The sequence below is a fragment of the Chamaea fasciata genome, unplaced genomic scaffold, assembly GCF_029207755.1.
Source record: "Chamaea fasciata isolate MVZ Bird 193981 ecotype frontalis unplaced genomic scaffold, bChaFas1.0.hap1 SCAF_5, whole genome shotgun sequence".
Classification (NCBI taxonomy): domain Eukaryota; kingdom Metazoa; phylum Chordata; class Aves; order Passeriformes; family Sylviidae; genus Chamaea; species Chamaea fasciata.
In genome coordinates this window covers 68270296-68556108 of record NW_027094090.1, presented here as the reverse complement: position 1 = coordinate 68556108, position 285813 = coordinate 68270296, and the positions used below count along the sequence as shown (strand labels likewise).

The 285813-nt window shown below is 44.3% G+C and overlaps 6 protein-coding genes and 1 long non-coding RNA gene across 11 annotated transcripts; 4 read left to right on the top strand and 3 right to left on the bottom strand.

Annotated features, from left to right (window-relative positions):
• The first annotated feature begins 34917 nt into the window (after positions 1 to 34917).
• Positions 34918 to 62881, top strand: PPARA (peroxisome proliferator activated receptor alpha). 2 transcript variants are annotated; one of them, XM_066184320.1, is made up of 9 exons: positions 34918 to 35035; positions 35242 to 35374; positions 37677 to 37789; positions 50317 to 50561; positions 52391 to 52551; positions 53115 to 53253; positions 55691 to 55893; positions 58733 to 59180; positions 59361 to 62881. In XM_066184320.1, the coding sequence occupies exons 4-9, from the start codon at positions 50354 to 50356 to the stop codon at positions 59606 to 59608; spliced, it is 1407 nt and encodes a 468-aa protein (XP_066040417.1). In that variant the 5' UTR covers positions 34918 to 35035; positions 35242 to 35374; positions 37677 to 37789; positions 50317 to 50353; the 3' UTR covers positions 59609 to 62881. The 2 variants fall into 2 exon arrangements, with proteins under 2 accessions (XP_066040417.1, XP_066040418.1); XM_066184321.1 differs by lacking the exons at positions 34918 to 35035; positions 35242 to 35374; positions 37677 to 37789 and adding an exon at positions 47636 to 48250.
• Positions 62882 to 69538: 6657 nt separating this feature from the next.
• CDPF1 (cysteine rich DPF motif domain containing 1) lies at positions 69539 to 83971 on the bottom strand. Its single transcript, XM_066184698.1, has 4 exons — positions 83748 to 83971; positions 75144 to 75250; positions 69905 to 69909; positions 69539 to 69685 (listed from the first exon to the last, which is right to left on the bottom strand). The coding sequence occupies exons 1-4, from the start codon at positions 83969 to 83971 to the stop codon at positions 69539 to 69541; spliced, it is 483 nt and encodes a 160-aa protein (XP_066040795.1).
• A 749-nt stretch (positions 83972 to 84720) lies between these two features.
• PKDREJ (polycystin family receptor for egg jelly) lies at positions 84721 to 90948 on the bottom strand. Its single transcript, XM_066184697.1, is given in 4 exon segments — positions 84721 to 84781; positions 84783 to 84863; positions 84865 to 84928; positions 84931 to 90948. Coding segments are annotated over 4 exon segments (6156 nt in total). The 5' UTR covers positions 90881 to 90948.
• On the top strand, positions 90725 to 108146 carry TTC38 (tetratricopeptide repeat domain 38). The gene is made up of 14 exons (XM_066184319.1): positions 90725 to 91216; positions 93813 to 93890; positions 94352 to 94433; positions 94785 to 94956; positions 95925 to 96098; positions 96950 to 97025; positions 98063 to 98182; positions 100352 to 100411; positions 101472 to 101510; positions 102272 to 102353; positions 103222 to 103387; positions 105319 to 105478; positions 105761 to 105834; positions 106291 to 108146. The coding sequence occupies exons 1-14, from the start codon at positions 91193 to 91195 to the stop codon at positions 106382 to 106384; spliced, it is 1401 nt and encodes a 466-aa protein (XP_066040416.1). The 5' UTR covers positions 90725 to 91192; the 3' UTR covers positions 106385 to 108146.
• A 971-nt stretch (positions 108147 to 109117) lies between these two features.
• Positions 109118 to 131543, bottom strand: LOC136289970 (protein mono-ADP-ribosyltransferase PARP12-like). Of its 2 annotated transcripts, none has more exons than XM_066184317.1 (16): positions 131230 to 131543; positions 128674 to 128806; positions 126292 to 126541; positions 126065 to 126181; positions 125627 to 125695; positions 125006 to 125077; positions 124619 to 124732; positions 124089 to 124190; positions 122597 to 122720; positions 121270 to 121435; positions 119488 to 119608; positions 118860 to 118956; positions 118358 to 118436; positions 113145 to 113275; positions 111542 to 111693; positions 109118 to 110959 (listed from the first exon to the last, which is right to left on the bottom strand). In XM_066184317.1, exons 1-16 carry the CDS (start codon positions 131508 to 131510, stop codon positions 110589 to 110591), a joined length of 2379 nt encoding a protein of 792 aa, XP_066040414.1. In that variant the 5' UTR covers positions 131511 to 131543; the 3' UTR covers positions 109118 to 110588. The 2 variants fall into 2 exon arrangements, with proteins under 2 accessions (XP_066040414.1, XP_066040415.1); XM_066184318.1 differs by having other exon boundaries at positions 118358 to 118439; positions 131230 to 131538.
• Positions 131544 to 133256: 1713 nt separating this feature from the next.
• Positions 133257 to 149986, top strand: LOC136290300 (uncharacterized). Its single transcript, XR_010721081.1, has 4 exons — positions 133257 to 133405; positions 134344 to 134382; positions 135101 to 135210; positions 147815 to 149986. It is a non-coding gene; the product is annotated as an uncharacterized lncRNA (long non-coding RNA).
• A 10068-nt stretch (positions 149987 to 160054) lies between these two features.
• ETV6 (ETS variant transcription factor 6) lies at positions 160055 to 280163 on the top strand. 3 transcript variants are annotated; one of them, XM_066184315.1, is made up of 8 exons: positions 160055 to 160261; positions 202388 to 202511; positions 253224 to 253388; positions 256317 to 256451; positions 260981 to 261523; positions 273888 to 274030; positions 276383 to 276483; positions 279709 to 280163. In XM_066184315.1, exons 1-8 carry the CDS (start codon positions 160229 to 160231, stop codon positions 279812 to 279814), a joined length of 1350 nt encoding a protein of 449 aa, XP_066040412.1. In that variant the 5' UTR covers positions 160055 to 160228; the 3' UTR covers positions 279815 to 280163. The 3 variants fall into 3 exon arrangements, with proteins under 3 accessions (XP_066040412.1, XP_066040411.1, XP_066040413.1); XM_066184314.1 differs by having other exon boundaries at positions 202385 to 202511; XM_066184316.1 differs by lacking the exon at positions 160055 to 160261 and adding an exon at positions 199343 to 199357 and having other exon boundaries at positions 202385 to 202511.
• The last annotated feature ends 5650 nt before the right edge of the window (positions 280164 to 285813 follow it).

The window sequence follows — 285813 nt, the reverse complement described above, 5'->3', positions numbered from 1 at the left end:
GACTCTTGCCAGCTAGCTATTTCTTGTGCCTGTCGCCTTCATAGAAGGAAAATGAGCATGCATTTTTCTTTCGTTAAGTATTTTAAAGTTCATCCTTGTTTGGTGATCTAGTCAATTAAAATAAGTTTATGGGCAGCTTGTGAGAGAGGAAGACTAATTAAATTTAGGTGTTGGATAAAGCACATTCTTTCCCGTTTTTCTCTGCTAATGAGTATTACTAATACCCGTAATAACAGATCTTATAGAAAATAGTGTCACCCAGAGTTTATGGTACTTCACAGGTAATTATCTCAGTATCATTATGAATTACCAAACTACTGCTTTTGTGGGAAAATGTACATTAGGCAGCATTGTATCAGAACAGCACCTAGAGAAAAGAATCTCTAGTATCATTATCGTAGAAAATGAGAGCATCTTATAGAAATGGTTAATGAAAGTTCACGGTTTTTTCAACAGGTATGAACATTTTCCAGTATCCCACCTAGTATTGCCCCCAAAAGTTTAAGTGAAGTCCAGATATATTAAAGACAGGCAGTGTAAATCCCTAGGACATAGTCCAGAATGTTGCTTTTCTTTCAATCTATATTTCTGTCTCTTCGAGTTGCTGAGATCAGCTGTAAGTGTAGGTTCTTCATCCAAAATTCCCTGTCATTGGAGCTGGATGGGTGTGTGGGGTAGTTTGGGCTTTTCACTGCTGTGAATACATTCTTCCAGAGCCAGGCTGGTTCTTTGAACTGGTGTCATTGAACTATCCAGCATAAAGAGCTGCTATTCTGAAAGGTTACATTGTTTTTTTTCTCCTTCCACTATAAAGTAGATGCTTACAAAAAGTCACACTTTGAAGTCACACAATACTCAGCTTTCCTCCAATTATATTATGTAACACTGTTCTATTGATGCAAGCACAGGGTTTATTTTACACAGAAAACACTTTCCGAGGGCTGACTGAGCAACACATCCAGCCTTGCTGAAACTGCACAGAAGTTTAGCTCCACTTCACAATCTTGGCTCTTAGGAAAAATCCTGAGATCTCTGATTGCCCACATAAAAAAACTTGTTTATTTTAAAATATTTTATCTCAAAAAACAGAAGTACAGGGTAGGGGGGGTTTTTTCAGAGGATTATTGGGAGAGTAATTGACCATGCCTAAAAGCTGGTGCTCAGAAATTTCTGAGATTTAAAACCCTTAAGTACATAGAGAAGACTGTCAGGCTTTCTGCTGGAGAGCTTTCCAAAGGAGTTCTTTATAGAGGTTAAGAGTGGCTTCTGGTACCAGTTTTGGGGGATTTTTGCATTGATTGAAGTCTCTCAAGGTGCTCCTTCAGTATGGTATTTAAAGGGTATCACCCTTTTTGGCCTGCAAGGGCTTTGATGTTCCAAGAGGTGAAATACAGGGCTGGACAGTGTTTCCTTCCCTGCAGTGATCTCAGCACGGTCAGAGTTGCACCTGTCGTGTTTTGTCCGACAAGTGGCACCATGTGCAGCTAACAGCAACCAATGGCCTCTTTCTGAGTGGTCACAGCCCACTGCAGTGAAATGATCTTTGACATTGATGGCATAACATTGTCCTTTATAGATTAACACGTTGATATCCAATTTGGTCAGATACCTGCATTCTCCTTCCTTCTCTGCTTTGTTCAAAAGCGTTTGCTCCTTGGAGCTGAAGTACTTGATACCTGTCTCTGCAGTGCTCCTAACATTCAAGTCAATCCAATAAAAGAACTATTCTCTTTTCACTCTACTTTTCTCTTGCCTGTCTCTTTTGAGTCGGGGTCCTGAGGTGTGATTGTGGTAGTAGCAGGTGAATGGGAAAGCTGGTGCTGTGTATGGTTCTCCTGGAGGAAGAAGCTGCTCTCCGCTTTTGCACATGCTCTCACCCACCTTATCATTGTTTCAGTGAAATGCAATTGAGGTGTGTGTGTGTTTTGTCTTGCTCCTCTCTTTTCAGATCCCCCCGTTAGTGATGCTGAAAGCCAGGGCAGATGGCTTTGTCCCCCTGCAGTGTGACCAACTTCCCTCCAGGTGGGATTTGCTGAGTGAAACAACTCTCCTTCATCCGTGTTGGGGCTGATGGATGCTGCACTTATTGTGTTCTTTAATTAACTAGCAAAAGGTTCGTTCACTGATGAAGGTTGGGTGCTTGTTTTAAAAGTTTGCGTATTTATTAAAGCAGTGTTTATATTAGAACACAGACTGATATCTCGGTTATTCCCACTTCTCTAGATGTGCCCTGAATGGAAAGTGTTGCTGTCTATCAAACCAGGTGGCAGGGAATAACAACCCCCTCAAACTCAAGTATAAATTTGAGGCTACAGAAGCTGATGCTGTAGTGGCAGTTCTGCTGATCCCCCTAACCAAGGCCTGTGTGGCGTGGTGTGTTTAATGTGGTCATCAATTCAGAGCTGGGTCACTGCTCAGTTAGGAGTATTGCTGAGCAGGCCACAATTCCTCACAGTCTTGACAAATTCATTGCTCAGTCTTTGGGGTTTACCTGTGCAGAACTTGGGGAATTCACTTCGAGAACCTCAGCTCTTCCCCATTAGGATAATGGAGGAGTGTCTGGAAGCATGTTAAACAATCCCTCTAAGTCAGCATCCATTCTAAGTCATAGTGATGCCTTTCCCAAAGTGACAAACTGGTTTGATAAGGTACAGCCGTGTAGGAGCTGGAAGTACACAAGTGCAGTTATTAAAAATGAATGCTGTATCCTGTTTCTCCCTTGTGTATCTTGTCACTGACACGACTTCACAAGTTCCAAATCTATTAAACATTTCAAACGTGGAACTGGAGCTCATTAAGCAGAATGTTGACTGCTATATAGCAAACCGTTTCGAATTCAAGACTGTTAACATTTGTCTCCAGAGTTTTTTTATCTTCTAGGTTGTCTGGGAAAACAGCCTGTGCTTCCTGTGATCAGAGTGTGACTGTCCTTTGGGGTGAGGTAGTAGGTTGTATAGTTTTAGGGCTATGCCCTGCCTGTCAGATAACTATACAATCTACTGTCTTTCCTGAAGTGGCTGTGATGTCAGCGCTGGATGTCTCCAAAGGACAACACAGATATTTTTTTTTCAACTGTACCATTCTCTAGGCTCTGTCTACGTGTTTGGTTCTTGTCCCTAAATGTCCTTAGAGTGTATAGATTATTCCTGTATTTCCCATTCAGGCTCAAAAGCCATTTCCTTCTGGTATTTTGGGGAAGCAGGTGGGGTGTGAGTTCCAGGACACGGAGGTACAACCCAGTCCACAGTGGATTTGCTCACACACAGCTGTCTGGGACTGCCGTGGGAGTGGCCACTTGGAAACAGCTGATCCAGTTCTCCCTCGTTTTCTGGCGTTTGTGTTCATATTAAACATAAAATGGTGCTTTTGATTCAGCAGCTGGTTAAAATCCACTCGGTGTAGGCTGTTTGAGAAACTACAGAGAGATGAGCTGGACAAAACCCTAAGAGGATGTCTTCCAGTCAGTCATGTTCTCCCCTGGAACTGGTAAATTCTTGAACCCTAAGTAAAATGAGTCCGTTCAGTTTTGGATGCTGTTGTAACTCGCTTTTTTATTACATATTGCTCGTTTGGGAGGGACAGTGTTTGCCGCTGCAGTTCTCCTGCCTCTGGAGTGCCCCCACCAGTTCTGTGTGACTCCCAGGCAGAGCTGTGGGGAAGGGCTGAGAGGTCACACCTGGCCTTTCTGAGGCTCAGAGATGCCTGGGCTGGGCAGTGATGAGGTCATTTACTTACCAATGGTGAAATGTTTCCTTCAGAAGATGCACGTGATGCTCTAACAGGATGAGGTAGTAGGTTGTGTGGTTTCAGGGTAGTGATTTTGCCCCAATCAGGAGATAACTATACAACCTACTGCCTTCCCTGATAGGCAGCATAACAACATCAGTGGCTTAATTCACAGAGAAACGAGAGCTAAAATACACTCCTGAGATACACTTCTGAGACCAGCAAAGTAAGTCTAGATACAGTTGTTGCTATCCTGTCCCTAAAATTAGATTTTAAGTGTAGATTTTTGATAACTGCCTGCAAAATAGTTACCCTTTCTTAAGTCTTTATCATGAAAAATTGAATTAAAGAAGTTTTATTTATTTCAAAGTTCACCTGCTCTTGATCTGTTTCATTTTTGGTTCATGAAGTTACTGGGGGAAATGATTCCAAAAATGCTGCAAACTTGCATTCAGGAAGTTTGTGTTTCCTTGACGTCTAAATTTGAGTGCAACAGATTTTACTCACTATGCCCCTGTTTAGTTCAAACTTACCTCTCCCTCAGGAATCTTGCAGTGTTTTACAAATAGCACCAGGTGAAGTCACACAACATTCTTCAGCAGGTAAGGTTTACATTCCAAGGGAAAACCTGTAACATTGAAAATCAAGAATGAGAATTAAAAAACCAAAACCAGACATCTGTTTAATCCCTCAGTTTCTCATAACAGGCTCATTTAATGACATAAAGTGCCCCTGAAAGGATTGTCTGCTATCTAAAAAGCACAAATTGCATCTGAAGAACGATGGACAAAAAAGGTTTGGTCATTAAAGATACTTTGAGAATGTGAACTTCAGAGTCTTACAGGAAAAATCTGTGGAAGAAAGGGAATGTAACAACAAGGTGCTGCGTTTGGTTGTAGGCATAGAAATCGTTCTCTCACGTGCAAAATACACCCAAAAACAGGAGTCCTGTAAACCTTAAGGTTACCTTGAGACCAGAGGTATCAGACTGGTTTTGTAGAACCATTAGGACATATTTGGATTATGCAGCAGCCTGTTACTGTAGACCGGAGTCAAAATTGAAGGCAGTTGTAACCCTGTGTTTCTGTCTGCTGTGCTACACAAAGGCAAGCCCACCTTCCCTGAGCTTTCCCCTCATCTCTGTAGCTGGGAGAGCTGTGACACGCATGGTGGAAGCAAATGGAATAACTCTTGGTACAGTCAGCAGCAAAAGTGGATGTTTTAGTGCCTCTCTGGTCCAAAAATACCACACGTTATCTGGAGTCAGGTGGTGTTTGAGGTCATTCAACACCTCGAAGCAGGGCCTTTTGTTCATACCTTTACCAAAGGTTTGGAAGGCTTTTTGGCTTGGGTTCATGGAGACAGATGTAGGCTGTTGGTACAGGAGGAAAAGCTGGTACAGGTCTGAAACACCCACAGGAGAACAGGCAATACTGTGGCTGGTTTTAATCTCCTCCATCCCTCTGGCTGTGCATCTCTTCCTGCAGCACCGCAGGTCCTGAGCTCTTTCTTGCAGCCTCAGGGCTGCAGTGTGAACGTGAGACAAGCTGGGGTGGTGATGGCATTGCGTGTAGCCTAAAGCATCCTGCTGCTCTCCAGGGTGCACAACAGGCTGGCTAGCACAGTCTTGCATTCTGTAAATGCAGAGAGAATGTTCTCTCTGGGACAGTGGGGTTAACAGAGGGAAAGCACTGTCCACGTTCTACAGCAGCCTGGTAGATCTCAACTCTGAAGTAGTTTTCAAATCTTCTGGTTCTGCCTGGGTCAGCATTTTGCTCTTGGTAACGAGCTGCGAGTTTTTGGATTCTAGTCATTCTGGCAATCCCATTAAAATAAAGGGCCAAAAATATCCACAGTGTTCTCCTCTCTAGGATCAACTGTAAATGCAAAACCATGTGCCTGTACTTGGCAGCGTGTGAGCCTGCAGATAATCAGGCCTGTCCTTAGCAGTGGCTGTCATTACAGCTAATGACAATCCACCAGAAGCTTGAAAGCACAACTCAGGGGCACTGAGTGTTTCCCAGAACTGCATACTGAAAATGTTTGCGTCCAAAAGTAATCAGCAGCTTGGCCTGCTGAAATCACAAGGGAAGAACAGTTGGGATTTTTTTTAAGACTCCAGTCAGCACTACCACTTCTTGAGGTGGTGTTGCACACTTCAGGTGTGAGGAGAGAGCTTAATCATGAGTACACATGAGGAATGTTTATCATGGCATGCACTTTTATATAGTGTGTGTCCACTTAAACACCTCTCTTCAATTTAGTGTGCCAGCAAGTATTCATTGATGAGCAGAAGCTTAATACATCTTGCTGGAACCAAGCCTGTGCATTTGCTTGTAACAGGCCAGGTAAAAATCGGTGGATGTGGGATTGTCTGTGAGGCCAGGATTTCAGTTATTAGCTTCCATTCTGTGAGGGAGTTATTAGCTTCCCTGGAGAAAGCGTGTGGTGTTTTGAGAGAAGGCATGGAGAAGGCATTGAGCAGCTCTCTGACATTGAAACCACCACTGAACTTTGGATCTGCACTGTGCGGATGTGTGAAGTGTTCTGCCTCTTGTACCTTTTCAAGGCTCTTACAGTTTTGTTGGGTTTTTAAACATGAACAAACCTCCTTTTTCTCTGAAACCAGTTACCCAGTGTAAAAAATCTTCACTTCATTTGGCAAAACACTAAAGCAAAGGTAGACAGAAGGCCCCAATAACTACCCTAATGGCATGCTGCCAGCCCCACCTGTGAACATCCAGCCTTGCCCCCATGTGTGAGTGCCCTGGAGTGCAGCTGCTGGGGCTCTTCCTCCGTGGCTGCAGCAGAGACAAAACCACAGAACACAGGAGTGCTTCCTGGGCACTCTGCTGAACGGGGGAATTGCAAAGGGGTGTTTATACTGGGGGAGGATCCAAAAGCCCTGTAAGACTGTAAGGGGTGTGCCAGTCTGGGCTGGTACAGGTGTGACAGTGGCACACCTCATCTTGCCAACAGGAGGGGCAGTTGTGGTTGCAGGGGGAGAGCTGGTGCTCGTTGGGAGACTCAGAAAATTCACCCTTGGGCTCAGAAAGGGTTCCCGCACAGGGCCTGGTCCCAGCATTGTGCTCTTACTGGGAGGGAAACAGTAGACTCACAGAATCGTGGAATATCCTGAGTTGGGAGGGACCCAAAAGGATCGCTGAATCCAACTCCAGGAGACCCCAAAAATCCCACCCTGTGCATCCCTGAGGGCATTGTCCAAACTCTCCTGGAGCTCTGGCAGCCTTGGGGTCGTGGCCATTCCCTGGGGAGCCTGGGCAGTGCCCGACACCCTCTGGGGGAAGAACCTTTCCCTGATATCCAACCTAAACTTCCCCTGACACAGCTCCAGCCATTCCCTCAGGCCTGTCCCTGGGCGCAGGGGGCAGAGATCAGAGTTGCCCGTCAGGAGGAAGCTGCAGACTGCAATGAGGTCCCCCCTAACCCCCTTTTCTCCAACTGAACTGACCAAGTGCCCTCAGCCACTCCTCATATGGCCCCTCCAGATCCTTCACCATCCTCGTGTCCCTCCTTTGGATGCTCTCTGAGAGCTTTAGGTCTTTCTTACTGTGGTGGCCAAAACTGCCCAGCCCTAAGAGCAGCACGCTAGTCTTGAATCACAGGAGCATTAACAAAACATTTTAAAGCTATGTTGGCATAGCTCTGAACCATGTGGCTCATGGATGGTTATCCATGAAGGCATCCAGGTAACTTCCATTACAAAAACTGGGAGATGAGAGCCTGGGAAGATGGCTGTGAGGGTCTGGGATTCAGTGACGTGCATGCTCAGATTTCACAAAAAAATAAAAATCAGCTCAACAAAGCAAGACAAAGCAAAAAAAAAACTAGGCCAAAATATCCGCTGGTTTTCAAAGAAATCTCTGTTCCTCAGTCACATGGACACTTTCAATTGTTCCACAATTCAAAGCAATGAGCACCAGTCATGCTAAGCATTTGGTGGTAAAAAGACTTGTTTGGCTGTGGGATGTCTAGTCTCCCAACCCCAAATCAAAACCCAACAAGGAGCCAGGTTAAGAGACAGTTGCAAATAAGTTCCCTGATGTGTCTTATGTTCATGTTCCAGAGGTTCTTGCTCTGGGTTTTCCCTGTCCAGCTTGCTTTTATACAAATGTAAATAATAATATTTTCATCCTCAAGGAGCCCAAGTGAGATTTTATAAAGCAGGCAAAGTATGTTAAAAAGGTTTCTCAATCAGCTGAAAGTGAGCAGCTGTTTACTCATTAATATCTGGTGTTAATTAACACTCGGAAGAGAGTGAGAAACACTTGATGCGCTTTGAAGTAAAACAAATAAAAGTACCACTCTTAGACGGTTCTTAATGTAAACATCTAAACTGAAACTAAAATTGTTCCTGGTACGGTAAATTGGCGTTTGCCTTTCGTGAAAAAAGGCAGTTTAACCCTTCCTTTACACAGGAAGACAGGTCCTTTGGACATCTCGCTTTTTGGTGATGAAAATGCCTCCCTTGTGGTGAAATTATTAAAACTCACATGACAGCACCCAGGGATCTGGGAGGCTTCAGTCCAGTCTCGGGCTTTACGCTCCTTCCTGAGCAGATTATTCCCATGTGGAAGCACGCAGTCTTCTCTCTGGCCTCAGCCTGGATTTGGTACTGTGTTTCTCACATCTGGTAAAAAACTACCCTGCAAGCTTGACAAATGATAGTGTAGCAGTGACTATTTGAAAATCAGATGGGGAATCCCACAGGTCCTATTTTTATTTAGGCTTGGCTTGCTGGCTCATTCTAGTGACCTCCGCTGAGGTTTGGCGTAGGATACTCATGGTTGTAACATACTTTTTTCCTCTTTTTTATTCAGCTTTTTCCTCCAAAGTTTCAATTTGGCCACAACTTTGGTTGTATTTTGTTTTTCTCTCCTCTTTTTTTCCTTTTTACCATGGGTAGAATAAAATGATTGATGGCCCAGGATTCAATGATTTACCTGTTGTTCCTGCATCTTAGCAAAACTTAAGAGTCGGAGTTCGGAAGTTCAAATGGACAAATATGTTTTCATTTCATTCCCCTCTTCAATTCATCTTTTCCAAAATTTAGTGTGTTTTAACTGTAGCACAAAGAAACCTTATAAAAATATTATATCCATTGTATTTACACCAGCTGGCAGAAAAAGAAAAAAAAATCTATTCACAATTTCTTTAAAAAATAACTTGAGCAAAATTATTATTAGGAGAACTTCCACACTAGCACGAAGAAAAAGAGATTTTTCCTGTCTAGAATATGGCAGCACGTCCCTAGCTCCAGCTCTTCCCAAATTTCCAGCGGAGGAGCTGCATCTCCGTTGGTGCGGGTGAGCGTGTGGGCAGCCATGGCTCACGTACAGCTGCCATGTTGGTGGAGCTTTCCCTGACGCGGAGCCGTGTCTGCAGCCGGGACACAGCAGTGCCTTGGCCGCAGGTGAGCCCAGCCAGGTGTGGTGTTTGGTGTCCCCAGGTGGTGCCAGGTGAGGTGTTAGGTGTCCCCACGTGTCCCCAGGGGCACTCCCGCCCAAGGCAGGTGGGTGTGCTTCTCCCCGAAGAGTATTTAAAGCGGTTTGGTCGCCGCTAAAGCCTGCAGACATCAGAACCCTTTATTTGTGAGGCAGGTGTGCTCACCTCAGCCTGAAGGCGGATGGGCCGTGGCCGCCTCCCCCCGCTCCCCGCCCCGTTCTCCGGCCTGAGACTTCTCCGAGCTGATTTACGGCTCCCTCCGAGTGCCTGGGATGGAATTAGAGCGCCTTGTATTACACGGTGCCTTCCCTGTTATTCTTGCTGCACGGCACAGATTTATGACGGCTTTTAAGCCGGGCAGCACGTCAAGAAATATGATCTTAACAAAATATAGAAGGGACCAAAGGAGGTCAAAAGTGTGGGAGCTGAACGCTATATGGTGATCCAGGATTTCCTTTTATTTACTACTCGCACCTTTTCAGTCTCAAGTGGATTTGGGCTGTCTCAGGCAGCCGTACCCCACGTAATCCTCTGAGGCCACAGACTTTGCCATCAGCGGATGTCTTTCATTACGGTTTAGCACGTGTAGGAAATCCCAAAATGCCGCTGGTGAATTAAATGAATTTTAGACCCAGAGTGCCAGAAAGACACAGAGTGTCAGGGTAGGCAGGAGCCCCACGTTCATCTGGGCAACCTTTCTGTCTCCTGCCATCTCTTGCTGTGGCAGCAGCTGAGGGTTTCCCAGGTCAGTGGCGTCCTGCAGAGCTCCTCTGTTCTCAGTGCTGAAGGAGAATCATTCGTGAGAGTCCTTCATGGTGACATGGAGTAAAAGCTGTGCCCAATTCCGTGGCTAGGACTGTGGGACAAGGAAAGTAATGCTGTAAGCAGTTCTGCTTTGTAGCTTTATTTACAGATTTTCATCAGTTATTCCTAAACTGTGGCACATAAGAAGAATAGAGGCCTTGCCCTTAGCCTGCAGATGGATAATGTGAGACCTGCAGCAAGTGCAAGGTGTCTCCAGCACAAGGGCAGAGCTGCAGGGAGTCACCTGCAGGACCATGGCCTGCCTTAAACACTGCCTCAAACTGCAGAGTGAAACAGCTGGCAAGGGGGAGGGAAGCTGTAATTACAGCCCACAACTGACTCTTGAGCCAGTGACTACTCCTGAGAGCCTGGTCTTGAACCAGAAGCAAAGAACAGGAGCTTTTTCTCTCCTGGGTGAGAGCTGTAATCCCCTCCAGCTACAGTTATCATTCAATTAATGAAACAAGGTCTGGTGTGCTCCCTTTCCTTCAGATTTATTATCATTATTTCTCCATCTGAGGAAAGGAATTTTTCTCTCTTCTAGCCGAGGGCTGTAGCAAGGTTCCCATGGTGTGGGGGTTTTGTTGGGTTTATTCAGGGGGGATGCCGGTGGTCTGTTTCTTTTTGGAAGGCACACAACAATTTGTAGTTCACCTGCTCTTCTAAGCTTCCAGAGCAACATCCTCTCCAGTTCTCCAGCTGCTTGTTGCTGCTCACATTGGAAGCCCTTTCTAGAACAAGGAGAGTTGAACCCGGCTGGACCCCAGATGTTCTTTGGGAATTCCACAGGCCATGAGTCCACATCTGAAGCATCTCTTTTTTAGAATCTGAAGCATCTCCTTTTTAGAAGCCTGGACTCTTGTGAGATGTGAGGCAGACATCAGCACTGACAGTCACCACAAAACTGCCTCCTCTTAACCAATTTCACAGGCGACTCACATTTATAAAGTAAGCAGCACCCCTTTAGTTTTCAACACAGAATATGGCTAAAACAAATAAGCTGATTGCTGGAATAATTTGCAGAAGGTTTGGCGCTTTGTCACCCATTGCTGTTATCATTTCTTACCCAGGTGCAGTTCCTCAGAGCCTGGGCTTTGCCTGAGAAGCTCTCAGCTCTGGGTGTTCTCCTGAGATTCCAGGTCTCTTCCAAAGTGGCATCCCATGAAGGGTGAGTGATGTCACTTGGCCGAAAGGGGAGATGTGTGACCCCCCACTGACCTTGGGATCCTCCTGTTCCCCAGCTCTCTATTTTTGGACTGATTACTGAATTTCTGGTGCTTACATCCTCACAGGATGTGCTGTTTATCATGCCATCAAAACCAACACCTCTTGGAATCGCTAACACTACTGCTCATCTTTAACATCCAGATCAGTCCGTTCTTGTGTATTTGGAATAAGATGTATCACTGATAATTTGACTTGTGGCAAGACCTGGCACAATATGAACATGCTACCTCCTTTCTTCCTCGCTGTAGTTTTGGTGACTCCCCTCAATTCCCTGGCTGCAATAAATGCTGCAGGCTCCAGAGCCAAGCAAAAAGTTTAACTTAAAGCAGAGATAGATAGATAGACAGATAGACAGACAGACAGATAGATAGATAGATAGATGATAGATAGATAGATAGATAGATAGATAGATAGATAGATAGATAATCTGCTGATGCAATCTCTCACTGTGAAATTTCACTCTGAAGTATAGAGACCTCTCCTGGAGGCACTGGATGATTCAGATTTCAGTCTCCCTGAAGAAGCCTCTCAACTGTCAGTGTCCAGCAAGTGCCTTTCCACATTCTTTGTAAAGACTTTCTGATAACCAAAGGCATTGATCTCTCATTGCTTTGCATGCCTGGTGTTACCAGCTCGTGAGTTATTTGCCTCATTTGAGAGACTCAGAAACACTTTCTGTGCTCTGAGTAGCCAGGCATGGCTGGAATTTTAGGAGGGACTGTGTTCGGCAGTTCATGGCTACGGCAGCACTGGTGCAGTAGATATTTTAGCTTTCAGGAAGCTTGGTGACTTGGAGGAAATGTCTTGCTGATGCTTTAGCACCAGACAAGTTCTGCTCTTCTATACTCATTTAATGAAATGCAGCTTTTTGTTGATTTGTGCCCTCTCTCCTAGCACTGCATGCTGCAGCCTGAACTTGCCTCTTCTTCTTTAAATGAGATTATCCAGGGCATTGTCAAACAAAATCTTTAATATTTCCAATAAGGAAGGTCCCACCTCTTCTCTGGGAAGCTTACTGCTCAATTATTTTTTCTGGTTGAAGAATTTCTTTTTTCTTATACCCAGGAGGAATTTCCCTTAAACTGTCTTGTGCCCACAGCCTCCTGTGCTGGCACCAGGAATCCTGTGGAAAAGAGTGTCTCCATCTCCTCTAGAACCATCTTCTTTGGATTTTGAGACACTGACTAGACATGTCCTGGGCCTTTCCTTCCCCAGGCTGAACAAGCCCAGCCTGGGGAATCTTTTAGCTTTTCTCCATATGACAGGTTCTCCAACCCTCTTTCCAATAGACCCTCTCCAGTTTTTTGGTGTCTTCCAATGTCTTTCATCCTCTTGACCTGGGGCCCAAAAGTGGGCATTAAATTCCAGGTTCATCCTAACAAGTCCTGAGTAGCTGTGGCCTGATCAATATGTTCATGCAGATGCTGGAATAAAAGGGTAAAAAAAAAATCTAAAGTTCAGCGTCAATATACAGAATTAATTTCTTTCCGTACCAAAACAAGTTCAGAAACAGAGATTAACTCTCTCCTATTACTGTAAGGTTCTTACACAAAGATGAGACCTCTAAAAAAAAAAAAAAAAAAAAAAAAAAAAAAAGACAAAAATTAAAAAAAGAGTAAAGCAGTGAGAAATTAGTTCAAATCATTTAAGAAATCCAAATATCCGAAGCCTAGTAAAAATCTGTAAAAGACAAAATTTAATGGACATTCTGAGGAGAAAATTCTACCCCTTTCTTCTTACATTCCTTCTGGTTGAATGATAGAGTCAGTGTACTAAAGTATTTATTCATTTATCTATTTTAAGTTTGCATTGCCTAACGTGCAGGAGTTCCTGGATGCAGAGAGAGGCCTGGATGTGCACTGATGAGTTGGTGTTTGTAATTAATGCCCTGAATGCTGAACTGTGTCCAGCCCGATTCTAAAGCAAATTTTTAGTGGGCTAAAGGTGCTGCCAGCCAAGCTAAAAATGAAACCCTTATGATGATACTTGTCCATTCTCTCCCAAAGGAGAAGGGAATCCTGAGAAGAGAAGATTAGAAGCAGGAGGAAGGGAGGACACAGGGAATGATTCAACAGGTCATGGAAATTCAACTGAGATTGCACATGTGCAACATGATCAGGTTGGAAAAATAATTAGTTGTGCTGGGAGCAAAATGAACCCCTAGTGGAAGCAGTTGGCTTAGTCAGGAGATGGAAATCTGATGCTGGAGAGAGTCTGAAGCTGTGCCTGATCAATCTGATTTGAGTTTCTCAAAACCCAAATTCCTCCTGCTCAGCGGGGCGTCTTCTAGTGAACAGAATATACATCGGCTTAAAATAACTCCACCTGAATTGGTCTTCAAAGTGAAAGTCTGTGTCGAGCAGTATCTGAACTCTCGAGAGTGTGAGATTCTGCAAAGCAAGCAGAAGGATCTCCTGCAATTCAATATTCAGCAGCTGTCAAAGCTTTTCAGTTCCTCATGTGAAAGAGGCCGTCATGGAAAACAGGAACACTGTTACTGACTTGCAGGTGTAAACATCCACAGGAGATGGAGGCACAGGGGAACTGGCAGGGAGGGCTTGGGAGAGACACGAGGAAGCTGCTCAGAAGATCGTGTTTCAGCTCTGCCAGGACTGTCAGTGTGTCTATTAAAGATGGCAAGAATGAAAAAATAAATAGGAGATTAATATAACACATCTAGCTGAAATTTGCTGGATCTGAAGAGAAGCTGAAGAATGATCAGGCTGGGGCATCTATAGCAGGGATGGATGGATGGATGGATGGATGGATGGATGGATGGATGGATGGATGGATGGATGGATGTGGAAGTGTTAAATCTACAGATGCATCCCAACTACTAAACAAACACTTCAGCTTCCAGACATTGGGAATCTGGGGTAGAGCTTTAGCTGTCAGACTTGTCCGAGAATCTGGGAGGTGCACGTGAAGCTCCCTGGCGAAAGGTAGAAACTGAGGCGTCTGAAAGATGAGAAATTTTTGTTCAAGGAAGTCCCTAAAGAAGTGGTATAAATTATAAAGAACAGCATTGAAACATTAGCTGTGACTTACAAACCGCCAGTTTGATTCTGCCTTAACATCTTCCTTCCTCCCTTCCTACTTCTTTAACAAGTTTTCCGTGTGCAATAGTACATTTATACAAAGTTTCAATTCTTTCGCAGCAAGTGTTCCTGACTTAATATAAAGCTCCTCTTTGAAAGAAGTTACTTTCCCTTTCAGCACTTCTAAATGTTTCTGTTTCTACGTCGTGCTCCTTTCCCCCCAAAATCTGAGTTATACAACTACTTTCTTCAGTGCCCAGTGGAGGCTTATTTGTGTTGGCTTTGATGTGAGCAGTTTAGCTGCTTGGTTTAATTTTAACCTTTCAGGGGAAGGGTTTCTTCAAAATTATTTACACAGCATGAAATCTTAAAAGGCATAGCGAGATGCTCATGGAAAAAATGCATAACAGGTCTGGTTGGGGAAAAAATGTTACAGAACTGATGTTCTCCTTGTCTAAAAAAAGGAAAGTACAGGTGGTATCTTTGTCAGTCTCCCCAGTGGAAATAATAGGCAAGATTTTAAAAGCTGATTAACTGCTGCAGCTAAAGAAACTGAACTCTGACAGTCACACAAAAATCAAAAAGACCAAAATAGCCTTAAATAAGAGCTGGATGCTTTCTAAAAATATTAAAATTAACATCAGGTGGGTTCCCAAGAAGTAATTACAGGTGATACAGACTTGAGGAGATGAAACCTCTGGGGCAGCTACAGTGTCTGGGCAAATTAGGAAGGCCAGCTGTAATGTTCAGAAATATGAGATGGATAGGTAAAGCCACTGGCCAGCTGGCTGCCGCTGATCAGAAATGTCCCAAGCAGCAAGGAAGTACAAAAAAACTTGACTACTTTGGCTCATGCCAACAGAGAGAAACTGCAGCAGCAAGGAACTTGCAAAAGAAAATTAAAAGCTGTCAAGATTCCTTGATGTGGAGACACAGAGCCATGCAGCATTTCAAATTTTCTTTTACTTTGGATAAGATGTCAGTGTTTATAGACCCCAAAATTACTGCCATAAGAAGGAGTGGAAGGCCATTACTATAAAAGTCTAAATTTTCTAGGGGCACAGCATCAGTCAAGACTGAAGAATAATCTTGCTGCTCTTACTTTGGGAACAATAAATTACAATACACCTCAAACGTAAAGAGTTGGATTGGGGATAGGAAAGATGGAAGCAATTGCTTTACCTCAGAATAGCTAAAAAAGGCAAATATTAGCTGTAGAGGAAAATGTCTTATTTCAGCATATAGGCAAAAGCCTTCCTTGAAGTTATAATCCCTGCCTTGCTACCAGCCAGATGTTCTCCATAAAGGAAAATTCACCAACTCTTCAAGTACCAGAGGTATATGAAGAGCCACTAATTTTACACTGGCTGATTAATTCAAAATCATTCCAGAAAGTCACTGTAATTTAACTCATCAATGCTCAAAAACGGCTGGGATGAGTAGGAGTACCAGTGCCAGATAAAACCCAGGGAGATGGATGGAGACATTGAGTTTCTGTGCTTGCAAAACCCAGCCCCAACCCACCAGGTGGTGGCAGGAGAAGCTTCTGGGGTTGGTCACCACTTACAGTGTTTTTACTCTCCCTTATACAGAGTAATGAGGTGCAAAGAAACAGGTGATGATGTTTCAGGTTTCACTGGAGGCATTTATGGAGAGAAACCACATTGGGCCTGAATACAACAATGAACACCAGCACAGTGTCTCCACGGGTCACAAGAACACGTGGAAGAAAGTACAAATTATCCAAGCTCAATAACATGTCAGCTTTTTCTGGGAAGGCTGCAAAGATATGTGAAATGCAAACAATAAGGACAGTATAATTAATTTGCTTAATAGACAACGTAAAGCCACACAAGACAGGCAACCCAGAAAGGCTGATTTAGTGCAAGGGGGAAGATTTGACAGCCTGTGCAGGAAGAAAGAGCCTCTCAAATTGTGCTGGGGTTGTTTTGTGAAAAGCTGTGCATGGAGGAGGCTCTCAGAAGTGGCTGAATCAAAGCATTTGGAAATTTGTCTGCGAGGGGATGCCCCTCTGGCCTGAGTGCCTGAGTGTGTGCTCTACCCACCCTGCAGGCTTTGGGGCTGCTGGTGACAGGAAGCTGGAACCCCTCTGGACTCCCACCACCTCTTTGTACACCCCTAAAACCCCCCAAATTCTCCTGCAGCTGCAAGGATTGCTCAGTGTTACCTTGCCAGTAACACACAAGGCACGTCCTCATCGACATAAACTCATGCTCCGACCAGTATAAATATTTGTTAATCCAGGGCCCTTTCAGAGCTGTGTTACAGCTTTACCTGTGAATCTCATTAGGCAGCACTGCAGTTTGTATCTGCAGTAACATCTGAGCCCCTCGTTTTCCTGGAACATCTGTTTTCAGCTGGAGAGGAGGGCGGGAGAAGAGCACTTACTGCCATTACTGTGCAGCTAAAACACACTTCTGGCTCTGAATGTCAGAGAGAAATGACAGTACTCTGCCAGCCCATGGCCTCTGGACCATGGGGCATGGGCTTTATCACATGCAGCAGACAGCTGCAAATTAATAGAGAAAAGAATACTTTTTGTCCTGTGAACCACATTAGCCACAGAATTACGCCATTATTTCTTTCTTTAACTGTTTTTCTGGTTCAGTTCCAGTTCAGCTCTGCCTCAGCAGAATCCCAGCCAGGTTGAATATGAATTTCAGCTGAACCAGAATCTCTGCTGGTTCAATGTTCCTTTCTTGTTGTGATACACAAATTAACTAGGAACCAGAATGCAATTAAGATTGATGAGCACAAGGATTGTTTTTTCACTCTCACAGTTGTATTTGTTCCAGCTTCTAAGTCTTCCTGTCTATAGCAGCAAGAATGAGGGATGAGCCGAACATGTATTCTATGTCAGCAAGTTACATCAGAGGGAGAGTAAACAGCTCCTGCAAGCACCACCTACAAATCTAGGAAATGGATATTACCCACACCAGAGACCTGTGCAGAGACAAACAGGATCAGCTTTGGGTGTTTTAAAGCCAAAACGCTACAATCTGACTGAAACTCTGTTACTCAGATCTTCCTCTGCCAAGGACAGGATTTGTTTTGAAAATCTAACATGAGCTGAAGCCCAATTTCAATTTACAAAACGTGAATTTAGTTTTTCAGCCACCCTCCTGTCACACCAATAAAACTGGGAACAAATTATCAATTACCAAAACACATAATGAAGTATTGTTTGAACAGGAAGAGGTCAGCTTATGTTTTCCCAAGGATCATTATACAACTTCATACCACCAGACTATGTATGATTTGAACACTGTATTTCTAAATGAAATGACTTTGAAGTTCTCACATTTTATGTGGCTGTTTTTCTGCAGGAGAAAATGAACTGTAATGCTGATTTCCTCTCAGCTCCCTCAGTTTTCCATACACAAACACACACTCCTGTACATATATACACAGTGGAGTGTTAGTTGTTGGTACATTAATGAAATGCCTAAGTCGTAACAGCCTATTTTAGCAAATTTGACCACCAAGTCTACACTGAGGAATCTCTTCCCTGTAACTTCTCTTGGCATTTAACGCTAACTGCAAAGTTAGTGGATAAATTCTGACAAAACCCTGTGGTGCAAGGGCAGGTATTGTAACTACTGCTATTAATGTACTCTTTGGAAACAAGGCAGTAGGAATGCACTGTGGTTGGCCTGTACTACAGGAGTTACAGCACAGAGAGATTTGGGCCCACATTCTCCCCCTCTCCCCCACCCTTTGGACCTTGAAACATTTCTGCATGTAGTAATTTAGCAAAGGTTGTGATTCTGTCCTGTCATCTGACTTGTGGGTCACCTGTGCCTGGACACAGCCAGCACGTGGCTGGATTAGAACCAGGCAGCCAACAGTGCCGCAGTGTTCCTGGTGTAAATCCTCAGGCAGAGCATCGCTGCTCCTCGGGGAGGATGGCAGAATATTTTGGACTTGGGTAAGTTACAACCACGAACTTTGCGTGTGCCAACTAAAACAGCACAAAAATATAAAATTCTCCCCCCACGCCCAGCAGTGGCAAGGCTTTCACCAGAGCCAGCTCAGCCATCCGACTATAAATAGCAACTTCCCTAAAATTAGATGGAACTGGCAGGCTCTGGGCCATGAATGGGAGCACTGTTAATATGCTCATCAGGTACTGGAAGGGCTCCAAATCTGACAAGGCCTGCTACGGCACAAACATTCTGTGCCTGGAAAAATGAGCAGGAACGGCTGAATGAATGGGGCCAGGGATGTTTTTCCTAACTGGATAATAATGTCACAGACTGCCTGACGATGCTGCTTACATTTAAAGGAGCACTGCAAAGTAGGGATGTTTCTCTGTATTTCTTACTGCTTCGCTTGTGCTCACAGAAAATGCTGTTAAATCTAACGAATAAGGAAAGGTGGGAAATCATTTAAGGGGAAATTAGTACAGAGATACTCAGTAAAGTTAAACCAAGCTGGGTAACAGAGCAAATTTTAGTATGTAACTGCTTTTGGCTGTTTTCATTCAGAAATGGCTAGGGCTTCTCTGCACTCCTCCATGGTGATTTTCTGAATAGTGAATAAAAATATGAGCCGATGGTACACCAGGTACTCAGTACTAATTAGCTGTTCCCCTGCTATGGAAACATCAAAAAATGCTGTTTGGCTTTCTGCAGTTCAAAACAGACCCCACAGCATAGAGGGTGCCATTGTGGTTCCAAAATGGCAGAGAAACTTCGACTGCACAGATGATGTCTGCTGACCTTTTCTCTGGCGTAGCACCACTGAAATCCAATCACTTCTGCACCTGCTGTCAATCAGCCCACACTTCCATATACAGCCTTTTTTTCCCCCTAAAAAAAAAATTAAGTTACCTCATACAAAGGCACCTTGAGGGCACATTGCATTTCCACAAGGAAAGTCAGAGCACAGCATCTGATGAATTGTGAATTTACACCAAGCTTATTGTGCAGTGTCTCTCCCATGTTGATAAACCATTAATTCACTTCAGTTTAATTCATTTTGAGCGTGAATTAAGTTAAGGTAATTATGGCTGGCTGACTCCTAAATGAGTGTCCGTAGAGAAATTATATATGCTCGAGTTATACTCACTTTAAATTCACATCTTTTTTTGTTAATTCACATTGGCATATCGTGCAGGACAAAACATTGGATATCTTGGCCTTGTGCCAGAGCACCTTGAAGGTAAGGAAGGAGATTTTGAACTAGTCTCAAAAGAGAGCAGAAAAATCAGATTCTCAGAGGCTACTAGATGAAAAATATAGCAAAATATATATTTTTTTAATTAAATAGAAAACATAGAAATGACTCAAACATTATAAGATTTTTGGACATAACTATGACAATTTAATGGTTTTTTATGAGAAACACTAAAATTAAACAGCATAGCACTGTTTCTATGCCCTTCTCAAGTCAGCACTTGTTGGCCACAAGGAAACCCCGAATTTACCCCACCATGCCCCAATTAATGTGATCATTTCAATGGGCTAAAGTATTTGCACAGCTTTTTATTTTCTGAAATCATCTCTTCATACGGCTGTATCGACTTGTTTATAATGTACAGAATTCTTTGAGTCATACGTGGCTTCATTTTCACTCTGGCTTCAGGAAATAAGCGTGAGTTATTCTAACTCCAACTGGAAAATAATGATGCCATTGCTCCAGTCCTACAGCTTTGCCACTGTCACATTAACAGACTGAACTGGTGGTCTGAAGGCCTCACACGGCTGTAATACAAAGTAGGTTTAACCACAGCTTCCAGACAATGGTTTTTTGCTTAGGAGAAATTTTGTGTAAACCAGCACTTTGAAATTTAATCCTGCAGGGGTTAAAAACAAGACTGGGGGGTTTTTTTTCTCCATGAGGACATTTAATATTTGGGTTAATCACTTGATTAGTAAGGTTATGACCTTTGTTTATGGAACAGCTGCTGTATTTTTAGCCCAATGGGAAGGAAAGCTTTGATGTCCAGAGTGTTGATAGTGAAGTATGTATTTTCACTGGGGAAATGTTCTGTGTCAGTGAGGAGCAGGAATGAAGTCTAATGAGGACTCAAATGGGCTTCTAGAATGATTGTGTGTGCATGGTGGGGGGGAACAACCAAAGAGACAAACTTACCAAAACTTTCTATATGAGGATATTGCTGTAAGTCTTCTGGAAGACTGTGTTTACAGTCTTAAACATAGTATTAAATGTGAAGAAAAGTTTCAGAAAGATAAATACCCTGGATTCTAAAATGAGATTTCAGTAGAAAAGACAATTAAACAAAAATTGACAAAGCAATTGTCAATTTGGGTTGGGTCTTTCCCAGTGAATAGTCATACAAACTAACACAAGTAGAGCAATCATTCCAGGTTAACTTAATGGAAATTCAGGTTCCACTTCACAGTTCCAGCTTACTCCATAATCCTTTTTTTCCTCACATTTCCAGCTCTCTCCCTTCCCACCGAGCCCGGGCAGCTGCCACTAGAGGTCAGGTGTTTATCGCTCTCCTCACTGCCATCGATCACCTCTCGTGCTGCTCGGTTAGAAACGAGCCTGCCTGAAGGCAAATTAGAAATCACAGCGAGGATGAACTACGAATTTACACCACGTTTATGTGTTCTTCACAAAACGGAACATTTAAAACCTAGTTACGGTTTTGTGTAAGGAAGCTGCAGTGCAAAGGTGGGACTTCCCAACAGGCAAAGAAAACATTCATTGGTTCAGGTGCTGCACCAAAACCAATAGTGAAGCTATCAATAATGGTGATGAATATAATAGGTAGGTACAGTACAGGTAGGTTTGGAATGGTATAGGGCAGGTTTTGCTGCAATTTTTACCAGTAACGATTATTCTCCTCACACAATTAATGTCTGACTGACCAATGTTTTGGTCTCTGCAGAAGTGACTGCCAGCTGGACAGAGGTAGCACCAGCACAGGGACAAACCAGCTTTGCCCCAAACCAAAGGATGCTGCAGGATGTTCAGTCTAGGGCTAAAAACAAAGGACATTGAGCTAAAGTAACGTGGCCAGCTGAAGTTCCCATCACACAAAATGCTTGGGAAATCAGGTTTTGCTTGTTTCCTGGCACACATGAAATGTGTGTATGGCTAGGAATAGTTCTATTAATTTTTCCAACTTGCTGTCAAGCTCTTTAGTAACTATACTGTCAATATTGCCACCTTGTGTAAAAATACAAATGTAGAATTTTATTGGGTTGGGTCTTTCCCAGTGAATGCAGTGAATAGTCATACAAACTAACGCAAGCAGAGCAATCATTCCAGGTCCAAATGTAGGCCCATTTCATCAATACTTCTGTATTTTATGGAGGATCATGACGATTTTCTGAGCAAGAGCCTAAGAAATAACAAGAGCTTAAGAAAGAACAAGAACTGGATAGTTTAAAATAAGATGTTATTTAAATTAACTAAGCCAGCACAGGGTGGTGACATCAGAGAGCCCCACTTAAGCTGTTGCCTCCCAACTCCACATCCCCATAGGGAGATGCATTAAATGAGTTTCTGGGGATGGCATGCACAGGCCAAAGCCATGTGCAAGGGTATTTAGCAAGCAACAGTTACAGTCTCCTGAAAACACAGGTCCAGAAACTCCAGCTCATTCATGGTGCTTCTCAGAGGCCCAAACCCAGCTCAGCACAAGACAGGAAACTTTCCCCTTATTCTTCCCTTTCACAAAGGCATGCCCATGACATGCCCCTGTTCCACGGATCCAAGCAAGAGCAGATATTTTACTTTCTGTAGAAGAGATAAAAAATCATCTGCTATCTTTCCTTTGTTAAATAAAACAGTTGGGTTCAGTCTTCTGTCAGAAACCATTCAGTAGCAAAGAAAGAGCTCTAGGCTATGTAGATGCAGCTCTGATCAGTCCCAAGCATCACAGCACTTTAAACTTCTGGATTTGTATGATTTTCACTCAAGATGTCTCCACAGAAAAACCTGGAGAGTATCCAACTTCACTTTAAAATGTATTTCACCTGACATGCAGAATGTCTTGTGTAAACTGCACTGAGATGATCTTCAAAGCCTGTTCTTTCCTTCGCAGCCCTTTTCAGAATGCAGCAAATTCTCTTACAGAGATTTCTGTGATGGTAACAACAATCATTAAGTATGTCCCAGAGCACAGCCTTTTATTCATTGGCATCACAATGTTTTCAAAATATCTTCCAGGTGTGTTTTGAAATAACTAATTTGAATTTGTTATTTAATCTGTAGCCCCGTGCCAAATTGCAGGGGACCTTCAGTGCAATGTCTTAGAACCATGGCAGGGTGAGAGGTGGTATAAAATTTCATCACTGGAAAACTCAAAGCACATCAATTCCAAATTTTTGGAGAGATTTAACTTTATCAACAACCAGAAAACCAAAATAATCTAAGAGTAAAAAAGCCTGAGATACCAGTCATACACATTAGGAATAAAGAAGAACTATGTTTATTTAGGTTTGGTAGGGTGGACTTCGGGGATTTTTGGTAGTAAAAGTCTTTTTATCTTCATTTAAAGGGTGAGTGGCTACTGTTCTAAGCAGCAGTATGGAAAAGGGTAAAAAACAAGTTGTTTTGTCTCGGGTCTTTTCTATTGTCTCTACCTTGGTTTTGATTTGTACACAGTGCAAATGACCAGTACAGAAGTCCACAGTTACTCAATGTCCATTTACTCCATGCAAATATTTTTGTTATGATAGAAACATTATTTTAGAGGATGGCACAATGGTCCTGTTACTATTTTAAGCCAGCTGCTGGTAATATGAAACAACTCCAAGAGTACTTCAAACTGCTACTCTATGGTTTGCTCAAACTGGATTTAGGGTTTGCTTAGTGGCTTTGATGACTACGTTGCTCAGATCCTGCTGTGCCTTGTGCTTTTTCTGCTCTGAATAGGTACTACAGCTTTTGTTTTCAACCAGAGAGAAATTTAAACAGCAAATATTTAATTTTTAGGCTTCAATAATTTCCTAGGGGGTATTCTTTGTTATTCGTGGAGATGTAAGTTTTATAAGGATTTTAAAAAAAATTGTTTATGGGAAACCACCTGTTTGTGTTCTTCTAATGCCATAAGACACATGCAAGGAGAAACATTTTTAAATGAGAGAGGAACGGTTCTATCAAGCCAATGGGAAAATAAATTCAGTAAGTAGGCATTCATCCTCATTTTGCAGAGAAGTCATGTGTTAAAAGGTCAATCTAAAAGATCACCTGTTATACCAAACTCCCACTAATTTGAGGGCAAAAGGTCTGCACTCATGGTTGTAGCTGTTTTCTGCAGGGCTGAATTCTCACCAAATCTGATGGCTCTACAGAGCCTGCAGAGTTCTTGGTGGAGCCCTGCGAGGTTTCTGTGCCTCCTGACAAAGGGATAATGTGACTGGTTTACGTGGTGGGCAGGAGAACTGATCTCCTATCAGCTGCAGTCTTGCCGTGTTGACCACTTAATACTTTTTGTAGTGATACAAGAGGAAAGCAAGAATGCAATTTTGCTGCGTGTTAGGGTTTTATGAAATAACTTTCTGGCTGTGCCTCTCCTCTACACCAGTGAATCTGGCAAGGCAAAAATAACTACATTATTCTCTCACAGCACCCCCCAAAAATAGGTAAAACCTGCTCCCAAGGTATGGGGTAGACAGGGTGCAGGGTACTGATAGAGAGAAAAGGGTGGAAATGTCAATAGCCATCCTGCCTCCCAGCTCCACTCAGAGTTCTTCACTGTCAAAAAAGTACAATTTGAAGGGCTCCGTTTCCTTTCCCCTCAGTGTCTCTGCATCTGGCACGTCTCAGCAGTCCATTTTTTTCCTTTTTTTAATATCAGCTTCCCACTCCTGAGCCTCGGTCTGAACACCACCCATAAAAACTGACGAAGGTGCCAAGTCCAGTGCAGAATTTGCAGAACAGAGATGCCACGTCAGGCTTTCACTGTGACCTTTATTGTGACCCCGTGTGTCCTCAGGCTCTCCCTGGGAGTTTGCTGCTGTGGTGGCACAGGCCCCTCTGGGAGGAGCTGCCCCTTTTTTTTTGCTGCAGAGCACTCTGCTCTCCGTGAGGAGCGAAAAATAACAGCGGTGGCTTCCAGTATGCGCGGCATGAGGGATGTGGCTGCCAAGAACAAAGGCTTGATCCTCGTGTTCCACAAAAAGAACAGCTCAGTATACTTAGCGCATTGCTCCAAGTGATTAATCCAGGGAATAAAGGTGGGTCTTTTTTCCTGAGGCACATGAATATTTTTTTTAAAGTACAATTTTATTTTCCTGGAGCAGCAAAGCCTTAGAATTGAATAACCTAATTTCTACTAGTCCTATCATGACTTGTGATGACGAATGGAAAAATAATATGAAATAGTAGCCTACTGTATCAAACCTATTTGTTCAATAATCTTTTGGATATTCAGGAGCTTATCACAAGCCTCACGTCAGGTACAGACTGCACTGGGTACAACCTGCTGTTCAGGCTGGAGCAGTGTCCAGATCAGCTATCCAAATTCAGAAAACTGCACATATTGCTGGAAGCAGTAGGTATTTCCATCCATTTGTATTATCAACCTTTTCTTTTAATGTAGGGTTTTTCCCTTCACTCCGAAGTAACTCTACCTAGAGGCCATTTAGTGAAGAGCCTTGCTGGATTCAGGCCCGCTGGAAACTATTTATCACTGTTTACAGAAGAGAAAAGCAGGGCCGCCAGATTAGCAACCAAATCTAAAACTGGCTTCAAAGTACATTCTCCGATAGCACAATACAAATACACATCTTTCAAATTTACGGGCATGAGCAGATATCTGAGAAAAACATGAAATCATCATTTATCCAAAGACAGCCTGACTTTCACGAACCACGGGTGCAAATAAAATGGGCAGACCTTCCAGAAGCAAAAAGCTGTAGCTAGGTCTCAAAGGTAACTCAAATCTGACTAGATTAATTTAACATCTGTTAGCTGTCTATCTAAATCAAAGCATCATTAGTGTAATATACATACCAGGTGTAAAGTTTTTATTTCTGGGGTGAAAAACCAATGTAAGGGCTAGAGACAGGGGAAAAAAAAACAAATAAAATGGTTGGTTGTTCCACTTGGGCTCTCCAAGGATTTGCAGAGTTTAGGGAGAAAAAAATCAGCATTGTATTTTATTTTTAATCAGAGGTTCATTGGGTCTGGATTAAGTATATTTTGACATCAGTATTCCACTCCGCCTTTTTGAATGTCTAGTTCACCTTTAATTCTGTAATAAATCATACTTTCCTCCATATAGTTCCTGGGATTGATAGTGGGGCAATGACTGACTTGAGTCATTTCTCTAAGAGCAAATCAAAGTTGCTAAAATGTCCTACAATCTTTAACTATGTATAGGCAAACAGCACTTTACAAAATTGAGAGAAATTCTAAGATTTAGCCCCAAAGAACTGAATAGTCAGGTAAACAGGAGCAAGAATTTAGAATAATTATGTTAAAAGTAGTCAATGAAGAGTTGGCCGATTGGGAAAACAGTTCGCAAAAGGAAATAGGGCTTGAAGGGCTCATACAAAAAGAGCAGACAAGAATAGTGTGTGCTCGTGAAGAGAAACATTGACCCAATCAAGGGTTTTTAAGGTGGGGGAAAGAAAAGAGGAATAAAACTAATACTAGTGCAGTGGAAAACTAAACAACCCACCAGGGATTTCAACCACTCTTTGATCTGTTTTTAAATATCCAAAGAAAGTGGATATGGCCTTTAGCACCTTCTCCCAAGGTGTGGTTTAACAAACAAGTGAACTGATGTAACACCTTACAGCTGCAATGGGGAAGGCCTCTCTTCCTTCTGCCTTCTCCTGGTGTCCTCTCCTCACCCTTGTGCCTGCTCTGCTGTTCCGTGGCTCCCAGCTCAGGCAACACAAGTCCCTAACCTACAGCCAGTCTTTTGGGGGGGTTGAAAAATGCCAAGAATACTAAAGCCCAATGAGGGTAAATGGTGGAGCCTGTGCTGAAAGAAGAGGTAGGAGGAGGGAATGTGGTTTTCCACTTTCAGCAGTTCTTCATTGATATTACCCCAAAAGACTCCTCTGCTGCCAGAACACTGTGAAGTGCAGTTGTGTGACACCTGTGACACCTGGCTTGAGGATTTCTTCCTGGCTCAGTTTCTAGTCTGAGCACTACCCTTATGGCAATGCTCTTGATAAGGAAAAGAAAAAAAAAAAAAAAAGACAGGTCACTGTGTTGTAATTGGAGTTTTACTGGGTCAAAAAAAAGGGAGGCTTGGGTTTGTTTTTACTTACAGCTCGTGCTGGAGCACAGTCAGAGGTAATAGCTAATCTAACTGAGTGGAGAGACAGTTCTTGTAATTGCACCCCAAGTAATTAGGTGATGTCAGCACACTCACACCCTCGGTTCGTCTAACCTCACTTAGCCTGTGATAACATAACAGTGCTTTGCCTTCCCCACTTGCAGTGCCATGGGTTCCTCACTCTGTGTGGGGCATCTGAGGCTTTCTATGCCGTGACAAACCTGGGGACATGTGGGACAGTGACAGGGCACTTTACCTCCTGCTCAGCTCTGAAAGGCAAACTCCCAGAATGTAAACAGGAATGAGATCTACAGGGCAGGTATATTGACAAGATATTTTTTTTCTTTCCAGATTAAATAGAAATAAATTGGAGGTATACTGCATTTGAAAATCACAGCCTGGATATTAAACAAACATTAGTAATGCTGAACTCTAGAATAAACAACAAATATTTTGTGTTCTCTAACAAATATTTGCAAAGTTGCACACAGATGAATTAGGTAATCAGGGCAACTGCTGTCAGGTAGCAACTCCAAATGGGTGCAAAGCTCTATGATCTATCTCTAAATTATCACTCTTGTATGATGCTTCTTGTTTTCTGGAGGGTCCCGGAATGGCATCAGTGCTCTGACCATAGCCTGTCCTGTTGTCAGCATTTCCCAGTGGTTTGGGAATTTTTGGAGTCTCCAGCTATGGCTGTAGAAAGGGCAAAGCCAGACAACCAGTATGTGTGCACCAAGAGGCAGGCAGCTGGCGGGACACCAGCTTTGGTGTATTTGCTGCTCTACATTCAAACCTTATGGATTCTGTCTGCCAGTTTCTAGAGTTAAATGTACCTCAAGACATAAACAGGAGGTAAAAAGGGAGATAGGGAGAGAATTATATTAAGATATGCAAAAGATGGTAACTTTTTTTTTAATGGGAGAAGACCTGTGAAACAATTCAGTTAAAAACTAAACATCTGATAACACTAGCACACAGAAAAGCAGACTTCACAGGCTGCTCCATAGAGAAGTTCTTGTTCTTGCCTCTTTTAAACCATATATCCATGTTTTTCTTCTGGCTCTTGCTGCATTTGGAGTGAATAAAATGATACGAAAAAAGACAGTTTCCTCACGTTTTTGTTTTAACTGGAAAGACACGAGCTCAGGCATTATTATGAGAAAAAAAAACTGTTTGGAAAATGTGCTGAATATTGCAAATGTATAGCTTAGAAAACTTGCTGTATTTTCATCTAGTTCTGAACACAATTTCTATTTCTTGCAGGTTCAGCATCAAATCGTTTCCACAAGGTCATGAGGTTTTCAGAAACAAATGGAGCATTTCAGGCTTGGTTTCACTAAAGAGAGGTGGGTCTTGCTGCACAAGGATCTGTCATGTGCAATTTTGTTTACTTGGGACTGTTTGCTAAACTCCAGCTTCAATGAGTCATGGTATTTTTACTACCATGCTGTCCATTCCATAGGCTTTAACACACTCCTCCACTTAATTATTAACAAAGTCCAAAGGTATCCACCCCTCTCCCACACACATCTTCCAGCTAAACACAGCTTTGAAACCTCTTCTTATTTAAAATTGTTCTTTACTGTTTGGATAAATACAGTGTTAGCAGTTGATGCTTTCGTGTTGCTGCAATGACGTCCTTCCCCATGAAGGCTCCTGCTGCTGCTTACATTCCTTATGTCCAAACAACCCGGACTTGCCCACACTCCAGCAGATATCCTCTGGCTTTACTCCTCGTGATCCAGCTGAAAATCCCCTCCTTTCCCAGGGCTCCCTGTAGCCACTGAAAGAAGCCCTTCCCTCTATTTCCTTATCCCTCAGGTTGCCTGCCACAGTCACCTTTTCCATGTCCTTGGTCAGGCTGGGTTTGATGCCAGGCTTATTTCCAGGGTAGTGCAGATAGCAGGAATGCAGCCAGTGCTCCTCCCAGATGTGAGGCACGTGCCATGAATTATATCATGAAATTATTTTTATTTTCTGCTGCTATTTTCTATTATTTTTCAGTGGAACAGGTTCCCCACTCTGGTTCACAGCATAGCCCTGCAAAGAGCTGGAACTGGGAAGATTGAGGAGTGGTGCAGCATGGCATGAGGACAAATAAGGTGATACTGGATTTTGGGATGTTTCTGAGGCCACAGGATCAGAAAACTGTAGCCTTTCTGCTGCTGGCCTGGGGTGAGCCTCAATTTCTAGCCAATAATGAGCTTGTTAATCTGTCTTATAACAATGCGTTTTCAAGTCTCATCTGACCTCCTTCTCCTATGTTTTTCAGCATCTTGTTTACAAATTATTTTATCAAACACTTTAAACAATTTTAGAAGTACATTCTTGCTTTTAAAAAACCTGTCTAGGACATAGTTATGAGCAGCTCCTATTCACACAGTAAAGCAGGTCAGTGTGAAGAGCAGTTCTTGAACAAGAACGTGCACAGTCAAAGTTTAAAGGAAAAACTGCTACCTACAAAGCATCAACCCCATTTATATGTGCTTTCGTTTTGAAATCTGACTTGTAGATGTGCAATGATTGAGCAGAGAGCCCCCAAAATGAACTGTGTGATTGTTCATCCCCAGGCAGCTGTGGCTGAGGCTCGGTGTATCAGTTGTGAGTGCTGGAAAAGGCTGGGTGTGTATCGCAGCGGGTGTTAGTCATGGCCTGGAAACACGGTAGGAAAACAATTTAAGCTGAATGGTTACTCAGCTAATTGCTTTGACTGAGTCTCACATTTACACACCCAAAGCACCCAAACTCAACATTTTTACTTGAGAGCATGGTAGAAATACTTGCCCTTCCTCTGGGGGAGATAAGTACAAGCATTACAAGGGAAAGAAACTGCTTGCCTGAAAGATCCTGGAGAACTGCAAATCTGTGATTAGATGAGCTCTGGGAAATGCGCTGGTGTGGACACGCAGCACCACCACCATCGGGCAAATAACCTACTGTGTGCCACGTGCTGCCAGCTCTGGAAACAGCAGCAACCTGTACTTTCCCTTTAATTGCTTCAGCTAAAGCCAAACCAACCCAAATCGGCTTAGCTTTGAGCCCCCTTCAGGAGCCACGGGACTTTGCACCAAAACAAGCACACACGCACGATTGGGCGTTGCATCTCCTCGGGAGCTCTGGCAGCAGTACAACCTGTACAAACAACCACTGCATCTCCTTGCACCTGAGGTGTGCTTACACTTCTGGTGCATGAGGTGTACAGGGTATGGAGGCGAACAGAAGCTGCAACTTCGGTTTTAATTTCTGCACTTGGACGGAGTTTTTTACAGTGCAAAATTATTTGGGGCAAGCTGACATTTTCACAGCAATTCCTTCTTGAAATCTGCATAAAAAACACGAGTGAAGGCCCAGAAACTTCTGCAACTTACATTAAGGCTACAACTAAAGCAAGACAAGGATAGATAAGCGTTGATGCTGGGAGAATTGACCAGTGACAGTGTTCAAGCTGATCGAGGCATGCGAGGGAATAAATACACACTGCAGAGGTGGACACATTTTAAAGAAAAGCTAGTAGGAATTGCTAATAATTGTATTAAGGAGCACAATCCACCGAACATTCTGTCTTGCTTCTTTGTTGTGCTGTGTCATTGCTCACGCACAGGCTGTGCAGGGAAAGGGCAGGTTTCCTGCAGGATTGGTAAAGGACAGTGGAGAGTGCACGGGAAGTTTCAGAGCTGGGAAGAGTTGGGAATTGGAAGCAGACGTCAAAGGGGGTACAGAGCTGACGTAAATAGAACGGAGACTTGAGAGGGGACAGTGAAAGTTAGCTTTAGCTGGAGAGGGGAGAATGAGGGCCAAAAGATATGTCGCAATAGTCACTCGTGAGTAGCATTTGAATCGCAGTTATGGCGGGGACAACAGGGGCAGATTTTAAATATATCACGCAAGAAGAGGATCTCAGTGACACAGATAAAACACCAACTGGGAAACTGAGACTGGGGAAAAGAGGGCAATGAAGGCTTCACTGAGCCAACAAAACAAAAGTAGGAACAAGTGGGAAACCTGGATCAGAAAGAAACTCTTTATTTGAAACGGGAAACATTCAAATAGTATTCAGTTCAAAGGACTGGAAATACGGGGATCAATAAATTAAAATGCATTAAGCAATGAAATTAAGAGTACGTTTATCTCCAAGGATAATAGGGAAAAAATCTGCCAAAAAAGGAGGAAACCTATTCCCTCAGTCACACTATGGCAAGTACCACATTCATCAAAGAAAGGAAGGAGGAATCAATCCCAGTAAGAGAATGACAAAACTTCTCCCCAGTTCAAGATACCAAGGAGTGATTTGTTTTCTAAAAATGTATGTGTTTATTATATTAAGCTTAACTGATTTTTTAGCAGTTCTCAGAGACCAAAAACAAAACCCACAAATAAACCGGCTAAATTCTGCTGAATCTGGTAATGCAGTATCCAGCACAAAAAAAAATGTATAAAAAAGGAATCTTACACTGGAGAAAGAAATTGTTCAGATGAGAAGGTAAGGGCAAGTTTGGGAAAGAATAGCCACAGTTGAATTTTAAGAGTAATTGTTTATTCTTATAAGGTGTTTTCAAGTCAGTAATTTCCCCTCTGCTTCCTCCCCATCCTGCAGAAGGATTCAGCATGGGCTCTCCCTCAGTGTAGAGATTTGGGGCATCCTACTTTACTGTATGTAAGGTGCTTGCTCACTGCTAATAGTTTTCTTTTAAAGAACTTTTTTATTCAAACAAAGAAATGAAACATAATAATGATGAGGGGCTAAACACTAAAAATAAAAAAAATCACCAGTTCTCAGCCTGGCTGGTAATCATGTAGTGAAAACCCATAGGACAATCAATGACAGCAGCAGCATAAAGAGTAATGAGAGGAATTCTAAACATTTTGGCTTAAGAAGAGTTAGTAAGTTTAAAGCACCATGATCTTACATGCAATAAGTCTGAATTCTTTTTGACACAGGAAGAGATGTACGTACACCTGCAATGTTTGATCCTGATGCTCTGACAAGTAATGAATTGTTTCAGTAAGTGAAGAGTAATGAGCAAAGTAACTTTCAAACATGAAAAGAAAGTATCTGAGTGACCAAGGCCATACCTTATATAGATGGAGTGGCATGGTAAACTTCTCTAACAGAAATTAAATGTAAGTAACAGCTTCATTGCTTATTTTGTTGGAAAACATAATCTCATCTTAGATTTTATAAAAAAATTGTATGTCTAAATAGTTTTGTGGAACATTAGGCTTGTGTAAACCTGTAAGTTACATCCTGCTTCCACCCAAAACCTGTCATAGTAAAATGAGGCAGATGAGTCTCATGTGACTTATCTAAATGTTTTCATTTATCACCTTTAGCCTTAGAGCTTTGCTCTAATCCAGGAGAGAGACATGCATCTAAAAACAACCAGCCCTCAAATCCAGCCTGACCTAAAACCAACAGCAAAGAAAAGCAGCACAGATATTTCTATACCCAGGCTGCTATGCTGAAAGAGCTTCATAAGGAAAGCTCAGGGTGAATACATCTCACTGGGCTCCTCTGCTTCACCAGTTTCCTTGTTGTTTGGGTTTTTTTGAGGGGTTTGATTTAATGAGAGACAAGTGTGCTTTTAACAATAATTCCGATACTGTGTATATTAAATAGATTTAATCCTCTCCTGTTCATTATCACATGGGACTTTTGGCTTCAACATATTTTAACCAGGCACAAAGGGGCAGGATCCAGCATGCACAGAGTTATACAGAAAAAGATTTAAATTACACTCTGATCGTTTTCTAGGCTTCTGCTAGTGACCTCTGCTCATAAAACTTGTTCCTTTGTGATTGTCCAGCCTCTTCTAGTCTTTTAATAAGAATGATTCAAAGATTAATTCAATGAATTTTCCATTAGTGCATGTTAGTTCTGTAAGGCTTCAGTAGGCACTCAAAGAGAAACAGAACCCTATGTATGCTATTTCAGCTGATAAAGTGCTGGCTACGATACTGAGTCTCTGCAGTTCCCACTTCAAATAAATACTCGAATGGGAAGGCTCTATCGACTTTGTAGGGGAAGTATTTCACGATGACCCAGCAAAAACAAGGCCCATTGTCTGTTAAAATCTCTATCATCGAATCAGCAAGAGAAACCACAGCAAATATTTGAGCGCAGGGTCAGCCCACTTCCTGCATTCTACCCGTAGCTGGAGGAGGCGGCGAAGGCACTGCCAATTTTTCCTGGTGTGGTCTGCCTTCCCAGACTTCTGAATGAGTGTATGCTGACTTGGAGCTGCTCATCTGCTCCCATAGAATTGTTCTGAGAGACTCCGTATCTGGCCTTTAAACAAACGGAAAGGCATTCCTCTTTTGCAAATGAAAATGTTTTGTGATAGAAATGCTGTGCATGGCTGTGCAGGTCTCTGACAAAGCCAGCTGGCTACTGGAAAGATGGAAAATCAACAACTGCACAAATCTGGCTGCTTCCTCCACTACTGGTGAGCTGTTAGGCAATTGTAATAAGGTTATTGCATATTAATAGAATATAACTCTCATTGAAGGTGAGCTAAAAACCTAGCAAATAACTTCTGATTTCTAAAAGCTTGCACATTTAAATAGCTAATGGATTTTTATGATATTTAGTATGCGATTAACATTTGAACTGTGATACAAATTCACGCAATCCAGTCAGTAATGTACACTTTTAAAGCTCTTTCAGTACAAAAGGAATTACTACATTCTCCTGTGCAAATATTTTAAGTGTGGAATAGATTCTCCTCCCTTACCACTCTCTGCAACACCAGTCATTTTCGTGGACAAAACGTTTCCAAGTTCTTCAGAAGGATCACTTCCAGAAGAGGGGTTCTTAAGGAAGCTCTGCTCCATGCCTGGAGTGACACAGCTCTCCTTGCTGCAGACGGAGGTTGCTACATGCTTGGTGTGGGCTGAGGAGCCCACAGCTCATAAACAGGAAACAACCCAAAACTCATTTTGAATTCCAATAAATATTTTGTGTTTTTACTGCCTTTGGGACAGCGCTTGTGCGTGAGTCAGGACAAGATGAGGTGTGGATAAAAAGCTGAGTCAGCCTGGCATGCCTCTCACTGGCAACAGTGGCGAATCCCTCAAAACGTGCATATTCCCCAGGCAAAAGCCTGCATCCATTCCAACACCTTACTCCAGAAAATTGTACTGCAGCATTTGCACCGTGTCACCTCGTCTGTGGGGAAATATGCAGGTGTGAAAACTGGGAATTAACCTGCCAAATCAATCGATTCTTGTGGCATTGGGTGTTGGCCCAGTTTGGGACAGACCTTGGAGCAGCTCTAGTGGTTGAGAAGTTGAACTGTGACCAGAACCAGTTTGAAACAGTCTGAAAAGGCTTTAAATCAATAAAAGGCCTTCAGTTAGTTTCTATTTTCCATGGTCAATATTGCTGGCAGGTCCTGAGCCATGCCTTTGGGGGTTTTTCAGCCTCTGCTGTTGCTGTTGTTTCTGCACTGAGTGCTCTGGTGTCCAGGGCCACATGCTAACCCCAAATTTATGAGAAATTTATGGAATTAAGTGTGGTGCTCACTGCAGTACGAACCAAACCCCCAAAACAGTGCTCTCTTCCCTTTCTAGGCTCCATTTAACTTCCCATTGGAAACATCTGAAGTGAGTCTTGTTTTATCATCCCCGTACTGTGCCGTTGACCACTCAGCTCACTAATTAAGTGAGGTTCCTGATTAAATTTTGGTTTTATTTGGTTGGTTGGTTGGTCGGTTGGGTTTTTTTCTTCCCCACATGGAATGCAAACGTGAAGGCAAACACGCATTTATACGATTTTGAGCGGTGTTTCGTCAGGCGATGGATGGGCTCAACCACAGCCCCTCCGCCTTGTCCCTCAAAGGATGAGGCGCTCCCCGGGCCCGCGGCAGCCGGGCCGCCCCTCCGGCCGGCGGGGCTTTCTGCGCCCCCGACCGAACGTCCCGGGGTCTCCGGTTCAACCCCCTCAGCTCCATGTCCCGGTAAAAATGCGGGAGCACAGAGGCACCCGGGGAGTTGTGAGGGGAGTGAGAGATGTGAGGGCAGTGAGCGATCTGGAGCGTGTGAAGGAGCGAGGGCAGGGAGGGGTCTGAGGGCAGTGCGGGGTGTGACGGCAGCGAACGGAGTGAGGGCAATGAGGAGTGTGAGGGCAGCGAGCGAAGCGAAGGCAATGAGGAGCGTGAGTGCACCGAGGGGTGTGAGGGCAGCGAGGGGCGTGAGGGCACCGAGGGGTGTCAGTGCAAAGAGGAGCGTGAGGGCAGTGAGAGATGTGAGGGCAGTGAGAGATGTGAAGGCAGTGAGGGGTGTGAGGGCACCGAGGGGTGTGAGGGCACCGAGGGGTGTGAGGGGAGCGGGGCCGCCCCCTCCCCGCCAATGGCGCGCGGCCGCGGCGGGAGGTGTGTGCCGACCTCACTTCCGGGACCTGTCACCGGCCGCTCCCGCCCCGCTCCCGTTCCCGTTCCCTCTCCGCTCCTTCCCCGTTCCCCCTCCTTCTCCGCCGGCAGCCGGGGACGCGGCTCGGCCCGGCCCGGCCCTGCGCAGCCCGCCACAGCGATGCACGGTACTGCCTTAGTGGCGCCCCCCCCCGCCCGCGCCGTGCCCGTGTCCCGGCCGGGGCGCCGGCAGGAGGCGGGAGCGCCCGCCCGGGCTTGGGTGACGCCCCCGCCTCGCTAACGCGGCGGCGGCTTTGCTAATGACCTGTCCTTTCTTCTCCTCCCCTCCCTTGCTATTCGCTATTACTTACTTCTCCGGCCCCGCGGTGTGAAGCCCTCGGCGGAGCGGCGGCGGACAGCAGCGGGAGGTAGCCGGCCCGGGGAGATGCTGTAGCGGCGCCCGGCTGCGGGAACGGGGCCGAGGGGCGGCGGGACGGGCAGAGCCGGCCCGGAGCCGGCGGGTGCAGGTAAAGAGCCGCCCGGGAAGCCCCGGGGGTGAAAGATTTCAGGGCGCTGGAGGTGGGAACGGAGGAGGGGGTAATGTCCTGTCGCACGAGGGTCTGGTTGGCAACTGTCATGTCTCCTGAATGGAACATCTGGATTGCCCTTAACCTGGAATGAACTCGGGCACCAGGCAGAAGGTATGTGCAACAGCATGCTCGCTTGTTGGCTTGGCTCGGTCAGGCAGGTTGTGCTGCTCCCGGTCGGCTGGCCAGAGGAGGGTCCTCTGTCCTGGAGCGAGGAGCAGGTCAGTGGGAACGCCTCCGGGGCTCGCTTTTGTGGTTTGCCGAGTTCTTGGTTGTCCCTGTGGGGCTGGATACTTGCTTTTCAAAAAGCATTCCAGAGGTAACAATGGAAAGGAGTTCCAAAAGGTGTTGCCTTGTATTTCTGTTAAGATTGGCCCAGTCTCACTCAATGACGCGGGGAGCTGTTCCTAAGCTCTCTGATGGAAGTAGTATGAGCACAGGATTCGTCACACAGGATTATCTGCCATGATAATGTTTGGCACTTTTGGCATTGGGTGTCTTAGTAGTACTGCACTAATAAAGGTGTTGCATAAGTTTTGTTGTGAAGGAAAATCGTGGTCAAGCTCCTTGTATTACAGAACATGCACAGACTTTCTCACTGGCATCTGGCACTGCTCACCTTTTAAAATTCGCTTTGCAGGCAGCAAGACTGGATCAGCTGTAAAAAGCCTTTTCCTTTGTAAATCCTGAATCATTGATGTAGCATCGAGGCTGCTACCTGGTGCCGTGCTGGAGCTGAGGCAGTTGTGGTTCATGTGATGTGGTCACACGTCTGCTAAACCTAAACCAGTATCATAACCTTGGTTGGCCGGCTCGTAGTGACTTTGAGTGGCAACTTTGGGAATTTCAAGTAATATACAGTGTAGCGTATTGGAAGGATGAGAGTGTGCAGACCTTATCAGAGGTTTGTGGAGCTCCACAGACAGCATGCTCGCTGTCTTTTGCCATGTTTGGCAGGAGCTCTTAGCGTGGTCCAAAAAAACATTCTTATCAAGCTGTTGCTGCCTTATATTGACTGTCATCCTCTGCAGTCAGGTGCACAGGGAGTTCTGGCTACCCACTGGAAACACCTTGTGGGTTTGTCACTTGCTTTTCAGTAGTTCTTCAGTGTCTTCTTTTTCTGTTAATACTGCAGTCTTCACGAAGGCTATCATGAATTTTAAACCATGGAGAGAGGGTTACACTTCAGTTGTGATTTTGTGTCGATATGCTTTTTAGTATTTTATGTGTGGAGTGTTAAAAAAATACAAGGGAGAATAATGTCCTACAGGAGAGTAGGATATATGGCCTAAGATACTAATTTTGTTATTAAAAATGGATTGTAATGCTCGCTGTTGCCCCGAAGTGGGCAAGGAAACATAATTTTTCTTATTATTTTTTCAGAAGCAGCTTGTATTTCAAAATTGCAAACGGCTCTATTCTTGTCTTGTCTATAGCTTTCCTGATGAGATTTGGGTTCTGACCTCTTCTTCTAAGGCACATGTCGTATTTTTGCTAGAGGGGGGGGAAAGAGAACACCATACTTGTCTTGGAAAATAAATGGAGTTGAATTTATATTTATATTTATTAAATGTACAAGCACATTTTCTTATGTCATTTTGGAATTTAAACTTTTTTTTATCCACTTTTTCAAAATCTCCCTGAATCTTTGTTTGGTTTGTTTGTGTGGTTTTTTTTAGCTATGTATGCTTTTTAAAGTATATAAAAACAAAATCTCTACCTTTGGAATGTAAATCCTCAAAATAAAGCTCAGTTGCAAAGACATCTCATGGGGCTGTGTGTGCACCTTGGAAACCATAACTACTCTAAATGTGACCACAGAAAGACTTGGACATTTGTGAAAATGCTCTTTAGGAGTACAAGTATTTCACTCTATAACAGATAATTAAAATAGCACAGGGCTGTCACTATAGTCTTCTCAGATGAGTGGTTTTGAATTCTTTTAGTCTGAAGGAAAAAAGAACAGAATTATATTGGGATATACCAGTTATATTCCCTAATTAGCTAGATGTCAGTGTGGTCCTGCTGTAAAACTAGGGACATATTAAAAAACTCAGTCATTTAAAAAATAATTTTAGCCTAAGTGAATTTAAAACTTCTTATTTTCCTTTTTTTTTCTTTTTTTTTTTTTTTTAAGAATAAAGAAATATTCTTCTTAAGTTATATTACATCATAGCTGTGTCAAATCAGTATAATATGCCCTGGGAAATTTTTGTTGACTCTTTATTTATTTTTTTTTAAGAATGCCAGTGACTTTTTATTGATGAAGAACTGCTTGTTATCACATGAAATGGAAGGGGAAGAGATTCTGGAAAACAACTTCTGTTTCAGCCTTGCAAGATGCTGCATGAAGGGGTGAGTACACACATGGACTGGGCATAGGATCTCTGTAAAGAGTGATTAATGTGCAGTCAAATGACAAGGAAAGAAATCTGAGCATGTAGTGCCAATCAATAACTGATAAACAGAAAATAGTTGCACAATCAGGAGAGCAAAGTAAAACTCCCTTATGTTCTGATATCTACTGCTGTCTTAGGTGCTAGTCAGTTGAATACTGAATTCATAATATTTTGGAGGTAGAGTGCTCAGCATTTCAGAGGACCAGGTCTGTTAAATTAAATATTGAACGACTTTTTATGAAGTGAAAGGCCGAATCTTTCACTGAAGTAAAAACTCTGGTAAGGTTGGGCCTTTAATCATCACTATCCTCAAAATAAAACTAAAATCTCTCAAAGAGTGTGATATTTGCCATGTTTTAAAGATACTAGAGTGATATGAGGAGACTGTTGTGTGCCCAGATTGCATGTGGCATTGAGATGTTGCCAAATCTGACTCCACTTCCTCATACCACTTCTCATAGTTTCTGCTTATGAAACAATATTTATTTATAAGTGCACTGCGTGTGTCTTTAAATATCTAAGAAGTGTAATTCCTGTGTCCAGTGAAGGACTTCTAGTGCACAGATTAATATAAGTTATAAACCACAACTCATTGGCACTCTAATCCTGACTGAGGCTTGAGTTGTTACATGGCTGGTTTGTGTGGGTCTTTGCTAAGTCTTAAAATGTGTCTGGTGTTCAAATTTTTTATCCTTTGGAAAGATGCAAGCTACCAAAGAGGCATAGTTTGTTCTGTGGTGCTGCATTCAGGTAGATTTATTGTTTTGAGTTCAAAATTTTCATATTTCATATTTTTGTATCTCATTAGTTTGTTTTCATTTTGTGGAGAAGTGCGTAGAAGGAAACCAGAGCTGCTGTTTGGTGTGCTGGTTGAGCAAATCCTCACTCATTTGTGAGTGTGTAACATCCTGGAGCTGAGAGAATTTATCATGGTGAATGGTTTAGAGTCTGATGTATTTTAAATGGAAAAATAATACCACAATACCTTATTATTTACATTTAACAATAACAAAAAAAAAAAAAAACCAAACAAAACCAAAAACATAAAAATGGATCATTTGAAACTATTCTACAGCCTGTGATTAAGATTTGGAGGCAGGTCTTACTGTTTTGTTGTGTATATCCATTAACCAGCACTGCTATGCTAAGTTCTATTGCCTGAATATGGGCTTGTATTGCCATTCTTTGTTTTGTTTTGTTTTGTTACACAAATAAGTGTTCCATGCCTGTTTTGTTTTAAAATTATTTATGGGAAATGATTGCTATAACGAATCACAGAACAAACCACTGAACATGAATGTTCAGAAGGTAAGAGCAACTCACGTCTTACTTGCAAAACCTTATTTGAAAGTGAAGACTGGAATTACTGATGATGTTTGTGAACGTGCTGTTAGTGTTACTGCTTCAGGAAAAATGGTACAAAGTACCTGACACTTGTCACATTGTTTAATGGGAGTCATGGGGGAGGCTCCCATTAAACAAAACAAAACAAAATCAAGCCAAACTCTCTGGCCTCTTTATTCAGCATGTATGGAAAACATTCCCTGGAGTAGTAGGGCTGAATAAGTAAGAATATACTGTGAAACCGATTGGATCTGTGGGGGAGGAGGAGGGAGAAGGTGTCAGGAGACTGCTGTGGAGACTCCTGTTCATTAGTGCCCGGTGGCATTCTGTCCAACAGGGTGGAGGAATTCTCCAGTACAGCTGTCAATTAATTCACACACTCTGATGTAAAAATGCAATTAATTACAGCCCACGGGTCGCAGCGAGTATTGCTGGCTTGTTGGCAGTTTTCAGTGGAAGATTACAAAATAGCTACATATATATGTGTGTGTATATATATATATATATGTAAAACAAGTGAAGTTTTTTTATATTCTTGCCCAGGATAAAGGACATGCTGTGTGCAGTTAAGCAGGCCAGTGTGGTCAAATCAGGTAGCAGCTTTAGTACCTGGCTGAGCAAGAGACAAGCAGCACAGGGCAAAGCAGCAGCTGTACCTGTCCTTCTGTGCTGGGGATGTACAGATGTAAATGTGCATAAACAGGCCAGTAGTTTCAAGCAGCTGTCAAATTTTCAAGCTAAATGTACATTCTGTGCATCTGATTTTCAGCATACTGAGCTGCTGTCAATTCTAACCAAATTTACAAGGAGTTGCATTTTCTCAAGATTATAAATCCTGTAATAAATCCTGCGGAAACGCAAAAGTGATTATCCCCTGAGAACATGGAATTGTTCTCTTTGCAGCTATCATTCATTTTATTTCTCTATTACATGGCAGGGGGAGGTGTGTGTGTATGAATGAAAACATAAATGCAGGAAAGAACGGGATGTCCTCTGTCAGTGCTTCCTGACAGCCCTGCAAATACGAGCTACAGCAACAAGTGTGGCTCCACGGCATGGCTGGATCTGATCTAGGCTCCTTCTTTCCTTCTCCCATCCAAACGCTTCTCTCCGTCCTGTTTGCAGCCCCTCAGAGGGTCCGTTGAGCTCTCTGAAGCTGCCTGCGGTTTTCCTGTGAACGGAATTGTTTCACCGAGGCGCTGTGTGTGCCCTGCGGAATAACACCGGCCAGGGACTGTTCCCGGGAGCTGGCTCGGAGTGCCGGGATGGCAGGGCTGCCGAGCAGCGTGCAGTGCCCGGGGCTGGGCGCTCTCCTGGGAGCCTGCCAAGCTGCTGCGGGCCACAGCGGTGCCCGGGAGGCTCCGGAGTCAGTCACGGTGCCAGAGGTGACCAGCGGGATCCGGCAGCGCCAGAGCCAGCCCAGGCACCGGGGAGAAGCGTGGCTGGAAGGGCAGAGGGAGAGGGAAGGAGCGGGGCCGTCAGTTCCAGGGAGCTACTGAAGGGATCTCCTCTTGATGTGAGGGAGCTGTTGCGTTACTTGAGCTGACTTGTCTAGCGACCCTTAAGGTAACTTTATTTTGCAACCAGTCCCTCAGAGGGACTGTGTGCTGTGTCCCCATAGCTGCTCTTTCCAACCCTGATTCAGGCCAGCTGAAATGCCTTACAAAGTGAAGTAAAACTGGAATATGAAAGTACAGGCATGGCTTTTTAAAGAGGTTTTCTTTTCCTGGCTGTTCCATCGGACTCACATTCTTCCTCCACCTTTCTACAGTTCAGATGCTTCCTTGGTTAAAAGGAGTGGGCTGGCAGATGTACAGCAGTGCTGTTAAACTGGGCACCAGATACCTTCCACGTCATAGAGGATGAGCAGGGAACACATGGCAGGAAAATAATTGGTTATAGTTTGCCACGTTTTGATCATGCAGGAGTGTGAGGCTTGTGATCTGTACACTGTAGTGAGAGACCTGATTTAGACCTGTGAAGTCATGTGTCCCAAGTGGATCCTCTGTGTGACACATCAGGAGCTTGCAAATACAAGTACTTGATGTCCATTTGCCAAAAAATGTAGATTAATTGCATTCATGCCTGTTGCCAAGGCTGCTGTTAGTAACGCTAATTCAATGTAAACTTTGGGTTTGTGCGATAGATTTATCACAAAGAAAAACTTTTAAAGGCAGGGATGTCTGAATTGTCAGAGTAAAACTGAAGGCCTTTTTCTTAACAAAAAAAAGAAAAAAAAAAACCAAACCAAAACCAACAAAAAAAACCACCCAGCAACAAAATGAAAGAATTTTGTTTAACATTCCTCTCTGAGTTGTGGCATGACATTAAATTGAAGTTAGTTTATTTTTAGCAGGTTTCATTTGTTTATTTACTTAAACGTAATAGCTGAGCAACAAGAGCCTGTAAAAATACTTCTAAGGAATGAGTAAAATTGTTGCACATTTAGAGTAAGTAACCTACACAACTTCAGGTGCCAGTTACATAAGACATTGGATTTTTTTGTGCTGGTAGAAGACTATAAAAGCTGGCCCATTGGAATGACTCAATTTTCAAAAAGATACTTGCAAGCAGCAGGGATGTAAATCTGTAATATTTTATCTGAGGGTCATTATTCTTTAAAGTCTATAAATCCCTCTGTTAAGGTGAATTTAATTTATCAAATAAGTCATGTTATTATGTCTGGACAAGGGAATAAAGTTTATCAGTGAAATAAAGCCACTGGAAATACACAGTGGTGGTGTTCTCTGCTAAGAAGGCGAATTCAGGCTTCTTGAATCTCTTCCAGAAAGAGATGTAAATTCCCCTGGAGCTTTTCAAGCAGTGAATAATCATGGTCTGTTATGTTTGGTGATGAATCATGCGAGGAGTTGCAGATGGTGAGGGGTGCAGCTGTGCAGATGCTGGAGGAGCTGAGCTTGGAGACTTGGAGGACTGAGGGGGTGAAGGAGGTGATTCGGGGATGGGTTGATATGGCTGGGTAGAAGAGAGGGATAAGACAGCTGAAAGAATATTGGAAAGGACTGTAACCTGAGATGTGGGATAGGGAGTGTGCTGGTGACTGAAAGGAGGTACTCTTGAGGAAGACACATTTTTTTTGTTGTTACTGGTCTTGGAAGCAAAAATTGCAGTATCAGATACCAAAGCAACTGGACTTTTGTCCTGAGCCAAAACAATAAGGAGCCCTTAGCTAGAAGTTTAAGCTATAAATGAAAAGAGAAAGCTAAGAGACTTCATGTCTCTTTTAAAGGAATACTGGTGTTAAGTAGGAGAGCTTTTGTTGGAGAAGGTACAGATGCAAAGTTGTGGGCTTTCTTATTTCTGTTTTTCTGACCAGGACGTGTAATGAGATCAGGGTGGCAAAATTTGGGAGTTTGTCAGATGAAGAAGTTATATCTGTCCAAGTCGACTAAAAATGAGGGGTTGCAAGGCCTAATCATTAAATGGCAGGTGAGACTCAAATGAAACTTTTCACAGTCTTAAATCAATATGCCAAAAACACCTTTCAAATTTTTACATTAAGTAATTTTAATTTAATTTTTTTCTTTTTTTTTCCCTCTCCTTTTAGATTGAAAGTTTTATTCCAAAACAATAGCTCTTTATTCAGAAAGAATGTTGCCATTAAGAAATCTGCAAGAATTAGGGGGTAGTGCAGGCAAATGTCCAGATCAGTCTTGGAAGAGAGTTTTGCCCCCAAACTGAGAGCAATTTTCAGGATTGTTTTCTCACCTCCTCTGGTCTAGTTAACCTGTCAGGTATATGCAGTATGGTGTGCTGGCCAGTAATTCTGGGCCTGCAAATCTTCTCAAATTAGAGAGAGCAGTAATGGCTGCAAAGGCATTAAAGTTCTTTCATTTTCATGGAAGTTGGTGACTGGGTAGAAGAAAAAGGAAAACACACTGACCCTGCTGCAGAAGTGATGCAGTATGAATTTATTCAGCAATTGTCTGTTCTGTTTGGCCTGTCAGTTTCCAGCAAACAAATGCCAGCTAAAGACAAGTATTTTTATTTATAACAAAGCAAGGATTCTAATTTCTAGAGAGTATGTTACTGCTATATGTTGTAATATATATGTGATATATATATATTATGGTAACATACTGAAGAATATGTTGTTATGAATAATATATACCACTTGCTATCACACATGAGGGTCTGCAGATAACAAAAGGAATTCCTGTATCCTGTTTTGTAAGAACACTTTTTAACTCACCAGTACTTACACACAAACCCTAAAGATTGTTGAAACACCATCAGTTTCAGAAAGTGCATCCAAGTGTGTTTGACTCTTAAGTTAGTTGCAACTGACTTTTTCTTTTCATAAATATAGTATGTCTGAATTTTCCCATTCGTAAGGAAGGGTTACTAGACAGTTATGCTTGTAAAAGTTATGATGTTTTCTGTGACTAAACAGTTTGTATGTTATGTTTTTGTGGGTTTGTTTGGGTTTGGGTGGGTTTTTTTGCATGTGAGCAAGTAAATCCTCTGAGTGAGAGGTTTATGCAGCAGCACCATCAATATGCCAAAAATTTTGCCTTGCACTGCATCTGTGTGTATTAGATTATAATTTTAATTGACAATTTCAGTTGCACAGATGTCTTTAATTTGTTACCTTATGAAGTTTATTTTTACCATATGTAGTGAAAATGTACTCTGCAGGAGACTTAGCAAGGGGCTTACATTTTATTTACTTCAGGAATTGATTGTATTGGAGATAATAATTTAGTCACCACTCTAAAATGCAATTTCTATTTGCCTGTTACCCTCAGATATCTGTATCCTTCAACAAATGAGGTCTCTGTAGAATATCAGGGCATAGTTAGAAAATTGTCCAGCAGACACTTTTCATAATCTGAGAGGCATTAATCACATGTATAAGGAAACAATTGCAGCATTCCAATTTAGTCTTAAGGATCTGGTTCCCAGTGAGCAGCATGTTGGGGCAAATGCGTGGGCTGTTTGTAAATGCTGTACATGTTGTAATCAACTTTGGCTTCACCACTCAAACTTATTTTTACCTATTAATTAAAAAAAACCAAAATAAACAAAAAAAACCCTGACAATGGCTTAGGATATCTGATCTATGCCTGCAGTTCATAAGATCCAGTTTTTGTGGGATTTTTGTTTTTTTCCTTTTTCTTAAATCTCTTAATTCTGGTCATACCGTGCAACCAGATTTAGCCTCAGTCTGAACTCTGATCTCTGAAATTAAGGTGTCCCTAACTGTTAATCAATTCATAATCTTGGCTTATATAATTAGCTCATCAGACATTTGTACAGTATTGCAAACCTTAGAAAAACCCAGCAACTTCCAAGGAGTTTTTGGGACACACCAAATAAATGGGCAAGGAGCTTTTGGGACACGAGGAAAGTAAGATAGCTTCAGGTTCATCAACGGGGTAATAAAAATAAAGCAAATACTCAGATGACACATTTGTGTGAACGTGACCTTGGCCCGTGGATCGAGTAGCAAATACATGTATGTCATGTTTGTCTGAATGTGACCTCCCCTTGGTTCAAATATCAGTCATAAATCAAACCCCAGCTTTTGATGTACATGCAGCAGGAGCAGCCTCTTAAATGATGCACCAGATCTCAGTTTCTCAGCAGTTGTGGTCTCCACATGTCAGTGTTCAGCACACAATCCCAGCATGTGTGTCAGCATGTCCTGTCAGCTTCGTGGCCTGCCAGGTGTTGTCACAGAAGCTTTAGAATCTGTAGAACTTTGAAGCACAAACTGCTGTGATTAACACATGTAATCTTTTGAATCCTCCTCAAGCATGGAATAATTCGACTGGAATATAGCAGTGACTTGAAGAGATACTGACATTGAAATGGATTGGGTGAAGAGCAAAACCTGGGGATTCATTTGGGTTACTGGATATTATGAACTCCAATATGAATATTTGTTTTAAGTGTATTAACAACTTATGTAATAAACTGACTAATCTTCACTCATACTGCTTTATAGGCTGATTTTTTTTAAAGCCATGTGAACAGTAGTATCTTGATTCTACAGATTAGGCTGGTAGTCAGTTTGAGTATAAAAATGGAAACAGACACCATTACAAACCGAGAGGTTTTTAGGCTTTCTGAGTATCTGGACTATACAAGTTGAAGCAAGACAAAACACAAAATTTTTTTAAACACCAGGTTTTTCACTTGAGTATTTGGCAGTGCTTTCTTGGGTTTGGTACCGTCTAAATTTCAGATTAGATTAAAATGTAGTTAAAAAAATACAAAAACCTAGGAACTCAAAATATGGAAGGCAACCAACAAAGGAAAAATCCCCAAAACCCCACAAACAAACAAAAAACCCAAAGCAACAAAGACCCCTCCAAAAACGCTTCTTGAAGAAAACAGGAAATTGAAGGAAAACATTATAGTTTTTTTCAATAACCCTAAGTATAGTATTATACAGTTTGTTAATTTATATTACTCTTGACTTATATTGAAGTCCTGAGTAGACAGTTCTTTAAAGGATTTGGCAGACACAGATTTAAAAGAGATTTGAAGGCCTTACTTTGACATACAGCTATTTCTGACTTTAGTTTTAGTTCAGCATTCACCAGACAGAAAAGTCAAGTCTTCCCATTCCCAATTACAGAAGCCTTCAAAGCATTTACTTTCTGGATATGAAAACTCACATTTAGAGGAGAAAAAAACCAAACCAAACAACCAAAAAATCTCAGTCATGTTGGCATTCTGTGCAGACTTGAACCTATTTGAGCTTGAAGGCAGTTCAAACAACACCTCTATCTCCACTCTTTACAATATGGGATTTTCCTTTTATCAGAAGGGCCTCGATGCAAATTTGACTAATGCTATGTTTGATACATCCATTTATGTGGAAGAAAGCAAGCATGATTGCAGATAGGTGTAAACTTGAGGTGATAGACCTGTAAGTCTTGTCTTTGGAGCCTGGAGGCAGAGATTGCAAAACCTTCCTGTCCCGGTGCTGATGAAACCAAATCTGCCTCGTGTTGTCAAAGGGATTGCAGGGGCTCCTTTAAACACAGCCTTCAGATCTTACTGCACCCATACCTGGGAGATGTGGTCTTTCATTACATCTGAAGCTGAGCTGTCTGACACAGGCTGGCTGGTCTAATGTTGTAGGTGCAATATGGTGAAATCTATTTTCTGCTCTAATATGAAGTCAGTGTAAAGATAAAGTGTTCTGAATGGAGCTCCTAGTTACCAGGATCTTGTGGGGCTTGTTGAATTTAAGATTTTCCATTAGAAAGCCACTTGATGCTAGGATATTGTTCTATTCTTTACAAGCAGCTGAAGTCTTTTCTTCGAGCTAGATTCTACTCTCAGCTTGAGTTTCCAGCACTGGAACTTCCATTTCGTTTTTGTTATTTATTTATTGGAGCATGTTGTGTCAACTTAGAATAAATGCCTGTATCTTCCATCTACTGGACCTCAGTGGCAGTTTTACTGCTGGGAGGTGAATATCTATGGGATGTGCACATAGCAGCCTGCATGACATTTACATGGTCCTGCCAAAAAATGGTAATACCCCTTAATCTAATAGAGGTGCTGTCTGATCTGTAAAGCAGTTTTCACCTTTCAAAGGAGACCAAAGAGGCTTCTTCACTTCAGGCAGTGCAAGTGCCTGGTTTGCACACCCAGCCTGTCCACACAGTCACTGGATTCTGCAGAGGAGATTCAGGCTGCACATGCAGTTCTCTTTTGGCCATGCAGCACGTGTACCCCTTTTGCCAGCTCCTTATTTCTGCCCTCTCCATTGAGCCAGCACTAGTATTTGTAAGGCTTTGCAGTGAACTGCATCAGGGAAGTGGTTAGGTTGAAAAGTACCACGCTTTCAGTGTGTAATCATGGCCTTGAAGATCAGTCATGGCTCTGGAAATTCCATTGAGCTCCACTCAACCCAAACATGTTAAGCGAGCTGTTTGACGTTAGGTGAGATGAATTACCTCTCTCATTTCTGTTTGCTGAAAATTAATTTCCTCTTTGTAGTTTTTTCTGCATTAGTAACTGCATCTGTTGTGTGAAAGCTAGAGGGTATGATATTTGAAATGACTAGTTTCATTATCTCCTGAATAGTTTTGTTGCTGCCCTGTTATTAGTTACTTCTTAAACGGTAATCTTGGCAAAACAAACATTTTTCCAAGCTATTTAGTTTATAATAAGTGTGTTACATAAGTGAGAGAAGGCATTGGAGGAAACTGTGGATATATAATCTTGAAGGTCTAGAAAGCAGATGAATGGTTTAAAGCGGGAAGGTCACATTTAAAAGGAGGGTTGAGTGGTCCTGATCTGTAATATACACTAGCCAATGTCATTTAAAATCCAGTGAAACAGAAAATCCTGGGTCCGAAGGAACACAGTTTCCTAGCTCAGTAAGGTCTCCTTGAGTTTGGCTGAGTAATATAAAAACCTAAACAAAAAACAAAAAAAAAAAAAAAAAAAAAAAACAAACAAACAAACAAAAAAAAAAAAAAAAAAAAAAAAAAAAAAAAACAAAAAAAACCAAAACAAAACAAAAATTCCTATGTTGTTTTTATCATTTTGTTTGGGCTTAACCCCAGGAGGCAACCAAGCCCCACTTGCTCACTCCCCTGCCATGGGGATTTAGGTACCAAATCTTATTTTCTATTCTTTTTTGTGTTGAACCAGAATATTGGAAATACTCTGCGGCTTACCTATTCAAGGATCTTCCTATCCAGTGGAGTTTCCTAAAAATACCTATTGCAATCACGAGTTTTACATGTGCTGTTTTCAGCCCCAGCATTCCCAAAATGACCTAGAGGTAATGATTGTTTCAACTTTAACCCTGGTATTTGCAAGCAAGCCCTTTACACGATCAATTTGTTTATGCAGTAAGATCAGACTTTGTTACCGCTTCCCAGAGACCTTTGCATCTCAGAGACCTCTTTCCTTTACAGGGGTTATCCCTGGTGTGGCCAGTATTAAATGTGGAAGGGATGGAGGTTTAGTGTCCCTCCCTGCCTTTCCAAAAATGAAGCAAGTAACTGCTAGCTGCATGTTGAGGTATTTTTCTTTAATAATCTAACTGATTTCTTTGGGACCGATTTCAAGTTTATAGGTAAGTTACTCAGTGGGCATTCACAGTGAGGATGTGGGAAAGGACTTCTTGTGAAAATAGGCATATTTCAGAGATAACAGGATGTGAGAGAGTAAAACCTGTTTAACCTTAAAATCACAATTACATGAAATGGTGTCCTTATTTTTCTATGTTCTCTTCTCTTGTTTTCAGTTTGTGTGTGTTGGTAGGAAAGGGGTTATGGAGACTAAAGTATTGTATGGGAAACTGAGAAAATCCTCTGCGGGTGTCTTTGAGGCACACAATTTTTGTAAATACGTGGAAGACACAGATCTTTGAGTGGAATCATCGTGCTGCATCTACTGCTTCTGCTGTTCTAACATGTACAAGGCTTTTTGTAAAGCAAAATTCTCTCTGTGAATATTAAATGAACTTCATACTCGTTACCCTTTTTATTTTAGAAGCTTTTTTTCATTCAAGCAAGGATCAATGCATGTTATGTGAAACCTGCCAATGAAAGCATATGCACGTGTAAACATGCACAGAACACAGAGAAGCCAGAAGGCACTTTACTGCTCAAATACTAGACATTAAATATTTTCTGTGCTTATAAAAAAATTATTTGTCAGTATTGTGAATATTAGTATATTTTGACAGTCTTCAGAAATTGTTTTGTTGTCGCCATGCTTGCCTAAGTACCAGTTAATCATTGACAAGAGCTCTAATGATTAAGCAGCTGTAATTTACTTGTAGTGTTTGAAAGTACAAAAGGGTATGTAATTTAATAGTTAAAACAAGCAGCACTCCATTTATGTTTCACTAGCTATTAGGTTGTTTTTACAGAAATGTAGCTAAAAAGGCTGCTGAATTTTACATATTGTTAGTAAATGCAGAAGAGTGTGCTGTGGTTTGGGCGATACCAGGCAGCTGTTGCCATGTTCAGAGGTCAGCTCTCAAGCTTTCCTGACAGATAATGCCTGTTTTGCCTGAAGGTAGACTTCAATGTTCGCTTGATCTTTTAAAAATACGTGCGCTGGATGAAGAAGTGGTGCTTGGAGAGATGTATGTGATCCAGCAGGGAACACTGGGTGCAAGAAGCCCAGTGCCTACCAGAACCTCCACAGCCATCCTGGGGCTGAGTCTGCAGAGGAATAGAGTGTTTCTGTGCTGTGAACAACTGGTTTAGCCCAGGAGAACTCCATGGAGAGCACACTGGAAGAGCAGTGCCAATCAGATGCTCTGCCATTCCTCTCTTCTTTTTGCTGATGCCTCCTTAGGGAGACAAATTTAGTAGTCTCCTTTGGGTTACTGGAGGTTTCTCTATACTTTTCCCCTATCACAAAATAGATACATCACACGGATAAGAATTGAACTGTATTTCCGCAAATTACACGCTAGGGATTTCTCATTTCTGAGTCTGAGTATGTTGTGGTTATGTCAGGGACGTGGGTAGATAACTAAGAGCAAACAGCACAGCTAGTTCCAGGCTTAACCATGGGCTTAACCATGCTGTGTGTCCAGCTCTCACCCAGCAGCACAGTCGGTACAGGAGAGTCCCTGTTTGTCTGTAACTGGTGTTGGAAATCAGGGATAAATTCCCATCCTTAGTCTCCTACATATTCCTGCTTGCTGCGCTATGTGGCATAGAAATTGTTTTCCCTTTTTAGTTAAAACTATCATGTTTCAAAGAAACTGGGCAAATAGATGGGTACTAATGATCTTTGTAGAATGAGGTGGCAAGTTAGTAAGAGTGGCAGCATCTCCTTTATTATTCCTGCTGAAGAAGAGTGAGTAGAGTATTGATGTTTGTTATAAGTTTTGGTGGGAAGTGCATAATGCCTTCTTGTAGAAACACTTTTCTCAGCAGTGGAGAGAAAACAACAATCTGCAGATTGATCTTGTCATAACTTTCATTCATCTTGAAATCTTTTGGGGAATTTTCCCCACCCTGTGCTCTTGATGATTCATGTTGCATAAAGCTTCCAGAGCTTCCAGAATGTTGTATAATATTTCACCTCTTTATCAGAAATCCTGTATTCAGTGTGCTGCAACTGGTTCAAATATTTTTTTTTAATATCTGATTTTTTTAAAAATTATTCTTTCACCAGTAAAAAGAAGTTTAAGTGACTGCTCTACTTGATCAAAATGGTGGACACTGAAAACCAGCTCTATCCCCTTACTCCCTTGGAGGAGGAGGATATAGACAGCCCTTTATCTGGAGAGTTCCTACAAGATATGGAGAACATTCAAGACCTGTCCCAGTCTCTAGGTGATGATAGTTCTGGAGCTTTAAGTTTAGCAGAATTCCAATCTCTGGGAAATGGTCCAGGATCTGATGGATCCGTTATAACAGGTAAGAGAGTTTGGTTTAACATAAAACTTTTTTTTGTAAATAGAATGGTAGAAATTAGTAATTACTTTAATGCAATGATTATTGTTTATGATGAAGTGACACTAGAAATATATAACCTGATTATGGCATGGTTTTAAAATACTTAAGGCTAAAGTTAATATGTTAGAGAGATGTCTCTGAAGAACGGCTGTAACATAAAGTTACGTAGTCTTTAGTCCCAGGCTTTGTTTGGGTGATCAGAACAGGAATCACTCCAATAGTGTGGGACACTGGTGATCTCAGCAAGGTTCTCCTGTTGAATCTGGGTGTTTGCAAGTCTTCTAGCAGGAGAACCAATTTACTATTAACCTTTTGGTTGGTTTGCATTATGCTTTGTTTGGGGGGGGGGGAGGGGTCTTACTTTAGATCAGTTCCCAGCCTGTGATCCCTATTTTACCTTGGAATAATAGATCTGAGGCAGCTGAAATGAACAGTGTGGGTTTGAAGGGAATGGGGAAGAGTTGCCTCCTGTCACTATTGACTGAGGGAATGTTTCTAGAAGTGTGACCCTGTTCCCTTTTGGTTGCAGACCTTCTCATCAGGGAGATGAGATCCGAGACCTTGTACAGGAAAAGCTTTATGCGTGTGTGCATTTGTTTATAACGTGCTCCTTCAGAGGCAGGAGGCTTTACCATGATTTGAGTGTAGGTGTGTACAAGGCCTACAATAATTTAGATCAGCTCCTACTGTCACCTTCTCGTAGAGCATTCGGTTCTCATTGCAAAACATACTGGTTTTGTGGTTAGAGAACATGCAAAATGTAAACTTCCAAGGTTCAAGTTCCATGAGGCAAGTAAAATGAAATCACACTTTAAAAAAAATCCTGGAGTTTAGGCTGTTCTTGATGACTCTGATGCCTGTGGGCTTGGCAGCACTGGCAGTGGAGACTCTGAGTTCTGTGCCAAGGTTTTTTCCAACATAATACTTGCTGACCTACATTCATGAGTGTTTCTTAATCTGTCTGTTAACATAACACACCCATTAATTTGCTGAAGTCTTGTGGTGCAAGTTGCAAGATGGAAGATAAAAGAAATTCTGGCCTCAGAAAATATTTTCCTCAAACAAGGTGGAAATATTAATTGAAATAATTAAGGTTGGAAGGTGTTAGTTTTGTAATGTGTTCATCTACTGGTGGCACGTCTGGCGAGTTTATTTCTTTGCACGATACAGAAATGCTTTGCCTGTTTTAAGAAAAACACAAAATACCTGAGGCAGGCTGTTCAGCCTTCCTGCTGATGTGCAGGACTCTTCCATCTGCTTTTCAGGCCTCGGTTTGGATTGTCATTTAAAATTATGAGTAGCTTTTCAAAGGTCAGGGGTCCTTATGTGTGTCTGAAGTGTAGCTGTGTGAGGTAGGAATGTGTCTCTTGTGGTGCTGCAACAGGAGATGCCCTGCTCATCCCTGCACCACAAGAGATGGAAAATGTAAAGCCAAGATGAGCTGCTCACAACCTTTCTGCAAAGAACATTGGTGTGGTGTGTATTTATTGGGTCCATTATCACCCATCTAGTTCTTGTTGCCAGAGTCACTCCAGTAAGGCCTTTTCCTTCTTGACATCCTATGTCACATCAAAATTAGCAAGGTACACCCTGTATTTTGTGTCTGTTTGCACTGGGAATATGAATTATTTTTCAAAGACTTATGGTCAAATTGTTAGTTCACTTAATGACTATTAATGCAAGATTACTTTTTAAAGCTCATTTTTCATGTGGTTTTAGTATAGAAATTGTATCAGTCTTGATAGTACAGTATTTATGAAGTGTTCCTTTTTATTTGGTTTTTTTTTCAGACACCCTTTCACCAGCATCCAGTCCTTCATCCATTAATTTTGCCACAGCTCCAGGTAGCATAGATGAATCACCCAGTGGAGCGTTAAACATTGAATGTAGAATTTGTGGGGATAAAGCCTCAGGCTACCATTACGGAGTACACGCTTGTGAAGGTTGTAAGGTACAGTCATAATTTTCTTCTTAAGAACCGAAATCACGTTGCTTTATTTATGGGGTAATACAAAGATAAACATTTGATACGTAAATGTTTAATTACTAGAGCTCCAGCCATAACATTGATTTAAATAATAAACCTACCTGTGGTCTTTTTTTCTGAAGTAAGTCATCCAGACACCATAACTCAATACCAGACCTTCATCAAGCAGGAGCAATTCACAATGATAATTTTAATGCTGCTTTTCTGTATGTAGTTAGTGAAATGCTAAAACAAGACACTAAAATGTGACAAAAAAAAAAAAACAAACAAAAAATAAACAACAACAAAAGAACCCAAAGCCTTCTTGCTCCACTAGTGTTTTATTTGTGTTGGGAGTATGGCTGGGAGGAGTATGCCACATTCCTGTTTAAACAGCAACAAATCCTGAATTTCTCACCTCCACCACATGCTGCCTGAATCCCTCTTGTAGTTTTGAGGCCAGGGCATGTCTCTGATGCAAATTACTCCTATAATTATTGCATATTTCTTGGGATGACATGACTTTTTTTTTTCCAAACTTTTTATAGGGTTTTTTTAGAAGAACAATTCGTTTGAAACTCATCTATGATAAATGCGATCGCAACTGCAAAATTCAGAAAAAAAATCGTAATAAGTGCCAATACTGTCGTTTCCAAAAGTGCCTTTCAGTTGGAATGTCACATAATGGTAGGTAAGAGTGCCCTTAATTTGTTTGTTCCTACCCAGAGTCTGCTGCTGTAGGCAGGCACTTGGATAGCATTTTTACTCACACACATGAATTGAACTTCAGATTTTTTACAGGATAAAAAAACATCCCGCTGCAGGGGACACCAGTTTCCCTGAAGGGTTCATGTGGTTGATACAGAGCTGCCAAGTGTGCTGTTATGAGCTTTACACAGTTGTGCTACATGTCAGTTTGTCCATATGAATCTTCATTTATTTGCTTTCTTCACCCCAGAACTCTGGCATCAGTACTCCCATTGAAACAAATTTCAACACTGGAAGAATTCTGACCGAGAGTTTTGTAGAAGAGTAGGAGGAGAACAACTGCTTTCATTGTGAGGGGTAGTGATGTAGGACAGAAATCTGTAGGAAAGCAGCCTTCATTATTTTTCAGGTTACAGTGCAACAGTTCTTGGGCAGATGGCTCAGAAAGTGGGGAGGGAGGGCAAAGGTCTGTGCTGACTATGCAACAGGAATCTGGTCGGTTGTTTGTTAAACAGAATGGCAAAAACTAGAGCATTTAGATATCCAGTTTAAAAGTTATGTTGTTGTTTGTTCTAGTGATTTTAAGATAAGGGTGGCAAGCTTGTGGCCTACAGACCAATTTCAGTCCACGAGGCAGTTCTCTGTGCAGGACGTAGCTTGCTGAGCCGCACGGGTGAAGAGGGAGAGGCCAAAGCCATGAGAAAGCACATCTCACTTGGCCAGAGGACACTAGTTTGCTTTCCCTGCTTGGCTCTGATATTGTCCAGGCTGAACTTGGGGGCAGATGCAGTGTGAAAGGAGGTAAAAATGCTGGGCTAGGTGAAAAGCTATGGGTTAGGAGACAAATTTCCTAAGGAAACTATGCAGATGGGATAGGTGGGGTGGGAACATGGCTGGGGGGAAGCTGCTTCTGACATTGTAGTCTAGAGTCCCAGCAGGAGGCATTGTGAGAGTTGACTTTCTGGTTCTGCAGAAGCCTGGCTCTCCTGAGGTGAGCCTTGACTGAGATTGAGGTCCACTGGGAGAGGGTTGGTAGTCTCTGCAAGACTGGGGATAACCATCCTCAAAAAGTGTGCTGGACAACAAAGTGACATCTCAGTTTGGGAGCTGAGCAGGCAGCCGTGCTGGTTGGCAGGAACTGTGTGTGAAGCTGTTTCATCCTACTAAAAACACTGTAGCCACCTGTGCTGCAGCTGAAGGGAATAGCCACAGTTTCCTTGCAGCAAACATGTGGGAGGCAGCAGGGAGAAGGGATGGCTGCTAACTTCCTGGTAGTACTTCTCAGGAAAAGTGCCACAACTAAATTTATACCCATAATCTTAAAAGTGTAAGTTTGAGTTTAGAGAATGTGTTCTTCCACTTTTTCAAGAGGCTGGTGTGACCACCCACCCTTAAGGGGGAGGAAGCACCTAAGCCAAATTACAAATAGACTTTCCTTGTTGGACTTCCACTGAAGTCCACAGCTGTATGTCAGATCATGCCTAGAGTCACCTCCTTGTGTCATGAGAAGTCGCCCTGGGCATGCTGAAGGTGTTCATGCCTTGAATTGCTCGGTGTAGGCAGTGAGGTCCTGTCCTCACTGGTTGGATGCTGAAATGTGGTTCAAGCAACTCTCTGTATGAGCCATCTCAAACCCTCCTACACCTCCCAGTGGGGCTGGCTTAGCTAGAAAATGAAACTGAAGAAGGATGTGGATGTGCCTATGAATGGCAAGACCACTTGCCCAAAAACCAGGAGACCTCCATACCCAGAGGTGTGTCAGACTTGCATCTCCTGCCTCTCAGAAGAATATCCCAGTGGCTAAATTGGGTATTCAGACTGTTCTCCTCTCCAGTCTTGAAGGGCTAGTCTGTTGAGAAAGCAGTGTGGAGTATTGGGGGCAGTGGAGATTTTGTTGCCTCTAGCCTTTGGGCTGTAAAAGCAAGTCTTTGGGCTGGGGTTCCCACTGGCAGTACAGATGTGTTGAATAAAGAACTGGATGCCCCTGCAGGTTCTGAGCCAGCAGTGGCATTCAGGGCTGACTGCGTTGCAGCTCTCCAGCTCGTGTGTGTGCTTTCTGCAAAGCTCCTGTCATGAGTTTACTCAGTGTTTTAAGTCTTCCCAAGGTGGACTTTGAGTTTCACACTGGGAACTGTAGAACTCAATGAGGAGAAAACAAAATACAAGCATGTTTAGGTGATGTAGAAGGGAAAAGGAATGTGTTCTAGCTCCCTGCAGATAGCACTTTTTGTTCTGAAACACATGATTTCCTCCAGGTTAGCATGTTAGTCACTGACTGTGTTGGGAAGGGGACGATTTCGTCACCTCTAGCTCAGTTTTTCTAGACAGAACAATCTTACTGCTCTAATCAGCAGTGGTAAAAGGCTTAAGTTCTTGTATAATTCGTGTTTGTTTTACAATTGTATCTTCCCATCAGCAATACGTTTTGGACGAATGCCGAGGTCTGAGAAGGCCAAGCTCAAAGCAGAAATTCTAACAGGTGAAAATTATGTAGAAGATTCAGAAATGGCAGATCTTAAATCACTTGCCAAAAGGATTCATGATGCCTACCTGAAAAACTTCAATATGAACAAGGTCAAAGCCAGAATTATCCTTGCAGGGAAAACCAATAACAATCCAGTAAGTACTTTTCCTGTTATTTTAAAATAAAACTGACAGGTACATAAGGTGATTGTAATAATTTGGTCAATCTTCAGCAAATCTTTTAGAAAATAAATGTCATGGTAAAACAGATGTGAAGTATTCAAAACGAGTATCTGTAGTAAATATGGTTGCTTTCAACCACTATCAGAATAGTAAGAAGCTTCAGGAAAATCAAGTGATTACCTTGTAAGTGAAAAACTCATAGCCCTAACTTATTGTTCTTAATCAAAAGTGAAGTGATACCTGAATGTGAAAACCTCTTGATACAGGGAGAACAGTTCAAAATTATTTTCCTCTTATGACAGTTAAAAAAAAATGTTTTTCTGCCACAAATGCCAGGATAAGTACTAGTAGCTTGTAGGGTGTACAGGTGCTCTGCATGACTTTTGTTTTAATCAGGAAAATATTTATAGCATGAGGGAAAAAAAAACCTCGAGTTTGTAATTTTTTGTTCACAGCGCTGGCCATTTCCTCACCCAGCCTTCCTGGTCTTTTCTGTATGGTTCCTTTGAGAGGCAGAAGCAAGCAAGGTCGTGAAGACACATAAGCTGTAGAAGTTATTTTTCTTTCAGGGTATTTTAGCCAAGATCTACCCAACTGGATCAACTGCTTTTTGTTTGGTAGCACATGGGAGAGTATAACTGATGTAAAGACTCGCTTGTTTCACTCCATGCATATTTATTTAAGCCCTGCTATGATTTTTGTTACTTTCACGTAGAAGATAAGTATGTTATTTTATCAGCAACTTCAGTTTCAGTAAAAATTTGCAGGGAAGAAACTTTACATATGCCATAATGAAAACCATGTCAGTGTGGGGATGAGTGTTATCAAAATTGTAAGCAAACTGTTTTCTGCATTATGGAATTTGGCATATAATAGTGTAGTCTAGCCAAGCCTACAGCTTTCTGCATTGGAAGAGAGACACATGAATTATCCCAGTCTTTTTCACTGCACTAAAGAGGTGTGTAAAATGAGGCACAGGCTTAAACATGTTAGGGGTACAGGCTGACATGACCCTACAGTAAATACCACCTTTAGCTCCTCACTGAGTGGGCTTCTGCAGAAAATCAATTCTGTGCTTGTTACCCTGTGTCAGAACCATAAACCACAAGATGTGTCAGATGTGCAGGGATGGATCCTAGAGCACTTAATCCCAGTTCTTGTATTTGAATGTGTGTGGGACACAGCCAGGGGACTGAGCAGCCAACAGTGACCAGCACACACCTGCCCGGGTGAATTTGCACATAAAAATCAATGAAGAATCAGCCTGGTACAAACAGACTGCTTCCAATTTTTTCCACATGCAGGGAAGAGCAGAGAGGTTTTAGGCGATTTCATAATTTCTTAAGAAAACAAACATTTTCATTTTCTTTTGACTTTTCAGCAGAAAAACAAATTTTTAAAAAGGGGGTTTTTTGCTTGTAATTTGCAACCCACCTGTTTCAGAACTGTGCATTAACAGCTGATTTCAGTGAATCCTAATTTTTGGCACCACTACAATTCATTTCAGAATGAATGAGCATTTTTCATGATGAGATGGTGTCATTTTTTAATTTAGCTCCCAAGGCCTTAGCCATACCTCTTTTCTGTGTACTGAAATGATTCTTTTTTTCTTTAAGTATATAAGGTAGTGTACATCTATTAAAGGTTTAGAGATGTGTTGTGTTTCTTGTTTTCCACTTTCCACTCATATCCACCTTCCCATGGAAAGTTCTGCTCTGTGTAACTGTGCTGGAGTGAGATGGAATGTGCAGTAGCCATAAACATTGAAAAATGGACACCCATAGGAACCTGACCTGCTGGACAGTTTTCTGAATGAAACAAGTGAATCCTATGAGTTCTTGACAGAGCACTATGTGTTCCCCAGGCTGTTTAATCTGAAATGAGCAAAGCAGCACAGGGAAGGTGCTTGGTGTTTTGGAACTAAATTTCTGTTCAGGGTCAGCAGCTGTGACTTCGCTAGGCTGGGAAGCAAAAAACCGGCGTTTGTTGTTATTCTTCAGTGGATTCTACTCTGTTTTGGTTGTTGCTCTGCAGATAGGTATAAAAATATTTTTGAGTTGTGATTGTTCGTAGGAAAGTCTGAATGTTGCTTTTGCTATGATGTTTTAAGAGAGAGGCTCATCTGTTTGATGTACCTTTCAAAACAAAGGGGATCATGTAAAAGGCAAAATTTTGTGTTTGGCATTCTGGTGGGATTCTCTGGTTAGAGATGACTCAGCACCAACTGCAGCTGGGAAGTTGGGACAACTGGGACATTGTCTATGAAAATCTGATAATAAAACACAGGAGTAGTGCAGGGTTCACATTCTTATGCAAATGTGCTGCCCTGTGTATTGAAATGACTTGTCTGTATTCCCCCTAGGGTACTTCAGGAAAGCATCATGAAGTGCATCAGATGTAGTTAGTTTAGGAATCGATAGGAGTGTAGGCAGAATAACCTGGACTTCAGGAGAAGGTAATCCAAGTCTTTTGTGAACCCTCTGGGAACTGGCTCTGAGATGGATATGTGCATACCAAGCACAGGACTGCTGGAGATTTGCTGTAACTATTAGATAAAGCTAAATAAAAGATATGCCCTATACCTTTGCGTTTGACTATTTGCATTGCTGTTTGCAGGCCAGACTTGTTAAGTATTGCAGTTTGTCATGCACTGTTTGTCTTGATGAGAAGCATAAAAGAACTCAGGGTTTATTCACAGTTGAGGACTGATTAGCAAGGAAGTGAGAGTTCATCAAAATCCTTATTCTTCAGGAAGAAAACGACTAATAGCCATTATTTAGTGACTGAACTAGTGGGGTTTTTTTCTCTGTAGCCGTTTGTTATACACGACATGGATACCTTATGCATGGCAGAGAAGACCCTGGTGGCCAAGCTGGTAGCCAATGGGATTCAGAACAAGGAGGCAGAGGTCCGAATCTTCCACTGCTGCCAGTGCACGTCCGTGGAGACCGTCACGGAGCTCACGGAATTTGCCAAATCCATCCCGGGCTTCTCCAGCCTGGACCTGAACGACCAGGTGACGCTGCTGAAGTACGGGGTGTACGAAGCCATATTTGCCATGTTGGCCTCTGTGATGAACAAGGACGGGATGCTGGTGGCCTATGGGAATGGATTTATAACCCGGGAGTTCCTGAAAAGCCTCAGAAAGCCATTCTGTGACATAATGGAGCCAAAATTTGATTTTGCAATGAAATTCAATGCACTGGATTTGGATGATAGCGATATATCCCTTTTTGTTGCTGCCATTATTTGCTGTGGAGGTAAGCATTGCGTATTTGCTCTCTAAGGTAGTAAATTTTAATATTTTTCCCCTCTCATGAATTAAAAATTTTAATGGAAAAAGCCTCTATCCTCTGGAAGATTCAGTTCTACCACTAACTAAACTTTGAAGAGTCATTATAAAATTATGACATGTATTCTTTTGCTTGTTTTGAGAACAGATCGTCCCGGTCTTGTAAATGTAGGACACATTGAAAAAATGCAGGAGAGCATTGTGCATGTACTGAAACTTCACTTGCAAAACAACCATCCTGACGACACCTTCCTCTTCCCAAAACTCCTCCAAAAAATGGCTGACCTCCGACAGCTGGTCACAGAGCATGCTCAGCTTGTTCAGATAATCAAGAAGACTGAATCTGATGCACATTTACACCCTTTACTACAGGAAATCTACAGGGATATGTATTAAGGATTTTTAGTACTTTTTTCCACAATATTTAAAGACAGAGAAATACAGATGGGAGCAAAACTACTTTGTACAGCTACGTGCTGTTCACTCAGCCCAGAGCAGGAAAAATCTAAAACTGGGGAACTGGAGTGTTGCACTTCTTTTGGTTTGGGATCTTTCGTCTTCTTTTGAAAAAAGTGCTGCAGAAAAATACTGGTCAGAGTGCTCAGTGAAGTGTCTTACAATGGTTCTTTTATTTGGAAATTTGAAGATTGGTAAGGAATACGTATTTGTGTAATAAATCGGAATGTTAAGTAACAGAAATGAACAAAATTGTATTTCCTCTTGGCTTGGTCATTTTCGTATTAATATAACAAATTCAGCACCTTCCTTCCAGGTATCTGCACAATCAGAAAGACAATGCACTTTTGCCTAATGGTAATTACTGAGAACCAGCTAACATTTTTCTTAAAGCATTCAGTCTAGGTGTAGCAAATGGCCGGATATTACTGTCCATACCCTTCTAAAAATTTGGAAAGATCTTTGATCCATTGCTGCTTTAATTCCATGAAATGATGTACAGCTTCATCTAGTGTTACCTTGGCATACTTAGGGTTAGCGTGTTTAAAAGATGGTTCTCTTATGAAATCAAACAAAATCCAAAGAGTTATCTAAAATACAGCAGAGATGCTTCAACAAGTGTGTCTTGTAGAGTCAATATGATAAACTGATGGGACCTTTTTGTTTCAAAAGTCTTTTAAGGAAATGTGAAAATATCACTGATGAAAAATATATTGTATCCCCTGTGTTTTTGTAGAACTTGTAATAGCTCAGGATGCAGTTTTGGCATAAAAATACTATTTTGAATTAGCAAGAGTTTGGGAGAGACTGAAAAAATCTGACCCTACTCCAGGAAAAAAAAAATTAACTTTCCAGCAGTGATACTGCACTGTACTGCAGTGATAGCTGATTCCAAAGGAATGACTGGATAGGAAAGGCACCAGCTTCCTTAGAGTGTCTTGGCAGTGCAGTTGTTTGCACCTGTTTACTTTTCTAATGAATGCACTGCTTCATTTTTTACTCACTTGGCTATATTTCTATTCCTTCTTCGGCCTCATTGATAGAAGTGTTTGGTTCTTGTTTTCACCAGATTTTGTCCTTGTGGATAAGGTGACAGCAACACCAAGAGCAGTGTTTGTAGGTGGCAGACTGTGTCACAGGATGAAAGGCAGCACAGCTGAGAGTGAGTTTATCGTGTTCCTCGGAGTAAACTGATTTTTACAACAGCCCTTGCTGTACTCCTGGTGCAAAATAAGCCATGAGGAAATGGCTTTCTGACTCAGCCCCCTCACGGGCTCTTTTCTCAGAGAGCTGCCCAGAAATGCCAGCTGCACGCAAGGCTCTCTGCCGTTTCTCTTTCGTTTCTTTGATACAGCAACTTTACATTATTATCTCCTCATTTTACTTTCTGTTTCACAACAACGAGGTCTCAGGAGCAATCCCAGCGTTTTCACTGCAATTAAGCTTTCAGTGGCACAGGAGGACACTTTGTTTTATTGTGGCACATCTGAAGACACCGGAATCTTCACTGCGAGATTTGAGTGATGGAGTGAGGACATCACACTGTCGTTCCTATTTCAGTGGCAATGCTTGTTTCTGTCCGGGCCCACAGGCACAGCTGGACATTGGAAAAATTACAGGTTTAAAGGCAACTTGGGGTTTATCTGGGCAAGGATTGTGGCAGAAGTTATAGATAAATATAGATATGTTTAATGTAAAATATTGAAGCACAGGCCTCGAATTTGGTGAGCATCTAGGGCAGGATAGAAACAGTAACTGCATGTGCAGTTAAAACAAAACTTCCTCCCCTTCCCTGTTGCCAGCAGGAAGAACAGGCCTCAAACGCTGAGAGAGGAATGTTGGTCTTGCCAGGAACGCTCAGATGAGAAATGGGCTGCCTTTTGTGTCCCAGAGCAGCACACAGTGTGCCCTCAGAAACAAAGAGAGGATTTTAGGAATGCTGCTGCTTTATTCTCCCAGCCAACCCCATTTCACTGAGAAGCTGTGGGGTTTAGGCCATAGAAATAATTGATCTGCAATATTGCTGACACAAAAAGTTGTCGAAATATCAGCCATTCTGGGATGGTGTTCTGAAACTGTAGGAGCCAACTGTTAGTTTATCTTCTAAAAAAAAAGAAAAAGATAACTTGAATTATTTTTCCCCAAAGCTCAGATTTTTGCAAAGGGCAAATTTCAAAGTTGTATTCCATAGTCTAGGTATATTGTAGGTTCTCAGGAAAGTCAGCCACAGTCAGTGTGCATAACTGTTTTTCCAGCTCTTGTTCTCAAAAGGGGCTAAAACATTTTAGCAACACTTAAAAACATGGAAAATGAATAATAAATACTTAAATTCTCAGCTAAGCTATAAAGAATTGCAAATAGAGTAACTCAGTGAAAGACATAACATTTAGCTGGTTTAGCAGCTGCTTGTAACAAGCTCCTGTTATTAGCATCAGAAAAGTGCTTTTTTTTTTTTTTTCTGTTATTTGAAAGCCAGCAAGAAATTTTTGACTACTTCCTTGGATATTAAAAATTTGATTTCTGTTTTAAATTAAATTGCAGACCCTTAAGGAGAAGAAAAAGAGGGAAAAAAAAAAAAGATAACACATCTCTGAATTACAGAAATATGAACAAGATGTTAACACAGCCTAAAATTCTGGATGGGTTCCACTGCCCACACTGCTGCCCTGTGCACATTCCCACAGTCACTTCAAAGAGTGGCACAGGGCAGACAATTGCTGAGAATTAATGAGCAAAAGAACTTCTCATTTCTACATTACCCTTTTAATGAATTACATTTGCTCCTTCAGGAGGTGCCTGCAGCAGTTTTTTGGCCAAGGAGGTTTTAAAGTTACTCAGTTTATGTCTTTTTTTTTTTTTTTTTTTAATTTGGAATCCAAACTAGATCTGTTTCTGATCTATTACTTCATCCCCTGCCCTATGTGCAGATAGCCTAATACTTTAAAATACCCCATCTATGGAGGGAAGAAAAGTGATCAGATTTTAGGATTAAAATGGTATGAAACATTTACTGGCTCATCAGGTACAGTTTGGATCTGATTCTGCCAACATAACTCATTTTAGAGTCACAGCATGGAAGAACTCTGGTTGGCAATCAGGCCCCACAAACAGCTCAAGGCAAGAGACAGCAGATGGATAGAGAAATATCCTGGGAAACAATGGTATGACTTGCTTAAGTTTTCAGCAAACCTACAGATTCCTGATTTTTGAGCATTGGGGGGGGGGGGGGGGGGGGGGATGTTTATTTATTTATTTATTCTGGTGCCCCAGGTATTTTTTGTCAAAGAGGAAAGGGGGGAAGAAAAGGAAGGTTTTGTGCCAAGTGTTAGGGAAATCTGATGTTCATTCTTCTCTCCTCCTTAATTTTTTCCTCTAAAGCTGCTGTTTAAAAAAGGTTAGCCACTTTGTACCTTTCAAAATTACCCATCCCAGTTTTGCTTTAAACACAAACTGACACCTGATAGGAGAGTTTCCACTCACAGGAACTGCATCTTTTATTGCATTTAAGGAAACCATATTTTGCATTAATCGCCGTTTCCCTGTGCCTTTGTGCTTTGGCTCCAGCAGCTGCTCAAGTGCTGCCAGAGAGGCAGAGTTTTGCATTATTCCTGCCCCGTGCAGAGATCTCAGAAATACCAGCAGTTGCACTAAGCCTGTTCTCATGAGAGAGCTGGCACAAGGCTGCACATCAAAGAGCTTATAATAAGCATCTAAACATTTGTTTGTTTATTCAAACCTGGGGAGATTTATTCGTCACGAGAGCGGGGTCACATACGATTGAGTTTGAATTCCCTCCTTTTTTCCGATGGAAAGCCTGGACAATCTTAGGCCCCATCTGAGGCAGAGCAGCTGGGGGATATCCTGCTGTGACTGCAGAGGAACAGTTTCAGTCTCTCCTGAAAAGCTCCCTGTGACTTCGCTGAAAATCTGCAACTGCATTTGACAAATGCATTTGCAGCTGTCGTGGCACTGTTTAAGCATAAGGTCTTACAAATAATGGTCCCTCTGAGAAACCCCTCGTCCTTTAGGAAGTGTTGGAATGTAAGGTGGAGCGTGGTATCTGTGCTTGCTTATGTCCCAACTGCTTTTCTGATAGTCAGCTGCATATAATTTTTGTATTTAGGTTTAATCAGCTTTATTATCATTCTTTTACTGAAGATTTAAATTATATGTGGGTTTGATCTAAGATTATTGATATTGTTATGTGTCGTGGGATTTTTTTAATTTAATGTAATACCTTTTCTTCATGTTTCAATTTATAAAATACGAGAATATAATTGCAAGGTATAAACTTTCTAAACTAAATTAATTACAGAGGTGCTTAAAGAAAAATGTGTAAATTATTTAATTTAAATATTTGTTACATGCTTTATCTTGTGAACCCTTTGTACAGTGAGGAAGTATTTACTTTTATGGGCTAAGGATGAAGGGGCTGATGTCAAAGACAAATTGCTATTTATTCCTGTCTGGTCTTTATTGCTGTATCATTTGTGAAGAGCTATCACAAATTCTTCAAAGTTATCAGTGTTTGGTGTTGATGATTATAACAAAACTTTAAAATATATTTTCACATAGAACACTGACTTCCTTTTATTTAATTTTAATAGAAGGAGTCTAGTGGAGGAATAACTGCAGTCCCAAAATCGAGTTTTTAACTCAAGTTCACCAATAGGAAAAATGGCGTGTAGAACTGAGTTCATCCTTGTTTTGCAGCATGGTAGCTCATTTTCCTTTGAAAAGAGCTAAAAAGAAGCTTCATTTGGTTAGTGCACCAGTGCTGATGTTTTCTGAGGGACTGACTGGTGGCTCACTGGGAGTAACAACATGTACTCAGGATTATTCCCTGCCACCTGCCCTCAGGGCGACCTGCTGCTTTTATAGATGTATTTCAAACACGATTCGGCAGTGCAAAACAAAATGTTGAAATGGCATGATTGGCTTCCCTACTGGAGGGTTCCTGTGAGATATTAATTGGAATTCAGAGTCTGCTCACAGGGATTCTCTGTCTGGTGCATGCAGGTGTGGCAGTCTGTGCCTACAACATCCTGCTAAGGAAATCTGATATAGGGACAAAGGTAGCTTTCAAAGGTATCTACCTTTTATTTTGCTGTGTGAATCACCAAACACAGCAGCTATCACAAGCACAATCTATTACAAATGTTTTAGGTATCGTTTGTATCATATCACATTTCATTTCCTCAAATTGCTGCACCTTGGCATTTTCACTTCATTACTGTCACCACACAGGTATGTTGTCTCCTAAGGTGTTTTGTTTGTCACGTTTGCAAAAGCTCTGCTGGACTTCCCTGTGCTAACCTGCAGCCACTTCCTTTACGCTGTCACTTCACGTGACACAAACCCACTGTGTAACCAAGCCCACCCTAAGGAAGGCTGTTTCCTCCTTTCCTTTTTCTATTGTGCTCACAGGTTTCTAAAATCTTTTTCTGCTTCTGAAGTTGGGGCGCTTTTTTTTTTTTTTTCTTGAGCTCCTGTATTGCGTCAGTCAGTCTTGTCAGATTCCATGGCCGTGGATGTTTCGAAACAGAATTCCTGTTGCAAGGACCTCGATTTCAGATGAGCTGCCTCTTGCCAGGGCAGCATGCACAAGAGACAGATCTGATTACAGGCTGGACCTTCAGTAAGGACTGCAAGATCAAGCATGAGGTACTTGAAGTAGTTTCACTACTTGAAGCAGTAATATTTTGGTGTATTTTCTCAGGTTGGATATGTGCAGGTAATCCCTGTCGTGGTAAAGACACCAGCCTTATGCTCAGTGCCGGGGGTTTCATGGCGTTCTCTCCACTTGAAAGAAAAAGGATTGGCAGGATGGGGAAGTCCTGAGCCGCTGAAATCAAGGTTTCAATGCCATCGATGTGCTCCAAGCCCCCTCTGAGTGGTTTCACAAAGTCTGGTTTAGCAGCTTCTCAGGGGGGCTGTGCAGCTCCTGCTGTTCCACAGCTCCTACAAACAGTTGCTCAGAATTTTCTCTAGGAATGCAGCACCACAGCTTAAGTGCCCCGGGATGTTGAAGCCCTCCAATCAGGTCTTAAATGGTCTGTTATCTGGTAGGACACACACACACAAAAAGCACAGTGTTGTTAATGTTGCCAGACCCTATTTAATAGAGCTAAAAGTGTTTCATGAAGTCAAGATGTCAATATTAAAGAGAAAACAAAACAGCTCCTTGTTTCCAGCCATCTGTTTTTAGGGGGTTTTAGGTACATTTTACTACAGTAAATACAGAACGTAGAACGAGCAGACATTTTTTGCAATGAGTAGTCAAACCTAATTCTCATGGAATGCGTGTTTCCCAGTAAAAACCACTAATTCAAGCCAAGTTCCCAAGTTTCTTTCTGTTAGAACAATGCAAATGACACTTCCAAGGACGAATGGATGCCCTGGTCTCGCAGGGATTTTTAGGAAAGACAACATATCTTGCACTTCTGAATGTTAAAGTCACATCTAGCTACATACAATGATGCATTCTCAAATGTTACCAGCATACTGATCTAGGATGAAGAAACTTGAACTAAACTTTTTTTTTCTTTTTTTTTACATTCTGATTTTTTTTCTGCCTTCTTTAAAAATAAGAGGTTGAATTCACAGTGTTTGTATAGAGACTGGTAGGAACCTATGTGCTTTAATCCTTTCAGACTGAATGTAAACCAACTGAATTTGAAACACGGTTTTGCCTTAATGGTTTTAAAAAATAAAAAAAAATAAAGTGTTTTTAAAAGTGAATATAATGACTTGTGCTGATCTTTTGTCTCCAGGAAAGGAACTCACTGCAATGTGACATTCAAAAGGCAGCATGTTTGAAGCTGATGGTTCTCTGTACTGTTAGACACCTTTTGAAGCAGGAGTGGGTGTGTAACATACATATACATAAACATTTATCTATATATATTACCTAAGTTTGGTGCTGATCCACCATCCAGCTGTGACCTTTCATATTCTCATGCGTTGTAGGGCTTTGAGACATCCAAGGAATTCGACAGGTAACAAGTGCACTTCTGTGTGAAGTGCAGCACTGACTAATTCAATGAGCACATCTTCCATTAAATGAGTCAGGGAAATATGTCACGGGTAGTTGTTTTCCTTCCAGAATCTGGGGATATTTTAAGATGGTAAGAGAGTGCTGAAGTGAAAATTACAGCAGAGGAAAAAGACTCAGGTTTCTTCATCAGCTGTGCTCAGGAGCATGGAAGACCTGATGCTGAGCAGCAGAAAGTACTTGGGGACTTGAAAACAACCTGCAAAGGCTGTGCATCCATGAAGAGCAGGAAAGGTCGGGCATGCTATCATTCAGGCTGTGAAATCACATATGTGCCAAAATATGATGATGCTGAGACCATAATGCTCATGTTCAGTGGGAATACAAGAATGTGGAATACGTAAGTTCTAACAGCTGGGCACAGATAATAATCCATTGTCATTCCAGGAAACACCAAGTGGCACATGGGGCTGTCTCCTTTCCCTAAAGCATAGACCAGAGATGCCAGAACACATGTGCTTTCCCTCTGTGGTACCTGCTGGCTTTTCTGCACCTACCAGGCCTTCACAGCCAGGTAACTGTGAAGCAGAGGCATCCCTGACTTGGATTTTCCTGCTGTGCAATAAATAACTGAACTGTACTGAGCCAAATTAAATATTCTGCAGTTCTGCTCTGAGGTTCTGCTCCCTTTTAATAATGAGTTTTTCCCCCTCCAGTTCAATATAACAAGTACTTAAAGGCATGGCAATTTCTGAGGGCTTTAAATGGCTTCTCAGTCATATCGTAAAGGCAAAGATAATGGTTATGAATGAATGAGATAACTGCATTTGTCTTAAAAGGGCACAGAGGAAGCTGAACAGGAGGGAAAACAGGTCAGAGAGACGAGATCCCATTCTCACTGACATGGGAACTGCACTAGGCAGGCTTTCAAAACCTCCTTTTAAGAGCACAATCTGTCATGAACAATGGGAAATCCAGGAAATGAAATATTTCAAGGTATGTTTGCTGGTATAAACATATCCTGTGATCTCACATAACCATGTTGCTTCGGCAGCTTGATTATTAGACTACAATTCCAAGGTGGGAAAGTGCTCTCTTCAGCTGTGGGTTTAGCACAGGACATGCTTCTGGTGTTTATACAGAACAGATACAGACACACCACAGCTTTTGAACAGTGCTAACTGAAATATAACATGAACCTGAAATATAATACCACCCATCTTACGTAAGTTTTGTATCACTTTCCCTGAAAGTGTAGTCTTTTGTAACTGCAAAAAGGAATCTGAAATGTTGTCTCCTAATATGGATCTTTTTTCCCACAATAAGAGATACACATATATTTTACTTATTAAAGCACTTAGGGCTTGAAAAGGGTATTAATAGGTCCATTACTGCTCCTCCAGTCACTGCAAGAAATTTCAGTCCTGAACAGAAGGCACCAATACACTAAGTTCAGAAAAACAGAAAGATTTTAGGATACTTAAATGTCCTAAACAACTCATTGAGATAATGTTGATTTCTTTTAACAGACACAGGTTCAGTCAACTAAAATGATCTGGTTTTGATGTTGTCCTATTACAAATTATATGGATGGAAGAGCTGGATAAAAGAGATGTTAACCAAGGCACTAACACGTTCTGAAGCAATGACCAACAATAACTTGAGTAAAAAAAGGTGATTTTGTGATTAGGGAGCATTCTAGATGTATCCTTAAGGCTTGTTACTCTGGTTTTACAAAAAAGCCACCTAAATCTTAAGACAGACAAAACAGATAACTGAAGAAGCCAACTTTTGAGCTAAACAATCTGCTGTTTCCATAAGAACTTTTTACCTTTTTTTTTTTTTTTTGCCTGAAACTGTGTTTCTGACATCCCTATTACGCTTGCAGTTTATTTGTCCAGTTCAGGGAAGAATTCAGTGTATTAATGGAACTTTTCTATTTCCAGATTAACTGCTTTGAAAGTGAAAAGGAAGTCACCTTTATTGTAATGCATAAGCCAAATGTACTGAGGGTCCTCTCCAGTTGCTGCGCTGACATGGACTGGAAGGTCAAGTGAAAAGTGTTGGAATGGAAGGTGGAGCTTGGTGTCTGTGCTTGCTTATGTCCCAAGTGCTCTCCTGATTATCAGTTTCATATAAGTTTTTGTTTTTAGGCTTAATCAGCTTGATTGCCCTTCTTTTACTGAAGATTTAAATATTATGTGGGTTTGATCTAAGATTATTGCTATTGCTATGTGTGAGTGCAAGGGACTTGTAAATACTTTTATTGATTGCAGAAGCACCAACCATCAGAGTCTCAAGTCTCAACGCTGTGATAGCATTAAGATTACAATATTGAAAAATTTAGGTATTATATTTGCGACATTTTCTCACAGCACTTTTATTTTAGACTTAAAAATAAAGCTTTAAATTCCCTGCCTAATGTAATCTTACCAAGACACCAGATTAAGAATTGGTGTACACTGATTTTTCTTGGGTATAAACTGAATTAAGTCAGATCAATCTATTTCAGGATTTCCTAACACTGTAGGACAAAGTAACACAAAACACCAAAGCACTAAAACAGCAAATGGGAAAATCTGGACATGGTCCCTATGCTCTGTGCTGTTTGGTTCCTTGCTGCAAGTATTTCACATGGTGACAGCAGCTCTCCTGCCTTCCTTTCTGGCTCCTCAGCACCTTGGAGCCGCTCCCCGGCGCAGCCGGCGCTGCACGGGGATGTCTGAACCCGAGCCAAGGGCAGGGAAATCTGCTGCTCTCTCCAATAGTAGTGAGCTGATGAAGGTCATTTCTTTAAAAGGAGCAACGTGATAGTCTCCAAGCAGAGAGAGAGGAGAAACCCCAGCCAAAGAAATGTCTCTCTTGGTCCTTCAAGATTAATGCTTTGTATCTGTCTTTTTTCTGCAGGATTTCTGCTGGGGCTTCCTTTTATCCATGTCTTCTTGTATTTCCAAAGGAAAGGCCTTTAGGTTTTCCTTCACACAGGGGAGGCAGAAACTTTTGGAGTAGAACACTCTACAGTCCTGTAAAGAAAATAACATTACTAGCAGATCCACAAAATGGAAATGCTTACGCTCCACAGTCTCATTAAACTACATTTATATTTAGAATTCTTCTAAAATGAATTATTCTCCTTCAAGGCTGAAATATTCCAGCAATTTACCTTTTTCCTACTCAATAATTCTACCATTTGGTTAGAGCCAACTGGGTGAAAAATAAAACCCCCAAATCAACTGTCCCACTGCTCCTATTAAAGTGACCTTCACCAGCTCCCTGCTCCAGGGAATAGCAAGTCCCCTCCTTCAGCTGCCTTCTCCTTCCAGCACCATGCATGGGTTCCCTGGCCTGCTCACTGAATTCCAAATAGGATTTCATGGGTAAGCTGCAGCTGGTGTTGCTGATGGATTATATTCGGAGAGTGAATAAAGGTGTAAGGGATTCCATGGGTTTGACTGAAACAGCAAAGTTTTCCTCTAAGTCTTGCCTGATGAAGATTTCTGCCTCCTGGGAGGATCTTCCAAATTCCTTCAATGGCGTGTGAGACTTGGAGCCCCAGCACACTCTTCCTCATCAATCTCCACAAAAATGGCCTAAAGGCCAACAAAAGTACCAAATACTGGGAGCTCTCACAAGCGACCATCTATCCCGTAACTCCCAAAAAAACTATTCTTACTTCCATTAACCCATGCACTTGTATTGTCCTAGGAGACTACTAAAAATTATCACTGTTATATCAATGTCACAGAGGTGTCGAATAACCGGAGCAGTTAAATGAATTCTGTTCATCTGAGGCAATTCGAATGAGATTTCATCCTTTCACCTCCATAAATGTACTCACTGGTTAAAACCTAAAACCACACTTGGTACTAAAGCTTGAGCAAATGGCTCTCCTCTGAACTCTTGATAGCAAAGTATAAAAGCTCTTGTGCAAAGTAGGTATTTTTGCTCTCCCTGTTCTGTTCACAACTCATACAGACCCAGTATTTTTTTTTTTCTCCAGGAGCTGTAACCAGATGTTAGTAATTGAATAGAAAGAAGCAAAACTGATGGAACATTTTAATGTATTTGCAACGTGGAGTTTGAACAACTGGAAGAGAAACTAATTAATGCATTATTCCTTTGTTCTGCAGCGAGACTTTACATCCCTGGTTCTCTTGACGTGCTGATCACCAAATTCCAAATAGGATTTCATGGGTAAGCTGGAATTGGTGTTGCTGATGGATTATTCTTGGGGATTTAAGAATGAATAAAGACATCAGTTTAGATAGAACTGGACATCTTCTGGAGAGAAATAGATCCCCTGGGTCTTACCTAAGTAGCAAAGTTTTCCCCTTGCCATGTAGCTGGCCTTTCTCTGGGAGCTAGGCTTGGCTATTCCAGTGTTCCTCTCCTTGCTTTTGTTTCTTATGTTGCTTTAGCAGCAGATTCAGCTGATAATTATATCGAAATCACAATCAGCCTGCTTCCATGTGACTTGGAAGCTTGAGGAACAACTTCTCTTCGTCTATTGTCCTTTACTGTGTTGACTGCCAGGCCCCTTCATATTCAGGAATGAGTGTGAGGCCTTAGCCTCTGAAAAGCCCTGTAAGTGGATTTCAGTTGCACAACCTCCAGAGCCTATTGTTTTTTGTCGCTTGGTATCCTTAATACCTTAAGCTGCCAGTTTAAAAGGGGAGATTAGAGTTTAAGTTGGCCTGGCTATTGTTGCTTGCATTGCCAAATGCCACACAGCCCCCCAGCTCAGGGCTCCCAGTGGTGGCCACTGGGCCACGGCAAAGGAGGGGAGAGGCTGTTCCTGCAGGTGGGATACCCCGATGTCCTCACAGGTAACACAGGTGCTCAACTTGCAGTCTTTTGGCTGAAATGAGTTGCCACCTAGTGCAGATTTTGGTCGACAGGAACTGGGGAAACCATGACTATGAACCACTGCACCCCCTGAGCATGTGCCCCTAAGTCCTGCACTCTCAGTCCTGGGATTTTCAGCCTAACTCTTCTTTCAATGCCCTATTATTTAAATTTACTATGTAGAGCTCTTCTTTTAAACCCTTATCCTGGTACAGTTCTGTGTTTAATCAGATGATTCTTTAATGTGTTTTTTTCCTTTTCACGTCCAAGGGAGGAGGGGGCCATTTCAATTTCAAATTTAATAGTCCAATTCAGGCAAAAGAGAACTGCCACAGTTTATTTCTGTTTTGCCATGAATCATGTCTGAGAGTAATATATATATATATATAGGGGTGGTATCTTTAGCACAATACGTAAAGGAAAGGCTCTGCCCATCCATATCCAGGACTGACCCTGCATGACTGGAAGTAGAGTGGGAAGCAGCTGTGGTATTACATTTATCACTTAATATCCACAATCGTGTCCAGGGGCAGTGCTCGGTCACCTTCTGCTGAGGTGAGCAATAAGGGATGCAACTTACTCCCTTTCCTCCTTTCTTCTCCAGAAGCCACCTTTTTTTTTCCATGTCTTTAGAAAGTACTGCAATAAACCAGAAGTAACTATTTTCAATTACTAATATTGGTCAGATTATATCATTTCCTCTCCCCTTTTCTGAAAGGGTAATAGGAAGAAGGGCACTCAACCTGCCCAAGGGCTTTTAAAAGCATTTCTATTATCTTCCTTTTTGTGTGGTTTTGACATGTTTTAAGACATTACAGATAATCACTGGAATTATTCCCAGTTGGATGGGAACTAATGGCACTTACCAAGGCACTCTGATAAAAGACTTGAGCAGGGTGATACAGGCTACGAAATGGTTGAATATAAATTAACTGAGTGAAACTTCAGAGGGTATTTGGAGATATTTAAGTTTATGAGCACTATACAGAACAGCTTCTAAGTCCTGACTTTTATTGGCACAGCAACTGTAAGGAAATACACTTCAGCTAGTGTGGATTGTCTCCTGAAACGCCTGAAGTCTGATCTGTCACTCAAGTCTCCTTAGGTACAAAAGCTAGCTAAAATCCCTTTGCCAAATCCAAGGTCAGAGAAGTCTTAATTTTGCCACACGTTAGACAAATGCAATTCTGAATTACCACAATAGTAAATCAATCTGTCACTAAAAGCATTCCAATTGGTACAGCTTCTTTGCCAAAGAGGCCCAAGAAAGTATCATTTTCTGCAGCTTCAATTCCTATGTTTTAACATTTAACTCAGCTCAGGGGTGAGTTGATACACTTGGGTCAAGCACAAGCAGGAACCACAACCAATACAGAGATATTATCCTAACTTTGCCTCTCTCTATTGCCTTGGATAAGTTTTTACTTCTCTGGACTTTTAATTTTCCCTACATGAAGAGGAATAGTATGTGTTTACTTACTTTGTGGTGTGGGTGTTTAAAGCACTAATTATCATTTCTGCAGATCTCTTTCAGTGTTACCTAAGCAGTATTGCTAAATTCATTTTGAAACCATAGCCGTACGTGTGATTCACTATCTGGCCTGGCCAGTTTGGTAGGAAATTTATTCTCAATTATTTACAATCAATGTTTTACTTTGAGTGATACCATCAGGGGAATCTTGAAAACTCGGATAACAAACAGTAAATGACTGACAAATTTCCAGAATAGGCAAAATAAGCAGGACTTTCAAAAAGATTAGAAACTTCCGTCAGCTCACTGCAAATATCTTCTATTCATTGCCAAGGCCTAGGTTAACTAGGAACAAACACATCTTTTCAGAGAAAAAACCCCACCTTCATTCAGAAAAGCACAGTGTGTGCAAAGACCCCGAGAGGCTGAAATGCTCTATTTCTAACAAATCAAACTGCCACATTTGGAAATATCTGCTGAATCCTTCCTAAATTCAAGCCACTTCTTAGGGAATGAAACTAGTTAAATGTGTTCAAGTTTGTCCCAAATGTGTCTGTGTTGCCAGTCCTCTGCTGTTAAAAAGGAAGGAGAAACCTGGCGTGTCAGGGCAGGAATCAAGCCCCTAAGCCCAAACTCCCTGAGTAGCTGCACTTGGCTCCTTGTTGGGCTGTGTGTGGGAGGGAGTCAGCCCCTGCCACAGCAGGGACAGCAGGGAAGGTCCTGCTCTTGTGAGCTTTGCCTCCACACAACTGCCCTGAGCAACCTGGCTCTGGAAACTTGAGCCCAGCCACCGCAGCCACAACCAGAGAGTGCTGGCACTCCACCTAGTCAGAGCCTACAACTCCCCCTTGTAGCTTTAGAACAGAAAAAAAGAAACCAAACCCTCTGACCTGCAATCACTTTTGGTGATTTTCAGTCATTTAAATGCCAGAGGAGACTTTAGAGATGGGATATTGAGAAATACTCCCAGCACAGGTAGCTGGGTGTGCAAGCGCCCGTGCCAAACGCACATTGTGTCATGGATAGTAGGAAATAACTGGAGGCCCCAGCAACGAGCCAGGAATGGCCCCAGATCCTTTTCCTAATGAAGGGCTCAGAGCCCTGCATCACAGTCTGGGAGAGGACTGGTCACCCCGAGACTCTGCAGGAGCCAGTGAACAGCAGGAAGACCCCAGACCCAAAATTCCCCATGGGAATGGGTGCCCAGACTGTAGGGGTATGAAAGTCCAGGGGTTCCTTCATTTGGGGCCCCTCCTGGAGGAGGCAGCTTGAGCTGTTCCTCCTGCTGCACCATTCAATTATTAAACCTTTTTTTTTTTCTTGGAATTGGATGCCTAACAAACTTGGGTAAGAAATTTCTTTAACAAGGAAATAAACCCAATCAGGAAAAAGGTGTTATTGCATGCTCCTCTTGGCTTATCCTTGGTGCCGATGGCCCACAAGTCAGAATAGCAACTAAACTGGGCCAAGTGTGCCAATATCCTTCTGGCTGTGTCTGCCCAACTCCCAAAACCCGAGACTCACAGCAAACAAAGGGGCCAGTTCTGCACTGAGAAGAAGAAATTAAGTGATTTTATACCACCTTTCTGGACTGCACTCAGATTTCACAGTTTAAGGTTGCCTTCCAGCTGCTACTTAAATTCATTCTTCTTCAGAAAGCAAGCACAGCATGGTACAACTCTCTTCCCTGCTCTCTTTAAACGTTAACTTTTGCAAATAGGATGACAGCCCAGGGCTGTGAATGCAAACCTAAAAATCCATGGACATTTATATTCCCTTTTTGGAAAAAACTCCAATCTACTATTGTGTGTGATCGGTACTGCCCTTACAGTGTGCTCTATACTGCCCTTGCATTTCCTGGTGCTAAGAAAGCAGAAAAGAGCACTCCTTGTGCTTGAGAGGCTGGACTGTGCTCAGCTGTAAATAGGACACACACAGTTGCTGATCGTTTTGATTTAATACTGAGAGCTTCATCTGGCAGAATCCACAAGAACATACAATTATGTACAATTAACATACATGTAGTGGTAGGACAAGGGGGAATGGTTTGCCTTAAAAATGGGTTGTTTGGGATTTCGCTGCTTGATCTTCCTCTGACAGGTCACCAGGACTGGAACAAAAAGAAATGACTGAAGCAGCTTTGTTTTGCTTGTTACTTATTGTACCAACACACACTGCTCTGCTACACAAACTGCAATGAGACCCAGTGATGAGGAACTTGTCCTTGTCAGGGGTGAAAGGATCCTTCACGACATGGGCCTCTTCCAAAAGCCTGCAAAAGAATCATTTCAGGTTTTTAAGTGCATACTTCACAGTAGGGGATGGTTGAGAGGGGGAAATTGTGGAGGCTGAAAAGTTATCAGCCTTGATTTGCTCATCCTGCTCTTATACATGAGGCAATGCAGCAGCTCTGCAGCTCTTTGTCTCTTCAAAACCTTCAACTCTGCAGCTGCCTTCAGTCCTATACTGCACTTTCTATCTCTCTTCCAAACATAAAGCAACTGGTGAGACTCTCAGTGCCATCCAACTAAGTTTTTCTCAATGCTCTACCTTAAAGTAATTATCTTCTATTTTTTATGACAGGCACCCCTTAGTATGGCCAACTCCAGTACCTTGTCAAGCCACCATTTCAATTGCACAGCTTTTAATCAGAAGTTCTCTTCCAAAGCTGCATGCATGTGAGTATAAAATACAAAGTTTTTACTGCTCTTGGTTATGTCACTGCTGTAAAGCTGAGGTCCCCAACTCCTGAAAGCAGGAGCTACCAGCAGAGAGCCTTGCAGTTACCTCCAGTGTGCATAAAGTTTATGTCACAGACTGTACTGTTTGCTCCAGGGTGTTGAGGGAGGGCATTTGTTAATAATTTGGGAACCTCCTTGGGAAAAACTAAAGCTTCCCTTTTTTCTGGGAGCTCCAGGCAAAATAATACAGAAGCCAGTTGAGTGTCTGTCTGCACAAGGCACCCAGCAAAGGGCACCTGGATTATTCCTGGGCTTAAATCAAACCTGGATTATGGTAATATTATGGATAAAAGGCATTCTGTCAACTCATACTCCCTCCTCCTTGCCTCAGTACACACGCATGTGTGTGCAGGAGTGTGTCCAGCACTGTGTTCCTGTCTCCTTTCTCTGTCCACTCAAACAGAAAATTTCATGGCCAGAGTCTTCCACTGTTAGGAAAGATCAGGCATCTTACCATGGCAGATCACCCTGTCAACAAGTCCCTGGGGCACAAAGACAGGACTGTGTTTGCAAAGCTCTCCTTGCAGGATTCCCAGCCCTGGTCAGTGCAGAGCCATTGGACAAGGCCTCCTGGCCAGCACATTTCCTGCAGCACTGCATTCAGGATGTGTCAGCAAGCCAGGAAAGATGAGGTGTGAAGCTGTTTCTTAAAAGCATCTATTAGAAGTGTGATGCTTCAGCATTATTCTTCTGGTTTTGGCACCTGAACAATCCAAATAAAGCTGGGATGTTGACAATGGACTTGGATAACCTAAATTAAGATTCAGAATCAGACTCTTCAGGAATGGACCTGAACAAAGGTGAGCCACTGCTCTGCTGAGTGGAAGAAGAAAAACCAGTAGCACTGTGGGGTTTGGAATGATAAAAAGACAGCTGCCCAAGGACAACAGCCCCAGCAGGTGGTGATCAACAGCTGTTTCCAGTCTTTAAGAAACTGAGGAGTCTTATTGGGGTGAAATGCTGAGTACATGCCTGACTTCCAGCTCCAGAGAGATCCTGACCACGTCTGCCTGATGGATTTGTTGACCATGATGGCCTCCACCAAGCTACTCATGCATTTAAAGCAAACTGCTTTATTTTATGGGGAGTTTAATGTCTGCAGACAAAGATGTAACTGCATAATTTCTGGTCAAACTATCCCTACTAAGCAGAGAGAGAAAAGGCTTTGGTCCCTGAAAATACAAATACGCAGTGAACATCCACACACCCCGATGTCACACAGTCTGACAAGGGATTGTCCAATCCACACAAAACCACAGAGAATGGGCAGCTGGTATCCAACACCTTGGTCCATGATTTCAGTCTTACTAAATCACACTAAATTACTAATGCAGTAACAAAAAAAATAGTTCTAATTTTCTTCTTCCAATATTTTTTTTTCTTATCGCTTTTAAGGAACTAAATTGGCTTACAGAGGAATCCAACAGCTGCTAACAGTAGCACAAGGTAAGAGGCAGAACTGCAGCACCAGCAGAAAGGCAGGGCTGAGATGAGGGACCTGCACATCCCTCTTTTGGTGACAGTAAGCTGCTATTTCTGCTTGCCCAACAGAGTGAAACTGAATCCTCAGAGACATCTGCTGACAAGGTGAACTAGGGGCAAGGTGAAGCAGAGCTGGGACTACTTGTCATCTAATGTTCCAGAAGAACAGGGAGATCCTCAGGGGCTACTGAGGCTTCATGACAGACACTCAATTAAGAAAGTCATAGGCTGTTAAATCCTGATACCTAATTTTGGAAATAATTTCCCTTACCTCATCACTCCTTTACCACCAGCCTTTCCACTGTCATTCCTGGCATTTCAGTAGCACAGAGCTCTTCAGATGTAACACAAATGGGGCTGGACACTTTAATTTGATAAATAAATTCACCTTGAGAACACCTTAGGAAACTATATTTTTTCACAAATGATATGACCCTTGGATATGATGTATTTTCCCTACCTCACGGGGATGATTGAGAGCATTTAAATAACTCCAGTGTTTTCAGGTTTTTCAGTTAGTTGCAAGGCATGTACATGCTACCCATTTCTCCCTGTATATTGTAATTTGGATTCTTCAAGCTGTGCACTAACTGAGCTAAAATGTCTACTTTTTCAACCCTGCATTTTAGGATTACCCCTGACATCCCTAACTTTACCTTTTCTGCAGGTACCCAGCAGCAATACCAACACACCCACTTGACTGAAAATGAGATTCAGATCAACACTTGAATGCAATTTTTTGCAATCAGTCTTCCTTAAAAAGGAGAAATCATTAACCTCAAAGAAGTAGAGTATGGAAAGTCACTTGAATCAAACAGAGGGGACTATAATGGTGACTTTTTCTTTAAAACACTGCAAAAGACCAAAAACCACCACAACAAAAAAGAAGTATTTATGGCAGTGAGGGTCATAGACTTTGGAATGAATATGTCCTGATCCCAAGTTAAAATAACAGCCCTGGGTTCAGAGCTGAAGTACGTTAGATATAGGAACACCTGCTCTCTCACCAACCATCGGCATGTAGAACAGAATCTGTTCAGTGCCTGCCACTGGGAAGGAATGATATCTATGTCCAAACACATTTTTGGCTATGCCAGTTGAAAAGCATATGATCCTGCCTGCAAGGCACAGATGAATTTATGATGCTTTCCATCTTACTCCCAGCTTAGAAGTCACTGGTAGCAGCTGTACCAAGTTTTATTTCACTGGGAACATCATTTGTCCCGAGAGCTTGTCTGCACATCAGCACTTGGGAAAGTCAAGGTCCCCAACTAAAGGTGTGAGGTCAATGAACAAACAGATTTCAGAGTGAATGCTCCCATTCAGAGGTAAAGTTTGCTATGCAACAAAGTCAAGCCATTTCCTTCTGAAGAAAGGTACTTAATGGCAAGTTCATGCATGTGCTTCACATCTTTAGTCTAAACCCAAGTCCCAAGATGCAGTTTCTCACAAAGAGTGACTTCCAAAAAATTCATTTTTTTGGAATAACCGTGTCTTTTGTCATAAACCCAGCTGAGTTATCACACTGGTGATAAACAGCTCATTGGTTTGGCAGCACACACCATCTTAGCAGGACGTGACAGGGTGACAGGTGTCTGTCTGCCCTCCAGACACACGAAGCAAAGTGAGAACTCATTTCTCTCTAGCAAACCAGCAGCAGGATAAAGGATCTCTTGAGGAGAAAGTCTAGGGCACTAATCCCTTGTTAATAATTTGGACAGGCAAATTTGTGACCACAAGCAACCCAAATAATCACCAGATGCTACCACTGTTTTGTTTTTTTTTTCACCTTGGAATGTTCTGAAGCAGCACCATGTCCCAGTAACACGTCACAAGTCTGCCTGGCTGACACACATGCTGAACAGGTCTTGGACAACAGCCTGTCTAGAACTGAATTCTGCCCAAGCATTTTCCAGTCTGACTGGAAGCCACAAGGTACTTGAACACATCCTCACTTGAGGCACATGCCCAGCTCTTCTGGAAAGAACACAGTTACTCACATGCTTGGGTAACCACTGAACTAACACGCTCCACAGAAACCTGCCAGATCAAGCCTAGAGTGCTGCAGGACGTGTGTGAGGCCGGCTCACATGTCCTGGCAAAAGGTGAAGCACACAGATTTCAGTGCCATGGTAAGGAAATAACTGCAGTAAAAGAAAGGCACGTGCTAGGTAGTGCTGAAAGAGTCTTTCTCCATGCTGTCTGCAACTGATACCTGATACAGACGTGGGGAAATGGCTCTCAGTCCAGTTCTCTGGAGACTCCTAAAGACTTCAGGGCAATTCTGCTCAGAGCACTCTGCTAAGAGGCCTGGAAGGCATGCCAGAAATCATAAATCACCCTTAAATTGTCAGGGCCAGTGGCAAAGTAGTTGCACAGATAAGTAATCTGATTTTCTTTGCTTCAAACCTCATTAGCACAAGTATTTACAATGCATAGGTTAAGCCCCTCTTAATACTCCACAGGAGACTCCTGTATTTCTGAGTCACTGATAAACTAGAGAAACCCTGCAAGAAACAAAGTGCCTATAAACAGATGCAGACTTTGATTTGAAAGGCTGTCAGATAAAACCAACATTGACACACCCTTAATCCTCTCCTACAAAACCCTTGTTTCTTTCACCTGCCAGGATTTTCCTGCAGTATCCACTGTTGATGACAATAGTCTATTAAAATATTCACAGCTCGATTTTCTACAGGTAGGAGTGCTCTCCAGTAGATGGGCAGGAGTTCATACCCTGGCATGTGCCAGTGTTTGATGTGACAGATATTTAAATACACTTCAGCACTGGCAATGCACTTGCCTTCTTCAGAGAAACAATCTGCTGCCTAAATGATCAGGTAGTAGATAAAACAGCAGAACCTTCTTACTTGCTAGTTAATCCCCAGCTGAACAATTTTCTTCCTCCCATTCCTTCGTGCTACATCCCTGAAGGCATGTTTAGCTCACCTGTGGCTGCCTCCCTGCTCTTCCTTTGAGGTGACTTACCTTGAGTTCAGCATGAATTAGCCCAGCACTGTAATTTCACCAAGCAGAGACCATTCAGAACTTTCATCCTTACTCACTCTCCCAAAGATCACTTGATTGAATTAAACCTTCATTTGTTGCAGCACCCTTTTCCCCCAGGCTGGGGGAGTTGTTGTTGGCATTGCTATGATTTCTCTGCTTGGAAGAACAGAGATTCCTGCAGGCTTCCCTCTAGCCATGGGTCACAGAGCTCCTGAACAACAGCTTCCATGGATTCCCCAGGGCAGCAGCAGGACAAGCAGTCTAGGTGGTCACAGATGTGAAAGCCAGTGTGTTTTCTGAACACCAGTAGGGAAAAAGGAGTGACACAGCCAGGCAAATCAAACCCCTTCCTTAGGTAAAAAGGCTTCCTGAACACACAATGAATCTCAAAAAGGTATCTATACCTAAGATGCATGATTTAACAAAGCTGAGAAAACAACACTCAACAAAACCCGAGCCCGAGTGGTCCTTACTCACAGATGGCATGCAGCCTGCTTTAAATTAGACACCATTTAGTAAGAACCTCAGATTAGGTGAGAATTTAAAGCTTCACACAGGAAGGTTGCACAAGGCATCATCTACCCATAACACAAGAGATCCAAACACTGAAGTGCTGCTGAAGTGATCATCAGTTCTGGGTCACAGAACTGTTATTCTTTGCCAAAATGGAAAAACCAGACCTGAGGTCAGGTTTCATTAAAATCTCCTTCTGGTTCAGCCACAGTAAAAAAATCAGCCTACAGCCACAGTAACCCTCTGTCCTGAACTCATTTTGTCTCCCTTCTGAACTGCAGCTCCTTATTAGAAATTTGTTACATTAATAGCCAAGTTGCTCTATTAATATGTAAATGATGACCATTACTTTTTAAGTTGTCCTTAAAAAAAGTTAAGTGCAGGGCCACACATGTACCAGTGAAAGTATCAGCTTTGTTAAGCACAATCTAAACTTAGTGCAATACTTTCCAACAGGGTCTAAAAATAGGAACACCAAGATTTTGAGGAAATACAGGAGGAGAGGCTAACACAGTATTTCAGGAAACAAGACACTGCCATTTGACATAACCCTGAAAGGGAGAAATGCGGCCCCTACAGTGATTAATCTCCCTAAAAAAAGCAAAGTTGGGACTGTAAGGAAAGACTCAGCCCCGTGACATGTGACAATGTCTGTGCTGTGGAGCTGGTGCCCACAGTCTGCTGTGAGTAGGAAGATACTCAGCATTAACACACCTGGGAAAGGGAATTTTCTTCCAATAAAGTGTGACTGCAGCTCTCTGTTCGTTAGGACTGAACTCGAGTTGGGGACTGCAGAATGAAGTAAAGAAGAACTGTCCAGAAGGAAAAGCAAACAAAACTACAATAGGGGTGAGTGGTGAAGAGTGCCAGCTTCAAGAAAGCCTTGGAATAAAGACAGGCCTGTCCCTACTATACCTGCAACCTCTGCAGCCACGCTCAATTCCTCTGGGACATTCTCCTCAAGGTTTGTTATCCCATCTGGTGTGAACAGCAGGCACAGAAAAGCACCAGAGAGATCCACTGGCAGCACATCTGACAGAGCAAAGTCCATGGTCACCCAACCCTTAGAAAGTGTTTTCCTTTCCGGGGCACTTGCTGGGAATTCTGTCACAAAAATTTGCAAACAGATTCCTTGTTTCACACCTTCACAACAAGGTCACTTCACTGGTTACAGTTTACTGTGGAAATTAAGTCTTTTAGTTAGGGTTCATTAGTTTCCAAACTTCCTGACATACACCTATGTCAAATTCCTGTCTTCTAGCCATGCAGCAATATGGAACAAGGTGAATTCAAGCAGGCACAAGACTTCCTGAATTTTTAGCAAAATTTTCAGGTTACTCTGCTCGCCCCTGTCAGAAAGACTTGGCTTTACAACAAGTACTTGGATTACTTTGCCTAAAAAATATGCAGGTACTGAGGCTGCACTTCTTTCAACACCTGATGGATCAAACAGGTATCAAGGCACATATACCAGAACCACTTCCATAATTCACAGAGAAATATGTGTTCTTAGACAGCTGAAGACCTATTTGATCACTGAATGCCAGGCCATTCCTTTTGTGCATGCTCTGTACCCTGCAGAGTCTGTTCTCCAGAGGGTCTATACTAACACTCTTTCCTCTAGAAGTTCTTTTGGACAAATTTACTTCTCTGTTCATCACGGGTAAAATAGAAGAAAAGTGGCTTTTTCCTCATATGACAAATGCAATCGTGGATGGAGATGTGCAGATCCTAGAATTCACTACAACCAGAGTGGACTGCTTCCCCTGGGTCACATGCTAGGAAGGGAGAGACATAAAATTTTCACAGTTCTGACTTTTTACCCAAGCAGCTCAAAATCCACTGAGAACTGGCAGCATGCTCAACATGTCACAGATATCTAATAATCTTTTATTTGGCTTTAGATCTCCACCTGTCCAGCAAACACAGACGGGTCTGACTAAGATTTCACTGAGGCCCAAAAAGAAAGTGTGGGCTCAGAGCAGAGCTAATTAAGCAGCAGAGCTGATGGGGTCTTGACAGAAATTGTATGTTGCCCATGTTTTCCAAAGTTTTTCAAAGAGCTGGCTAAAGGTCTAGGTAGATAAAAAACACTGTGATGTTTCATGCCAGATTTAAATGTGTGCCTCCTTTCTGCACATACATACACATGGCTCCAAGCATGGTTAATGAGTAATAACTTCACTCATGTTGGGAAAATTATGACAAAATAAATGAACAGCTGGGGGAGAAGGCGTAGTTATTATGCAAGGTGCAAAGTTATTAGGGCTTGTAGGTAAAAGCAGACTTCAAAGGAAGCAGCATGGTTCAGGTGTTAGATGGGCAGCAAAAAAGAATACAGAAAGAGCAGGTGAAAATGCTTTCACCAGGCTTTGACAAAAGGATCAAAAAACACTTGCCAATCCCCTTTTGCTTTTTCCAGGCCTGGACTAAAGAACAAAGAAGCCCAAACCAATGCAACCACATAGATAACTGATTTCTTTCTTAATCCAAATCTCAGGTTCTGACTATCTATTGGGAATTTTGGGGGTTTTAATACCCTTTTTGGTGTAGTGATTTTTGTGCAAGTAAAAACACTGATTTAGTCAACAGATCAGTGCAAAGGTGATGCACAGGCTAGACACCTTGGTGTCTCAACCAGCCTGGGGAGCACATGTCCATTACAAGTCACTTTACCAGCAGAATCCAAGTATTGTCCTACAACTCTCATCAAACAAAAACCTTCTTTGGTCTGAACAACCTCCGACTGCTGCATCCGGGCAGAATAAAACTTTCAGCGGAGCCTTCATCAGGCTCTTGACATAACTTTGTCATATTTGTGGAGATCACAGACTTGTCTTTGAAGGAAGACACAAAGCGAGACAAGGTATCACTAATGCTTTCACTGTAACACCTTCTTTGCCTGTAATTTGCACGGGAAGTTAAGGCATGAGGAAAATATTTCTGGTATGGAATCCAGAAGCATGAAGGTCTTAAATTTTGTTTATATAAAGCATGCCATTTTAGTTGTAAGAATATAGTTACATATCTTTACTAACTACTAGTGCACAGATCCACTTCTTTGGCTCCAAGGTGCCTGGAGCTGGAAGACAGTGGCCTCTAGCTCGGGAACCGTGAGTGTCTCCTGGTCGGCAGTGCCCGGCCAGCAGCTGCTTCCCCCGCTCCGGGCTCCGCTGTCCTCCCCCACTCCCGGTTTCCCCTCCCGCATCCCGGTTCCTCCTCCCCTGGCTCGCGTTCCCCGCCCGCATCCCGGTTCTCTGCCCGGCTCCCCTTCGCCCCACAGTTCCCGGTTCTCTCCGCCGCCGTCCCGGTTCCCAGCTCCCTCAGGCTCTCCCTGGGTCTCCGTTTCCAACCCCACGCGGATCTCCCCCGTTCCTCGGTCCCCCCTTTCCTCCCCGATTGCCGTGTGTCCCTCTGCTCCCCGCCCTCAACCCCCCATTTCCCGTTCCGTCCCGACCTCCTGCTTGCCTCCCGTTTTCCGCCGGCTCCAGTTCCCCTCGGCGCACACTTTCCACACAGTTCCCGGGGCTGCCCCTTTCCCCGTTCCCGGCTCCCTTTCCCCGTTCCCCGTCCCCGTTCCCGGTTCCCTTTCCCCGTTCCCGGCTCCCCATAGGCGGAGCCCACCGAGCCACGCGCGGCGTCGCCCGGCAAGGGGCAGGGGGCGGCGGGCGGCCGGCAGGGGGCGCTGTGCGCTGTCCCCGGCGTGTCCCCGGCGTGTCCCCGGCGTGTCCCCGGCGTGTCCCCAGCCCTCGGGATGGACACACAGGCGTTCCCGGCCCTCGGGATGGACACGCCGAGGACTTGTTGACCCCTCAGGGTATTTTTTGCTCTTACGTCAGCATGTGCTCATGCCAGAGGTGAGAGCCATGCTCCGTGGGCATCACCCCTGCGAGCTGGGCAGAGGAGTCGATACTGCCGTGGGACACGAGGTCACGCTCAGCCACAAAACTTGGGTTGGGAGAAGGTTTTCGGACCAGCTTCTACTCAGGGACTGGCTTCAGTGGGAATTGTTGGCATTCTCAGTGGAATATGCAGAATTTATTAGCAGTGATAAAAAGGTGAGGGACGAAACCTTTCACGAAAATAAGCGCGTTTATTTTAATTTTTGCTCTTCTCAGGCAAAGAAGCTGGAAGTTTGCTTTCATCAGCTTCCAAAGGCTGATACTGCATGGTGCCTCTGACAACAGCAAGTTTCAGGTACGTGTCCTAGTTTCTCCAGCTGAGTTGATCTCCACACGCTTTTCCCGAGTTACCCATCTGATGTCTTCAAGGTATTTTGGACAAATTGTGCTCATAGCTGAGAAAAGTAAGGATTTCAGAATTGAATGGAAAAACATGTTCTCAACAAAGGAGGTTCCAGACGCTATGAGCCACTCTCGGGAAGTCTGGTAGCCATAGGACAAACCATAGAGTACAATGAAGAAGGATGAGAGCACAGTTATGCTCAGAACCAGTCCCCAGGCCACATAGATACACCACCAGCACAGCAAGGGCTCAGAGTCTGGGATCTTGCGAAGCTGCCTGATGGTAGTGCTTAGTCTCCTAAATTTGGAAAACATGCCCCATTCTGCGGTATTGGAACTTGACTTCTGGGACTTTTCATCCACAGTTGTCTTCTGCTCCTCTGTGTCAATTACATTTGCATCTTCTTCAGATATCATGCAATTATTCCAGTACTTAGAATCTACCTTTGGACACATCTTAGTCACAACAGGAGGAGGATCCTTCTGGGAATACTTAAATAAGGCAATTATTAATATTTCCACAGGGAGGGTAAGCAAAGCACATTCAACTCCTACTGTTATTGATCTCAAATACCTCAGGTATATTGGAGTTTCGACATCCTTTTCAGCATTAAAGAACATAATGTTAACAAACAGGGTGAATAATATTACTGCTAAAAATGTAGACAACCTTTGGAACCTGGTGAAAGCCCCAGTGACAACAGGAGCAAAAACTGAGAGCCATAGATGATACTCTGTCAGCCTCCTGTTAAAATTAATAAGAAAATAGTCGAATTTGGGTAGAGGTGTCTGGGGGTCTGTGACAGAAAATTTCCAGCTTTGTAAGGGATTGTCCCTGTCAAGGGAAATCCATTTCCTGCACAAAAAGAACCAGGCCTTCCTGGTGGACATGTCCTCAACTTCAGCTCTGCTTAAAAACCAGGTTGGAGGTTTGCCCTCGTTACTGAGCCTGATCCTGAAGGAACGAATATCTCCCAAGTTTCTCGCAGTAGTTATCAGAAAGCAATCAATGCTTCCCCGTTGGAAAGCTGGAGAAGGCTGGTGCCATAAACAACGGAATTTACTCCTGCCATGCTGGCCGATGAGCTGCAGAAAGACCTCTCCTTTGGTCCCAGCATTACAGCGACTGCCTGTGTACAAAGTGACCAAAAAGGTCCCTTTATCAGAAGCCTCATTGTCTGGCAGAACGATAATGTACTTGATCTCCTTCTCAACCCTGTCTCTTCTTACAGCCCAGCCGCACAGAAGCAAGTAGGCAGCAAAAATAGAGAGCACTGTTATGAGGGTCAGTGGGTTTTTACGTAAATCTACTATCAGGTTTCTCCCCAGATCTACTGTGTTGGGAAGAACTACTACTTTGGCTGCCAGGAATTTGATGCTGGGTGCAGGAAGGGCTGACAGACTCCTGCGATTGCGCCCGGAGACACAGATGCAGTGTACCTTCTGCCAGTTGGTCAAGGGGCCAACCACGCACGTGTCTTTGCTCCACTGACTTCCAACTCCATCCAGAAACAGGCAGTAGTCATTAAAGACGTATATGCCTACCAGTTTCCGGTTTGGGTACCTTAAGATATAGTGCGTCTCCAAAACAATGGAGATGTTCTGAGTGTCTACGCCACTTTCCTGCACTATGGTTGCCAGCAGGGAGTATGGGAGACAGACTACATAGGGACCTGAAACCCTACACTCAGCAGTGGTTGTCTTATTTCCACCTGCAACTGTTGTTGGCATGTTATGAGAAGCAACAAACGAGACCACGGGCTGAGGGTCAGTGAGATTGGTATCTGTAAATACCAGCACCTTGAAAGTAGCTTTTAATTTTGTCACGATCTCGAAGTATATGGTCGGGGTAGTTTTATTGACCTCAAAACTAAATCCTCCAGTTGTGTAAGTTTCTGTTTTATCGGGTCCCATTACTAAATTAAAAGTTGTAAATCCACCTTTCCTGGCAAGAAAAATGTCTGCTCTTTCAGGCGTGATCGGAACTAGATCCCCATTAGGCTTAGTCTCTGCCATTTTAAACCCCAGGACCATTGATACGATATCTGATGTGTAACCTAACCAAGGGAAGGGGCTCTCATCAAATTCAAAAACGGCAGTGGAAAACACAGTATCAGAGGTCACTCCTGAACTATCTCCTTTTGTCAGTACTGGATAAAAGCAATTGTGGCAGGTGTCTGTGGCAGGCAAATAATTTGAAATGTTCCAGCCTTCATTTTTCCTCAGAGTGATATTCCATTCTCCTGTTTCTATTACAGTTTCTATTTCTTCAGGGACTTTTCCCCAGAAAACTATATCTGTTACACCTTCCATGATGGAGAAAACATGTTGAACTCCATCTGCACTGACATTCTTGAGACTCAGAAGATCAGCTCTCAGGACGTTGGACAAGCATCTTAGTATTCCACTGGTCTGAATTTCTGCTTCCTCAGACCAATGGATCTGACTTCTCTGTTTCTTCAGAACTTCTGTTACTTCTGTCAGTTTCCCAATGGCAAGGTCTTGTGACCTAACATTCATTCTCTCAACTGCCTCTGTGACTTCAGAAAGAACAGCTGCTACTTGGTTGACTTCCATGATGCTATTTACTGAAATATTTAAGGCTGTTTTAACCACAGTTTCCCGAAGCTGAGCCTGAGGGAGCTGGATAGTTGGTGTCTCTTTAACATAGTTTAAGAGTGAGGCTGCGAGATAAGCCAAATAACCAGCTCTAAGACGATCCCCAGTCTGCTGAGCAGATGTGCTTAAACGGCGTGCTGAAGTCAACAGGTCATGAAACACAGCCAAAAGGGGTTGTGTTTTAAGGGGGTTCTTTATGTGGACACGTAAATTCACCTGGGTAAACGCCCCGATGGAATCCCGGACTTGGACGTGAAGTGTCAAAGCGTACTTGCGAGAGCGCACTCCAACTGGGAGGAAAGATGGAGGAGTTACAGGCTCAGGACCAAAGTACAGAATTGCGCCAAACGTGTTTTCCACCACAGAAGTTACTGTGGTCGTTTGGGGTACGCTGGAAGCTACTATCACTTTGTACGTCAGAGGTAAATGGCTGTCAGAAAATCCTTTACACTTAACAACAAATTTTGTCAGAAAGGCTACACCGCTGCGGGGGTTGATGTTACACGTGCCAGCCCGAGGTGGAGTATTTACTGAAAAGGCTGTCCTGAAGGATGTGCTTCTACCATCCCAGGTAGTTACGCTTAAGTGAAGCACATAGTTTCGATATGCAGGCTTTGTGAAAGTCAGAGCATGTATGGACATGTAAGGCCCAGTCCTCCCCGTTGATGTTTTGGAATCCCAGTCAAAATGAATTTCTTTAGAGGTGTCTGAAAAAAGGGTCCAGTAATATAGTGGCTTGTTGCTTGGTTTACAGTTTGAGCATTTTCCAGATAAGGCAAATCTCTCTGTTGGAATTAAACTGGCACCACAGTTTTCAATGCACTTCACATCCAGAGTGAGTGGAGGGCCAGGATCCACCTCTACAATTTGATCAGCATAAGCCTTCCTTCTGCCCTTTTCAATCACCAGGCGAAAGTAGTATAAGGTGTTTCCTGGGAGGGATTCTGGTGGTACTTTCTGAATGGGACCTGAGGGTGTTATCCATCTCAAATCTCTCTGGAGTGGATGGCATTTGTTTTTCTCTTTGAATTTCATGGTTTGATAGTCTGCCGAGTCTTTAGTGCAATACCAAGTAAATGTCAGTGATCCCTCCTGTGAATCAGGATCAGAGGATTCAGAGCCATCAAGAGTCCAGCTCTCAGAAAAACCCACTGTGCGGACCGAGCCTCCTGAAATATTTGCCAACAGATCAGCTCTCTCAATCTGAACATAAATCATATCATAGGCCTTGAGGACTACTGAGGTCCTAATTGGGACTACCTCAACAGTGAAATAAAAGAGATACAACCCGTAATCTAAATAATTACTGGGAACAGTTAAATGTATCATTTTTATGCCAAACATTGCAGAAGTGTTTACTGGCTTTGACCAGTCCGGCTCAGTTTTTGTGTCCTTAGCAGGGTAGACTTGCCATAAAGGCTTGACAGATATGCCAATGTGGCAGTCTACGTCCAACTTGACAAAGAGGTAAAAAGATGATGCCCTTTTCTTGTACAAGATCGTGGCTTTGTAATCAGGTCTCTGAATCCAACACCTCAGTATCTTACATTCCTTTTTCTCACAAACCACTGGTGCTTCTATGGTTTTTGCAGTATAGTTGTTGACCCTGACGCTTAAAAGAGCCGGTGTAGGTGCACTGCTGGCGCAGTTTACTTTTGCCACATACCCTGTGTATTTCTCTGCATCGAAGGGTAGAGCAGAGCGACGGACAAAACGCGTGGCGTTTTTTACGTGGTCGTTGTATGTGTACGTACTACTCTGGACAACGTGGTCTTTTTTTGTGCCAAAAAGCTGTAGATGGAAGGTCCACTCGCACTGTAGCATCGGATGTTGTGCAGGGATAAACCACACTAGGTAACTAAAGTTCTGCAGAAATGAAGGACCGCCACTGCTGAAAACGTGGACGTCGAGGTCTCTTTCTGCCAGTGGCCTAATCAAAACCCTCTTCTGGTTCATATAAAGGTACATTTTGAACTTGTACCACTGTAAGGCCAGAAACTCTATGGTGAGTAAGTAAGAGAGCTCCTTGTATTGGTAGAACACAGTGCGTGTGTTAGGGTCATCTGTGGAAAAAATGCTGTTGTTGTCTTTAGATGTGTAAAATGTCCCCTGGTTGTACCTGAAAACGTAAGCGCTGCTGTCGGTCTTCTCTGGACAAAGGTTGACATGGATGGGAGTTTCTTTGCCGGCAGTTAAGTTCAGGGTACCATTGAGCAGGTGCAGTTCCCCCGCCAATTTCTCAAATCTTTTTCCATCAGCATGGAAGTAAAAGCTGGCCACCACTATCTCATCCAGGCTCTGAGGTGTAGAAACGGCACAGAAGTTGCTCGGCAGTGTAAATGAACCGTAGGAGCGGAGCCAACCTCCTACAGCCTGAGTGTCCACCAGTCTGTAGGCAAGTGTACTCAGGGTAAGGGGCTGAAGCCACCAGGATAAGCTGAGGGGCTGCTGAGGAACGCTAAGGAGCTTGGAGCTGATACTGAGGACGTGCACCAAGTCAGGCTCCACCTTGAGAGAGAGGTTGAGGCTTATGTGAGGCATCTGCTCAATACTGACCAAAGCAACGTGGATCCCGGGGTGCCGGTAGCGCACACTCAGGCGGTAGCTGAAGTAGGTGGCACAGGTCTGTTGCAGCTCAGCTGTTGGGTAGACAGCAGGCGGTGGTGTGTCCTGGTGCTCACTGCTGGGAAGGAGAAGGGTCGAGGGGACACCTCCTCGGCTGCTGAAGCGGTACTGCCAGCCGGCACTCCTGAGGCGCGCACACCAGCCCAGCTCCAGGGGCTGCCACGCGTGGATAACGCGTGTGTGCGGCCAAAGCACGAACAGCCGCATGTCCTGCCCCGAGAGCTCGACGCTCACGTTGCGGTGAACGCACTCGGGCGCAGCGCAGGAGGCAGAAAAGCATTGCACTGTAACAAGGCTTGAGGCCCCGGGTGAGGGAGCTTGTCCTGTCTGCAGCACCACCTGGCCTGACCAGCGTGAGACGTTCCTCACAGAGGCCGAGTTCAGGTACCAGAGGCAGCAAGGTGGCGATGGTGGCTGCCCCTCCTCTACCTCCGGCCCTACTCCCGGGGCGGGCCGGTATTGCAGGGTCACGGTGCCGTTCCACAGGCAGGACACCCTGTGCTCGTTGTCCTGCCGCTGGAAGACTTGGCCGTGAGGGCCCGGGCAGCTGACCCTCAGGGGCGACGGCTGGAGACGCACAGGGGACGCCGCCGAGCCCCGGCGGCAGCAGGCGAGCAGCGGCAGGAGGAGGAGGAGGAGGAGGACGAGGAGGAGAGGGAGCGCGGCCATCGCGGCCGGAGGGGACGGGGCGGAGGACGCGCGGCCTGCCGGGCGCTGCTCGTTGGGGCGGCCCAACGGCTGGGGACGGCAGCCCGAGGGCACTGCAGCCCTCTCCGGAGGGCAGCTGGTCAGAGCACTATTTAACCTCGGACACCGCCGGCTGGAGGTCGGTCCGGAAGAAGGAACAAAAATTTGGGGGGGGACACCCAACAACCGCCACCGCACCCCGCGGCCGTCCCTGGGCGGCGGCGTACCCGGCACGGGCCGCTCGCGCCGGCGGCGGCCCCGCCCCTCTGCGGGCGCCGGGATCGCGGCGGGACCATGGCCGCGCTCAGGGACTGCAAGGTGAGGGCAGCGCTGGCGGGCTGCGAGCGCCGGGCGGGGGGACGGCGGCATGAGGGGCTGTGAGGGGAGGGCGACGCTGAGCCAGCGCGGCTCGGGGCCGCCCTGCGCCCAGGGCCGGCGGGTGGCCGCCGTGGGGGTGCCGGGGGCTGCCGACGGGCTTGGGGCTGTGGCGAGCGGGGAGCGGAGCCGGGCTCGCTGTGGCTGGAGCGCACCCTCACGCGCTCGGGTGGGTTTCGGAGGAGGGAAGAAGCTGCTGTTGGAATTTGGAAAGGGGGAAGGGTCGCTGCAGCCATCCCTTCCACTGGGGAAGCAGACCCGTGTCTGAGCATCTTATTCCCAGCGTCCCACGGCGCCCACCTGCCCTTTCCGTGGGCCTCAGAAGTGGGTCAGGCCTTCGATTAACTCCAAACCAGCCTCGGGTCAAAGGGTGCACCCTACAGGAGCTGCTTACTGATTAAGTAAAGCTGTCTTTCTGATAAACTCCGTTTATGGTTGTGTTTTGTTTAATTAGGGCAGTGGCAGGTTAAAACAGAGTCTTGAAGATCCCGTGTGGCGGGTGCGTGATTGACAGAGCTCTGGGGATCTGTCACGCAAGGAGTCCAAGAGGTGCCAACTGCAGCCCACAGAGAGCACAATTCTCAGAGCCAGAGGAAAAAAAAAATACAAATAAACAGCCACCAGATCTCATGACTGAACTCTGATCTTAGAGCAGGGGAAAGGGCAAGGCTTTGCTCTCACCAAGAAGAGCAAAGGCCATGACTCTCTAATACAAGAGGCATCACAGGGAAGACTCTCGAGTTAGAGAGAGGGCTGTGGGAGATCAGTGTGAGAGAGCCCAAAGGCAGCCTCTGTGGAAAGTGGAACTGATAATTGCCTTACAGAGTCTTGAGGCTGATTTTTGCCCACTCACACTCTGTCCTGGATTTCTTCAGTTACAGTCTGATACCTCACTAGAGAGAAGTCCCAGGACCTGAGTGTCCCAACTGGGCAGGACCCCTTTTGTATGTCCTATGGAAGATAGTCTGTAAGTAGCAAGCCTGACCTTGCTACCTGCTTGACTTTTCTCTTTATTCTTTTCCTGGATGATAAATGACATAGAGAATAAAAATTTTCAGCTCTCCTGATGTTGCTGAATAGACCTTAAGGATTAACTGGCAAAAAAAGATATAGGGGTTTAAAGGTATGCACACAGGGTTATAAACACGGCTGGAAACAGTGGAGAAACAGATAAGAAGGACTGCAGTGTTTTTTTGGGAAGTTATGTAACACAGAAACAACAGCACATGAAAAAGAAAAAGTTGAAGGAAAGGTCACTTTTAATATTGGAGCATTCAGTGAATACAACCATCAGAGACCCCTTTTTATGACTCTCCAGGACCCTAAAAGAACTTTCAGCAGGAGGCAGATGCATGCAAATTCATTCTAGGAATTATTTCTGTGTATTAGTTAAGCAGCACGTATTAACAAATATCTATGATTGTGACAGATACAGACCTTGTTGCAAAGTCTCACCACACCCACAGAACAAGGAGAGTGTGTCCTGTGCAGGTAATGAATGCCTGCTTTCCAGTGCATCAGATTGTGTTAGGAAGTTTATTCTGGCCAACTTCAGCATTGTGGATATAGTGTGAATTGTAAAGAAAATGTGTCATTTTAGATTCAGGTCTAGTCTTTCAGGCGTGTAATTTGAAGACTCAGTTGCTTTAGCTGTTGGAATGTGAGCCTTTAATCCAATCACAGTGGGGAAGATTTAGGATATATTAACAAAGTTGTCTTTGCTTGGTTACATCATTATAGCTAGGAAATGCTTTAAAATATAAAATGAGAAGAGCTGAATTCTTGCAGCATCAGGAAGGACTAAGCTCCCGTTAGGAGAAGTCTGAATTAGCTTGCCCCAAGTCTGTTTTTATAATATATGTCTATCCTTTATGCTCTGTGTACTGCATTAAAGTAGTGCTGGAGTGATTGGGGCAGCCAGCCAGGAGATGTTGTGCCTCAGTCATGTTATGTTACTAGAAATTATGGCAGCCCAATTCTGTTTTCCTTTTTAGCTTTATCCGTTTCCCATGTTCTTATTGTTGTCAGGCTTGTGTATAAATCTGTGATCCAAATTTTCAGTTGATTAACTCCAGAGACTGAGTGGATTTGCTCTGCCAGCCTGTTTGGTCTGCAAGTTGATTCAGAAGAACATTATTGTTTATAGAAGATTACAGATTTATGGATTATAGGAGAACAGTGGTTTATTTTACCGCATCCCTACTTCACACGAGGTGTGCCTGTAGCAGAGGAGCTCACCAAGAGCTGTAATGAATTCAGAATGGAGCTCTCATTGTGAGCTGGGCAGCTCATGGATCTTGTTACACTTGGTTATTGTTGGCTACTTTAGTCTCACTACTAGCTCCTACTAATTGAGTCTTAGGTGTAACTACAACTGAACCAAAGGTTTGTTTCTGCCTCACACTGTCCTTCCAAATTTTCTTTTTAAAAGCGCGCAGCAGATGAAAAGATCAGGACAGCATCAGTCTGAACATCTGTCGGTGTAGCCTGGAAGATGAGGGTGTAAAAGGAGCATTTTTTGTGTTTGTTTGTTGTGCAGGCCTGGCAGGATGCTGGACTTGTCCTGTCCACCACCAGCAATGAAGCCTGTAAGCTCTTTGATGCTGTGCTGACACAGGTATGACCAAAAAGCGCAAGAAAGTGGGATTTGAAGGGACTCGTGTGTGAAACACTCTTAACTGTAGCTGATTTTTAAATTTCTTATCAGCTGGGAGAGCCTCAAAATCAGGCCACCACAGGAGTTCAGCCTTTAGCTGGCAACAGGAAACCCTTTTAGCAGAGGGCTGTGCCAGATTCTGCAGCTGTGGTGAAAACCTCAGCCAGTGTGCTCTTTCCACCCGATACCAGAAAATCAACCAGCTGACCAAAACCCTTTAGAAATCCAGGGTAATTGGTTCTGCTGGTGGTTGAATGATATTAAACCCATTTTTTCTCTTCTTCTACTACGCTAAACCTACCTGAATGCAACGTTTGTCTTTTAGTCATTTGCCTTGCTTTTTAATTTTCAGTGTCTGTGAGATCAAAAAGAACCCCAGTATCACAGGGGATTTCTCAAGCCTCTCTTGCTCTGTCTTACAGTATGCAACTTGGACCAATAATGAGAGCCTTGGAGGTATTGATGGGTGTCTCTCCAAGCTAAAAGCAGCTGATCCAAACTTTAGTGAGTATAACCTTTGATTCTGAGCATGGAAAGTGCTGGGTTAGTGCCTGTTGTCTTGGTGTTTAACTGACTTTGTTTATGCAAGGGCAAGGTGATAATCTGTAGAATTCTGTAAAGCTTACTCAAAATTTAGAGCAGGCAGAATGCTTTTACGTGGTGTTTTTTTAATTTCATTTCACATAACATTTGAAAAAAAAAAAACAACAACCTTCTGAGAACTTCAGGCTTGGGAGACTTCCTGGACCCCTGTGTCCACAAGTCAGTTTTGTTGAAAATGCTCAACCCCTCTGGTGTTTTGTGGAGCTGAAGGCTGTGCAGTGAGCTCAACTGGTGCTGTGCTGTTCCCTGCAGCAATGGGACACGTCATTGCCAATGGCTTGGAGCTGATTGGCACTGGAAGGACCGTGAGACTGGACAAGGAGCTGGACAGTGCTGTGAGAGCCATGGTGGCACTTTCCCAGTCACAGCCACTGACAGAGCGGGAGAGGCTCCACGTGTCAGCCTTGGACCTGTTTGCCAGGGGGTGAGTCCTCTATGTCACCCTCCTCGAGGGGCTGTGGAGAGTTCCTGTGTCTGCTGCCGGCAGAGTGAAAGTTGGCAGTAGTGGTGTGTGATGTTAGCTGACATCTAGCAAAGGATCAGGGTGAGATGTCACAGAGTGTCCCTGAATTTCTCTCTCCGCCCTAAGTGCCATGTTTAGCTGGTGAGCAGCACTGTAGGGGGTAAAGTGCTCTTTTGCCAACCACTTCCTAGCATTAAGCACTCCACGTTTTAAATCTGCCACAGATGCATCAGTGTGGTTTAGAACTAGGAAATGAAGTATTTGGCTACAGTAGGGTCTCAACTCAGATGCACAGAAGGAAAATTACAGACTTCTCTCTCTTGTCTCCCTGTGTCAAAACCTATTCCCCCTGTAAAACAGGGAGACAAGAATATCAGAAGTGCTGTAGAGGCTCACTGCTTCATTCCATATGATAAATCCATATGAACCGCAGAACATATGGGCTAATGATTTACTTTCATTGTTTGTTTGCCAAACAAGTGGGTGAGCATGGGTTAGCCTCACATCTTAGCAAAGAAAATGAGGAAGCTACTGAAGTCGTGCCACTGGGTTTGATCCCCACAGAAGGAGAGGGTAGGTGTCTTTGTGCATACAAAGTCCCATTAATTATGATGGGTCCCTGAAGGAACTATTCAGCCCTGTAGGAAGATTTTTAGATTTATGGTTTAAGCTTGTTTCACTTTCCTTGTGTGTTACAGTGATCTGATGTAACCCAACGTGAGAGCTTTCATTAGATTTCTCAGAAGGTGCCAAATGAAGATAATCCCATTATTAGCTTAAAAAAGACTAAAGAATTCCTTCAAGGAAGAGAACAAGTCATTTGGTGCTGAATTTTCTATTTTTCAGCATAGTTTGAGCTCAGGACTAACAGTAGGGGCAGGCATTTGTGTGCCTTCTTTCAGTGATGGAAATAATTTTTTTATTTCTAGCCAACTTCCAAAAGCTTGTGACCTGTGGGAGCAGATTCTGCAGAGCCACCCAACTGACCTGCTAGCCCTCAAATTTTCCCATGACACTTATTTCTACCTTGGATATCAACGTCAGATGCGAGATTCTGTGGCCCGTGTTTATCCTTTCTGGACACCTGATGTTCCTCTGAGCAGGTGGGGTCATGCTTCATTTGGAAATTGCTCTTTTACCTCGTGGGCACGGACTACGTGGTTTTTAAGTTCAGACTTACAAGCTCAGGGTCTTTTGGAAACAGACATGTAGACAAAAATCAAGAGTCTAGAAGTTAATCAAACTTGACCACAGGTAGAATGTGTCTCCAGTATCCCTCTTAACATTGTTGAGGGATTTTTCTTAAGTGAGCTGTGTCTTACTGCTGTCAAATATAGCACATGGTATGTAACACACAGGATAAAATCTTGTCTTCACCCATGGCAGTGGCAAAATTTCATTTCATCCAAAAAAATACCATTCAGCTTGATCTGTTAAGTAAATCAGGTGCACATAATATCCCTAATTTTCCTTTGTGTGGGGCCTTTATGGCTTAATGGGAATGATTTACAAGCAGTTTTAAAGGGCCACTTCATGTAAAAGTACCCCCCTGTGGTTTTGTGGGCACTGGGGGAAATGTAGAAGATTGCCTTTGAGATGTTCAGATAGCTGTGGTGGCAGCAGTGTCTCACTTCTAGCCTTTTAATTCTGCATCTTGCAGCTGTTCAAGAGATCAGCAGCTGGGTCTGTGTAGCTGGTGATTCCATCTCATCCAGAGATGGAAATGTCCATTCTGATGTGCATCTTGTCATTGTTTGCCATGCTGGTGTCTCAGGGTCACTCAATTCCTCTGAGAATTAGCTTAGGAGTTCTGTGTCCTGCAAACTTGAACCCTTGTAAATTGCACTGCAAGGACTTTTTTGAGTTAAATGCTCTTTCTGGTATGATTCTTTCAGTCCTGGATTAAACCTAGTTATAAATGGATGATGTGCTCTTTTTTCCCCCCTTTTGTTAGCTATGTGAAGGGCTACTACTCTTTCGGACTTGTGGAAACAAACCATTTTGACCGTGCTGAGAAGGTTGCCCATGAGGTAAACTGCCTGCTGTTGGTACTAAAAGGTTTGAGAATTCTCAGACAGGGTGGTGGTTTCTGCCTCGAAGTAGCAAAGAGATAAAGCTCAACATGGAAATGCTCACAGAGCTTTCTGAGACTTGTTGATGACTATTCTCACATCTCTGCCCCACCAAGGGAGTTTCACTGGACTGTGTTCCCCTCGCTTATGAGCCCTGTCACTTGTGGTCAGAACACCCTCAGAAAATCCATCTATCAGCCCATCTGCTGCTTCCCACATCTATAATTTGTTGTTCCCTCCTATTAAAGAATGTTGGGTTGTTTTGATGTAGTCTGCTCTTGACAATCAGTCCAGTTTGGCTTCCTGCTCCCTTTTTTTTTTTTTCCTAGATGCTTGTTCCTGGATTATGGAACAATTAACTGTAATGGTGTTCCTGGGGATCAGTATTAGCCAGCCTGTTTGCTTTCTATTAAGATAGTTGACTTTCTCCAGTCATCAGGATTATCCCTGTGCTTCAGGAGTCTCAGACACAATCTCTAATGGGTGTTCTTGACAAAACATCAAATTGCTGGAAGTGACAATACAACCTTTTATTCGGTTTGTGACTAACTTTGCAAAATGACAAAAGCCTGGTGGGAGTTGTTGGGCCATGGAAGGGGAATTGGCTGAATCCTCAGAGCTGGCCACTTTTTGGAAAAGAAATCGTCTGCAAGGCACTATATCATGGCATATATTGTGCCTGTGCTTACAGTTCTTTCATTGATGCATGTCTGTGGAATAGATGTCATTTCACAGTCATCATCAAAGCCTGGGTTTTAAAGCGTTTTGTGTTCATCTCCCTGCAGCAGGAGCTGGGAAGTGAAGTCAGCCAGGATACATTCTCTTCCTTTTCTGTCCAAATCAGACTCCTGGGCTGTGGTTAGCTGAAGTGGTACAAGGGTGTATTTAACATGCAGCAAGTAAAAAGTAGTCTCTTGTTTCTAGAAAAGCAGTGATAAATGTCTGTATTTGCAAGTTTGTAAGGCTCATCATGTTTTCCTGTTCTTCACTCACAGGCTTTGGCTATAAATCAGACAGATGCATGGTCTGTCCATACTATAGCTCATGTAAATGAAATGAAAGCAGAGGTGGAGAAAGGCTTAAAATTCATGAAGGAAACAGAAAGGAACTGGAAGGTAAACATTTTTGTGATGTCTCTGATAAAGCTCCTTTCAGGTTTTCTCTAATTCCTGTAGCCAAGTTCTTGAGTCCTCTGCCTGCAATTCCTTCCTATCTGCAGACCTGTTACAATCAATGCAGAGTTTGCACAATGGAGGAAATCCTCCCTTGAGGTGCTGCTACTCTCCCTGTAGCTTTTAAAGCAAGAGGCAGGAGGAAGTGGCACATTTTGAGGGACATGACTTGCCCTGTTTGTGGCCTGTTGTGTGGTTATAAAAGTGAAGTGACCACTGATTCTTTCACAAGCTTTTTACTTAGGCTGAGGTAAGCGCTGACAGTCAGTTGAAGGACCTGGCTAAATCTCCCCGTGGGACCTGAGATGAGGTGGAAGATGACACAGTCAAATCAACTGTTTCAAAACACTAAAATACTTGTTAGCTTCTGGATGGGGAGGGGATTTTAAGAATAACTGTAAAGAAAAGAGGAATTATGCTCTCATATATTTTCTAGTGTACTAATTACTTTCTACTGTATCAGTTACCTTGTATATCCAACATGTTTGATACCATCTCTAAGAGTATTGAACAGGTTAATTAGTCTGTCAAATGGTCCTTTGCCGTAAATTAAGTTTCATTTTGTGTTTGACAGCCTTCACCCAGTGATTAAGTCTGTTATATTCGGAGCTGAAGGAAGTGAGGTTTGCCTTTGCTAGAACCCACAAGAATCTATTTTAGAGTCATCTGAGCTGACTTAGTCCACCTCACCCAAAGAGCAGGACTGGACAGTGAGACTAGAAAGGCTGTTTTTGCGCTTCTTTATTTTTTAAGCTAAGCGTTCAGATACTGGGCTTGGAAGTGCAGACAGAAAACTCTTGCTTGAAGTTCGCACCTGTCACTTCCCAGAAAGCATTTAGTCTTTTAATATGTTAGTTTTAATGAAACAGTGATGTAGGGGATTGACGGTTTGGGTGATACCTTTAAAACCCCAGTTAGTGACTTTTGGATCAATTTTTTTTTTTTAATTCTTCCTTCTTAAATTAGTTGCACGTCTCTGTGATTTGTGCTCTTCGTCCAAATGAAATCAAGTGCAAGCCCACTTCTCTCTAGCAGTTTAATCTTTTTCAGAGCTCAAATTTAGCAGCAGGGAAAAGGTTTTGCTTTTTTTAGTCAGGTAATTCCATGATCTTGTTTGTATGATATTTGGAACAGCAGTAGGATATTCAGCTTGATATTATCAGTGTTCATGCCAAGCACATAACTGCTTCTGTTGCTCAGGTTTGGTTTGTGATTTAATATTAACAAGCAAAGATTACCAAAATGTTTATCTTAGCACTGTAACTCCTGACATTTATTGGGAACCTTTACCTTTGTGTTTCCCGAAAGTGGTTGTTAACAGTTGTCAGTATGACAATAAAGATGATTTTTCCACTTATGAGACCGTTAAGTTTAACTACAGAACTGGGAGAGAGTGGGAGGAGAGGGGTGAACCTTTCTGGTATTTTAATTTTCACCAAAGAATTATGGAACTACATTTGTCCGTTTTTAATGCATTCACAAAAGTGAACTGCAATTGCCTTGAACTGCAGCCTAGGGAAGAGGATCTGAAGTTCTGGTGCCAGCTGGAACGGTCAGTCCAAAATCGGTGCAGTCCAGCAAAAATTCACCTCACCTGATGAGCTGCCAGTGTGTTTGGCATCTCTTGCAGCTTCTGTAGCCTGTAGTAAAACTTGTTTAAAAAGTGATTCCTCTTTGTCTGAGGTAGGTTCTAGATGGCTGGGATGAGTGGTCCTCATAAGGCCTCCATTGTCCTCCTCTCTCCACTGTCTGGTCAGGTTACTTCAAACAAGATGCCTACATTTTAGATGAGACAAATCTTACTCTTCTTAGGGATGTGGATTAAAATGTTTTCTTTTAAAAAAAGGATGCTGAAGAAAGGTGAATTCTGAGGCATCCAGGTGAAACTCTTACCTGGAAAATGACGTGGGGAAAACCTTGGGTTTGAGGTGTCACCCTAATAGCTGCAAGGACAAGTGTACCAAATGAGAAGGTGTCCTGGCAGCTGATTTAAATTCCTTCTCTCTTTTGTGTCTCTTGAATACTCAGTTTTCCCAAAGGAAGAAACAGAAATAGGATTAGATAACTTGAAAAAAGAAGTTTTTTGGTAATTTTTTTTTTTTCTTTCTCCAGAGCAGTGATATGCTTGCTTGCCATAATTACTGGCACTGGGCTTTATACTACATTGAAAAGGTATGAGATATTTTCATACATGTGCTTTATGGTCCAGATACGTTATCTAAAGCTCTTTAAAAGACAGAACTAATATTCACTGGGGGGATCAGCAATTTAAAGGGATGTTTTTATAAAACAGCACAGTGCTACATTTACAAAGTGGCATAGTCCTTTATTACTGTTATGTTGAGAATTTTAATTGCATTGGTCCAAAGTTTCAGTATCTTCCTAAGAATGTTGAAATATTTCTGTGAGATTATTGCATGTTTGAAGATCCAATAGTTTCATTAATTACATTTAGCACGGTTATTTGATAGCAGTATGAACTCAGATCTCTAATTTTGAGACAAAAATAAACAAAATTCTTACCAAATTCAGTACTTATTTTCTGGCCCAAAAATTTGCTGACTATAAAAAAAAAGAGGCCATAAACTCTAAATTGAGTTGTCAATGCTATTAAATACTGTTACTAATTCTTACTATTGAAAGCCTTTTAAAATGGTTGAAATTTTACCCAGCCTGTCAGAATTTTCCTTGGATTTAATGCTTAGCACTCGTGGGGTTCAGCTTAATAGGGAGATAATTGTGGCATCCTTGAGAAGGCAGCATCCTTTGGCCAGAAAGCAGAGTAACATAGAAGGGACATAATTCTCAACAGGAGTCCAATAGTTTATTTATTGTGCCATTTCCTGTCTAGATAACTTTTTTGAAGGCTACTTAAAACTAGTTGTTTCCCCTCTCTTTGCATACACCATGGGATGAACAGATTTTTGCAAAAAATCCTTGAAAGGATCATTAGGATGAGAGGCAATACCTCGTGTTTGTCCTTGTTGCTTAACTTCTGCCACTACTGGTACTTATTCTTAGATGAAACCTCAACATACTGATCACTCTGCCTATTAAATCCAGGTTTTTCTGCTTTGAATACCCCGAGGTTTCTTTGACTGGGTTTGTTTTGATCAGGCAGTCCTGAGGAGCTGCTCTGAGGTCTGTTCATGTGTTTGTCCCTGGTTGCTGCCAGTCACTGCAGGTTGCTGTGTCTGCACGTTAACCACACAGTCCTCCTTTGCTTTTCCAGGGGGAGTATGAAGCTGCCTTGACAATTTATGACAAGCATGTGAGTAGGGCACCTTTTTTCCTTTACTGAGATCATGCAAGATCACAGTGTGTGCTTTCTTCCTTCTGTGTGAGATTGAAACCTATCACAGGGTGTGATCCGTGTATAAATATTGCTTACATCTGTTATTACAGTCTTTCAGGGAAACAGCTGCTCAGCAGTTCTGGGGAAAATGCCCCAAGGACTTGAGTGTGACATGGTTTGAGTGCTTGAAAGAGCTGCAGTGGTACTGATTTCCATTCTGTCCATGTTTCTTATTCATACCTTTTAAAGGATGTAAATTACTTTTCCTATAAAGTCAAGTCACCTTTACAAAGAACTGGTTTTGCAGTTATTATTTTGCAGTTTGTTATTTACAAACAAGCTTTGTAAATAAGCAGTATCAAATTAGATAACATAGCACATCTTTGTAAGGATTGTAAAAATACTGCAAGCATTAAGAAAGCTGCTGGGCAGCTTTCTATTAAGATTGATCAAGTGAAGTATTATTTATGGCACAGTTTTGGAAAAAATAAAATACCACGGTGACTCTCCATATTTACTGAGAAAAACAACACATGTAAAGTTTCTGTCGTTACAAATTCCTGTACTCAAGGAAGATGCAATTAGGACTATTACAAGTAATAGTGAATTAACAGGAGGATAATTTTGAATTAACAGGAGGATAAATTAAATTTAGTACTGTGAAAATAAGTTTGATAATCTGAGGAAGTTTCCACTAGCACATCACTTGGCCAGCCTGGATGTACTTGTGATTACAGATTGCTCCCCCGTGCCTGGCAAGTGGAAACATCCTGGATGTAGTTGATAACAGTTCAATGCTGTACAGGCTTCACCTGGAAGGTAGGATATCCTCTGGCCATTCTTTTTTATAAATGTAATTTTCTTTCTCTCTTCCCCTGCTGTTCATGTTGGGGGAAGTCTTGCAGTGTAATTACACAGCAAGCTCGATCAGTGTTTCAAAAAAAACTTGAGAAGACCATCAATGTAAAGTTCCTAATAATGTCCATAAGCTTTATTCTTCCCAGGAGCTTCCATTTTCCATGCCAGTGTGGCATGGCAGTCAGCTCCAGCTAGCACAGGTCACATACTTCTTTACAAATTCACTTCTATTGCCCCTGGAGGTCTGAGGCTAAGCAGTCAAGTGCATAAGCCTCTAAAAACCCATAGCACTTTCTGGACATAAATTTCCAGTTAGATCTTTTCTTTTTCTGTTTTGATCCTGATTGAAATAGCTAGTATGGGCATAAGAGCTTCTGGCTTTTTGTACTCTCCTAACTCAGTGGCATTTCCCCTTTTTTTAGTCAGTGTCTATACACTGGGGTCCATGGCAGGGGCCATGATGGGCAGACAGTATTTCACACTGTTCTGATAAAACACTACTGATTTATTGGGGTTTTTATTAAATCCATCTTCTTACTCTGTCTTGTGATTCCTACAGATGGCTTGTGGTGAGCAGCACCTCCAAGACATGCTGAGCAATCTCATAATAAAGCCAGAAGCTCACACAATGCAGACTAAAACAATGCCTTTGAACTCCTGACAGTCAAGAAACTCAGGCTGCAGCTGAGCATTATTGCTGCATGAAATTTGCCTGTCGGGAAATGTTCTCTTGAGTTCAGTAGGAATGCTTTTTATGCTGAGTGACTGAAAGTACATTGCAAAGTCATACTTTTGCGATGTTAGTGACAGAAGTAGTTTTTACTCTTAGGTGTAAAGCTTGGGGACAGGTGGAATGATCTGCTTGGGGTTACGAAGAAGCACACCAAGGATCACATTCTTCTGTTCAACGATGTGCACTTCTTGATGTCTTTCCTTGGAGCCAAGGACCACAGAACTACTGAGGAGCTTTTAACAACTCTGCAGGAACTTGCCAGGTAAGCAAAGGAATTCCTGCACTGGGTTCAGTGAATAGCCCAATGAGCTTCAGGGCAGTGATGTCTCTGGCTTGCTGAAGCTCCAACACGGTCCTCCCTGCCTTAGCATGTCACTGGGACACAATGCTTTAAGCAGGGCAGCATCCAGGTAGGAGATCCATATCAATATTTCTTTTTTGAGTTAATGTCTAGAGGGTTTCTCATCGTGTTGAGCAGAAATCTTTTGTCTTTGAGGTCATGGACACCACCTGAGCAGTTACTGTCTGTTTCCTTTTAGTGGGGTCACACCAAGCTGTGATACAGACAAGGGGTAAAGTACATTAATAAGAACATTCTACAAGATATGTCAGCTGTCTCTGCTGGATCTTTTCTGCTCTGGTTTAAAAGGTTAATAACAGAACATTACTTGGTAGTGATATTTTAATGGCTACTCTTTGATGTGCTGTTAAGTCCATCTGCAGGAAATTAGGTTTCAAGTACTCCTAAAGTAATAATCTAGAATATTTCGCTTTCAAATTAAGTTATTTGAAAAAGTTGAATGTTTAAGTACTACATCCAAACAATAAGGGTTTTGTGTTCCCTTAGGTATTAAATGACTGTGAATTGCCTTCGGTTTTTTTTTTTTAAGGGGTTGATTATAGATACTAAATTCAATTTCTTCCCCCCACTACACCCTTTTTCCCCCTCTGTTTTGGCATCTGTTGCTTCCTTTGGCCTTAGAAGAGAAGCTGAAATTGTCACTATTTGTTCCTGACTAAATGTAGTTTCAAGGAATACTGTCATTTTTAAGAATACTTATCAAGACAAAACTTTCAAAGCAAGCCTAAGTATGTCTCATTTAACTAAAGTAGAAAACTGCAAATATCTTTTGTTATTTATTCTATTATTTATAGAAGTATGTCAATATATATAAAGTGCGGAGAACTGCCCATCACAGAGGCTTTAATGAACATGTGTTCATATATGCTACTTACGATTTCACCCAGTGCTTCCTTTCACCTACTTTCAGCCTTAATAATACTTGTGTACATTTTTAGCTGTAGTTTGAAATATTACAAAGCCTAATTTCATTATTTGAGAAAGCAGGCTGTGAGCTGAAGGGGCTATGTTAATGGAATAATTTACATCTATCACAAACATGTAATATATAAATGATACCCCAGAGGTTTTGTGTGTGTTAAGAAAGCAGTGATACAACCTGGGCACGACCATCAGTCCCAGCTGGCATTGCACCGGTGTTTTTGCCTGGCCTTAAGCCATGGAAAGTTGCTGGGAATTTGTCCCGTGGGTGTCCCATGGCGCTCTCTGGTGGTTCCTTTTCGTGGAAATGCCGGACAAAACGTGTAAAAGAGGAATCGTTCCATCATTTTCATCACTGGCTGTCTCAAGCTGCTTCAAACGAACCATCTGTTGTGCACTTTTATCTTTCTGGGATCTTTAAGGAATGATAAACATTATGTAGGGCAGTGTTGCCTACTGGAAAATGAAGGCTGGCCCACTGAAAGGAACAGGAAGTTTTCTAACACTGACTTGAGAAGGAGCTGGCTTGCAAGGTCATGGCTGGGAGCTGTGTGCAAGGACTGGTAGACAAAGGACCAGCAGTAGGATGTTCTGGTGGGCTCAGCAGAAGGGAAGCTGCAGTTTTCTTACTGTCCTAGCCTAAACTGTTAGTTGCAGAGGTAGCAGAGGGTTGGGCTTGTGCCTTTTGTGGGTATATTCAGGAGAATAAAAATTGATTGCTGGATGAGTAACGAAAAGGTGAAAGTAGCATAAGCACACCGAAAGGTATGACCTAAGTCAAGTGCCTGAAACATCAGGCTTTGTACAGTAAAAAAAAATAAAAACCTGTTTGCATGCAGTGGCAGACTGGCATTGAAATATGGCTGTTTATGCTTTGGCTTATGGAAGTTAACCACTTTTTCATTTCACAGAGCACCTCGTGAAGACCACCAGCTTTCCCTGGCTCCTAGTTTGGGGCTGCCACTGTGCCAGGCTTTTGTGGAGTTTGAAAATGGGAATTGTGACAAAGCTGTAGACCTGCTCTACCCAATCCGTTATGAACTAGTCCAAGTGGGAGGCAGTGATGCTCAGGTAAAGGAGATGCAGAGAAGACTTTTTGATGTGACTTAATCCCCTTTCAGTAGCTGCCTTAAGTGCTTACCTCATCAACAGCACTTCAGTCTTAGTGAAAAGCTGAACTGTGCTCGTGACTGAATCCTGTTGGCAAACACTTACTAGCAGGCTTAGCTATTTATTTTTAATGTTGATACGTTTCCTTCCTGTGAATTGAATAGATTGGTAACCAAGACATTGCAGCCAGCAACATATTACAAATTACTTACTGGTTTGTATTTTGCTGACTTTTTTTTTCAGAGAGATGTTTTCAGCCTGTTATTGATTCATGCTGCTTTAAATTCTAAATCAAAGGCCAAACGAAACCTTGCAAGGTGAGTTTTTCCCCCGATAAATATTATAATATAAGTAAGGAGTAATGTATATACTCAAAAAGTAAGAAGCAATGAATATATTCAAACCAATAGATTTAGGGCTGTTATATGCAAGCATTTGTGTTAAATGTAGCAACATTTAACCAGGATAAAAAGTACAATAGCTTCCAATTCCCAAAGGGCACTCTTGCAGCCTGGATGGATGATCTGTGCATCTTGAAGGGTAGTTGATTTTCAGATGGTTCTGTCTTCACATGTGGCCTGTTGACCATGTGTGTTATGGACTGCTAAGCTGCTGTGAACTGCTGCAGCTCCAGTCAGTGCCACTGCTGACATCTGCTTTGCTGGCAAGTCAGAGGTATGCTCTGCCACGTGGGCTTGCCTCAGCACAGCCTGTTTGGCAGAAAGGTCCATGTTTATGCCCTACTCCTCACCCTCTTCCTTCTCCTTTCCCAGGTGTCTCCTGCATGAACGTGATATGATGAGACCAAAGTCACCAATGACTGAGCGACTGATCAGGAAGGCAGCAGCCGTGCATTCCATGGCATAGGGCTTTCCTCCAGCTGCAACTGGAAGAGCCAGGAGCTTCCCACAAAGTCTGGGTGCAGGGAGTGCAGGGGTGCTGGGAAGGAACTTGGGGAGGTACTCAGAGTTAAAAGATTTGAGAGTGATTTCCTTAAAAAAAGACAGAGCTGTTGCATTTCCGGAGGTTGTGTCTTAGATGATTCCACAAGGAAAGAAGAAAACTTGCTGATAATGCACAGCTTTCTGGAGCATCCCAAAGGCACTGCTGCTTCTGGTATGTTTTCCTGAAGGTTCTCTGTGACCCTGATTTTACACAGTGCAGTTACAGTGCCTGGGTTTCAGTCCTTCTTTGGCCCAGTTTGTTACTTGGCCTACATGTGAAGTAAACTGCTCAGGTAATTCAAAGGGAGTTTTTAAATCTGATAGGAAGATGTGGGCCAGAGCCAATACAGGCATGAATGGAATTCATATCAAGCTTCCAGCCCATTCAGGCAGGAGTCACAGATCTGCCTGCATTCAGGATCTCTTTCCAGGTATACATTTTTAAACTCCCTCTCATAAAATGTTAAGTTTTTCCTTTCAATATAACACAGCAGAGCTTTCTGGCAATACTGGGTGAATAAAATCAGACAAGAACCAGCCAGGAATAATGACTACTCTGACATGGGTGCTCCCTCAGCACTTTTAAATCTTTCAGGAAAAAGGGAAAAGCCTGGATTTCAGCTGAACAGTACAATCTCTGAAGGGTATTTTGGACTGGCTCTTTGTGCCTCCCTGAGCTTTTGAACAGTCAGGCCTTACTACCATCTCACCCCAAAGTCCCTGCATGTTGGGTTGAAACCAGGGTTAAAGCACACACTTGGGAGAGGTGAAGGCCAGGAAGTCTTTCTGCCAAGGAAAAAAGGGTCAGGGGACAGACACAGCTCTGTCCCAGCACACGTGATGGATAAACTTCAGTGCTGCAAGTCAGGCACAGTGTGAGCCACGGGCCTCGAGGGAGCTCTGGTGCCTCTGGAGCCCTGCAGCACCCCAGAGCTAATGCATTGTCTTGCAGTAGTATTCCAGAAATCCCTAATGATGGGGATTGTATTTCAGACCAAAATTGAGCTCATGCCTCCTCTTGTGTTATAGAAATCCCCACTCTGCAACTGCCCAAGCTCTGGCTTTGCTTCCACATCTGCAAGTTCTCCTGGCCCCACAGGCCTGCCCCTCCTTCCTGTCCAGCTCAGGCTCCTCCCCATGTCCCACAGTAGCCTTGTCCCACAGTTCCCTATTGACCTAAGAAAGCACTTCCACAGCTGGCCCTGCACTGCCCCTGCAGTTCCTGCATTGTGGAACAAGAGGTGAAAGCGCTTTGCTGACATTTTACTTCACCCAATCCTCCCCTGAGGCAGAAATACCCTATTTTTAAAGCAGTAATAATAATGAAGCCACGTAAGGGATAGCATTCCTTGCCTTCAGGTCATCTGATTTATGAGTGTGCTGTTCTTCATCTTCATCACTGCTTGTCTGTTCAGCCACGGTGGGGGGCGACTCATCTGGGACAAGTTACACTGAATTTTTACTTTCATTTTTAATACATGCACTTCAAGCAGTGACTTCAGACAAGTAACTTTTATTCAAGGAATGTAACAAATTATATAAGGGAAGAAAAGCCTGAGAAAGCTCTGGCTGGCTATGCAGGGTGTGATCAATGTAATCAACGACAGCTCTACTTTCGATAGAATATGACTGAGAATTTTGTCTGCTTTGCCTTAATAAATCCAAAGATGATCTTTGTTGAGCAAGCAAGTACATGACTTCTTTCCACGCGTGAAGCTTTTAAATGTGTTATTCAGCCTAATTTCATAGACATGTAACTGTGCACCCACTTTGTTTCCATCACAGTGGCCAGAAGCATCCAGCAGTGGAGAGCAGCAGTCTCTGTGCTCACAGGGTGACAGCCCAAGCAAGGCACAGCCTCCCAGGGGCTTTCCTTGGTGCCAGTTAGGAAGAGGCTGAGGTGCCACAAGGTGGGAGAACTGTTGTTTCTTTTCCATCCTCCTGCATTCAGCATATGCATTTTCCAGCTTTCCTTCTCCTTCAGCGGAGTTATCCAGGCTGCAGCTCTTACCCCCAGTCCAATCTTCTGATGGAAAAGCCAAAGCCTTGTGCACCAGAGAGCTGCATCCCTGCCCCAGGGTGGGCTGGACCATGGAGCAGCCCTGCAGTTCCTCTACTGCTCTGTCCTTACTGTGTGTGTGGTGATGTGGACTGATCCCAAGCTGTCAGCACCTCCCTGGCACCCTCCCCATCCAGGCCTGCCTTGTGCCTCACAGCCATGGGGGTCTCTACAGGCACCTGGTTCAGATTCTTTCAAAGTTACTCATCTGCATTTTAAAGAAGTACATCCTTAGAACGTCTCAGTATCTCACTACTTTGAGATATAAAACCAGCAGTTCTGCCACTACCTCACCTAATTCTTTCACCTTTTCTTAGGACTTCATGAACTGCTCAGAGCAGCTGTTCAATTACAAACTACCCCACTGCTTTAATATTAAACATCTCCTAGTTAGGAAGTTAATTGACAGAAATATTCTCCCTGAATCATGCTATTCTCTCCTTAGCAATTAGCTAAGCACCTACCCTACAATGGCAGTCCACGTGTGCAGTTCCCTGGTTTAGGAACACTGAGGGAAGACGGGGAATGCAGGCAGGGGCTGCTTCACTCGGCATGTTTACTCTTGCCATGTTTACTATGTAAAGACAAACTGCACGCTGGAAGTGCCTGAAAACAGGATTTATTTGCAAATACAGCAAGCTCAGTAAACCAGGAACTCTATACAGGCAAACAAGAGAAAGAGAAATCTTAAAAAGCGTTAAAATCTTCCCCGCATGTTTTCGCTTGGTTCTAAGTCATTGTAGTAAGGTTTCCTCGATTTATCTTTTCCGTTGCTCTTGGGAAGAACTTGCGATCTTTGAGTGGTTGACAGATGCAAAAATCTTACGAGGCTATTGGTGCTTTTGTACAGCTTATCTCAAGGTAAAAATTACTGCTGCTCTGTCCTCACGCCCAGTTTCCCTCTGAACAGCTAAACGACATGAATATGGCATTTTGTACAGAGGGCCTTCAGTTTGATCCATTATTGACTCCCTGCTAACAACATCCAGTAGAAACTGCACAGGTTTCTGAGCCAGGATCACCCACAAAACAAAAAAGAGGATCCTCACTTGTCAGCAGCCTGCCCCACACAAGTGGGCAGCAGAACACACGGGCGGTGCCTTAGGACAGCAGTTGTACCACTGGCCTGGAGAGAACCCAACCGGTCTCTTTCGGTCCCGTTCTACATCTGGAAAAACGAAAATTAATGCACAAACAGGACAGACCGTCCCTATGCTCCTGAAGAAGTTTCTCCTGTCGTGTTGTGCTATGTGGCCACATCCACTGGAAAGCCTGGCTCGTTGGGACACAGCCCTTGTGTCCTTACGGCCATTAGTTGCAGCCACACCACCAAATTCTGGTGTCTGCTTACTTGCATGTGGTGGCTTTCACAGTTTCAGTTGAGCCCTGCTTTTGTATAGGTTACAGCAAGTTACTGCAAATTTCCACAAAGAATCTGATCCAACAGCTTTCTGATCCATCTGCCACTGTACAGATGAAAATTCTCGAGACACTAACAACATGGATTTAAAATATGCTTTTTCTTTTTTTGTTTACCATTTGAACTCGAAACATGTACCAGCTTTAACAAGCAGTGCTTTGAAAACAAACTCAAGTCATTATTACCTGCACTGAATTGTTTAGAATAATGATAGATGAGAGGATCGAGAACAGATGAATTCTGCTCTGAAAAGAATCACTGGCTACTAAAAACCTGAAAACTTCCTTAAAAACTACGGCACTGTTAATTTTTCTTTTAACTGTTTGCGAAGAGAAATCCTCTCTCTTTCTTTTTTAGACGATGCATTTACAATTATTTGCCCACAGCAGTCATAACTGCTTTCAACTTCCCATCCCACAATTCTGATTTTCCTGCTATGGTTATCGAAATATCTATGCTTCATTTAAGAGAGGAAGAGAAGAAGATAAGGAACTCACAACAAATGTAACATCTGCTTTGCCAGCCCTCCTCAATGCAAAAATTGTTTGGATTAACATTCTGAAAACTGTAGTAAAAAGAAAGAAGTCACCAAGGAGAACAACTGCAATACGAAAAAACAAGAGGAGGGATGCAAACTGCCACGTTCCTCTACGATATAACACATTTTTTTTTCTCCGCTCCATACACAGCCTCTGTCTGCTGTCTTTTTCCCTCCTGTCCAAATGCTCTTATTCCTGCCTCATTCTGCTCTTTTACTCTCTCGCTCTCATACTCTATTATGTACTCTGGGTAAATCTGGTGTTTTTCAAAGATAACAAAGACAGAAGGATTTAACTCATCATCCACACAGCTGTCATAAAGGCACAGCTTGTCAGCACTCTTCTCGGGGGGACGGACGTAGGCGGCGTTGCCTTTAACGTAGTCTCCAACCAGAACGCGAGCCACGAACATCAGATATCCCTCTGCGGTGGCCTGGCAGTAGGCATGGGCATAGTGAGCGTCTCTAGCAAAGTAACTTCCTGGAAAACGAGATGAAAACGTGGTTGTGAGGAGAATCTATAGAGTGACTGCAAAATCTGAGCATCCCCGGCGTTTTCAAGAGGTGTCTGGCTCGACTTTCAGGACTTCTCTTACTCAGTTCACAGAACACCACTGAAATTTTTGCAGGAGAGGGGATTAGCGCTGTGTAATTTCCATTCTGTATTTGCTATTTTAGGAGTAATTTTTTAAAGCTGTACCAATAAGCACACTACAGTCTGTGTGTTATGATGAGAGGGGCAGACAAGAACACACGAGGACCTTCCATGATCGCACTGAGGGCAGGCACACCCCTCTGCTCCCTGCCATGCAAACTGATTTCTAAGTTCAAATGATGAGCTCAGACATCAGAAAATGCCACCTACAGCAAACCCCTGCTCTAATGCTCCTGACACCTTGTGAGAAGACTTACCCCCAACCCAAAGCAAATCCTGGCTTTCTTCAGAAGGAGCGTAACGCCAATTTGTATCTTTTTTTTTTTCACCTTCTGTAGTTAAAGAGTTCAGAACTTCGATTGCTCCACTATCAGGGGAGTCTCAGCAGACATCTCACTTTCTACATACCGTTCCCATAGTTAGTTCCATTGCTTCCACAAATTCTCCAGTCAAAGTTGTGAGTGCAGATCGTTTTCATGGTGAGGACGTCGGTTCCGTGGAACAGTTGTTTTTCCTGGACTTCCTTTCCTTTATTTTCCCTTTTCATCTTCTCTTTTTGCCTGACAAAAATGAAGGGGAGGAGACTGTGAGCCATGGAAGAAAAGGGAAAAAGAGGTTTCTTAAACAATTCAAACAACTATGTAACATCCATGTAAATGTCAGCTGGATGAGGTTTCCAGCCTGCTCACTCCTCTTGGAAGACTCGACACACCAGCAGCACGATGAGCAAGGACGAGATGAGCACTGTACTGACAGCACTTCTCAGCAAGTCTGGAGAATTCTGGCTTTACTCAGGGATTTAGGCATTTGACACTATTCCAGCTGCCACCGTACCAACCTTTTGCTCCTCTGTAGGGCCCTACTGGTTGTGCTTTAAGGTCTAAATTAGTAAACGAAAAGTTAAGAGCAACAGACTGAAACTTGTTCATTGAGAACTTCCTGTGAGGGTGGTGAGGCCCTGGCACAGGGAGCCCAGAGGAGCTGTGGATGCCCCATCCCTGAAAGTATTCCAGGCCATGTTGGATGGGGCTAGGAGCAACCTGGGATAGTGGAAGATGCCCCTGCCCATGGCAGACTGGATGAGCTTTAAGGTCTCTTCCAACCCAAATTACTCCATCGTCCTCTAGACTTGGCAATGTTAAACTCTGCCTGCTTAGCTTAATTACTTCATTGGAGGAAGACAAAAATTATGCACTATTACATGTTTTGAAGTCTCTAATGTTTTGCTAGATGAAAAGGTTTTATGAAATCAGTAGCTGATAATTTTCTGGGTTCAATCATTTTGCAGGTGAAAGCACTTCTTTGTGCAGTATTTTGCTACTCCATTACCATTCCATGCCGTCCTAGAATACTCACTCTTGTTTTAAACTAGACAACTGTTTTAAGTAACAGCTTAATCTTACATCAAATCAACTTGAACATGGTTTTGAGTCCCAGCTCTAATCTTCTGTATCCAGCTTGGCCTAAATACCTGGAGTTCAGTATCACTGATGCAGATGTTGAAAACCAGAAAGGAGCTCTGGGAACTCGGAGATCACCAAGTTAAATCACAAGGATTCTTCCTCAGTGAATACTGACTTTGTTCAGCAAAAGCACCTTAAATAAATCTGACTGGAACAAAAAGGCCCAAGCAGCCTTTACTCTTTTTAGCACTTCATATACTCCAATGGATAAGGGATTTGTAACAGTGTGCCGCAGGGAGTTATTGCTCCATCCCCGAGACAATCACTGTCCCTGTGGGTATCCTCACCCCAGTTTTGCACCATGCATGTCTTCTTCTCCATGCTCCGCTCCCCCTCTTGCAAGGAGCCATGCAAAGGGAACCTCCCCACAGAGCATGGCATTCTGTGGAAGGCCTCAGACACCAATCTCACTCCTGAATCTGCTAATAACAAAACACCAGTCACGTCAAGGCACAGGTGCCAACCTCCTTTCTTTCCTAGAAAGCACACACGGGACAACCTGTTCTTGGAGACTGTCTCCTCATAAGGATAGGGAAACAAGTACTAACCACTGAAACACCTTCCAGAGGGATGGGTTCTGAATCCTCCTTATTTTACGGATGCTGTAATTTTTCATGGTCTGATGAAACAGCTGCTTTATTCCATTGTATTCAGAGGTCACACTGCTGATCACCACTGCCTATAAAACACAAACCAAAGCAAAAGAAGGCATGAGGCTGCAGTGAGCTTGGAACATGCAGAACCCTAATTCCAGCAGGTACACTTTCAGAAGGGTCCCCAAACTATGCTAATGAAGGGTAATTAAACGCTTTAAATCAAGACTGTGTGAATAACCAAACACCAAGTAAATCAGTGGGTCACTCCTGCTTTGCAGGGACACCTCACCTGTCTTCAGGAAGGATGCTGAAAGTTTTAGCATCTCCAAGAGTTGACAATTTCAACTTTAAATCTCAATGGAACAGAAATTGCAAAAAGAAAATGTGACAGATTATTCCAGATAGTGTCAGTTTTATATCTAAAGCTGATTAAGGACAAAAGATGTTAGATAACAGCATCACTTGTAACTAGACATTTATGGGAGATTCAGCTATTAAAGACGAAACAAACAAAACAAAAACACCCTCCTGGCATTGTAGTGCCTTACCTTTTCAAAGTCAGAACTTAGAAAGCTTCACTTACATATGGATTTGAGAAAAAAACCCCACATTTCTAAACAAATGTGACACTGAATACCTGCTTAAACAAATACATCTTCTTTCCCAAAGGAAACAAAGTCTACTTAGCCATTATCCTTTTATTTATTTATCCATACATTTTGTGTTTAAATATCCATTAAGAAATGCTCACTTTTCCCCAAGAGAATTTAATGCAAAACATCATTAAAACATTGAGCTTTTCTGCTTGTTTATATCACGCATTAATTTTCCATCTTTTTTCCAAAGTAACCCGTGTCTTTAATCTTCCAGAATCAACATTTATCTCCATTAAGTGCAGAAGTGTGATGCTGGCAGGCTGATGTCACCTGGTAATACTTTCCACTTTACCACAACTTAAGCCAAGTGGGAACTCAAGATGACAAAACGAGATCCCAACATCCCACGTTCCAAAGTGTTTTAAGCAGGAAAGCTGTGGCCACCCTAAAAGGTAACAAGCAAACTAACATCTTAACCTATCAGGCAAAAACTCCCTGTTTTAGAAGGCTGAGCTTAGAGAGAAAATAGAAGAGGATAAAACTTGTGTTTCACAGCTACATTTTAAGTACTTACCAATGAGGAGATCACTTACAGGGAAGTATTCTAAAGATTAAAGTCAGCTGCACAAGAAAGAACTATTTCTTTGAATTTATTTAAAAGCCTTTAAAAAGGTGAGTGAAATTTCCAATGTCTCAATACAGGAGCATTTTCCAAAGCTTTACAGCACAGCACATAAAACAATCAGGATGTGCAAGTACAGACTGTCTGCACAGCCTGTGGCAGCACAGCTCGAGCTGCTCACCATCAGGTGATGAAAATCATGTCACTGTATTTCAGTACTACATCCTTTCTTTAGAATCACAGACTGCTTTGGGTTGGAAGGGACCTTAAAGCCCATCCAGCGCCACCCCCTGCCATGGGCAGGGACACCTTCCACTATCCCAGGGTGCTCCAAGCCCCATCCAACCTGGCCTGGGACACTTCCAGGGATGGGGCAGCCACAGCTTCTCCGGGCAACCTGTGCCAGGGCCTCATCAGCCTCACAGGGAAGAATTTCTTCCTAATACCCAATCTAAACCTCCTCTCTGTCAGTTTGAAGCCATTCCCCCTTGTCCTGTCACTCCAGGACCTTGTAAATAATCAGATCAGCACAAGGGAGGGGTTCAGAGACAGGGCATGTCCAGCTCTCACCACCAGCACCCCCAAGTCCTTCTCCCAGGATTGCTCTGATGCCTTTAGTTTTAGCTTTCATGTTTTTCAGATTCTGTGCTGCCTTGGTGTGTAGTTCTGAGCCTCATATTAAGTGTCAGTAAGCTCTCTTCACAGGGAGGGGAGGGAGACAAAACAAATCCTTTTCCAGTTTGAGACCAGGGACAATGGTTACAAGTTTTCAGGCCCAAAAGTACAAAGAATGGTGAACTGAAGAGAGAAAACAAGAAGGATGGGACTTCATAATCTGAAGCTGTAATTGGACAATTAAACTCAATACACAAATGGACCAAAACTTAAAAAGTGTGAGACCTCATGGCCAGTTGTCCATTTTGTGGCCATTTTGGGTCCATCTTGGGTGTAGCCCTGGCCAGGCTCTTGTACTGCCCAAGGTGTATCCTTAAAGGCTTTTTAATAAATACCTACTTTATTCTCTTAGCTCTGTCTAGTCTGTGTTCCAGGCCAGCCTTCCCAAGGCATCAGCTCCATCTGCTTATCCCCAGCCTGGACTGACCCCAGGGGTTGTCCTGGCCCAGGTGCAGCACTGGTACTTGTTGAACCTCACGGGATTCCCATGGACTCCTTGAGTTTGTCCACATCCCTTTGGAATGCCCTGTCCTTCAGGTGTGTCACCTGCAGTGTTCGGCTTGGTGCCATCTGCAAATTTATTTATACGTGAACAATTCCCACTTAAAACTACAAATGTGCTTTTGCTCTGCTGCATCTTTCAGGCTCATGGTGTGATTCTTGGGGTGCCCCGTGCAGGGCCTGCTGTTGAACTCGATGATCCCAACGGGTCCCTTCCAACTCAGCACATTCTGTGATTCTGTGATCTCTTCCTGAGGAACTGTAACCTTGCTAGGGTCAGCCATGTTACACAAGACCTAATCCTGGAAGAAAGGCACTTCCATTATTTTATGATAATGATGGCCTCCAGACAACAAAGCTGTTCTCCTTTCCGTGAAAACATTGTGGGTTTGTCCTTATTTCCCCAAGGATGCTTCCAGTGCTAATAAAAGGTCACAGCACCACGCTGAAGGTGGTGTTGAAGGCATAACTACACAACTTCAGCATTTTTCACCTTCAGGCCTGAAAAGGAAAATCCCACTGAGTGTGAGCATTTGCTACCCTGTTATCAAGGGGCAGAGTTCCCAAGGCAGAGAAGAAATCAGTGCTCTGGCAGCAATTCCCACCAGGTAATGACCACACAAGAGCAGTCCTCTGTCACTCACACCCTGAGCTTTGCTTCACTGGGGTTTTGGAAGGAGCAGGGTTGGTACTGGTGGCAGCGACCCCACCAGAACTGACATCTATAAAACGCACAGACATTCTTCACATTGCATCCTGTGCCTGGTACAGTGCAGTCATCTTAGCCTGCATGTGGCCAGGATTCAGCAGCACATCAGTCACACAAAGACTGACAGGAAACGACACACCCACTGCACATTTTTCTCAGTTGTACACTAAAGAGACAATTTTAAACCCAGCATGAAGTTTCAGGATATAATCGATTCTTTTTTTTTTTTTCCCTTTAAAACATTTAACAACTACTATTTCCACTTCGTTGAAACAAAGACAGGAGAAATTCACACCAGCTTTCCAATCAGCGTTACCAATTTCCATTGTGCATTTTAACAGAACTATTCTCAAGGATTTACAGACTAAGACACGGCAACACTCAAAAAATAAGCAATGTTACCAAAATACAGCTTCTCATTTTAAGCCAAGATGACTTTCTGCCTATCTCACAGGTTCCTTTTTACAATGGATCACTTCCAGCGCAGCAGATTTTGCCAGGATTATCTGTCAGTGTCTGAAGAGAAGGCAGTTCATGGAGTTGTAGCTGTCAACTCTTACAAATGGTCACCACAAGCATGCAGAATCCCAGCCACTCCCAGTATTACCTACTGCAAAAAAACAAGCTTAGGGTCCCACAGAAGGATTTAATCTAGCCCAGGCTTTCGCTTTTAGTGACAACAGGTATCGTGGGCATTGTCACTTTTCCTTTCCTGTGAAAGGCCCTCACGAGTTAAGAGATGTTTTCTTAGGTGCCAACTCAGCAAGCAAACTGAGCTCTGGGGAACAAGGCCACTCACACATCCCCACATGTACAACCAAACTTTTACACTATGGATCTGTGTAATGCATTCCAAAGCCTCCCACATTCACCCCAGTGACTGCAGAAACACCCCAACAAACGCACTCAACTAAAATTCAGACAGGTTTCCAGAGCAAGTATGGGAAGCAATGAAGTACACACAGCTCAAGAGACCTGAAAAGAACAGACCTGCCAGTCTTTGTGGCATTCTTTGGAAACATTTATGCTTGTTAGTTAAGATGCTGATAAGCCAAGGGAAGAGCATATTCCTTTGTTACTTCCACTGAGCTCCAAGTATCACAGGCAAATCTTCAAATGGGCTGCCTGCCAGATTCCCACACACTCTCATTATTATTATGAAAGTCATGACTCAACAGGAGGGTCTCTCTAACAGTTTTGTCTGACCCTGTCCTCTATGCAGTAAATAATCAGATCTTCTGCCATCAGATCTTGTTAAACCACTGTCACCTTCACTACCAGATTTTGTTAAATGGTGATTTTACATCAACATAGCACTTCCCCTCTCTTGTAAGTGAAGTGCTTTACCCCACCCACGACACTGACACAGCCACACACAGGGCATCTGTGCCAACACAACCTGGTCAGCACCACACAAGATTCTGTGACACAGTCAACAAGGGAAACCTCTTACGCTTCTGTTCCTGAAGCAGGGTCAAAACCACTACACAAAGGGCAGGTGTAACACGAAAAAGCCTTTTTTTCTAGAGTCCTCTAGTACTTCCACAAACTGTGCTGCTCCTCCAGAAGGACTGCAGGACCTAGTAATCTAAAAAACCACCATACACTTTGGTCTTGGTAGATCAAATAAGAACATAGACTTGGGGTTGGGTTTGTTTAGTGGAAGGCATCACTGCAATGTTATTTTTATTTTATGGTTGTAGATCTTTAGCTCTGCCATTTCTTGAGGCCAAGGTATGTGCTCAGATCTGTGATGTTTGTGAGAGTACTGGAAGATACAGAGATTTCTTTTCCTGGACCTCCAATCCAAACTTACTCTCCCTGTCTCGAATTTGGTGAGTTTGGTGTTTGGTGTTGTTTGGAGTTTTGAGTTTTTGGTATGTAGATAAAAGCCTAAAATGCAGTTGAAGTTCAAGGCAATTTGGTACCTCCATCTTTGGCACACCCACCCAAGAAATGACTACTGTCCCTTTTTAGCATCCACACAGCTACAGTTGAATCAGTTGACGTCTGAACTGTGCCTTTCCATGAGAATTACAAGAAGAGGGGGGAAAAAAGATACCTTGTATCCGAAGTCAGGCAGTGCAGATGCATCCCAGTGACTAGGACAGGTCTGATTTGGAATAGAAGAATCCCTCTGGCTGCTTGCAGACAGACAGAAAATGAAGTGTTAGTAACTCTAGTACTGCTCCGAACACTCAGATTTGGAGCATCCCCTTTGACCCAATCCCTGTATTTAAAAATTAACAAAATAAACCACAAAGAAACCAGGAAAGAGCTTCAGGCTGCAAGCTGGGCTCTGCCTGCTGCCACTCAACCATCACAGGCTTCTTGCACTTGCTTTTTAAGGTAACAGCTGTGGCTGGACTACCTGGAGTAACCCCAGGCAGCAGGTGATGCACCACGGCTGCAGTTTGTGGTACAGCTTCTGTCGCTCAGTCCCATGGACAGGCTTTCTCCAGCAGCTCTTGTGTTCTTTGTACAACTACTGTCAGCACTGGGAGCCCTTCTGCCTTATCATTACTTCTAAAGTATGAAAAAAAACCAACCTAAAGAGCACTTACCTTGTCTTTATCTTCTGCACATCTTCAGAAGAAACAAATTTTGGTCGTCTGCAGATCTGCCTTCGAGTTTTAAAAGTGATGTTTGTCTGAGTCATTTCTTGAGGAGAAAAAAGAGCAGGGCAAAAAAAAGTCATTAGTAAGCCTACAAGATGGGGTCATCTTGTCAGCATCAGTCATTCTTTAATGAAAACTGCATATTCACTGTCAATTCTACCTGCACAAAGGCTGTATGAGCTTTCTGTCTTTCCTGTAACTCTGTGATTGAACCGGTGTCTATTCTGCTTGCTCCCTCAAGCCACTCATGTTCTTTGCGCATTGCTACAGCAGCACAAAGATCCCCAACTTCTATTTTTGACCACCCCCAGAGTTAACTTAAAGTTTACTATAACTTTATGTGAAGACTATAAACCTTTATATTTCTGGTCAGATGTGAGTCTGGAGAGTGTCAAGGAATAAGAGGGAAAGGTTACTTTTGTAAGGAATTTCCTCTGGGCCATCAGTACCTCACTTCCAGTAAGTGAAACTGGTGGTGTCAGGAAAGGAAGTCATAGTTTCTAAAAGCTGGGAGACTTTGCAAGACTCTATAAAGCACTGCGTTGTTGTAGATGAGAACTTTTTAAATGACTACCTTTAAAATTGAGTTCATACTGATGTTGGTCAGTCTGGAAAGGTACAATGGCACATGGATCTGCTTGATACAAATTCTCAATAACAGCAGAAGATGGTGAGGTCGTGCTATTCCCTTCTTCCTTTGTGGGGAGAAGAGGAAAAAAGAAAGAGAATGAGAAGTGTCACAGTCAGGACTAAACCCTAGACAACAAGCTGGGGTAGAGGGAAAGAGGAGGCTAAGAGCAGGATGACAAGCAATCTACCCAGAACTATGGTGGCCTGAGGCTGAGTACTGAATATTTGTAACATAAACACAAATACATTAATTAGTAATGACAGACACACATATATTCCATTTAAATTCCTCTAACAAGTTGTGCTGGTTCTGGCTGGGGTAGAGTTAAATTTCCTCTCAGCAGCTGGTAGTGGCTGTGTTTTGGATTTGTGCTGGAGCAGTGCTGATAACACAGGGATGTTTTAGTTATTATTTAGTTTAGGCACACACAGAGCCAAGGCCTTTTCTGCTCCTCTCCCACCTCACCAGTGAGGGCCTGGGGGGCACAAGGCATTGGGAGGATACACACCCAGGACAGCTGACCCCAGCTGGCCACAGGGACATCCCGAGGGTGTCACTCCAGTTACACAAAGCGGGTGGGAGAAGGAAGGGGGAGACATTTGGAGTGATGGTGTTTGTCTTCCCAAGTCACTGTGACCTGTGATGGAGCCCGGCTTTCCTGGGATGGCTGAGCACCAGCTGTCCAAGGGAAGTGGGGAATGAATCCCTTGTTTTGTTTTGCTTAGCTTGGGCACACACTCCTGCTTTATCTTTTAGTCTTTGTTTCATCCTAGTATTTATTTCAGCTAGTTTGGTTCAGGCTCCAAAGGAAGCAAAGGCTGAGGCCAAGAACTTTTCTAGCTGCTATCTGCTATGTGAAAACCCACAAAGGAACAGGGTGACAGGGTGAGCATTGATGCATATGAGCTTGGAAACAAACACTGATGATGTGATTAATGCATGAATAGCAGGTGATTCTTCCAAGACTGATTTGCCAAGGAAAAAAAAATGTTGTAGGTGTAAGGAATCTCACCTCTTACTTTGCTTGTGATTTAGTTATGAGCCAACCATTTCATTCCTCAGATAAGGAAAGTCTGAGGTCTCCCTGCTAAGGAGCAGCTGCACAGCTGTGATCTTTCCTGGACTTGGGACACCTCTCAGGGTGACTCCTTGAGGTTGAGTACTCTTTGAGGTTACTCTGAGTCTTTCAAAGTGGCTCTGTCCAACACCTTTCTCTGTGTACTTTTCCAAGTCCCTGGATCACCTTTGGGTTCTACCATTTGTGCTGCTATACTGTAAACCATATAGGGCAAACTCATCTGCCTTGGGGGAAGGTGAGATTCTCTATCTATTTCTTTCCCTGCATTTTTCAGATAGATTAGTTTCTCATCAGAGGACTTGGACATACATGGAAAAGGACTGCATTTGATCTGAGAGAGCAGAGCAACCCTTGCATGTCCAAAGAAGCAGGGCAATGCTTGGAAAAGAGGCAACTACTTCCCATGGATCTTAAGGACAGTGCCTATATGTTTAATCTCTGTAGGAGACAAGGACAACTCCAAAAGAGAGCTCTCTTCCCTCCAGCCTGTCAGCATTTTTCATGTCTGTTACGAACAGATGTAGCTTCACTGTAAAATTCAAGCACAAGGATTCACTTAACTAATCCTGTTGAGAAAAGGGGAAATGATGCAGAGAGGCTCCACACAGTCCTGCAGAAGTGACTCAAAGCACAGGATGTGAACTCACCTGTTCTCCATACTCAATCCACTTGTCTTGGTTATTCTTCCAGTACCAAATCCACTGTGTGGTCAGTAGGAATGTGGGTTTTGTGACTGATGATGGTGTAGAGAGGCGTCGAATCAAAGAAAAAGTGGAGGTCATTGTCTGGAAATCAATGTTCCTACTTGGCAAGCTGTAATGACAAATTCAGGTCCATTACAGTTAGCAGTGCATATTTTATCCTCTAATCCCCAGTTTAAGCTGGTGCCATTTTCTTTAATATAATGTGACCAAACTGAATTAGATCTGAAATAAGAGTATTTATTTCCCACAGCACATGGCACCTCTGAAAACCATTTCCAAGCTTCAAAAGTGAACTCTGGCCTGTGAGACACCAAATGCCACCTCAATCCCATGTGGCAGTGCCAGCTTTACAGACAATGTCAGGCTCCAAGTACAGGGTGGCAAAAGGAACTTCTGTGATAACTAAGCCTATGAATTTTGTTCTTTTTCTGTGGTTACAAAGGATGCAATCACAGCAATCACAGCAACCACAGCTTTGAATTCTGCAAGCTGCATTCATCACTGGAGCCACGCTGGGCTCTTACTCCTGGCAAGGCTTGAAAAACTCTCAGGCAGGAAGACTCTGATGGCTTTCTTGGGAATATTGCTGGTGAGCTCCAGAAAACTGCAAATCAAAATCATCTGGTGCCTTAAGAGGCATGGGCCAAAACCAGAATTCCATTTTGTGAAGCCAGACTTGGGGTGCCCTATGAATCCAGGTGGCTTTGAGTGGGACTTTAGAAGTTAGTTCTTTAGAAAAACTTTAGCAGTTAGAAGGAAAACACACTCTTGAAATAGACATAAAAAAAAAGAAGGAAAAATAGATGGGCTGCTTACACAAGGACATTTCATAAGATGTCTCAAGGCACATAATAGACTACTATTGTTATTACAGATACTAGCTGTAGTAGGAAAGAAATAGCTCTAGAGAAGGACCAGCTCTAGAACGTCGCCAAAAGGCCCAACTTCATTAGTGTAAATAAACTGATTAATGATCTGAAATGCTAGTATTTAAAACACTGTATTCCACTGGCTTTTTACCTTCTACAGAGTTTTAAATGCAAGATATGGTTTTGTTATTTTTAAAAGACAAAACTGGAGCGGGATTTTCATGCCATCACTCTTACTTTGCTTTTTCAAAAGGAAAAATTCTCATTTTTACATCCTCCCAGCTTCTGAGAGGCTCAGTAACCAGAAGCTGAGAAGTCAGACACCTTTAGGAAGAAAACACAAGTTTTCCTACACGAGCTCCATCACAATACTCCAAGCAAAGAGTCCAGCATTACCACACCTGCTGTTCTTTGGGTCACAATAGGCCTTTTCAATTTCCTCCGCCATGGGAAGTTCATGCCAGTTCAACCCATCATACATCTCCCATTTATATGGCAAATGGTAATGAACAGATTGGCATTTATCTGTAAAGAAATCAGACATGGTCAAGAACTCTGCAATCATTAACAGAGAGAGCAAGACAAGGGAAAAAAACAACAGAACTAGCATCTTTTACACCTTGAGGCTTTCTCTCCTGGGCTTTGCTATAAGCAATGAAGACAAGAGTGCTGGAAACAGAAGGGGAGTGTGTTTCTGCAGTCTTACCAAGAAAAGATATAGATTAGATATAGATATAGATACATACACACATATACACTGCCAAATATATTTAAAAGACACCAGAACCTTCCCTTTGCTGAGACACAACATTGGCAGCTGGGAGAGCAGTGCCACAGACAGAAGCGCACGTTATGTGTCACACAACCATATGTCTCAGCTGTAAAGTCCAGTCTACACATCACATAAACACTCTGATATATTTGTTTCTCTTTTCCATTGTCCCTTAAGAAATCTTGGGGTGGTTGCCAAGGCCTGAAGGGTTTTCTTCTGACACCCCACATCCAAGTATGGACCAAACACCCTACACCTTTCTAGCCCCATGTGGCAAATAAGGCACACTGACACTCCAGGAGTTACTTGAGTTTAATGATCTGGTGGTCACAGAGCGGCTGCTTTGAGCCTGACCTCCACAGTTTCACCCAGGTGCACCATCCATATTACACAGGGTCTTCTGCCAAGACCAGGTGGTCAGGGGAGTAGGAGTCCTTTAGAAACTGACTGGATAAGATCAGGGAAAGAAAATGTCATGGTACCTCCTCATAATAAAGGAAGAGCCAAACCTGGGGGTTAAATGACTGTTCAGGGACAACTCCCAAATACAATTACTTACATTCTTCCCTCAGACCCTCTGTTCTGGCCACTACCAAAAAGACAATGGACTAGATTTATCTTTAGCTTAGCTGGTACAACTACTGTGTTTTTTCCAGATGTTTTAACACCTCAGATCACTTTTTAAAGGACCTAATGAGGGAGAATATGACTATTATCTGAGGTAAATAGGATAGATATAGCAGGAATATATCTATTCCATTTCCACATTTATGAGCTGGCAGCATTTATGATGACAGCATAAAGTCAACTCATAACCTGATCTTCTAGCTACAGAAAGGGGTAACACTTCACACTTAAAGGACTTTGCAAAAGAAACACACCCAAAGCCTGCCCCTATCAAAAGGGCTGAAATAGGCTGGATTATCCAGAGGAGAAAGGATTTCACTACACCATCTGGCTTTTCTCTGATTATGTTTGTAATTCTGACAGTGTTTATTAATGACTTGGAAAGAAAAGAAACTACTGAGGAGGCACAATTGTCACCACTAGCCCAAGCCACTGAGCAGGAGTGCCTCTGCACACAACTCTTCAACAACAACATTACTTTTCATAAAGCTTACCCTTGTTTTTGCAGTACTTCCAAAGATAGAACAAACAGATCTCATCACAGTCATCTTTTTTGTTGTCCTTTGAATCCTCATCAGAGGAACTGTTCTTTTTACCTACAGCAAAGAACACAGCAGTCCATATTTGCTCCAAGAGAAAGATCCTGCATTTGGTACTACTGGTACTTCTGGTACTTTGGTACTAGAAATAAAAAGGATTTGACTGCAGTAGCAGAGTCAAGCACTTTCAGATCTGACTCTCTCCCACACAGCCCAACACAGAAGTGAGTGAGTGCCTTTGTATCACTTCCTTTGCTTGCTTTTCCTCTTCCACTTATTGTTTGGGGGATTTTTCCCTCCCCCATTTCGACCCTCAAGTTTTTTTTTGCCTTTATTCTTTCTCTTCTCTTCCCCCTGGGGATCAAGGGCAAGTGGTCAAGTGAGCAAGTGGCTGTGTGCTGCTCACTGAGCCAGAACACCTGCATGACGTCAACTCTCTGTAGATAAGCACATCTCAAGACTGGAGGGTTGGAAACAATCCATACCTTCATCCTTATTTCCCACTCCTGTTGGCAACTGGCCTTGGCTCTGAGCAGGTGCAGTGCTACTGGGAAGGTTTATCGAGACAACAGCTCTACCGGCAAAGCCATTTTCACTGCCTAGAGAGAGAAGGCAAGGAAAGATATTGCATGCACAGAAGCAATTCTCTCACCTTCCTAGGAAGTGAAAGATGTGTCCAGGACAGTACAGAGCACTGCACAATGCTTGGGCAGAAATTCCAGCGCTGCTCTGCTGGTGCCATGGACTTCAGCACACAGTAAGGCAAGAACACCAGCTGCACTCAGCTACCCTGGGAGCTGTCAGGCTGTGTGAAATCCAATCCCAGTGAAAACCACCCATCTCAAGACTGAGGGGTAAGAAACAATCCATACCTTTATCTTTGTCTCCTGCTCCTGTTCTTGGCAAATGGTCTTGGCTCTGAGCAGGTGCAGGGGTACTGGGACCTGCATGAGAAAACTGAATGAACAGCACTGCTGGGCCAGAAGCTGAGCTGGCTGGCAATATCCCAATCTCTGGGGTGAATTGTGTCCATCACACATTTAATTTGATAGGAAACATTACACTGTCCATGGGTACAAAATCTAAAAGAACCTGTTCAGAGAGTACTGGACTCTGACAAGCTTTAAAGCCAAAGTCCTTCTGCCCAGAAGAACAGATTTGCAAGTTGCTATTCACTCACTGGAAGGTGCATCAAGGCAACACCTCTACTGACAAGGCTACACTAATTGCCTACGGAGAGAAGGCAAGGAAAGATACTGCATGCACAGGAACAATTCTGTCACCTTCCTAGGAAGGGAAAGATGTGTCCAGGACAGGACAGAGCACTGCACAGTGCCTGGGCAGAAATTCCAGCGCTGCTCTGCTGGTACCATGGATTTCAGCACTCAGGAAGGGAAGCAAGTCAGCTGCACTCAACTACCCCTGGGAGCTGTCAGGCTGTGTGAAATCCCAGTGAAAACCACCAAGACTGGGGGGTAAGAAACAATCCGTACCTTTATCTTTGTCTCTTGCTCCTGTTGGCAACTGATTTTGGCTCTGAGCAGGTGCAGGGGTACTGGGACCTGCATGAGAAAACTGAATGAACAGCACTGCTGGGCCAGAAGCTGAGCTGGCTGGCAATATCCCAATCTCTGGGGTGAATTGTGTCCATCACATGTCATTTTCTACTGGCACTCCACTGCTGATACAACAGAGATGCAATTACAGTTACAAACCCTAGCTAGACACAGTTATTGCCAGCCACTCAATTGCTGTTTTGAGCACATTACTTCAGGCAATAAAAGTGCAGTTCTTCCTCCCACATGATTGTGCCAAGACTTACTCCACTCTTGCAAGTGCATAATAGCAGAGAGGGAAAAAATATGCAAAAAGGAAAAACACAAAAGCTGATTCCACAGGGAAACAGTTGGTATTATTGTTTAGGTATTTACCTTCTGAAGGTGGCACACGCAGCATGGATTCCTTTGTTTCTGAAGTTGTCTTCACTTCTTTAGTCCTTGCAACTGCTGGTTGTTTCCAATACTCATTTCTTGGTCTATAGTTGTGTACTGAAAGAACCAAAAGCACGATGGGTTTTAGCTGGGAGGTAAGGCAGGAACAGTTTCTACCTCTATCAAACTCAAAATCGTGTTTATGGCCACCGCTCCTGGCAACTTACCATACCCCTTCTTTGGTTGCCTGTTGAATTCTAAATGCTTGTAGACACATATAGCCTGGAAGTTTGAAGCTATCCTCCCATCAATGCCTCCAGCTTCCAGCACTCTCAAGGCATGGGATTCCAAGAGGTTGTGGGACATGACGCACTGAGGAAATTTACAGTTCCCCATGAGAAAGTGTCGACAAACATGAAGCCTGCTGCAGTTTCGCTGGGTACAGTGATGACCTTTTTTGTTGTAAAAGTGGCAGGTCTAGAAGTGGGGAGGATACAACAGGAAATGGAAAAGCACATTAGAATTTTTCTTTGTCCTACATGCAGCTTTAACAGCAGAAAAATGGTGATGAAAAGGCATGTGTTTTCTGGGACTTCTTTAATCTAGACAGATTTCTTGCATAGAGGAGCAGGTATTTTAAGCTGACGCACGCATTTTCAGTTTTGAAGTTCTGCATATTTTGTTTCCAAGAAAAGCCAATCCAACAAACTTAGGAGTGCAAAAAAGGATGCAAGACAGTTGCATAAAACCAGAGTGGTTTCCAGTAATTCTGTTTAAAAAAAACCCTACAACACAATGAACAACAAAGAACAAATATCTCCATAAAAACATGTACACTGTGTCAAGTGAGTTATCATCTCATGAAGCTGCAACTGAATTTGCACTTGCTATTTGTAAAGCTTATCCTGCATTGAAGATCTGATCTTATAAAATGGTAAGAAGAGAGCTTTGAGATTCGAGTACGTATGGAAAAAGCAATGCACTTCTTTATTCCTCTATTCGCTAAAAAAGAGAATCAGGAAAATAAAGAAAAGTGAATCTCTATTCACACAGAGAATCAGACCAGAGATTCAAAAACCAAAAACAAACAGACCAGCACCCCCCCAAAACAAACAAACAAACAAAACAGGAGAGTCAGAGAGAAGGTGAGGGAAAGTGTGAAAACCCCTGATGTTGTGGTGCTGTGTTTTTCTTACTCTGAACCCCAGTTCAGGTCACAGAATACCCAAGTGTCCTCTTGCTTGAGAGCTTCCTACATGCCGTGTCTTCACACACACACCGAGTCAGCATTTCTAAGCAGGAAACAGCCAAATTGGCTTTTACATCCCACCTCCAAGCTCTCAGGTTTATGAATGGACTGCACTGATCACAGTTTTCTCTTGGTTTTGCTATTTTACTGCATGATAGGAGTAAAGTGCTCAATTACAGGTAATTAATGATGCCTGCCAGGGGTGAGGGCTGAACAGATTTGGTAACACCAACCAAGAATAGTTGCTACTATTTGCTCATTACTGGGAACAATTAGTAATTCTCCTTGCTTATCACCACCCTGCTCCTTCAGTCTGCCAGTAAAACATACTTTAAAACACTACACAATAAAAAAAAACACCATTATTTTGTCAAAGTCTAGCACTTGCACAGCAGGGAACAAAGAAACAATACAACTGTTGCATCAACAAATCTGTGGAGATTATAACCTGCAAAAAGACAAGGGCAGTACTTTGGTAATTCCTTAACCAGGAGAAGCTGCAGCCAGAACAGGGTATGACTGACTTTGAAGCAGCCATACCTTGAAGACAGTGTTGCCCTTATACACACATGCTGAACCAGAATGGAATGTTTCAGCCAAATTTAACAAAATCAATTTGTTAAAGGCAAAGGTTCTTTGGTAGAAAGTCAGCGTACGAAAACTCCACGCACGTTGGAAGAGACAGGTTTGACACAAATCTGACTGCACTCATTTGGTCGTTCTCTCACAGATTCTTCTCCTCTCTTAGACCCTCAAGCACCAAAATGTGTGCAGGCCTGCATGGACTGGATGAGGAAAGGGACACTCACTTCCTAGTCTTCATCATCTCATGGGGAAGAAGCAAGAAAATGGGTTCTGGTCATATCTCTTACCCTGAAAGCACGTACAATTATTGTGATCTTTCAACTCTCTCTTATCTCACCCTTTGTAAACCTCTGGTGAAGTTGCTGACATTTTATGTTTGCCTATTTTGAGCAGCTTTATGGCCATCCTGCTGGGATAACAGAAATGGCACACAAGACAGGCTGTAGCCTAGCTGCCCACCTCCCGCTATCAGAGGGCAGGTCTGCTCCTGGCACATCACAGATGACAGGGCCTTCTCCAGGTGCACGTCTCTGGGTACTCATTAAACAGTTTTACTGCTGTGGGGGTGGGTTTTTTTATTAATTGAAGTACACAGCCCTTTCACAGATCTGGCTTCATGTTGTTTCACATTGCCATTCCCGTTCCTCCTCCATTCTGACTAATCCTGTTTCATGTCTTGACAGCTGGACAATAAGATCAGAACTCCAGATTCTCTCATGCCCTCTCCCATTCCTAATGAACAAAAACTTTCTCTTAAGACATCAGTACAACTTACATCAGGGAGGAAGAATGGATCATTTTGGAGAAGCAGGATTTGCAGCTCGATCTCACTGAGGCCAGACAAATCATGTTTTTTCAGAAGTTTTTTGTTCTCCGCATTCATGATGTCATGCGAGTACTTGCAAGAGCTGCAAGAAAACACACAGAAATATCAGTTTACTCCTTTAGTAACAGTTGGAGGGAAAGTTAACTTTAAGGAGTACACCGACAATGCTGGAAGCTGCAACAGCCTTCATTTTGTGAACATAAAAGGTTGCTGACCTAGAGATGGCAAGTAAAGAAACAGGCAAGAGTCCGCACAAAACAAAAGCAACAGCAAAGCTGAGAACAACACATTTTGTTATCTTCAGTGGCTGTGAAGTTCTATTAAAAAAAAAAAAGGCAACAAAATCAAAAAAACAGGTAAGAAAGTTTAACTTAGGAGTTTTGATCAAGGAAGCAATTAAGCTACAATAATGAAGTCAGTGCTGCCACTTACAAAGCCATGAGTCTGATGAGGATGAATTAGAGAGGGAGACTGCAGATTTTTTTACATCTATTTGAAATGGTATTACAAATCACTCACAGAGGGGAGACACATAGTCAGCCTATGCATTAATTCAATGCAGTAAAATACGGCTTCCTCCTGTCCTGATCTTCAACACGTGATCTGATACAGCCCTAAGACCAGACATACTCAACCAGTAAAAGCACCTGTTAGTTTACCAGATCCCAGTCTATCCCTTTACTCTTTCAGCCTCTAGTTAACTCCTGAAGCTCTCCTCATGACAGTTTTACCTCAGGGTGTGTCTGATCCAATCGTTCTGTACAGACCCTTGTGTAGATATTTCTGACCCCTGCTACCTGCTGGACACATTCTTTGTAAGCAAGCAAACAGAAAAGGCAGAAGTGCTGGTTTTGGTCCTGAGAAACAACTTTCCAAGGGTATTAGATGCTGTAGGCAGTCAGTTAATGGCTATGAAGGTGGGTGAGCTACAGGGCATCTGAGGTGGGAGCCATCACCAGGGTTCCTCCACAGCCAACCTGAGACTCCACCGACAGTCACACAGTGATCTACAGCACTTGAGTCTCTATTTCCAAGCCAAAGGTTGAAACGCTCCACAAAGACAATGATAACTGCACAGCTGAGTTTAATAAGACGTTTAGGAAAAAAGAAAATGACAGTGAAAAGCCACTTGCCAGACATGAGGTAAAAACAGGATTAACTGGACTAAAATAATGATTCTACTAAACAGAAGACCCGAGTAACTTGCCCAGACACTTTTCTCTCCAGGGGTTCTAAAACAAAAAGGATGCAAGGCCTGGAGGCAGGGCTAGATTTTACCTTATCAGTTAAAAAATAGTCTCTGTCTTCATCTGTGTGGTCCACCAGGCAGAATTTCTGCCCTCTCATTTTAACCAAGCTCCCTCCCATGAAAGGTATGCTCTTTGCTTTCTTAATTTTTAACGCATGCCGAAGTGATTTTAAGTACTTAGTGTTGTTGAGAGGACAGAATGGTTTATCACTATGAAGGGAATTGCCTCATTCCGAACTTTAATTCACACGAGGTCACCCATCATGAGTGTCTGCACACACATCAAGGCATTTCCAACAGTGAAGCCCATGGGAGCTACTGTATTGTCTGTGCTGTAACAAAAAATAAGAAAACCTTATCCTCCTGATGATGAAAGACAGACAAGGCTTTTCCCCTCCATGCTACCCAGATCTTAGCGCACCGTGATCCATTTTGCTGGGGCAGAAGAGGAAGGATCCAGTGGGATCATGCATCACGTTCCTAACGCTGCATCAGCACCAGACCTGGGGCTACAAAGTTCTTCCATCAGTAACTGCAGTGGCAAAGCTTGGCTGCTCTTCTGCATTTGCCTTTGGTTTCCTTTATGCTTTTAAAATGAGGCACCACCTTTGGCCACGTGTGGCTAGAGAGGCTGCCAAGCCCGCCCATCCCACGAGTCCTCCGTATTCCAGAAACTGGGACTGATGTGCCCGGCTGATCAAGCAGTGCCTCTCAAAGAAAGCGCCGTAAGCCAAGCAGCGACCTACAGCAAAACTCAGCTTTTGTTAACTCTCAGGACCGAAAGCAGAGGGCATGTCAGCACTTTGCTTTTTTTCCTGCCGAGAAATAGGTGTAAACTATTTCACCCACACGCCAGCGGGGCTGAGCGACGGGTGCGGAGATGAGTAGATAAAACAAAAAAAAAAAAAAAAAAAGAAAGAAAAAAAAAAAAGGGAAGAAACAAAAAACCCCCCAAATCGTCGGTTTCTACCGACACAGCGGGGGCAGGACACGAGTCCTTCCGGAGCAAGGATCCCCCGCGGCTGATCCGACGGGATTACTGCCCGCTCCTCCCGGGCACCCAGGGCCGGAGCAGCACCTCCGGCGGTGCTTGGGATGCGAGGGGCGGTGGGGGAGTTTGGGGGGTGTCAGGACTTTGGAGGGGGCGGGAGGGGGGTCTGGAGGCGAAGGGATCGGGGGGCGTGAGGGGTTTGGGGTGAGGGGATCGGGGGGCGCCCCCGGCCGTCCCCACGGGCCGCCCGCGCCCCCGCGCTCACCTGGGCCCCAGGTGGCACCTGCCCATGAGGTGCAGCTTGCAGAGGTGCAGCCGCTCGCAGCCGCCGCACTCCTTGCGGACACACACCCGCACGTCCGTCACGGCCACGACCACCGCGTCGCCCTCCACCACCAGGAATCGTCGGGGGCCCGCCGCCCGCAGCGTGTCGTGCAGCTGCGCCGCCGACAGCCCGACGGTCTCCTCCAGCTCCTGCAGCCTCAGCCGCCCGCCATGGGCGCACAGCGTCTGGGTGAGGAAACCGGAGACGGCCGGGTCGCACATCGCGCCGCTCCGAGCGGGACGGGACCGAGAGCGGGACTGCGGCGGGAGCGGGGACAGGAGCGGGAGCAGGAGCAGCAGCAGGGCGGGGACTCGTGGCCGCCTCCGGGCGGCGCTGGACGGGAATCGAAACCGAAGGCACGGGCGGGCACAGCGGCTCGGGCCGCGCTGGGGGCAGGGATCCGCCCAGCCTGGAGGCCGGCGTGGCTGAACATCACGTGGGAAATAGTGCAAGAAGTGACTGAAAGTACTGAGAGGTTTCCTTGTTGTTATCGCGTAGTTGGTTTGCGTTGGAAAGGTCTTAAAGGTCATCTCGTTCCGCCCCCCCCTACGGTTCCGCTAGAGCAGGTTGCTCCAGGCGCCATCCAACCTGGCCTGGAACACTTCCAAGGCGAGGCGGCCGCCTTGCCTTTCCTCGCCTTGCTAACTTGTGCTCAGTTCAAGGTAAAGCACACGACATGCACAAATGATACAAGTAACTCTAGTGTTTATGTAGCAATGCCATTACTTTTCTTTCTTCCCGACTGGCAGTGAGCCGCTGATCAGCGCTGGTTGCGGCAGTGTCCTGGGCAGGGCTGGGAAGCCGTACTGGTTTTGGCTGGGGCAGGGTTCATTTTCTCCCAGTGGCTGCTGTGGGGCTGTGTTTTGCATTTGTCCCCAGCACAGGAATGATAATAGAGATGTTTTCATTACTGCCGAGCAGGGTTTGCACAGAGCCAAGGTCTTTCCTACTCCTTGTACTGGGGAGGGGGCCGGGGTGCGTGGGAAGCTGGGAGGAGGGGATGGGGGCAGGAGGAGGAAGGCTGGGACATTTGGAGTTCGTCTTCCCAAATTTGCAGCCTTTGCTTTCCCTATTACACTGTCTTTACCTCAATCCAGGAGTTTTCCAGCTTTTATCCTTCTGATTCTCTCCCCAGCCCCGCTGGTGGGGAGTGAGCGGCTGCCTGGGCCAGACTGCTGGCCGTGGTGAAACCGCTACAGAAGCAGCAGTGGCACCTTCCTCTTGGCGTGGAAGTAGGGCTGGGGAGGGTCTGTGGGATGGGGAAGAAGCACAGCAAATACTGAATCGAAAGAAGGTTGAGGATTAAATCCATTTGAGGTGAACTTTTACACTGAAACCCTTTGGCAGCACAAGTTTCAGGGACGGTATCAACTGCTCCCTCTGGATCAGGAAGTTAGGCTGGGAAATAAAGTGAGTAGCCTTTGTTGCCTGTTGCTGATGCCTGATTTGAAAGGCATGAGAAACTACAAAGTCACAGTCACTGTTCAGGTCGTAAAGAGAGAGCCACCTCCAGGAATAAGGCCGTGGTGGCACTGCCTGTGGTATGCTCTTTCTTTGTTGTTGAAGGCTACGTAAGAAGCTTTTCTTTGGGCGTATTTCCCCACACCTGCCCCTTTCCTATGATAATCGAACCAGTGAAATGATTTTTAAAAAGCAATAGAAAAAGAGAGGTAGAAGGAGGAGTTTGCCACGTCATCGCTATAGAGAAGTAAATTGAAGTTCTGGATTGGTTTATGCTCTGGGTGGGGATATTGGCATTCTCAGACTGTCAACAAATCATCAAGGGTAGTAAAACTCAGACCCACACTTGAGGTAGTTTCAGGACTGACTGATAAGGTAGAAAATGATTCAAACATTGAGTCAGCAATATATTGCCAGCTTTAAAGAGTAGATAATGAATCAGGGAAACTGCACAGTAATTTGTTTATAGTTATTTGTCTTTTGTTTTTTCAGACAGCTCCAGTGGAAACACGCATTTCTGAATTAATCCACTCAGAAATCTGAACTCCTGTCCTGAGGAGCTTTGCTGTATATTTTGTTGGAACAGTATTAACAGAATGGAGCAGTAAAATGAAGCACTGGAAGCAGAAAGAAGCTACGAATGCAGTCTTGGCAAGTATGCTCTATTCTCCACTTAAATACATTCAAGAAGGGTTTTGGATCAGGCCTGAGTAAAAGCAAACAAAGAAACATCGCTGGATTTATCCTGTTTGTTACTATGTTATGCAAATACAAATGGCCAGATACTTGACTTCCTTAGCAACATCAAACAGAACCAATTTATGTGAAACAACACAACTGGGTGAGGCCAAAGGGATCTCTGTATGAAAGAGTCCCAAAACGGTGTTATTTTCATAGTGATTCCAGCCTGAAGTATTAAGCCATTTGCTTAAAGTTAGAAACCAGTGTGGCTGGATTGCAGTAACCTCTTGCTACCCTGCAAATCTTTCTCTCTGGTGTCCTCCACTTGCAGCTGTAGTATTTCCTGGTTTGCCCTGACTCTGGTATTCAGCTGACTCTGTAGTAAGCAAAACCAGCTTTCAGAGACTTGAAACTGAAATATTGATTAGTATGAGCAAAGTATGAATGGAAGTGGCTGTGTGCAAGCACCAGAAGGAACAGCAAAGCAAAGGTTAAAAGAATGCTCCTTGTTATATAACCAAAACCACAGCTTGTAAGGCAGTAAAATGGAGAAATGTTTTTCTCAAACCAGAAGTTCTGCATTCTGTAGCATAGACAACTTGTCAGCAGAAAATCCTTCCATGCGACATGCTGGACGTGGCAGGAAGATGCAGCACATCACAAATGACATTTATTTCCTGTTGGTTCAACTGGGGGCAGACCATGGAATGTAGAAACACAGAAAATGAGCAAAGAACTTCCAGGAAGTGCGTGGAGGCAGCACTAGCTGGACTGTGAAGCACAAGGATGGCCACCACAGTCAGTGCTGGGTTCCACAAGCTTTCCAAGGCAGTTTTCCATTGCCAGTGGAAAATAATCCAAGAGATGCCAAAAGGCTGTGATGGTTGGTGCTCATCTTCCCTTTTGTTACAGGCAACACGGATCCTGGCGAAGCCAGCACCCCTGGGGGCTGTGAGTATGGGGTCTTGACAGTGTGAACAGAGTTGGATAAATTGAGTGAACGTGAATGAAAGCTGGGGAACTGAGTGAAATGAATGCCTACCTAAATGCAGCTTCTGCAGCTTGACTGGGTGCAGATGGATTTTGAAAAACAATGTGCCTTGTCTGATGTATCTGCAGTCGAAGCGCAGGACGTGGTTACACTGGATTCTGTGGAGGTGCCCCGCTCCATGTGAAGTAGAGGCTATTCCTGCTCCAAATCGTTGGTGCAGCCCAGCTTCCCTGCTGGCTCTGACCACACCAGCAGTTCTTCCCTGCAGGATGGCTAAAGTGTGCAGAAACACCCTGAGAATGATGCTGTCAAACCGGCTTCCCCTCTTTTTTTTTCTGCCATGTGACCTGTACAGTTTCTCTTATCATCACCCTCACTCTGCTTCTTCAGACGCCTCTTTCAGGTCTCAGCTTTGGCTCACCTTACAAGTTATTCTGTGCCCCGGCTCTTTTCTTGCCTTGGATTCCCCAGACTGTTTCAAAGAGCATTTTGCAGAACGTCCTGGCACCACTGTTTTCTTGTTTCCCCCTCTCCATTTCTTACACAGCCCTCCACCAGTTCAATACTGTTTGCTTACTTAGCTAATTGGCTGCGTTTACAACTTGCCTGAGGCTTTCCAGATAATTTTGAGGCTGGGAAGCCTCATAAGAGACCTGAGACACTCACTTGCTCTTTTAGGTGGAGGACAGCCCAGCAGCCGGAATTACAGGAGAGGGAGGGAGGAGAGAAGGAGAAAGATGCACCTGGAATGGCAAATTCTCCCAGCAGTGCCAAGAAGGAGAGCTCTGGTGAGTCCTCCGGGCTCTGTCTCCCCTCTTGTGTGTCCCAGGACACTCCCTGCCCCACCACTGCCCTCCTCCTCCCTCTTTCCCACAGCGCTGCATTTTTATTTATTTTATTTTATTTTGGCTCCCTTGTGTTGCGGAATAAGGACTTGACAATGAAAATTGTAAAGCGCTACGTTTTATTGCAGTTGGGACGCCGAGGGGATGTTTCCACCGCTTATGCGTACCTGGTCGAGCCAGGTTTCAGGTTTAAACACACAAACCCACAAACCCACAGCCCCCTGCCCGCCCATTCCCCGCCTCCTTGAGCTTCATATTATGATTAGTCTTCTGTGGTGGTCGCGGGCGGGGGTCTTGATGAAATAAAAGGCGTCTTCCTCAGTGTTTGCTGCTTGACATCCACCTCTGGGCAGGCACAGCGGGGGTTTGGCTAACTCCCGGGTTAGCTTGTCCTGGCCAAAACCGGGAGCCTGGTTCTTGCTGGTTTCTTAATCAACCGGTTCTGCTTTATCGGGTCTTCACAATACCTAAGTCCTGCTTTACTGAGTTTTCACAATATACGTCTTATCGTTATGGCCTTTACCTAGAAATTAAATTCCTATGTCTTCGGTTACAAATTGTTTCTACCTAACAAGTCACATTTCTATTACAAGCTGCTTGTCTACTTTTACAGACTTGCTAAATAAGCTATATGTTTCTGTTTCCCCTTCATCCTCTTAAGTACATTATATGTTTCTAAAATTCTGGATTTTCATATGCATATATGTTTCCCATATCACCCTTTTATCTCCTTTTTCCATCTTGCTCCTAGCGCTTCCCTGTCCCTGTATTTGCCCTACAGTTCCTGGTTTCTTCTTCCTTTGCTGTCTGTCTCTGGCTCCCAGGCAGTATTTTGGAGTTCCTCCCTCTCTATCCTGCAGCTCGTCAGTGTTTCTCCCATCTCTGTCTCTCTCTCTGGTGGCTTGTCCCTGTTCAAGGTTTTCCCGCTTGGCTCTTGTCTTGGTTTAGGAAGACAGGTATCTGCTAGGTAAAATTACAATCAGAGGCTCTTTGGCAAAGATTTGGGAAATAGGAATAGCAGTTCTTTACTAGTATGTAATACAAAGCAAACAAACACAAAAAAAAAAACTCCCTCCCCCACTAAACAACTACAGCATTAATGACAAACGACAACAGTACCAAGAACCTTGAGGGCTTTGTTTCACAAAACCCAGGGCAGTTTGGTTTCGGTGTCCCTGCAGGATCCTCAGAGCACCAAGCTGGAACAGTGGAAAAGTCCCGGGCTGGTAGCTGGGATGGCAGGGTGTCCCGGCAGGGCAGGGGGTGCAGGGTCACACTGCAGCAAGAGGAGCAGCGCCGAAGGAGCTCGAAGGCAAGGCAGAAAAGCGGCCCAGCCTCCGCAAGTGGCAGAGAAAAAACTCAGGATTCAGGTCGAACCGGTGATAGTAGATTTCCCAGGACTGGATCCCTTTGGCCACAGTGAAACTCCTCCAGCCAGCAACAGCCGTTCTCCGCTCGGCGTGCTTTGCGGCGGCTGAGCTCCTCGAGGAGCGGCAGACACGCGTCTCCCGAACGCCGGAAGCAGAAAAGCACGCAGCTGCCTCAAGCCCTGTCCTCTACCTGCGTCATCTCCCCCCTCCACCTTTTGTCCACCTCTTTGTTTCAGCCAAGCACTCTCAAGTATCCAACACCCGGTCCCCTTGGCAACCCGTGGGGAAAAAATTCCCCAGAGAAAGAAGGAACAAACCCAACCCCCAACAGCTCTGTAGCATGGAGTGAGTCTATTTCGTTCTCCATCTCTCTTTGCTCTGCTCCCCGCCCCTCATTTTGAAATCCTTGCTCTCTGTCCTGTACTGGGATGTGTTCTTTCTCTGACTCTCCTTTTTCTGGCTCCTGCTCCCTGTTTATCAATTACTTCTTTCTTCATCTCTCAGTCTGGTGCTGGATCACAATCTTTAATTCCTCATTTCCTTCCCTGAGGCCCATCTTTCTTTCTCCCGACCACCTCAGGCTCCCTGTTCCTGTTTTAATTCCTCATTCCCTAGCTGGTGCTGTTCTTCCTGTGCAGGTGGTGCTGTGTCAGGTGCTTTATCCCTATCTTTTCATTCTTTATTCTCCCTCTGTTAGTCCATTGCTATCATATTGTTTTGCCATCTCTGCGTTTGGCTCCATGTCCCTGTTTTTTCCTTCTCCTCTCTCTATGCCCTGTTGTCCCTGGCTGTTTTTAATTTCTCCATCTCTCTCTGCCTGCCTCCAGCTCCCTCTTTTTTCATTTCTTCCTCTCTGTCTCGTAGCCCATCAGTATTTTTAATTTCTCTGACTCTCTTTGTCCTGCTCCCTGTGATTCAGTTTCTCCCTTCTCAGCCCTGTGGATGGTGTGATTCTGTTTCCTCCTCTGCCTCTCCTTTTCCATTTCCCTGTCCCTTGCTTTGAATCCCACGCACTCCCTGCATCTTACGGCTTCCCACCCCAGTGTTTTAAATCCCCCCTCTCTGCTGCATAGTCTGTTGCTTTTTCCTTTTTTCCTCTCTCTCCACCCATCTTGCTGTGCCCACTTTTTACTCCTTCCTCTCTGCTCTGTACCCCGCTGCTGTCTTTTGGCCTTTTCCATCTGTTTGTCCAGCTGCCTGACCCTATTGGTTCATTCTGCCCTCTTCCTCATTGTCAGACACTGGAATATTATAGTTTACGACTTCAACGTTTGCACGAAAGACTTTTGCTTGTTACAGCAAAACCGCGTTACAAAAGCTGCGGAGAACACCACCACAGCCCGACTGGGGCTCCGAGTCCCTTTGCCGATGAAGTTAAGATGGAGTTACAGCGGAGGCCTGGGCACACACACAAAGCACAAGCCTCACACCTCACTCTCACTCTCCTCACTCTCCTCCCCAAAGGGGTCCCCAGACCCTGCAGCGGAACCCTCAGTGTTGCAAGGCACGGAATATTTCGAACCTTCAAAGTTCTTCCCGGTTTATACACAGGGACTGAGTTTTCTTTGCTCTTCTGGCTTTCAACCGGGTGGTGACACTCCTGCACCCACCCGTGCCCCCTGCCGTGGCCGTCCCTCTCCGTTCCCAGCGCCTCTGTGGCCCGTCACTAATTCCGCCCTCTGTCAATCCCGGCTTTTCTCCCAGGGAAGAGTCTGGGATATGGATGGGCTCTGTGTCCCTGCTGCCGCCTGCTGGCGGACCTCGGTACTGCTGCTGCCCCCGCCCCGCCGGTGGGTTCATTTAGGAATCCATAATTAACCCCTAATTATTACAGATTGCGGTACCCCAAAGCCTCCCCTGTTTCACCCCTGAAATCCCCCCGACAGGATCCAGAACGTGCGGACGATCGAAGGGAAACCGCACCGGGCTGGTCAGTGAGCTGGGGTTTGGGGGTGCCCCGGCATTTCGGGCGGTTTCCATAATTTTGTCGGCACCCTCATAATTTTTGGCGGGCTCTAAATAATTTTTGGGGTGCCGTGTTCATTTTGGAGGAGGGTTCCTGTGATTTTGGGAAGTTCCTCTGTTATTTTGGGGGGATTCCCCGTCATTTTGGGGGAGTCCTTCCTAATTTTGGGGATGTTCCTAATACTTCCATGGGGTCTCTTATTCTGGGGGGGTTCCCATAATTTTGAGGCTGAGGCGCGTCATTTTGAAGGTGTCCCTCGGTTTGAGGCTTTTCCTGAGGGCTCTATCCAGGTGCACAGAGTCCATTCCAGGGGCTTTGGAATAACGGGAGAGGGGAGAGCACCGGGGCCGGGACGGGAGCAGCGACACGGCAGCTGTGCTTTACGGCAGCGTGGCGGACGGCGGGGCGGTGGCGGTGCTTTTACGGCAGTGTGGCGCCGTGAGGTGGTAGAGCGCTTTACGGCACCATGGTGGTCCAGGTACAGCCCCCAAAAATATTATTTCATTATTTTTGTTATTTTGTTTTTATTTTTGGGTACAGCCCAAAAATCCCTGAAAATCCATAGGGAATGTGTATGTGTGGCAGCTCAGTGTGGCCAGCCTGGGACAGACAAGGTGAAGGTGAGCCCTTACTGTGTATTCTGCTCTGAAAAGCATGGATGAAGGAAATGGTTACACGGAAGAAGGATCCAGACTCTCAAGATTGCACAAGGAAAGGACGAGAGGCGACAGACACAAACAAAAGATCCTCCGATTAGATGTGGGGTAAAAACTCTTCCCACTGAGGATGGAGATCCATTTTTACCAGTGGTAGTCTTTACAAGCATTACCTAAAATTTACCAGTTGTTAGCATAAGCCTGACTTCACAAAGAGTTGATAGTACAGGGAAGACAGCATGGAGAATCTCTTGAGCCCCTCAGTCTTTCCAGTAATCCTCCCTGCTGTGAGGTAGTGGGATGCTGAAAATCAGCAGGAGCTGCTTGCGGCTCTTTGGGAAAGATTGCTGTGATTTGGAGCCTGTGGAGAAAGCTGATAATAGAGGAGAATGATAAGAGTTTAAAGAGAAGGAGAAATGAAGCAAAACTTCAACACAAAGTAAATGTTTAGACTATTAAAACAAACAAACAAAAATCCACAAAATCTCCGGCCGTAAAGGATGGAAGCTGAACGAAGAACAAACTGTCAGGAGCAATAGGGAAAGGCTGGGTTTTTCTCTGCTTAAAATGAGACCCACCGCATATCATGCTGTCAGTGCAAAGCACTTGGATCTTCCTGCTCTCCTTTTCCCCCTTCAGGGCCAAGTGTCTCACACAGCTGTGGCACCAGGCTGGAGCTTTTCTCCTCCTGCCATGCTTCTGAGCCCAGGAGCCCCAAGAGTAGGAACAAAACTAAAGAGAGCTGGTAGGCAGAAGCCCAGTGGGTGTCAGTGCCTCAGGAAGGCGCAAAGGCTAAAAGACCGGTCAGAAATCAAAGGAGCAAACAGATGACGATGACATAGAAAAGGCCACATTATGTCCTGGCTGTTGAAGACAAAGACTGTTTGTTCGGTCTCCTCCAGACTGAACAAATCTGCTGGTGAGTCTGTAACCACTAGATGGAACTCACGCACTTTGCATTAATTCACTGATCATGGGCACAGAGTTCATCCTGGTCTTAGGTGAGGCTGCGAGTCTGGTGGCTGAATGTCAACACCTGCCCTCAGCAGCAAAGGGCATTTATGGAAATACAGCAAGAGCTCCTAAAACATGGGTGAATAATGCGTTCATTCCAGTGAGCAGGGATACTGAATATTTTATGTCCAAGCCATGGTAATGTTAGTGGTTCCTACCGGGAGGGACAAAAGCCTCTGATGGCTTGATGGAGAGCACTGGGACACATCCTTCATCAGACAGACCACCAGCACATGATTTTGGGTAAGTCATTTAACATGGCTGTGGCTTGGTTCCCCCTTTGCTGAAGTGAGTTTTGAAACTGTCTGCCTTAAAGTGTGCTTGAACATCCAGTATGTTATTCTTGAAGCTGTTTAATACTCCTTGGTGGGGTACACCTTGCCAGTGTGCAGTGGCAGGCAAAAATGCAGTCATCTACAACACAAATCCTGCATTCTGCTCTCTTCCGGTTTCTGAGACTCCAAACTTGTTTTCTTACAGCCCATTAAATAAAACAAACTAAAGGACAGCTACCATTCATTTCTTAAAGGCTTAGAATATTTAATTATATTTTAAAAATAACCAGTATTATAAAGCCTAGAGACCCCAGGCAAGATCAGCTCCGTGCTGTGCTGTGTCTTGTACAAACAGAGTGAAAGGAATTCCTTGGTAATAGTGGTGACTATTCTGGGAAAAAGACTCTTCTTTATCAATTTGTATGTATAAACACCAAGAAATTAGTGAAAGCCATCCAAATATTGAAAATGGAGCAGGAAAAACCTGCTCTGGTAGTAGGAGATTAATGACCTTTCTGATACACAGTTCTTCAGAGAAAGAAAAGACAGATTTCTTACAAGTACATTTTGCCAATTGTCCAAAGCATGCAAGGAAAGTGGTAGGGAAGTTAGTTCCTCATCTAATGTATCAATTAATTGGTAGATTGTATGAAATACAAGAATTGATAGCAGAACAATCCAAATCTGTAACTTTAAGGTTTGTACAGTGTTTAGGCTTTTAGTCTTCCCAATTCAGCCTGGAGGTTTAACAGGAACAGTTTACAGAACCTGATCTGAGGCCAGTGAAGTTTCCTTTGGAGGGGTTTAGCTGGCAGAGTAAAGCTCCAGAGAAATCATTACCAGGTGGGGTCACACAAAAAAAAGGTACAGAAAAAGAAGGAGCATGAGCACTATCCGTATGGAAAGCTCATCCTGATTCACAGACCCAAGGACATTGCAGTTCCCACTTTTGGCATTTCTTCCTGTCTGTGTGGTGCTACTCAAGCAAGATACAAACCTTTTCTCAACAGAGGAAGGTCAGTCAAATGAGGTACTTGGACTGAGAATAGGTAGATGAGGAGTTCTTTAGGTGGAGTCTTGCCTTGCACGTGGATTCTGAATTTCCTGGCTTTGGTCAGTGCACTTCTTCTGTTTCCCAGATGCTGACAACTGAACAAACCCATCCTCCTGCTCATGGAAAGAAGCAGTTTGCCTCAGAGACTTTGCAATACTCTTGGAAATAAGGATATAAATGAAATGAAGAAGCAACTGACTCGTAAAAAGGGGGTAGCAGAGTTGTAGCACTCTTGGCATATAAGAGACTGTGCTTGTAATGATAAATTTTATTAGTATGATATGAAGCAGCAAAACTTTAAAACAGTAGCTAACATTAGCAACTCATTGCTGATCCTCCTAAGAGTAAGTCATAAATGCCCATTCAGATGTTTCTTCACTTCCATAAAACTATTTGCACTGACCATGCAGAAATAGCGTCTTCCAGATTGATACTACTGACATGCATTCGCAGTTTGTGCTTATTGTAAAATCCCTCTGGACTTGGCTGGAGACAGTTTTCCTAGACTTTGGGCTTGATTGTCTTCTGTGATATGCAGGCATCTGTTTATTGGAGGGCACAAGTTACAGATGTGCAACATTCAGAAGTGATAAAGGTTCTACATTTAGTTTAATCCTGTTCCATCTATTCTGGAATAATTCTGCCTCCAGGAAAGGGCAAATATGAAATATGAAGTACGGTTGACTAACAAAGGTAAAACCGGAAGCTTTGGTCTGAGTTGGACATCACAAAAAATGAAAGGTGGCCCACAAGTATTGCTGTGCTGTGGTGACTGATGGAGGACAAGAGTGTGATAATTGTTTGCAAGCCTTTCCTGGAAACATCTTGACTTGTTCCAAGATGCAGAAACTCAGTCTGAGGACGATGGAGCGGTAATCAGCATTTTACCTGAAAAATGTTACCAGTGTTCTCTTCTTGGAAAGCCGAAGTGATAGAGAACATGCTGCCAGCATGAACTCTGCACTAGGCAGTGATGTTTTTCAGGCATGCAGGCAATCACCAAGCCAGTGTAATGTAGGCCAGGCTAATCCTGCAGCACAAACCTGGAATCAACATTTGAAGTTTTTACTTTTCTGACAATTTTCCTTTAGATTTTGTCATCGCTTGGAAAGGGTTTTATGTATATTTATGTATCTAAATATCTCAAGAGCTTGTAGATTTTTTTTTTTTTTGACACTTTCCTGCAGCTGTGAACATCCCATGACTACGTGGAAAGATATCCTTGCCTGTTGTTTGTCATGTGTCGTGCAGGGTGGAACCAGCATGCACGAAGAGAAAGTGCTGCCCTACCTCCACGTTGCCCCCTTTTCCAGCCACACTTTGTTCTTTCCCACAGCATGTTATTGTTTGCTGTTTCCAACAATCCTTGGTTGGCTCCCCAGCCATCTGGCTATCAGAGATAAACACATTAGCCCCTTACCTTCTGGGATTCTAGAGCATTGGATGATTAACCTTGCTGGGAAAGGGAAGATTTAATCCCCGTTAAATTACTACAGTAACGAGGTTGCAGCACCTCCATTACCTGCAGTGCCCTGGGCATCTTTAAATGTGCCATCATGACAGGCACTGTCCAGATGCAGGTTGTTTCTGCCTGTCAGTGGGCAGGAAGGCTTTGCATCCAGCAGTCTCCCTCAGGACTTGTGCCACATGCCAAGGCAGCATATTTTTTAGCATCTCGTCCATGGACAAACGTAGACTTTTGCAGCACTGAATGTGCGTGTGATATGATCAGCTGGAGTTCTTCATCAACATTTGCATGAGTGAAGGAAACCTTTCTCCTGTCCCATGGGGCTGTGTCACCCCTGGGCTCCCAGTGATACCTGCCAGCTTTGTCTGCTCACAGACAGAGTGCACCAGGCTTTCTCCAGGGCTTAGACTTTCCCCTACACTGTAGACAGGCCAGCAAATTGGCCCCGAGACATGTCTCTTGGCTTTCAGCCCTTTCCAGCTCAGGAGAAACTAACAGATGTTCTGCTCTGAGTTCATTACAGGTTTCCAGGCAGGGGAAATTAGCAAAGTCTCTTTAGCATCTGCCTCTTCCAGCTAAGGAGGAGTCACATGCAGAGGAGCTCCTCAGTCCTGCCTCTCTGATCTTATTTGGGCACAGATCCCTCTAAGTTCACTGCCTAAACTGTCCCACTCCTTTGCCACCGTGGTGGCCCCAGCTGGCCCTGCCTTTTCTCTCTAGGGCTAAATGGACTGGCTGTGCTCAAGAAGTGTTGCTTCAGAGAATTTACAATAGGTTTAGATGAGGAATCAGAAAATAAAAAAAACCCCTCCGACCCTCTAAGGTCTTCACAGAATCCCAGGATGGGCCAGGCTGGAAGGCACCACAGTGGTGTCTTCTGGTCCCAGCACCCTCCTCCAGCAGGGCCATCCCAGAGCACAGGGCACAGAATTGTGCCCAGTTGGTTCTGGAATGTCCCCAGCGAGGAGACTCCACACCCTCTCTGGACAATCTGCTCAGTGCCTGGTCACTGCCCAGGGAAGAAGTTCTGCCTTACGTCCAGGTGGAACCTCCTGGGTCTCAGTTCCTGCCCGTTCCTCTGGTGCCATTGCTGGGCCCCACGGAGCAGAGCCTGGGCCCTGCTCTGAGCCCTCCCTGCTCACAGGGACACACAGGGATGGGGGACCCTCTTAGCTGGGGCTCCTCTCCAGGCTGGACAGCCCCAGCTCCCTCAGTTGCCATGGTTATTTACTTTTCTTCAAGCCTCAGGTTCTACAGCTCAATAATTGCATGAGAAACTTGGTTCTTGCTTTAATATAAATTATAATATCAGCAGCAGATAAAGGCATGGAATTACTGATTCTAGCAGGCAAAACAAGAAAGGCTAAAAAGCCCCACCAGAGGCAGATGCACAGATGTGCAGAGAGGATGGATGACAGCTGGCTGGGCCATGTCCTGGGTGGCATGTCCCCCCACCAGGTCAGCTGATGAGGAGCAACCTCAGCATCAATTCATGTGACAAGGGCCCATGCAGAGCCAGTCATACAAGAAGCAAAAGAAACACCATCTCTTCTGCCAGGCCTTGCACCAAAGGTCAGGCGACCCAGTCGTGCAAAGAGGAAGGTCTCTTCTTCCTCTTCCTCGGCTGTGTCACCTCATCTGGCTCCAGCACAGGCAGAGTGGTAATGCTGGGGTTTGAGCTGGAGAGTTACAAGCACTAAGAGCAGGCAGCTGGAGGCAGGGAAGAGCAGCTTAATCACAGGTCTCTCCTTTGGCAGAGCAACATCACAAATGAAATTGTGCTGGTGATGTTTCAGAGCTTGTTGGTTTTAAGTAAGTGTCTGCATGGGGAGCAAACCTTCCATCAGTGATCAACCACTGTCATGTTTGGTGGACTTGTAACACTGTCAAACCCATCACAGCAGTGCTTAGCAAAAGCATGTTCTGTAATGTGAGACAATGCCTTTGCAGTTCTTACTTATTTCTAGTAAATTCAATATTAGCAATGACATCTATAAAAAAAACCCCAAACTTTATGCCTCTTTCTTTCACCAGCAGAATATTGCTGGGAATCAAGATGGCACTATGAGTGTGTCTACTAGTAGAGTGGTGAGGACAGGAGACTCTTACCTGGGATGTGAAAGGGTTTACTCACACGGGAGGGGCTCTGAACCAAGCAGGATATCAGCTTTCTGACCTTATTGAGCCTCAAACTGTTGGAGCTTGGCACAGGAGTTATCCAGGGAAGTCTGTAGGCCCTGTGGAATATACTGTGGTGGACAAGACACTCGCAACAAACATATAATAGATGTTATTGCTACAACAACGTGAAGCAGAGGCAAACACACTGCAAGCCCAAATGGGACAGCCTGGAATATGTGTTTGCATGACATTGGCTAATTGCCCGAACTCCTGCTGCAGTCAGTGGTGACAAAGAGATAATTCACCCGTTCCTCTGACCCTTTGCAGACACCTGCAACAGGATGAGGTGAACTTTAGTCTCTAAAAGAGAGATCTTTCCCTTTCAATGCCACGGAGTGACAGGGGAACAGTTGATTTGGACCCTCAGCTCTATTGATTGCAATTAATTTTTTTTTCTTGGTGTCCATCAGTGAAGGTGAGAGCAGAATTAAACCCTGTTTGAGGAAGGAAAGGGCCTCTGAATTTGGTACTGTTTTTTTCCTACCTGGAATTCTCCTTGGCCATATGAAATATGGGCCACTACTGCATGAATCCACAGAGTTAGGAAACTTAGGAAGTATCCAGGAATCAGAACAAAAAGTAAGAATATTAATATGGAAGTGAATCATTCAGATTGTGTGAGTGGAAAATGATACGAATTGAACTCTGGAAAGACAAGATTAACTGGATAAATTTGACATTGCAGCAGTGATCTCTGTATTGAGGCAGCGACTGCTCCATGTACTATGCCAAAGGCAACTCTGTATGGGCTACTTTTGAAATACTAACTGAAAGGCTTAGTGGCAAATGGAAGAAGAATCCAACAAATGGCAATTCACCAAATTATATCATGGTCAAAACAAAGAAAAGATTAAACTCTCCCATTTAAAATTAAATCAAATGCCTTGTAATATGACACAGATAAATACGTAACAATTATGGGATGCAACATCAGTGCCTGTAGGCGAATACAGAACAATAATATATTTCTAATGGGAGACACTCGAGAGACTATTCATTTAAATTGCAGAAAGATTTATACTGTACTAATCTCATTATGAACCATGCATAGGAAACATGGTTTGCAGCACATTATACAATAAAATTGGACCTGAAAAGATTATCACATTCATAAGGATCTTCTCCTAAATAAGGGTAGCACGACACTTTATATATTGCAACATTTGGCTCCAGAAAGTAATGCTGCTAGAAAACATGAATGCTGTTAGACTTGTTTAACGAGTAATTTGTCTTCCAGGATTCCTTTTTCAGTTGAAAATCACCATTAACACCTGTCAGATCCATACAAACATGTTCACCTTTCAAATCATGTGACCTGGTTTTATTACGGCTTATGTGCATTCTGAATTTGTGTCTCTGAGGGTGGTCAATTGTGTGAAAAAAGAAACCTTTTCTCCCTCTTTATGATAATATCTACTTCCCATGCTGCACTTTTCATCTGTCCGTGCTCAGCTGCTTTACCACTACTCTGATTTTGTTTGCTGAGAAAGCTGTAACAGAGAAGGGAACTCGGGTGCAAATTCCCCCTTGAAGGCACTGAACCCCAGGTTTTTGTGTTCTCTGGTCTCTGGAGGTAGGGATGGCACTGTTGTACCACTGCTGATGCCACTGTGACAGTTGCAGGGCTGGCACTCTGGGCTTGGCCAATGCCTCCAGGCACACTGGGCAAATTTATGATCAGCACTGGGCAAAGTGGCAGCTTTCATTTCAAATCACGAGCCTATTTGAAAGGACTGAGGAGCTGTTCCTGTCTCTTTTATCAGCTGCCCGTTGCCATTTGAAGGACAATTGCCCAGCTGGGCACTTCACCCGTGGTGGCTCACTGCATCCAAGTGATTGTGGTATTTTTATACAATTGTCAGACATGTGGACCTGTCTGTCTTCATCACGCCACATCAGCACACTTCTGTGATTCTGAGATTGATTCTGATTGGGAAAAGAGGTGAAAAATCTCATCACAAACAGTTTCTGATTTTTAGTTGGAGCGAAGCGTTTCTTTCTTGCGTAGCACACACATCCATATCCAGGAAAATACATTTTCTTAAGCAAACTGCAGCAAGGCTTGTCACTCATCAAGCATTCACGGCACTGACCTCTAGAGTTTCAAGTGATTCGAGTTCTCTTACACAAACTAGGAAGCAACTTTTCAATCAGCTTCTCTTTTTTCTTTGTAAAATAATGTGGCATTTGGCATCAAGCAAGGCATTTTAAATAGAGACAGCTGGTGGCAAGTGTTTTCAGGGAGAAAGCCTGAACTTGTGATTTTCCTCACTTTCCCCTCATTACAGATTTGGTATCTTTAAAGCCATAACACTTCTTGGTTTTTTTTTTTCCCCCCATGCTTTACTCTGTCTTGTGTTGGTTGGGTTTGCTGGTTGGTGGTCAGCTAGAAGGGTTTGGGGATTAATAAACAATACAAGACTGTCCAATAGGGATCTCTGGAAACAGAAGTATTGTAGAGACTAGCCCAGGGGAAGAAAAACCCCACAACTATGCTGTTTCTGTTGCAAAGATATTTTGAGGTTTTCCAACTTGTAAGAAGGCTTCTGCTCTCTCTCTGCAGGTTCTGGTGGCAGACACATCTACCTGTGAAGCACAAGGATTCAGCCTTGATGTTTTTTCCAGCATGTTTTCACCCACTCTGCTAGTGAGAGACTTGGAATCACAAAGTAAGAGAATCCAATCCCTTATCTTGGTTACAAAGGGGTGGTAGAGTTTCCATCAAATATAAAAAATGGAATAGAGCATCTGTCTCCCAAAAGGAACACACATCATCAGAAAATAAGCTGAGCATGGGAAATCTTTTACTGATGAACTTTATTTTCAATACTGGATGTTCAAGGTGTGTGTGGGGGGGATTGAGTGGGATTTTTATTGTGTTTGGTTTGGGGTTTTTTTATTATTAATGATCATTATTATTGAATGCATCATGTCATCAGCATCAGAAAATAGCTTAAGCAGCAGTACCCCCAAAGTCCAGCTTTGGCATTGAGAGGCAGTAGATTTACTTGCACAAATATTGTCACCTGAAGACACAGGTTTACTGTCCAGAGAGGAAAAGTACAGCCTTGGTACAAAGTTTCTTTGACGTTGAAATTCGTTCCCTCTCACAGCCTGTGGCATGCCAGTTTTGGCCACTGAGGAGTGTGATGCAAGATGCCACAGTTTGCTGTGGCTTCCTCTTCATCTGGGCAGATAGCCAGGATCTCTCTTGTAGATGGAAGTAAAAAAAAAGGAAAAACGAGTTTTTATGTGTCAAGAGCTGCTGGTTTTAATTTTGGGAAGCATATTTTTAATAGCAAAACGGTGGGCATAGTAGATGTGGGTTTTTCCTGTTAGTTTGTTTTTTTTTTTTTAAATGAATGAGCACTTGGGTTTGGACAGGAGGCTAGATGAGAGGGAAAGAAGGGGCAGCTCGTTTTTGAGAAAGTTTAGAGATGCTACTGGACTTTTTTTTTTTTTTTTTCCCAAAGGGTAGCTTTGGGAGCTTATGTTCCCAAAGTTCTTAGAGAATAGAATAGAATAGAATAGAATAGAATAGAATAGAATAGAATAGAATAGAATAGAATAGAATAGAACAGAATAGAATGGAATGGAATGGAATGGAATGGAATGGAATGGAATGGAATGGAATGGAATGGAATGGAATAGAATAAGAATAGAAATAAGAATATTTCAGTTGGAAGGGACCTGCAATTGCCTGGAATCTGCCTATGACCAGGCAGGAGATGAACCCACTGGCCGCGTGAGCTGGACCCACAGAGGAGCAACACATCTGGAAGTGTTTGACCTTTGCATCCTTCACCCAGATGAGAGCTCTTTACAAAAGCAAGCAGCCCAAGCAGGTATTGTGTAGAGCTGCATCAAAAGGTGTAAATCACTGTCTCTCTTTACTGGGTGCACTGAAAAGCGGCATTTATCAACCCTAGGTGTGTGAGGCAGATGATGGAGCTCAGAGCACTCCTGCAGGTGGAGGATGGTGCTGTTGACAGTGGCCAGAGGGTGGTAGCACTGCTCAGCTCCTACTACTCTGTCCTCCTCAAACTACGGTTAAAAAAAGCGGCATTTCTTCATTTCTTGTGAGGAAAAGAAGAAAGAAGAGGTGAGAAAAGGTGGGGATTTTTAAACGAAGAGGAACTTTTACAAACACACGTCGTTTTCCTAGGCCCTAAAAACATTATGCTAGCTCAGACTAGTGCTGGGGGCGATTTTCTGAGCTTCTACTTTTTCAGAGAATGCTCCTTTTGATATGATAGCCACAGGCTGTCAGGCTTGTAGTTTCTCTGCCGTGGCACATAACTACCATAAACAACGACCTCACCACAAGAGCTGTCATATGCAGCTTCCAGGCAATTGCAGGTCCTTTCCAACTGAGCCATTCTATTCCATTTTATTCTTTTATCTCTAAGGACTTCGGGAATGGAACAATACTTGGTGTTGTGGAAGTCTTCTGGTATACACGTCTCTCCATTGTTGGAGTTGTAGGGTACCTTAATTTTTCTGGAAGTTGGAAAACTGAGAAAATTAATTGTTGAAGGGCACAAAGCGCACTGATGCTAACATCAGAACTGTTGTGTCCACATGTACTTGTGCATATAGTGGTGTGTCTGACTTAGTATTACTTAGCTTGTAGTTTAAAGCACAGAGGGCCCAAAGCTCACAGCTTCCAAATGTCATTCAATGTGACATTATGTATTTTAGAGCTATAAAAAATAAACTTGGGCCGCTGACATCAGTCATCTCTTCTTTTTCTCTCCTGTGCCACTGAGAACCGTGTGCCCCTGTCTGTTTACTCCCATTTCCAGTTGCATTTACTGTAATAGGTTAAACCAGAATAATGTGTTGGCCTTGCTGTGGGACCATAGGCAGGTGGCTTCACTGCTCTGAGCCTCAGTTCTCCCAGAGGTGAAACAAAGGTAACAACGCTCTGTGGAGGGCTCTCAGATCTCCAGCTGCTGTGGAAGAGACAATAGTGTGATTATAATTGCCCAGGCACTGTAAGACCCCGTGTTTGGTGGTGTTTTTTTGTCTGCCTCCCGACGCTTTCAAACGTTGCCATGCACACTCTCACTGGTTTTTTTTTCTCCCTCCCCACTTCTGCTTTTTCCCCTCTTGCTGCTACCTCTCCTCTGTCCCGTAGATCTGTCTCAAGAAAATCTACTTCATCTATTGACCCATTTTCCTCCCACTATTGGGTTCTGATTTGCCACTGCCTTTCCTTTCACAACCATTTCTATCAACAGTTCCTTCACCACCGTCCCCTCTCCTGCTCCCCTCCTCCGAAATTCTCCTTCAGCCCTGACACTTTCTCTGGAAACAGCCTCAGGCTATTTCTAACCTTCCTCCTCTCATCAAAGCACTTGAAAAATTCAGCTCACTTTCTTCTCTTGTCAGGGAGGCTGCGGTGGCTCCTGGGCCAGGCTGGGAAGCAGGAGCTCCTGGTTGGTGATGGTGGCAGTGCCACTGAGTCACCACCGGGCCTTCGGCACCGCACTCACCCTCTGTCCCCTCCTAGCTTTAAAATAGGAGCAGTGCTCGTGTGCTTACCTCACGTGGATGTTGTAAAAGCTTAATTACCGCTTGTAAGATGGTATCTAAGAGTGAAACGTGTCTTTATCTCCTGCTGCAGTAGTTGTGACCACCTGCACTTGGTTCAAGCCCTGGCATATGGAAGTATCTTCCACAGGCAGCTAAAGCCTTCCTTTCTCCTGGTCACAAAGGTCCCCGTGCCACAGTCCTCTGACACAGAAGAGTCTCCCTGGCTGCTAGGATAACAGGCAAGGAGGCTGGGTTTCCCTCCAGTCAGGGTCCAGCCTTTCCAGACACTATCTGATCACTCTCTCCCACTCTCTGACCCCCTGAAATTGCTGGTGAGGCCTCTTCTGAACAAAAATCCTGGTCCTCATCGCAACTGCCTTTTCCAACCTCACCGGTTGCTTTGCTCTTCCCTTTCTCTGCAGCTGTCAGGACTTGTTCCAGCTGCCCTCCCTGCTCCTCCTTCCTGGGTGCCCCCTCAGCCTGCCTTGATGGGTACACCCCAATAGGGAGCCCTTGCCTTCCTGGGCAGTGGCTGCAGGGACAGCTCTGGTGAGCTGCTGCCCACCCTCGAGGTGGGAAGGGACAGCGACCCACATGCTGGGCGGGCAGCAGTGCTGATCCCACCACTGCCTAAGGAACAACCCAGGGCAGGCCTCGGCACACAGGTCCACCCACCTCAGCTCCTCTTCCCAAGCTAATGTTGGGGTCAGCTCAAATTTCCAGCCTTAATTAGGCCGCTCCCTACATGCACCAAAGAAAACCATCAGCAGCCTGGGCTGATTAATGGCTCTCTCCTGGGACAGGGCAGTCTGTTTGCTGGGATGGAGGTGGCAGGACGTGCAGTGCCTGCAGAAGCTGCAGTCGACTCTTCTGGGTGCAGACCCACCTTCAGGTCACTTTGGCCACTTCAGATCAGGACAGTCCAAAAAAACAATAGGAACAGAAAAATCGTTTATCTTTTGTATTCTTAACCAAAATATATTTTTTTTTTTTCCTTTGGAGTGCATTTGGCTGTATCTGAGCTCAAGGTATAAAAGGATGTGGGGATGGAGTAAGACCTGTAAGTGGAAACTGCTGCTCAGCTAGGGAGAGGCTACTAACTCTCCATAATGCATGCACTCTAAACTACATCCATAAATGTCAGGCATGATTTAATAGGCTATAAAATCCTACATCATGATGCCACTGGAACTATTGAAAATAAAAGCAGGTAAATCACAGCTCTGTGCAACAAGCTGTACTCATGTTGCTGTTTTTTTCATCTACCAGGGTTTCATTGTATCGTTTGCTGAGCATACACAACTCTCAGCCTTGAGTTTCCATTTCCTTCTCCGTTTTCGAGCTTGAGTTTTCACATCAGCCCACTGGCTTTGCAGCTGTGTCGTCACACTGCTGTAAGCCCTGGCCCCAGAGTCTGCAGAACTGCACAGAAAGGTGCTGAGCTTCCACAGGCTCAATTTTTCCCCTCAGTACCAGGGGACACAATACCATTAGGAACAGATTGACTGCTGTTGCTCATATAATATTATTCCTCACATTAGGTTATGAGCTTTAAATCTACTAGACAATTTTTATCTGGCAGGAAGACAATTTGTGTCGCTCTTCCACTGCCAGCGAGATACAGAGTCACAATGACATAGATGACAGAGTGCACACCACAACTTGGAACTGGCACAACAGCTGTAATCCCGTCACCCTGTGGAGAAAATGATGCTGAAAAAGGAGGAAGGGAGTGGCGGGAGTGGGAAAATATTACTAATAGAGAGGATTGGGTTTTTAGAAAAGTTTGCTTCACCTCTGCTGCTGAGGTGGCTGGAGAATTGAAAACCAACCATAGTACCTGCAAAATGTAAACCAATTTGGACTAATCTGACACAGAATTTGAACTCTGTCCCTTCAGTTTCAATTTTTTCTTTATTTTTGTTGAAAACGTTTTACAGTAACAGAATATAGTTTGATGATTTTTCTACTTTTACCTTGAGTTACATCACACAATTTAATCCTTCTTAATTTTCCCGGTCCACATCATTTAATTACATCTGAAATAAAAAGGCGGGTGGAAAGGCAAAAAGGAATAGAGAAAAATAACAGAGAAGAAAGAAGAAGGAATGAAAGAAAGAAATTTTTCAGCATTCAGAATTTGTGGGGGAGGTTTGAAAACATGTACTTTACAAGACAAAATCTGGAGGCAGATAACAAAATACACACACATACAATTTAAGGAATTTTCCAAAGTACTTTTTCTCCTCAAAACCTTGTGATTTTGAGGTGAGACGCAACTGACTCATTATTTTGAACTCAAGAGGTTGTAAATACTGACATCCACTTCACTGTTCTGGACTGTGAAAAAAACCAAACGCAACAGTAACAGCTTATGCCTGAAATTGAGAGCTGAGCATCTAGTGCTTTGCAGAATTGTCCTCCAAAAATCCTATTTTTGGTAACCTTTTCTGCTTTCTCTCTCTTACTACTGCTTTGAAGAAATGATGAGCCCACGTCCACAGCAATTTCTCTGTGGCATCGAGGACCTTGGTCCCTGCCCTGGTTGTGCCTGTGCCTGACCCTGGCTAGCACAGCCCTGCCCCTGTCACTGCAGCACGTCTTCGGGTGATGCCAGGAAGTTCCTCACATATCTGCAGAGATTTAAATTCCATTTAAATAACCAGCCCCGCTGAAGTAGGTTGAGTGGGGAGATTTTGCTGGATGCAGTCCCAGCCTCTTACCCCAGCTTCTCTACAGCTCCCTCCTGCTGACCTTCCCCTCCCTGTTGAAGCCAGGCTCAGGGGCTGCTCTCCCTCCTCCCCAGAGCCTCTGATACAGCCTGCCCAGCCTTGTCCGTCTCCAGCCAAAGGCACAGTTGCTTTTACTCCTTGGTCCTTGCATGCCTGGTGGCCCTTCCACACATTTTGCTGGGGCGAGATTCTGTAGTGGCAGGGCAAGGAGCAGCACCTGGCCAAGCCTCTTGGCTCTTTGGAGGTGAGGAAGAGAGACTGCCAGCATGAGCTGGGGGGACAAGAGGCATCTCTGCCCTTGAGGGACCAAAAGATTCCAGTTTAAGGTATCCCTGTCAGTCTCCGTCTGCTTGTGTCATAGTCAGGGGAACTGAGCTGGCTTTGAAGACAGGGACACACGGGCACAAACATACAGATTATGTATTCCTGTGCCTTTTCACAGTACTAAAGGCAGCTGCTGGCACAGTCAAAGGAGGGTGTGCTGTGACCTGCACAGCTCAGCAGTGTGGGATGGGGTACTTTTACTTCTTTTACACTCTTAGCCCTAGAAGTTTTGCTTTGTGGCACCACACTGCAACCAAAAAAACTAGGAGAGGCAGAACAGGACTTGGCTGTAACCACCTCATGGTGCCACGGGACTGTTCCACAGTGGCATGAGAGGGGCCTGTGGTCTTTGGACTAACCTGATAGTCAGGTTTAGCTTTTGTCAGGTTGGTGTCACTGGAGTCAGTGCTCTCAGGAGTTCTGTCAGGGCCACTCACTGCCTCATTTTAATGTGCTACAACTTGAGCAGATGTGCCAGGAGTGGCACTGTCAGCACGTGTCTGAGCAGTGACTTGTGCAACGGAGTCCACTTCTCAAACATGACTATAAACTTGTCCCTCAGAAAACGCTGTGCTGCTTTGAACAGCAGTGCGATTCTCAATTCCCCTTTCCCTTTCTTGAGCACAACAGTCACACTTGGAGCAATAGAAACCTTTTCCTCCTATTTACAGAAGCAATACTCTAGATGATTTAAAATGATACTTTTTGAATGTGACAGTGTGTGAGGATGACATGGCTTAGACCATCAAGGATGACGTTCAGCATTATTTTCTTTTACATATATTTGCTGCTGGATGAATAGGTGTTGTCATACCAGGATTTTTGCATTTCTAGTTTGGCTGGTGTGGGTTTCTGAAATGGGAAAGCTATGTGAGTGCCTAAGGAAACTATTCAAGTATCTTTATATCAAAATGCCTGCAGCTTTGGGGAATGCAGAAATATTGCTGTTTTGACTTAAAACCAAATCAAAACAAAACAAAACAAACTTTTAATCAAAATCATTATACTGGTGCAAATCCTATTCATAGAGCCAGACTATGGAATCTCAAGTAAAACTAGAACCTTCATGAACCAATTTGCAAGAATACAAATAAAATGGATATAGCATTTCTCACTCTAACACTGCAGACTGGATTTCATAACTGTTCCTAAAAAGTCAAGGATTTGGGACTTCTACCAGAAGAAACCTGTCTGAATCTTGGAAAAAGGACTTGCCTGAAAAGATGAAGTGAAAGCTAGTCTTACTGCTAATGATGAGAAGCAGCATGACTGATGCGCACTAGGGCCCTAAAACACAATTTGATTTCAGAAACCGATTTGGCAAGAGGGAAAGGAATCACAGTGTTAAATGTGCAGTGGGAATCACTTCCACAGCACCTCTGTGCACCAGCCCTCATGGATTTCCATTTAGCCCTCAAGACTAAAAAATCAGTTGCATTCTAACGTGAACGTGTCCTTCCATGTTCTGTGAATTTACTGCCTCCTACTGTGCTTTGTTGCTTCAGAGCTTGATTCTGTCCCTCAGTTTGGAAGAGCCATCTCTGTTGAGGCCCAGTAATGTCAACAGACCCAACAAGTCACATATGAATCCGCTCAAACACTGGAGGACAAAAATAAAACCAGTAATACAAGTGAGGCGAACAAGTGAGCGCTAAGTGAGTCAGTTAAGTTGTGCTGCGGAAAGATAAAGGGAAGGAAAAGATATCAGAGGAGAAGCAGTGGAATGAGTTAATGATAACTGGGCACTGGGAAGTAATGACTGGTTTGAAAATAAAAAAGAGGAAAGGAAAATACTACTATGAACAAAGTCTCCTTAATAAAAGTCAATGATTATTGCAAACATCTGAGGCGTTGCTGTACACTGCTGAAACCAGGACAACAGTACACAAAAGAAAGAACGAAAACCTTGTCTTTCAAGCTGGATGTACGTAGCCAAGTGTCTAACTCCTTTGGGAAAAAGGCTTCAACATCCTTCTGGGACATAGGAAAAAGCCCCTAGCCTAGCTGCTGAGCAAGTGCTACTAGGTCGTCCTAGTGCACTGGGCGTCCTGTGGCTGTGAAAGAGGCCCAGGTGGCAGAGAATCAGTGGAAGCTGCTGGGCAGATGCACTGCTGTGGACAGGAAATTTTAAGTCCCAGTGAAAGGGTAGTTTGTCTCCTTTACTTCAGGTTTGCTCTGTTTTCAGGGACAAACTTTAGGCCGGAAAATACAATACAAATACAAACCTAGAGGCAGATTTTTGAGACCGCTATGAGAAAAACATACTTCAGTCTTGTTGTTTTTCTCATCCTGCTGCTGTCCCCCAACACACCACCCACCTTCCCTTTCTGGGAGAACCCTAAGCAAGGTAGGAGCTTGGCCTCACTTCATAGGCCATACTTTTGCCTGTATTAGTGTCGCTGATTAGTGATCTCTCCGAACAAAAAGTTAGGGGAATTCTGGCTGGAGTGCTGATGACAGGTAGCTCTGCCAGATCATAAATCCTGCTTTTAACTAATGGGTCCTCCCTAGGAATAAGGTAAGCAGTAGCTTCTAGATGAGTGGGAAAGAAACTCACTGGGAGCCTGTTGAAGGTTAAATACGAGCTGATGGACTTCCTTTCTGCTCTGTGCAATCTCCACGTGGCACAGCTCTAAAGGGGAGCTGACAGCTGGAGCAGCTTCCTCCTTACTTTTCCAGAACAACTGTCCTGCAACCATGGACCACCCTGCACACCGGGAGACTTGGTAGCACGTTTCTTCTCCTGCCCAGAGCAGCAGGAAGGACCTTAAACTCCGAGGTCTCAAGAGACAAGAGCTAATGAGAGGAAACTGCAAGAAATCAGGGCAGAACAAGGGCAGAACCAAGCAGAAAAGCTAACACATGACACAGGGTTTGGCCTTCCTTGTTCAAAGGGTTCAAAGGTGTTCTCCAGTCACGGTGTGCAGCACCTAGCCAGCATGGTCGAGGCATACCTGCTTCTGTTGGCAAGGGCACACCACAGGGTGGGGTGGGGTGTGTTTTGTCCAGCCACATTTCCTTCCCAGCTTTCTTCCAGCAGCTTCAGTGGGATTGACTTGTGGCTGAAGAGGTGCTGCAATCATGCCTGTGGCCTTCTCTACACATTCACCATTTCTTTCCTTACCTTTTCTGGTTTCCATCCGTTGCACTCACATCTAGTGGAGTATTGGAAAAAAAAACAGACTGAGCTGGGAGACAATAGCTCTAAAACAGGTTGTGGTCTTGAGCAGATACTTGCAACCATCCTTCCTGGTTGAGAGGTTTGAGGGGATGGATCAAGGCCTGTATTTGTAAGGGCCATTAATCAAAGTGCGAGGAAAAGCAGCGATCTGTGATCCCAAGAAGGAGCAGATGTTGAAACTCCAGGCAGAAAAATGGAACTTGGGACACACACCTTCACCAGAATGTCTGTGGAGAAAGGCAGATTGCAACGGCACTGCAAGAGGGAACACTGAGGACACGTGGGACCAGATCTGGTTCAGAGCCGTGTCAGGTTCTGTGCAAGCCTTTGAGGCAGCTTGGAGACAAATGAAACTGTGATGGGACACCATGTGGGTATCCATGGGCTGAGAAAATGATGACCAACTGAATGGGTATGTAAGAAGACCAATAATGTAAGTGATAAAGTGGCTGCAGGGACTGATTAATGAAAGGAGATAAAAAGAAAGGATGGTAGTAGCTAGGCAAATAAATGATACCTGCGCATAAAACACAAACAGCCGTCGAGGAGAAAAACTGTTTAGGGGACTACACAACATGGGTGTAACCAGAAGTAATTGGGTGAAACCAGACAAATGAAAATATAGGCCACATACCTTCCTGGCCATGGGACTTTCTGGACTGCGAAACAGACTTGAAAAGATAGAGGGGCAAGCCCCATTACCTGAGGCATTCAAAAGAAAAATCATACAAGTGCTGTAAATCCTCTACCATCGGGGGAGCAGAGTAGATGACCTAATAAATCTTTTCCACTTCAAATTTCTGTATTTGATGTGAAGAATCTCAAAAACCTCCAACTTGCCGTGAGATGGAGAATAATAACCCAGCTCTTGGGGAAAACCAGTGATAATCATGTAAGTAAAAAGGCAAAATGTCATGGTGATGAAACAGAGGGTAAGAGGGGAGAGAGAGGCAATGCCCTGTATTTGGCATTCAGTTTTGGACCCCTCACTTTAAAAAGGACATTGAGGTGCTGCAGCATGTCCAGAGAAGGGCAACAAGGCTTGTGAAGGGTCTAGAAAACATGTCTGATGGGGAATGTCTGAGGGAGCTGGGGTTGTTTAGTTTTGAGGAGGCTCTGGGGAGACCTCATGGCTCTCTTGCAACTCCCTGACAGGAGGGTGGAGTGAGGAGAGGGGCTGGTCTCTTCTGCCATGCCTGCAGTGAGAAAACTAGAGGAAATGCCCTTAGGCTGAGACACAGGATTTTGAAATTGGATATGATTTAAAAAAAAAAAAATCACTGTATGGGGGCGTAAGGCATTGGAAGGAGCTGCCCAGGGCAGTGGTGGAGTCACCATCCCTGGATGTGCTTAAAAGGCATCTGGATCTGACACCAAGTTTAGTGATTCAGGGTATACAGTAGTGCTGGGTTGACAGTGGGACTGGATGATCTCGAAAGACTCTTCCAACCTTGACGATTCCATGACTCTGAAGAGCAACAACTCTGCTTCAGCAGTTCAGCTATGCTGAGAGAAGACAGTAAATACGAATCCTTCTTTGTTGAGTTGGCCCTATATTTAAAAAGGGTCATTGGTTGCTGAGCTGGGAGGGGATAGTCCCTTCCCTCCCTCTCCCTCATTTAGTTTAAGGCCAAAATGAAGCTGTAAGAGGCTGCAAAGAGTGGGTCCTGGTTTGCACAATGGACCAAAGGGTGCCTACAGCAGCCTCGTGGCCACGCAGGCGAACCAGCTCTGCATTCGATGCCAGCACACCACGCTTCAGGCGGGCACCACGACATACGAGCTAAGCCTTGCTTTGAAAGCACCGCGGCTGGATTCCCTCGTTTGCCATTTTTGGTAGCAACAAATCCCTTGGAGGAGCCTACCCGATCCCAGTGCACAGCATCCTGCCAGCGGACTCCAGAGGCAGCTCTGCCTTGCAGTCCCACGGCTACAAAGCAATGCTCTGCTCCCAGGCACCATCAGGCCTTGCAATACAGTGGATGCATCTAAAAACCAGTCAGGACACCGAAAACTGCCCGTAAAATCACAGAGAGATTTGGACGAAGAGATGGCCGAGGTGTTTTTCACCTCCCCCCCCGCCCGCTCTTTTCACTCCCATCACGAGGGCTGGGGCTGTCCAGGAGCCAGACAGAAACCGGCGCTGAGCCCATCGCGGACGGAAATCACCCACAAGGCAGAGCTTGGCATGCGCCCGCTGCGGGTGATACAAACACATCCCTGAAACCACAAACGCATCCCTGAAAGCCTGCGCTGGAGCGCCCGAACGCGGGGCCAGGCCGGGCTCCGAACGGGGGCGCCGGGCCGGGCCGGCGGCGCCTCCGCCGACTCCCCGTGCCCGCGGCGGCCGCGCCGCGCTCCCCAGCCGGGGCTTGCCGAGCGGCGGCGGAACAAAGCTCGCCGCGCCGCCGGGGCCCGCCCGTCCCGCTGCCCGCCCCGGGACCGCCGCTCGGCGCTTAAAGGGCCCGCGCGGCCTCAAACGGCACCGGCTTGGCTACGGCGACGCGGCCCGGCCGCGCCCCTCCAGCCCCTCCAGCGCTCCGGCCGGCCCGCAGCGGCACCCCGGGGCGCCGGCCGGAGCGAGCCGCGCTCCCGCTCCGCCCGCGGGGCAGAGGCGCTGGGCCGGCGGCGCCGTCGCTGCCGGCGCGGCCCCTTTAAGGGGCGGTGCGGCTGCCGGGAACCCACGTCAGTTTCGGCCCCGAAACTCCGGATCAATGAGCGGCGGCGCGGGGCGGGGCGCAGCGCCCGGCCCGGCCCGGCCCCCGCTGCCGCCTTTCGGTTTCTCTCTTTTCCAGGAAGGAAAACACCGGCGGGGACCGGGGCCGCGCCCCCCCCGCCCCCCACTTCCCTTCCCGCGCACTCCCGCGCCCCTTCCCTCTTCCCGCGCGCGCACACGTCGCCTCTCACGCGGAGCCGCGAGCACGCGCAGGGCACACGCGCGGCGGGGGGGGCGCGGGCGGCCGCGCGCGCCCGCGGGGAGCGGCGGCAGCAGCGAGGAGCGGCCCCGGCCCCGCGGCCCCGCGGCCGGACCCCCCCGCGCCACCGCGGCCGCGCCGCGCCCGCCCCCGGCCGCCACTTCCCCTTGAGGGGACGGGCCGCGCCGCCGCGCCGGGAGAGGAGCGGAAAGTGGGGAAAGCCCGAGAACTTCCCGTCTGCCCGCCCGCGCCTGCCCCGCGGGGCTCCGCCGAGTCCCTCCAGAGAGATGTCCGAGGCTCCTGCTCAGTGTTGCATCAAGGTAAAGCCCCGTCCCTCGGTCCGCCCGGCCCCTGTCAGCGCGGGTCGCGCCCGCCGCCGCCTCGGGGGCGGTGGGCTTCGCCGTGTTTTGCCCCGGGCTGTTTCGGTGGAAAGAACTGGTTTTCCCTCTCGTGGTTTTGGCCCGGGCGGGAGGAGAGCGGCCGCGGGGGTCGGGGCCCCCCCGTTTGCGGGCGCTCCGGCCGCGGGCGGGGACGCGGTGCCGCGGGCTGTCAGCGCCCGGCGCTGCCCGGGGACACGGCGGCGGGCCCGGCGCTGCTGGCGTGGCTCTCCGCGGCACGGAGCTCGAGGGGGGCCCCGGAGCCCGGCCCGGCCTCCCGCCGGCTTGGCTGCCCGCCGTCCCCGCCAGCAACTTCGTAGAAAGTTTCCTGCCGTCGAGGAGGTGCAGCCTCTGCTGCTTCCACCAACAGTGGATTGTGAGGCTTTCTTTCTTTCTTTTTTTTTTTTCTTTTCTTTTAAATTTGAATTTTTCCCCCCCCACTGCTGTCGGTATTACTACTGTTTATTTTAGTGGGTGCAATTCCTGGCGTCGCTTGCCGGTGGCAGGTAGGAAGGAGAGCCAGGGCTGCCAGCCCGGCCCCGCTCCAGCAGGGGCTGGGGGATGTGTTGGATGTGTTTCCCCGTGCCTCGGCCTGCTGAAGAAGGGCTTACCCCGGGAAGTTTATCGTTTTAAGTGGAGGCGGCATGAAGCTGAGACAATGGAAACAAAATTGAGTTTCCTTTTTTGTCCAGACCCTTCCTATCTAGCAGCCCACTGCTTTCCTCTCTCCTTCCCTCACTCCCCGGTTTTGCATTTTACTTAGGAGTCGCTTTGTCTTGTTGCAAGCCAGGAATCTCCCTTCTGCTCGTGACTAACTGTGCCCGTGTAAGAGATCTTTAGTGGTTGTCCCTCCCTGCCTGGAAGAAAGAGGTGACTTCCAGACTCCTCTCGGAGGGAAAGAGCCTGGAATAAACACTTATTCAGCGTGATGCTCTTTTGTTTGCTCGTCCCGTGCGTGTATGCGGGAGTCTTGTGTTCTGTATGGCGGGAGCACAATTCGACAACTTCTGGGTGTATTTTCTCTTGCTGAGTTAAATGCAATCAGGCCTGTGTCCCGTGAAGTCTCGTGGCTTAGGGTCCAGTTTGACTTTTCATAACACAGACGGGCAAAGTGGATAACGGGGTATTGTACGCCTGTTACTGTATGGCGAAATGCTAGTGCAGGCAAAATGTGTTCTGTTAACTCACTGGGTCCCTAAAGATATATAAAGTGAGATATAGCTGCTGGATTTTTTTTCTGCTAGACCCTGTGGAAAGGTAGGACGTGTTCTCTGGACCAAAGAACGCAAATGAATGTCACTAAAAAGTGGTGTCATGAGCTGTATTTCCTTGTTTTCGACATGTGTCATTTTGAAAACAGGACGCTCACTTCTGCTCTTACTGAAATCAACAACCATCCTGTTAATTTCAGGAACTGTAAAACTGGTCCTTACCCAGCGTCACTAAGGTATGTTATAGAATCGTGCTGGAAGTACTCAGCTTCCTAGCTGGGGAGACACAAACTTCTCCTTCAGTCTCGAAATTAATAAATGCCACGTTTTCATTACATTTCAACAGTTACTGGAAAACTGATTTTTTTTTTTTTTAAAGAAGTGACCGATTCTAAACGTCATGATCTGAAACTATTTTTTAATGTACCGGTTGTTTATGTGTAGAAACTGCTGTTACTGGCTTCTCTGTTACTGGCTATTTGATTAGTTTCAAATTTTAAAAGTAAAACTTTTCAGACAGAAATGTGAACTTCAAATGAAAGCGTTTCTTCACCAGTCTTAACTGTTCCGGGTACTTTCCCTTCAGCTTCTCTAACTCTCACTGGTTTTTGGACGCTTTTTTAAACCAGGTGATTGCGTTCAGCAGCTGGATTTAAGAGGAGCTGTTTAAATGGTAGTTGATTATGTGAGTGCGACTGATAGTTTCTTCAGTATTCCAGTCTGGCTCAGGACGTGGAATGTGATACTGAGGCCGAGGAAAAAGCTACGCGGAGAACCCCAACTTCTCTGCCTTGCTTTAGCGACAAGTTGCACTAGGGTGCAACTCAGTATCACTGAGTTGCACTAGGAGTCCCTGAAGGGGAAGCAGAGGTGCTGGTGGGTGTGTTTTCTTATTCTCTGGTTGGTTTGTTGTTGGTGTTCTTGCTTCCCTTCCCTCCTCCGATTTGGAGCAAGGGTGCAGGCAGTAAATGCCACGGCACCTGGGGTGATGAAGGTGGGAAGTTTCAGCAGAGAGGGTGAAGGCTGGTGCTTTGTTTATGCCCGAGCTGCTTAGCCCACAGTCTTCCTATCTCATCGTGTCAGAGAAGTGCTCTAATCAGATTTGGGAAAACTTTGAGGAGGTGAAGTTTTGGTCTCTTATTTTATTACTGGTAATCAGTATAAGCTTGAAGTAATACCTTGGTTTGTGTTAAGCAGTTATCAGAATGCGTGTGTGTGATTGTGTATTGATATGTGCTTGCTTTGCTGCAAGTATGCGCTGGCTGACTCCTCTGAGAGATGAAAAATGCCCTGCTGATAGCCAGACCTTGCCAGCACTTGGGTGTGTGCTTGCCTGGCTCACTGTGCAGTTGTGGCAGCGAGGTTAAGTGTGTGAGTAGGGTCTAAAGCTGCATCCTGGGGGGTTAGAAAAATAAAACCTCGGGGGGGGAGAGATGAGCGTGAAGGTTGGGCCCTCAGTGTTTGCCACAGCTTAGGGTGTCAGCATCCTCTCTGCTTGGACTGGGAGGCTTTGGGGTTGTGGTGAACTCCAGTCTGAGAGGGCTTGAAAGCTTTGACTCCGAGGTCAGCTGGGAAGGGGCATCTGGTGTGGTTGTCCTAGTAAGACTCTCTTTTTTTTCATAGATGGAATATCTGTGTTGGTGTAAACCTGTTCCTCTGATCCTGAGCCACGGTAGTTAGCTAATTATATTATTGTAAATACTGCCACTCTCATTAGAGTATTGGCAAGTGATCCTTAGGGCCTCACCTCTCCTCCCACAGATGGGAGAATTGAGGCACCAGGGGAGTGTAAACATCTTGGCAAAGACATATATGGGAGCAAAAGCTCAAAGAGAGACAGGCTTAGCACTCAGACGCAGATGGTGATTTTTGTGATTGATTAAGGTCTATGTGGTGATAAGTTCTGTTTAAAACCTCACCTGGAGCTTTCTGATTGTCAGGATCTCCTTATTTTTTTTCCCCTGAAATGAACGTACCTTGAGAATGTCACTGTGGCGTTATACAGAGATTCAAAATACAGCAGGCAAGTGGAAGGCTCCCGAAGGGCACAGTGTAATTTGTTTATTTTATCTTTTATAAATAGGACACTTTCAGTTGCTTAGGCTGACTTACCATGTGACCCCACAGTTGTGCTGGCACAAGTGTGGAGCTGTGTGGGAACTAAAACTTGGGGATGTGGGGACAGATCAGCTGCTTCAGGTCTTGCAGACCAGGACTTCTCTGAGCCCAGGGTCCCTTGTGTGCACCTGGCTGATGCTTCAGCTGCAAGTGCTTTCTGTGGGCAGCACTGAAGGCACAGAGCCTCACCGCGAGTCAGGTTTCACAACTGGTTTCAGTGCAGATTTTCTGTAGGTGCACGCCGGTGGATATAGGTGCTCTCTCTTGTGTTGAGCTCAGTGGGGTGGCTGCAGGATCCTGTGGCTGAAGGACTTCACAGAGTGGATTTTGGATTGGAGGATGCACTTTGTAATAGTTTAAAAAACGGCAGAGGAAAGAGAAAGCTGAAGGGCGAGGAATCAGTGTAGCGTTTGAGTTTTCAATATTAGCTGGCTTCCCCTGACTGACTTGATTTTTGGCTGGTGGGTTATGTCTCCTGATACCTCGTTCATGCTTCTCCAAGGAGCCCTCTCTCACCGAAGGCTTCCCATGCTGAGGGACTGTTCAGCACCACATGGCCAGAATCCTGTTGCCCTCAGCCAAGGCTGAGTATCTGTCAGTGCAGAGCATGCTCCTTAATGTTTACTTGTGTACCAGGAGGAGGATCCTCCTTCTGTTATTGTCAATGACAAAGCTGTCATTAAATTCAGTGGTGTAGGACTGAATGGTAGGAGACCAGTGTTTGGAAGTACATACTATTTAACACCTGATTAATCACTTAACTCCTTGGCACCGAGTAAATTGAATCCCTCTGAAGCAAAATTTTACTAGCACTGCCCCAATTAAACGCTGGTCATTAGCATTGACTGTGTCATTACAGGTGAAGTCAGTTTCCTGGGACGCAACCCATTAAAACAGCAGCTTGAATCTGAAATGCCCCAGTGAAACAGAGTATACTTTAATGATAATTTATATGCATATTGCAGCATGCATCCCAAAGTGACTTTTGGAGGGAGGCGACTAAGCGGTGCTCTGCTGATAGAAATGATGATAAGAGGGGGATGAAGTCTTGTACAGTGACACAGAAGCAATCTTTCTGTCTTTTAGAAAAGTTATCTGGGTCCTTGAGTGCTTGTGTTCTGAATTCTTCTGCCAGAAGCTCTCCTAATGACCTGCTTACTGCAGGAAAGGGAGAGAGCTAAGGTAATTGGTGTCTTTGGCCAGTAATACAGTTTTGACCTACGCTCCAAAAATTGGCTAATTTGTTTTTGGGGTGGTTTTTTTTTTTTTTTTTTTTTTTGCATATGTTTGTTTTGGAGTATTTTGCAGTTCATTGCCTTCAGCTGGGCATCCCCAGAGTACCAACACTAAAAAGCCAGTGCTTCTGAAAATGATTGCCTTGGCCTTTGCTTTCCCTGTGAAACAAGCATAAAATAATAATAGATGTCCCTATGCAGGGCAGTAGCGGGGCTAAGTACTTGTACTGCAGCGTGGAAACGAACTGTGTTTGTTACAGAAATCAGGGACAAGGATCTGATTTGTACCTGGCCTTTTAGTTCACACAGTGTTTTGGGGGCAGGGCTGTGGTGGTGGTTGGTTGGCTTTTTTGGTGTGGGCCACCTTTCCTCTGCCGAGCAGTCAGAGCAAGACCTTGCAGCTCCAGTGTGTCCTGGTGTCTGGCTCGGCCACACGTGGGCAGGGTGGTGTTTCCGTGCCCACAGCCTGCATGGAAGGCGGCTTTGGGAGAGGCTGGCACGTGTTGCTGCCACAATCCTGTTCCTGGCCCAGGGCAGGAGCACCTGGGAGGGATGGCAGCCAGATGAGGCTGCCAGAGCTATCCCCACCACCAGCCCTTCCCAGGGCTCCCTGAAGCTGCACGCGGAGCAGGCTGCACACACAGTTGTTCCAGGTGTTCTCTTTCCCTGCTGAGGACAGTGGACGATGATGAACTTGCTGGCATTGCCACAGCAATTAATTTTTGGGTTGCAGGATGTCCCTGTGCCTCCCAAGGGAAGGAGGCTGCCTGGAGCAGCCCATGGGGTGGGATGTTCCTCTAGGCAGTCGTGAAGCAGTCAAACCAAACCCAGGGATGTGCTGGGATGTCTCTTTGCCTGAGCAAAGAGACCAGACAGGCCACCAAGGCTTCTGTGCTTTTAACACTGGGGTTGTGGCTATTGATTCCTGCTTGTGTGGGTTATTTTTAGGTCTACAACCCATGCCAAATTTAGACCACACTGGTTCTGATGTTGCTGAGTTGTCTTCAGGCAGTGTTTTGTTGAAGCGCAGAGGGGAACTTCATCTACTTTAGTAACATGTGGGACTCAAGCCTAGATTATAGTGACTGCTTTTGTTTTCTTCTTTTTTTTTTTTTCTTTTTTTTTTTTTTCCTTTTCAAAAATGCCCCTGCTGGCAGGAAAATAAATGCAGAAAACTCCAGCCAAAGTTAAACTTGTTCATGGAATGTCCTGGAGCACTGGTAAATAAAGGATTTGGGAAAGGGTTAAGCTTTTCACTGATAAATGGTATCATCTGCTGTAATGCTACAGAGCTCCAAAGTGAACTGGGTATAGTAATTAAGGAAAGCAATAAATGATTCTTCATCTAAATGAATTTCCAAAGGTTATTCCTTGTTAAGCCAAATGCAGTGTCTTTGCTTCTGTGTTGTTCTTGTATAGTTTGCAAAGACCGTCTTGGTTAATAAGACGGTCTGGAGAGAAAAAGGGTATGAAGGAGGTTCTCACTGCAGTGTTTGTTGGTGTTCTATGGAATGTATGCACACAGAAATATTTAGTATTGTAAATAATTTTAAAAAATGTGTGTATTGCCAGGAGTAGCATTGGGTGTAACTGCAAGAGCTGTGTTAATACAGCTCCCCAAAACTACTTTGGATGTGACATCTGGATTTGACATATTTAACTATTAACAGCTGCCTAGTATTAAATCCAGAGTTTGGATGTTTAATTCTAAAGTAAAATAAATATGATTATGAATAGGAACAATGAATGATTTAGTGGGTTTTTTCGTTTGTGTGTTTGTTTTTGTTGCAGATTTTGTTTTAGGTTTCTTCTAGCCAGCTCAAGTAGGGTCTGATCAAGAAATTGTAAATTATTTGTTTTGGGAGTTTATTCTGGAGAAAACCAACTGGCAACCGCTAAGGACTGTCCTTAAAACTGATGAAACGAAGCAGAGAGTGACATTCTTTATATGGCTCGAATTTCAACTGAATATAGCAGAAGTGATTTTTTTCATTATGTCTTCAGTGGGATCCTCCAAAACATCTATGAACAGAAACTGGGAACATTTTCTACATGGTCTGGGATTCTGTGGAAATCTATGAGCTCGGAGCTCTACTAGGTAAATAAAATGTTTAATAACCATGCCAGAGATTGCAGTACTAAAATTCAGAGATGGATTTATCCAGTTAGTAGGGCCGTAACAAGTCATTCTGTAGCTGCAAACCACATATCCCGTTTATCTTCCTCCTTTTTTTCTTACAAAGGATTTCACATAGAGGTAGTTTCCATCATTGATGGAGCCCCATGAAGCTTTGCTGATGCTCTTGGAGGTCAAATGCAGTGATCCCAGCATTTCCAGCAATACTGGGGAGCTCCTTCCTGACTTTCTACAAAGTCTATATTGTGATTTCCCCTCTCCATGATAGAACTAATCCTTTTTTTTCCTCCTGGTGGATTAGGACTGGAGATAGTTGTTTTACCACGTTCCCTCTTGAATGGCTTGTTCTCATCCTCTTACCTGCCTTGTGCTTTAAAACACAAGCAAAGCTAAGGGTTTTCTGACCTGGCTGAAGTTGTGCTTTGAGCTGGTAGGGTGTGAGGAACTTCAGATTCTGGGCTTTTGGTTCTGCTTGTCACTGGAGACTACTGGAAAAAACATTCCTCAGTGTTGGTTGTCCAGCTGGCATGGATGCCCGTGCCATGCTGGATCCACACCTGAATGCCAGACCCACCATCTCCCTGGGGGCAAGGAGATGAAGGGCTGGACTGCTTTCACAGAGGGATGAGGATGCACTCAGTGCTGCCAGGGGTTCCAGGAAGGGCACCAAGTTGCAGGAACAGGAGTGTTGATGGGTATAAATTCCCTTCTCAGTTGGCAGACTGAGTGGTTGTGTCACTGTCTTATGGCTTGAGCAAATGTGCTCTCTGGAAGAGGGCTCGGGGAAGACCGTAGGAGCAGCTTCCAGGAGAAGGTTATGGGATGTAAAATGTTTCATGGCTTGTGGCTTGAGATAGATATCACCCATTGCACAGTAAACACTGGCCTCAAATACACTGGAGATCGTGTCCTACCTCAGAGCAGCTGAGTCACCAGAGCCATCCATGACTGACCATGTGCTGGCTTCTATTACCTCCCAATGGGGACAAATTACAACCTCAAAGTAAGAAGAGAGTGAATTAATAGTGTATGCGGAACCAATTAGCACAGCCGAGTGAACCAGGTTGACAGGCAGTGGCTGCAGGCTTGGAGAAGTGGGCAGAAAGTGCAGGGGTAGGGTTTGGTTTTTTTTTCTTGGTAGTTTTGAGTGGGGCACTTTCAAAACTTTTCTGCTTGGGAGAAACAGCGAGGTCTCTTTGAGGCGTTGAGTGCTGTTTGCTGATAGACCTCCCAGAACTGATCTGGCACGTGGGATCATGTTTTAGGAAATGGTTTGGTTAGTGAATGAAAGAGAAAGCTAAGCTCAGTTTTCAGTTTGGGGTGAAATAGGCAAATAAAACCATCGTGGGAGAGCAACAGGGAGTAAAATAGAAATTGCCTGTATATTGCAGTTTGAATCTGTGCTGTTCATCAGTTCTGATTACAGCGTGCCTTTCTGGCTACTGAAAAAGATACAGAAATGTGCAGTGGGGTTGCCTGGGGAAGCTTCCATAGGAAGACAGGTTGCGGTCCCTAGGACTTTTTGGCTTGGAAAAGAGACTGCTGAGGGAGATATAATAGAAAACTCTAAAATTGCACAGCAGTGTGGAAAAGAGAGCAACTCCTGATAGTTCAAAGCTAGAGCAGACAATGACATTACTGGCCAGGAAGATTAAAAAAAGCATTTCTTCCATGTGTGGAATTACGGAGCTCACTGCTGCAGGGTGCTGTGGAGGCTAAAAGTGCAAATGGATTTAAAAAAAGAGGGAAGACGAATATGAGGAAGATATTAAGACTAATAACCTGTGTGGGGGGGAACCTCCCTATATTTACCCTGGGGGAAGTTAGTTTTTTCTGTGTGCTCAGCCTTTCCCCAAACAGAGACTTCTTCTGGGGATAAGATCACGGGCTTGCTCTGATGATGTGTAGGCACGCAGATGCTTCCATATAAAATTCTGTACCGTGGAAGGACAGTCTTAAGTGCTCTCTGCCCCTTTGGATTCTTTTCTAAGTCTTAGCCCCAGCAGTCTTGATTTCAAGAAGACTAATTAATTGTTAGTGAGAAGAGAGCTAAGGAAGACTTGGTGTCTGTGACTCAGAGACTTGTGAAGTCAAGGTTGCTTGGACTAGCAAGAAGTTGGCTTTGCTTCTGTATTTACTCAGATTCAAATGACAGAAGGGAAAACTTTCAGGGAATACACGAAATTGGAATTACAGGTTAGGATTTGAAAAAGAAGTTTTTCGGTTTCGGGGAAGAGACAACTGATTGCTTCTAAGAGCCAAATGTGGGTTACCCATGCTTTTCCAAAAGTCTCCGAATTTCCATTATCACCCATGTGAAATGTGTCCCTGAGGCATTAACTCTTTTTCACGTGTGTGACAAATGGGGTCCCAACTGGAGCTTGCAGCAATGGGCATCAGAGTTGCTGCTTTCACTGCCTGGCCAAATGTCGCAATCATTCACTCAACTGTGTCACTTACTAAGGAATGCTGTCATTTGTACAGACCTTGCATCGTGCCTTGACTGTGATTTTTTTTTTTTTTTAATGGCAAACAGAAGAATGGCGATACAAAATCAATTCTGGTATTATTTTGCACGTGTAGTTTTTAAGTATTTTCTTAAAGAGAGAGTGATTCACTGTGTTGCGCGGCCATTAAAATGTATTGATGTGCAGCTAAAAATGGCTTTTAACCTAAATTTAGTTTTCCTCTCTGCTAATCTATACAATGTCCACAAATATCTATTTAAGTAATTGGATAGTCTCATGAAGATTTAGTTAGGTTTTTATTTTGGCATATAACAAATTACTTTATTTGCTGGATGATTGATTTTTTTTTTGGTAATAATTTTACGTGTTGTGATGATCGGCTTTGCAGTGAAATGTAATTGCAAGTGCAGTGCATCAAAACCTGAGCATCAGCATCAAAACCTGAGCATTAAAAGTAGCTCTTAAGAAGAAAGAAAGGTTTAAAATTGTACATGAAATGGAAGTAGGTGGTACATTTTGAGGTAATATTACTTAATAAATAACAAGCTTTTTTTCTTAAGCACGTGAACTTTCATTTTTTAAAAATTGTACTGAATGTTTTCTGCCGTGTTGATTTAGTATTAGTAGATTTTGTACCCTCACCCTGGATTTTTGTTGAGGAGGAGGGAAACAAGCTTTCTGTTTCTGCAGCCCTAAAGCATTTCCCAGCTTTGGGTGACCTAATCATTGTAATGAATTAATTGACTGAACCGAAAGAAGGAAATCTTCTCTCCATATCTGTTACCAGAAGCTGGCTTGGCTCTTTGACAGGCCCAGGCTCTAGAGGTAGAATAGTGAGTCCCACTCATTTCAGTGTACTTTGGCACTAAGTATTGTCCTTGGGATTTATCTTTAAAATTATTTTCTGCTACTGTAGTTATACCTGGATGTGAATACACTCTAGTTTCATGGTTCTTAGTTTGTGTTAAATGAGAAAAAAACCCCAAACTCCTTAAAGTTTCACTTTTTAAAAGAAGTGGCCTAGACAAATTGTACATGTTGAGACATAAATGCCTTGAATGCAGTGCTAGTCAGCATCTCATTCCCTCCTCTGCATGTTACCCTCTATGCTGTGTTTTCATTAAATGCTTTAGTGGTGAGATCCGTCGTCTTTAGCCACAGAGTGCTGCAGCAATGGAAGATCAGCTGCTATGAGAGGGATTCCTCCAGCTTGGCACCAAGGTTTGTCTTTGCAAGCAAGAAGGGGAGCCGTGGTAGCTGCAGAACAGGCTGTTGGTTCCAAATGAGCCCAAACCCCTTGTGGCAGTAGTGTTCTTGGGAAGAAAAGGCTCAGAAGAAACAGGTTTTAGCTCATGTCCTGTAGTAGAGGTGTGTGTGCTTTCTAAGGTGCTCAGAAGTCTCCGTTAGCTCCATGTTTGAGTGTGTGTGTTGTCACTACCAGCTCGCCATGAGGGAGGGAACCAGGATAACACAATAACCCTGTGCTTCACCAAAGTGGTGTCCTCAGGCTCTTCGCCTGCAGCCTGCCTGGGTCCCCCCTCTCTGCTGGCTTGGCAGGTGGTGCTGTGCTCGTCCCATCGCTCGTGCTGGCTCTTCCTGCTTGGGGTGAGAACCTCATGGCCCTGCTGCGTGTCCCCGGGAGGTGAAGGCTGACGTCACCGTCGCTTCAACAGGTCGAGTTATAAGGTGAACGTAAGTGCTGATGAAAGGGAGGTCTGTTTTCCTTCAGTCTAGACTGGGGTTTCGTAATTCCCTGTCTGTTTCCCATCACTGGTCCACAGAGCACCCTATCATATAAAAAAATACATTCTGCTCTGTAGGCCTCAGCCTCCTTTTTGTTGAAGAGGAAGAAACCTTTCCCCAGGTAACTGAGATTGTCATTTTCTTAGCCTCAGTTAAAAGACGAGCATAGGCAGACCCAGGTTGTTGGCAGAGCAGGGAGGAAGGCGTGGAAGCCTTGGATTGCAGACGTGGAGGTAGCCCCTTCCATGATTTGCTTACAAAGGACACTGAATGCTGGCCTGGAGTGAGGCTTAGAGCATATTTAAGTTTAAGCATTACAGCGAGCCTATGCGTATTTAAATTTCCATCTTCTAAAGAGGAGAAAACCAGCTAACTCCAAAATAAAGTAAGGGATTTAATTAGTGGAGTTGGCCAGAATGATAGCTTTTGGGGATGAAGAAAGTACTGTTTTTGGGTTGCTTTCTATATAACACCGGAGAAACAGAGCCACTTTTGACTGACTGGTCCTCAAAATACTTTTTATCAAATTACTTGCTCAAAAAAAAAAAAAAAAAGAAAAAAAAAGTGGTTTAGTTGGTATCTGTGCTTCTGGAAATAAATAGATATTCTTGAAAAATAGACATTTTTTTGTTCAGAATTCTTCACTGTGGATTTTCTGAGAAAACTTAGCACAGTCCTCAAGTTTCCAACACACTGCTCACCTGCACGTTTTTGTAGCCACGTATTGGTGGTGATAAGAGCCCAGGTGGGCAGTCCTGAGCTTCAGGGTCGGAGCTTCTGTCTTGATTTCCAGCAAAGTTCCCAGGCTACTCTGCTTTCCGGCCACCCACCCTCACAGCCGGACACGCAGAAATTTAAAGGTATTCTTTGGCACTGCTGCAACGTAAAACACGGGGAGGTTCCCCACACACGTGTAGGTAGGGAGCTGTTGGAACCAAACAGAGATCTGATATCTGTATTCCTGTACACCTACTCTGAGCTGGGGGATTGGAGGCAGTTGTAGGAAGGAAAACGAGAACCAAAGCGGTAGGGTGGGCTTGAAAAGTGAAGCAATTAGGAGGTGAGGATGAAGAGTTTGCTGTGATGAGCACGAAGGCCCATTGCAGACTCCTGTGGAAATCATAAGAATCTGCTTTAGTCATGAGAGGCAAAGGCAGGGAGAAGCTGAGTTGGAAAGGGTTGTTTCTCATTGTATGGGAGGATCAGATGGAAGCACCTGGCAGTTTTGAAGAGTGGGAAGTCTGTTTTTATACAACATGCAGCAAAGTTCCCAAACTTGCTGGCAGCAGGTGTAATGTTGGGCCAAGCAGGCAATTGTTTTCAGAAGACAGTTTGTACTACAGGGATCTATCCAGGGCCATTCAGTGCAAAGGGAACAGCTGTGGTCCTTGGCTCAGAAAGCCCCTAACCTGTGGATTTCTGTGGGTGTGTGCAAGGGATAGTTTATTCCTTGTGCTCTTACCCTGAGCATTTCCTGTTGGGTGTTGCTGGAAATGTGGTATTAGCTTAGACAGACCTTTGAGCTGACCAGGACTACTGTGTTTTTCCATTTTAATTTAGGACTTTCATATTTGGTGCTTGACTCTGTACAGATGCCTCTGACAAGTGGAAAAATAACAGGAAAACCTCTCAATGTGAATCAGACCTTCTGCTCTGTTTCTTGATCTTGTTGTGATATTTCCTTAGCAGAAGTAACCTGACCATCTGAAATTCATGAGAGGAATGTTCTTCAGACTATGAAATGAATTTTGTTCGGGAAAATTCCTGGGGATTTTCCTATCCTTGACTCTCCTCTTGGGCTGTGATGCTATTTATTGGCATAAAGTGCCTTGACCTATTTTATTTCTCGAGGCTTTTCCCGAGATTTGGCTGACAGAGGGCGGAAAAAATAATTAGATTCTTAGATAATTCAAATGCTGTGTGCTGTGTCAGGCACACCTCTTCTCATGTCTGATAAGTGAACACAGTTCCTTGCAAGGAACTTTCTTTAGATGGCACAAACATGTAACCACATGACTGTGGCTGATGAACAGGTGTTATACAATACAGGGGCAATTCCAACACTTGCATTTATTTATTTCACTGGCATGCCTGAAACCTGCATGGAGTGACTGTCTTGATTTGATCGTTCAATCTTTTCGCCTTGCGATCCCTGACTCTTCAAGTTCCTAATAGCTGGGAAAATTGAGAAGGAAGTGTTGTTTACTGAGTGCCTGGACTTCATTTTTCTATATATAAGCATTAAGAAATGAGCAGGCCAGGAGGCAGGACCTTCTCCTGGGACAGTGTGTACACCAAATGCTTTCCTTCAGTGCAAGTTGAGCTGTTTCTCAAACGATGCTTGTCCTTGTGCTAGTGCAGTTAGTGGCCAGATAGAACCAGAGAAGGGGGCTGGCAAAAAAGGAAAAAAGCTCAACCTGCAGGTGCTTGTGTGTCCTTAACGAGGAGCCCCATCTGGAATGGTGTCCTACAGCCTACTCTCACATGGTGCAGCGTCGCCTGGCTTTAGGTAGGACTGAGTTGTGATGCCTCTGAAGCACAACTTGCTCTCCTCTAATCCTCCTGAGGTCCTGTCCCACTGCAGCAGCCTGGAGGGCACTTCTGGGGGCCTTCCTTTGCTTCTCCCAGAGCCTCAGTGTCTGAAGACATTACACCTGCTACCAACGCATTGAAACAGAAGCAGAAAGTCCCAAAGGGTGCTGATAGCTGAAGAAATTCTGTTTTCCCCGTGTTAAACACAAGGAAGTTAATTTATTATTCCATTCAAAAGTGAATGGAAGAATGTCTGCGTACCACATGCAAAGTCTGGACATGCACTCAGTGTAGGCTGGGGAAGTAGGGCTAAATTTTACTATACCTGCCTTTTCTAGTGCTCAGTCCACCCCTTCCTCACCATTCCAAATGGGTAGCCCTGCACAGTCATGCTGAGTTTTCCTTCAGGTTTGTACCTCAAGTTTTACCTCCCCCTTCATTGGTTTGAAGCCACAGTCCTTAAAAGTGGTGGTGGCGGCGAGGATAGTGGGAAAACACCACCCTAGGAGACTGTGAAGTGTTGGTTCCTCAAGTCACTTGAAATGGGAGCTAAATGATAAGCTTTGTTTTAGAAAGCAGAAGCATTCTGTCTGATCTTATCCTTCCAGTGGGGGGAAAAAAAAAGGTGAGGACTTGATGATTTATATGGCAATACAGTTGTAAACTTGAAGTGATTTAGAATGCTAGTAGAAAGTCCTTTAACTTTGACTTTTTAACTGTGTGTCAGATGAAAGGATAATCTTAGCCTGTCTGATTTCCCATTGCTGCTGGGTTTTACAGCATCTGCCTAAGATGCAAAGGCAATGTGCAGACACCAGTGTGCAAATGTAGCAGGCTCACATGGCCAGGTCCATTGCCTGCCTTCCCTCCATTTCTCAGGTCTCACCGGTGTTCGTTGTTAATTATTCTGGCTGTGAGCTTGTTAAGAAACCCTGAAACCCAAGTGTTTTTGCAGGCACAAGTCATTTGTGCGGGGGATGTTTGTTTAACTAGTGACTGGCCTCCTCTTGTTTTGCTTCTTACTCATAAGAGGTGAGGATCTTTGACCATGATGTAAAGAAGAGTCCTGCTCAAAATATGGTGAGGCGTGTGAAAATTGTGACTTTACAGGGCTTCTGGGTCTTTGGTCTAGGTTGACTCTGCCACTTTCTGAATTATACAGTGTGGCTGTGCAGCGCTGTCACACCATCCTTCCCTGCCCCGACTGTGTCTCTGAAGGAGTATTTGCTCATATCCAGCTTTGAGTTGGTTACTTCTCCGCAAGTTTTTAACCATACTTTAAAGACACTGCCAAAGTGCACCACTCTTACTTCACTGAGGAGAAAGTTTGATGAAGCTCTTAAGGTAAGGTGGTAGCACCCTGAGAGATCTCGTTCCACCCTTCCCCTTTCTTCTCCAGTGGGCTGGCGCGAATGTTGGGGTGGATGTGTGCATGACAGGGCAGCAGGTCTGGGTGAAAATGGATGGCTTGTGTTAGTGCAAGGCACAGCCCGGTGGGAACAGTCCCTGCTGGGAACAGGAGGAGGGCAGGGCGTGGTTTTTTGGTGGTGATGCCAACAGAGCTGTGATTGAAGCATTGATGAAACTCAGAATAAACCTTTGGCCAGATCTGTGTGACATGACATCAGAACCAAAGCTTTTAAGGGTTCACGCCTACTTTCTTTACAAGAACTGTCCCTTCAGGCTAGATGGATTAATTACAGGAAAAGTGATCAGAGGTTTCAGGAAAACTTGATGGTTCTTTTGCCGAGACACCATCTCTGCTTTTTTAAAAAAACACACCGGGCATCTGAAGCAGCATGGTTTGGTGCTGTAGTGTGAAGGGCAGAGCTGTTGCCTGGAGGTCTGGATGAGCCTTGTGGTATCAGTGCCACTGTCACCTGCAGCCTCTCGGTCACATTGTGCCTTGCTCTGTGTTTGAGCACACCGTGGCCGAGCTGTTTAATTGCCTTAATAAAAACGGACACTCGCACATACTGAGCTTTCTGAGATAGACTGAGAACAGTGAAAGCCAAACTTGTCCACTTTCTTTGCAAATTTGTCTTTTCTGTACCGCTGGTGCTGTCAGACAGTCTGGACCTGTTTAACCATGCAGCAAAGCGTGAAGCCTCTTTGGGTCAGGGAAGGAAGCTTGCCGCACGTGCCTAATCTAGAGGGCATTTCAGAGTTTCAATTACCTCTTAAAATTATGTCCTCAAAACATGCAAACGTGGCAATGATATGTTCAGTCCTTGAGCCAGGCTTACCACAGCTTTCCTGGGAACTTGGTGCATGTGCCCAGTTTGGTGTGCAAGGTATCTGTGACGTCCTTTCAGTAGAAAACTAGGCCAGCTCACAGCTCTTGTTTTACATTTCTAGTATCTCCTGTGCTGGCCTTGCAGCGTGGTTATAAAATATACCAGCCTGGCGTATCTACTCATTATCCTGGCCAGGGAGGGTAGGCTCAGGTTAAGGTTACTCTGTGGAGGTACAGGAAGTTTTAGTTTTAGCCCCTGCTCTGTCACTGTATTGTCTGTGACCTTGAAGTCGTTTAATGTGATTACCACTTCATAAAGTGTTAGCACCTAGCAAGATGAAGTCAGATGAGCGGTGGAAACTGCTTGTGCTTCTGTTATACAGATAATTAATAAGATCTCGCCTTAATCCCTTGCTGGATGATTAATGCTGCAGAGTTATTGGTAGTAGGACTCAGGATTTAATAGCACTGGGGTGTGATTTTGGGTGGTTCACCGCTTCTTTTTCTTTTTCCTCTAATAAAACTTTCGTTGTGAGCTATTACCTGAAGAGCTCTCTAGGTACCACTGTGCTGCTGTGTTGGTTGATGTACAAAAGGAAGCCTGAATCATGGCTAGGATAATGAACTCAAAACTTAATGAAAATCAGTATTGAAATCTGCTCAGTGTGGAACTGACTACGTTACCAATTCCGTATTACCCCAAGGTTTTTGATTTGTGTAGATATTAATGAAATAGTTTCTTCCAGCTGCTAGCAGCTTAGGTGATGTTGTGGTGAAGACTTGAGAAATTCTCTTCCCTCCAAAGTTACTTGAAAAGCTAAAGAAAATTGTGCAGCTAAAGGAGAAATGATGTCATTCTTCGTGACACAGAGATTGTAAGACAATTGTGTTTTATTGGACCTGATTTCTAGCCTTCACTGAATTCAAGAGGATTTGGCTGAAGCCTGTGGTGATAACTGAGGAAGGGATGACTGATAAAGAGGAACTCCTAATTAGTCAGTGACACCGGTCAAAAAGAAAGCTAGGACAAGAGACGGATGTTGTCACATGGGTAACATCAGTAGTTTTAGTTCATTTTATGAAAGCTTGAGCGTGAGGAAAAAGGAATGCCTTTGGTTTTAAGGAAACCCTTAGAAGTTGTGTAGATTCCTGGGGATTTATTAACAGCAAAGTCCATTTGTCTGTTTAATTACTATTGCTTTTATTTTGAGGTATTCTCATGCAAAGCAGAACGATTGAGCATTTCAGAACTTCCAAGAGTTCATTTGTTTTTTCCTGACTCAGCTTGAAGAAGCTGCCTGAAAGAACACTTTTCCCTCCAAATATAGACAGACAATAATGATAATGATGATAATTTCTGAATGGCAGGTGATCAGAGCAGCAGCAGAAATAGGAATTGGTGGTAGTTTTTTCTTTTTCTCCTGAGCCTCTGCACTACCTGCAAAGTTGGAAAACTTAAATAATCTCACATACTGAGGGAAAGTTTGTATCCCTCCCTCCCAGTAAAATACATTCGGAATATCTCTGACAAATAAGATTCAGCTGCTCCTTGCTGAACACTTCCCACAGTACAAAGAGGCACTGAGGTGCCAAGGTAGGAGTGCAGACAAGAAGTGCCCTGGACTTGTTCAGGATGGACTCAGTGGATGTCAGACAGTGAAGAGGTTGGATGCTGAATGTTTTTGTTGAGTTTAATTTCATAAAGGAAAGAATCCATAGCTTAACCTTTCCCTGTAAATAGATCGCCTTTAGTTCTCGGGACGACGTAATTGTTGGATAGAACTCCTAAATATATGAAAGTGAAATTTGATTTTTTTTTGGGGGGGGGGGGGGAAAGGAGGGGGTATTGGTGAAAACAAGTTATGTCAGATCAGAAATCCTTGGTTTAGAAATGTGTCTTCCACAGTTGCCCTGCTGAATGTCTGTACATTGCCCTCCCTGCTTCTCTAAGTCCTGCCAGTGTTCCTGTGTCACTGCTGATGTGGGTTCTCACCTCTGTTAAGGGACAGTAGCTCTGACCTGACAGGCAGCTCCCAGGTGTTATTCCTTTCCTTTTCGTTTCCTAGACTGAAACAATCCACGTTTGCCGTGGATCATGTCGTGCCACGACATGAAACAATCATGGCATGTCTGAAACAATCCATGTTTGCCACCTTGCCTGAGATCAGGCAGTTTTCCAAGCTGCAGCACCTGTTCGTATATCCTCTTAGGTTATTTGAGCTGATGCACAGAGCGTTTTGGAGCTGCCCCTGCTTGGCTTACTTAAGTTTCTGAGAGTTGTTTTTGCTGTATCCATCCTTAATTGGATCAGCTCAAGCAATGTCGTTGTGCAATTTTTGCTCAGGACCAGTACAGCAGACAAGAAAGGTGTGTGTGTGTACGTGTGTGGGAGGTTGTTTTTGATCCTGTAAATAATAATAATAATCTCCAGCTCTTCACTGGTCACTTCTTTCCTCTCCCATTACTCCCAAAGAGTGTTTTACTGGTGATACAAGGTTTCCTTTGGAAGTTAGGTGCCAATCTGAGCTTCACTTAGAAGCTTTACAAAAAGGTTGTTGAAGTGCTGAGAGAGAGAGAGAGAGAGCTCCCTTTGAGCATCCTGCCTGCCTTCGGGGTATCCCCATGAAGAGCTGCGGGTTCTTAAATGCATTGAGAAAGGGCAAGGGGATCAGTTCCTGGAAGAGTTTTCTTTCCCTGGGGGACCCTGGAGGAATTTTGCTTGTACTTGTGTCCACTTAGCGGTGAGAACAAATGCACCTTGCTCTGCGTTTCTTGGAACTGGGTCTTGCTCACCACTTACATCTCTAGTAGCGGTGCTTTGTGTTTTTGTGTACTCCTGATTCCTGTGGTCCTGCAGTGGTTGTGGATTTTTTTTTTTTTTTTTTTTTTGCCTCCTGTGGTTTGAAGCAGAGCTGCCGAGGACTCTGTGTGTGTGCAGGAATAGCAGATTAGAAAATGAGAGGTTGGTAGGCTCAAAGAGCTTCCTGAAAGTGTGGGAGTGCAGGCCAGAGAAAGGAAGAGAACTCTTTTTGAAGCTATATCAGTGCTTTACACGGACAAGAATAGCAGGCAGAGCGTATTGACAGAGCGGTCTGAGAATAAGTGTTGCTGCATAGCAAAGTGTTACTGCTGAAAAAAAAATCACTGCTGTCCACTAGCGAACCAAATTCTTCAGTGTGAGTGCAGTTTTACTGGTGTGGTTGGGTCGCAGCACGCATTCTGCTCACACAGCTGTGTCAGTGTTAGTCAGACCTGGTGAACGCTGCTAAGTCTGCACGTGTCTGTAGTGTACGTGCAGCCCTTATAAAAATTATGGAGGAGGTGTGAGGAGCAGCTCAGATCGTGTCTTGTGATGTGCTCTGCCCCTGGGAGGAGATGGCTGGGTGTTCTGTTCCACGTCTGTGACATGTGTGGCTCATTACTGGTGCAGTGGTGCTTGTGTCCTTCCTCCAGTTTGTAGAATGTCCTTCCTGAAAACAATCCAACTCTTTACCTGAAATATTGTAGGAAGCGGTAATCAGGTCTTGGGTCCTCGGTGGAGACAGGAAACATTTTGTTTCGTGTTTTACCTGCTCTTTCCAAAGGCTTTACAAAGCAAATCAGTGTAATTTCCTGGTTTTCTAATGGAAAACTGAGGCAGAGAGGAACAGGGGCGAGAAGGAAGCAGCTTACCTTGCACCTACAATCCTAAATAGGAAATAGCAACCTGTTTTGCTTTAGCCTGGTGCTTTGGGCAGCTGTTCAACAAGACATTTAAGCATATGCTTAATGGTACACATGGCAAGAGCTCCCTTACCGTTTCCTCTTTTCAGAGCATCATAAACAGTACTTCTGCCTGAACCCAGGCTGCAGGGCTGTGCCCACTCATGCCAACCCACTGCAATCACCCAAGCTGCCAGCCAGGACACAGCTGGTGTCAACATCTGGCCTGTAGAACCTGTCTTATCATTAGGGATGCAGAAGGTGGAGCAAGGAGTCATCTGAACAGGGAGGAAGTGGCAGTAGTTGGGTGGCAGGAGGTGGAAACAAGCTTGTTTGACGGGTGGCTCTTGGATGCAGTTGACTTGAAAAGAAAGTCCTGAGCGTCCAGATGAGCTCAGAACAATCACACAGAGACAGCACAGGGTCACCAAGCAAACACTTTGATACAGCAGTGTAATGACCCCGTTAGTCATGCCCTGAGCGTTTAGGCAGTCTACTACCTCTGTTTAAAAACAAACACCAACCTAAACCAGCACCAAACCCCAAACCAAACGAGCGATGACTGTCTCCAATACATCTGCTTGTCTGTCTTCAAAGAGACTTTCAGTCTTTGCAATTGTCCTGGCATAAAATGTCTCATGGTTGTGCCGACAGGCAGACTTGTGTCAGCCCTGGAAGCTGCTTTAGTGAGCCCCGAGGTCTGACAGCCAAACTCGCTCTTCGAGGAGCAGCAATTTGTCGATCTCAAGAAAACGACCTTTTTCAGGATCTCAGGAGCTGTTTGCAGGGTAGTGGGATTACAGTGCCTAGAAAGCATTACAGCTCCATTTGCTGCTGTGTTCACTCCTTATATCACACGAGACACCATTCATCTTTCTCCTCTGAAGACCAGCCTCAGTTCACTGTATCCCTCTGGTCATATTGATCATTCTGGGGAGCTGCCGCTGATGTTGGAAGGATATGATTCAGAACTTTCATCTGGGTTGGATTTTCTTAGTGAGATTGTTTATGAGAGAACAAATTTCAGGATCATATCCTGGGATTTTATATACTTTTGGTTCTTTCCGTCTATAGATCCAGGATTTTTGTGAGTGTTGCAATCTTAGCATCAGGACTTAATCTACTCTGATTAGACCCAATGGGAGTTTCCAGTCCTAATTGCCACTGACGTAAATTCCAGCTCATAAATTAGGGATCAAAATGTATTATTATTATATGCTACATTAAGTGCAATACAGATTTATATATATATGTATGTATATGATAATTTTATGTGCAATATATGTTGTTGCTTGCTACATTTACTTTTAAGTAATGTTACTTTCTAAAATTAGAGACTACTGTAGGCTGAAGAGCTAGTCTGAAGTAGATTTTTTTTGTTGTCCAATCCTGGAAACAGCTGGAATTTTTTATGGGTGACTCCTTTAGCTCTCTGTGGGCTCCTTGCCTGTGCCTCAGTAATCCCTGCATTTAAGAAAAAAAAAAATCAAATTTAAAAAATTTGTTTACTTGTACAGCATTCAGCAATCCACACAGATCACAGGCACAAGCCAGTAGCAACAATAGACTGATAATTGTCTTTGATATTTGGGACATGCAGATAACTTTGTTTTCACAGAGAGGCAAATTCTGTCAAGGATTGAAGGGGTTGAACTGATGTCTAAAAACAGGTGAAAGGGGCAACTGTACGGAATGATAACAAAAATTGGTCACTGCCATAAAGGTGCTACCAAATTAGTAGCCACTGGGTTAACATCTAATCCCTTAGCCAGAAGGGTTAAGATTTACTTAAATAACATCTGCATAATGGTTTTTTAAATGGCTACATGATTTAATAAAAGGTTGAATTAAATTTATTAAGTGGTTAGTAGAAAGCTAGAGCCACAACACTAGGAATATTTTCTCGTTTTTCTCTTTTGTTTTGGGAGATGCACAGGGCGGACAGGACTGGTGGTTCAGAAAGAGTTTGCTCATCCCTGCAGCATGTCAGAAGGTAGAGTAATAGAGCCCAGCTAAAGAAAGAAAGGAAGATACCTCTCCCCTTAAAAACCTGCAATTTGTGATGCAAATCAAAGGGAGGCAATCTACCAATTTTGAAACCTACTCTTAGCTCACCCAGGTAATTGCCATACGTGAGATTTGCATCAAAGATTTTGCTAAACTTTCATAACCAGACTACCAGAATTGTACAAAACTTTTGTGATCTAAGGTTCTGTGATTTAGGCCTGGGTCCTGTAAATGTCTACTGAGATTTTCTGGACCTGCACTTAATTTTGGCCAAATATAGGTTGAGCATCTTAATGATTTGGGGGTGAAATAATTGAAACTTCAGTATTTGCAGTGATGATTATGGCTAAAAAGACTAGAACAACAGCTCTGAACATTCCCAAATTTGGAAGTCTGAAATTCACATCTGGTTAGAATTTTTAGATGGAAAGATTTTATCCTTTAAAAAAAAAAAAATAGACAACTGATGCTGAAACTTAAACAATTACGAAATGAATCCCTCGGGAAATACAAAACATGGTATGGAGGGGTATGGGGTTTTTTGGGGGGTGGGGTTTTTTGTTTGTTTTTTTTTTTTTTTTTTCCAAGGAATTGATTGCCTTGCTTCTCACCTTGATGTTCTCAAGTCACACTGTTAATTCATGTTGCTCCAGTTGAAAACACGCCGGGAGCAGTTGTACAAATGCGCTCGGCTTTGGGGGATGACTCGCGTCTGAACGCCTGCGGCTCGGTTTTATACCATTTGGGGTTTTTTGGTTGGGGTTTGTTTTTGTTTTTTTTTTAGAATCCTTTTTAAAAATACACAGGAATTAAGCAATTTCCTTTACATGGTGCCTCAGCCAAAGCCCACTGAAGTCACTGGGAAGACTCCCACTGTTTCTTTAGCCGGCATTCAGATCTACCTTGTGTTCCCTACGGCCCAGGCTGCTGTGAGTGTCTGTGGGGGTCTGTCACCATCTCAGTTCTTCTAGAAGGGCTGTCCTGCTGCACTTCAGTTACCATGGAATAGATTGCCCACATTATTAGCAACGGAATTATTCTGGATCAAAAATACTTCAATTCCAGAATTGTCTCTGTGTGGGGGGGGAGCTGCTCTGGAATAAATCTCAGGCAATGGCTTCATCTGCCATAGCTGTGCTTGCTTTCTGCAGGGAAGGTGTTTTACACAGAGGTGAAAGGCTGTAAGGTGAGTGAATCTCTTTTTACATCAGCCCAGCCTGACTTCTGTGAATCTTTCCTGAATTGTTGTTGTTCTGATTTATAAAATGGAACCAAAACATCGATATCCTCCCCAGACCCAGTGTGCAGAAGTCCTTGCTGTGGGCTCTGGCCACGCTGCGGAGCCCACATTCAGCTCTGTGCAGGTGCAGTTCTGTGCCTGGGGCTTCACTGGGACACTCTGTGTGTGCAGATCTGGTGACAGGATTGTGGCCCTGGAGTGAGGGAGCACAAGTGTTGCCCTTTGTTTAGGGATCAAACCTATCCACGCTCACATTTTAATGGGAGCCCTATGTGGAGATGCTGGAGTAATCTGGAGGAAAAGCCGTGTGTCGTTGCCTTTTTGCACTACTCCAGATGAATCGAAACACTCGGTAAATTAACTCTTTTTACCATGTGTGTATAGGTCCTGTGAGTGGACTTGGAGCAGACTTCAAGGCTGAGATCTTACAGTTTCTATATATTTTTTATGGATCTAACAAGACCTGCAGGTCTAAGCATTTTAAGCTCGTTTTCCAAACTGTCATGTATTACTCTTGTTTTTTTTATCCGTTCCTTTAACATCCTATCTTTTCTATTAATGTGAGGACTGCCGAATTCACTACACAGATACAATATTAATTCCAGGCATTTCACAAGACAGTTTTTAGACATTCACCCACATGATGATGTGTTAACTTTAAAGCACGTACTTCAGAAATAAAGAAGGAGTTAAGCCAAAAAAAAAACCCACCGGGTTTAAACGAGACTTATTCAGTCCCTTTCTTTGCAATACATAAATTCATGTACAAATACGGAAATAGCAGGATGAGTTAGTGTGTTTCCCTGCCATTTTTTTTATAACCACGTGTGCTGTTACCTCTCTGTAGCATGTTTGTTACACAGAAATATATGGCATTTCCCATGAAAAATGTAAAAAAAAAAAAATTTAATAGATCTTTCCTTTATAATGGAAAAAAAAGAAGTTTTTATATCTGATTTCAGGAGAAACACTTCTGTTTCCATAAATATAAGGACATCTTTTGTTACCCACAAACAGAAAATCCGCCACTTCTCTGTATTACTTCCTATTTTCAGATCTCTGCTATTAGTCTGTCCTAAAGGCTCATATCAATTAAAGCAGGTAAAGAAGCTTATCATTATTGGACTTGGAGAAATCTGGTTGAAAACCTGGTCAGACATGGTTTTCTGCCAGCAGTTAATCCACGCTGAAGAGGTGCTGCCTCAAGTGTGTATCACCACATTATTTGTTCCTTCCACCTCCACCCCACCTGCCTACAAAAGGCTTATTTGTTCAGCTTTGCCCATGTGGTTGCTTCCTAATCCTGTTCAATCAAAATTATCAGTTATTATCAGTAAGGATTTGTTTTTTTTTTTTTCCTTAATATATTCTGGATCACAGATTTATTTCAAGTTAGAACGTTGTCATTTTCTTCAAATGGTGAAACTGGAAAGTTGAGGTTCCCGTCTCAGTGAGATTTAGCTCTCGGTGAACTTGGGGTCTGATGTGGTTTCCTTAGCCAGATTCTCCCTGTATCTGAAGCCTGCTTTCTTAGTGGCATCTACACACTGAGGTAAAAATGTTCATTAGAAAGCAAAGAAGTTAGGACTGCAAACAAATTCTGTTTAAAAATAGCAGAGAATGTATTTTTCCATTATAGGGGAAAAAAATGGAAAGCAGATGGTAGGAATTTTTGACAGTGGGACTTGCTTTATTCGTTGGTAGAAAAGGGTTTGTCTTGGAGGCTCCCCTTGTTCTGTGAGTAGGTGGGGACGGAGAGATTCATCCCCTTCGTTGCCTAAATTGTGCTGTGAACTTGCACACCCCTGGCATGTGGTTTGGGCTGGGTGCTGTAGGGCTGAGGGGCCATTCCCATCTGCCTACAGCCTGGATTCCAGGTTCAGCTAATTGAAATTAGCCCCCAGCAGCTTTAATCATCAGGAAGTCCATTGCCATGGTGCGTTCCGTGATGCCAGCTGGGTTGGGCAGAGTCACTGTGTGATGGCTCCTCTGCTGCTCCAGCACCTTCTCTGTGTGTTAATGTTCATTGCCCTCTCTCAGGCGCTTGCAACATCTGCTCAGCTCAGTGTTCAGCCCCTCGCTGCCTGGCGTGGAAGTCATTCTGCTTCCTGAAAGGGCAGGGGAAGAGGGAGGGAGGAAAAGAGCTAATGGCCTGGTGCAGAGCATCCCTTCTTCCAGGCCCTCTCTTTCGTACTAAATTTAGCTGCTGTGGCCATGAGCAGGCTTGTGCTCGGTGGCAGCAGCACAGTGTAGTCCCTAAACCAGCTCTGTTTCCTGCTGATTGCATGTTTTGCCGGGAAGGATGTGGCGCAGGACGCGAGGCAGGATTAGGCAAGGAGCACGGGCGATAGTGGAATGACCCTAGGGAGAGACAGGCTGGTTCTCTCTCAGCTCTGTCCAAAGGGAGGTAGCTGTGACCTGTCGTGTAACAACAGGCTTTTCCTTCAGCGTTGGAATCGCGCTCTTGTGCCATGGTTTAGTTGCCTCCCAAATTGCCTGATGCTGAACATTTATTAAGGACTCCGTGGTCAATGTTTGCGGTTTTGACAGAAGCAGCTGACACTGGTTTAAAAGGAAATATGTCGTAATGTTACCTCCAGAGAGCCACGGAGGAGAAACTTTGGACAGGATTTATACTTGAGAAAATTCTGTTTTGACATAGTCGAGAGAGGCAGGAAATTTCTCCTGCGACTTTTCATTGTAATGTCGTCATGAGAGCAGCATCTTTCTCCTCTTGAGAATCTGTCTGTCCCTGCTGCTAATTCCCCACCTGAAATCTTAACTTAGCCTGGGTGACATGAGACACACTTCAGCAGCCATGAAGAGAAGTGTCAACAGCCTTTCCTGTGGTAAGGATATTAAGAAGAGTCCAAGTTGTCTGAAAGCCTGTTTTTTTTTGCATGAAACTTGAAGAAAATGAGGTCAAGGTTCAGGTAGACTTCGGGGATTTACAGTGGTGAAGGAAATCTTGCCTCAGTGCAATTAAAATTTAACTGAAGAAATAACTTCTGGTTTGTTTGGTTGGTTTTTCTTTCCTGTAAGATTTCTCCTCTTGGCTTCAAAGGTCTTCGAATAAAGAATTATATTGCTGCAGTCTAGCTGAACAAAAAGCAATGAAACAGCATGTGACATCTACAGTTCGTACAATCATACTTAGCGTGCTCATTTATCACATGAAATAATCAGGTATGGATTTTTTTTTTTTTTTTAAAATAAATATAGACCTGAAGTTTTCTGAAGACGGAGTTGGCATTTTGGCCAAAGGGTTGTATGAAAGCCTCAGAGAATCATAACCTCCAGTGCAGAGGGGATCCATGTGGCCTTTCCCAGTCTGCCCTCAAGGCTCAGCCGGGTCCTGCTCCTCAGCCATCAAAGCTTATTTAGGCTTTTGCTATCTGTGCTGGGATGGCTCGATGATACTTAGCATGGACAACTACTGCCTTATGTTTAGAAATTAATCCTGTCTTTCTGGATGCTGAGGATTTATTTACTCTTGGCCTAGATTTAGTGTCTGTGTGTGCAATTGAGAGAAGCTTCGTTTGTTCTTCCCTTGTTCTCTGAAACAAATGTCCAAAATCTATAGGTTAAAAAAAAAATACAACCAAGAAGATTGTTGTGTGGATAATAATGTTCTTTAATGATACAATTTGCCCTGTAAATCTGTGTCAGGGAACAAAGCACTTGCACCTGGGATTACCCTCATTGCTGTACAAATTGGCTGGCAGAAGTTGAATAATTTGTGGATATGGGCAACATAGATATGTCAAGTGTGTACATAATATATGAAAACGCAGATTGTATCACTTGTGCTAGATTTTTTTGGCGTAGAGAAGTGTGGTGTGGGGTTTTTTTGGTTGTTTTTGAACAGTGGTCTAGATTGCATGCCTTAAATAGCATCATTTAGGAGGAAAAAACCAAACGCCTGGAGAGACTGACCACTGAAGACTTGCTCTGTCTTTTTCCTCACTGCTTTGTCAATATATCTGGTAACTCCGGTTTCCCCACTACTCCCTTTCCTGTTTGCTTACCCATCCTTACCTCCACTAGGCTGCTGCTTGCTTCTTGAGCTGAAATGGTTGGAAGTCCTTGTTGCCAAAGCTCCAGTTAGGGAAAATAGTAAGAGTGTAAGCCATCCCAGTTCCATTAACTCAGCAGCTGTGTGGAGCTAATCAAATGCCTCTGCTCACCCTGAGAGTCACTTTTGCCTAGGTTTGGCCCCCAGTGGCTTCAGGTGGCTCCTGGACTTTGCCCTGGGCAGGGGGAAGAGCACTCATGCATTCCCTTTTGCCTAGAATGCTTTGGGATTGTGACTCCTGGGGACAGGGCAGTAAGGAACAGGAGTTAAATCCCTGCAGTTGTTCATTAAACCCGGGGCTTTGGCTGGATGGGAATTTGCGGTCCAGTGTCAATTCAAAGGAAGCGATTACCACTGACTCCCATTTACTAACACAGGTGTAATATTTACCAGCCAGCACTGGCTTCAGGATGACCTTTTTGGATGGTTGTCCTGGGCTGATACACCACTTCTGAGATCAATGCCATGCTGTGTGTTTGGTGCAGTGCCTGTTCTCATGAGTATTAGAGATAAATTAGTTCAAATTAATACAGGACAAAGGAGCTTCTAGATGACCCCTTGCATAGCAATGAGCTGTAGAACAAGATTAGTGTTGAGCTGCCTCTCTATGAAGAATGGAGGTGGTTTTATCGAAGTAATGTTTCAGATGCAGCTGCTGTTGGCTGACCAAAAGAAATCTTCCAGTTTTGGTTTAATCAAAAGGACTAATGTTGCTAGGGTGTGAGGGTGGAATAAAATGGTTTTCTCTTAGGAAAAAACCCTCTACCTTCATTGTATTAATAGCACCTGTTTTCTGAATAGTGAAAACTCCGTCTCTCCCTCTCATCTCTAGGACTCTTCTCTAGGGCTTGCTGAAGTATTTGGATTTGCAGGTTTTTTCTGAAGTCTGCAGAGCTAGAGCCCTTAGAATTTATATTTCCATGGTGGGGGTGAAAGAACCCCCACCACCTTCAACAAAAAAAAAAAAAAAAAAAAAGATTTTTATGCTGCTTCTGACATTCACAGCTCTTGAAGGTAAGAGCTCCACTTTGCTGCTTCTACAGACAAGGGGCCTTGTGGTGTTTCCTCTTTTCCTCTCACTTGTTCTCGTGGGTGTCTTGTGTTTCCTTTCCATCCTCAACAGTGAGATCTGATTCTTTTTCATGTTCTCTGCTGTATCTGTGAGGTAGCAGTGTTCCCCATTTTTCTTCTCTCCCATGCTCTAGAGAATCTGTGCCCCTAAATTTTCACCTGTCTCTTAGTAACAGGATTCCTCATTCTGTCTCCAAACCAGGAGCTCTGTGTCCATCTGATAATAATTTCTGATGTGCCAAGGGTGGTATATGCATCTCTCAACAGGACTGATGTTTTGTTAGTTGGGTTGTTTTGGGGTTTTTTTTCTATCCATTCTGTAATTACAGGCTTAGCTATGCCCAAGTGTATTATCATGCTGCAAGGTATCACAGGGTATGTCACCAGCCAGGTATTGCAGGTAATAGGAGCAGGTAGTTCTGCTCCCTGAAGATACCAGTATCTCTGTTTTCCGTGTTTGCAATTTTCAGTGTTCAGCAAAACCTCTCTTTCTCGTCAGTAGGAATGTACATGCTTGCTCACAGGGGTTTTTTTGAGCTTAGTTCATGCAACATCAGATATTAAGATCTCACCTTTGTTTTCACATACTTGCAGGTTGAGGTGAGTTTCAGCGCAGGTTTCTGATTAACGCTGTGATTTTGGGTGTTAGGATTAAGTTGAAATGGAGATATGTAACAAGTGTATGTGCATACATGGATGCACGTGTTGAAAGGTAGCAGAGCTTTGCTTGGGAGCCTGTCCACTCTTTCACCTACACCATTTAAGCCAAGAAAAAGTTTTAGGTTTCCATCCAATCCAGGCTTACTCTGCTTTTGAATGTATTAGCGGCTTTAATATTTCCACTCTGGGGCCTTGGATCATTGTACTACAATTCCGGTTTGGACTGGGATCGGGAGAGGAGAAGCTAAATAAATTTAAAAGTACATTTTATTTTTTGTTGCAGCTCACAGAGTTACATAATTTTAGCACTGGATTGAAGGCAGGAGGCAAATAGGGCGGTCTGTAGTCGACCGCGTGACAGCTGCAGTGTGTTGCGTGGATATCATCCCGTCACGCGCCCGTGTCTAGCTCTGATTGGATTCTCCTGGTGTGAAGACTCACACTTGCCACCAGTGGGATGTCCATCTGTCTGAGCCTGAAAGCAGCTCAAGGATGCAGGCTTTAGAGGAGGAGTCTGTGGGATGGCATCACTGTGCCGATGAAGTCTGGTGCACATGAGTTCTAAAGCATCCGGTCTGTTTCGAGGGATCCTTTCTTGCACTGCTGCGTGGTTATGAATGCAGAGATTACTGCTGAATTCTCCCATGGTGGCCACTGAGGGAGCTGGACACTCAGGCGGTTTACAGACATTGGGGGTGATGTTTCTGTGGGGTTTGCCAGGGTTAGGAGGGCCGGTTATTCTCATTTTAGGTGATTTTAAGGACTCTCAGCAGCTTTCTGGTGTAACTGGAATCTGGCGAACGGGTTTTTTAATTTTGGTTGCGGGTGTGTAAGGAGTGGTGCCCATTCACTTGCTGTGCAGTGAGATTATAAATCCCTCATAAATTGTTTGTAAATCACTTTGGGATCTTTCTGGCTGACAGGCAGGTCCTGTGTAAGCACATCACCCAGCCCTGCAAAGCCCAAGCCTTAGGGAGCTAAACCGGCTGCCAAAGCAGCAGGTGTGTCAGCTCAAAGTTACCCGTGAGGAGCAGCTGTAGGCTTGAACTTTGCCCGTTTATTTGCTCAAGGTTTTATCTCATCCTTTATTATACAGCCCAGTGAAAATGAGTATTTGCCGTGTCAGTTAAAGCGGGGCCCTGGAGTGGCAGCTCCGTGTGTGCTCGGTGCCCATCGCCAGTGTCGGGGTCAGGCCGTGCTTCCTGTGCCATCAGAGGAGATAGGGACACCCTGGGCTCTGGGTAGGGTCATTGCTTTGGTACGCTCCACTGGTTATTTTATTTTAATTTTATTTTTATTTTTTTTATTTTTAATATTTTATTCTATTTTTATTTTTTATTTTTTAAATTTTAAATTTTAAATTCATTTATTTTTATTTTATTTTTTATTATTTTTTTATTTTTTTATTTTTATTATATTTTATTTTTCTGTAGCTTTGTTGTTGTTACTGTTATTCTGGGGGTAAATTTTGACGTCAGAGCAAGGCAAGAGCGCTCCACACGGAAAGCTAGACTTGCATTTTGCTTTTAATTTTCCTTCGTGGTTGTGCAAGTGGACAGGAAAATCAGTATCAGAACAGAAATTTCTTCCGAATCAAAGGCCAAGTGCAGAGTGTAGCAGCACAGTGTGCTGCCGTGCTCGAGATTGGTACTCTGAAAAAAACCAAAACAGCAATCCTCACCGTGAAAAAACCCGTGTGTAGCAATTTGAAAAGGCTATTTTTGGGGTAGCTATTTTATTTTAGCCAGATTGCATGGACTGAGGGAAATGTTTACTAACATTTGTTAATAGTTCTGGTCTTCAGACCCCTGGCAGCAGACTTGGAGCCAGGCAGTGATGAAGTATTTTCTGCCTAGTGCCTTATAGGAGGATGGAGTGGCATCGGTTTCTAGGGTTCAGGACTGTTTGGTGCTGGAGTTCAGGCATCCATATCCCAGCACTGGTTGGGAATTAGACATGTGTAATGTAGAAGTGACAGGACTGAATATGCAGGAGACCATATGCTGGTTGCTCAGAAGACCTGATCTCTGCCTCAGCTTACCTTGAGCAGTTCATTTGACTACTCCGTGCCTCAGTTTCCCATCTTATCTGCCGTGTAACTTATCTCTTTAGCTGTTGAACAATTCTAAATGGGACTGCCTTCCACTATTCAAAAGCACTGTTCTACTTCGACACAGTGTTAATAGTAAATGTGAACCGCTATGGTCTTTGGATAGTCAAAATAAATTTAGGAGAATTCTGGTTAATTTTTGATTTTTCAACTGTGTTACCAAGGGTTGATCTTTGGACCTCTATAACCAAACTTTTTCCTTAGCTGCTTTCTGTTATTCTGCCTTTCGAAGGACTTGGTGGAAAAGAAAGCAGTATAAAAATCACACAACCGGTTTGGCAGGTCCTGTATAAACAGGAGAAACGCCAGGAAAAGTCTTATGTCTTTGTTGCCAGGTTAAAAAAAGGGGTTAATTTCCTCCTAACGAAAACTTCGGCCATGGCTGTGTGTGAGGTGGACTGTGGGGATGGGCACGTGGTGGAAGGGGCTTGGGCTGCTTGCTGGAAGAACATTCCCTCAAAAGCTGGGAATATTGTCTCAGTCACCTTCTTGGCTGTAGGAAAAGAAGCAGCATTTTATCCTGGCTCGTGTTAGCAGATTTGTTTTTTTTTTTTCCCTTTCCCCATCTCCTCTGACAGTCTCACAGCTCAGCTCTGGTGTTAAACACGCCCTTGCTTGATTAACTGGGGGTGATTGATGTCCCCCTGTTTTGCTTTGCTGGTAGCAGGAGAGAACTGCTGTGCTGGTATTTAAGATTGTGTAGCTGTGAGTTGGGATGGGTGAGGAAACCTGCCTTCCCAAATGGATCTGTGCCGTTGCATAACCGTGGGAAGGGTTGGAGTGCCTCTGTCCTGATTCTTGTGGCAAAGAGGAGGGATGTGTTTCTGGAACGGGTTTGAAGCTCTCTTCTGATTGAGGCCATCTCTGCTGCCACTTGTGAGCGGAGAGATTTTGGTCGACGCGTTGACGAGGAGGAACGTTAGAAATCAGAAGTTCCCACGAGGAGGATGTTTAAAATCAACGCTAAAATGCAAAGCGAAAAGATGCATTCTGGGAGCTTTTGCAAGTTGTCCGTGTCGTTTTACTCCTCTTCTAGTTCATCCTTCTGTTTCTGGAGCAGCAGCATAACCCCAGAAACACGGCCGCGTGGGTAGAGGGCTGAAATGGGATTTAGGTAACTTGCTGCTTCTTCCTGCAGCTCTGTTCCTAACTGTAAGGTAGGATTCAAACAGCCCCTTCCTCTGGTGCTTCACTGTCTTGACTGTTTTGGCTTTGAGCTCATCAGGGCTGTCCTCTGGTCACTCTTCCTGGAACACTTTGGGCAATGGCGCGGTGTTTGTCTGCTTCTGAGTGCTATGACTGTATAAATGTCAAGTCCTAACAGTGGGGTTCACAGCCAAACAGAGTTCTTGGGAGAATATATTGTTCTCTAAGGTGTCAAAGTAGGTTTTTCCTCAGCCTCTGTACCCTGAATGGGTACCTCATCTGCTTATGTTTTGGTGCCTCCACTTGTAAAGGTGAATGTAATAACACTTCCCTTCATTGCGAGAAGGTGCCAAAGGTGGTATAGGACATCTTTAAATGGTGTAGTAATAAGGACCATGAAGGAGCCTTCAGATTGAGTTAAGATGGGCTTGAGACGAGCACTTTACTCTCATTTTTAAATATGTCTGAAGCTGACTCTATTTCAGCTGGCTCAGTTCCCAAGCTTCTCACTTCTGTAGTGAGGCAATATTTGCAGGTCAGAGGCAGCCTTATGGTGAGGGTGGAGTGGCTCTCGCTGCAGTGTCCATTCAGATGCGAACCAGCCATGCTGAGCTGTGAAAACAAGCCAAAGATAACCAGAGTGAAACTTCAGCACTTCTGTTCTGCCAGGAACAACATCATAACCGATGCTTCGGGATTAGGAGCTAAAACAAAATAATAATTTGAGGAAGAACAAAAAGCAATGCAGAGGTTGAAAGGAACAATTAAAACAATTGGGGAACTTAACGAACAGGAAAAGCTATGGCAGAAGGAAAGCAGCTAAACTGAGATTTGTCACAGGGCTTGACACACCTGTGGGCCTCAGCATTTATCCCATTGCCCTGTTGGCACAGGCACGGCAGTGAGGGCTGTGGTAGTGCCACTAGTTGTTTTGGAGAGTCACAGCAGGTCTGGGAGCAGGCAGACTTGTGTCCTCACCATTTCTCTTCACATCTCTTCTGTGGAGCTTGTTTTATCCTGTGCTTTGCTGGCTGGCATCTGCTGCCCAGCCCTGTACAGCATCCCTAAATAGGAGGTGATCCACTTCTTGTTCCTCTTCTGAGTGCTGGGAGTGCCCCTGGAATTTCCAGAGTGAAGGAATAAGGTCTGTGTGGGGTGTACCCTGTCACATGGACAGGTCATACCTGGAAGGCATCTCTTGTTTTCAGAGCACTTGGGAAAGGATTGCTAATAGCTCTCCTTATGCAACAGAATATTCACCTGCTTAGTTCATTACTTATTAGCTCCAGGCAGGGACATGGCAGATTTCTTAATAGCAATGGTCAAATCATTAGAGTGTGCAGCGTTAATGGAGGAGAAAGCATTTAATAAAGAGCTGTCACTTGACCCTGTCATTGTCCGTGGAATATAGACCATACTGTTGAATTCAGGCTCTGCTCTTTTCCTGTCATCTACCACTTCTTAAAAGTACGTCTTGCTCAGGAGCTTCAGCTTCTCTTTGAACACATATGAAAGCACATCTATTCTTCTTTTGGATCAGATACGCAGTACCGTGACCGGCCGTTTCTGTACAAATATATTTAAAAACCCCTGAAAGTTCTGCCAATCCTGATGGTCCTGTGCTGGAAGGACCATGTTTTACAGGAAATAAAAAGATTTTACTATGCCTCAGGCTATCTCCCAGGTGGTTTGTTTTCTTTTTCCAAGCAGTATTTTGGTGTCTGATGAGCAGGAAAGAGTTCAGTTTCTTCTGCTTTGCATTCTCATACCATTAGACTGCTGACTGGAGAGACCTTACAAAAGCTGCCAAATAGCTTATTTAAGAAAAATAAATTTAAAATCCAATTTTTTGTACGGGCCGACCCGCTGCAGATTTTGTTTCTTTTTATGTAACTTGGCTTCTTCCAGTGGTCTCCCAATGCATCTTTGTTTTAATCACAGCTTCTTACTAGCTTATCATTCTGCAATATATCTTCCAGATTACCTTCTCTTCCCTCTGTTTTTATTTCCTTTCGGATATTGGGCTGTATCTGTCCTTTCTTCTGTCCATCTCAGTAGTTCCTTTTTTCCTTCCTTACAAGCTAGATCATTTGACTCGTGTAAAACTCGCCTGTCTTGCACACATGGGTGTGTGTGTGTGTTTGTGATGCAGAATGAAGAGCCTGCAAATGTGCAGGGTGCAATATTCTAAGTGAAATCCTACCAGATGTTTTATATATACTCTCCTTTGTCAGCGAGAGTTTCCTTTTCTAGTCACGCTGATCTTAATGTTGTTCACATTGAAGTAAATAGCTGGAGTAGGTGAAAGAATAGGGGGAGAGGAAGATTGTCATTTGATGTTTCTTCCATATCCAGTTTCTGTACAGTAGTCAAGGTCAGTGCAAGTATGGCCCTTTCTAGGAACTCCCTCTGCATTTAATGTATTGGGAGTTGAATAATCTGAATTTTCGAGATGTTTTACAGTGGCAAACATCTGTGATCTCTTGTTTCTGGAGTAGCTCATTAAGACAGTCTTTGAGAATGGGTGTTTTATTTGGCTGCCTTCTCTCATTGAGGATTCTGTTTAGTTTTACTCAAGTAGATCTGCCCATTTTTTCACCAGCAGGCCTTATTATAGCTGTCCTATTCCCAGACTGGCCTAGATTCTCTCTGGAAAATTGTTTTTACCTACTTAGAGGTGTTTTGGAACAAGGGGATGCGGCACACCTCCCTGCCATGCTGTGTGTGCTGGGTTACTGTGGCACTACTTGAATCTTGAGGAGCACCAAACTGTAAGGTGCAGCGTTAGACCTCTGCATGGCACTCCCAGGTTTCTCTGGGCATTTGGCATTTCCTTTCTCATGGAAAGTCTGCCAGAAGTGTGAAGTGTGGAGAAATGCTGTGGTGGAAGTGCAGGGGTGCTGTGTATGCCAATAGTAAGGAGATAACAGATAAGGAGAGAAGTAAGCCTGAGTTACTGGAGAAGAAAAAGATTGAGGTCCATGTGTGGATTTTACTTCCACCAGTGTAAATTTGGACCAGAAACGCTGTTTAAAAATAAATAAATAAAATTGACCGAAGAATTTTGCAGGTACGCGTGGGAGCAGGATCCAGGCTGTGCAATGGGACCAAGAAGGGTAATTTCTTATATTTGTAAGTGGTATTTTTAAAATGTGTGTTTCAGGATGTTGCAGCTCCACAGGAATTCTGTTTCCATCAGTGATGAGGGTCAAAAGAAGCTATGACTTTCATGTGAATTACTCTCCCATGATTTTTCCACTACTTAACTGATGGGCAATTAGATATCCCAGGACAGTGGATTGAGTTGACCTCGTCTGTGTGACAGTTCTGACCTGTGATTTTGTGCTATGTAAATATTTGATATCCTCTTTTGTGAAGGACCCTGCTCACGGTAACTGTAGCTTCAGCAGAGCTGTTCAGAAAGCAATGCACATCCATGGTAGGAAGATCAGGAACGATGATTGTCCTTGGATATGTGTGTGGATGCTCAGTAACATTGCGACTTGGACAGCTCAGTAACGCAGCCGAGCAAAAACGCTTGTGCCACGCCAGCCCTGAGATGCAGAAGAGGAGTTTTCCCATAACACATGACAGGGCAGTTCCCTGTACACCATGTTTCTCCATAGCCTTCCCATCTCAGTTTCATGGCCTCCAGGAATCTTGCCCTGAAACGAGCACATGACTGCAGGAAAGGGTGTTCAGGGTATCAATTCCCACGCACACAGGCAGGGTTGTACAACCACCATATGTTACAGGCATGAGGCTCCCCAGCCCTGCCTGGTTTGGAAAAGGGAACACAAAAAGTGCAGTGAAATATCTCTGACGTGCAGCTAAGCCTGGAAAGTTCTTCGCTTTGCCTTCTTTGCTTCCGTGCTGCTTACTCACTGGCCGCAGTACTTCAAAGCCTCGTGTGGGGTTTTTCTCCCTAGCTGCACAATTAACTGTCTCCCTTGAGCCTTCTGTGCTGCTTTGTGTGGAGTGAGTGTACCAGCAAATCATGGTAGAGATGCCAAAGGGACCCTGTGGGTCACAGTGGTGGCCCAGCTTTTTCCATGTCCTGCTTAAACAGAGGTGAGTAGCAAGTTCCTCAGAGGAGCACGGCAGTGACAACCCCAGGATGCAAATTTTGGAGTTGCATGTTGAAAAGGGCTGGGGGCAGATTGTTCCTTAAAGTCAGGCAGTTGAATCTGTGCTTGACTTCTGCCTTGAAGTAGCAGGTCGGAGGGGCCGAGTCCCAGCTTTGCTGCCTCTTCTTGGAGCCTTGCTGCAGAAGGGTGGGTGGATAGATAAGGCTTTACTCCCGTTTGGACTATGATGATTGCACTTCCAAACTCTGAACCAGAATCTGCCTCTAGTGTATCTTCTGCTTCCTAGCTGGGGTATCTACAGATAAAATTCTTTATTATACATGTAAATGACAGATCCTTTAATGAACTGTACTGAGCTTTTTGCCTTAGTTTTATCTTTTAGTTTTACCTGATTCTATTCTCACATAGCCTGTTCTATTCTCTATTCCCCCACATTACCAGCAAAGAAATACTTTTTGAGCGTGTGGTTCAGCTGGTTTTTTTGCTTTTTGGATACTTGCTGATTTGCAATATTTTGGAGTGCTTATACAATGATGCTGCTGTATCGTGGCATTTCCAATGACTGCATTGACCTGCCTTTTCATAGCACTTGAGTGCATTGGTATTGCTGCCTGTATAATTTTAATTTAATTAGGACAGTGGCTGTAATCACTGTAGGAGAAGCATGGGCTTCCCCACTGTCTCCTCTCCCCTTCCCATGGCACCTCTGTGTTTGTTTTTTATTTCCTTGAGTAAGGATTGAGACGTGAGAGGAGAGCCATCACCTGCCCCTGAGCAGGGAGGACAGGCTGGAGGGAGGAGTCAGGGAGGAACCGAACTTCACAAAATTGCTAAGGTTACTGACAAAATCTCTGCTCTCTTCCCAGGGAACGAGATGTTAATCTTTTCCCAGTGCTGCTTTGCATAAGGTCCATTCCAGGGAGCTGTGTTTGTTTTAATTTCTGTAATTACTGATAGTGTGCTGATTATGCTGCTGTAGATTTGACGTGAATTGCTATATTAATGGGATCAAAAATTAGGAGATGTCTGCCATGGAAATTAAGAAGACGAGAGCAGCTGGGGGAAGGGAGGGAAGTGGAGAGTTGAATTCATACCCTGCTACTGCAGAGCTCTTGTTGGCTTTTTTTGGAGCCTGAGCCTTTGTCCCTGGCAGAAGTTGGAGTATGCAAACTATAACATTGACCAAGGTCCCCAAATGTGCTATACACTCTGTTGGGACTCTGATTTCCTTCCTGCTCCCTATGTTAGACCATGTAACTCATCTCATAGTGGTCTTCTGGACTTCCATATCCAGCTGTGGTAAACCACTGGTAAACAGCGCATCTGCCTTCCTTCCCTTTCCTCTTCTCCTCACTTGCTTCCCTAAGGATTAACTTACTTGGATCTCCTGCTGTTTTTTTCCCCTGTGCTGCTCTGTGGCTGGTTTGCTGTCATTGCCCTGCTGGGTGCCCAGAGGTTCAGGGCTTTCTGAATTTCTCCTGTAATCACATCATTTCCCCCAGGCACCCTTGTCTCTAAGGCCCATTTTCCCCTCTGCTATACTCGAGCCACCTACTCTTACGAAGATCCACAGTAGGAAAACCAGACACTCCCAGGCTCCCCCTGGCTCCTGCTCCCTTGGCCTTGGTCTTTTCATTTCATGGCACAGGTACGCCAACATCCTGGGGAGGCAAATGTGTGTCAGCTTTCACTCTCAGCTCCTTTCTCCCTATGTGGTATCGTTATGTGCGGTAGAGGAGAAAGTTTTTATGCAGTGATTAGGGTCAGCTGCCTTTTCTGTCCAGCACAAGGTATTTGCAGATCACGTTGGCTGTTTTAGTTTCCTGGAAACTGCTGCATAGGTATTGCATTTTTTGGCTTTATCTATTAAAAAAGATAGTTTTACTATACCACTCATCCAGCTACTGAAATAATCATGTCACTGGCACAACATAAGAGCTTGCTTAGCAGACTTTCTTACATATTTTATTTTTCATTTCCACAAAAACATGGGTATTCTTTGTGCCTGCCATCTGAGTGAACTTAGTAAAGGGACAAAAAGACTATCAGATGGCAAGGCTGTTGCTTTGGAGTTTAGAAGGGTGAAATTATATCAAAAGCCTGAAGCTATTTTTATTTGCAGCTTCCCTCATCCTCAACTGTTAGACTTCTTTTAAATTGAATTTTGATACTTTGATTTTTTCATTAATATTTTTATTTCAGCAATATGAATCATCTGCATTCCTGACAGAGAAAATTCTGTTCAGGTAGATTTTGTCAGTAAAGGATGTACCCCAGTTCTTGGAACTGAAATCAGTGTGTGCTCTGATGGCTTTGGGAGTCTAGTCAGCTGTTGGATGCACGCCTACTACATAGTCATGGTTTTATCTATGGCATTCTCAGCAGCTGAATATTTAGTAAAGAGAAAGAACTCAACTCAACTTGATTTTTAGCCGTGTGTTTCAGCCTTTCTCTGCTCAGTTGGGCAGGTGGAAAGCATGTCCCACTCTCAGCAGACCTGGCTGGTTGTCCAGGTGGCACTCTTGGAGCACCAGCCACCAGAGTAATCCTCAGGGAAGGCCTTCCATAAAAATTGACTTCACCGTAGCTCTTCAATTACTGTGAGCAACGTGAAATTTCATGGTGAAACTTTCTTGACTCAGCGTGAGCTGAAGAAACCGATCAAAAATGATGACACCAAGCAATATGCTGTCTATTTTAGTCACCTCTTTGTGGCTACTGGCAAAATTCTCAGGAGTTGCTGTTTTGAAATTTCTTAGCTGGTAATTGTTTGGGGCTGAGCATTTGGTCACTCGTAGGTTTGGATGTTTATAGAGTCCCCTGGCAGGTGGTGAATATGGAATGTGGTAGTACCAAGCTCTTTCTTAGCACTCATCACCAAAAATCTCACAGGACCACATCAAATGTGTATTGATTTAGTTTCTTTTACGGGTAGATTAAGCTGCAGCAAGGCTGTTTGCTCAAGAACACGCGAGGTTCCTGCAGGTTCTACCAGCACCACCTATCCTTCCTTCCAAGCTGTGGCTTGAACAAGCCTACCATTCTTGGCCTTAATACAAAGGGAAATATTAAACTTGACTAGTTAGGAAACGCTTTCAGAAGAAAAAAAAAATCTTAGTAGCAGAGTATCTGGTTGCATAACCTTAGAATGAGACGCCCAGCCATGTTTTCGTTTGGTGGATTTCACGGAGAGAAGCACCGGGCAGTTCTGGAGTTGCGAAGATCAATGCAATCCGTTCTCAGCGGTGTGAGCACAACAGGTACCTCCTGGAGACGTGACTCTAAAAAGCCTGAGACAGCCTGGAGGAGCACATGTGACCCTGTGCCTTGCCTGTGCAGGCCGGGCACTGCGTGTGGCTGAGCACAGAGCAGGGGCAGCTTGTCGAGCTAGACTGGTGTTGGCACCACTGCTGCCAGCCGCCTTACTGCCCCATGCTGCAAACAGGGATTAAGCTCATTTTTTCCACAAGCCCAGGGTCTTGACCTCCCTCTGCCATTACCATTCCACACCTTTTGGAAATCTCAACAGGACGGTTAAAGGGCAGCTCTTTCAGCATGCAGTTGTTAAATGTATCGCCCTTGAGAGGCACACGCTGTCCTTTTTCAAGACAGCTTAACTCTGAAATTGCTTAGCTCATTTGAGCTGCGTTCTTGCTGTAACTCAGGTTGTCTGTGTGTCTAATAAAAAGACTTACCTAATGTCTGTAAATTGCTTTGATATTTAGGCTAAAGGTGCTGACAGAAAAATGCAGGATTTGCAAGAGAGGGCATTTCAAAGGCACTAACAGGAGTCGGATAGCTAACTCCCCTTCGTGCCTTGTAAAATGCTTTCTGCAAATAGTAATTCGCACCGTTCTGTGGACATCCAAGATGTGTGGGAAAAGTAACTGCAGTTCCATATCTTGTTTGGTTTTGGCTGTCCTGTCCTTATGAATACTAGGAAACAATTAATCAAATGCATTTGTTTAAAACAGTAAACCTCAATGAAACTGTCACGGTATAAATCAAGTTATGGTATGCCTTTAGGAGATTGATCGGTAAAGGCGGCACGTACTGGAAGCCTAGTGCCTTGGTTTGATACAACAGCTCCTGGGTCTTGAGGGAAGTGGACAGGTTCTGGGTTTAATTTCATTTTCCACCTGCTCTTGGGCAGTGAGGAGACCCTTTGAAGCCACTTTGTCTTTGCAGCGGTGATTCAGTGAGCATGAAATGTGACCTGAGCTTGGACTGCATCCTGCATTCTTCAGGAGGGCGGAAAAGGACTTTGTGTCTCCTACCTATCCCCTAGTGCCTGTTAGCAGAGGCAGGCATCTGCGTGGCTGTGTTTCAGAAGTGTTCCTCCGTTTATAAATATCTCCGTGAGCAAGGCGAGCAGCTCCAGTGCGGTTCGATTCTCTGCGCTGTGGATCACAGCAGGAAATGCTGGGAAGTGCCTGGTCTCCCTCCTCGCCAGGGGTGCTGTGCACCAGGGTGAGAGGTGCGGGTGGGCACGGAGAGCCACACCTCTGCGAGGGGAAGCACAGAGTCAGCTGGTCGGAGTTGGGGGAAGTTGGAAAGCGAATAATGCCTCGTAGCTCCACAGGTGTGTCTTTCATGGTGTCACAATGAACGTCCCTGTTTGGGAGCTGTGAAAAACTGAATTCCTGCAAGCTAAGGGGTTTGCTGTTGACTGGACAGTGATGACTAGAAAGAAACTGAGTTCGTGGGAGACAGGGACATAAGATTGAACTATTTTTTATTAAAAAGTGGTGAGCTGACAGCTGCAGGGGCCATACTTGCAGAAATAACAAAGTGATGGTGGAGTGAAACAGGCCTGTCTTCTCACTCCGTCTAAACCTATAACAGTTGGTTCTCCACATGCTGTCTTCTCTGCCATGTGGTTATGGGGTGTTGTGGTGGGACTCCTGATGTTGAGGCTAAACTTCTGGTTCTGCCTGAGCAGCAAACAGCACCTTGCAAAAGAATGAACTGGGCTTGCTTTGAAGCAGTGGCTGCAGGACTTTCTAGGTGTTCCCTTTCTTTTTGGATGTCACCTAATCTGCCTGCAGAGTTTTTTGCAAACCTCCCCTTCCCTTTGCTGGCAAGGGTGCTTACATTACGTTCTGCAGGTGCCTCGATCAGCCTCAGTCTATTTTCCTGTCTCGTGGCTGTGGTAATGCTGTGGTTTGTCATGGAAGCAATTACCTTCTCTTGGTCCAGCACCAGATTTGTCTTTTCCGTTTGTTGGAGATCAAGGTCGGGATGAGAAGCTGCACTCGTACCATCCTGCAAATGCTCAGAAATTACCTCAGTAGCTTCTTCTGCATCCGTATGTGCAGGGATGTAAATCCATACTGTTTGCACTGGCATCTTTACATGTCAGTAGCATGGTTCTGGGGAACAACGTGCATTACCTTCCAGGAAGCATATGATGATGGGTTCTTTAGCGTTCCTGTAAAACTGTGGCTGTGTTTATTTACAAAGGGTATATTTTGTGCTATGATTGGAGTACATGATTGGAGGCTTAGAAAATGGAAGAATTTTCCCGTCAGATAACGTGAAGTTTCATTCTTAGATTTCTCGTCAGGCATTTTCATAAGTAAAAACCTAACTGTGACAGTGATGAAACTAACACAACGCTCACAAATTGCCCTTTAATTGACTGTATTTGGGTTCAAGTTAAACTACTTCAAAGAAGGTAATAGTAACTCATTTAGCAAGAACAAGAGTACTACGTTAACTTGATGGTAAATAGAGTAGTCTTTAGTGATGTGTTTTTCTGCAGCAATGACAAAAGTTATTGATTAATGTCTTTAAAATGGTAGGAAGGAGTATAGTGCTAAACTCTGAGCTTGTTCAGATCACGACTGATTTGTTAGTGTAAGATGAAGTGGTTTTGGCACTTCAGTGGTATTCATGCATGTATCGTGGAGTTGCTGTCAGATTTTCACTGACATAAAACCCTTGGCATCTCCCCACTTGCATGTCACTTCCCCTTTCCTCCCCTGGCAAATTTCTGAGAAGACCCTTGGAAACTTCATGGCTCTTTTGAAGATTAATCCTGCCAGCCTGCAAGGCGCTTGTCCCCCCTGCAGCACTGGGCAGCGCTGGCCACCAGTGTTCTGTGTGTGCTCAGGGGCTGCCTGGGCAGCTGGTGCATCTCTAGTGCTGCTCGCATCACCAGGCACACACTTCCTTCCTTCCACCCACATCCACCTCCTCTGCCGTGGTTTCATACCTCTGTCCCAAAGTTCACGTTGTCCTCTCTCTTTCTCTCCCTCCTCCCCCTCCCCACTTTCTTTTAACAGCAGGAAAGAATTTCGTACACACCTCCAGCGAGCCCGGTACCAAATTACGATTCGTCACCACTACATGTCCCAGTGCCTCAAGCCATCAGGATGGAGGAGGACACCATCAGACTGCCAGCGCACCTGCGTGAGTGTCAGCACGAGGCTGCCTGAGTTCTTGGACTGAGGAAGGGGTGGGGCAGGGTGGGGAGTTATTTCTGGGTTTATGGAAGAGAGCAGGGAAGTCCCTGGCTTTATACTTTTCTTTCTTTTCTTTTCTTTTTTTTTTTTTTTTTTAATAAGCTCTAACTAGTTTTGTTTTCCTAGCTGTTGTTTTTAACTGAAGAAAATTACTCTTAAATACAGTACACTGAATCTCCCCTCCCATCTCCTGCACCCCTTGTCAAGCATTTCTCATGACAGGCACAAATACGGAGGGTTGATTTTGACGGGAAGCGCTGCGTTTCCTTCCACTTTATTGGAATCGCTCGCTTACGTTCTGCAGCACAAGGTCAGAGTTTCACCAGCTGTGGCAAGTGGGACGCGTTTGTGCTGTGGCTGTTTTCAGGTTCTGAGGGTCTCAAACACTTGTGTTGCCCAGGCTCTCTAGTGTAGAGCATGAGTGCTGCCAGAGGCAGTGGGAAAGGAGGAGGGGAGTGATCTTAGCTGAGCACAAAAGGATGCTGCAAAGGAGGAAGGGCACATCGCTGACATTGGAACAGAAACTGGAGCTGAGGGCAAGGTGAGAGCCAGGTACTTCCTTGCTGAGATGATTTAGTGTTTGACAAGTAGGAAAGGCCAAGGACTGTTGGCCAGGGAGAGGTGAGTTAGGACGGGGACAAGAAGAGTGGAATTTTCCTTTTTGGAGGGGAAGCAGTTCGGATGGAAATAGAGATGTTTTAAGTAAACTTTTGTCAGGTGTTACATTCCTGGGGTACTTAAACAACAATGAACAAGAGGGCCAGGAGCAAACAAACCTTTGTGCTTTGCCCTCTGACAGATGGGTTTGGGATTTTTCTGGGGGAAGAGGGAGAAGTCCATGTTTATCACAAGACACTCTCATTCCTGTCCTCAGCTGTCTTCCACACACACTCCTTTTCTGGGTGCAAAATGTGTTTAAAGCATTCCTGTAGTGCTGTGCTCGCTCCCTTGCTGGCCACTGAGTTACTCTACCCCACGCTGTGTCTCACATGTCCTGCGTGGCCCAGTTTTCTGTGCTTCCTGGTGGGAATGACAGCTGCTGCTGTAGTGTTTCTGACCGTGTCTGGTCCCTTCCTGAGCATCCATGAACTCCCAGGCTTGGCTTGCACGTGTGTGTGGCTGCTCAGCTGCTCCCCTGGCCCGGGGAGGAATTGGCTGCCACACTTACAGGGCATTTCTATGCTTAGCCCAAAGTAGGCACAAAAAAACCCGACACAGAATCAGTTCTTCTCCCTCCTGCTGCTGTTTATCCCCAGATCTTTGGGGTTTTTTTCCTCATTGCAATAGTTGGTACTGTTCACTTCTGCTGTGGGGTGCTAGCTGTCCACTCCACAGCCAGGATCACAGCTGGGTTTCCAGTTACTTATTGCCCTCCCCTCTGTGTCTGGCAGATGCATAAGGCAGGGAGGCAGAGGCTCTTGATACCAAAAGTGGTGGTACATATTGTACCTGCTTCCTTCCCATCAGCTAGCCAGCGTGCTGGATAGTGTTGAATTTATGAAGCTTCCTCTCAGTGAAGACGTCTTTCACAGTATTTTTAGAATGTGACCCAACCTTTCACCTTGACTCTTGTTTTGGTTTTTGTGTTCTTTTGGTTGGCACATTTTTCAACTTGCAAGGCTTCTTTCCCTTCGGTATTTCCACACCAGTCTGACTTGTTGCAGTGTAAAAGCACAGATGATTAATAATGAAATCTCTGTGAAACAGCCTTCCATAAAGTTAGTGTCTGAGGTCATAAACAACATGGGACACATTTACATAGCCTTACTAATTGTAGTCAATGGCGGTGTAGTATTTTGTAGCTCAGTATGCAGTCATTATTGACACAAAACACTGCTGGCAGCCAGCAGACCACCCAAACACTGGTAAAACCACTCCAAGTGCATAGCCTCATAGCTAGGCCAGGAGCAGCCATTCTGAACTTCTAAAGCAATCTCTGGTTTAGATTTTTGTTGCAGAACTTCATGCAGCAACTGCTGTGTTTAGGTCCAGTAACTGAGCTACAGCATGTGCAGAAAGATTTCTGTTCTTCACGTAAAAAACTTAAGGGATGAGGAGGATATAAGGTCTCTAGATGTTCTTTTAATGCTTAATTATCTCCTTATTTGCTTTTTTTTTCTTAAGTGCCCTATTTATAGTTTGAATTAGTCAAGCTTCAGTTTCCAACTATTAGATCTCATTATCGCCTTTCCTGCTAAATATTGTCAAAAGACTCCTCCTGATATAGGTGCTTCTAGATAGTCACTTCTTAACCTTTTCTTGGCTAAACTGGATAGGAAGAGAGGTTCTTTAGGCTGTCAGTCTTCCTGTTAAGCTTTCAGATTTCAAATCCGGTTTATATCACCTCTGTGAACTGTCTCCCACTTCGGACACCCTTCTTAAAGTGAAGACAACAGAAATGAAGATGATATTCCAGCAGTCTTGCTAATACCATGTTTAGAAATAACTCAGTTCGTTTTGGGTTTTGTGTAGTGAGGTTTTAAGAGGTATTAATACAGGGTTTTTCAGTTCCTGCATGGACTCCTCTCTTTTTGTTTATTTTTAGAGATGTGTCTGAGATACAGCTTTGATCTTAAATCCAAACTGCCTCAGAAGTCAGGCAAAGTAACTAATTTGTAGTTGAGGCTGTGTGTGGAGGCTGGGTTTAGATCTGCAAAGTCCGAGGATTTCCTAGGTCTGAGGTTTTGTTTGCTTCCATCCCCGTGGTAGTTTTTGTTGTTAATGTGGAGCATAATAACTTCTTTCAGCCCTCACTCGTTCCAGTGCAGCAGAGAGATGTGGTAGATTCCTCCACTCACACACACACAGAGCCCATAGGTTGTCAGGCCTCCTCTCCTTCTGTTCCCATGACATTCTGATGGCCTTCAACAGAATCAAGGCAGGGTTCAGTCCCAACCCACACACCTTCATGTAGCTGTGCTGTAGGTGCAGCTGAGAAGAGCAGTTGACCCGAAGAGAGACCTAGAGGCGAATGTTTCACATGGAACATGTAGAGCACTCTCTGGATTCAGGCAGTTTTATGCCTTCTGATAAGAAATTTCACTGTTTCTGATATTCCAGATCACTCTGAGAGCACCATCAGCAGCAGTGTTAGAACAATAAGTAGAGCAACTTCCTTTGGTGTGATAAATCATTTCTCACTGCTTAGTGAGCAAATAAACCTCAGGTAGGCTGAGCTGATTTTATCCAGAGACTGGAAGAAGAAGTGCCGTTTGGAAGGGTGGAATGCAGACCTCTCTTTGCTACAAGCTTCCTTCTCTTCGGTCAACAGAGCTAAAATTATGTAGACAAACACCTTTTTCTGGGGCTGATGTGAAAGCATTTTGCCCTTCTCACGCAGCCTTTCATGTTTCAAATAGCTGTTTTCTCCCCAGCCAGCCTGTTGTGTAGAAATGCAGTGTAATCAGTCTAAACTTGAAATCTCTGGGATAGTAAGACTCATTCCTGGATAAAACATACTCTTCTCTGGTGCTGCACTTCCCTGTGAGGGACTTTGGACCCATCCTTTTAATCATACTTGTCTGCCTGACATCCAGTAGGATCAGCAACAAAATACCCGTGGGGAGCTGGGGCATATCCTTTCCTACATTTCAGATGTGTAGTGAGAAAAGAGTTGCTCTGTGTCCCTGGTGTGTCTGCCATGGTGACTCTGCAGCAGGTGTGATCTCCACTAGACTACACTGATGTCAGATAGGAGGAGTGTTTGGAAAATGGACGTTTTTTACTGAGGATTGAAGGAGAAGCGAGTTCAGCTCGCACACCAAGGTGCTGCCCTTGCTGCCTTTTGGGACCTTGGACACCTTGTTTTAGCTCCCCCACTGTAAAATGAAAAAAAAAAAAGCCACGAGTGCAAAGACTCTTAAATGTTTTGAAAAATAATACAGAAACTGCCCAGGTATCGTGATAACGAAAAATGCAGAGTTAGGTGGAAGCCCTCTGGAACCATTTACATACCCCTTATCTCTGGGGAAACACTCTTATTTTGCCACAGAGAAAGTTAGTGGGGCTTTGTGGTGGGGATCTGTATTTTTTAAATTTCATTTTTATTAAAGCCTATCACTTTGTCTCATCTGGTAAAAACGTCATTAGCTACTTATTTTATGCTACGGCCAATACCTTGTAGTAAAAAGTTCTTGGAGCTGGAGAGAGGATACAGCATGGAAAAGATGGATATGAGAACCCTTCCCTGTGTCGATTAATATTCTCCGAATTAGGGAGAAAACAGCCTTTTCCTTTTTTGTAATACACAAGATTAAAATAAGGGGGTTCGCCTGCTAAAGCAGCAACTGTAGATATGTGCTGCAGGCTTCATGGTTTTCTTTTGTCTCCTTCAATATAAACCTTCTTCAGCAAGAGAGACAGAAGAAATCCCAGTGCTGAGAAAGGACTTGTTGCATGCTTTGATCCGGTGCAGCATCATTCCCCTTTGCACGCTTAGGTTGATTTGTACAGTTTGATTTTTATATCTGAAGGGCATCTTCTCTTGGGAACGTGTGTGTGTGTGTTTAGGGAGAGCGATCTCACGGGCAAGGATTTCAGAGTTTTTTCTATCGATACAAACATGAAAATGAGTTCATTCGTTCCTCTGAACTAATTACTCTCCTTAGTGTTGGCATCCTTCACGTGTCTGCAGCCCGTTGTCATAGTAAGACACGCTGCATATAGTTTTCTGTGCACACAAAGCAATTCTTGTTGGCAACAACTAGTTTTCCTCGCTGTTGCCTTTTTTTTCCTGAACCCCTAACAGTTTGCACTGATGTTCAGAGTGCAGTGGTGCACTCGGGATGTCACGGTACACGCATCACCTCACAGGGGAGAACTTTTACTTTGGGACTGCAGTGTTGTCTTGACTCCACTCACTTTTGGGGCATTCCACTCACTTTAGGGAAGGCTAAAGATCTCTTTGTAAAATAATTTGAGTGCTTTTTGTTTCCAGTGTAGGCCTGGCTTCTGGTTTTTGGTCTTCCAGGTCACAGCTGATTTGGATAAACTTCACAGAATGCAGACCTGGTCACACAGAGCTAGTGAGATCACTTTTGTTATTTCAGTATCTCCGTGTCCCTTGTTGTTACCCTCTATTCTGCTTCCCTCGTTAAGGACAGAAAGGAAATTTTAGTTTTCTGCAATGATTATATGAAAGGCCTTTAAGCTTTTAGCGAGTGTTTCACAGGAATCTTTCTGCATGGCTGTTTGTATTGTTATTTGATACTCCGATTTGGTGGGAGCTAGTTCAGTGGTTCTGTGTTGGTTTAGCATCTTTGTCACCTTAGCTGTACCACGTACTGCAGTGAAGCTCTGTGTGGACATGACTAGTAGGGTAGGACAGGTTGTTGGGCAGTTTCTTTAAACTAAAGCGTTTATTAGACCTGAGGGCAGTTTGTTACCAGTTTCTTTCTTCTGATCAGGCATTGTTGCTTATATGTATCATTTGTGTTTTAAGGGCACTAGTTTTCTTTTTTTTTTCTTATTAAAGGAATGCAGGAAACAATTAAGAGAAGGAGGAGGAAACAACAACACTCGGGATTGCCAAGGATTCATTTTTTTTCTGTATAGTGTCTATTAATTATGCTCCTCCTTTTATTAATCCTTTGGCACCTGTTAATTATTCTACAATTTTGGCTAGCAGCTGGAGAGCCACTTTGAAGCATTAAGCATATTGTTGTTTAGTTACTAGAATATTCAATGCACTGAACTGAAAGTATGCAGCGAGATGGGAAAAAAGCCCTTTACCCTAAGCCACATTTAGAGCAGCAAGCAATAAAAATATTTGCTTTGGAAGGATCTTAGTGGAACAAAACTGACTGACGCACATACGGGGAAAATAAAATAAAAGCTTCATATGACAAAGGGACTGGGAGAGGTGGCCAGAATGTCGAATGAGTGGCTGAGACTAATCCTGGTCCTGCTGAAGTGAGTGGTTAAATTCCCACTGATTTTCGTGGGACCTGGGCTGGCCTCTTTCTCCAAATGATTGGCTTCTCCTAGACCTCTCTTTGCTCTTCTCTGATGTTAGGACCACTTAAGCCTCGTTCTTCCCTCTTACGGCCCTTGCCTTTTCCTCTAATCTGCTTTTTACCTTACATGTCACCAGTACCAGCCCACTACAAAAAAAAAAAAAAAAAAAAGAAAAAAGAAAAAAAAAGAAAAAAGATTAAGCCTGGCAATGACACTGGTTGCTAACACCTTATTGCAGTATTTAATCTTGATGTTACATCTTTGTCCTCTGCCACAGGCTATTCTTGCACATTTTTATTGTGAGCTCTGCAGAGAGGGTCCGTCCAGCAGTGCCTCCTGGTCTCGCAGTTTATGACTGTTAATAATCTACAGACTGGAGTGTGGAAATCCCAGCCAGCCATCCTGTCAGCCTCAGTGCCCATTACTCTGGTTAACCCCAGAAAAACTCCTTCAGGACTCTGAGCTGTGTCCAGTTGTTGAGCAAACAGGATGCAAATCATGAGCTGGGGAGGCACCGATCATGCCTGACCCTAACCTAAGGTGGGCTGTTCCACAGGCACCCTCTGGTGCTCACCTGAATTGAACTCATCTGCTCCACCCTGCATCCCAGGGCTTTCTTACAGGGAATCTCAGGCCAGCCTCAAAGAGATCATCCAAACAAGGAGCTTGGGTAGGTGGGAAGCCCAATCTGGGTCACCCTTGTGCCGTGGCTGGGCACAGTATAGGTGCTGATGTTTTATATGGTCTGTGTTGCACTGGGAAGACTGAAACCCCATTGCTGATTCCACTGGGAAAACTGTGGCCTTTGGATCGCGAAGATCCTGCTATGCATTTTTCTGCAAACTTCTGCAAACAGTTAGTGAGTTTAACCCTAAATCTGTTAACTCCTTACTGCTGCCTGGTGGCTACGGCAGAAGCATCCAGGTTAAGTGTGCAAAAACTTGTAAAGGGAGCTCACTTGCTGTGAGCTGGTTTCTGCTCCTTGAGAGATTACAGAATCAAGTGGTTTTTATTTTTCCCGATGTTCCTGGTTGTTGCCCGGAGTTAACAGCAGTTTCCTGCACTGACGGTTCCCAGTGGAAAGGTGTGGAGGGGGAAGATCCTTCCTGCCTCAGTGGGAACTTGCAAAAGCAGTCCTGGAGTGGGAGGTCAAAGAGACCTGTGCTTCAGGATCCGGAAAGCTGGCAGTGTGGGAGTCCCAGTGGTGCTAAGCCAGACTTTTACCCTTTTGGAAAGCTTCACTGTAGGGTTTTAAATCTCCAGAGTACACGTTCACCTCTATTCAGAGGGGAAAAGAAGTCATGTCACTTTAATATGGGATTCAAGCTTGATCCCTTGTGGAATTCCCCTGGAAAGTGTGGAGAGGAACAAGAAGCAAAAGCAGCAGGACATTTATGGTATTGCTGGGTTTGAAGCATTTTTAGCTTTGTCTTAAAGGGCCACTGTCAAGATCAGTGAACCTAAAATTAGCTTGCTTTTCCCTTTCCATACCAAATGCCTGTTTGATTTTTCTTTTGTATTACGTTATAAATGCTTCCATGCTCTCTTTTTTAAAATTATTTTTTGCAAGAAATAAAATGAACGCCAAGAATGTGGCGTTCATCAACAGCCATGCAACTAAAGAAAACACAGAAGAGAAACTGTGTGTAAGCCATGACTAACAGCTTCACAATAAGAAACCTTTGTGTGGCGAGAGCCTTGCAACAAAACGCAAGTGTGGTAAAAAACCCTGCAGAAACAGCGTAGCATCGTGATCTTTTGACAGGGATGAGCTGCTGCCTGTTGGAAAAGAGCAGCTCTGTCCAGCACTGAGAGGGGCGTACAGTGTCTGAGGAGAAAGCTGCTGTAGCTTTGAGGTGCCAGGAATTAATGGGCTAGGTCACGTGTATATACACACACAGAAAGAAAACAATTATTTGATGCGCTTTATGAGAAGCTGGATTTCCTTCTGCTGTACTTTTATATCTTTCCTCTCCTGTGCTGGCACTCCTTCTGGTGCTTAACAAATACAGCCTGGTAAAATAGCCAATAAATGGGGTTTTATGCCATTTTTAGAACTCCCCATTTTACTGCTGGAGCAGAAGGACTAAATGATTCTTGAGTTTGTTGAAGACATTTTTGGTAAAACGATTCCATCCAGATTTGGAGGCCCAGTCCAGCACCTCAGCCAAGAGCCTCTTTTCAATATCGTTCTCCAGAGGTTCTTGGGAGGGTGGAGCACTTAATGCATCAGGCATTCCAGCCTTGTGGAAGGCCCGTGCGCTACTTTCATAGGATGAATAAATTTGAATGTGCTCACTTCTCGTGTAAAATGTTGTGCGCAGCACTAGCATGGTGCTGTTAATGTAGCAGCGATCCTTGTTCGAGAAGTTACGAGTTAGTTATAAATTTAATAGGCGTATGGTTGGTGATGTTGTGAGTTAATAAACAATCACCGCTGATTGGCTTTTGAGAGTCAAAGCATTAGGAAACTTGCTTCACTCCAAATCTCTCCTCATGAGTTTTTATGCATAGAAGTCATACCCCAGGAATAGCCTGAAGCACCCTGCTTTATTTACTCCATCTGCCTGTCTGGTTTTGATCTTTCTATGCTTTTGTATCCCACTGGAAAAAAAAAAAAAAAAAAAAAAAGTGTCTGCTCTGCACTGGCAGCGGGGTCAGGTAGCTCTGTGGCGATTATACAGACCAGAAAATAAAAATGTTCAATTATACCGTGACAAGTAAAAATGAAATTAATGTCTCCAACGATTAACCAACGTGTTCGTCCTGCCTTTAGAGTCCACAGGCACAGTATGGGGTGTTCTGCAGTCAGTGGAGAGGAAGGATAAAGGCAGAATTCTCGGGTATGGGGGTTGCTTTGGGGACAGCGGCAGTTTTCCAATCGGAGAGCTTACTGAGGGGCTCCCTGTAGCTGGGGATTCACTGTCCCAAGTCCGGAGATGCTTGTAGCGCTGGATCCCATGGGCTATGAGAACCTGGACCTCATGTGAACTGAGCCACAGAAATTGAGTCAGGAGGGGCTGGGAACTGCAGGAACACACTTATTTCAGAGGTAGATGCTATAGCACTGGTAATGAATTTGCACTGTCTCAGCATCCTGATGAAAAGTTATTTTCTTGCTATGTTCTCAGCATTCTCCCTCTTCAAGTTCTCTAGGAGCATTTTTTTTTAAAATGTTTCCCTCAGGTGTCTTAAAGCTTCTTGTTTACAGAATAGATATCCCAAAGGGGCTGTGAGCTGGTCAGAGCGCTGACATTTTATTTTAAAATGCCCACCAGCAGTAAAAAAAAAAAAAACAAACCCACGGAATATTTTTGAAGGGAAATTTCCTTTTTGGGTTTTTGTATCCCTGAAAGAATTTCCGATGCAGGCAGATAGTAATTCCCAGCTACACACTTCCTGATAAGGAAACGGCTCCTATAAATGCAGCTGTAAATAGCTACCTTTTTATTTTTAAAAAATGTGGGGAGATCTGCTTAGCTTTTATTTCAAACTACTGAAAGAAAGGGACAGCGTACGATAAAAGTCTAAGGTTTGGCACCCATTTGCTTTCCAGATAAGTAAGGTTTTTGATCTGCATTTATCCATTTAATTTCGTAAAGTTTAAATATCTGTTTATTTCTGCTCAGCCTTCTCGCAACGCTGTAAAAGAAAAAAAACCCCACCTTTTTATATGGTAAACATAAATTGCATTTTGCCTTCCTCATGAAGGGAAGGCATTACCTGCTTTACACAAAATTCTTAGTGCTTTTGCTTTGTGCCTATATTTCGGTGCTTCTCTATGTATAGTTTAAGGTGCTTTGTCCTCTCAGAGTAAGCAGCGTGATCTTCAGCTGCGTTTCTTTCACATTTGCTGTGGATATGCTGTAGCAAATGCACGGTTAGACATAAACTCCTTTTGTCTAAAAGTAACTTGCTGCGACAGTTCTCTGCAGTTAGTTTATAAACCTTCCAAGTTTTCTGCGTTATCTTCCCCCTTTTTACAGTTCTGTTTCATGTATTTTTAATTTCATGTCTTTCAATTTGGACTTCAGCTTAAATTTTCCCTTGCCAGTCCTGCGTTTTTTAATTCTTTGGAAAGCGAACACCAAACACACTTCAGAGAAACAAATAATTGTTTACCCCCAGAAAAATTCACAGAGCTGAATGAATTTGTTGCAAGAGCTAACGTGAAAATGTCTTTGCAGGTTAAATTCCGAGCTGGCTGTAGCAGTCACTCAGATTGCAGCTGAAAATGTGTATGTGCCCACTGCCTAGAGAGTTTTCTAGAGGTTGAGCGCTTTGTAAATCATCTTGAGCCGCACCTGGACCTTAGTCAGTCCCTGGTTTCTGTGCAGGCTGGCATGTCCTGCGTGGCTGTGATGGATGAAGGTCTCCAGCAAAATCCCGAGGCACAGCTGGGGACGGGCATTGTCCCTGAGGGTGTCGGTAGCAGGGTCATCCTGTTTTCCCACTTGTTCCTGCCCTGAGCTCTCCCGGATTTTCCCGGGGGGTGTGTGGGGTGGATGCGCTGGGCTGAACGGTGGCCGAAGCCCCTGCAAGGCGACGGTGCCGCTTCCTCGGTGCCGGCAGCCGGCACAGAGCCGGGGCCCAGTGCAGCAGAGAGGAGGTGGAATCATCCCCCTTTTCCTCCTCCCCTTTTCTCCTTCCAGCCATTTCACAGGATCTCGTGACCTGTGGCCAAATCCTGCCCGCGAGGGCACTCAGCTGCCGTGGGCTTCTTGGCTGCCGACGGCGCTCACGGCTGGCCCGGAGCCGCGCACATTGCACGAGGGCGCAGCTGGTGGCAGATCCCCCGTGCCCCTCTCGCTCCTTGTTTGCTGGAATGACAGAGCGGGGCTCAGCACGTGCCCCTCCAGAGCCCCTGAGCGCATTGCTCGACGCGGCATTCCTTTGTAGGCACCTGGAGGGGTTTTACTTCCCGTCTCCTGTGCTCCTCTCTTGGCTGCACGCAAAGGTTGATGTGCGTGTGCAGGCCTTGCCGCACCTCCTCAACAGGCCCGTGGAACATGCACAATTAATACGGCGTTAATTAATTATGGGGAGAACTCGCTGCTGGCACAAGAACCAAGGCTTGCAGCTTCTAAAGTGAATCCTTTGATGCTGAGCTTTAAAGGACGTTTCCATCAACTCAAGCCAGCAGAGGGATTCTGTGATATTTACACCCTCCCTCCGCACGGACTCCAGAGCGCGGGGTTTGGCCACCCTGCGCACCAGCAGCAGAAGTGGCGGTGGTGAAGGAGGAGGGTTCAGAAAGCATGACCGGGGCTTGACCCTCGGGAACAAAATTGCACAAGTCCTGGGTGAAAATGTTGTGGTTTGTTGAGCCAGCTCACTAGGTGCGAAAGGTGACCTACTGGACTTGCTGGAGTGAACAGGAGTTGTCTCACTGTCTCCAGCAATTCCCACAGTTTTTTCCAGAACGTGTGTGAGCGTGAATACATTTGTAGGCTTTGCACTGTGCTTCTACTTACTTGGTCAATGTTTGGGGGAAGAGAGGTGAAAGAATGACTGTGCCTGTTTGGTTTGTGCAATACTGAGAATTTCTCCCTTTCTACTTCCTCCTTCTCGGTAGTGCAGAAGGAAGTAGCCCCAGTCCCTGCCTGTCCACAAACCAGTTACTCATTTCAGTTCTGCCACTCGAGTGGGTCCTCGTGTATTTCCTAGTAGGGGAAATCTCCCTTTATGTGTTTAAGTTCCTCCTTCCCACTCTCTCTTTTGTTCTGATTTCTTCCAAGCAATCTGTCTCCTTCAATTTTTAACTTCTTTGCTGGCTTTCGCTTCCTCTCCATGATTCAGTGAAGGCGTTTTGTCAGAAAAACCCTCTGTACAAAATACTTCTTTGTTCCCTTTTTTTTTTGTTGTTTTTCTGTGTTACACTTCTTTGTATCTTGCTTCCCTGGAAACTTCCTTAGTAGTCTTACTACCTCTGGGCTTTTGGCTTCATTACTCTGGGTAGTCATTACTGTGTTGCCGAGTGTGTAATTGTTCAAAGCACCTTGATCTTTTTATTAGAGGTTTGTATTTTTTTTACTGCTCTTTAAATACTAATAGGCAGTGGTGACAAATATTGTTATTAAATACACGGGGCTTGTCTCATCGCTGCTCTACGGCTCGCTTGGTGGTTTTTTTGCTTGTTGAAGGTGAGCATAACCAACTTAGAGGAGTCATTCCCTACTTCCACTTTATGTTCTCAGGGCTGCGGCGTGTGCTGTGGAGTAGTGGTGAACCAGTCACATGCAGTAGAAGGTTTAGTGCAGGATTTGAAGCCTTGGAGCTCAGCAACGTAGAAACAAGGGATAGCACTTAATGTCTGTAAGTGCTGGAACATTTATAGATCTTCAATTTTTTACAGCCCCTCTCAGTTTTAAAATCATGCAGAATGGAAAACAAGGAGAGGAACTGGGAGTGACAGCAGAGGTAACAGGGATAGCGAGCTGAGCTGCGTTTGTGATGGGCAGACCTGAAGCAGCTGGGCTGTAAAAGGAGTCAGTATTTGCTGCTGGCCTCCTGCCACACCATTATCAGCGTGTGCAACAGCAGTGGCTGAATCTCAGAAGGTTTGGCGCTGATTCAGTTCAACAGAACACCCAGAAGTAAATCCAGATGTCTTAAATCGGTTGGATCTGTAGTGTTATGGTGAGTTCTCCGTAATTACGATTTTCTTGTGAGAGTTCTGGGAGAGTCTGTCCTAGTCCCAAATAACCCTCGGAACACAGCTTCTCACGCTTGGCCTTTGTGGTGCTCCATCGTTTGCAGTGAGAACACGTGTGCACAAAAACTCCACTGGAACTCAGACAAGAGTTAACAATCAAAATTTATTTTAAAGCTGAGAAGTTTTGATTATTTTTTTTTTTAATCTGACACGTGTATCTCTATGTGCATGTACATATTTAGATCCTGTGGAAAGAAGGCTTGCTCGAGTACTTAGGTTTTATGCAGAAAGACTGGAACTTTTCCTTTTTCTTTTGAAGCTAATTAGCACTTAGGATGTGTTACAACCATTTCTTTTAGGCAGAGTTGTAAAAGTACTGCCTATGATGAAGCAAAAATTGGGTGCAGAAGATGGTGGAAGGTGCCTTTTGTGTCACAGGAGGTTGCTAAGCAGGCTCAGAATTGCTGTCCTCCCCACATCTCGGCAACAGCAAGCAGACACAAGAGGGTTAGGCTGTGTTTGGTTCTAGAGCCTAGGTTTGAAATGGTCTTTCAGTTCGTTTTTGCTGCTTCAAGTGTACAGAGTCAGCAGTGTACGTGTGAAATCTCCAAGTTGGCTTAAAATTGTAGATGGGGCTCAGTCAGCTGTTTTTAATGCTTTCTTACTGTGTGCACTCCATAAGCCGCTTCCTGAGGAGTTACTAGGACGAAATCTAATCCACAAACAGTCTTGGCACCAATTTGGAAGCTGAAATAATCAGAGTATTCCAACCTATTGTGAATAAAGGTAACTCACACCGATGATCTTATCCTGAAATGACTTGGCCCCGCTCCGAAGCGTTTTCACTGCACAGTTTTCTAAGTCTGTATAACATCAACAACCGAAAGGCTGTAAAATTATCATTTGGTTTACAAAACACGTCTCTTGGTCAGCTATAAATCACACATATGCTTTAAATAATTTCAGCATCACAACAGTCGCACTTCAATAGATCCTGACAACTGGAAGAGCAGGGGCATTGTCAGTATGAGTAAAGTGCCCTGCATGTCATTACTACTTGAAGTTATGGTCATCTACTAAATTAACTGTTCCCAGTGTCACTCAGAATTGGGATGAAAGTAAATTATTCTCATTTTGATAGTTTTCTCCATTTTTCATATGGGACCACATTACAAGGAAGTCTCATTCAGAAGGATTTTGTGGTTGTTCAGCAGAAAACGATTACTGATGTGAGTAGCTCATGACTTTTTAATGTGGTTTTACAGTAAGACCTGTAAATGCCCCTTGATTGTAGAGTTAAGCTAAGACATTTGTCAAAAACCAGTGACCAGACTCAAATTTGTATAGCAACTGTGCACAGCTTCCACACTTTTGCACCAAAATCGTTAGGTGATTGAAATTCTGACACAGGCTTGTCGAAGCTCATTAATTCCTAGGGAGGTGTCTTTATGTTTTGTATTTATTCAAACTCTGTCCCCCTCAGGGTGGGGTGGTCTCATCCACGTGGTCATTTTTAGTTTGCTGGGGGAACCTAGTTAGAACAGATTACTTCCCCAGTCCTCCCATTCCTAGGAAATGAGAGGGGGAAATAGGACCCTGCAGTTTAAAGAAAAGGTAGTTTTGTAAGCCAATAGGTTTGCAGGGAGAAAGTTAAAATGTGGCTGTGACATCATAGTTGGTTATGGAGAAGGTGACCAGGAAATGATGATTCAGAGTTCCTAACAGAACAACGAATCCAGAGATCCAAGATAAGTCATTGGGCAACACGTCTAAAAGAAACGAGAGTGAGGATGCATCACCACATGAAAGAAATCGTTGCAGGAAGATGTTTGCAGGGCTGAAAGTGTGACTAGATCTCTAAAAGGAACCAGATAAACCTGTGGAGAAAGGCACAGGCCATGTGGTCAGTATGGAAACAGTGGCCTGAGTGCAACCACAGCTCATGACGTCCTGAAACCACAGATTACCAGAGGCTGAGATAAGCAATATATATTATAGTAGAGATTGCTTCATGTTTCTTTATTCCTTAGACTTTTTGCTTATCCATCAGCTGCTGTAGATGTTTGGAGATCTTTTCTAGTGTGGTAGTTTTTATATTTTTCCCCGTGTCATAACCATCTCCAGTGATCTGACAGTAGCGTGGATGCCGTCCAAGCAGATATATATTCAGTACGCATATGCTACGCCAGAGGGCTCTTTTAGGTGATAACTAACTCATCAGCTAGAGGCCACAGAAAAAAAGTTAAGTGGGGGGATTTGCCTTTAAGCAATTCTGACAAAAGTCTCTTTACACAACAGCTGACTGGATTGCTGAATGTAATGCCAAGGGCAGCGAGAGAGAGAGAGAGAGAGAGAGAGAGAGAAAAAAAAAAGTCATGTAAATTAGCTGGCGAGGGAACAGGGCAAAGCTATCTGGTAAGGGGAGGAAAAGGGAGAGAAGGGTAGGCAGCCACCTCCTGGAGCTTCGGCTTGAGGGGCCAGGTTTGCTCCAAGTGCTTGAAAAACAAATGTTGAAGTTGAAACTGGGAGAAACTCCGCAGCGCGTAAGCCTCCAGTGGATTGCAGTCCTCCCCATACGCAGCTCTGTTATCCCTGGCATTTGTTTCTCCCATACACCCTCAAAGGATTGCTTTCATTTTTCCGCTGTTTGTTCGGTCCAAGATCCAGTTTGACCTGTGCCCTTTTTATGGCCCTGTCTCACGTCCATGTAAATATGTAACAGGAATTTCAGTTCTGCTTCCCCTCTTGCCCAAAACAACGGTTTGAGTTGCTGGGTATAGTCGTTAAAAAAAAAAGTTATTCAGTGTTAATTGTGATTTAAAACGGTAGATTAAAAACTAGCTGGAAGAACTAGCTTCTGATCTGTATCCCCTTTCCTAAGGTGCTTCATAAAATACCGTATGTCGTTATTCACTCTGGCCTGGATGTTCTTGGCTCTCTCCCACTTAGTGATTCACAAGATGTCTGTGAGATTCATTTTTGTAAATGTGGTTCTCCCCCTTCCCGCTGTATATCCTCCCCTCCCTTCTCCTTTGTTTTTTGAGCTCGTGAAATACAGCCCATGGCGCATGGAAGGGACAGAGTGCAGTCTCCGACATCCCATCGGGAGAGAGCTAAGATAGGGTGTAGAATTTTCCCCCCTGATTTTCAAGTGGGAGCTCAGAATAGTTTGCGAAGCTTTTCTACAGCTCCCCCTCCTCTTCCTCTGCTCTTTCGCAGCTCTGTGTGTCCTGTGCCTCTCTCGAGATATTTTTTTCCTAGTTAAAAAAAAAAAAAAAAAAAAAAAAAAAAAAAAATCAGTGCTTTGTGCCCTCAGAAGGCTCCTGGCTGTCCCTGGGGAGAGGGGAGCTGGCTCAGCGGGGTCCCCTCTGCAAGGGCAGAGCTGCAGATGCCGCTGCTGGAAGCAGGCAGGGGTGTTTGCGGGGCTCGCATGCCAGAGCCTCTTCAAACAGCTCTGCTCAAAGGCATGAGCTGGGCTCACTTCTGAGGGAAATTTCCTTTTTGGGGAAGTTGCTGCAAAGGAATTTCCTGTGTGGGCAGACAGAGCTTCCTGACTTGAAGGCTTCTTGGAAGGGAAACCGTTTCATAATGAAATGATAAATTAAAGACATACCAGCCCTGGTTCGCTTCAAAACAGCTATTGAGAGAGCTCGGGCGGCGCACCATTATACTCCTGCGCAGAATGAAAATAAATTGCATCCTGACAGGATTGTCCATAGTAGACCATATCCTTCCCCCCAGCCTTCCTCCCTGTAGGTCTCCCTTTCCTCCTCCTTTCCCCCTCCCCTGCTGTTGGCTTCACTGTCATCTGTCTTTTGCAGCCTCGTGCCCCTGAGGCTGGGGAGCGTTTGCGAACTGTGTTCCTTCCTCCCTGGAGCAGTCAGGCCTGGTTTAAGCCCTGCTGTGCTGGCCCTGGGTGGATGTCACAGAAATGGCAAAGGGCTGCCCTCAAACCTGGGTGCCGCTGCCGCTGATGGGCTTGTGGCAAGGAGAAATTCGGGATATCCTCCAAGTGGAAGGCAGTGCCTGTAAGGAATGTCTTGGTGCGGTTATGAAAATATCTGGGAGGAAGTGCTGCAGATAACTGTTTCCTGTTAAATAAGAGGAAAGAAAGGACCTTTGCTCCATCCCAGTCAAGACACAATGGAGGGAGGGCATCGCCAGAGAGCTCAGGCTGTTTTCAATAGGCACCAACCAGCTCGTACCATTTCCCTGCTCTGCCCCGTCACCGTCTGTGGAAAAGGGAAGGCGAGTGCTTGTGTGTGTCTGTACCCCGAGGGATGCCCGGAGCTGTGAGCTCAGCTGGGCTGGCCCGAGAGCCTTGATCAGACTGCTGGGGTTGCCAAACGCAGCGTACCTGCAGATGGGAGGATGTTATTTCAGATGGCACAGGGGTAGGGGGAACAAACAAGTGAGAGTTCCGTGTTATCTTTCTTTATCTCAGCCGTATTGTCTCTAAACTTGATGGGTGATTCTGCCCACAGCGCCCCGTTCCGCAAAGTGATCTGCCATGCGCTGACACAAGCGTGGCATCGGCATTTTCTTTTCCCCCTGGAGAGAAAGCCTTTATTCCCTGCCTCCTATTTGGCTGGCTGTTAAAGCTGTTTTAATTCTTCGCAGCACTCCCCAGAACTGGTGTGTGTTATGTGCCCTCTTGTTCCAAGGAAGTCTTACCCCTCTCCATTGCTTAGTGAGTTTCTTTGGAGTTTTGAAACACTAAAATCACAGTGAAAGTATTTGAGGTTCTGTTTGTATTTTTTCAAGCAAGTTTTTGGCCTGTGTAAAGAAAAACTAGGAAAAGGGGTTCACGTGTCTCAGAAGTCAGATCCAAAGGACCCCAAAGTAGATAAACACTGGGCTCATAAACTTTATGCTGTCACCACCTCTTGATAGCCTTAAATTAATGATTGAAATCAATGTGCTACCTATTGTTTGCCTAAGCTGCTCCTCTTTTTTGTCCTTGCTAAGGTATCAGCTAATCTCCACCTAAAGAACTGTCATCGCACTTTCTATGTTGCCTGCCTCCTTCTTAGGCCAGGGTGATGTGCACTTCTCTCTTTGTGTGCTTGACGCAGCCTCGGACAGCTGTGGGGTTTGTCATCCCTCCTTTCCAAACTGTGAGCTCCCATTAGCTCCTGTTCCCCCCCAGGCAACACGGGACTCATTTCTGTCACCTTTCTGTTCTGAGCAAAAACTACCCAGAACTACTTCTAATCCACTCAGAAATAAAATCCAGGTGGCATCCTGTGGTGGTGGCAGCTATACCATGCCAGGAAGAAACCTGAGTGAGAGCGCGATGATGAACTGCTTCTAAAACAGAACGGTTTCACCAAGGTTTTGTGTGTAATGGAAGTTTGCACTGTTAATCAGGTGCCACTCCAGTCACTGTTCAGCTTCATGATAGTGAGTTCCAGTAAAATGTGGGTGGGAGGACACTTAATTTGTGCTGGCTTTTTATTGCTTTAAATGCGCACGCTGCATGTTCTTGGCACGTTGTCAGAGGAGTGCTGGAAGGAAATGAGGTAGAAAAGGGGCATGAAAATCACGACTGCTCTCTGAGGGTATTGTTCCTGCTTCCACGTGGAAAGCTCAGAGATTCCTGGTAGACATTCTTGCAGGGGCGGCAGAAGGGGGAAATCTTGCATTTCACTTCTGGAAATAGTGGGTCAATAGGGATTTCTCTGATCAGCTGAAAACTGGCCGTGATGAAGTTTAAATAAATTGTAGGCAATTACTCCTGCCACAGGAATAGCTATGGAAGACCAATGCAAGGTCTTTGAGGACAAAGGAGAGAGTGGAGAAGTGAGGCAGGATGCAGCTTACTACTGTTACTCTTGCAGAGGATGTTTTAGGGCCTTGTCTTGAGCTCTGTCCCTCCATGTAGCCTGTATTTCTGCTTGAAATTAGGAGGCTGGGCTATGGTACACGTCCCTGCTCCAGGACAGTTCGTTGTGTCATGTGTTGGTCTGCTACCAAATATTCGTGGGCATTTCTCTTGCTAAACTGTTTGCTCCTCCTGCAGTGCAGCATGAAATATGTGCAATGTTTGTGAGAGCTCAGCAGGCGTGGTGTTGGAAAAGTTGGGGAAGGAATAGGAAAGCCAAAGATCATTTCCAGGTAGTTATTCTTTGGATTCTTCTGCTGTTCTGAGTTGTGGGTTGTCGGGACAGTAACTGGTGTTTTATCCAGCTGGATTTTGTCCTGATCATTTGAAACGCTTCCTTTTTCATCTCAGTGTAATTTACAATCACAAATCTTTTGCAGCAAGAAATGTTAACAGGAAAGAAATGTAAACGCTCCAACTGCGTTTTACTTCCTCCAAATATCTATATGTTTGTGTTGAGAGAGTTATGAAATTAGGAATAAAAGAAAGCTTTCCGGGCAGCCCTGGGAGCTGAGATAGGCTCATCTCCTGAGGATCTGGAGGGCAGGGAGAATGAGGTGTGCAGCAGTGCTGGTTGGTATGTTGCTCAAGCAGTCACTGTGATGGAATTTCAACATGCTAACAGAGGCTGTCCTACACCAGCTGCCTTTGCTTCCCATGAGAAAGTGGATTGGCATGGAGAACACTGAGGTTGAAAGAGAAAATTAAGGACATGAGTTTCCTCTCTTGCACAATCCCTATTTAGGCATTTTCAATCACTGTGTCTGACTGTATATAAAAGAGTTTAACTTCTTAACTGCTGAAGGATGCAATAATTTTTTTTCCAGGAAATCTTTCTCTTAGTATTTGAACAAATGTTACTTGAAGGGAAAGGGTGAAAAAAGATGTGGCTCCCCATGTAACTTATTTTGCTGAAGGGTGGATACCGTGGTAGTGAAGACCTGAATTAAAATTCAGCATAAGGTACAGATAAGACAGGCAAAGTCAAACTCCTCGTAGTCTTTAGTAATTTGAGTAATTTGAATCTTTTTTTTTCCAATGCCTCTCTTTTAATTTTTTTCCAGGACAGGTTGCAGGCAGTGTCTAACTAAGCAAGGCATATTGACAGTAGGTTTACTTTTTCAATTATCTTTCAAAGCCTTCTTGGAAATAGTTTTCAGCCTTCTCTGAAATCCACAAACTAGAATTTGAAAAGGAAAATATTTGTCCTTTTTACAAAATGTCTTTTCAGTTCAGCAGTCTCGAAACCATAATCACTTGCATTTCCTTTGACTCTTTTGCACATGTCAGAGATTCAGCTCTGCCCAGCTAGACTAATGTGACCCTAACTGTCTGGTTTCAGTGTTTTTGAGGATGGGCAGTCAGCTTTTTTGAAGCAGGCGAGGGGATGTGATCTCTCTCTTCACACTGACACTAAGATTGCTTATACCTGTGAGAAACTAAGAGAGACAGAATAATATCTTTTTTTTTTAGGGAAATTTCCTTTCTAAGGAAGTTAGTCATATGAAATAACTATTATTATTTTTAAATCCAGTATGAGTTGAGGGAGTGCCCTGATTACACATTTCCTGGAAAAGGTCGTTGGTGACGTCCCACTGACTAATGAAAATCGCCAGTTAGAAGGAGCTCTTTTCTATTAACTATTCGAAAAGGAAAGAGTGTTTCAAAAGCACATGTCATTGACATTTCCTTGTTCTTTCTTTTTTAACCCACCACCAGTGGGCCTGTTTACATCATTACCAGCTACAGATTCATGGCCCTGCTTAGAAAACAATATTCTGATATAACAAAATAGGTAAAACCAAAGCCTGGTTGCTGTTATTTGCCGTTAATGAGGGTATGCAGCTTTTAATGCCACAACCTAAAACTCAGAGGGGCAAAAGAGAAGCACAAAGGAGGCACAACAAGCATGACAGTAGATGAGTTGGTTTTGCCATGAAAATCAGGATAATGCTTTACCTACTGGTGAGCAGCAGCCTGCAAAGAGCTCTGTCCAGGGGTTAAGGATGGAGTTTTGTGCCCATATGAGAAATTATGGTCAGAAAAGGGAAAAGCTGTAGGCTAGAACTTCTGTATTTCATTGCTGCTAATTCAGGTTTTTCTAGGGTGTGTTAAACTAATGTCCAGGAAATGTGGGAGCAGATGAGCCAGAATTTCTAAATACCGTTCTAGCTGTTTTGTCTAAGACTCTGGGAATTGTGTTGCTTACGCTCAGAAGAGCGTGACTTGTGACTGCAGTTTGTTCAACTCAAAATACCTCCAAGCCTTACTGGAAGTCAACTTAACCCCCCACCCCCAAAACCAGAAAAGCATGAGAACATGCCCCCTCCTACTAATACCATAAGAGATTTCTTAGTTTTAAAATTGTCATCCTGCAACATTTTGTTCTGAGTTTAACCCCACCAACATTAACGTGACAGAATTACGCGAACAAGGAAATTTCCATGGGCTGAATTGCACAACTTCAAGAAACAATCTGAGTTATTAAATAAACATGAGCACTGATGCATTAGCATTGAAGGGCTGTGCATTCTCTGTAGCTGTTGGAACAGAGAGAATAAATACACCTTTCTTCTTCCCTGTTCGTTGACTTAACACACAGGAGGGTATGAATAGCACCAGGTTAAGTGTGTGTGCAGTGCCAAACCACAGGGGTTGTTTGGAGAGCTGCTGCCTGAGATTTACCATTCAGGCAAAGTACCACTGAGGGAAGATACTCACAATGCTGCTACAGGTGTTAAAGCTGTGCGCTGAAAGTCTAAAGTGTTCCCTAGTTTAAAGATTTTTCCTTTGTACTTCCATAGGATCCTGTATGGCCTGTGACAGCAGCTGCTCTGGGATATAGTAAGAATTTCTAACTCCACCACAAGTATTTCTGTGAAAGGTGCAGTGCAGGCACCAACCCAGCAATGATGTACATTTCAGCTTTCAGCAATGTGCTGTACTTAAATAACATTATATTCTTACCTAGAAAACTTAAGCCCCCCTGATTACATCCCAGGTACTCTGCCATAAGTGAACTGCTAGGCTGTATTGTTTGACTGGTGTTTCCTTCTGACATTTCACCTCAGGCCCTGTTATGCCTGTAAGGGCAGAATACCTTTTCTTGTCTTTCAGTGCTATAGTTTCCATTATTACAAAGGGTACTTGGCTATTTAGGGGTGAGTCTTACAGAAATTAAGATAATTAAGCGATTAAGGTAAGTGAAAATCCAGTACCAACCTCTGCCTTTGCATGAGTGAAAACCAAAACCAGTAATGGCCATGAACAGGTCGATTTTGGGATATGTCAGATGTGTAGCTGTTGGAGGAGTGGGATTCTAGAGGAATCATCCAGCAGGATTAATGGCTGGAGCACTCTGAGGAGCTGATGGAGCTGGTACCATTTGAAACAGGATTAGTGTAGAGACGATTCAATTTGGGGATGCTTGCTGAAGAGTGATCCTCTAGTGCCCCAGCCGGCTCGATGGTTTTAGGGGAAGATAACTTGGATTTACCCTGGGCAGTGCAGAGGAGAAACAGCCAGGTTCTCAGCGGGCTCAATAACAAGTTTTGCTTGCAAACTTCAAAACATTCAAGCAGAATAAGGTACTTGGTAAATTTTGAAACATCCAGGCAGAGTAAGGCACTCTGCAACCTTCAACTCAGCAAACTTTAACTTATCCAATCTTGAGCCAGTCAGCTGTTCCTCCAGTCTCCTGCAGATCCACTTAGGGGTCTCTTCTAAACCTGGTGGCCTTAAAGCCCTGTGTGCTGCTCATGCCAGTCTGAAGTTCTGGGTGGAGTTTTCCGAGTCAAGGTTCATGACAGTGCCTGAGATGTGTGCAAAACCTGAGATTTATTGACTTTCCTATGGTTATAACTTGCCACAAAAACCCGTGTCCCGTGCAGACTGAAAGTGTATATATTTGTGGAGGGGATTAGAGTTCAGACTGAGATGATGAGAGAGAGAGTGTTGATGTGAGCACAAGGATTATGTGACAAGTTAGGGAATTACAGAGGTGCTTTCTGTGAAACTCAGAGAGGAGGGTACACAAGAGACCTTCGGTCTGCTCCGTGAAAAAAGAAAAACAGGGATCCAGGCATACGCTGCCTGCACTGGGATAGAAAACTGGCGTATTTGGCATCACGTGACTTGCAAATGTGTGCAAAGCACATTATTCCAACAGAAGTAGTTGATTTTTCTGAGGGCTTAGTCAATGAATATAAATGAATCAATATACCCTCACATTTTATTGGGTGATTATCAACTGGTGAGACTCCTCAGCAGAATGATGGATGTGGTTTCTTTATCTGACCGTCAAACAGAGGGTTTACATGTCATCCTTCACTTACACGAGTTTCCCCAAGGCTTGCATTATTGGTAAAAACTGTCCCATTTGCCGTATTTAATGATCTACAGGTTATCAAGCCTTCTGCAATCTTTTACTGGCTGTGACAATTTATTGCATGATGCTCCTTACTTTTCCTACCTAGAAGAAGGTCCTTTGCAAGGATAAACACATTAATTTCGAGAAAATATGTTTAAGTCTGCCAATGAAAGGTGCTTATTTCCATTATTCCAGGGGTTTAGCAATAATTCTGTCTGGAGAGGATGGAAGAATAGGGAATGTGGGTCAAAAGGCATTGACAAATGGAAGTTTATCTAACAGGCTTGCCTTTGAAGACCACCTGAGGGAGGGGTGACTGAATGCAGCAACGTGCCTTTGCCCCGAGCAATGCTGAGAGAAGCTGGAGCCCCATAGTGTCTTATCCCAGCACACAAAGAGCACAGAGAGTGAACAAAACATGAGCCAGGGACATGTTTCCTCATTTGTAGTTATCAGGACTTCGATTGTGTTGTTGACACCTTAATTCTGCTCCGTCCCCCAAAAGGTCACAGGAGTCTGCAAACAGCCACAAACAACGTCTGTGTTCTGGAAAAGGTTTCTGGTGCTCCTAGTCCAAGCAAAACCAGTTGGCGTGGTTTTGACTTCCAGTGGTTGGATGCACAGGCTGGGAGCTTCAGAAAGAGTTGCTCTGACATTGTTTCCTCTGTGGGATTTTGCTGCATGTTCCTCTTCAAGCGCATAGAAACAACTGCAGATTTTTTACAGTGTTTCCTTTAGAATGAAAGGCAGTGTAATCCTAATCCATTTTAAGAGGTACTGATTTGACTGTTTGACATAAAAGGGGGTTTCAGTCTTCCTGATGTCGTTTCAGAAGGGTATCAGTGAAAAAGATCTGCAGCAGCGCAAAGCTACAAAACTTGTGTAAAAGGAAAAGAGAATTACTCTTCCGTATTTGAGACCAGTACTGATATTTACCTTTGTCTTGTTTTAAAGGCCTTGGCACATGTTACACTTAGGTAACAAAAGGGAAGTACTTCACATTAGCGGGGTTTTACTGACCTGGGTGGTTTCTGTCAGTCATAGATTTTCAACTATTTACTTTCCAGGTAAATATAAAGATGGCTACTGAATGTGTGTAAATATAAAGAGGTGGCTATTAAAAGGCAGTAGCTGTTTTTGAAGAAACATGCTCCTTGGCAGTGCCACAGAGGTGTCAGCAACTCTAGAGGGGTGAGTTAGGAGAGACATAAAGTTGTTGCTAGTTGAGAGCTGTCTGATTATTTGAAGTGAGACTCGACAAAATTAGTGCAGTAATGCATCCAAATTTCCATCTTAAATAAGCAGTTTTAAGTGGAGGACATAAGCTCCTCATAGTCCAGGTATCTTGGAGTGCTTTTGGAAACAAAGGAACAGTGTTGCTGGGCTTGGTTCAGAGCCAGCATTTCCAGTCAGTTCTTTCGCACGAGGCTCTCCGGTGCCCTTAACGTTAAAGGGAATTAGGAAGTTCAGTCTATTGCTCGTGTGGCTGTGATTGTTCTGGGCCGGGTTCTGCTTTATCACATTCCATGCTTGTTGTGAGAGAAACGAGGTACTGGGACAGGAATCTTTGCAGAGATGATAAAGAAGACAGATGAGGGAATCTCAGGCTGCACTAGAGAAATTGTTCCAGTGAGGTGATCCGTGTTCTCTGACTCTCAGCCTCTCGTGCAGCCACAGACTGAGACACTGAACAACTTCAGCCGTGCAAGGTCTGGTTGCAATACACGAATCTGCCCCAACACCTTTCTTCCCTCTCTTCCCATATCCTCAAACACACCAGAATCCAAATGAAGATGGGGCTCCTTATCTCTTACATCTCCTGTCTGTTGTGTTTGGGGATTTTTAAGCTTTTTAAATTGTCCTTATTGGTATGGTGTTATTTCACACAGCACCGCACCATCTTCACTTCTCCAGAAGCCACCAGGATGAAAACCATGTAGCATACATTAAAGACCCACTAAACATCAATGTTTATTTCGGTCACAGAATAGACTAAGGGGAAAAATGGAGGAAAGGGACCAGTGAAAAGGGAGGACAGGCTGGGTCAAGGGGACTTGAAGAGATTTGTTTTGAGTCCAGATCATGCCAGCAGTGATCATAAATAAACACTTGGTGGTTCAGTGGTTTCTGCTAAGTGAATGGATGGTATCTGTCCTGTCTTTGAAGAACTGTCCATGCACATCCATCCCCTATCATTAACCAAACTGTGGGTGTATCTGTGAGCTCAGGTGTATCTGCCAGGCCTGGAGGAGTCAGAGAGCAGAACAGGTTCTCAAGGCACAAAATGGCCTTTGTTGTCTCAGGGTTATCCCAGGGCTGAGGCAAAGTCATGAAAAGTGGCTCTGCTCTAGTCTGCATAGTAGAGATTTTGTGGGTGGCTGATGCTTCCTGCTTTCCCAAGCACTGACTTCCCTACTGATGCAGAAGTGTCGTGGAAAGTGATAGAGAAAGCTCAACTGGATGGTGCAGCATCAGAAGGGGCAGGGAAGCCAAGAAAAATCCACTTGTCAACTGAACAAATTAAAAAATTAGAAAACTCAGCGTTTTGTCAGTCACTTCACCCCCCGGCATTTCCTTCACAGTTAGGACTTTAATCATCAGTAAAACAATAATAACAAAACATGTACAAGGATTCCAACCATCAGCTATTACAATTCTCTTCAACACAGCAAGACGCTCTTCTGCAAATAACCATTAAGAGATTAAGTCTCTTTTATGAACAAACTGTTTGGTATGCTGAAGGCAATGTCTTGGCCAAATTTTCACAGGCTTAAGGAGTGGAGACCTTGACGACATGCTGATTGTCTGTACCTGGCATAGAAGCGATATGAAAGCCTTGGTTGTATTCTGTGCCTTGGACCCAAGTAGCATTCCCTGGGGATTGTTTGCTGATGTAGCCCTTGGTTTGGCCGCTGATAAATGGGAGGAGTGTATATTATGATGATGCTTTCACACCAAGATCCTGAAATACCATTTTTGCTGAGGGACTTTCAAAACTTTTAGAGTTCCCCCAGAGGAAGGGGGTATTAATGTTATTGTCCATTTTGGAGAAGGGAAAAGAGAGGCTCCAGTTTCACCAAATACAGTAAACCAGGGTCATGTAGTGTCCCTGTTGAAAATGCCAGTCCTGCCCTTCTGCTGCTCTGCCTGTTATTCCCACCTGCACGCTGGCTGCCGGCAAAGTTTATTTTTCTGTTGCTCAAATATTCAGACTGAGAAATTCCTCTGGGTTAAAACTGATGTTGGGAGAAAATAGCTCTGTTTTGGTTCTTTTACCTTGCTAATTTCCTTAAACAGAGTGTTTGTGCAGCTACTTGAACACTAAGAAGTTTCAGGGGAGCCGTGTGAAAACTGGAACACGAGATGGGAGTAGGTAGGACTTATTTATGGTGACAGTGCCACTTTAAAGCAGCCTAAAGTGCTCATAAAACTCTGGCCCGAGGTTCAGGTAAATAGCCTTTTGAAGTGCATGTTCACATCACTCCTGGGGGCTTCCCCAAGTCAGCTTTACTCTGGTTAAGCCAACGTGCACAGGGTTCCAGTCAAACACAGTCCTGTGGTGCTGCAGCTGAATTTCAGGCCGCCTGCATAGCTCACAGGTGAGTAGAAGTGCAGAGGTGGCACCAACAGTGCAAGATGCAGAATCCAATAATCTTCATCTGTGTTCTCCAAAGCAGTGAAAAGACATTCTCCACAGCCTGATGGTAGTATTTAATCGCTTATGGTGGTTTGGTTTTTTTTTTCCCTTTGTTTTTATAATGGCTGATTCATGGGTGTGAAGCCTCTACTCCTCAAATGTAAGAGCAGCCAGGGGAAAAAAAAAAAGACACGGAAGCAATTTTTACTGAAGTTTATTTCCTGGCAAGGCACGGTTTTCAGCTTTAAAAGGATGTATGAGGCAGAGAGAAGTCCTGTAAACATGTTCACATGTGCCAAGGCTCCTTCAGCTTTTGTTTGAATGCCTCCCAGAACACACTGACTGTGGTTCATTGTCCTCTCATAGGAACTTGGTTATTAAATTGTAAATTCCATATACACACAAGGCAAAGAGAAAACAAGTCAGGTTGTATCATATCTCTTACAAAAACCCTGAGCCTTCATTATTTCCTCTCCCTGGTTTCTGAAATACTTTTAATCTGAAAGTCATGACAGCTGTGATCATCCCAAGGAAAATTAGAATAAACCCAACTGGACAAGGTCCCTTAAGGAGTGTTTCAATCACCTGCTGCTGTGCTCCTGCAAAAGCCTTCCACCTTCTCTCTGCAGCTGAAAGGGTATGGCTCAGAAGAATGAGGCTTCACTTCTTAAGAAGCCTGATAGGGATCAAAAGAAGTCAAGTGGTAATAAACCCTGTGTCAGTAATTTGCTTTACTATTTAATGGTCCAGCATCTGCTTTTTAATTTCTTTTTTCAAGTGTACTGCTGTAAAAACTACTGCTACATTGCTTTATTCAGGCAAGGTCCTTGTTTCATTGCATTATAAAAATATTGGTTGGTGCATGTGTGAGTGGTCTTTGCATGTGCAAGGGCATGTTTAACTGTGAACGTTGAGACACAGTGTTTTGACTTTTGCTGATGACGCCGTGTGAATCATGTCACGTCCCTCTGAGGTGGCTGCAGAGGCAGATAGCACACAGCTGGATAGCACTGAGGATGTCCTCTGCAGCTTCTCAAAAGGAAGCTCACCCAAAATTCCGGAGTTCGTATCCCTGGTGCTGCTCATCTCTTTGAAGTCAACCTCATCCACGCTCCTGCCACATAAATGGTGGGCGTTACGGTTTTTAACTTAGCAAAACGCTGTTAGGAACAGAGAAGAAAAAGCTGTAGTATTTTCCTCCTACCAGCCCTGCTTCCTGGTGTTTTCCTTAGGGGGACACATTTTGGTGGTTGCAGGCTGTAATCTCCCAGGGTTTACTGTGCTCCCCTCTCAGAGGGCTTCTTGCAGCATGACCGCTGCTCACAGCTCTAAGCACACTTAATTATGTCTCGGTTTCTGGTCTTTCAATTCAGGGGCTGTGCTGAGAAATACTTAGGATTGTTAATCTGAAGCTTTGACCGTCAGGACTTCATTCTAAGCATGAGGAGGTTTGTTTTTTCTGACGCAGGAACGAGGTGCTGAATGAGGTCACCGCATCAATAATTCTCCTTGCTTATTGATTATCTGGCACGTGCGTTTATCAGCAGCTGATAAATGAGAAGGGTTTTGCTGTGATGTAGATCCCAGCAGGTTTCAGGGTCAATCAACCCGCTTTAGTCTGTGAGATCAGACCTGCACCTAATGCACCCATGTTCTTGGTTCACACCTGTGTGTGCCGATGGAATTCACGAGGCCATTCGGTGGGTGTGTGTCTCCATCTGCTTCGTCAGCTGCTGGTGATTTGCAGAAATTTGTTGCTGCATTAAAAGAAGGATCTTGATCAAATAGCCAATTATCATCCTGGCTACCCGATGTATTTTTTCTTCATACTATGTACTATGCCTACTTCAAAACCTACAGTCATCGTGTGCTATTTTGCACTAGATTTGTCTTTCTTTGTATTTACTTGCAGATGGGTGTGTTTAGGCATGTATTTAAATTTCAGTGCTTTTATGTCTCACTGTCTGAGAATGGGAGGGGAAGATGGGAAACTGCCAATGAGGAAATAGTGTCTGAAAGCTAGAAGAATGGAAATAGTGAGAAGTCAGGCACGTTTTTCGGGAGGTGTAATGGGGAAAATAAAATCCCGATACAAATCCTAACATCCCTAAAAGTCTTGGAATCCTGAGTGGAAACCATCCCTGGGTACTTGCATATGTACAAACGATCTGTGCATAAAATTCCAAGTTCTCTGTGGATTGTACAATGCCCACAGCAGATTTTTCAAACCATTGTGAGGGTAATGACTTTTACTGGACAGGGTGTAACATTGGCACTTTCAAAATAACAAATTATCTGGTCCAGAGAGCGAAAGATTCCAGGAAATGGTGCAATTGTATACAGTAAATAGATCGCTAAAGCTTTCGTGGCATTATTAGATGCTCAGAAGAAAAGTAAATCCTAAACTCACTGCAAGTGTCTACACTGTAGGACAGTTCTCTGTCACCCTGCCTTCATTGGAAGTGGGCAACATCTATTGTAGGACCTGCTGGATTAGTTCTGGCACGTCTCCTTACTGCCTTGGCCTGGCTGAGTGTTGGAGGAGCAAGCTTCAGCCGTCCCCCTGATGTGGGAGGGCTGCTGAAGTCTGGGTGCTGTGCTCATAGCTGCAGACTCCATCACTGCATCCCTGGTGACTTCCTAACGAAGCCTTGTCTCACAGCAAGGTTAGCTCTGAAATATTTTCGTTGCCTTCAGGATTTTTGTTTTTCTTTTTGCAGACAATTCCTCTAAAGCAAATCACCTCAAAAAAAAAAAAAAAAAAAGTTGAATTCTTAGTGATCTGTTTTCCTTAAAAACTAAAGAAAAAGTTTTGCCTCTGAACCTGCACGTTTGAATTCTTGGTTGACCGGATCTAATGTTTGATAGTAGGATATGATGCTTCTGATGGTGGCATAGGAATGTACCATTTTTTCTGCCTTAGTCTCCCAGATAGGCCAGTCCTGCAGTAAATTAGGGAGAGCGTTGCCAGCAGGGAGAGAGAGGGGATTCTTTCCCTCTGCTCAGCCCTGGGAGTCTGTACCTGCAGTGCTTTGTCCAGTCCTGGTCTCCCCAGTGGAGGTAAGAAATGGACATACTGGAGCAAGTCCACTGAAGAGCCGTGAAGTTTATTGAGGGATTGGAGCATCTAACATGAAAGGAAGAGGCTGTGAGAGCTGCAGCTGTTTACCCTCGAGAAGAGAATCCTTGGGTGTGTCTTGTCAGTATGTGTAGATATGTGACGGAAAAAAGCGAAGAAGGCAGAGGAAATGGGCACACACTGAAACGGAGAATATTCCATTTACATTGAAGAAAAGCTCCTCCAGTGGGAGCATGATCAAACCCTGCAACAGGCTACCCAGAAAGGGGCCTTAGGAGGTCTCTACTCCAGCCTCCTGCTAAAAGCAGGGTCAGCTCCGAGGCCAAAGTCCCTCAGTGCTTTGTCAGGTTGGGTCTTTCGAGCCTCCAAAGATGGAGATCGCACATCTCTAGGCAACCCGTCCCAGCACTTGGCTGTCCTCACAGTGAAAAAGATTCTCCAGTCTGAACCTTTTGCTCCTACGCTTTTTTTCTTAGGTGAAGGAAGGTCACAAGCAGGTGCCTTTTGGGTTTTCCAGGGGTGCATATGCAGCCTAGATCTCTTACTCTCTGGAGCGCCCCTAGGACTTCCCCTATGCCTTTACTTTTATTTGAAGCATGGAAGGGCGTCTGAAAATCTTACCCAGTATCTCCTGGGGTTCATAGCTTTAAGAATTTGCATGATTGAAACCGAATTCTCTTCGCCTTCTAAAATAATAACTTTCTTCTGCTTATGAGGAATGATTTAGGATTGGGAAAGTCCTTGATTTGCAGGAGGGTGTGTCTGCTGGAATACAACCGAAGCATTTCTTTTTAAGCATTTCCTTCTGTTAACTTTGCTGATAATGATGTGGTGGAGATCAGAGCTAGGGCCATGATTTCGTGGAGTTTGCAAAGAGAGGAAAGCTCCAGAACTCCTTTCACACTGCCTAGCTCATTTCTAGGAAAAGGCATCAGTAAAATGTCCTAAAAGGCAAAGAAAACTTGTGTGTGGAATCTTAAAAAGCATCGTGTATATCGAACAGACTTTATTTCTGAATAATGTCTAAGGTAGCAAATCTCCCAAGTCAGCTCCAGTAGCATATTTTTTCATGTGTGACAGAGGTTTAATTTGGTCATACTTGTTACTCTAACCATAGCTACCTCTTTTTTTTTTTTTTTCTTCTTCGTGGCAGTGTTTGCTTTTTCTCTGTCCGTTTCTTGTTGTTCCTAAGAACAGATACTTGCCAACACAAATGTATGTGAGTGATAAAAGCCAAGAGGAATGTCTGTTGGACCACAGGAAATTTCCTGTGCAGGAAGAGATCTTAGGACTTCCTGTGGAACAGAGCATTGTGGGTCTGTTGGCAGAAGTCCCTTTACCACAGCTGCAATTAACCAGAGGAGGGTGGAAAATAGTTGGCACTGCCTTTTTGCAGTCACATAGCTCAGAAGAGCCTGAAGTAGACACTTTAAAATCCACAGCATAAGCAAACGGCAGATCAGAGTGGGTTTGCAGATTGTTACTCTCAAAACCAAATACGAAGGAATTAAGAACGGTGCAGAATTTCAGGCCACCTCTGCTCACACTCGCGTGCTTCCTGCCCACCTTGCAAAGTAACTCAGTGTACGTGGTTCTATCCCAAAGTTTGACGCTGCTAAAGGGAGACCTCTTCAATGAAACGTGTCCATGGTACCTGTACTTTGTACCCCACTGTGCCTTGCAGGATTTACAAGACGCTGCAAAGTCAGCCTGTAGTCTCCAGCAGGGTTTTCCCATGTCCCTGCATGAGGCTTCCCAGTGAGTACTTCCAGGCAAGTTCAAATCACCAAACCAGCCGTGTCCCACGTGTTGTATTAAATCTGTGTGAAGCCACAAACTTGTGCTGATTGCCTGAATTTCAGCATGGAGGACCTTCCTTTTTGAGTGATCTTTATTTTTGCTTACAGCAGATGTGCATCTCTTTCCCCAGCCCTCTGAAACAACACTTACAGGGAGCAGGGGATCTGTTTGTGGAAAGAGGAGTGAGGAGGCAAAAAGGAAGGGCACAGGATGCTAACGTAAAATGCTGTAGTAAAAAAGAAGGGAAGAGACAACGGGATAATAGGAGGAAATTAATGTAGTTCAAAGGGCAGAAAGAGCACAGATTTCATAAAAAGGGAAACTATCCAGTCTGGAGACAAATGTATTTTTTGTGAGAGAGTGTACAGAGCATGATTAGAACCTGCACAAGAGGGAATTTGTGATGCAGGAGGTGTCAAACTCATTATTAGGTGATGGCAGAGTGAGCTTGATACGGCCACTTGGCACTTCATCCCAGACTGCAGTCACAGCTTCATCTGTGGGGACAGTTGTGTGCTGTGCCAGTCCTTGGCCTCGCTGGGAAGGTGCCACAGAAAAGGCCCCTGAAATGGTGCCTGCGCTGTGGTCTGTGTTCAGTGTGACATGAAGGCTGCTGGCTCTTCAGAGAAGTCAAACAGAACCTGACTGTGACGTTTAAACTTCAGCCTTGTGAGCCAAATTTGACCACAGTGGTCTCACCTGGGAATTTCTGAGCCTCTCAGGTAGCTTGATCCTCCTCAGAGAGTTTGGACTGTGACCCGGTGCCCTCGCCTCTGCTGCTTCAGCATTTGGCTTTTTCCTCACAGCTGTGTGCATGTTCACTCTTCTTTTTTAGTACCAAGGAACTCTTTGTTTGCTTACCGAGTGCTTCCCCACAGGAAATTTCCTGTGATGGAAAACTCTGGGGAAGCTTCCTGTCGGAGGAGAGGCTGCAGGGGGCAGATAACGGGGACATTGGAGGCCACAAACCGCAGCGGCTGAGGAAGCGCCGGCACCTGGCGCTCTCTGCCGAGGGAGGTTGGGCGGCAGGAAGAGCCAACCGCTGTCTTGAGTGATCTGGGCTGATAGGACGGGGGAGCTACTCACTGGGAAACCCGCAGCTGCCACTGACTGCTGAAGCCTTGGCTGAGGCTGGGCACTGTAGGCTGGTGGTGGTGAACCCAGCTCTCTGGAAGCTGCGGATGGATTTTTAGCGTGGGGGGCTCCCCGTGGGTCAGTTAGGTCAGCACTCCTCGGGCTCTGAGGAAAGCCTGTGGTTAAGCGTCCCACTGTGGCCTGGCTGCCAGATGCGGCTCTGAAGCTCGCAACCAGCGGAGGAAAAAAGTCATCAGCACATTTTGATAATGTTGCCTACATCCTACCAGTTGTTTTCCTAAAAAGCCAGGGTCCCCTCTTTAGGTACCATTCCGGTTTTTTGAGCCCACGGCTGACCCTGGCAGTCTCTAGGGAACAACTCTCTATCACTTACCGGGATTTTGTCTTACATTGGTGCAAAAAGGATGGTCTGGCAGTCAAATAGCTTACTGTGAATGGCACTCCAGGCTCCATCAGAGACCTCTTGTCATTTTGTGCTGGGCAGCACCGGAGCTTGGTGTGCTCTTAGGAGCTCTGGCCTGTGACTGCTACAGTGTTTAATCAGTCCGAGGCCGAGAGTGCAAAATTAATTTGAGGAAAGCGCCCTGATGCCAGAGAGCTCTCCATGGGCACACAGTCTCAATGGTCATGCTGTTGCCTCTGCAGCTGGGTGGGACCCTAGGCAACGCTAAGTCAAATAAAATACCCGAAAATGACCTTCATCCTTCCACAGCTCTTGCCTTTTAGCCTTTCTATACGTCAGATTGCTCCTCGGTGATGTTGGATAGCAGTGCTTTTTCTGCCCCTGTTGAGGTCTCCTCTGTCAAGCTCAGTGTAGGACTTCAGAGTTGTCAGTCTGTGGGAGTCTGTCAGAGATGTGCCAGCCCCATAAACCATCCTGTGAGCTTCCCTCTCACCAATCTACGCTCTGCTCTCTGCAGTGTCCCTTTCAACTCTTCGAGTTTTCCCCTCTATCCCCACCATACCTCAGTATTCCACGCTGCCTGCTGAGTTCGTCTGTACCACACAGCGGTTTTAACAATTCCTCGCACAAAGTTACTGGATCCTGGTAACATTCTTGAAGCCTCCTTGTTGGTAGTGCTCATCTCCTTTTGTGATCTGTTGCCTAAATATTGCTTACACAGTGGGGTTTGTTGTCTGTATGTAATTCTTCTGTAGGTTAATTTATCCCAGACACGTATGACAATATTTTGCCAAAAGATGCAAAAATTTTCAGACGCTTTTACCTTAATGTTCCTCTTTTTCTTCAAGAGCTCACAGCCTCTTGAATCTGGTGAAGGCACATCATTTGCTTCTTTGTGTCTTGTTTTTAAATATTGACGTTAAGAGCAAATTAAATGGGACTGTGCAGTCCTGAAGGAACTTCTTTAGGTCCACTCTCCCTGGCCTAGGGAAAGCAGGTGTTTTAAGCTTTTAGTTTTCGATATGGTATAATTTCAGTGCAGCCTTCCTTCAGCCACCAGTGACTGTTGTGGTTTGATTAAGTGGCTTGACTCAGAAATGTGTGCAGCCTGGCCAGCTGGCCCAGCCGTTGGCTTCGTGACATTGGCCGTGACAGCTGGCTGTCATTCCTTGGCTAAAAGGGGACCCCAGATTGCAAGTGCTGCTTCTCAGCTGTGGGGCAGACAGGAGTGAGGCACTGCTGGATCTCGGGTCTCCTGGGAAAGGAGCAAAGAAACAGCTTCAGAGTTACACGTAGTCATCAGTCCCTGTGTTTTGTAACCTACCGTGGATCGAAGGTGTCTGGGGGAAATTGCAGGCTCATTTTCTGGGGTGAGTGGTTGATCCCCTTGTTTTTCAGGTTTCCAGGCAGTTGCCAGTATAAAAACTCGGGTTTGATAAGTTCTCTACTTTTTACCTGCTGTGGCTGGTATTGCTTCACCAGGACAGAGACCAATACATTGATGTTGAGCTCTCAAAATGTCCAGTGCCCCAAGACCTGGAACAGACTTGAAGGAAAAGAGGAAGTTTCTCCTGTACTCTCAGTACCCCTCTGCTGGGTCATGTGGATGGGAGAAAAGTCTGCCCGCGCACAGGCAACAGTGAGAAGAGCGCAGACTTGGGGTGGGGCAGAAGGAAGAGCCTGCAATGAGGAGGCTGGTCAGGGAGATCAGCATTGCCAAAAGGCACAGCTAAAATTCGAGAGGGAAGGATGCGAAGTCGAGCTAGGAGGATGGATTTCTTAATCTCGCCTTTCTTCTGCTGTCATATACACCTGCTGCTGCACAACCTGCTGGAAGAATGAGCCAGAGTTATGGCAGGGTGTCTGATGCCCTCCTGGGCAGTGTTGGTTCCTGTAACGAATGACAGTATATTCCTGCTGCTGTTGGTTGCCCCTTTAGCAAAAAGTGGCAAAGGTCTGTAGGTTGGCCGTAAAAGGGCCAGCCCTCCTGCTGCTGACCCGTGCGGGTTTCACTGTGATGCCACGATGGAATTTCTGAGAGGTTTTGGTTTTGTTTTTTTTTTATTTCACCACTGCTCGTACTTTAAAAACAACGGAAAAAATTACACTCAGTATATTTACTTTGCATTAAGGTTTTAAAGGTGAGGAGATGTCAGAATTAACATTGCTTGTGAGTACCTTGATCTTCCAATTGCATCAGCCTCGCATACGCATCAACACGTGGGGTTTTGCAAAGCGTGGGCTCTGGGGCTGCATGGATAACTTCTCCAAATACTGATAAAGAGGAAGGTGGGTGAACCTCTGTCAGCAGACAGGATAATGGCAGGAGAAAGCACTGTATTGCTCGTTTTTAAAAATGTCATTTTGTTTTAATAATTTGGAATGCTAATAATACACTAGGAAGTCTGTGATATAGTGTGTAAACATAGTAAAGTATTGGGAAAATTCAAGTTCACTACAGATTGGCTATTAAATATTTTCAGTGAAGTAAAGTGAAACAGCTCAAGGCTGCAAAGAAATTATCCAACTGCCAGATTAATAAACTGAGAATTCACACCCTTAATTTGTAAATATAAATAGTAAAGTTCAGAAGTGAAGTCATTAATAGACCTTATCTGTCAATAAACCTTCTTAACAATAATTTTTTAATACTGCAAAAGTATTGTCTTTCAAACAAATTCTTCCTAGAAGAGGTAAACAATGTCGCGTTTTATGGTTTTTCTAAAATATCCTAAATTGAAATAAAGAGCTTTTAGAACCGGCTACTGAACTGGTTCTTGTAACAACTACGGGAAATTTTGCTTACCCCAAAATCTTTCTTTCTCCAAAACTCCGAGCAGACCTTACAGTAAGTGTTACAAAACCAAAACACAAAAGAGAGCTTGAATCTTGGCTGCAGTTGGAATGCAAAGGGTTGGATTAACGCCAACCTTGAAATATCGCAGATTTCTTCCGTTTTGTTTTTCCATTGGGTCTGATATTGTATATTCAAACAAACTTTGTTGGGGTCTCACCATTCTCACGACTATTTTAAACTCTTGGTTTTCTTTTTTCCCCTCAATTACTGCCCGTGGAGATCAATATGCTGCCTTCTACAGCAAAATCTATGGTGTTACCCCATCCTTTCTGTTTTCTTCAGCTTTCATGAACTGGGGCTTTGGGAAAAATACCAATTAATGGCATCCTTTTAATGGCTCTGCAGGGAGATTACAATCCAAAGAAACTCTCTGGACAAAAATAGTATTTCTCTCCTGTTTGTGCCTTGCCACGCACACTGGGGTCCTGGTTTATGATTGCAACTGAGGCACTGCAATTATGCAGAGTAATAATGCGGGCCTGTTGAATTTAAATGATGAAGGTAATTTGATTTGAATTAGGATTAGCATCTCCTGGCCCTTCACATGGACCAGGGCCTTATAGTATGAGCTGCCGCAGATAGGGAAATGACTGTGTTCTGCCTTTCTGTACAAGCAGGGCACAAGGCCCACTGGTTTAAAGGTACTTGATATTTTTAAGCTGCCATGAAAAAGAAGGCAAGGGTTTGTTTTGTTAGGAAGAGCTTCAAAATGTGTTCAAATTTCAGCATGGTCCTTTCCAGAGTAAAAAATTTGGAATTAAGGTGACACACACAAGCACCAAGATCTAAAGGTGTGTTTTTAAGAAAGAATTTGACTGAGAGAAGGACAGGCTTTTCAGCCCTTTCTTTTTGTGGATGGCGGTTATCCAAGTGAGACATCCCACTAAAATCACTGGAACTGCTCACAGGAGTATGAGTTAAACCATGCAGCTCTCAGTGTCTTGTTTATTACTTAAACAAGACTTAAATTGATGCAACTTGGTATTCATCTTCCTTTCTACCATTTATGAGGGTTGTTTTGCAATTTTGCATTTATCTCAATTTTTGCAACGCAAGTATGGATATCAGTTACACTTTTGTTTGGAATTACTTTTAGTTTGAACAAATGTCAACTGTTTAAAACAAAAGTAATTAGTAGGCTTTCATTTAAAAACAGAAGGAAAACAAACAGCCATTTTGACTGAATGTGAAAGGAACCTCTACAGAGAAAGCAGAATTCTTTTTGCACTAACAGCACAATTTTCTTTGTTTCACGTCGTGTAAGAACAGAGTTACCAAAATGTACACCAGTCTTTTTAAAAGAAATGAAAATAAATCAGTGAATGTTTAATAAAATGAATATTGGGATTAGCTAATATAAGGTTTTCCTAGTGCTTCTCTGGTACGTGGAGAACTTACAGAGTAGAGAGAGAAAGAAAAACAAGAGGAAAAAAAATATATGCAAAGCCAGTTGGGTAGAGTTATGCAAATGACCTTATCAGGGCAAGCAAAAGGCCTCTCCACCATGCCTGCCAACTCGGAAATAGCAGCTATGGACACACTCAGCTCCCTCTTCCTGAGGAGATGCAGCTTCAGCCTGTGATGTTGGCAACCACACCGTGAAAGGAGATTAAAAATTGCCTCCTCTTTCGTGTCTTTTTAAGAAGCTGGCAGAGATGTTAAATGAATCCTGGAGAGGGCAAGCACCCTGATGATATCCCCAGTACCATTTTTTCAATTTCATATGGGTTCTAGCAAATGAAAGGAGCAAAGAAACCACTAGGCTTTGACAGGGGTACAGAATTAGTCCCAGGTTTCTCTCAAGGCACTGGTATCCATCCATCCTGACTTCCAGTTTGAAGGGAGACGGCAAGAAGAAACATTACCACTGATTTTCACAGGAGATGCAGAAATACTTTTCAAGTTTGAAAGCCAGTGTTTTCAAAACCTTGAGCAGGCACTGACTGGTCTGTTGTTTAACGTTCAGCTGGGTAGATTGAATTTGCGGTCAATACGACATATTGGTGAGGATTTTTCATAGCTAGGGTTGGACTCGGTTGTCAGGAGGCAACCAGAGGGTACAGTCAGAGGAAGGGGTTGGCTGAAGTGTTAACTCTGGCCTGGGTTCACGCACTGAGGGTGCATCCAGTGTGTCAATGCTGCTTTGTTCAAGTTGCTGCGTCCCAGGCTTAGGAGATAAACCGTGTGTGTAGCATTACGTAAGCAAGAGGGTAAAGACTGAAAAAAAACAGAGAAGAAAACAGTAACAGTGCCGTGATTTTTTTTTTTTTTTGTACAATGCATGCTGCTCACTCCTTATTTTCCTTCTGATAACACCAAGATATTTATGTGCAAACAAAAGGTTCCTCTTGCCGAGTCAGCCTCCTCCTCCTCCTCCCACCTGATCCCGTCAGCAGAGTTGCAAAAGCATGACTGCGACGGTGCTGAATGAATAAGGCTGAGATTGGATTGACAAGAGAAATCTCCTCTTCACACGGTGCGCACAACTCAGGGGTGGGGGGGGGAAGAGGAAGTCTAGAAAAAACCCAAAATGGGGCATCACAAAACATTTTGTTAAAAATCAATCTCAGTGCTTTCTTTTGAGAATTAATCTTTGAGGGAAGGTAGTGTTTCAGGGCCGAACAAATTTGGTCACAACAGGGAAGACTCAATATTGAACGGGACCAATGGCCGTTCCAGCAGCTTCAGAAGATACAAGAAAGAAATACTGTAATTTATTAAGGAATAAGCCAGCTCACAAAGAAAGCTTTTCTGAATTTCCATTGTTGGTTATCCAAACACCTGAATAACAAGGGTGTGAATCTTTTCTGAGACTGCATTCATGTCCTCAGAAACTCTGCATGGTCTCAAACAGGGAGGACTCCGTTTTCATGAACATTCAGTACTTGGGTCCATATGCTCTGTGTTTATTATCTGCCAGAGAGGTGTGAGACATCTAGTTTGCAGATTTTCTCAGGGCTTCACGGGAAATTTTTGACACTTTGCATTCCCTAATGTCATTTCGTGTGAAATTGCTGGAGAAGGCTTCTCCCACTCCTCAAATTGACAATGTGCCCGTGTCTGCGTTTCTGCCCCACGCTGTCAGTGCCAAACTGACTGACCCCGGTCATGGGGGGTGGGGGAGGAGAGAATCACATTAGTAAGCAAAGTATTTTAGAAAAGTAGTTTTCCACTTGAAACTTTTTAAGAAGAAAGAAAAGACCTGGGAATGCCAACTTGCTTTGCACTTATGGGTATCAATGAGCCTAGCAGTTTCTGTAATGTAGGAATTACAAAAGCAGGCGTGAAGGGAAAAGCTAAGGCAACCTGCAGAGTTAGGTTAGAAGGTCCTTTCTTCAAAATGTAGCTCACCATCCTTTCCTAATGTTCGTGTTTGCTTCCTACCTTCTTAATTCTCCAGTCTGTCTTTTTTACAAATGATGTTCTAAGCTTTGCCAGTTGGTTGTGAGTCAGTCTTCCCAGGAGAGCAAAAACTTGAGACCATTTGGAAGTTATGATACAAAAGAATGAAGCGAAACTGGTTTGGGCTTTGTAAACTAAGCGAGTCCTGAAGTATTGGAAAAATAGAAGAGAAATTACTTCATGGAGACACCTCTGTAGATATCCTGACTTCAATGTCATTGTGATTGTATGAGTTTTTGTGAGTACAAGCGGTGTGTGAACAGACAAACCTATGAATCTGGATTTCCGCGGCAGATAAGATAAAATAATTAGACAAATGTCCTTCACAGAGCTGACTGAAATTTGCCAAAATACGGGGGAGCGCAGCTAAGGCAATTTTAATTAGACAGGTTGGTGAAAAAGCATTTCAGCTTTGTTTTCTCCACATCACACGATGAAGCGTCACCATCCTGCAGTCACTTTGCTTGTGTGCTGAACCCCTTTCCCTCTCCTGTCTGCCCATACAGTAATGTCGTCCTGCTTCAGTGTTTTGTTCTACCCGGCACAACTGTCAGCCATGTAAAGAAGCCATTAGATGTTGTTAAATATTTCTGACAGGCGAAATAAATTGATTCTCTTTCCCACTTCTTAAACTTATTTAACCTTATTTAGCCTCACCCCTTCAAAAGAGGTGGCACTGTTAAGTGGGGCTGAGGGGTGAGTTCCTCACTCCTCCGTGCTGTCACAGCTCTACAGCACATCCCAGCTCAGCCCGGGGGGCTCAGAGCACAGGGGTCCCCTTTCCCCTGGCATGTTTGCAGTGGTTTGTTGATCGCAGCAAGCACAGGGAAGGTTCGCTGATGTCGAGGTCACTAAGTGTCTGTACCAGCACAATAGGATCATGTGGCTCTAGGAATTGTGAATCTGAGATGATCCCAGTTACCCGTCGTTACTAGGTGTCTGCAGCCTCTCTCACTGCACCTTTACAGCGGCAAGAAAACCCAAAAAGCTGGATGGGACACAATCTTCTTGTGATTTAGCTCATCCATTTGTTTTCCTTTTCATTCAAAGCCTGATCCTTTACTGGAACTGCATAGGTAAATCATCTGCCCCTATTGACATTGCCATCATTTTTCCACTCTCTTGGAAGCAAGCCTTTCTCAGTGACATCATCCAGATTAAACTCAAGTGATACAGCAAGCCCATGCATTATTTTCCAGTGGTGTGACATGTTCTGTAACAATACTGGCTGAGGCATTTTCTCCATTTTCTGTTGCCACATCCAGCTGTGATTCTTTTTGCAATTTGCCATCTCCCTGCCAGTTGTGTTGACCTGTTAGCGCAGTTGTGCTCTTAATCTGTTCAGAAAGCTGATCTGGCAGAAACTGATGTACTTATAGACATGAATACAGATCATCTCCCTCATCAAGAACACGCCGTAGCTTCTCCACCAAATGCACTGGCACATCAACGTGGTGGCCAGAAAACATGACTAAGTCAACACGGTCACAGAGCACTGCATATTGTCCAAGCTGTCACCTAGGATGAGCTTGTTGGAAGGACACTGTGGTTACTGCAGACACCCCAGCACTGAGGTGGAAATTATCCCAAACAGGATCTTGCATGCTGTCCCAGTTGATAAAGTTCATTTCTTATTCTTTGTAACAGTATTTTCGTGTGGTTCTGAGTATAGAAGTACTGACTCCTCGACTTCGTATGACTTCAATAGAAATGATAAATGCGAGCCAGTTTTTTGGGGGGCCTTAATATGAGAAATTAGTGGGTATGCTGTCTAGCTTCAGAGCAAGAAGGAGTTAAATGCTGGAGAGGAAGCAATTCTCAAGCTGCAGCAAAGATAATCATGATAATTTATCATCTGATAATCAAAGAGCACACACTTAATTCGTTCTCATTATCAATGTATTTCAAGCACAAGTACCTCAGTACAAGAGGCCTTTCTGAGCACAAGTTGCACTGGAAGGTTAAAGGACCCCATGGAGGTGTAACACAGTTACTTCTCCTGAATGGGTGATGTGTTGTGGTGCAGTTTGGAACCTACCTCAGTGGCCTCCTTGTCCCCTGAATGTGGAAAAGGACCCCTGGCATCTAGAGCTGTTCTCTGAAGCACTTCACCTTTCTCTAGGACAGCAGTGTCTTCATGGAGAAATGACTGACAGTTTGTAAGAGCTGTAGGGATTTGGTTCATTAAGGAGCCATCAAGAAACGAAGCTAAATCTGGAGTTTTTAATCATGCCAGAACTCTAGTTTGCAGCATCTCGGGAGCGAGAGATGTCTGCAGCATGCTTAAAGTGGGCTTTTACCTCCGAAGATGTGGTTCACAACTAAGTACGCTGTGCAGTGTCGTCCAAAGTTGTAATTTGTACAGTTTCCCCCAGTAATTTAATATTTAATGTCACCCGAAGGCAGGTCTTTGCATAAAGCACAGAAGAACTTGTGTACTGGTGTGTTGAAGCAGGCTGTCCTAGCTCTCCTGCACGAGGACTCTGCAGAGAATGCCTGCATGAGCACGGCATCCAAAAGCAAAATCAGTTACAGTAGAAGCATGACATACTTTTACCTCACGCTGGTGGTTAATTTTTTCTTTCTACGGTGATTTGCCTAATGGTTACAGGCAAAGTAAGCCTTAGTTCTGGGCTGTGCTGCCAAAATCTGCTTTTACAGTAGCAGCACAAGTGCAGCTGCAGCTCACGAGCCTTGGAGCCCCAGTGCAGAGGAAGTCAATAGATGACATCTTGCATAGACTGTTCTGTAGTGGAGCTGGCCTCACGTTCCCTGGAAACAGCCTGGAAAACATGCTCTTTGTGTACGCACTCCCCCCCTCCCCAGCTCTCACAGTCACAGTTGAGTTAGGAAACAAAGTCCCAGCCAAAATTCCTCAAGGGAAAGGGACCCAACTTCTTCAGGATGTGAGCCTCTGAGAACAAAATCTCCCTGTGAGAAAAAGGCAGTTTCTTAATACGAAGGATTATAATGTTGGTGGTGGTGTTTTGTTGATATGTGAAACTGAGATTTCAAAACTTTCCACTTGACTCAGCTGTGCAAAAAGGACTTCCTGACCCCTCTCTTACAAAACGTAGAATCTCTCTAAATTTGCATTGACTGGGAGATAAAGGTGACACAGCTGATGGTAGGTTAAAGTGATAAATTGCTGAAAGAAACCGTCTTAATTTTAGGCAGCTGTATTTATTGCAGCTAGCAGCTGTTTCTTCACTTTTTCATATCTTTCAGCGCTGTTGATCAGGTACCTAAACCTGGAGCTTCCGGTTGGGTTACCAGCATTACTGCTACGTACTGTAAGCACGGTAATAATCTGAGCACTCTGCTCCACTGTACAGCAATTAGGTAGCAGGCAAACGGCTTAAATAAAACCAAATGTAGGTCAAGACACCAAGATCATTTTTTTTTTTTTTCTGATTACTTACAAATCTTCAAACCCTCAGCCAGGCATCAAGACCATACTGTGTTAAAGAAACAAGACGTATTGACAGTTCATTCTAATATGGGGTTGGGTTGTTTACCTTAAAATTGCTGTTGCTAGGATGCATCAAATAATTGATAGAAGGAGTGGGAAGGTAAAGTAGGTGGAAAGGATGTAAAGATGCTCTGCACGTGGCCAGGTGTAAAGAGGAGCAGAACAGAGCTCCTGGATCTGATCCCTCAGTGTATGGGCAGGCATCCAGTGCCTTTGTGCCTCGCATCTCTAAAACAGGTGTAACAATCCAATTTGTCTGCAGTTGAAAGGCACTGTGAGGTGTAAATGTGCAAGCGTTACTAAGTACCAGCAGCGCCATAGCCGGTGCAGAAAAAAATGTGAAGAATGCTTTTTAGACCTGGAATTTTGACCTGGATTAAGATTAAATTGGTTTGAAACAAGAAAGAGTTGCTGAGAAGAAAAGGAGTTTTTATAATCCCTTGACTTCTAGTGGCGAAACTGTTTGCTTCTGGCAGCATCATCGCTTGAGCTAGCTACCCTGTGACATTGTCAGGGCTCAGCTGCTCTTGTTTAGGATATAGTTTTTGCACATACAAGGAAAAAACCAACAGAAGACATTTCTTTCCGCTCCCTTTGGAAGGGAACAGTAGGAAAGCAATGTCTGCTCCGTGGACAACAGCCAAAAATTGGTTGAGAAGAAGTCAGGAGTAGATTAAGACTGTAACTGGGAGCAGATCCAAGGCAGCATTTCCCCCCTCCCCATCCCATGCCACTGCTGGTGTTGCTCTGGCTGCTGTGGCAGGAATGCCGTGGTGTGGGAGCGGTGGAGCGGCTGCTGGCGGCCAGGCAGGTTCTGCTGTCCGTGCCTCACTGCCCCCTGCTACACTCGGAACGTGCTGCCCAGATGGAACAAGCCAGCCTTCACCCTGCCCTGAAAGGAGAGCTCCTCGTCAGGCTTCTAGGAAGGCTTTGCAAACAACATGAAAGGAAGCTGGAGCCGTCCGCGGAGTTCTTGAAAGCTCTTGGACATGGCTCATGGAATGAGTGCCTAGAAAACCCGCTGGTCTTTTCATCACCTCTGCGGCTGCTCGCTTCTTTGGTAGCTTTTCCCTTTCAGAACCTCAAATCCAACTTCAGCATGTAAACAAGCACCGTTTTCTAGACTGCTTTGTCCTGGTCTGGGTGAATTCTGTTTCAGGCCACAGACTGCCCGTCAGCAGCAGGTAGGCTGCTCCAGCACTGGAATATTTTCTGTGTCTGACTAATCCCAGAGTGGGGCAGCTCACAGAAGACATCCTAATAGCCACTTGCTCTATAGGTTCGCTCTGGATGATGCAGTGGAAACAGAAGGGAGACAAAGTGGCTGCCAGGGGTCAAATATGGATGTCACTTAGAAGAAAGGCAGCACAACTGACCACATTAAACCATCTGGGTTGTACTAGAAGCTTTAGTCTGACATCAGGTACAGCTCCAAGGACTTCAGGAATTGGTCAGTAGTGTTCAGGGACTTTTCGGACTTGCTGGGGCAGGGGGTCTTAGACATAGCTGAGTAATTTTGTCTGAGAGTTACTTCATTTACTAACTTGTCTCTACATAGAAAAGAGATTTGCCATAGAGTGAGAAAGAATATAGTCTTCATTTTGAATTTTGTAGCGTGGCTTCAAATTTTGTGGGGTTTTTGTACCGGTGACTTCATCTGCCATCGTTAATCAGTGAGCTGTCTCAGCCCAGCAAGCTAATTTAGAGTCCTGCCTGTGCATTTGATCAGCAAATGCAAACCATGTGTAATGTCAGCAGGTCAAGCGAGGTGATGGAACATGGGATTTTCACCTCAGTTCCAGAAAGGGCCATAGTTGCTTCCAGGAAGCTGAGCTTGGCACGGGGTGTGGGCAATTGAAAAGATTTATTTCCCTGTATGAGAGCTTGCTCTAATCGAGCATTTTCCAATCAATAATGTTTCTTACAGACTTTCCAAAGGCTGCATTAGGAGAGCAATTTTATTTATTTTATGACCCTGAAGCCCTGAGGGATTCGGATGTGTCAGCTTCCCAGGGTGTCTGTACAGACAGCAAAAGGAGGAGGGCAGGGGCACAGGGCACCACAGCAGCAAAGTCAGCAGGGCAGGAACCCCTGGCAGAGCTTCTCTGGGTTGGTTTCTGCAGATGCCTGCACACATGGAGGCCCCAGAGCAGGCACAGTGCACGGAGCATTACCTGCACTCGTGCTCTACCTCTAATACCTTGTTCAACAGGACACCAGGAGAAATGAGCCGGTGCCTTTCATTTCAGATTACCTCTGAAAAAGCTGTTTTGCCCTCTGTTCCCAGCAGTGCAGGAGACTCCCCAAAGCCTTGTCATTCTGATTACAGGCACTTTCAAACCTTCTTAAAGAATGTGCAAGCCTCACTTGTGGTCTTTTTTCCTGCCACAACTCCTCTGTTCCCTATCCAATCATTTTTTCCTCAACAAGACCTCTAAAGGGGCATTTTTATCTGCTGCCATGCATTTCCTTTTGTGCCACTTCATACTCACCTCCCAAAGAATTCTCTGAGGATTAGCCAGGATTAACCTTTCCTTCATTTTCTACCTTTGCTTATCTCTGGGCCTGTGAAGTGCAGAGCCAGCTCTCTACTATATGATGAGGCAGTCCCTGCAACCCACCAGCAACGAGTAACCGCTGCTTCTCCACTGCCTGGGTCAAGGGGCACCTGCCGGAGAGAGCAAGTGGTCGGGCACATCACTGCACACAGACTTCTGTCCCCTGCTCTAACAGCAGTACAGGATTTAGCCTGTGGCAGGGCGACATCTTCCACAGGTATGCTAACCCCAGAACAGTCCCTGAGGGCACTTCTTTACACTCCCCATCTGCATGGGAATAGCTAGGCATGCCACAGGTTTCTGTCACCTCTGAGGAGCTGGAAAGACTTCCTGAGAAAGCAAGAGCTTCACCCTTCCTGCCTTTACCTTCCATAGCAGTGATAGTTCTGAAGAACTGCTGAGCACCTTGTGGGTGCTGGGTGCTTTTGGGCAGTCACTTGGGTTAAGAAATGGGTGCAGCAGAGAAAGCACAGAATTGCTGCCCTGCTGGGGAGCAGTGTGGTGGTTCTGTCACATCCAAGCACAGTACCAGAACAGGGGTCCCTGGTCTGCTGCAACAATCGGTGAGTGAACAGGGAACCAGAGAGCAGCGCACACGGCACCGTGGCAATGTTGAACCGGAGTCATCTGAAGCAGCTGTGCAGCATTTTGCGCTTCAGAGCATTTTGGATGTTAACTGGCAAAAGCCTATTACACCTCTTTGCATTTTGGTAGTGCAGCATTCCAAACAAAGATGTGAGACGGGAAGGGACTTTAAAAAGTTGCTCTGGCAGAGCCCGAGAGAAGAATTTAAATCTAATCATATGCTTTTCTTCCAGGCTGTGTTGCCTTTACACAGAAATTAAGACCAAAACACAACCTCATGCACCTCTCCTGCTTGACATACACAGTCACATGGGAAGGCATTTATTATGCTTTAGAGCTAACAAGGACAAATTTTGTTAATAACAAAGAAAGAGAGCATCAGTTCCTAAAGAGATACTTGGTAGGAGACATTCAAGTGTTCTGAGCTTCTCCAGCATCGTTTTCCCACTAAAGGTTCACAGTAGCTACACACATGAGCTGGCTTCCCTGATGCTGCCAGTGATGATGCATCTGTCCCCGAGTGTTTGGGAACCAGCTGCTGATTTGCATGCACTGGCCCCTTTGCTGTTTGCCCAACCATGCTAAGTAGTTTTTGGCGTGGGAGTGTGAACAATTCTGTCTGCCCTGCAGAAAGCAGGGATAAATGAGAGGTCTGTCTTTACCCCCTTCTCACATCATCATCCTGCCTGCCAGGCAGCCCGGAGGGAGGAGGGAGAGCGTAGCTGAAGTGGAACAAAAAGTTAGCCGAAACTTACTCTGAATGCTGTTTTCCATGTGTGTGCTGTCCTGTGGCTGTGTCCTCATCTCGAAACTAAAAGAGAACAGCAGCTCTCGGTGGTACTGTGCATCACATTTTGCATTGGATTTGTGTCCTCAGATTGTTCCAAAATGAGTCAAGGTGAAAACAGCCTGTGGTACATTAGACATCGCATTTTAGATGTATCTGTTGCCTACACTGAACGTAGCAACTCATACTGTAAAATGCATACTCTGTCTTCCAAACCAAAGAAGGGGTTGCTGAGTGCAAGTGCTTTGCAGGATTCAAGGTTGGATCCATCTGTTCAAAAAACAGATGTAGAACTAGATAATCTATTAAGACACCATCAGCCTGCAGTGTTAGAAAGGTGAGCACGGATTTTGCCCCCTGTTTAATGCTAATAAAGCTGTCAGTGTATCAACATGTCAATAAATTATTGTATTTTGCTCTGCTGGAGCTGGTGCTTGGAAACTGACAGAAGACAGAGAATGCGCTGGATCTCACACAGCCAGATTTTGATGGTTTGCACGGCTCGGTGTAACCTGCTTTCAGCTACTGAGTTCAAGAAGTTTTTGTTGTTGTTTATTTTTGCACTACACAGATAGGGAGACCGTGATGGGGAACGCTTGCCAGATTTCCACCAGAGGAGCAAGGGCAGAGATGGGAGCAGGGCCAGGTCTGACTCTTTGGTCAAAATTCACCCTGGGAAGTCCATGGCCACCAAGAGGGCAGGCTGGGAGAAAGGCAGCAATCCCCCATGTCTGACCTGCACTTAGTGAAAGCAGCAAAACCTTCACACTGATTTCAGCAGGCAGTTCAGCAGGCAAAAAACTCTGCCCTCGTTTTGCAACGCAGCTCTTGTTTTCCTCGCTTTATTCTGCTTGGTAAATATCTTTGTTAGGTGAAGACAGAGCTGTTAGCTTCTGCAGAGAATTAAACCAGAGAGATAAAAAGAGCCCATTTTCCTCCACTGTGGGCATGACAATAAAAGAAGATGGGGAGAGGAAAATAAGAAACAGCATCCAAAGAAGGAGAATAGTGTAAGTGGGATTAGGTTTTCTTTCATGGACAGTACAGGAAAGCATTTTTATGACCTACTGATAGCAATGTACACTGTGCTGTAAAATCCTTCAGCTGCAAAGCCAACCATCTCATGACCTTGTTTTCACAAAACCAACTGCTTCTTCTTAAGAAGGGTCAAAGAAGGTGGCATTCATGTTTAGTAGATGCTGTGCTGCTCGTGAAAGAATTATTTCTTGAATGACAGTTTCTGAAGCACTTTCAGCAACACTGCTGTGCACCCCTAGAAAAGCCTCCTGTGACTGAACTGGTTCAGCCTCACAAAACAAATGGGCATGTGGTGGGGGCATGTCTTTTTGAGAAACTAACTTCCCAGGAAAGCAGCAGGGCAGGAAGGGAGGGAAGTGAGAGAATAAGAAATCCATCTAGGGAAAAGCACTTTACTTATTTTATGGCACCTTATGTTTTCCAAACACAATGTATTTTAATTATGGGATCACCCCTGGGGCGGAGTGATGTGGCACATCCACCCACTCAGTTTAGCCATAGCCAAACTGAATCAGACTGGCTGCTTGCTGATCCTCAGTAATTTCAAGCCGAGTGGTCCTAGGTCGTATTACTTTGGGGCTTTTCTCACAAGTTTCAGCGGTGCTGCTGATACCCAGCAGAGACCTCATTTGCAGTGTGAAGTGTTGGGTCTGTTTCAGAGCTGCCAGCACAGCTCACAAGGCCTGGCCCAGTCTGTGTGACTTACTTGGCTGTTCTGAGTCTGGCACTGATCAATCTAAAGCTCTCTTGGGACACGGTACTTCTGTACTAGGTGAACGGAAGGCGGAAATGTACTGTCACCTGCGGGTGGGAAGTGTTGATCTGTGTTTGTACAGGGAGTGATTTATTTATTACATTGTTACCTGTAAGGGGGCACACACACCTCATGGGAAGTGTACAACTCTGTCCTTGTCAGCCTGATTTTCACAGTGATATTTTCTTTCGTTTCATGCCTCATCAGGTGAAGTGCACATCAGAAGGCCGGTTAGATTTTTGCATGACAGTTCTCCTTTGGGCAGTTTATTACTTTCGTGGCATGGCAAAGAGGGAGGCAAAAAAAAAATCACACAGGAGCGTTTCAAGCACTCCTCAGATGGTCTTGTAAAACCCTTTCACCCTGCATCATGTCTCACCTTTCTCCTTTAGCTACAGCAACAGCCTGGGGTCTGGAGTGTATTTTCTGCAGGAGTAGCCCTTTATTCAGCAGAAGATGAACCTCACTCTGCCATTTTAGATGACAGTTTCCACGTGCCTGAGCAAATCTACACCTCACCCCAGTGCTTTCAAAAAGAAAGGTCCTACAGAAAACTGCGACCTCAATAAGCAGACCCTAATTCATAGGGGGAAGAGAATTCACTTCATAAATAATTAAAGGCTACTACTTGTTTCTGTAGTACAGTAGTCTGCTACAGTTAAAAGCCAATGGAAATTCTCGCTATGGCCATGCAGACACCCCTTCCCTAGGTCAGCTCTGGCCCTTTCTCAGGCACAATCTCAATTCCTCTTCTGACAGAGATTCAGTTCTATATGCAGCTGTGGCTCCGGGACTTTCCAAAGCCGTTGTCTGGGAATCTGGCAAAGCAGCAGAATGCAATTCACTTCATGTTACCTCTTGCTAAAACAGAAATAAAAAGGGTTGCCTATCTGTTTAAGAAGTAAAAACCAAACCAAAACAAGAGTGGTACAACTCTCCCAGGCTTCTTTTAGTGCTTGGTCGGAGGAGGGTAATCAGATCTCAGAGAATGGTGTGCCAGGAAGGAAATTTCTTCCCATGTGCCAGTGTACAATCAGCCAGGTGCAATACGAGGAAGGGAGGTTCGTCTTCCTCTGAAGCGTAAGGTACTGGCTCCTGCCAGAGGCTCTGAACCAGAGATCTGATCAGATATGGCAAATTTTATGTTCCTATGCACAGTGGGTAAGCTTTGCAGCAAGTCAAACAATGAGTCATCTCACGAGGGGGAAAGGAAAATAAAGCTTTTATCGCCCATTGGATTGGAGATAATCTCTCCACTTGGGTATAAACAGCTCTTCACCGTGCTGCCTTCTCTCCAGGGGAAGGAAGCTATTTTAAATTTGTGTGTGGAACAGATACTGGATTGTCACACCTCCCAAGCTTCTCTGCCTGGGCCCAATAAAGGCAGCAGGCAAAATGGCTTTGATGGTAGTGTGGTTGGGCCTCTGTAAGTAAACACAATAGCCTAGGCTGGATAAGCTGTACGAGCTGGCTGGCGGAAGGGAAGTGCCAGATTCTCCTTGGCACCTTGGAAAATCTGTCCCCAAACCAAATATCCCTGCTACTTTACTAAAAAATGCTATACCCTCCTACATGGACCTAGTTACATTGGTAATACTGGTAATTACATTGGTAATATCGGTAATTACATTGGTAATATTTGATTGCTACACAGGAAACACAGGCCAGAGCAGTGCCAAAGGTGGCACAATCTTGGCTTTCCTCTCCGGTGTGGGAATGGCACCTGCTCACGTAATGGCACCTGGAGGAGGGGTGGGCCTGTCTGAACACACCTCTCTCAACAAGACGTGTGCTGATAATCACACAGTTACAGGGGCTGTGTTTAAGCAGCCCATCCTTACAGACCCCACCCCAGCCACCTGGAGAGAAGCCATGGCTCTCTTGCATTTGACAACTTTTCATTATTCTTGATCCATGAATGTACAAGGGGTGTGGAGAGAGAGCACATCTCTCTTCCATGATGCACACCAAGGATGGATGGCACCGAGGACTTTGCCTGCTGCCTGCTCTGCACATCAGATGGAGCACGTGGAGGAAAATCCTTTTGCACAGAGGAAGCCTGGAATGAAATGATGTCCTGTGAGCTTTCTTCAGGATGCTGAGGCAGTTCTCATTTCTCAGTATGTCACAGATAAACCAAAGTGCCAAAGTATTTCACAGTCCAGTGCTTAGAATAATCCTGCACCAACATGACATTCCTCTCCCACACTTTCCCCTGAGACTTTGTATGTTATGCTGTGAGGAGAAAGGGGGGATTCAGTGATGTCTGCCTGCGTTCCTGTGCCTTGTCTCAGTTTGGTAACAGAACTGTGGTCTCTTTCTGGCACAGGTTTGCAGCCGGTTTACTGGAGCAGGGAAGATGTGGCACAGTGGCTCCGGTGGGCGGAGAAGGAGTTTTCCTTGAGGCCCATTGAGAGCAACACCTTTGAGATGAATGGCAAGGCTCTGCTGCTCCTGACCAAAGAGGACTTCCGATACAGGTCCCCTCATTCAGGTGAGGATTATTTACAGAAGCTGTGATTGGAAAGAGAGAGGAAGCTGCAGCAAAAGCTGAAGAGGGTCAGAGGAGGAAATGGTCACCTTTGCTGGGGTGGGCTGGGAACGGGAAGGTAAAGGGAGGGCAGAGACACTTGTGTGAGGCAAGGACAAAAAGGACAAAGAGAGAGGAAATCCTGATGCACCTGAGCTGTAGGCATATTTGAATGCAAATTCAAACCCAAACATCCAACCTGTTTGTAGTTAACGCTCCCTGCAGAGCTCACAGAAAGCAAGCTGCTCTGGCAGCATTTTGTGACTTCCAGCTCCTCCCTTTAAAGACTTATCTGTTCACAGACCCGACTACAGCATCAAGTTAATCAAGTGCTCCAGCCTCTTTAAGCAGCCCATATTAGCATTTTGCCTTCCAGTTGTCTTGGCTGAGGTGCTGCTAAAAATGACTGCAAAACTCCTTCCTTGGGGACTTTGCCTCTATTTAACAGCCCCTGTGGGTTTTGCTTTACTTTACCGTATTCTCGCATGTGCTGGAGTCCAGCTCTCAGCACGGCACAGCCAGGTGTGTGAATCAGTCTGCCTGGTGCTCAGATTATGTCTTCATTTATTCACAAAGGAGATGTAGAAATGTCTGAGCTGACTGCCTGTATTTGTATCCCCTGTGGTCTGTCTGCTCCAGTTTTACAGTAAGAGTAAGGCTCTGCCCTCCTTTGTCAGGGGTGTTTAACTAAATACGAGTTGTGAGCTTTGTTTTTTGTGACCACACGAGGTACTCCTGTTAAATATAAAGGCTTGCACTTCAATCACTACAGGTGATCAAAGAGCTTGGACCAAGTGGTGACAGAATTGCTGTGAGGAGGCTTCCAGTGCAAGGCTCACAATGTGCAGGAGTACAGCTGGTGCTGCTGGCATGCAGCTGATAATCAAGCTGTGGGTCTAATTCTGCACCAACCTGCTTGGCCACTCTCCACAGCCATCCTCCTGCAGAATCTGCCTCACAAACTGTTGCTTATGTTTAGTGTATATAAAGTTTTTCAAGCACGTGCTTCAAATCCAGGACTAATTTTGTATTTAAGACGAGCCCAAACATTAATGTCTGTTGTCACTGTAATACATTAGTGAGAACTAATGCCTAGAAATGTCTTTTTTTCTTTCTTTCTTTATTTTTAAATTCTGGTACACCACCTGGAGTGTAAAAATTAGCCCTGCTTGAAGCAAAAGGAGTATTGAAAGCAGGGATGTGGCCAAGGACTCCAAGGGACTTCTTTATGTATGTTGTCTGCAACTCCCCTTCCTGCCTGCAAGTTATGTTCCTATTCTTCCCTTTGTGTGCCGTGAGGGCACTTGAAATAAGCAGGATTAAAAATGTTTCTAGGCTGGAAATCAAAGTGTTCCCAGAGAAGAGCCTCTGACTTGCAAAATCTCACTTTATTCAGAAGGTTAAGCTGAATTTGGAATGAAATAACCCAACTAAAGGCCTCCTCCCTTGCATTTTGTCTCTTCCTTCCCTCCAGGTATTCCCCACTGACGGTAAACCTTGTGGAGGATATCTGAGTCAGTCCCTAAAAATTTAGATAACTGTAGGTAAAGGGGCATTACCTCAGCATTTCCCAGAATTAACTGTACGTGAAATTTAAGAACTGTGAAATAATGTTTGCCACAGAGGCATTAAGATTTTCCAGACTGAAGCCACACGAAAGCTGTATCATTTCCCCTCCTGGTTAAGGCAGGAGAAGGGCATCCACTCCCACAGTCTTGCCAAGAAATGGGCTCACAGCCCCACAGCTGTTCTGCTCAGGGCTGCCCAGAGAAGGGAGGCAGCAGAGGAGGGTGTACAAAATTTTTTTTCACAATCTTAACATTGCTGCGTCTGGGTGATGCAGAAGTCTCAGCTATTTCATTAGGTTTAAAAAAAAAAAAAAATGCAGACAGCTTTATGGGTGTTTTCACTAGTCTGTGTGGCCAATCTAAAGAGGTACAAATTTGCTACCTTATTGCTTGGAGTGTTACAGCACTAGTTATTTATGATTATGCCACTGTTGCATTCGGTGATGGAAATTATGTGGTAAAATCACTTTTTAGACTCTCATGTAACTGGGTGCTCAAGGCTTTGTTTTTAATTAGGTTTTTAGGTGTTGCAATCACCTTTTAAAAATGCCCTAAAGTCACTGCTGAGACAGTAAAAGCAGCCTAGGTGTTAAAAATGAAGGAAGCTGAACTATGGAAAGCAGTATGGCTTTACCTGTGTCACACCGAGAAACTCAAGTTTCCCCACAAATTAGAATATTGGCAGTTTACAGAAGCAAGGGACAAATGGTGCAGAGCTCACAGTCTCACAGAAACAACGACTGAAAAACCCCCGTGTTTGGGAAAACTCTCCCAGAAAATCTGTGGTTTCCTAAGTGAAACTTCACTAACTCCGTTTTCAGGTAACAGGTGATTGTTGCAACCTGTTCCTCTGTAATATGAGCAGCGACAAACCAAAGAGCAGGCAGAATGCAAAGTCGAGACACTTCCTTATCCTGCGATGTGCAATTTCACTGTGAGATGTGCAGCCAGTTACACCAGACCCAGTGCATGAGTACCTTACGTGTTTCGTGTAGATGTTGGAGTAAGGTCATCCATACAAGGTGTCATTTATAAAAGGCACAAAACGAGCAGTTAGTCCTCTGGTCTCCTGGATATTGCACTGTTATGTTCCATTAAGGAAAGATAGAACGATTATGGTGTCAGGTATCAGAGGTGGCATGTGCCTTTTTTTCCTTTCAGAGGAGAACTTTGCGGTGCAGTGGGATGCAGGATTTTAGTGTTAGCATTTTTGGGTCTGAAAATAGCACCCAGGAGCCATGAATTCGTGCATCAGATGGCTAAATGAGTCTTCTCATCAGTTAGGTACATTTGCATTTCCTTTTTCCTGCTGTTTGTCTTTCAGGTGATGTTTTGTATGAACTCCTTCAGCACATCCTGAAGCAAAGGAAAGCTCGTATGCTCTTCACACCTTTCTTCCACCCTGGGAACTCTATCCATGCTCAGCCAGAGGTCATATTGCACCAGAATCATGATGAAGGTAATTCTTTCTCATTCTTACAAGAGCTGCCATTACAGAGGCGAGTAGGAATTATGTCATTTTCTTGCTCCAAAGTTACTTAAATAAAGCTGCTCTCCTCCCTCTGTCGTTGGAACAATCAAATGGTCTAGTGAGTCAACAAACCCTTCTCCATTTATCTTCTATTATTTTGTTCTGCCTCCAAAGCATCTTTAAAAGCTATGTCAGATACGGATTAAAAAGCAGAACCTTTTATTGACCCTATTGATTCATTTTTCCTCACACCCAGTTAGGTAGACAGAGTTGCTTGGTGGACTTTTAGTATCCTGGAGATGCAGCTAAATGCAGTCGCTGGCAGAGCAAGGGAGCGCAGCCTCAGAGGGGAATATCCAGCTCCCAGTCACTTCAGCTGCCGGCCCGTCAGAACATCATGCCAGAGTTCCTGGCACTGAGCCCATCACGTTGCTCAGCTCTTGGGCAGGTTGAGCAATTCCTGGTGAGAGAAGAGGGGCTTCTGCAGGTTTTCTCTCATTTTTGCTCTCAGAATTACTTGCTTAGGTCCACCAGTGTGCACACGTATCGTGACTGTCAGAGGTGATGAAAAAAGAATAGCTAAGTTTGTGGAATTGCATATTTGGGCTTCTTTTACTGCAAAATGGAAGTGTGCTTCTTTTTCACTGGAAAACGGAGGTTTTAATTTCTTCAAAAATACACATACTGAAGTACTTCTTGGATTTCTTGGGTATATAATAGAAAATATAAAACTTGAGCTTTTTCAGAGGTCCTTTCCATTAAAGCCTTAGGCAGAATTAAATTTTTTTTCAATTAAAATTATTTTAATTTTCAATTTAAAAATCTAGGAAAAAGCAGTGTTACTCCTTTTTTGAGCAAACGGGAGAAGAGAATATAAGGATATTAAGAATCTTATAAGAATATAAGCTAGGATGTCACCCTAGTCTCTGCTAACTGGAGAGAAGGTGTGTTAATTCTATTTGAAATGAATCTCTTTCAGGATTGAAAATGGGATTGCAAGAGAAGATTCAGGGATGCTGTCAGACCTCTGTGAGTTGCCTGTGGCCAGGCTGAGGTAGCCAGAGTCAAATGGCACCAGCAAACCCCTGAAACTAAGCCAGCAGCAGGACAGCAGCAGGTGGAATAAGGACACTCCAAAGTGTTTCCACGCAGCTGTGTAAATATTCCAGGTTAGGTGAGGCTGCTGCAGGTCAGGATGAGGTTCAGTTGGCAGAGCTGTGCAAGAGACAGTTGCCCGCTGTACTCAGACCGTCAGTAAAATCTCAGTCTTTTCCTCAAGCTTGACCTTCACCCATGAGTGCTCCTAATTCTAAATTCTAAATTTCAAACAGAAGTTCTAGCTGCTTTCTCAGACACTCACACTCCTACATTTAACATATGGAGCAACTTTGACTAGAGAGGATTTCACAGGGATGATCAGTTGGCCTTTCACGTGTGTCATTTAAAAAATATGTCTTTTACAATCTAGTGATTAAGAAACAACTTCGATTTCTTCCTTACAATACTCTGGCTGCTGATAGTAACACTGTTTTTTGGTTAGAGAACTCTATGCTATTACTTAAAACTTCTCTTTGTAATGACAAAAATTAGTTCTTGGTTTGCTGAGAGGAACTTCAAAATAAGCAAAAGAAACTGCAGCTTGCCTGCCACAAGACTGAGCAATCAGAAAATCTCTATGCCAAAAGTTTACAGGCAGGTGAATTTGTTTATTTTGACATCACTTCTTCCTCCTGTTTCACAAAGTCACTTGGGAGAAACTAGCACAATTGAGTTTTCATTTTCCCTCAGCAAAATACAACTTACTTAAAAAAGAGGAGAATGAATGTGAGGAGCAGAACTTAACCCTGGTTAACTGACAAACTGTGACAGAGGGAACAGATTTTACCAGGGCACTATTTTGAGTGGTTAAACTTCACAGGTGATGTATCTCTTACAATCTCTCCTTACTCCAGTGATCTTTTCCATTTTCTGGCTCTTTTGCCTGTTTCCTAATGGCTTATACTTATGATCCTGCTTTCAAATGCTTTCCATCTGGTGGTTTCTTACTAGGCTTAAACAAAGGGGGTTTGGCTGTTTGAAATCAATTGACTGCAGTTCAGGATATTGGTTTGGAATGGGCTCTGTCCCTGCAGAGGGATGAGCAATGGGAAGTGAATTACCTTCATCTCGTGGTCCTTCTGACGGAGCTCTGAGTCATTTGATGGGATGCCATGCAGGAAGCTCACACTGTCATTCCCTGCACTTCATGCATTGGTAAGCAGAGAGTGCCAATCTTTGGCACTGTCAGGCCGGCAATTGCTCACTCCCAGCGTGAGTGCAGCCCCACCCATCCCTATATGGAGAGGTCAGCAAATTTCCTGGGAGGTGAATTTCCTTGCACAGCTTTGTCTTCAGGAAGAGAGTGTTGCTCGTTTGGAATGAAGAGCCAGAGTGAATCTAGTGCTGCCTGAAATGATCTACTGTATGTGCTCAACTGCCAGTTACCAGATGTGCCGAGGAATGAATGTGATGAGGATTTTTTTCTGTTCAGGGTCATTTGTGGCAGTCCTACTTGGAGCTGAGTTGGAATTATTTTATGGCAAACAGCGTCTTTGGCCATGAGGGGATTCTTTTGTTAAGTACTTTAAGAAAAAGATCTTGAAGGAAAGTGAACCGCTAGTGTGTATCCATTTGTGGTGTTTCCTCTTCCTGCTTTTTCAAGAGTTCCTTGGTCTCTACTTTTCTGTCTCCTCTGTCCAGGATCAGTATCACCATGGTTTGGAAGCAGACAGGCAGGAGCACCTCCGTTTGGAGTTTGTCAGAGCCAGCTAGTGTTTGCAGGGAGCTTGGTGAAAAGCACAGCAGGGCATCCCTTTCTACTTTAAAGACAGCTGGTCCCTTCAGCCAAGGCATTAAATAAATAGGACAAACAACACAATATTCTGGTCTATATTTACTGGCCAAGAATGAGCACAGCGCATTTGATGGGGGTGGATGATCTGTCCTATCTGAAGATAGGACACTGAGTGAAATTTGGGAGTTGATTTTCTTACTGTTGTGGCAAAGAGAGGAGGAAAGACAGCCGCAGAGTTAGGTTCAATTGTAAATTTTTCATCTTTGATCTTCATTTGGGCTATCCCAGATTCGCTGGCCAGATTGTATTTAAAAGTGTTTGGTTTTGAGCAAGAACAATATATAGCTCTGGAGTTTCATGTCCTCCAGGTGTTCCATTGTGAGTATCTTGAATAGTCCTACAAACGCATTTTTCTTGTCTGGGACCACGGATGTGTTTAGGAAGTATTCTAGAGCAGTGTAGATTCTGCCTAAAATTCCAGTTTTTCCTGTAGACTTTAGTGTTCTGGTGCAGATGCTATGTCACTGCCTGGGACTATATTCTCTCAGGACTTGAGCTTTTCCCTGGGTGTATGCTGATCCATCTCCTGATGCCTGCCTGGGTTCCAGAGCAGCAGGAGCCTTTTAGTCTTCACCTCAACAGGGTCTTCAAACAGGTATCAGTGCCTTGGCAAGAGAGCAAGAGAATCATTTAATGTTCAGAGAAAATGGAGTGAACAAACAGGCAGCCTCAAATAGGCAGCTACTTGTTTCAGTTGTTGACACATACCCAGGAGTTTCCTTCTGTTATCACCCAAGGCTTTCAACAAGCAGCACTGAAATTTGATCTTTGTTTTTCTGATAAAAACCTGTTAGTCACTGTAGCTCTGGTGATGCTTTCCTCTTTGTCAGTAGTTTCCCAAGTCAAAAGTGATGGCTTTAGCTAACCTGAAAGTTTGCACTGGCAAAAATTTTAATTTTGTGAGAGGATTGGTAGGGGTTTATCTCCATACTACTGTTTAGCATCACAGATGGGAAAGTGTGTTCGTGCAAAAGTGATGCTAGAAGTGCTCCTGCTGAAGACATGTAAGTGCTTATATGGGACAATCCGTCAGTAGACACCACAGACTGGATAAAAGAAGATGAAATATTCTTATGAAGATGTAACATGCTCTTAAAATCAAGGCAGGGATAAAATGTAGGGTTTTTTCAAACAACCCCGTTCATATTTCAGACTGAGTTATTCTCTGCCTTGACCTAAGCCTCTACCATCTAAAACTTAATAACCAGTATTTTCCTGGAGACATTTTCCCTTTTGTTCTTTCCCTTCTACCTTACAGAGCTCATCATGGTAGTAAGACGAATGACACGGAGAGACATGAATGGCAGGAGATAAGTTTCAAAAAAACTGTGCAGAAACACAGTTAGCACACCTAAATCAGATCTTACTTTCTTCACAAGTGTTCAGTCAGCTCCTCAAAATGGGATTTCTCTTAGTGTGTTTCCCAAGGAACTGTTGTTATGTGGTGGTGGAGGGAGATTGTTTTCACTGTTCTCTAACTGTCTGCATTTATGCAGTACTTTTCTGGGCATCTGTCGATCACACAAATAAAAAACATTTGCAAGCTGTCAGCAGTAGATCCTATACCTTGATCACGACACGGAAAGTCTGTAAATTTTGGGGACCTTTTTTTTTTTCTCCGCAGATAGCTTTGTGCAGAGGCCCTCGAGACCCTCAGCGGAAGCAGTCCACCACAACCCCCCAACCATTGAACTGTTGCATCGCTCGCGGTCGCCCATCACCAACAACCACCGCCCGTCGCCAGACCCCGACCAGCGGCCGCTCAAGTCCCCCATGGACAGCACCCTCCGCCGCCTGTCCCCGGCCGACAGGGTGCCGGGGACAAGGCACCAGCATGAGAACAACCAGCAGGAGCCCTATCCTCTCTCCGTGTCCCCCATAGAAAACAACCACTGCCCACCTCCTTCCGAGGTGCTCCAGAAGCCCTCCAGCCCTCGCCAGGAGAACACCAGGGTCATCCAGCTGATGCCCAGCCCTATCATGCATCCTTTGATACTGAACCCCAGGCACTCCGATTTCAAACCGCCGAGGTTGTCTGAGGATGGGCTGCACAGAGAGGTCAAGCCCATCAACCTGTCCCACCGAGAAGAGTTAGCTTATATGAACCACATCATGGTGTCTGTCTCCCCTCCCGAGGACCACGCGATGCCCATCGGCAGGATAGCAGGTAAGGGACGTTCTCTAGGCTACACCAAAGTTGATGCTCTTCATTCATAACTAACCGTGCTTTAAGAGTTTCTTCTTTCCTTTTGCTGCTCTGTGACATCAAGAGTTTACTGGCATTCTGCAAGTTTCACTACATCTGTGGCTTAGACAGTGCAATGTGAATAAACGAGTTTCGTGATAGGTAAGCAGAGGTGCAGAATGACTTGCCTGTGACCGCAGGACGTGTAATTGGTATTGAAACATTTGCATCCTGACACTCGCTGCCTCTCCACCCACTAGCAATCCATTCATTTCCCAAGATACCTATCTCTGAAGCCTTGTTCTGCAAAGAGAGGGTTTTCCAAGAGTTCCATTCACATTAGTGTCCAATGCTATGGAAAGGAAGAAACCCTCTGTCAGCAGCCTTTGAAATAATGCAGTATCAAGGCCATTATGAAGCTGGCAGGACTAATGAAATACCACCTCGGAGTCCTACTTCCTAGCCTTCCCTGGGCTTCTCACATCAGGATTGTCCCTTTTTTACGGAAACAAGGTTGGCTTTGTCCCACACAAACCACAGGCATTGTCTCACTTTTGTTATCGTAAATAACTGACATCACAACGGCTGAATCAGGAAGCTGAGGTTACAGAAAATGTTTCTCGTACTCCAAAGGGAACTGTAAATAGGGAGAGGGGGAAGGGGAATCCAACCACTTCAGAAATATGCTGGATGCCCCAGTAACCAATTTCTTTTGAGAGATGTCAATACACACCACACCCAGAAAGATTCCATGCAGTTGTGTCAGCAGTGACCTAATGTGATCCCCAGCTCCTGTGGGGTATTACACATGTCCACAGAGCTACAAACACCTTGTTCTTTTTTGTCCTTACATGTTTAAATTTGTTACAGATGTGGTGCTGCCTCAGCTTTCATGAGGAAGATCTTCTATTTTCTTAAGATTTGCCACTTTAAATTCCAAAGGTACATATCTTACCATCTAGTCAAGATCAAGCACAGCAAGGACCATGATCTAACTAACAGGAAGATGAAGTGAATCCTTTGACATTTTTGCCTGGCTGACATTTGTCTCACTCCTTTTGATTTTTATTACCCACAAAATTCTCTGCAAATCAATAAATATACTTAAAGTTATGGCAGAGAAAATACCCTACTGGTCCTGTCACTGGAGACTGCCTTCCCACAAAGTGTTGTTGGGAGATCAAGGTAGTTAATCTTTATTTTCCAGAAGAAAACAGGGTTTTTTTACTTTAAACTTAGGAGTTTTCTTACACAGCTGGGGAATCTTTGGTTTCTGCACGTTGTTCAGTGGGTCCAGTGACACCAGCCCCAGTAATTCCCATGTCCTTTCTATCCCTGTGTTGTTTGCAGGGCAAGAGAGCCCAATCCCATGGAAATCTAGGCCTAACACTGTTGCCTGGCAAGAATGTGTAGCCATTAAAAATGTTATCCAAAGGCTATAGCTGCAGACTTAGGGGCTTTCACTTGCAGGCCCACGGCTTTGCTGAGACCCATAAGCAAGGATGGCATACCTGAAATAGCTGGTGAAGTACTTCATGCCAGAAAAACCTGGAGTGTGTTCAAGCATTTGGTTCAGGTGAGGGCAGTGTTTTATGGCCCAGGGTTGGGGAATTACAGAGCTCATGGTTAGATTGATTAGATTTCTGCTGATAAATTGGCCAGTGCACTTCCATCAGTGCCCAAGTCCTTTAATTGTAAAAGCTCGCATGCCTCATTTGCTGTACAGGCACAAGATACTGCTCCTCTGGTTGGATTGTAATGGCCCCTGAACTCTAGAGACACCCTCTAAAGAGCTCACAGCTAATGTAAAGGTGATAAAAACTGGATTACTACCAAGCATTTAGACAGCCCGTGCTTCATGCCTGAAGCCAGCTTCACTGGAGCTGTTGAATTCAATGGCAGCATACTTAGGCCCCGCGGAAGGAAAGTACCTTTCCACCTGCTTCCCACCCATCCCACAGCTCTTGCCAGTAAGTGATTTCACGTCTTTTTCTTGATGAGGATGACTGATGGGTTGGGCAGGGGAAACATTTACCAGTAGTCTAGTCCCAGAACTGAGTGCTCAACTGTTCAGTGTTGAGAAGAGCCTTGACCTCCAATGGCTTAACCACTTAAGGTGATTTGCAGGGGAGATAGTGATGGGGAGCTACTAGGGAAGCCTGGCAGGCTGCTGACTGAAACCTTAGCCTGTGCTCCAGAACATCTTCTGTTCCCAGCTCAGATGTTTTATGCTGTAGAAAGAATGTTCCCTGGACTTAAGACACCTCACAGCCCCATTTATCTGTTTATTTGTAGATTGTGTTTTTAACTGCAGCATGCAATTAGTTGGTGCTGAGAAAGAAAACAATGTTTTTGCTTGCTGCTATACACAAATGCTCTCTTTTCAGGAGGTCGATCGATACAGCTCTGGACTTCCTGTCAGACAAAATAATGACCTCTACTCACTGACTGACTAATCTTTCCTATCTTTTTATGTAATACCATTTTTCAAAATATTAATTTTACTGGTAAAGCACTTATCCCTTTTACAGCAAGGGATTTCAAGTTGAAGGTCTTATTATCTTTTCATCTAAGGCCATGTAACACTTTTCCAGCAAAGCCAGAGGCATGCAGTATCTTTATATTACTCATTAAGGTGACATATATTATTCATCATTGGCTAGAGTTGATTTTGAAAATTATGGCTAGCTATCTTCTCAACACGATACGCGCGAGTCTTTTGTGTAACTTTGTCAGAACTGGAGGTCATCGTGTTGAGATGACCAAGAAGCAGGTTTGCATCCCCTGTTAAAGACACCAGGCAAGAGATAAACTAGGTAACTCAGGCATCAGAAGTCATCTAGTTAACAGCATGTAAAAATATTAAAAATACCTCAAAAGGGGAGTTCAGCAGAGCAGTGTCATGGGGAGTTTTCCCTACTGGAACTGCTAATTCAGAGCAGCAACACTTTGGGTAGCCAGGTCCTAACTTGGACTCTAGCAAGCAGGCATTCTATATATGGCTTACTTCTAGCTCTGGGTTTTTTTCAGCAGTCAGTCTTGGTTGCCCACAAACCGTCTCCAAGGATATCTCTCTCTGGGGGGTGAAAATAGATACCTTTTGTTCTCTCTTTTTTTTTATAACACATTTGCAGTTTAAATTAAGAGAGGCACCTCAAATTAGCCCTTCTGCAGACTGGAAATTCTACTCCCCGTGAACCTCTGACTGTGGAGGTTTTGTTATCAAGCGTTTTAGGGCTTTGATATCTTGTAAAAGGTACTTCCCCAAGGTGCAAGAGGCAGTTATGGGACTATCCAACTATAACAGGGTCGGTTTCGTCCTAACCTTTATCACACAGAGGTTGTCTTAGAAACATCCAAATTAAGCTAATGACATGGTGGTATTTACCTCACTTTTGATTCCATCACTTAAAACTCACTAGTACAATTCTGGATCTTTCTTGGGAGGGGAAATACATTGCTGAGCAGGTCCCTGAGATTTCCAGCTCCCAGCTGTACAGCTTTTTCTGTACGAGCTCTGGGATTGAAAGGTTTATTCACTAATCCACTGCATGCTGAAATCTAAAGGCAGGTGAGTCCTGTGCCTGGTGTTATCTATCAGCAGCCTGCTGCTCTTATCAGCTGGGTTACCTTAGCAACGGGGCTGTATCTGACTTTATGAGCTGCTGGATTTGTTTCTTCCCCTTCAGGAGTCTGAGGGAAAGCCAGGCAATGTTTAAACTGTTGGGAGGCACATTGTCTACCACTGTATTGGTTAGGCCCATAAAGCCATTGACTGCTGTTGGAATGAGGATAGACAAGATTCTTAGCCTGCCAAAGTCGTGACAGGGAGCTGCCTCCAGACTTGCTCCTGGTTTACCTCAGCCTCTCAGTGTGCCACACATCCTGAGAGTTACAGGAGTGCAGCATGAACCCCATGGCGCTGTGGCAAGGCGTGTGTGACATCTCAATAAAAACAGTCTGATGGCCGAAACCAAAAATGCAGTCCCATGGTAAGAGCACATCAGCTATGAATGACTCACATTCTGCTAAAATCTACAAAACCAGCACTCGGGATGGGCGTAGGCTCTGAGCATGGGGAGGTCTTCCAAAGGCGTTAGACTGTTTTGTGTGGGGACAGTTTGGAGGGGGAACAGAATCATGGATTTTCCTTTGTTTGAAAAAATTACTCGTGTGGGAGGGGGAAAGACAGGAGGGGACAGTGGAATATCCCTTTCACAAAGACAGCGCTTTTAAAAAGTGCAATTCAACTGGTACTTTTTTCTGTTTATACTCTGGAGTTGGGCTGAAAAGCTTTCAAATGAGGATAAGAAAAACTCAGCTGATTGAGCTGTCAGATTTGTAACAATAGACATTTAGAGCTTAAACATCAGAAGACACCAAACTTCAAACCACTACACTTCAGCAGTGTCTCCTCACCACTTAGCTACTAGGATCAGACCCCCAGTGGCCACATCTGCTCCACATGTGTCCCTGGGACCTTTACAACTGTCACACTGTAGGATGATCTTTGGGGTTTTTTAACTCAAATACCAGCAAAATCCTTTGTGCCAATGCAGCACATTAGTTTATTATTTATAATGTGTTACAACACATTAGTTTCTTTTTCTTTCTGTGTAAAAGCTGTACAGGCACAGTTCCTATGCAATGGCATATGCTGAGGGTAGGAAAGGAGGCAAAGAAGAATTATGCCTCTGTAGTGAAGAGGGCAAAAACCAGCATCAAAGCACGACTTAGAAGTTACAGGTTTTGTAACTGCTACTGTTAGCCCCCACAGAAGGGCTGGGAAAAAAAAAATGATGAAAAAGTTAATACTTGGTGTTACTGAAAGGCGTTTAAAGAATAATGCAGACATCAGGCACAGTCAGCCACAAAGGTAAATCCCATTTAACTAATTTGCTAACTTGCTATGATAACCTCACCCACCTAGTGGATTGAGGGGAGGTGGTGGGTACAGTTGTTCCGCATTTTAGGGAGGCTTTTTGATTTGGGATGAGTGGGTTCCCAGTGCACTGGGTAAGGAGCTGTCTAAGGGCAGGGCTCAGAGGGTTGCAGTGCATGGGGCCACATCTGGCTGGCAGTGTTCCACAGGGCTGTTCCCTGGGCTCACACAGACTTTGGGGGGCAGCTTTGACAAGATGGTCGCAGCAGCTGAGCAATTTCAAGTTACAGACTGGCAACCTAGAGAAAGCCAAAACAGTGGTTCACTTTGGCAGTTCTGAGTTGTAAGTGGTAGGGGTTCAGGAGCTGTTTTCCAAGGAACTGACCTTCCTTCCTGTAGGGCAGCAGCTCATGCAGATTGGAGCCTTGCAAGAACGTGAAAATCGTGGTGTAGTGCTGGCCTGTCACTCCAATTTGGATATGACAATGATAGTGTCACTGGCCTTCTTTCATCACTTGCTCTTGCAGTCATGTACACTTTTACATTTCCACTACATGCCATGTCTCTTGGAACCCCTGTGGAAAGCCAGACTGCTGGAGAGACTGAAGTGTGGATGAGAGTCAAGCTCACAGAGCTCATATTCATAGGAGTTTTCATTATAACCTTGAGAGTCTTCTTAACATGGCATTAACAATTAATTTCAGCATGAAAGTGGGCCTTCCCTGCCAATTTAACTAATGGCACTCAAGCTCAAACAGTGGCTGAATAGTAATAGCTTTGATAGGTGGTTGTAGATTTTCTGTGAAGTGTCTTGCTTCACAGCTGTCTCCGTTCTTACTGCACAGTTACAGGAGCAGAAATTGCAGGCAGGGCTTGTTCAGGTCTACTCAGAAGCTGGGACTGGCCAAGCCAGAGGAAAGCTCAGTAATTTAGATGTCATTCTTCTCATTACTGTACTGCAGCACCCATTTACATCCCGTGGCTGGACAGATAAGTGGGTTCAGAGTACCCTAACCATCCACTGGGGTCAGCAGGATGTTACGCTCTCTTTGAAGAAACTCGCCTTTTAATGTGAAAATGTCCCTTATTTTCCTGTATACTAAACACTTCCTTCAGGCTGGAGTTGTTTCAGTAATTCAGATTTTCTTCTACAAAGCAAACTTGGATCACTTTGAATCCTCTTAGTTAAACCAGGAGCGCACACTGTTTGTTTACAGTGTTGACACTACACTTCACTGTCTCCAGAGACAGGCCTATTTTAACTCTGGCTTTAATACCAATCACTTACAAGCGGCACACATCAGTTTACGTTAATTCAAATGCAAACCATTAAACTGGTAAGGCTGTTTGCCATCTCCCGGAAGGGAAGGGAATCTGATGTCAGAGAGGTTGTGAGGTGTTTGTAAGAAGTGCAAGAGAACAGGCAGAGGTTAAATTTCTTTTCCAGTCATTGCCTTTCATGAGCAGTAAAGCTGAGGAAAAGCCACAGGAGAATCAGAGATAGGTTTCTTTAGTAGGACCCTTTTCTACCATTGTGGTGGAGCAGAAAAAGAACAGCACTTGAAGATAATACTGAAAATGCCCATCTTATTTGGTGGGGATGGAGCAGAAGAAGGGCACAGGAAGAAAAAAGACTGTTTTTAATACAACAGTCTTCAGCTTTCAAAGTCTTCATCTATCAAATGGTCTGTGACCCATCTATTACATATTTGTTGTGATTTCAGTCCTCTTTCCTACAACCACATGAGATATATTTTGGATCCTCCTTCCCCTGTACAAGTTTTTATTGCCAAAGACAGAGCTTGGCCTCATCTTGCTGTGTTATTTTTGCAACCTCACAGCACAACTGTTAGCAGCATGACACTCTCAGGTTTCTACTCTCCTTCTGCCTCATCTCCCACTCAGCGTTTGGGTACAAGACAGAAGCAACATACAACTGTTGTATTGTGTGATCTGGCAACCTCTTTACTCAGCCCCAGCTTGGATTTACTGAGCTGAACAAACAGTTGTCTGTCAAGAGGTTTCTCCACAAAGAAACATTGGCTTTACCATAGCAGCTTACCATCCTGCTTTCAGCAGCCATGTTCATAGAGAGAAAACTATTTTCCCTCAGTGACCTGGACGTGGATTAACAGGCATTGATGACCAGGATGCTCCATCTCAGGACTGGTCAGTGCTCCCCCAGGCCTCAGAGCCATTTGAACCCTTAACCATGAGACTTGGTTACTTTTTTCTTTTGGCTTTGTCTGCTAAAATGAGTATGTCATAGATGGATCTTGAGGTTGGATTGTATCTCAACACAGCACAGTGCTGCTGCAGCATGTCTGTTAAGGAAACTCCCCAGTCAGACCATTCCTGGGATGCTGACAGTGGCATGCCCAATGTCACAGACTTTCTGGAACCAAAGGCCCTTCCCCAGCTCCAGTGACTGTGGATTACATCAGTTCCTCATTTTGACACCGTGAGCATCACCGTGTTGTCTTCACACACACTTCAGGTGTACTTAGAGAAACCAGAGTGCCAGGGAACTTCCAGGGTTCTGTTCATTAGTTTCAGTTGTGAACAGCCATTGTTTGCTTCACTCTGAACAAATGCAGCTGAAGCACAAATCACCTTGTAAAATAAAGGGGGCCAAGCTTGGGAGAGCTCTTCAGCTGGTAGAAATCACAGAACCATTTAAGTCAAACGATATCATGCTGGAGAGATTTTAGGCTAACCTACACAGCAAGGGGTAAGGCCTCAACTGAAGTCAGAGGGAGTATGACAACGTTCCTTTGGCATCTCTTCCTGTGTGGAGCCATGTTGGGCTCCAAGGCAGTCATCAGCCAGATCAAACACTTTTTATATAATGCTCTTCAGTGCAAGATGTGGGTGGGTCTCGCAAAACATTTCTGTGGTTATGGGAGGGTTCTGGTAGTTGCTACATGAAGAGGGCCAGCTCTGCACCATGGGCCCCATTTAAACAATAGAGGGCTCAGATACAGCGTGTGCTTTAAGTAATATTTCGGTGCAGGGGAATGTTTTGTCCTGAACAAAAGAAGTCTTTAGCATGCGTATGCCTGTATTGTTAACAGCATTATTTAGTCCTAGGGAGTGCAGATGAGAGACCTCTCACGGCTGCAACATGAAGATGACCTTGGCCAAACGATACTGGAGAAGTCATTTGTAATGGCCGGACAAATATCAAACTACTAGGAACCTAAGGTCTATAATGGTTCATTTACAGATCATTCTGAGATGGTATTTCAATTCTAAGGGGTGTTTATTACTATCCTATAGCTATTAGGAAGTATTTATATGCCAATATTCTTTAGGTGTGTATTGAGAAGACTCTGCCTAATCAATTAATAATAACAACGTGGTTTTATTAGCAGGAGTGGGAAACTGCTGCCTCTTGCACATGTAGGGCAGTGCTTATGGCAGACAATTTGAGAACCAGCTAAGTACTCTACACCTTATCAACTACCTTGTGCATACCTATAAAAGTCCCTCTGGAAGCGTTAGCTGCAGGAGGAAAGTTGTGGCCGTACCTCTGCTTTTGAAGCTGCAGTTTGCCCTAATTCCCAGCTAATTACATCGTTCAGACTTGCTTAGTATTACAGCTGAGAAAATGGTAGGGCATGGAAGTGCCAGTGTTTAGAGGAGCCCTTTCCACGTTGCTGAGCCATTCACCACCTTCCCACTCCAGCTACATCCCCTTAAAGCTGCCCAGTGCCAGCACTATCCACAGCTGAATCTCTGTAGCTGCAGACTATACAAAGTTCAACCATATGTGTTCATTTTAAAAAAAACCCTTTGTGTGTGCTAGGGGGAAATGATGTTTCCCTGTGCTGGGGAGGCATAGTTGCTTTCTAAGTAAGCTTATTTTAGCCAAAAGGCAGGAAATTGCAGCATGCCCAAACAATTTAGGTACCAGTCCTGACTCAACTCTCCGATTGAATCTCCCACACTGTTAAACTTGCTTGGCTTCACCAACGTCCATGTGCTTTCTTGCTACTATTCACTAGCCAACACACACCCTGTGGAGAGTCCCCTGATGCAGCAGCTCCTTTGGAGGCCTTCTGACAGCCAAGGAAGAGATTGAGTCTTCGTGGAGTCACTTCCACCATCCAGACTTTCCTCGTACAAGGGATTGACACTTACAAAACATCCATCCACTTACAAGCCCTTCTCTCCATTTCCTCTGTCCTTCCTAAAAATACCCATCACACTTTTGACCTTCCTGGAGAATGCAGCTTTCTGTACCGTACAATCATAGAGCATCCTGAGTTGGAAGGCGCCCGCAAGGATCATCAAAGTCCGGCTGCTGGCCCAGCACAAGGCAGCCCCCAGAATCCCACCCTGTGCCTGAGCACGTTGTCTGTCACCTCCAGCAGCCTTTTGTGGAGGTGCCTCTTTTCCTAGCCTAGAAGCTCCTTTTAAAAGCATTCTCTAGCATTGCCACTTCTTGGGTTTTGACTAATTTCACAGGCCTGCAAATGGGCTCTACTCTAGTCCAAGTTCATTACAGTCTCTAAGAGTAGCCTTCACTTATTGTCTCTAATGTCCTATTAAAGATGGTCTCCACTGGTAGATTATTTAATTGTTGATCCTCTGTCAGTCAGGGAGAACCCTCCAGGACCTCTTATTTTTTTCTTACTGTGCATTCTGTTGAGAAAGATACATAGGGCAACCATTTCTGGTTAAAAACAAACAAAAAACCCTTGAGTGCCTGTGCTCAAATTCCTAAAAGTGTCCCAAGTGGAACTAGAAGGAAGGCAAGCTGCTTTAGGTCCTGTGCAAGCAGAGCTCATATAGAACTAAAGTGTGCTGCAAAGCATCAGCTGCACCACGATAACAAACTGTGTGCTCAGAGCTCTCAACTCTGGGGAGAAGAAATGCAGTGAGCCTGAAATCTTTTCTACTGGTGCTTAATGCTTTTTATTTCCTATTTGCAGTGGCTTGAGACACAGTTACCACAGTTGCCCTGATGCTCAGTAAATTACTGCAGCTGAGTCATATATCTAGATTTTCTGATACACAGCCATATGGTTTGAAATCAAGTTTTTAAGTGGTTGTAGGAACCAAGCAGAGTTTTCAAGGATTTTTGGTTTTATTGTTGAAGCAAACAGCAGTCTCAGACACTTGGGTGGTTGGGATTTTTTGCGAATTCCACCAGCCTACTTAATACCTCTGCAAGTCTGAGCAGCTCAGTCAGTTGAGAATATGGGATGGGGCCCTTCATCACTTACGATTTTACTTGTGAAGATCTCAAGATGCAGATCTGAGTTCTCATTTGAGGTGTATTTATATTCAAGCTTAGCCTGAATCCATCCTAAAAACTAAGTGAACAATAAAAACAAATCTGCACTTGAATCCTACCTCTTCTTAGCATCTGAAGCTCTCTTTGTTTCCACCTAAACATCTCAGGTTGATTTTTTTGTGTGCTTCTTCTGTTTTGTGCAGAACGGGGGCCCAGGGTGCGTGTCTGAATGTGTGTGAGAGAGAGAGATTAAAAATAACATTGCCTATTGCAAATAATGAGGTGCAAGTAAAGAGGAGCGTAAATTGTATCTCTGCAGAACTGTAAATAGGAGCTATAAGGTGCTGTAATTGAAGGGTTTTTCTTGCATTGAAAGAGTTCTAGAATGAATTGCATGTGTGTCAATGAACCATTTCTGTGGGGGCTTAACTACTCTTTTATCTGAAAACCTCCCACAATACTAAAAAGCACAAACCAGAAGAGCAATATAATCTCCCTTGAATCATAAATGAAGTCTAGAAAAGAAGATTTTTTTCTAATGTGTGTCTGTGTGTGTGTGTGTGTGTGCAAAACCATTGACAGAAAGGCAATGTAAGAATCGTGTTTTGTGAATTTGTGAGAGGGGGGATGACAGAAATTCAAGTGGTAGCCTTCAAGCTTAGTTTTCAGACCTCTCACTTAGCCCGGGGAAACTGGTGCCCAGGTTTCACTTTTTTAAATTAACACCTAGAAAAATCTCAAATGGGGATGGACATTTTTCTGTAGAAAATGTTCTTCTGTGAAAAAGGTTAATGAAAAAAAGGTTTTTCCAAGCAAAAAGTCTTGTCTCTTGCCTTTCACATTCCTCCTCTTGTAGATGCCGTGGATGAGGTGACCATCAGGGTGGGTTTCAGCTGGAATGGGAACCTGCATTTTTGCCAGATGTCATCTCCTCAAAACAAACTTGTTCATTCTTTGTAGGACTGACAGGGAAAGACTGAAGCAAGGGCTCTGACAAACCAAGCTCTGGTTTTAGAGACAGTACTGGTGTCAGAGATACTCTCAGCAGTTTGAAAGTGGGACAGTAAAATCTCTATCCATTTCAGGTGTGCTCACTGAACATGTTATTCATACCCTTTCCTAAAAAGTATTTTATATTCTCATGTCATGATGCCCATTGTAACACGTGCCAGCCCCAGGCAGACAGACAGGAACAGAAAGACAGGCTGACAAGAATCCATTTTAGCACTCAGAAGCTGGATTTCTTTGGTTGCCAGCCCTTGGACAACTCTAACAAGCCGTTTCTCAGAGGCTGGTATTGCTTTCAAAGTAAAATGCAACCCCACATCCACCTTGGAAATCTGGATAGCTGAGCTGTGAAAACCCTGTTGTTTCTGACAGCAGCAATACCCCCAGCTCCGTACAATTCACATGCCATATTCCATATTCCCTGTTACTCTGTGCTGCACACACACATTGCAAACAGGAAGTAGGAGCAGCTCAGCTCTTGGCTTCCTCAGTCTCAAGAGACCGCCATGAAACTGAAAAACACTAAACTAAAACTTAAGTGTCTGTTAGACCTTTAATTAGCGACCTAAGGAGTGTTTGCCAAGAGGAAATTTGAATTCAATTATCCAAATAGAAAGTATTTAACCTCTCAATAGCACTCGAGTAATTATAATACTTAGGTGTTGTTTCTTTTCAGGAACCTTGAGAAGTAAAACAAAAAATCAGATTGAAAATGGGAGAAGCTGTCAGTTTTATATCACGTGGAGTCTACAAAGGAAAGCTGTAATATTGCCCATGCCTTAGACTCACGTGTTAGCACAGAAAGGGGCAGCCTCAAGCAGGGAGAGCAGGTTGCAGGATTTGTGATTTCTCCACTTAAAACAGCCAGCAACAGCACCAGGGCCAACAGTGTGAGCTTTATGTGCTTCAGTACAACCATAACCACACGATTAAGACCAGCAGGTCCCCTCACCGAGCTTTTGATGAGATGGAGATGCTCTGGCAGTGTCAGGAGAACTGGGATGCATCAGGAGAGGCTGTGTATTCCAGCCCATTTGGCAAACATTACTCCAAACCAGCCAAGCCATTTTCATTTCAGGTCGCAGCAGCTGTTTTAGCCCTGATCCCAACTTGTCCTTTCATTACACATTCACCCAAAAAGTTTCCAGAATTAATCCCAAGAAAAAAAAAAAAAAAAAGGAAAAGTAATTATTTTCTTGCTTCTCTCTTCACAGACTGTAGGTTGCTTTGGGATTATGTTTATCAGCTGCTTTCTGACAGCCGGTACGAAAATTTCATCCGATGGGAAGATAAGGAATCCAAAATATTTCGGATAGTGGATCCCAACGGGCTGGCCCGTCTGTGGGGAAACCACAAGGTAAGGGAGCAACGCAATTTCCCTCCTGCAGCACTTTGCCTGTTGTAGCATCACAGGATTCAGTTATAAATGGGGGGAAAGAAGAAAGGATGGCTTATAATTACTGCTGGAAAACTGTAGTCTTTTATTCTGTGTACAGTAGAAATACAAAGCATCCATCCTGAAGCACTAAAACCTATTCTTCAAACAGGGAACTTGTTAGTTTGGTTTAAAGGCCTTTAGTTATCAATGCATGTAATTATAAAATTATAAGGAGTGCAAGAATTAACAGTCCTTCTCTCTCAAGGCATCTTATTTCTTCCTGAAACCTGATGCTGAGGATAGTCTGGTGAGAGATGCAGTTTACAAGGAGCTCTGTACTACAGAGCAGGAGCTTTCTGCGTTCCTGTCTGCAGCAACTCCCAGATCCCACATGCTGCCCTGGGACAGACACCAAATGCTGCAGGATTATGGACTTCCTTCTAAGAGGGCAGTTCCTGCTTTATTATCTGGAAAGCCATTACTGATTTTTACAGTTTGGGGCTGAGTTATGTATAGATAACTTCTGTATATGTATATGAGTGTATTCATAGGAATGTATGAATAGTCAGCATGGATTTACAGAAGGAAAATCATGCTTGACCACTGTGGTATCCATCTACAACAAAATGATTGGCTCAGTGGATTCAGGAAGAATGGTGGATATAGCTTATCTTGATTTTAGAAAGGCTGTCTCATAACAGCTTCAAAGACAGACTAATTAAGTATGACCTAGATAAGAGTACAGTGAGGTGGATTGAAAACTGGCTGATTTGCTGGGCTGAAAAGATGGTGATCAATGGCACAAAATCCAGTCGCTAGTCATTTTACTCCAGGGATTGATTCTGGGGGCAGCACTGTGTGCCCCTTAATGACCTGGATGATGGGACAGATTCTCAGACAACAAAAAACCTGGGAGGAATAGCTGACACACCAGAGGGTCGTGCTGTCATCCACATGGTTCTCAACCTGCTGGAGATATGAGCTAATGGAATTTTATGAAACTTATCCAACCTGCACGTTAATAATTGGGCCATGCCATGTCTCATGCTGGGTGTCTAAAACTGAAGCTCCTACAGACCACTGGCCACTTGGGCAAGACAGTGGCCTTTCAGCATATGAGAAATGGAAGAAGCACACACTGTTATTTCAGGGAGGTTCCCAATGAGGAGTCTAGATTTTGCAGGGAAAACTTTGTCCACGTTAGTGTTTCATTGCCACAGGAGCTCTTGATGTGGCCTCCCTTAGCAGAGTTATTGTAGTCAGGGCAAGCAGAGTGGGTCTGCTCTTACTCGGCGTTTTAGGCAGGTGGATCAGTGTCCTTTGATGAAGCCAAACTCGTGACACGGAGGCTCCCAGAACAAAAACGTGCTCCTACTGGTTTGGTGTGTTTCGCCCGTGGCGAGGCGGCTGTTTACACTCATGCACACGCAGCTTTGCCAGCAGGGTTGTGTCTCTGCTGGGAGTCTCTGCCACGCAGAAACCACTGCTCCTTGGACCAGAAGAATGCTCTTCGTGTAGACATAACCTAAGGGGCTGATCCTTCTCTTCCAAGTCACTAATTTGGGGGCTGCCCACGTACGGCTCTGGCAGGGCCCATCACCTCTGCCTTGAGACACTCAGCTTCAGCAGGGCTTTAGGGCTTCATCTCCTTTGGGGGCTTAGGAGGGTTTTAATGAATCATCTCACACTTCAGTATGCGCCAGTGCCCTCTCTGGCCATGGCCTTTGGGGCCAACAGCTCCCAGAATGAAGGGGAGGATCTGTCACAGAAGCAGATGGACAACCCAACTGGCTTCTTGATTTACACCTGTGTAACAAGAGGACAAACAGTCCCCGCAGTGCTCTGTGAACATTAACTAGTTAATGCGGGGGAATCCCAGAGGAACAGTGCCCCAAGCAGGGATTGCTGACAGATTCAGCCTATCAGCCACTACTCCCAGGCTTTCACAAAAGATGTTTGCATTAAGAACAGGCCTGTCACGTGGCACTTGGCATGAGCATCTCCCTCCACCTAATGTCTCCTCTTGTAGTTAATTGAGTCTTTTGTTACCTGTGTTCCAAGAAACTGTAGAAAAACTTGCTTGGAATTTTTGTTAGACTCCTTGCTCAAATAGCCCTGAGTGGAAAGAGACCCACAAAACTTTGATGATGAGGGCTGTGGGGGCAGAACGGGCCTGCAACCAGCAAAAAATGCTACATGTAATTTCTTGAACTGTCTTGGTTACTTCAGGTAGCCGTGATAGGTCTGCACCTCATTTTGGGGCTTAGGAACGTTTTAATGAATCATCTCACCACTTCTTTTCCTTTTTTCTTTTGGAAAAAAAAAAAACAGAACAGAACAAATATGACCTATGAGAAAATGTCCAGAGCCCTACGCCACTACTACAAACTAAATATTATCCGGAAGGAGCCAGGACAAAGGCTTTTGTTCAGGTAATTTTCTTTCTTTGCCATTTCTTTCTGTGGACAATTAGGTTTTGAGTCTGGAGGATGGAATTGTGTGGGGGGTACCTCACTGCCACAGTTACAGCACAAGTGAAGATGGCCATACATTTGTAAAAGCTGTCTAGAGCGGTGCTTCCCAGCTTTCAAGGCAGCCACACCACTTTAAAAAAGCACAGGCCTGTCTCAATGATCAGTGGAGACAACAGAAGCCTTTTCACTGCTTCGTGCAGGCTGTGCCATTGTTTAAGACCTTAGATAAATGATTCGGCCGAACTGCTGGAAAACCTGCTCCAAGTGGACTTCTCAAACACAGCTGCCAGTGAAAGCTGAGCAGGGATCAGGCATTTCCTCAAGGGTATTGCAGAAGAGAAGCACTTGATGACCACGTCTTTGGTGCTGCCTTCAAGGAAGAGAGGGAGCTGCAAGAGCTGTTCATAAAGCCCAATGCATCGGGTTGAGTGACACAACCAAGAATTTAGGAAATAGAGCCTGAAACAGAATTAAACCAGAGACCTGCTTGTACAAACTTGAGTGCAGATGGCACAGAGTGAGAGCACTCCAGTTCTCTTGAGACAACACCAGCAAATTCTAGTGCACATCTGACCCTCAGAGCACTGAACGCAGACCAAAGACTGCTTTGCTGTCAGTGGCCTGCATCTAGCAGTGTGCTTGGAAATGATAACAATAGGAAGGCAATCTTGGAATTTGTTTTCTTAAATAGCTAACAGAACTGCATTCGCATTCAAACTGTCTTCAGCTGAAAAGGGTTCTGTGGGATGACTTGTTTATGTCAGCTCTTAGAAAGAAACACAGACGCAGGAAGTAGAGTGAAGGAAAGAAGCAGTCATGGTCAAAGTCAAGTGCTCAACAGTAACTTTTTTTTCTGGTGGAAAGTTATAACAAGGTTGCTCCATCAGTACCAAAATGCCTGTATCTCTGTGCTCTTGTGTAAAGACTGCATTGCCCTGGGGAAATTCCTGATGCTGAACGCTGAATGTGGTGCTCTTGAAGCCTTCCCTTCAGTGGGGACATACACAAAACAGGAGTCCATCTCTTCTCAACCAGGCTGCCTATTTTCTCAAAACTATTGTAACTTAATGCCCTTGGAGACCTCAGTTCCTCTGTAAGACTTTGGCCAAATTGACCAACAGATTCAAAGGTCACCAAAGAGCATAAAACTTGAGCTATATAAACTTCATTTCCTTTGGAAACCGGGGGGAAAAAAAACAACCCAGCAAAACATTTCTTTGCACAATTCCCAATAAAAACTTTTTGATGTTGTTTTCTTAGACCTATTTATATCTGAAGAGAAAAAGAACAGCTGCAAAAAATCAAGTCATTAATGTGCCTTTCTTGGCTATTCCTCACAAGCACAGAAAGAATAGGAGATGTGACTTAACGTGCAGGCAGTTGTCATCTGCAGATATCTGTATGGAGCTTTAAGTGAGATGGAGTCAGGAGAAGGATTTCTAATAGGTTGGCTGGCTGTCTTCTGCAATAAAATAGGTCACAGATAGTATTCTTAATTTTCATGCAGTTCTGGGTTGGGTTGGTTGTTTGGTTTTTTTGGTTTGTTTGTTTTGTTTAATGTAAGCAAATGCTGTTAGAAATACCCACACTGTGGTTTTCTTGATGTGACTTAAAGCACAGACCAGAAGGAATACCCAAAATCCTGCAGTGCAGCTCACATTGGCCCATGCCCCACATGGAGAGGAGGAGGGCAGTGGGACCACCCTGTGTTTTGATTTCACCCTCATGCAAGACCAACAAGAGAGTCACAGGGTTTAAATCAGGGCACAGTCTGGCCGTGGGCTTTGGTGCATTTTCAGTGATTCACCACTCCTGCATACGAGTTTTTCACCACCGTAACACTGTTTGTAGCAGCAGCATTTTTCCAGCAGTGACACAGCAGTGAGTCATAGCCCTTTTTTGTTGGTTTTTTTTTTTTTTTTTCTTTCCTTTAATGCATATATGCACATGATTTCCAAAATTAGAAGGGATGGCAAAAGGTTAGTTCCAGGCTATGCTGTGTGTTTGCTGAGAGGCTCCAGCAGTGAGCATTCTGAGTCAGTGATAGTAATGAGGCTCCTGTTGGTTGTTTTTGTTTTCACTGGAGCAAGGATACTGAGCATATCATCAACCTGAAGTAAAATCAGCTCTTACAGTTAACACATTTCTTCAAGCTGCATGTTAACCAGTACGTTGTTAATGAAAGGCTGTGAAATTTTGTACCACTTCCAGCATAAACATCTTTCGTCCTAATTTGTCCAGAAGTGCTTGGGAGTTGGGAAATTGATTTGTGTTGAAACCAGGATTTCATCCTTCCTGTGCCACGCTGTCTTCCTACACCATTGAACTGAAAAGGAAAAAGCAGAGCCTTTCTGTGCTACCTCTGTGCAATAATACACAAAAGCATCCTGGCAAAAACCAAGACTTCGGAATTAAACTGCAGGCTGGTGGATGTCCTTTCTCATTTCCTGCTGCTGCCATGCCTCCCCAGAGGCAGTTTCTGTCTCCAGCACCCTGCAGACTTACTGCCTTGAGACACTGGTGCTGGGAGCCGTGGCATTCATTACAGAGGATGCTGCCTCACTGCAGTCACACTTGCTACAATCACACAGGAAGAGATTGTCTTTGCTTACCATTCCCTAGGCCAAAACGTTTTCCCTTCAGGGCTTTTTCCATTTCCTGGAACTTGTTCTGACTTGGACTTTGGCTTTTTCCCCCTCTGTTCCTTTGGTGTTTCATGTTCTCCTCACTCACCTACACACAGGCCTGCACAAACCAGTAGCCCTGTGCCTCCCCACACCGTGCAAGGGTTCGTGCTTTGAAATATGTTGATCATAGAGACCTTTCATGTCTCTGTCACCAGACACCACACATGAGTGTACCTTGGGCCAAGCTGTAGTCTGACATGACAACAGCACACAATACGAGAGAGAGGAAATAAACATCGTTCTTTAGAAAACAACTCTGGGGTTTGGTTCAGATTTGGGCTTTCAAGAAGCCGGGGTAAATGCTGGTGATTTTTTTTGTTTCCTTTCAAGGTATGGAGGAGGGAAGACACCTGGGGGAGAAGCTGGGAAATACTGAGGCTTTGGGAGGATACAGCAAAGATTATCTTGGGAGCTGTGGAGCTCAGGGGTCTCAACAACTTGATGAAGATAAAAAGCTGAGACCCCTGAGAAACAGGCTCGTTCCTCTGTTTTGCAGGTTCATGAAGACCCCAGACGAGATCATGAGTGGCCGGACAGACCGCCTCGAGCACCTTGAATCCCAGGAACTGGATGAACAAATATACCAAGAAGATGAGTGCTGAAGGCAACAGGTGCACCACCTCTGTGGGTCCAGGGGAGAAACATCTGCCCGACGGTCGGCACGGTTTGGGAGGGGAAGCAACAACACAGGAGCAGTACTTGAGGTCGCCGCTTAGCTTGAAGACCACGCAGGACCTGAAGCACCTTAGCAAAACAAACTAACAGGCAGAAGTGGTGCTGGCAGGAAGGCAAAGGGGAGAAAGCCTGGACTTATGCACTACTTCACTGTTCCTACAAAGTCTCCCTTGAGTTTTTTTTCTTTCTTTTTGGTTTGTTTCAGTTTTGGGGGTTTTTTGTCATCTTTTTTTTTTTTTTCCCTAATAAACATGCAGTTTGACTTTCCTTATCTCACATAGGACAAGACATCAGATTATGCTTCTTTTTTGTTTTTTTTTTTATTTTATTTTTTTTGTTTTTGGAAGGCTTTCCTATGGAAATAGAGTGCTCTTATTTTCTGTGCAAGTCTCATGACACAACACCGCATAACCAATAGCAACACAGAAGGGATTTGCTCAAGGCTTCCAGTTTGCTTGGATCGATTTATATGTGCTGCCACTGGGAAATGTGTTGAAGCTACCAAAAGAATTTCTCACACATACCTGTCAAATGAAGAGGAGACACCCTTCACATGTAGGCTGGGCTGTCATCCCAGCATAGCTTGGGCTCACAGAGAGTGCTCCGAGTGGCTGATAACTGCTGGAATATGGACCAAAACCAATCACCTAAGTGCTCCGGAGAGGAGAAAAATAAATGTGACAAACCTCTGCAAGTGACTATCAGTTAACATTTTCCCTCCTTCTAGCAAAGAAGTGATAGAATGGAGCAGGGGGAAGGGAGGGTGGGGACAAATACATATATATGTGTGTATATATATCTAAAAGTTCCATATATATATATATATATATATAAATATATATGTAATCCCCCCAGTATATTCACAGTTGTGAATTTCAGTTCAGTGTTTTCTATAAGAAGGGAAGACTGAAGCATCTGTAATTACAGAAGAAAAGGGTGTTTCTCATACCTGCAAGCAATTTTGGGGTGAAAGGTGAAGGACTGTTTCTTACATCACAGGGAGAAAGCAAAGGGACTCATCACATGGTTTGTATTACTCAGAAGCCTCTCCAGGATCATTTTGTGCTGCTCGAGAGGTAGATGATTCACCACTCTAAAAGCTGATGTTAGAGAACTAGAGACCAAATAGCTATACTTATATCTTGTAATTGATTTTGGCTTTGGTTTGGGATTTGTTTTTTTTAATGCCTCCCACTGCCCTCCCCCATCCTACAGCACTGCCATCAAGCAAGCTTGTCCCAGCTTGCCTGTTTTTAATGTGATTTAAGACAAGAGAAAAAACCCACAGCCGTGTTGCTTTCTTGGTTTGGGGTTTTATTCTGGTTGTAGGGTTCCTCCATTTGGTTTGCTGCACTGAGGGTGCTTGGCATGAGGCAAAGAGCTGTGCCTAGTTTGGTCACAGAAAGCTCAGCAGTCCTTGATGCCTAAACAAGAGAAACTGCTGGCCTGTTCCATTTCACAGCTTGGACCACCAGGACAGGAATGTCTGTGGTGTCCATCAGCAGTGATCCATCAGCAGTGGTCCTTTGAATGGGAGGAAGATCTAGCAGCAGAAATGATGCTTGCAGAGGGAGAGGGTGCATAGGGAAACTGCAGGAATCACATGGTGCCTGAAAGCAAGCACGTCCACAGCAGTGCATTAAAAGCAGAAAGCCTCTTTAATGGAAACATAAAAGAAACTAGATCTGGAAAAAAATCAAAAGGCTAATCTAATCCATTTCAACCAAAAACAAGGTACATTCCCATGGTAGAGCTTTTATCAGCCATTAAACCAACACGACATTTGATCTTTCTACGTATTTAACAAGAGGGTTAATCTATCCAGGAAAAAATGGCACTGGGCAATGAACAGTGTCCCCTGTGTTTAAACAGAGATAGGTTAGTCTCACCAAAGACTTAATCTTGAGTCACAGGTGGTAGGAGGAACAGCTTTGTTAAGGGTGTAGATAAGCATCATACAACAAGAAGAGATTTTTCTGAGCCAGTATCTGATGAGGAATGACAGGGTGTACATTTCTCCCTGAGCTTTGCCCAGCCACGCTTTTCTGTAAAATCACACTCGGTAAGTTACAAGTCTCAGCACACCATGTACTTGATCTGTTCTGCCTCAGAATAATGGACAGGGGAATGTTTTTCAGCAGTGTGTCACCTGTCTCTGTCGTGACTCTTAAGTCCTTGAAGCTCATGAGGTGTGAGATTGGGAGACGCTGTGGGACTTCAGTAGTCACAGTTCTGAAACCTAAGGTCCCTTGAGATCAAGGGCCCAAGGAGTTACTCTGTCACATCGCTCAAGGGCCCCCAGGTTGCAGCCAGGTCTCAGGAGTTGGAGTGGTGAATTTCACAGATGGAGTGTGATCAGGGCAACCAATGTAAAGAAAGGCTCTGGCTGGATCCTTGGGTGTCCAGTGGTAGAAAGAAACCAAGTTTTTGCGGAGGATGATTCATCCTCTTTACTGCTGTGGTCTAGACAACTGCATAACTGCGTTATTTTCTTTTGCCTGCTGTTACAAGATGGTGAGAGACAAAAAAACAATAGGGACTTTCTGTAATAAAGTGCTCTGATGAGTCACAGCTTTTTGTCATGGCCAAGGTGCACACTGCAAAATACAGAGAACCAGAGACAATCCACCCATTTCCTCACCATTATCTACCAAACTAAGTCCATCCTTCTCACTGGGTAAGACAGGAAAATCACACGTGTCGTCCTGTAGGGAAGCTTTAGAGTGGAATTGTTCACCTTTACAAAGAAATGCAATCACTTCCACTTGCAGAATCTAAGTCGAAGGGGAAAAAAAAATGTTTGTGGCTGTTGGAAACTCTTCCCAGTTCACACATAAAGGACATCTTAAGACAGCACCATCACAGCCACAGAGGAGTTCTCTCAAGGCTGATGCTAGCTGGAATGAAAGTGGCCTTTGGCCTTGGAACAGGCCAGTACCACAGAGGCCCTTCCTGTCTCCTGCCAGGTCACCTGGTGCCAAAGGGAATGGTGCAGGTGACACTGGAGCTGCCAGAACTGTGGGGCCTGTTGTGGGAACTGCAGGATTTGAAACTGTTCTTGGGGTCGTGAAGTGAGTTTATCAGGTATGGCTAAAAATAAAGAAGTACTGACGGGCTAGAGCAGCTGCAGGAGGAGGATTCCCATTGACCTCCCATCCACGGGCAGATCCATGGGAGTGCAAAGACAGCATTAACATCCTGAGCCGTAGGAATGCGTCGCTGCCTGCCAGGGCTAGCAAAGGTAACACTGTCTTTCCACCAACACTGACACCTGCCTTCCCCCCTTCCCCCAGTTTCTAATTTCCCAGTGTAGAATTTGCCAGCAGCAAAACAGCCAAACTTTCTGCCTTTGCCACCGGAGCAAGTGGGGAAAGGGAGGAAGCGTTTCATCCTTGGAGACACACGCAAAAGTCACCTGGACACGGTCCTGGGCAGCTGGGCCTGGCTGGCCCTGCCTGACCAGAGGGGGTTTGACCGGATGACCTCCAGAGATCCTTGCCAACTCAGCACGCAGCAAAGGTTCTGAGTGGTTAAGTGGTTAAGCAAAGGTTAAGTGGGACCTTCGTTGTCATCAGCTTGCTACAAGCCTCCACAAGCCGCAGGCCAGTCAGGTAGGACATGCTGCAGTTCCTCAGCAGAATGTTTTCTTGATTAAAGTTTGAAACCTGTTGACTGCCTCTCCATCCAGAGAACACTACTGGGGCCCTTTCTGTGAACACTAAGTTGCTGCCATCCTCCCCAGATTTCAAACTCCACATATGCATTCTCCAGATTTTTTTTTTTTTTTTGTCAGACTGCAACTGTACGCGAATCCAGAGTTTGAGGTCTTTTTTTTTTTTTTTTAAATAAAATTCTAGTGTTTTTATTGATGATGGCTTTTGTTTTTTTAAGGTGTGGGGCTAAGGGACTGAATCAAATGAATGTAACAAAACAAAAACAAACAAGCCTATTCTCAGGGCCAGTGAGTTGCAAATAATTTTTAAAATGCTTGTAATTACATCATCTCAATAAAAAAATTTAATATAAAAGCAGGAATGCCAAATTTGTTGGTGCAATCATTGCTGCAAGGTTATTTCTTTTTAAGAGCTGTGATACCTAAGAATATAGCACATAGCAGCTGTTTTCAGTCAGGAAATGAAACCTGCAGGCTCCCCCTGTCCAAACACGTATGAGCAGTGCCTTGATCTTCCCTGGGAAGTGGTGTTAGGAAAAGTTAAGGCTGTCCCTTGAAATATTTACTTCGCTGTTTGTCCTGAGACATCAGCCAAGTACTCCTCTAATGACTGGATGCATGTACCTGGTTCTCCTTCCTTCTCTTGGAGTGGACATAGAAAAAAAAAGAACCAAAAATGAGTTGCTGTGATGACTGATGCATCTTTTTTAGCCTGCTAAGCAGGCCAGATCAAAGACTCTGAGAGCAAGAGGTCTTGAAGAATATTCATCTTTGCAAACTAGTCTAGAAACCCAGCTCCTCTCTTCTAGCATAGCAGGGCTGTATTTTCAAGTGGTCATCCCTAACCAGGAGGTGAGGGGAGAGCAAGATGAGGTGGCACAAACTGTTCCCTGCTGTTTCTGTCTCCTGCATGGGTGGAGTTCCTGCTGCTTTTGACAGCGTGAGGCCTCTGGAGGGTTTCTGAACATCCCCGCTCCAGGGGTGCCACCAAATGCCACACCAAACAAATAAACACATCCCTGTTCCAGAAAGGTGCCACCAAATGCCACACCAAACAAACAAACAAACACATCCCTGCTCGAGAGAGGTGCCACCAAATGCCATAGCAAACAAACACATCCTGTCAGCAGCACACAGCTCACAGCCAGTCCTCTCTGGTGGGAGCAACTCAAAGAATCGCAGAATGGTTTGGGTTGGAAGGGACCTTAAAGCTTATCTCATTCCACCCCTGCCATGTGCAGGGACATCTTCCACTATCCCAAGTTGCTCCAAGATCTGTCCACCCTGTCCTTGGACACTGTCAGGGATGGGGCAGTCGCAGCTTTTCCAGGAATACTGTGCCAGGGTCTCGCCATTCTCACAGGGGAGAATTTCTTCCTAATATCTAATAAAAACCTATGTTCCTTCCGCTTAAAGTCATTCTATCTTGTCCTATCACCTCCATGCCCTTGTAAAAAGTCCCACTTCAAGGTTCGTGTAGGTTTCCTTCAGATACATCAAGCCTTTTTAAGGTCTCCCTGAAGCCTCGTCCAGGCTGAACAACCCCACTCTCTCATCCTGACCTCTTAGGCGAGATTCTCCAGCACTCTGATCGTCTTTGTGGCCCTCCTCTGGTCTGGTTCAACAGATCCATACCTTCCTGGCAGGTTAAAATGTTCAGATCCCATCTACAGCTCAGAATGGTCCGTGACAATCTGACTGATGTGTGAGCTAGGAGCACCCAGCTGCTCTTTGCTCAATATTTATTTTCTGTTTGCTTTCACTGGTGTTTTTAAAACACAAAGGCAAAGAGTAAACAGTAAACAAACCCCTTTCTCAGCCAAGACATCAAGCAAGAAGGAAACAAGGTGTGTTCCTCTATAATTCAGTCCCTTAAGGCTATTTTCCTTTAATTTTAGGAGAGGAAATACATGTATCCTACACCTTGGCACAGCTTTCTTTTGCACGCTGAACAATAGGAAATGCTGTAGGTTGAAGGCATAGTGGAGGAAGTTCTCTGTGGTTTTGGCTATTGCTCCAGTGAGGATTAGTCTCAGTTTAAGAACTAGTCTTGAGTCCAGAGAACATCCATTGGAGGCTCTGGGACAGAAGAGGCATAGCAGTGCATGTCCAGTGTATCTTCCTTCCAATTTTCAAAACTGACTGAGCTGCAAAGGAAAGCTCCTAGGCCAACAGCAGCACAGGGAGCATGGGTAGGCAGAGGTTTGCCGACTACAGCTGCCACAAGTGTGGTGGTGCACGGTTCCTCCATCC

Bases quoted from the DNA above. Each gene is read 5' to 3' on its own strand.
- PPARA (XM_066184320.1), top strand. From the start codon at position 50,354: ATGGTGGACACTGAAAACCAGCTCTATCCCCTTACTCCCTTGGAGGAG. The intron at 55,894-58,732 runs GTAAGTACTTTT...TTTTCTCTGTAG, and splicing joins GGAAAACCAATAACAATCCA to CCGTTTGTTATACACGACAT. The intron at 59,181-59,360 runs GTAAGCATTGCG...TTTTGAGAACAG, and splicing joins TGCCATTATTTGCTGTGGAG to ATCGTCCCGGTCTTGTAAAT.
- CDPF1 (XM_066184698.1), bottom strand. From the start codon at position 83,971: ATGCGGGCGGGGAACGCGAGCCAGGGGAGGAGGAACCGGGATGCGGGA. The intron at 75,251-83,747 runs GTAACTATATTC...ATTCTTTTGCAG, and splicing joins CTAGTAGTTAGTAAAGATAT to GCTTTTGGAAGAGGCCCATG.
- TTC38 (XM_066184319.1), top strand. From the start codon at position 91,193: ATGGCCGCGCTCAGGGACTGCAAG. The intron at 94,434-94,784 runs GTGAGTATAACC...TGTTCCCTGCAG, and splicing joins AGCAGCTGATCCAAACTTTA to CAATGGGACACGTCATTGCC. The intron at 94,957-95,924 runs GTGAGTCCTCTA...TTTTATTTCTAG, and splicing joins TTGGACCTGTTTGCCAGGGG to CCAACTTCCAAAAGCTTGTG.
- LOC136289970 (XM_066184318.1), bottom strand. From the start codon at position 131,510: ATGTGCGACCCGGCCGTCTCCGGTTTCCTCACCCAGACGCTGTGCGCC. The intron at 125,078-125,626 runs GTACGGATTGTT...TTTCTCATGCAG, and splicing joins AGCAAGAGACAAAGATAAAG to GTCCCAGTACCCCTGCACCT. The intron at 110,960-111,541 runs GTATGTAGAAAG...CTCGTTTTCCAG, and splicing joins TGGAACTAACTATGGGAACG to GAAGTTACTTTGCTAGAGAC.
- ETV6 (XM_066184314.1), top strand. From the start codon at position 160,229: ATGTCCGAGGCTCCTGCTCAGTGTTGCATCAAG. The intron at 253,389-256,316 runs GTGAGGATTATT...TTTGTCTTTCAG, and splicing joins ATACAGGTCCCCTCATTCAG to GTGATGTTTTGTATGAACTC. The intron at 261,524-273,887 runs GTAAGGGACGTT...CTCTCTTCACAG, and splicing joins GCCCATCGGCAGGATAGCAG to ACTGTAGGTTGCTTTGGGAT.